General features: G+C 38.5%; 11 protein-coding genes, 1 long non-coding RNA gene and 7 pseudogenes across 18 annotated transcripts in view; 13 read left to right on the forward strand and 6 right to left on the reverse strand.

Moving 5' to 3' along the window:
- Positions 1-10,591, reverse strand: part of ube2q1 (ubiquitin-conjugating enzyme E2Q family member 1) — a 12,350-nt gene extending 1,759 nt beyond the window's left edge. Inside the window, exons 1-13 of the mRNA XM_026172919.1 lie at positions 9,850-10,591; positions 9,372-9,476; positions 7,358-7,480; positions 6,988-7,041; positions 5,679-5,819; positions 5,326-5,410; positions 4,735-4,795; positions 4,548-4,638; positions 4,085-4,143; positions 3,908-3,956; positions 3,659-3,754; positions 1,992-2,058; positions 1-1,470 (exon numbers count right to left, since the gene is read on the reverse strand). The exon at positions 1-1,470 is cut by the window's left edge and continues 1,759 nt beyond it. Coding sequence (XP_026028704.1) covers positions 1,439-1,470; positions 1,992-2,058; positions 3,659-3,754; positions 3,908-3,956; positions 4,085-4,143; positions 4,548-4,638; positions 4,735-4,795; positions 5,326-5,410; positions 5,679-5,819; positions 6,988-7,041; positions 7,358-7,480; positions 9,372-9,476; positions 9,850-10,008 — 1,122 coding nt within the window. The 5' untranslated portion in view covers positions 10,009-10,591 and the 3' untranslated portion in view covers positions 1-1,438. The remainder of the gene's footprint in view (positions 1,471-1,991; positions 2,059-3,658; positions 3,755-3,907; positions 3,957-4,084; positions 4,144-4,547; positions 4,639-4,734; positions 4,796-5,325; positions 5,411-5,678; positions 5,820-6,987; positions 7,042-7,357; positions 7,481-9,371; positions 9,477-9,849) is intronic.
- A 28,398-nt stretch (positions 10,592-38,989) lies between these two features.
- chrnb4 (cholinergic receptor, nicotinic, beta 4 (neuronal)) lies at positions 38,990-49,308 on the forward strand. The gene is given in 7 exon segments (XM_026172932.1): positions 38,990-39,220; positions 39,223-39,294; positions 43,177-43,322; positions 44,213-44,257; positions 44,484-44,593; positions 45,067-46,120; positions 48,269-49,308. Coding segments are annotated over 7 exon segments (1,644 nt in total). The 5' UTR covers positions 38,990-39,168; the 3' UTR covers positions 48,434-49,308.
- A 1,010-nt stretch (positions 49,309-50,318) lies between these two features.
- chrna3 (cholinergic receptor, nicotinic, alpha 3) lies at positions 50,319-56,853 on the forward strand. Its single transcript, XM_026172945.1, has 6 exons — positions 50,319-50,435; positions 50,873-51,012; positions 52,898-52,942; positions 54,327-54,436; positions 54,757-55,957; positions 56,070-56,853. The coding sequence occupies exons 1-6, from the start codon at positions 50,375-50,377 to the stop codon at positions 56,196-56,198; spliced, it is 1,686 nt and encodes a 561-aa protein (XP_026028730.1). The 5' UTR covers positions 50,319-50,374; the 3' UTR covers positions 56,199-56,853.
- A 6,792-nt stretch (positions 56,854-63,645) lies between these two features.
- On the forward strand, positions 63,646-68,735 carry LOC113025360 (uncharacterized). Of its 2 annotated transcripts, XM_026172999.1 has the most exons (11): positions 63,646-63,705; positions 63,803-63,838; positions 65,683-65,718; positions 65,823-66,122; positions 66,197-66,517; positions 66,636-66,728; positions 66,886-66,910; positions 67,085-67,152; positions 67,484-67,520; positions 67,629-67,699; positions 68,302-68,735. In XM_026172999.1, the coding sequence occupies exons 1-11, from the start codon at positions 63,681-63,683 to the stop codon at positions 68,418-68,420; spliced, it is 1,131 nt and encodes a 376-aa protein (XP_026028784.1). In that variant the 5' UTR covers positions 63,646-63,680; the 3' UTR covers positions 68,421-68,735. The 2 variants fall into 2 exon arrangements, with proteins under 2 accessions (XP_026028784.1, XP_026028793.1); XM_026173008.1 differs by lacking the exons at positions 63,646-63,705; positions 63,803-63,838 and adding an exon at positions 65,497-65,585.
- Positions 68,736-69,189: 454 nt separating this feature from the next.
- Positions 69,190-70,386, reverse strand: LOC113025352 (UDP-glucuronosyltransferase 2A1 pseudogene; annotated as a pseudogene).
- Positions 70,387-72,641: 2,255 nt separating this feature from the next.
- On the reverse strand, positions 72,642-80,711 carry chrna5 (cholinergic receptor, nicotinic, alpha 5). Of its 2 annotated transcripts, XM_026172967.1 has the most exons (8): positions 80,553-80,711; positions 80,083-80,217; positions 77,499-77,650; positions 77,247-77,291; positions 75,160-75,269; positions 74,757-74,934; positions 73,975-74,670; positions 72,642-73,811 (listed from the first exon to the last, which is right to left on the reverse strand). In XM_026172967.1, exons 2-8 carry the CDS (start codon positions 80,165-80,167, stop codon positions 73,653-73,655), a joined length of 1,425 nt encoding a protein of 474 aa, XP_026028752.1. In that variant the 5' UTR covers positions 80,168-80,217; positions 80,553-80,711; the 3' UTR covers positions 72,642-73,652. The 2 variants fall into 2 exon arrangements, with proteins under 2 accessions (XP_026028752.1, XP_026028760.1); XM_026172975.1 differs by lacking the exon at positions 77,247-77,291.
- Positions 80,712-81,776: 1,065 nt separating this feature from the next.
- On the forward strand, positions 81,777-85,886 carry LOC113025328 (UDP-glucuronosyltransferase 2A1 pseudogene; annotated as a pseudogene).
- A 6,650-nt stretch (positions 85,887-92,536) lies between these two features.
- Positions 92,537-96,734, forward strand: LOC113025368 (uncharacterized). The gene is made up of 4 exons (XR_003272787.1): positions 92,537-93,545; positions 93,671-93,725; positions 93,810-93,890; positions 94,218-96,734. It is a non-coding gene; the product is annotated as an uncharacterized LOC113025368 (long non-coding RNA).
- A 2,047-nt stretch (positions 96,735-98,781) lies between these two features.
- LOC113025371 (UDP-glucuronosyltransferase 2C1 pseudogene) lies at positions 98,782-108,482 on the forward strand (annotated as a pseudogene).
- On the reverse strand, positions 101,401-104,477 carry LOC113025389 (GTPase IMAP family member 2-like). Of its 3 annotated transcripts, XR_003272788.1 has the most exons (4): positions 104,384-104,477; positions 103,042-103,145; positions 102,235-102,862; positions 101,401-102,119 (listed from the first exon to the last, which is right to left on the reverse strand). XR_003272788.1 is itself a non-coding variant. In XM_026173079.1 (3 exons), exons 1-3 carry the CDS (start codon positions 104,464-104,466, stop codon positions 102,648-102,650), a joined length of 366 nt encoding a protein of 121 aa, XP_026028864.1. In that variant the 5' UTR covers positions 104,467-104,477; the 3' UTR covers positions 101,401-102,647. The 3 variants fall into 3 exon arrangements, 2 of the variants coding, with proteins under 2 accessions (XP_026028864.1, XP_026028851.1); XM_026173079.1 differs by having other exon boundaries at positions 101,401-102,862; positions 103,078-103,145; XM_026173066.1 differs by having other exon boundaries at positions 101,401-102,862.
- A 1,922-nt stretch (positions 108,483-110,404) lies between the features above and the next one.
- On the forward strand, positions 110,405-112,971 carry LOC113023646 (UDP-glucuronosyltransferase 2C1 pseudogene; annotated as a pseudogene).
- A 1,408-nt stretch (positions 112,972-114,379) lies between these two features.
- On the forward strand, positions 114,380-120,091 carry LOC113025400 (UDP-glucuronosyltransferase 2C1 pseudogene; annotated as a pseudogene).
- Positions 120,092-120,374: 283 nt separating this feature from the next.
- LOC113025411 (UDP-glucuronosyltransferase 2B17-like) lies at positions 120,375-122,788 on the forward strand. Of its 2 annotated transcripts, none has more exons than XM_026173123.1 (2): positions 120,375-120,451; positions 120,852-122,788. In XM_026173123.1, the coding sequence occupies exon 2, from the start codon at positions 120,859-120,861 to the stop codon at positions 122,428-122,430; it is 1,572 nt and encodes a 523-aa protein (XP_026028908.1). In that variant the 5' UTR covers positions 120,375-120,451; positions 120,852-120,858; the 3' UTR covers positions 122,431-122,788. The 2 variants fall into 2 exon arrangements, with proteins under 2 accessions (XP_026028908.1, XP_026028916.1); XM_026173131.1 differs by having other exon boundaries at positions 120,375-120,448; positions 120,850-122,788.
- A 2,072-nt stretch (positions 122,789-124,860) lies between these two features.
- Positions 124,861-125,773, reverse strand: LOC113025437 (calcium homeostasis modulator protein 6). The gene is made up of 2 exons (XM_026173162.1): positions 125,384-125,773; positions 124,861-125,176 (listed from the first exon to the last, which is right to left on the reverse strand). Exons 1-2 carry the CDS (start codon positions 125,756-125,758, stop codon positions 125,024-125,026), a joined length of 528 nt encoding a protein of 175 aa, XP_026028947.1. The 5' UTR covers positions 125,759-125,773; the 3' UTR covers positions 124,861-125,023.
- Positions 125,774-127,070: 1,297 nt separating this feature from the next.
- On the forward strand, positions 127,071-152,575 carry LOC113025423 (neuroplastin-like). 2 transcript variants are annotated; one of them, XM_026173150.1, is made up of 9 exons: positions 127,071-127,692; positions 138,096-138,443; positions 142,854-143,028; positions 144,089-144,183; positions 147,085-147,218; positions 147,592-147,865; positions 151,839-151,848; positions 151,957-152,030; positions 152,123-152,575. In XM_026173150.1, exons 1-8 carry the CDS (start codon positions 127,617-127,619, stop codon positions 152,015-152,017), a joined length of 1,173 nt encoding a protein of 390 aa, XP_026028935.1. In that variant the 5' UTR covers positions 127,071-127,616; the 3' UTR covers positions 152,018-152,030; positions 152,123-152,575. The 2 variants fall into 2 exon arrangements, with proteins under 2 accessions (XP_026028935.1, XP_026028927.1); XM_026173142.1 differs by having other exon boundaries at positions 127,073-127,692; positions 151,827-151,848.
- Positions 152,576-153,387: 812 nt separating this feature from the next.
- Positions 153,388-163,344, reverse strand: rec114 (REC114 meiotic recombination protein). Its single transcript, XM_026173175.1, has 6 exons — positions 163,162-163,344; positions 158,779-158,868; positions 155,627-155,710; positions 155,131-155,304; positions 154,017-154,091; positions 153,388-153,801 (listed from the first exon to the last, which is right to left on the reverse strand). The coding sequence occupies exons 1-6, from the start codon at positions 163,243-163,245 to the stop codon at positions 153,637-153,639; spliced, it is 672 nt and encodes a 223-aa protein (XP_026028960.1). The 5' UTR covers positions 163,246-163,344; the 3' UTR covers positions 153,388-153,636.
- A 3,453-nt stretch (positions 163,345-166,797) lies between these two features.
- Positions 166,798-241,588, forward strand: hcn4 (hyperpolarization activated cyclic nucleotide-gated potassium channel 4). Its single transcript, XM_026173185.1, has 8 exons — positions 166,798-168,398; positions 188,925-189,348; positions 202,289-202,450; positions 205,902-206,120; positions 219,443-219,589; positions 219,956-220,196; positions 236,490-236,654; positions 238,871-241,588. Exons 1-8 carry the CDS (start codon positions 167,707-167,709, stop codon positions 241,135-241,137), a joined length of 4,317 nt encoding a protein of 1,438 aa, XP_026028970.1. The 5' UTR covers positions 166,798-167,706; the 3' UTR covers positions 241,138-241,588.
- A 24,187-nt stretch (positions 241,589-265,775) lies between these two features.
- On the forward strand, positions 265,776-269,555 carry LOC113023702 (trans-1,2-dihydrobenzene-1,2-diol dehydrogenase-like; annotated as a pseudogene).
- A 2,691-nt stretch (positions 269,556-272,246) lies between these two features.
- Positions 272,247-275,683, forward strand: LOC113023766 (trans-1,2-dihydrobenzene-1,2-diol dehydrogenase-like; annotated as a pseudogene).
- Positions 275,684-282,668: the final 6,985 nt, after the last annotated feature.

Here is a 282,668-nt window from a genome sequence, read left to right on the forward strand (position 1 = left end):
CTGTTAAGGTCTTAAGACTAATTTTCAGCTCAACAAAACTCCACAAGACTGTCTTCACTGCATAGCCTTACTGAGGTTCGTCTGGTTTAAGTGATTAGATATGAATAGCCAAACCTTTGGCATGCCAGGAACAGCTGCATCTATGCCAATATTGTTAGGGTCATTGTAGTTAGAGGTGCCATCAAATAAGGGGAATGATTACTGTCACTGCTGTCAATAAAATAAGGATATATATATATATATTTATAAAAACAACAAAAACTGCAGTAGTCATAAGCTTACATAAGAACATGGTGAACTTTTGTTTCCTTCTGCAAGAGTGTCAATGAAGCAACTTTCTTACTCTAAATGGGTCTTGAGAAGTTGCAGTGCCCCTGCAGTTAATAGTCAAGAGTATATTGTAATACAGTCTCTGCCCAGCCAAAGACCCCGACAAGGTTACATTATAAACAATTAAATCCTTTTGCAGAAATACAAATGTACATGTTTACATGTGGAGTTAAAATCAACTACATTACAGTGTAATCCAATCCGAACATGCCTCTGCGTTGCCTGATGAGATTTTCTATGTTACCACTCAGGCACCACATCTCTCCTGCAGGAGGTGGTCCAGTGGCTGCTTGGGATGATAACAGTGATCTCCAAGCCCAGGAGGATGCTGTTCGTCATTATGGGCTGTGCCACTCAGACTGGAAAAGTCTCATCATCTTCTTCCTCAACTCAAGGTTTCAAGCTTTAAAAGACAGAGGTTTGAAAGCAAACTATCCCCAGAATCATGTTATTCCAGAGGAGGGGTCTTGGCATGAAAGATAATATATGAGCACAATATTACAGAGGCCATCCAAGGAGAGAAAAGGTGGGGGTCCTTCCAAACACTAGCATTTAAATGTCCTTCCCAGCTACCAGTGCATCATATTAGGGAATGTCACAAGCCATTCTCAGATCCAGTTTGTGACCAGAAAGGCCTTGTCTGGCAACTGGAACATCAGACTGCCACTGCTGGAGGATAAAGCCATGCCGCACCTTTCAATCCACAGCCAGCAAGTAACGTTGGCATGCTCAATGCCAAAACCAAAGGGTGAGAAAGCACATAATATTGAGTCTACCGATTTAATGGAGTATGGGACAAATGTTGAATGGAAAAAAATAATCTGATTGCATCAGACAACAGAAGTATAAAGGGAAGTAATATCTGAGGAGAGGACACTTTTTTCAATAGCTAATGAAATTGGATGTAAATTTCATGTAGAGGTGGGATGTCTTTGTGTTTGTGTGCTAGTTTTTGGGTTGTCAATTAATGGGAAATTTGGTATAGAGTTCCAAGTGTCATGTAGATAACAAAAATAGTTTGCAGGATAAAAACAATATTGGTCGCAAGGAAAAGGAAAAGAAAAATCTAAGACATATGGTCCCAGTTCAGGAAAGGCAACAGTCTGTATTAGCCGTCCTCCTTAGGGGGTGTGTACCAGCCTAGGAAAGGAAGATAAAGGAAGACGATGACTACAGGGTAAAGAAAAACAAAGTCAATAATAGCGAATGTCAAAATGATTGACCACATTACTTTCTACCTCACTGGCTTGCATCTGAATTTAGCAACATGTGTGGTGACTAGTGCAAGAACCAAAACCACCATGCGATTTTTTTTTCCAGTTGTTAGACTAAGGACATATAGTGCACATTAGGATCTGGCTTTGTATGTTTGTTTTTTTCCCCCAGCAGTCCTTTTCAATTGCATTCATTGCCATTAATCATATATACACTAAAGATGTTCAGTTCCTAAATTCTTTATTTTATTTAATCAGACAGGTTTTATTGTAGCAGAGTGACATGAATCAGAAGCAGACTACATTCAAATGTAGTCCATGTTAGGTATATATACACCACAGTTAATGATCCAATATCCCTCGGCTTTAATGGCTGAGAGGGTTTTGGTTTCAGTAAACAAGGTCTGCAATGTATTCTGTATGAAACTGGAGACAGAAAACACTCACCGTTCTTTTCATGGATCTGAACCAGGGATTTGTAGGACTGCTGTGCTCTGGCAAGATTGTACTGATTCTGCATTAAAAGATGAAAATGAAGCCAACTTTACCATAAGCACTGAGTTTAGGATAACATTGGAGAATAAACAAATAGCAACGACAGCTGTTTCCTACACGAAAAGGAGATTATTATCTAGCAAGCTCTAACATCAAGACCAAAACAGTGTGCAAGGTAGATGATAATGAAGACACTTTTTTGTCCTTCATACCAGACTGCATTCACAAACACCATCACCATTCAAGCTAGACTGCACCTGTAGTGCACCACACTTTACCTTCAGTACTAAAGTGTTAAGAATTCTGGGTTAATACATAATTTCCTTAGGGATTAATAAAGTATTCTGATTATGATAACAGAGATATTTTAAACTACAAATACAAAATCCAAACTGTTCCACTTCCATTAATTTGTCCATTTTTGGACAAATTGAAAATTTACAGGGAATAAAATGTGCAATAAAACCTTTATACAGTGCAAAACCTGTAGCAACAGTAAGATGATGTGTCCCTTTATTCTCAGACTCACTGAAGTCCTATTTACATTAATACCTACTCTGATCGACTCAGCATGGTTTGCCACAGTTTTCAATTAGGTCACAGTACCTGGTACCAGATACATTTTTAGTACCTGCTCAGATCGCTCGGGTTTCAAGTGATACAAGCAGGTACCAAAATGTGGCGTCTTCAGACTGCGTGCCACCGACTGGCTGGTCAGTAGCGCATTCGATGAGTCATAAGAGCGTCTCATTCACGTAAAAATGAAAACCGCCATTTTCGAAACCCAGCAACGAGGGATATGGCTACAAAAAACAACTTGCCTCAACATCCACCTTTTTTGTAGCGTTTGTGTCACATATTAATTAGATCACAGGATGCTCGGATAAGCTGCTATGACGACAACCACACAAGTTAGGTAGTACTGGATTATAGTGGAAAACCCGACGATCCGAGTTGAGTCGTGGCAATCCGTGGGGAGTTGATCCGAGTAGGTACTAATGGAAAGAGGGGCTTAAGTCATCAATTGTATATATTTTCACAAATGGGCTGGTGTGGTCCCTGTCTGACTCAATTTTACTTTCTTTTTGGTATCTTTTTTTTAACTATCCAACTTATAATAGACTAATCTAACATCAAACATGAAGACTGGCTTCATTTTAAGACTCTATATGTAGACTATACAAGCAAACCTGCAACATGTTTTACACAAATAGCCTTAAAAGTGGTGTACTGGAAAAACACAGATGAACTACACTCATTATCAGATCTGTTGTCATTAGGAAAGAATAAATTGCAATAACTGAAAACTATTGCAATGTCATGCCAAGAAAGATGAAAAGCTGTTTTGCTTCCTATCGGAGACAGCCTGTACTGTGCATCCCTACTCAGTCCAATTTGATAGGAATTAATAAACAAATCCAACATTCACTACCAAAACAAGAGGCTGTTGCACAGTATGACTGGCCATCACTTAGAACCATGTAACTGTGTGAAAGCCCCTGTCACTTTGGTTCACATAATTCACTATGTGAATCCACCATTATATCAGAGCTGAAAGTACAATAATGTACACACTTCTTCTTCTTCTTCTTCTTCTTAAATGAAGCTTCCTCACTTACTTTATTGGCTCCAAACTGCACTCTGGCTTTTCCTTTAACTAAAGTGGCATTGATCTGCATGATAACAGACTCAATGGAATAGGCACTGCTCCAACCCTGCAATCAGAAAACCAAATGTCAATAACAGCAGGTTTAAAAAATATATATATATTCAAAGAGTAGAAGGAAAAAAAAAACAAACATTGAAAAACAAACCAAGGCAATACCTAAATTTGCCGTCTGCATTTTATGAAACCATTCTAAAAATACCTGTTTAGTAAGAAGTTCCATGCACAGGGCACCTCCGCCAAGAACATAACTAAAGCACGGGAAAGGAAACAATAAGGCAGAATCACTTTTTAAATCTTACACTAATGCAGTCTCTGCTTGATAATGGCAACTTAAAAGGGAAGAAATTATAGAAGTGTACCAAGAAAATTAACTTACCCTCCAGAAAGCACAGGAGAAACTACCCGGACAAACGGTGGATCAAAAGGGAAATTATCCTGCAGAAGTAACCAGAAAAAAGGTTCATTTACTTCAAAAGATTCCTACATTGCATTTTACTTTGATCAGGGGCGACCGTGGCTCAGGGGGTTGGGAATCGCATCTGTAACCGGAAGGTCGCCGGTTCGATCCCTGGGCTCTCTGTCCTGGTCGTTGTGTCCCTGGGCAAGACACTTTACCCTACTGCCTACTGGTGTTGGCCAGAGGAGCCGATGGCGCGATATGGCAGCCTCGCTTCTGTCAGTCTGCCCCAGGGCAGCTGTGGCTACAACTGTAGCTGCCTCCACCAGTGTATGAATGTGAGAGTGAATGAATAGTGGTATTGTAAAGCGCTTTGGGTGCCTTGAAAAGCGCTGTATAAATCCAATTCATTATTTGTTAGCAAAACATCAGGTTTACTTACTTTATATGAGAAGTTTAGTAAAATGTAGTCCATTCCCTCCTTTTCCTTTAGCACTTGTAAGTCACTGTGTAAAGGGCTATCTGGATCCACCCTGTAGGTCATAAAAATCACAGTTTGCCTTTTTGCACATGTATATAATTTATTTTTATTATTTTAATTCATGACTCAATATCCTAAAGTTACTTACGTCCTCAGTTTGACGTGCCATTCATATAGGCTGTCATTAACAAGTTCAACTGAATAGATGCCTGCAAAAGAAATTGTTTAAAATTGAACCTTCAGATATCTGCAATTGCAAGGCCTAGTAGCAGACTCCCTAATAAACCCCTGTCCTTTTGATCAGCTCTCTTGAGAGTGGTGCGTAAGACACAGAGGCAAAGTATAAAATGCATTTTGTTTAATATGACCCACCGTCACATGCTGTCAGCCAATATTCTTATTCTATGGTGTGTTGCTATAGAAAGATTGTCAGTAAACAGTAAAGGGTGTAGATACCTACAGTACAATCACCACACCCACATGAGTGTTCATGTCCTGACCTCATTAGGACAAGACAGAAAGAGTAAGGTACCTCACAATGGTGAGAGTAAGCAATTGAGCACACTAAACATCTTCCCAAATACTTTCCTCTGACCATGTAAATGCCACGGCTCTCTATTGCAATGCCTAACGTTCAAAAATATTCCTCCATTACAAACAAATACAGGACCCATGATACATTTATGTGTGATTATTTTGCTGCTCAAAGGTTAAACAAATCATTGTGTACTGTTTATACCTGTCTTATAACTCTGAGACCTGTAGATCTCTCTTAGTTCCTTCATCAAACGGTCAGAGGCTTGCACTGAGCCAGACACAGCTCCCTGGAAAATATAAAACAACTATAAAAGACAAAGAATGCAGTCCTAGGGGTAAAGCTGCCATTTTTACTTAAGCTCTGCCAGTGTCAGAGACAAAGCTTTATCATATCAGACATCAATATTTATATCAGTACCCCACATTGAGGGCATCTTTTGTTATTCACTAATGCAATCACTAATGACAAACGGGGTATACCGAAATGCTGCATAGATTAATGAATTAGAAGCAAGGTGTGATAAATATTAACCGGCCTTTTTTCCTGAAACTTACATTCAAATGGTCCTGGCGCTGGTTCTTTCGGATCTTCTCCAAGATTGCCAAATTCTCCTTCTCAATCCCATCATCCTCAGATTTCTTCCCATCTACAGGCTCCTCCTCTTTCATTTCATAGTGGTCCAAATCCTCGATGTCCTGTTGGATCATACTTAATATTTCAAACATTTTAAATAACAACAGCATACACATATACAACAAAACAAAAAGCCCACGGTTAAGACATTTGCAGTGTGATAAGATGAGAAAAGTTATTAGTGTTTGATTTTATGATGATAGTCATACATGCATAACTTGTGGATATTTTCATCAAACATTTTTCAAATTATAATACATAAACAAAGGCCAAAAGTACTCCACATAAAATCCATACAAATTAAGGAGTCGAGGGGAAAAAATATAAACAAAGACAAAAAAAGTCAATTCACAAAGCATGACTTGGGCTTACTGGGTTTCACTTTAAATTTGACCCTGGGTAGCAACAGCATTACCGCATTCTTGGAAGAGACCTCCGTGCACAGATACCAAGACGATTAAAAGTATTTTATAACATCTAAATTCTGTCTTTTTGTTGATCAACATTAGTATGAAATATGACTTATTAGAAGCAACTAACTGTATCATACCCCACCCCTTCTCCTTGAAGCAATTTTAAAATCTTGTTCTATAAACTTAAACATACGGTCTGAAAACAGGTCATATATTTGCAACTTAATGTTTGCAAGAAGACTTTTGAATTCTGTTTTCACATTATCCCAGAAAGTTGCTTTCAGACCATTAAACACCACTGAGGTTCCAGCTAATTTTTTTAAAGAAATAAGACCTTAAAAAAATCTGATCTATTGGTTTCTCTCATTACTTAATGATAGAGCTGTACTACTGATAAATCTGTTAACTAACTAACTAACTGTATTTTTGCTGACTTTCCTTTTTTTATATTTACTAATATGTTAGCTCTTTTCTACTCTTACTGACCAAAGGAGCTTAAAATTCAAACATTCATACAGCATATATTACACTTTATACAGCATATATCACTCAGACTCACGCACAGCCCTGATTTGGCTGCAGAAGTTGTGTTGCCTTTAGCACTCATGCGTTTAACCTGTTCATATATTTTTAATCTTATAGTTTTTTCTTACTTTGGGAAAGAAAAAGAAAAAAATCAGCAGACCCTTTCATGTTGATAACTATGAGGAATGTAAAGGCAGATAAGGAACAGAGATTTGGGGTATGTTGAATTTGTTTCAAAGTACAGGCTCCAGAGTAATGCGTCAGGTTTTTTAGACTGAAGAGGATGACTTACTTCTCCCATTTCCTCCTCATCTTCTTCTTCAGATGTGACCTCCTCTGTTCCATGCTACACACACAAAAAACAACACAGACCATAAGGAGTTAATTAGTTTGCAAAATAATATTTTAAAAAACAGGAGAACACATTTTACTAAACATGGGAAGTGCCAATTCACTGACTTGAAGAAGAGCCTCACATGAATCACCAAGGGTGTTTATAATGTAGAGGGTCATTTCATAACTAACTATAAGTGGTTTTTGAGTGCAATATAAAACATCCCAATCTACATTAAGGTATTTTAGCAAGGCATATTCATTAGAAGTAATCTGAGAAGCTATTGTCCATTAGGCTGGATTTGACAACATCAAGTGGGTAGACTTGCCTTTCTGTCTTGTCCCACTGGGCCTGCAGGCAAGGGCTGGTCCAGCATCTCCACATCAGGATGTTGGGGAAGATTATACAGTCGACATAGGTCACAAATTAGTTTCTTCAACTGCTGTAAAAGCTTGAAAGGAAAAACAAAATAAAGAATTGGAGCAACTATACAAGTTTGCAAATAAGAATACAGAGCAAGGTCATATAGCAGAAACATTGACTTTCACATGTTTCTGGAAAAAAAAAGTTGCACACACTATGAGTATAGGAATCAGTTTTGGACAAATGACCCACATATAACTTTTAAAGCTAAGAATTAAACATAGAACATTAGCAGTGCTGCAAACAAATGTGGGAAGACTAGCATTGTATTTAGGCAAAAGGATGGATGACAATCTTTAAACAGGTGTATTATGCTGTTGTAAATTTAGTGCAGCTGAGAAACTGTACCACCAAAAACATCTGCGCTTAACAAAAAAAAAAAAAAGGTAACGGAGATCTTATCTATCAACAAAGACAAAGGTTTGTCTCACTCATGTGTCACACAGCTTCACAATGTTGTAATCCTTATATAGACCAAATTAAGTAGCAAACAAAAATAAATCCAACCAAAAAAAGCCCTCCTGTCCAAACACTAACACTTAAATACAACATATTTTTGTGCTACAAACACATGTAGAAAAAAAGAGCTTTAACCCCCCTCCCCCAAAAAAAGTACATAATGTACACCTCATACCAGGGATAAGAACCTACTTGAATATCTGACTACTTGTCAGATATTTTGACCTCTAAAGTTGTCCTGGTGATCTAATATGACTGGAACAAACAACAAACCTGCTCGTTGACATGCTTATCAAATTCCTTAAGTACACGCACACACTGATGCACGAAAGACTTTCAGATTTGAAAGCCTATGTAAAAAGGTGTGCATTTTGTAAACACAACACTAGTTAAAAAAAAAAGAAGAAAAAAAAGGTTAAATTAAAAAAAAAAAATTTTTAAAAAAAGGGAGGGAGGGAGGGAGACAAACACCAAAGCAGAAACTAAAGGAGCCAGTAGAAAAACAGAAAAACATCCATGGCGCACAACAGTGTGATACTACAGGTAAACGAATGAAATTAAAAAAAGAAATGAAGAGAGGCAAGTGATGAACAAGTGCATCATGGGACACCCCCAGCAGCTTGAGCTTATAGCAGCATACCTAGGGGATGGTTAAGGGTCACCTGATCCAGTTCGCACTATAAGCTTCATCAGGAATAGAGAATTTTAAGCCTACTCCTAAAAATGTATGCCTGCTTCCTAAATCTAAACAGAGAACTGCTTCCACAAGAGAGGAACCCGATAGCTGGAAGCCATACTTCCCATTCTATTAGGAACAACAAGAAAGTCTCCACTTTGAAGAATTTTGAATTAAATTATGAATTTAACAGGTAGGCAATTAAAAGACACTAATATGGAATAAATATGAGCCCCATGTTAGTCTTCTCGCTGTAGCATTTTGAATCTTTTTGGGAAGCATCCAGGTTAACAAATAATATGAAACTACAATATCTAGCCTAGAAGTATGAACAAAAAACTACATACAAGCTCATATTTAAGATATTACATTTTATCTCATATTTTAAAAGAAATGCACTCCATCCGTTCTTTGTTTATTGTACTAATCTGAATCCAGCTGTTGTAACATTATCTAGTGGTTTTAGACATGTAGGTCTAGCCTAAAAATATGCTCCTCTATACGCCTGCAGGTGCAGTTTGAATGACTAGGGGAAAAATAAGGAGTGACACTGAAGTTGGAGTTTGCTTATGCTAATAGTGTCTTGGATTAATCTAAAATGCATGTTGGAGCCATCTGTATTGTTGATAACTGCTTAAAAATATGGAAATATGTTTCGCCCTTTAAAGTGAGGCCAGCTTACATCATTATTTGGTTAAGGTTTTGAAGTTGTTAAAGTGATGAGCAGCTTTATTCCTAAAGTGTCCCATGTCACAAAGTGCACTAAGAATATAAGGATATCTACCAGAGTGCTGCCTTTTCTCACATCTTCCAATCTCTCCAAAACTTGAGCCAAGCTCGGGTCATCAGAGTCCACAAACCAAATTGGCGGTGTAGATGGATAAGATTCCTAGAAACAACAAAAAACACAACACAATGATACCAATGCGTTTAACACTTATTTACACGCGTTGCAGGATTTTTAACGCATTGAATTTTACAATTATATACGAAAATTTGAGTTGACGACATTAGCATTCTGGATGCATCGTGAGCTAAATGCTGGGATTGCCTAAAAACATTGCGTAATGTGAACTGCCTCAACAAATATCACACAACAAATAGCGAAATGACACTGATTATTTCAACTATGTAAAACCTGTCCCGCTTAGCGTCAGACTGTACGGTTGTGAAGGTAGCTTATTACCTGACTATCAAGTTAACTTTAGCTCGCTAGCTACCAACAAGGCAAAACCCCGGCATCTGAATTCTCGTCCACTTACCGTTATATTACAGTGAATAATTAATAGCTTTTCCCCAGTTACATTAAACTGGCAACTCAGTTCGTCAGGTTTCCAGTCAATTATCCTGAATCGTTCGTGGTTTGGATCAAAAATGGACTCCAAAAACTTCAGTTCGGCCTTCAGCCCCGACACCGACATCTTCCACGCATCTCCGGCTGGGCCGCTGGGGAGGGGGAGAAGTCGGGACTTAGCGTTCAGCTAGCTAAAGAAACAGCGTAAACTGTAGTAAAAGAAAATGACTATAAAAAGTGGCAAAGAGATGGCGGTCTGCCCCAGCGGATTTAGCTGGATACGCAGTGCCAGCTATAAGTCCCCTCCGGTCAAATTTCACCACAAACGGAGGTATTTGCTAATGAAGCAGCTAGTTAGCTCCTAGCTTTAGTCAACGCCTGAAAACAGCGCAGTGCTTGGCAAGCTGCTAGCGAACGAGTTAGCGAGCTAGTCCGTTGTTGTCTTTCCGTCTATTGTTGTTGTCTGCCTATGATAACAACATTTTAAGGCTCTCGCGGTGTTCTGAGACCGTCTCCTTACAGTCCCATCGTGGTGTTCTTTATTATTTACTTAATCGGAAATCAACTATACACTCTGTACGATCTGACCTAATATCCCGCTACAGGGGTAGTGTTTTTCATCCCGGTGCACAACTGTAGCTGGCCTCTTGTGGGGTTTAAAGATGGCGTTCCGCAACCTCCCCGCTCCTGCAGAATACCAGCATTCAGTGCGTCTTTAATTTATTTTCGGTGTGAGAAAATAAAGGTAAGTTCATGATAATAATGTCATTTAGTCAGGCATTTATTTGAGGACAAAACGTTCACTCTGATGTTCATTTCTTTGCAAGTAAAGCTAATTAATTTCCTAATTTTACATATTTTATACAGAGTAAAATTCCATGCACAGAACTTAGAATTTAGTTATTTCTAGTGCTTTGAGCATAATTGCTCAAAAAACACAGTGTTGTACAAGTGTGGGTGTGCAATAATGATTAATGTTGTCTTACAGGGGGTCACATGTTGTTCTTGTTATGTTTCATAGGGGAGCAGTGCCACCCTGTGCCACCCTTTAGACATGCCCCTGGCCAGGGGATGATATCAGCACAGATAAAATGAGGCTTATCTATTTATTTATTTTAAACAGCTAGTAATTGATGTCTGATAAAGCAGTAAGTTATCATTTATGAGGTGAATCCATTTGTTAATATTATATGATGAGTTCTGGCTAGCCTTGAATATGAGCAACCAAACAATTTAACGAAAACATTTTTTAAATATATCTTCCAAAAGCTAATTATTTATTTGAATTTTCAGTAGCAAGCATGTCAATCTGAACTAAAATGGTCATTAGAGTGTAATACCATGTTTTGATAATATTGACTTGCTGCTTTATTTAAAGTAAAGCAATTGGCCACATTTAGCCTAAGCAAAATATCTGTGTGTGTCTATGTATATAAATCAATGTTTAATTAAAAAATGTGCAGATAAAGCTTCATGAAGCACTGAAGCACTGAAGCTTTTCATCCAATTGGTTCATCCCAGCGCAAAGCTTCTTGAAGCTTCATTTGCTCTAGTAGGACCCCAACTGGACGTAAAAATATTAGTTGGCATGAATTTGAAGAGTGTGGCCTTTTGCACACAGCCTGTAAATGTCAACAACAAAAGGAGGGTGTAAAACACGTAGTGATGCAGTATACTGTGTATATTTATACTGGCAGTATGGAAAATGATTATTTGGAAATGCTTAAAATGGAAATGATCATTTACTGTGAGGTGAGGTGTGGTTGGGGTGTGGATAGTAGTTGTGCTTTTGTAATGTTGAGGTATGGACAGCTACACACTGAGGCTTTGAGCCTCAGTCCTGCCTGTTCACATTTTATTCTGTAAAAACTAAATTTTCACTGCTTTTATGACCTTTTTAGTGGGGAGAACATAGCTAGGATTTAATGATTTAACAAATCTTTTGAATCCTTTGTCCTCCACAATGCTAAATGGCTGGGAGTCCTCAGTCATCATGCTAACCAGGTCTTCATATTTGAGATTGTTCTCCTGAGGAAAGACAATAAAGACAAAGCACAAATATAAATATCACACACATAACTTATAACAGTTATATAATATTGTTATATCATTTAGTAACATTACTGCATGCTATATTATCATGGCATTTGATGGCTCACCTGGTCTTGCTCTACAATCGGTGTTCCCCTTATTCTCATGCAAAGCTGTAGTGCCTAAGCATGGATGAGGTGTTGTTGTTATATCCCAGCTCCCTGGCACATAGCAAACACTTCACATTGTACAAAAGTAAAGACAGCTTAACATAAATTGTATTGCACCATCAGTATTATGAAAATACATCTTCTGTAGAAATTTACATACCTTGTTGGGAGGAATAAGATCAAAATTAGGGCTGGGTATCTTCACTGATTTCTAGAATCGATTCAATTCCGATTCACAAGGTCCCAAATCGATTCGATCCACGATTCGATTTAATTCGATTGATTCGATTTAAATCTGGGAAATTTTGACAGTCAGAAGTATAATTCAGATCAGAACATTTACATATTTTTGTATCTATAAAAAGGAAGCTGACACTCGCAAGACTTTATCCAAGGTGTGAGCATCACAGCAGATGCCTTTGTGTCAAAGTAGCTGAGGATAAAACACAGAAAAACATGAAGGTTTTCCTGGCCTGGGATTTTATAAAAATATTCTGCAGTACATCAAAAACGAAAGAAAACCATTAATTAATGAACATTACCTCTGACGTTACAGCGGTTTTATTAGACACACGGCTAAGCATTTTGCATTTTGAATAATATTAAAAAGTTTAAATTTGTTCAGTATTGAACAGCAGAAATGAGGTTTTCTTTTCGGAAGAATGTAAAAGGGAAAAAAACAGCGGCCGACAGCGCTGTAAACAACAGTAGACTTGTGCGTAACAAGCAAGCGAATAATGAAGAAAGGGAAACTGTTCGAGAGAGAGGGGGAGGGAGGGAGAGAGAGAGAGCTGTGCATCGCAATGGAAGCAAAACAGAGTGAATTCATGACGATGTTTATGTGAAGCGTTTGGATCTTCTTTTGCTGCTGGTTCGGTCAATATTGTTTGGAGAGAGATCAAACTAACAGCTTTAGAATCAGCGCATAAAGGGCGTGAACACAAAGCGCGGACCCGGATCAGCGAGCTGTCGGCTTTCAGCCCCGACTGTGAGAAAGGCGACATCTAACTGATTCTGATCCGCGGGTTGCGCTGTGTGTTTAAGTCTATGTGCAGAATCCCTGTACCTGCTCTCATTTACTGTTTGGTGGTTCTTGAAATTTTGTGAGATGTCACCAGAGATTCTGGCATTTCGGACAAAATAAATTTATATTAAAAAATCGATTCAGGATTTTAATGAATCGATTTTACGTTATCCAAGCCAGAATCGATTTTAATCGATGAATCGATTATAAAAACCCACCCCTAATCAAAATGTTCCCACACAGGGGAGGACATCCTCCTCTTCTTAGCTGGCTCCCTTCTCTCCTGACTTTCTCTCCTCACTCTCATAAACCTCCAAACTGTCTCCAAACTCTCACTAACCGCAACTCTCCATCAAACACCTACATTTTGAATGAAGTCTGAGGGGTTTATATCGCTGTCATATCTCGCGGCAAAGTTCGAACCACTTCATGAACCAGTCACGTGGTACAGCCGGGCAGCGAGGCTTCGGACGTCATCATTTTCAGCTCCTCCCATAAACGAAGCAAGCCTCGATACGCGCATCGCGGAAACGCTCCCTCAATTACTCGACACAAGCTTCGAAGCCTCGACATCACTACTGGTCATGTCCATGTTGCTTACGTGTATACGTTTAATAGTTCTTTGTTGTTCAAGTACAGAGTCCTGTTTGTAGTTGTCCCCGTCATATGTATCATTGTCACCCTGTCTTCGCTTTCCCTGCTGTCTGAGTTAAGTGTCAGTTCTTAGTTTTCCCAGTTCAGCTTCTAGTTTAGTTTTGCCTCTGTGCTTTCTGTTGTTTGCCACGTTAATCAGCCCAAATAAAGGCTCGCTTTTCGTTTCAAGTTCAGTACTGTCTCCTCGTCTATGTCTGCACCTGGAACCTCACACTCCCACACACGACCCGCCTGCCGCAGACCGTGACAGGCAAAACATCAGCTGAACTGTAAGCCCAGACTGACCGCACTTCCTGCACTCACTACAAGAAAATTCCCAAAAAAAGAAAACAAGAAAAACTCAACACGTGGATTTTTGAATGCCTAGAACTGCACAAGATTAATTGGACCCTAAGCTGGACTGAAAGACAGCACAGAGGCACTATGGCAGCACAGGAACAAATTCTAAGTTTAAGTTCCATAGAGACTGACTGGGGTCTACCACACCAGGCAAGACTCCAGGTGCAAGCTGTGCAAAGATGCCCCATGAGACAATCCAGTACATAACAGCAGGGTGCAGATGTTAGCAGGCAGGGCATATATGGAACGACATAATCAAGTGGCTGGCAGGAACTCTACAGGAACATCTGTGCCAAGTATCACTTTGAAATCCCGAGGTCAAAATGGGATATGCTCCCCAGCAACGTTCCCTCTAATTTTTCATGTGTCTGAACAAACACACAAACTCCCTGAGTGGTCTCTTGGACCCTTGTGAGCAACAGCAGACGTGTGCACTTTGGTCACGCCAGCATCGAATCCATCCAAGTTACATGGTTTATTAAAATAATCAAATTACAGCATTTAGACTACCTTTAATTAACTGCTTTAGCCCACTTACAATTAAAATAAAATAAAAAATCTTGTTCATGACCTGTGTAGTATGTTAACACTATTGGAAGTAAAAATAACTTGAACTCCAATTTTGAAAACACAACTTTCTTTCTTTCTCTGACTTGTATTATGAGTATGAGTCAGTGGTCTGGGAGAGAGTCCTGTAACTCTCTGTCTGCAAAATATAGTATGTAATGACCATTGTTGGGCAATTAATTATATAGTTACTTCCTCAAAAAAGTAACTGAGTTTTGCAAACAATGAAGTTTTTTTGCAGCTGTTTACCTAAAAATGCAGCCAAGGCGTTTTAAAAAAACAACAACAAAAAAACATTTCAAACTATTGACAGAACAATCAGCTGTTTTGCATTAAATTTGATGCCATACAAATTATTTCTGCCACTCCAAAAAATTATTTCTGTCCACTATGAGATAAAGGAGAACATCACAAGCCTGATACCTGCAGGCCTAACAACGAGATGTATCACTCCTGTAACACCTCTAACATTCAGTAGTCGCCTCATTGTTCTGACACACAACAAAACTATAGACTACACTACACACTAACTACACAAGATTTGCGCTAAACGTGGCAAATCTCTCATATCTCAAAACACCGCCATCACTCCTAAAACTTCCCCCTTTCCTAAACAACTAAATGCCATGTTACCATATCATTTTTTGATTGGTCGACATGGTACATTTTTCCACCAATAGGAAAGGGTGGGGTTTTTTTTGGTTTTGTTTTTGCTCACAAGTGGAGAGTGCTTTCAAGCGTTTTCCTTATAAAACGCCATTTTTACTGTTTCTTCCTGCTGTAAATATAAACAACGGTAGTATTCAGGAAGAAAACCAAACATTGCATATATTTTTTATCATAACTCTGGTTTTACGTGGCCTATCAACACAATTTAAAAACTGGTATAAAGTCCACACTTTTTACATCAATTGTTCTGTCTGTCCTGCTCACATCTCCAATGGTTGTACACCTTGTCATTAAGTGGCTTCACTCCACATCAGCCACGCCGCTTTGCTAGCTAAAACACCGGTGTCGGCACATAAGGACACTGGTCGTGTCCAAATTCATGGGCTGCATCCTCCTGAGGACCCGGCCTTCGCGGTCTACGTGGGCCGGGTCCTCAGAAGGTCGGGTAGGCCGGAAGTAAACGGCCGTGAAATTGGACGGTCTAGCCTTCAGATTAGCGTCGGTGGAGTTTAATAAACTCAGCCGTCTGCTCCTTGCTATCTAAAATATAACAGGACACTGGCGTAAATTCTCGACTGTCTCATACTTATGTTTAATCAGGTTTCTGTTTGACGTTTAGTCAGCTGTGTAAAAACCAAGGAGGAGGGGGATTAATAAAGTTTTATTTTATCTAATCTAATCTAATAACTTTAATCTCAGCCAAACCGATTTACTCACGAACAAACAAAACACTGAAAAAAGCCCAACAATAACATTTTTAGGTTGTCTAAGTGACTTATATATTACGTTTAACCCGAGTAGCGAAAGTCCGCGATGATCTGAAAATGATGTGCCGGGAGTTGTGCCGTTCTTGGCCGCATCAGTAACCCTCGAGCTCCCGGCTAGCTGTCGAGCTGGTGGGTAGCAGACGTCTCCGAAAACGTCGAAGCACTTTGGCAAATATGCGATGTCTTGATAAACCGAGCAGATATTTGATGTTTACACAGCTACTTTCTCGCCTGAAAATATGTTAAACGTTTATTTTGTGACTCAGAAAGATTAGTAAGAGTAATTTTAAAACTTAGTAGCGGCCGCCATTGCTGGAAACTGGAGTTTGGCTGGGCCGCGCTATGAATTCTGGGATATGGTGGGCCACGAAGGACACACCCGACCCATCCTTCAAATTCGGGGAAAAGGAGGACGCATTTGTCGGCTGCATTCGGAGCAGTCTATGAATTTGAACAGCCTTCGGCGTGTTGCTGTGACGTAATCGGTCTACAAATGCGGCCTCAGGAGGATGCAGCCCATGAATTTGGACACGACCTGTCATAGCCTGTCAACGACGTTGATTAGCTGCGTATATACGAATGTGAATCGCATTATTGGCTGGACTATGGGATAAGGTGACATCGTTCTAATCCCATACGGGAGCAGCCTGTCACTTACTGACTAACACTGCAAGACAGAATTGTTAAAGTATTAATTTTAATTTTAATTCAGACGATGTTTTTTTGTGCGCAACGCAGATTTTCTGTGCGCTGAGACCGTTCCAGCAGGGCGCAATTACGCGCGCAGCTTAGAGGGAACATTGCTCCCCAGGGTGGTGGAGAATGACCAAAATAAGGTCCTGTGGGACTTTCTGTTACAGGTGGACAAACTAGTGATGGCTAATCAAGTGGACATAGTATGATAGACAAGCAGAGGAAGGAGAGGGGCCTGAGAAGATGTGGAGTGGGAAGGCAACAATGGTTACTGTGGTAATTGTAGAACCCTGGGCAGTGACCCCCAAACTGGGTGAGTGGCTCCAGCAGATCCCAAGACAGAATGACATCTGAGATCTCTGTCCAGAAGAGTGAAGCCCTAGGAACAGCAAAGATACTGCGTAGGTCCCTCAAGCTCCCAGTCATCTGGCAGAGGTCCTGACCTTGAAGGATAAAGACCACCCACAGGGCAAGGGGGGTTATTAATTTTATATGACTGGTCACAATACACATCAGAATCAGAATCAGAATCAGAAAGGGTTTTATTGCCAAATGTTGAGCAGGTTTACAACATTAGGAAATTGCTGCGGTGCTTCAGTGCAAACATACTGTCATAAATTACGCTTAAATAGACATGAAAATAAAAATAAGAATAAGAATTAAAAGTGCTAAGTAGATAGATATATACACATGTCTTTACCATTCTATTTTTAGTAACAATAACCTATGAATAGGGAAAATGCACTGACTACACATACAGTCTATCATCAAAATAATCAGAATGCAACAAAGTTTAACCTACATTTTTATCTATTTATATAAAATGAGGTTAGTGGCAGAAAATGGAAGGCTTGTTTCATTTATTTATTTGGAAACGTTACTGTTTAATCTACATACAATATGATAATGCCATACTGAAAACTTTGATTGCACATATGTATTTTAATTGTTACTTACAGTTACTTACAGTTTCAAGCACTATATGATACCCACTAGGGTGCAGTGTTGACTCAACATTTGAAAAACAAGGGTTTACGTTTGGAAGGGGCTAAGCTTAAAAACATACCTGCACTTTTGGATATACTTTCTACTAAATGTTTGTTGCTCTGTTACAGATTTACGGTTTAACTAATGGAAGTGCTGTGTTTAAATCTGTCGGTGTGCTGTGTTTAGACTGTACACGCACCTGCAATGCCTTTGATCACATTCTCAAGGAAAATGTAGAGGCTAAAAATATTTTTATCTTTTCGATTTTAGGAAGCAGTCCCTGTAGATCTTGAATTTAATTAGACTAGATAGAGTTGGTTTTGGGGAGCATGCTTAACCTTAAAAGCAAGCTATAAAACCTATTCTCTTTGTAAGTTTCTTATCAGGAGAGATTTGGAAGCAGCAGACTGGCAAACAATAGTGCTGTGCTGTCACCTTTAATTATGCTATCATAAGGTCTTTCTTTCAACAGGGATGACCTTAATTTTGTTTAGCCTTCTTAAAATTAGTATTCCATGATATAGACAGTAGAGGACACAGACAGCTCACACAAACATTACTGACAGAAACTCAGTGGCTAGTATTAATTGTAGCCATATGTGCATATCTCAGTCACCCCAACACTTAAGCCAAGAAATTACTGTGAGCTGTGTTGCATTTTGAGGTTTTATTAGTCTAGAACAACATATGAACAACATATCGCAGACAGCTTGTCCAAACCTGCGTAAGCCACTGGCGATGTGTATGGACCTACAGCAGGATAAGCTTCTGTATCATAAGTTATCCTGACATTAACTTTTTTAATAACGCGTTACTGTACTAAATTTACTAATTACATAAATATATTCTTCCTGCTGCAGTCAGCTGAGCAGAGCTCTCTACACCTTTTCAGGAGTGAAGATATGAAAATTACTTTTTTTGCATAAAAGGACATGAGCGTGATGGTATAGTGCAAAATGCACCCAGGACAAAGACAATAATATTATACTGCTAACACAACTTCAACTCTTTGCAAACGTCTACACAGTCAGCATGCTAACAAAAGGTTTGTTAAGAACCCAGAATGATATTAAAGCCAAGTGTATGTTGAGCCCAGTCCACCAGCCAGATCCTGAATTTTACAGCAGTGGCATGTGGGGACATTTACAGAAATGCGAGCAGAAAAAGTTGCAATAAAGACTATGAAATCCTTAATACAGATAGAACTCTAATATTGGAAAATTGTGCAGAAAATATCAAAAGTAAAAATAATTACTCTACCCCCATCAGTGTTAAATGGATTATCCAGCATAAGATAAATAAATTAATCAGATGCAGCTGATTGAATGTATTAAGATAAGATAAGATAAGATAAGATAACTCTTTATTGTCATTGCACAGTCATACATAGTACAGTAGTACAATGAAATTGGAAAAACTGTCCTACGTCGGCACTACATATAACACAACACGACACGATATGACACATCACAACGTAACAAACAACACAACACAGTATATTAACTTAGTATAAAAAAGAAGAATAAGTGTATGTGTATTGCACACTGTTATTATTGCACATTAATTATTATTGCACCTTGTTATAAATATAAATATTATTGTTATTGTTTTAAACATTGTTACCTCCCCCTAAAAAGTCCAGGGAGGTATCCAGTCAGGTCAGCTATTTACATTGATCAGGGCTATTGCCCTGTTGTAAAAGCTGTCCTTGAGTCTATTTGTTCGGGACCTCAGCAGCCTGAACCTCCTGCCAGACGGCAGCAGCTTAAACACCCGGTGTCCTGGGTGTGTGCAGTCCCGTAGGATGCTGCGTGCCCTCTTGAGACAGCGAGTGCTGTACAGGTCCTTCAGGGAGGGAAGAGGATGTCCAATGATTTTTTGGGCCATGTTGATGACCCTCTGGAGTGCCTTTCTGTGTGCTGTGGTGCAGCTGGAGAACCACACACCGATGCAATATGTCAGCACACTTTCAATGGAGCAGCGGTAGAAGACGGTCAGCAGCTCCTTCTTCAGGTCCATTTTTCTGAGGATTCTCAGAAAGTGGAGACGCTGTTGGGCCTTCTTTAAGACCGCAGAGGTGTTAGAGCTCCATTGGAGGTCTGTGTCTATGTGCACACCCAGAAACTTGAAACTGGAGACCCTTTCCACGCACTCCCCGTTGATGCTGACAGGCTGCAGCTCGGACTTCCTCCTTCTGAAGTCAACTACCAGTTCTTTTGTTTTGGTGGTATTGAGGTCCAGGTTGTTGTCTGCACACCAATCTGACAGCCTCTGAACTTCAGCTCTGTATGCAGTCTCATCTCCCCCTGAGATGAGCCCCACCACAGTGGTATCATCTGCAAATTTGATGACTGTGTTGTCTGGGTGGGAACTAACACAGTCATGTGTGTACAGAGTGTACAGTAGGGGACTCAGTACACAGCCTTGTGGAGAGCCGGTGTTGAGGCTGAGGGCTGAGGAAAGATGAGGCCCCACTCTAACTCTCTGTACACGGTCTGAGAGGAAGTCTCTGATCCAGCGGCAGGTGGTGGAAGGAAGTCCAATTTCCAGCAGTTTATCTATTAGTCTGTCCGGGAGTATCGTATTGAAAGCAGAGCTAAAGTCAACAAAGAGCAGCCTGGCGTAACGGCCCTGCACTTCCAGGTGAGAGATGGTGGTGTGGAGCGTTGTAGCAATGGCATCTTCAGTTGATCTGTTAGCTCTGTATGCAAACTGGAGCGGGTCGAGTGTGGGTGGCAGGCAGGACATGATGTGACGTCGGACCAGTTTCTCAAAGCACTTCATTATAACAGGTGTTAGAGCAACTGGTCGGTAGTCGTTGAGGCTGCTAATGTTAGTACGCTTTGGCAGTGGGACAATTGTGGCTGACTTTAGGCACGGCGGGATGCAGGACTGGGACAGTGAAGTGTTGAAGATCTTAGTGAAGACCCCAGCCAGCTGGTCTGCACACTCTTTTAGGACCTTTGCGGTTACCCCATCTGGTCCGGTGGCCTTCCTGGGGTTCACTGCCCTCAGTGTGCGCCTCACCTCATATTCCTGCACTATGAGGCTTGGGCTGCTGCTGTCCGATGTTTTTGCTGCTGCTGCCTCTGGTCCCTTCACCTCAAAGCGTGCGAAGAAGTGGTTCAGCTCCTCTGCAAGCTCCGCGTAACCCTCAGTCAACGTGGTATTGCCAGGTTTGTAGTTGGTTAAGTGCTGAACTCCCTGCCATACCTGTCGTGAGTTGTTGGTGCTGAAGTGGTCTTCGATCCTTCTCTTGTACGCTGCCTTGGCCTCTCTGATGCCTCTTTTCAACTGAGATCTGGCTGCACTGTACTGCATACCATCACCGGATCTAAAAGCGGCGTCACGTTGCTTCAGCAGGACCTGGACCTCTTTAGTCATCCAGGGTTTCTGGTTGGAATACACCCGGAGACGTTTGTCCACAGTGACACTGTTGACACAGAAGTTAATATATGAGAGCACTGATGTTGTGTGCTCTTCAAGGTCCTGATGTTCGAACACGCTCCAGTCCGTGTTTTCAAAACAGTCCTGCAGCTGATGTGATGCACCTTCTGGCCAGGTTTTCACAGTTTTTGTGACTGGGGGGGCTCTTCTCCTAATGGGAGTGTATGCAGGGATCAACAGCATGGACATGTGGTCTGACAAACCTAGATGTGGTAGAGGGGTTGCTCTGTAGCCTTTTTGGATGTTGCTGTAGGCTTTATCCAATGTGTTTTTCCCCCTCGTTGCACATTTAATATGCTGTTCAAATCTGGGGAATACTGACCTTAAATCAGCATGGTTGAAGTCCCCAGCTATAATGTGCACTGCGTTTGGATGGGAGTTCTGCTGGTTGCTTATTGTCTTGTGCAGCTCCTCCATGGCAGAGTTAGCATTAGCATCGGGTGGTACATTTTACATTTAGTCAACCAGTTATTTCTTAGCAGCTATAGTCCTTTCAGATCTGAAAGGTCTGACTGGGCCTATACCTGGTCAATAAGGCAGTTTTATTAGCCGAGACATGGTCAGATCTGCCATGACCTCTCCGTCATTGCTAATGTACTGAAGAAGTTATTAAGAGTTTTTTTTCTCTCTCGCATGTTATCTTCTCTATGCCACACATGTTGGCTAAGGTGTTCAGCAAGAGGAAACTTATTTTACACTCATTTTACAGCAATGCTAATTGTGATTGCACACACAGCATAGACTGTAACTGATCTCAGAGCAGCTAAAGATAGAACTAGTGGCAATTTGCCTGGCATGCTGATTTTCCATCTGTTTGTTGTTAAAGGGTAGAAGTCAAAGGAGTTTGCAAAGAAAAGCGTCTGGACTTCTTTAAGTTACTTGAGGATGTTTCACCTCTCATCCGAGAAGCTTCTTCAGTTCTAAGGTCAAATGGTGGATCAGAGTCTTCTTTAAGTAACTTAAAGAAGTCCAGACGCTTTTCTTTGCAAGCTCCTTTGACTACGATGACCTGGATGACTGAGAACCTTCACAGACATTTTAAAGGGTAGAAGTTTATTCATGATGTGCATGTGCAAACATGTCTTGATAATGGGTGTTGGACACGTCCCTAAAATGGAGACAGCTGCAGTTTCCTATGAATACATTCCACAGAATACTCCGAGGGATGCAGTCGAACTCAGGACCAACCTCAACCTCGTCCCCAGACTCTGATTCCATTTCAGTGGAATTAAAGAGGTCCTTGAAGCTTCCCTTCCACTGCCTGACAATAGCCTCAGATGAAGCGAAGCATCAGCCTACGGCCCAGGGTGTCCTGGTGCCACGGGCACTTATGGACCCCCTTATGATCGAAGGTGGTGTTTGTTATGGACAACTGTGAAAACTGTGGTTTGCACAGAGTCCAGTAACAGAACACTGCTCGGGTTAAGATCAGGCAGGCCATTCCTCCCAACCACTCCCCTCCAGGTCTCACCTTTGTTGCCCACATAAGCATTGAGGTCTCTCACTAGAACGACGGAGTCCCCAGGTGAAGCACCCTCAAGAATCCTATGAGGGACTCCAAGAAGCACAAGTACTCTGAACAGTAATTCGACAGTTCCCCAATCCGAAGGTGCAGGGAAAACACCCTCTTGTCTCTTGTCCACTCTTGAAAAACTCTGATGTACAGGCTGCAAGTTGAAGGGTAACCAAAATACCCACCCCAGCCCGACACCTCTCACCGGGGCAGAGTCCAGCCCCTCGCCAGGTACCTGGTTCCAGAACTCAAACCACACACTGAGGTAAGCCCGAGTATATCTAGTCAGTGCCTCTCAACCTCACACATTAGCTCAGGCTCCTTCCCCACCAGAAAGGTGATGATCCATATCCCAATAGCCAGCCTCGCTAAATGTGGATTGTCTGCCAGGGTCTTCGCCCTTGGCTGCCACCTGCCGCTCATTGCATCCGACCTCTACAATGTGTCCTGTGGGTGGTGGGCCTACAGAAGGTTCTTTAAAGTTACAGTGTACAAAATCTCACTACTAGATGTCAATAGATTGCATATTTCAGTTATCTGAACTCTATTTTCTTTCTCCTTTTCAATTTAAGTGGATAAACCTGGCTGTGGTGCCCACTGTAGGACAAACAACTTTAACTGCTGTTAACCGAACTTTTCTTTTGGCAAGGTTTTTGGTTGCTTTGTTAGCTACTGTTAGTTGGCATTAGTGAAATGGATGTAACATTATTGGACTCTGACACAATGAATAAACTACCATATAATATGGAAATGTAATCAAACTGTTTATTAGCTGACATTAGTGGGCATAATTTTAGCTTATAACCAGCTGTTGGCCAGTCATTGTCAACTGTCCAAAGTCTGGCCTGCTAACAATAAATAACTATGACAACATTGGAAGTAAATAAGCATGTTTATGCATGTTTTTGTGTGTTAGAGCCCTGACTTCAGTCCAGGCAATGAGGCTTGAGGTGAAGAGGATGAAGTTTTTTTCAGATCCTGGTCACGTTTTCTCTTTCTTTCTCATTTTTGCTTCTTGTGAAGGGGACCCCTTCTCAGATAATACTGCTGGGCCTGAAGGTGCAAACATGAATTAAAACTTGTATGGAAACACTTATAAGTTATTTTCTCCTACACCTTTGGAATATTAGGTATGTGGCTGGTTTCTAACTGCAGACATAAAATGCTATTAGACATAAAGGTAATGTTGATCTCAGCAACGGTATTCAAACTGGTATCCACTCATGTATTTTCAATGAATTAAATCGAAGTTTATTAGAATGCATCAGTTTGGTGGAGTACATTATTACTCAATAATCAGTGTATATTTATGAGTACAATATTCAATAAAACAATAAAAAAATGACTGACTGTACCTTTATTTTTTTCTGTTCTACCCTCACTTGTCTAAATGTCAACATCTTTGTGTGGGTGGCAATTCTTAATTTCATTTTGTAGATTATTGCAAGTGGATGTAATATACTCTCACAATTTACCTGAACTCACTGAGTGTGCAGTGAGGTCAGGGCAATGTTAATGCAATGGTTCCTCAGGAAAGGTCAAGGTTCCACTCTAGCAAACATAATTTATTTTGCAGGTTTTGTGGCAGCTAGACTGGAGGTACTACTTTATGGGCAGGTGTTAGGAACATTCTGACGCCACTCTTTCTTGTTTTGTTTTGTTATTAAAGCACAGGCATTAAAGAGTAATTGTGTGAATAAGTCAGGGGAAATGGCCACCTCCCTTTTGTTCTGTTTGTGCTGCTTTGTTTTTTGAGAAATGATATGATTCTGATGGTAGGGTACTGTTGTAAACCACATTATATAAAAAGCTTCAGGCAAAAAGGGTAGTAAGCTCAGTTTTACCTGCAAATACATTTTTAAAACACATTTTATAATATCTATACCCATTTATATGTCTTAAAAGGTGTAATTTATTTCCATTAAGTATGTGATGAAAGTGTTGTTTTAAAGGTTACTTCTCAACATGTCTTAAACTTAGACCTAGTCAAATGACTTAATTTATTTCTAAGTTAATTTTGAAATTATCTAACCTATGCTAACTAAACTCATAACATCAGCATTGGAGAGATTGAACATCACGCATTGTTCAAAAGGAGTATATGAATACAGCCAACAAAGTTGCAAAGTTTATTGAATACTAATAACTTACCCTTAATATAGGAGCAAAAACACTTAAGACAAATAATTCCAAACACAGCAGCCAGAATGGACACAGGTGACCATGATGTGGAGCACACTGACTGGTAAACAGAGTGAGAGACAAGATTTAATAGAGAGATAGATTTATATACAGGGTTAATTAGGCACAGGTGATAAAAAACAGAACCTGAACACATAACAAAACAAAAAGCAAGTCATTAACAAAATGAAACAAGATTTAACTATAAAGAAAAGTTAAATGGGGGAGACACAGGGAGAGAAGCACAGGACATATACACACAAAGCTCCAACTAGAAACATGAAAAGTAAACCAGAGAAAAATTATAAATATGGCAGATCCAAATATTGAATCCAAGCTTTTAGATAAATTACAGTAATTTTTTTCTTCTGTTAAATTTTTATGAATACTAAATTAAAATTTATAGTAAAAGATACAATGCTGTCAATTATTTCAATCGAAAAACATCATGTTTCTGTCTGTTTTTCATGGGTGCAGGGTATTACATCCATTTCACTGGTAAAGAGGACAAACAACTGAAGGAAAAGGTGATGGTCAAATAAGACATGAAATGTTGACCACAGTGTTGTTTAGAAATTGGGCCGAGTGCACATAAAAACAATTTTGGCGGAGCATGCAGTCAAAAAAAAGTCACAAACCAAACACTAAGATTGTCAGGGGTAAACAAACGAAAAAAAAAAATGTTTAGCTTAATCCTGATTGTCTTTTCAGCCTTGTTTTATGACTGAGCAGCTGATGTGTGGTTAGTCTGAGCTCGTCTGTGTACGCTCTAATAAAGGGGCAGATTGCTGTTGTCCTCTGTGATTTATCCCACTCTTCTGTCCTCCATCTGCACAAGACGAAAGTTAATTAAAAGCATGCCTTGTCACCTCATTCCACCCCGGACAGCAAAAACAAATCATCTCCCACCATTCACATTTTTTATTATTTCTGTATGAGCAAAACAAGAACTGGTGTCAAAAAGGGCAGCATGAAGTGTCAAAAAATCTACTTTTTTTTAGCTTGGCCTCAGACTTCATTACAAGATGTCAATTAATGACTGTTACCATTTGTTTCCATTTGTCCTCTTACAAATTGTTTTGTGTTGTCAGTTTGTAACATCTTTTTCATTCAAATTTAAATGCCTGGCTTGTCAATAGAACTTCACACAGATTTAAATTGTATATTAAATTGTATATTGTGACATATAATTTAACGTCATTTGTAATCTACATCGTTGCTGAAAGCAGACATCTGCGTCTAAGCCACCATGCTGTTAAAAAGTGTATTGTGGGAAATTGGTGGCGTTTGGATGTTCAGCTTTGGATCACTGATGCAATTCCTCAACCACTTCTGCTGCTGATTCACCACATACGGCAGGGCTGTTTGTCAGAGGAGACAGCACCATTCTCACTGAGGAGGAGCAATATACAATTTTTCTCTGGGGAGCAGAGACTATATGAGCAGGGACTGAGATGGAAGTTCACATCCAGGACGCAGAGTCCTCATAAGTGTTTGTATGTCCTTGCATTATCCTCGCAACTTAGAGACATTCCAATTTAATTGCAGAGAATGATTATTTTTTCCATTCAGTGCTGGACAGCAGCCACCACTGGATTCACTCAGAACGCACATGTCTGATCTCTTTTGCTGGCTTATAGATGTTTCAGAGATTTTATGAAAAAGGGAAGGGTGCTGCTTGTGATTGGCTAAAGAGTATTGTTTTCTATGTCTCAGGTATTGCTCCCTTTGAAGAATTTAATTTCTTGTAGAAGTTTGTATAGTCTAAGTTTAATTAAGGTCAGCATGTTGATGGTAGTCCTGTACAGTGGACTCCTAATAACAACTTTTTCATTTTACAGTCTATATTTTCTGAGATCAACCTGATAGCAGACATTGCTATCTTCTTAATACCTGTTTACACTTCACTTCATTGCTTTTCAATGTTTGTTTAAGTAGAGAAATGTATTTGGAGCACTTAATCATTAGGTTATAACAAGGAACTAGATGGAAGTAGGAATTTAGATTTAGTTTACTGAGGATGTATAGAAAGTACATTCTTAAGAATTCAACAGTAGACCCTGCATTTTATGTACGTAGAATACAGGGCATACTGAAATAGCTCGATCAAACAGCTGCTAAGCAAAACATCAAATTAAAAAAAAAGAGGATAAGAACATCAGCTAATTCTCTTTAATAACAGAAGTGATTTACTAAAGGCAGGAACTTGTGCAACGCCCTCTAACTTTATTTCCAGTATTTAAAGGAAGTTTTTCTCTGAATCGTGGCAAGTATCTTGAGAAATTGTCCTCTAAGAGGATCATGATAAATTTTCGCAGAGGTTTTTGTAAGACCCTGCAAGAGCACTGCAAAGACTTCCTGTAAAAAAAATTGAAATACTGATTCAAGGAGACAGCAATAAATGTGATATAATATATAGTGTAATGCACAAAGGAGAACACTAGAAATCATTTTGGTGAAAAAGCTAAACTCCTTTATTCCATGTTGCACTGAACATCTACTCAACAGTTTTAGCCATGGGGAGAAAGATGAACCACACCTTAAAGAGCATTTCTCCCATGTGATTTTTCTTTTATTGATATGAGGAAATAAAGAAATAAAGATATGTTAGAAGAGGAATTTTGTGTATTTTGTAGATTAACTGTGAAATGTATTATACTAACTCTATCGATTTAAGTTTTACACCAGTATCCTCCAAAACATAATTACTTCCATAGGTCTTAGTCAGTTTAAGTGTCTCTCCAATGAGTCTAGAGAGGGCCATTACTCCCAAATAGTAATGAATAAAGAGCAAATGTCACCTTGAACTGCAGCGGTATCAACAAACGCCTCTGAACAATTCATCAGTGAAAAAGTTTCACCTGTAGTTTACATCGCATGTACAGGTTTGACACGGTAAATGTAATAAAATCAAATGTGGTAATTCATTGATTATGATCACATTTACAAAAAAGGTCACTTTCAAGGAAATTAACAAATATGGTAACAGCATTATCACTGTTTCAATAATATGGCACATAGCAGCTATAATAGTTTGTGTTCATTTTGAAATCAGGAGAAAAGCTTTCTGTTTTGCATAAATTATTGCAGGGTAAAGCATAATGTGTATGACGTGCCATATGGTTAAGAATTAAAGAGCTTTTTTGAGGTAAACATTGTTGTCAGTCCAGCTAATGCAAAGAAAACTGTTGGCTTTCCTAACATTTTGTAAAGTCAGTTTTACAATGTAATGGATAAATGGAGTGGGTTGTACCAGTCTAATTTGATAAAAACGATCTGTGGAGCATTGCTGCTCAGTGGGGTCTGTTGTTCCTCACATGGTCTAACTAAGTAAACAGCAGCATAATCACATTCAGGCCAAAGTCTGTTTACTTTCTTGGGTACTGCTGCTTTGGCAAGAAGCAAAGGGGTTAGGTGACAGGGGTCTCATGAATGAGTGCACCATTGCTAATTTATCGATCCTAATGCTAATATAGTTTACAAGGCCAGTGAAAGGCCCTATAGATTGACAATGGGGGAAAGAAGCCCAGCTTAAATCAATTAGCTAAGAGTACAAATATCATGTAAATCATATCTCGTCTGGCCCTGGGCAACAGGCCTAAAATGGAAGGCACATGCAGCCAGAGAGCAGCACTTACTTACCAGAGTTGTCCCTCAGGTTCAGTTAAGCCACACTTGCTGTTTCAACTATCCTTCAGCTGAACTGTTACTGAAAAGAGGTCAAAAGTTAAATATCTGGTTATGTCAGTCAGGATGCCTTATTTATTCTGTATTACCAAGAGTGTGATGTTAATCCACCAAGCCTTTCTGATCTTTGTGGAACTAAACCAGGAGTTTTCACTTTTATCTGGATAACATGTCATTGTCTAAACCTTCCTCTCTGAATTGCAGAATTGCAGAACCTTCTGAACCAGATAATCTAGCAGCCACGACCACTTTACTCATAGATTTACCAGCAATGAGGAAATGTATTTATGGGTCTCTTTCAGCATCACATTTGATTTGTCACCTCACCATTTCTACTAATTTTCTTTTCTTCAGCTAGATGCAGCACTTTGAGTGCCTTATTTTATGATGACATTACTTTTCCTTTTGTCACATTGTGTGGATGTGGTTTTGGTCACTTTATATTATTTGTTGTTTCTTTATGCTCTCATTTTTTGTCTTTCCTTTTCCATCATCCCCACCAGTTGAGGCAGATGACCATCTTCTAGGACCTGGCTTCTGATCCAGTTTTCTTACTGCTAAAATTGACTTTTGCTCTTCTCACCATCACCAAATGGAGAATTCCTGGGTTTCCAATTATAATCAGATGTTAAAATGTTGAGATGATTATGGTTATGAATCATTAAATTTATCTAACTAAATTTAAATTGATTTATATCTCACTGAGACAAATAACATCTCACCTTAGAGTCGATTGGCCTCAGTCACCCGTTCATTCCATGCTTGGCTGCTGTAACTGAACAGTGGCACATAACACTGCAATGAGCTATTTAGGCAAAACACTGCAGTTACATTTATTTGGAATCCTAAACTAAACAGTTTACTGGCACAGCTGCCAGTACTATTTACCCACTGGGAGCGAGTGCAATGAGACACAAAACTTATAACTAATGATTTGTGGAAAACACAAACACACAGTGACTGATGGCATAAACCCTGTTGCAACCATATTTTTTTTAAATCTTACTCGGCATGTACAGTATTTCTGCCAGCTTAACTCTGTATGAATAAAGATATGGAGTTTAGTTTTGCAGACTAAAGTAGTATAACTAAAGAACAGTTCAATCTAAAAAGTTTCTATGTATTCCATCTGCTTGCCTATCCTGTGAGTATGGCAGGAGTCATATCATACAATGAGAAAAGGCGGAGACATATGGTGGCTGTGCTGAGAAGCTGTATGTGGCAGATAACATTTTCCACCAATGATTCTGATCACAGTGGAATCCTGAAGAAGTAGAGGGTCTCAAGGGGAGCAACATACCATCTGGATTCTTGTGAGCTGTGACATCCAATTTACCTCTACCTGTGGCCCAGTCAGTAACCTCTCTGTAGTGCTCACCAGTGCAGAGACAATAGCCTGAGAGATTAGATGGAGTCAAAACGGACAAGACCAACTTTTCAGCATTGTCAGGTTGTGTTTAGGTGCACAGAAGATTTTATAGTAAATAAAGAAACCGCTGTAGCTGACTGTATCTAATGTGTATGGAAAACCACAGGACAGTTAACCTATCAAAAATGTTCATTTAATCTGCTTCCACAAATCAACTACCATATTGTACATGAGGAGAAATAAATTATTTAAATTATTACAAATAATTTAAATGTAATTTTAATATTAAGATAAAATGATAGGCTTAAAATGATCAAACTAAGGATAATGTATCTTTGTGCTAAGCTTGCTGGCTTGTGTCTGTAGCCTTATGACGTCCACAGTATGTCTTTTATCCTGTCTTCCTTCTCTCATCCCAACTTTTCTTGGCAGATGGCCCCGCCCCTCCCTGAGCCTGGTTCTGCTGGAGGTTTCTTCCTGTTAAAAGGGAGTTTTTCCTTCCCACTGTCGCCAAAGTGTTTGCTCATATGATTGTTGGGTTTTTCACTGTTTGTATTATAGTAAGGTCTACCTTACAATATAAAGCTCCTTGAGGCCACTGTTGTTGTGATTTGGTGGTGTATTTGGTGCACTCTGCTGTAAAAAAGATATTGAATTGAATTGAATTATACAATGGTTATCTAATGCAGTAGAAGTTTATAAATGCAAAAAATGAAATATCATTATTGATATTCCGAAAAAGTGTCTTTGATCTTTTATTTTTATAAATACGATTGTGTAAAAATTACACAATCAGTGTTTGCCTTATTTGCAGTGACAAATATCTCTCCATATCCCATTTTCGACAAAAGATGTTTTAGTCCAAAAGTTACAAAATTATAGTGGTGTAATATACAAGACGCACACAGGAGTAAAGCATCTACACTCGAGAGCCAGTCCACCAATAACAATTATCCTCTCCAACCTGAGGGTATTTGCTTTCAGGTAATTGATGGATGGTTGGATTTCCATGTGGGAAATGCACCTTCACATTCAATCTGTTTCACTTATTTTGGAGTTACTACCAGCCATGCTGCCTGTGGTTAGTTGATTATCTCTGCCCTGCCTCATTAGCAGCCAGTCCAGACAGACATGCAGCAATCAGTCACTTCATCATCTGAATCCTGCCCCTTAGGATGAGATCTCTGCAGTGATGAGGGCCTCTGTGGTCTCCTGGGTACCATGGATGACCTGAAGCTGAGAGGCGTCATCCTCTCAGCCCGTCTCCCTGAAGAGTTGATTTGATGGAAACCCAGACACTTAATTGAATCACAGAGACATAATCCTGACCAAATGTACAGACGTCATTAACCCGACATATCCACCGAGTAACGGCTAAAAGGATAAAACTGTGTCACGAAAGCACCAGTCATATACACATCTGTAAAATTAGTCAACTGTTCATTATATAATTACGTTTCCAGGTAGTTCGTATTACTTGAGCTGTCTGTTTTAGTGACTGTGGTGTTTTATGGTGGCTATAGTGATGGATTTACATAGATCCAAATTTTGAGAGTTAAGTGTCCTGAAAGTCATGATTAAAAGTATAATTTTTAATATGCGCAAAAGTCATCTCTCTCTTTTGAGAATTGTATTTTTCCCATTGTGTTTAACTAACTGATAAGGAGTTTTTTTGTTTCTATGTTTGGTTTTTACCTCATCTGACACTGGACTTAATCTTGTCCTCCTAAAATGTATCCTCCCATAGGGACCACTCTCATAGTGGTATATTACCCATCTCACAAGGCGGGTCATTTCCACATCCACCATTGATAGGCACTGATTAAATCTCTGCAACTCTGACCCTACTATGAGCCCCAGGAGATGGCTTTAGCTTCCATGGTCCATAACACTAGTGATGCCCCACTCCATCATAATTATATCTAGTCAGGGCCAATGTCTCCTGTTCTTCCTGTTCAACATAAATTAGTTCAGGTGATTGAATTTTGCATCAGGATTTTTGTATGCTATGACAGGCAGAAATTTTATTTGCAAAACGAGCTAAGAGATTTAAAGAAAACCAGGACTAGGTTTTACTCAAGGACACATTGTTGATTGAGCGGCTGATATTGCTGTTCTTCTCTTTGCTGCATAATTTGGGTCTAAGATTTAAAAAGACAGAATGTTAGCACTAGGTTTTATGTAAATTATGTCCAATATTTGACCTTATTTTATAATTATGTAGTTTCAGATATTTTCTCTCTCCATGACTTTCTAACCACTCATTAAATGCCCGATAACATGTAGTTTATGTGGTAATCACGATTCCTCTGTCAGCTAATGTTATGCAGTGATGACCTTGGTATTTCAGTAAGTCAATCTTTATCAGTTTACAGTATTTCTGATCAGTTTCCTATGCATTTTTTATTCCTAACATGCGACTTTTGTTTGTGAGGAAACAGAAGAAAAGCTTTACCAGCAGTCTTGCAGATTTGCATGACTTTGGTTCGACTGGGCTCTTGTCTGGGAGCTTTCAGACACACCTTTCTAAACGCATTAAGATCTCATCCAGGGCAGAAAGAATTGATTCCAGTCAGCTGTGATTGTAGGGATGCATGTCAGTGAATAGTGCCATCCTATGTGATCTCACACTGACAAATGAGATCAATTTTACAGTTTTCTTAAGAGTGGAGACCCATCTAGGTGTTTTGTCATTTAAATTACAAACAGGGAGACACACAAATATTGACATATTTGTATAGTCAGATAAATATATAATTCTGTATGTTGGGTGAACATGTGATTCTATTACGATTCTGTGCCTTTTTTTCTCTTTGTTTTTGCTTTTGGTTTTTATATTTTCTGTCTAAAGATCACCAAAAAAAAGGCTGTAATTTATTTCAGCTTAACAACCACACATCCACATCTGTCAGGCTCAGTAATAATTTGTGACATACAATTTGTTAAGGAAGCCTTTCAACTTTCATTCCACTTTGGTGAAGGCTAAAACGACCACACAAGCTCCTTGACTGTGGACATCAGGGGAAGGCCACCTCTAAATCAGGGGCACAAGTAGAGATCAGAGATGGCCCAGACCAATCGATCCAGTCAGGATTTGTGGGGCTCTGTGGGAAAAAAAAGACAGCAATGTAGAGTACATATTAAGTCCTGTTCTATCTGTTCGTGTCACCTAAAACCATTTATCTTCTTCTCTCCCGCTGTATGAGTCAGTGGCCATCACAGTGGCCTCATCTTCTAGCCTGTCACTGAGAAGCAGAATAAGTTAATGAACAGGCTAATCTGTCTTCTCCAGAGGCTGTTCATTAATAACTGCTCTGTCTGACAAAATAGATATGGACTGCTGAGATAAGCCCTCATACTTGCCATGTTTTGCATCAATTTCCTCTTTCTTTCAATCTATATTTTTTATTTGCTTTCTTGGAAAAAAGAAAACTAGACATAGGGCATGTGCAAAATATGCACATACCAGAATCAGTACTAAATATAGCATGTTTTACCTAATGTACCATCACCCTCTGATGAACTGACTGTAATTTTTGAAATACCTGCACTAATGATATGATAGCAGGATGTATCAATAAGTAATTAATTTCGTGGTCAGTGAGTGGTAGGTATTTTCTTCCACACAGAATTATTTTGCGGTTTTTCAGTGGTTCAGACCAAGAAAAAATTCTAAACACTAAAGGCATGCCAGTGGCCACTCTCGAATTTTAAAGACTGGCATGTAAAAAAACATAAGGAAACTTGCAGTACTATTTACACAAATATAGGAAGTAAATCTACAGTTAAGCAAAACGAAAGTTCAACCGATTGACCAAAGATTTTAGTAGGTTCCTGTCAAAGTGCTATTTATTTATTAAATGCAAAATTAGTCAAAATCTACTTTCAGTTGTGTCCTACCTACATCGGGTAGCTCTGCATGTTTGAGTTGACAGATTTTTTCACTAGATGCCTTTCCTCACTCATCCTTAGAGGATTTGTGACCTCCTTCAAATGTTTTGTTTGCACTACTTTGATCTGCATGATCATATGTTTTGCATATTACCGTAATAAATATTTGGAGAAAATAATACCCAGACTTCAAATGTGAGTATTATTTACTATTATTAGGTTTAATTCCACAAAATTTTACTTAATATACTTCACTTTTTACAACTTTGTTCACTAATAGCCCTTCTCCACTAGTACCTACCTGGATTCACTGAACTTGACTTGGTTTTTGGGGTTTTCCATTAGTACCCCATTAGTACCTGTTACAAGCCTCTTTTTTAGTACCTGTTTGGTCCAAGTGAGCTGAGTCGATCTGAAGATGCGATGTCAGCAGACTGCATGCCACCATCGATGGCATCACTCGATGAGTCAGAGAGCGACTCCTTCAGAAAAATCAATACCGCTATTTTTGAAACCAAGCAACAAGGGAAATGGCTACACACAAACCAACACCATGGTTCCCAAGTCTGACAAAAAGCCATAGACTGAGCAGCAGTACGCGGTACTCAGCTGTAATGGAAAACAACTGAAACTAAGTAGAGAAGAGTTGACTCGAGCCGAGTAGCTACTAGTGGAAAAGAGGCTTAAGTACTTTTTGAAGGGGGATTTAGGCTTTCAGTTTAGACTGGAAGTATTCAACACGTTTAATCCAGCAATATTGTGGAATATACACCAAAGATATGGCAAGTGTAATGAAGGATGCATGATAGCGTGATGTCATCCTCTGATACATTTATAAAGATGCTTGTGTATCTACATAAACGCGATGTAGATATCTGCATGCACAAATGCTGACCGCCACAAACAGACAGGCCAAAAACTCAACTTTATTCATAGATTAGCATAACACCAAAACACCTTGCAGATGCAGATGAGCTGATCCCTTTGAGGGCAAAGAAAGTGGTCAATCGATATCCTCACATGAAGCTGAGACTCTGGTAGAGGAGCCAAGCACTCCAAGTAATGAACTGCCTGCATGATATATATCCCTTACGGAGTGGGATTGCAGTGGAGCAACATGGTACTGCAACAGCAGCAATTCTTTGATTAGGCATTTCTCTTCCATCACGCTTCCCTGGCACACAGAAAGTCTCTCACTCACATACACTTACTGTTTGCTGATGTGTCAACATATTCACTGTCAACCTGTCGTGGGGCTCACAGAGCTCATATTACATTTTAATATCGCAGAGTCAACTGTGTCAGAGGGAAGCTTTATTTTAATTTACTTGTTTTTATTTTGCATCTTTAATCTGAAATTTTAAATGCTTACCTTCTGTATAACGTTGGGAAAACATGAGGCTGTAGTTATAAAACCAAGTTCAAAGCTTAGGGATTCCTGAGCTCTTTTTCTTTTGATGCAAATGGAGAATTTGCGCCCAAAGCCCATGTAAAATGAGTCAAAAGCTACTTCATCTTTATCTGTTTAATGATTTTCCTACAATGGTTGAACCAGCCATGAATAACCAGTGAAGTGTTAAAAGTGCTGATTACCTGCAAAACTTATTTACTTATTCTACTAATTTCTTTTAAACTCCACACTAATGTAAACCCCTCAGATTTTCTAATCTGTTTAATTACTCCACAGAGAAAGTAATTTGTTACACATTACAGTACTTCCACATTACAACAATTTGTCAGCATGGCCTGAATTGTCACATATTTAACATTTAACACTTATGTAGACCCTAGGCTACAGTCCCACACACTGTCGTTAATTCATATTCTAATGAAGACATACATGCAATACTTCTTTGAGATTTATCATAAATCCAAAGCAAAGTTAAGAACAAATGCATTTCAAAGCGAATGCGCTGTCCAGGTAAAAATGGAGGCTACATAATCCTGCAAGCCTGTGTCTAATTACTGCCTTTATTACCTGTTTAAGATCAGGCTCTAGCAGCTGTGCTGTGATCTGCATTCACAGAGTTTTAGTAACACTCTGTGTTCTTTGTTAGCTTTGGGTTGGCATGCGGTCGATAGGGATGTTTGCAAAGAGATGTTGTTGTCTTGCACTCTTTTGTGCAATAAAAATAAAAGTATTAATTTGTATGTATTTCCAATTTATGTAACTTAAATTAACTTTTGCTTTTTAAATCTTCATTTTGTACACACATGCAAAAATACTGCGAAAAGCAAAAATCTTTAAGAAGTTAAACTAGCATGGGAGTCTGCAGCATCGTTAGGAACTCTTTGGGGTCATTCTGGGCCAGATTGTAACCGGCTCTTCTTGCCAAATATTTTTACCCCTGCTAACAGCAACAATGTTAACATCCTTATGCTGCTGCATTTGTTTACCATATATTTTAGTAGAAAACACAGAAGTACCTCTAGGAATGTTGGTCATAAATTAGAATTTTGGAAAAGTTAAAGTTTTGATGTTTCTTCAAGCTAAAAAGTCAAAACATTCCAAGTTGTAAAAATTCATCCAGAGCCAGATATGGATATTTGTGCCAAAAAAATCATTTTGTTAGTTATGAAAATATTTCATTGAAACAATCATGTCACTAGCGTGCCTAAAAAAGAATATGTGAACAAAAAGCTCAGAAGTATACTTTTGTTCAAATGCTAAAGCAGTGAATTGTATAATGGCAAAGCTATTTTCTTTGTGGTTGGGCTTTTACTTAGTGGCATTTAAACCACTGAAATGTTTTAGCTTTCTGAAGTAAAAGAAATCCTTGCACTTAATGACTCACAACCAACCAGAGAGGATTTCCCCCCAGGGCCTCATCATTGGAGTTAGTAAAAAGGAGCTGCCAACATCTCACTTGGTTTCCACATAGTCTATATGCCTGCATCACACAAGGTGTGACATGTGCAAACATATTGTTGTTTAGTAGACCTTCTGAGAAACTGGACCAGGACTGAAATTGACATCAAACAAATTAAAAAGTTGTTACAATTTCTTTTATTTATTCTGACGTGTGACTTTTTTTCTTTTTTTCTTTTCTTGAATTAAAAAGTAAAGAAAACCCTGGAATGGTGCTAAAACCGTGTTACTTTCTGCAAACAATATTTTGGAATGAATTACTTATTTATCTTCTTTTCCATTCAAGTATAATGGATGATATTCTATTATTGATGGGATGCTTGGCTTAAATCCAGTGTCCAAACAGCCTTCCTACTCTCCAATAAGGAATTATATTATCAATATTGAGCATTTCAGAATGTGTCCCAGTAAATTGTCATCACTTTTTAATATAATGAAGTTGTTGGCCATTTGCAAAATGAAATGGCTCGTGGTTCATTTTTGTGACGTGAACGTACTGCAGTCCCTTGCATATTCAAAGTACACTATCAAAGTCTACAGTTGTGTCTAGAGTCAGAGTTCAAATTTAAGTTGTAGTCAAGGTGTTAAATCTATTGACTGTTTAGTTCAGTCTTTGATGGCACAGTGTGAGCTGTAGTAATGAAAAGAGAATGTGTTGGTCAAGGGTATGGCTTGTAAATTTTGCCAGTTCATTTCAACTCCTTTATTTATTCCAGCGTTCTTTTCCTCACTGTGTTTCAGGGCAGCATAGTCCACAGTGAAAGCAAGAGCTAAGAAAAAACGACAAAAATGTGAAAAGATCTCCTGAAGAGTCTGACCTTATCAACATGTTTAACAAAAGGACAAAGATTCACTGAGGTAAAAAGTACAAACTTATATTTTATGCTTGCAAATCAATGCATATTAAACTGTTATATACATACATATATACATATGTACATTTTACATCAGAAAATTTTTATAAGTATTTCCACAAAGACATATCTGCTAATTTAAATATGAACGTAACCTCATCATATAAAAATAAAATATTTAATTTCTATCTCGCAGCCGTTGTTATTTGTTAATTTCGTTAACTATGAAGACAAACTTGCACTTGTACACTTGAAACTTGCTATGGTAGCTATTATATCACAGTGACCGTCATTTATAAGTTTAACATGCTCTCTAGTTTAGTAATTCATCTCTAAGTTCACACTTAGTCAAAAGATCAAGAGTGCATTGTTTCAAGTCTCTGGCTATTGAAACAGTAATGATACAGAGGTAAATGAACACAGAAAAAATAGCAATCTAAAGCACTATTGTGAAACTTCAGAAATGTATCAGTGCAGAGTAAAAAGTGTGATATTTAAGAAAACATTTATTTTCTGCATGTACAGTTGGTGTACCTGGTCTAACATATGATTTATTAAAAACAAGTGAACAAACTGTTCAGTCCATGGCCCTCTCCCCGTCAGCCTGATAAAAACAAGAGAGGGTCAAAACCTAATCAGGCCCTATTGATCTGCTTGCACTGATCCAGTCCAGAAGTCTTTGGACTTTAAATTTATAATCCTCGGAGGGTCCTTGGGGCTGTTCTTCATGCCTGATACAGTTCCTTTGCTGGTCATTATAATGAGGCTTTAAGCAGCTCGGTGACTGTAAATCTGCTACGCTAAGATTGCATTGCTTCAGATCTGACTGGACCTCACCTCGGTAAATCTCACATACAGAACCGGAGAATAATTTACTGCTCTTCCGCACAGTCGCCAGTGCAGCGCGAAGTCAGCAAATGATCCCAAGACACCGACACTGTCAAATTATGTCGCGGGTCTGGAAGAGTATTAAGTCCAAAATATCAACATCTGTAGTTGGATGCTTGAGAAAATATTACTGAGACTGGTGCTTGATTAGTGCTGTTAGTCACATAGGTGTGAATGCTGAAATCAGCCTATATCCCCCTCATGCTGCTGTCTGTGGAAAAGCTTTAATCTTTAAAAGATGAAAAAAAGGTTTCTTTGAGAATGTTTTTCCTGTAGTTCGCGGAGATACTGACTATCATGGAGCCTAATTAGGGCACAGGTGAAACAGAGATTAAATAAATACATTTGGGTCGTTATGCTGACATTAATGGTTCAATATAACTGCCCTCTAATTACCTATTATCTGAAATCGCTCCAGAGCTGGTGTAAACTTGAACTAACTGATCACAGATCGGTTACAGGCAGCGGCACAGGACAGATCTGGATGAGTTGCAAGTGAGAGCAGCAGCGCACTAGAGCAGGTTGCTCCTTTTTGGCGGAGGGCAAAGTCCTGGTTGCCGATGTGGTCCCAAATGGGGGCTTCAGTGGATTTCAAAGCTGGATTGTTACGAAAGAACTTCACTATGTGACAGGAGACACCGCGCTGTGATGATAAAGTGACTAAATCTCACGCTTGTAGAATCCGGCATGTCCGAAAGCTTTGCTACGGAACAGCGCAGCTTTGAGTCTTCATCACTGACGACGGACCAGATGGTACCGTAAACATGAGTCGCGCACTCTCGATCCTCGCTTATCTTCTGCCTTTGATTCACTGTAAGTGTGTTTCCCCTTTCATTTAAGTAGCAATTTAAAATATTTCTAACATTTGGTACTGTGTGTGCGTCACCGCCAAATGTATCTCCATGTTGAGGAAACTACAAAAGAATGTATGCTTTTATTGTCCAAAAGTAGAATTTTCAATGCATAAGCTCGTTTAGGCTATTTTCAACTCACCTTTTAATTATTTTTTTAAAAACCAATATTTCTGTAGAAGACATAGATAGCTAAGCTTTTTAAATGTAGCTGAAATATGATATGAATCTATCTATCTATCTATCTATCTATCTATCTATCTATCTATCTATCTATCTATCTATCTATCTATCTATCTATCTATCTATCTATCTATCTATCTATCTATCTATCTGTTTTAAAATATCTGGTTTCGGGAAACAAACAAGTACCATCCATGTTTTAAAAAAACAAAACATAAAAAAACCCCAAAACAAAATAAAATAAAACAACATTTATAACATCAGACAATTTAGGAAACAATTAGTTAGCGAACATTTTTGGTTCACACTTTATGTTACAGGATTTGGCGCCATATTATTGCATTTATGAGATAATTCTTCAAGTGTGTCCAAGAAATAAAATGCCCCCCCCCCTTTTTTTTTTTTGCCATTTATATCATATTAGTATATTATGTCATATCTAATAGTATATAAACCGCAGCTATCTTTGGCTCTCCGTTTTGTTGTTGCTGTAGTTTTTAAACTGATTAGATCAAGGTTCCAACTCCATTACAATGTAAAATAATGGGTTTTAAAGGTGTGCTGCACCAAATGACCTTTATCAACTCCAAAACAGCTTACAAATTTGTTTAACATGCCTGACCTCATTTTCAATCAGTGTAGCGTCAACACTATTAATTTCCCATATTAAACCTGCATGCACATATACACTTTAGATGCTATTCACAGCAGCTGCCTACAGTTGGTCTGGCTCAAGCAGTCTTTAGGTCTGAGGAAGAGGGAACTTGTTTGAGTCTGGCTTCCAAGAACTTTGAACGACATACCATCTGCTCAGTGGTGGTATGGAAGTCCTGCTGTGGTGAATAGGATCTTGGTGAGTGTCTGATAAAGGCACAGTCATGGCATTATTTACTGACCTGTGGGGGATAGACTGATATTACGCCACACCTCGCAAAGCTGCAGGAGTCTGTGAGTTGATGATGACACACACAGCTGGATACTGTTTCTAAAACCGCACACCATCATCACATGTAGCTGCAAGAAAAAGTCTGAAATTATCAGGATTGCTGAACTGGCTACACATAAAGTGCCTAAACTAATAAACCATGTACCCTTGTGCTCTCAGTATCTTTATTAAACACATCATGTAACGACAGCAAGAGACTTTCTGAATTTTCAGGACAAAAGTCAATTAATTTATACTTAATTCTTAGAATAATATTGCATAAGAAAAGTGTAAAAGTGGGCTTATTTATTAGTAATTTTTTACGAGACATATACCTAAATCTTTTCTACAGGTCTATCTGTTTATTTGCAATTTAGGTTAACAAAAACGACCCTAATTAGATGTTCCTATACCTGTTTATGAGACTTTTGAGAGGAATTTTGGACAATATGTCACTACAGTGCTGTTTAGTGCAGCTGTGTTTCTAGGATGTTTTAACAGCCCTTGTTAGGTCAGCCCTCAGCATCTCAGTTGGATTAAGGTCGGGTCAGGGCTTTGATTTTACAATTCCAAAATATGGATTTTTTTCCCCATCATTCTGTTTTAGGCTCATTGTCTTGTTGCATTACCCACACTGAGTTTCAGGTCATGAACTGCTGCCCTGACATTCACCTAAAAATGTTGAACTGGAACAGGATAACAAAGAAATCCCAAATCATGAAGTGTTCCACCATGATGTGGTGCACATTTTTTCCTCCAAAGAAAATTTAAACTTTGTCTCATTGCTCTCATTGGCGACGTTGTGTCAGTTAAATTTCCAGATAAGTGTCTGCCATCTTGTTAAGAGGTGTAAAGTTTTAAAACTGTTTTTTTATTATTTTAAGACTAGTGTGGCAGTCTTTCATTCGAGATTTTATTGATTTTTTTGCTGCTACTGTTTTTTCACATTTGGTGTGATCTTTGCTCCTTAGGATCTCCTAAGGAGAATACCATTTGTAGAGCATTTATCTAACTGTCAATAACTGAATGCTCAGGTCCTTAGAACAGCTTTTGTAGCCTTTCCAGCTTTGTGTATCCCTATAATGCGTCTTCTAAAGTGCTGTGAAAAACCGAACTCCCAATAAGCCTTAGAAGAAGTAATCAGCACAGAAGTGCAAATACTTTTTCTAGCCCTGAATGTTAATGATTAGTCAGTGTGTTCGATGAATTACCAGCCATTGAAAGCTATCAGTTTAGGCAGATATATTTTTGTGGCTTTTATGAATATCTGACTACATTTTATGAAAAATCAATGCAAAGATTTACTATTTGAACCTTGAATTTTGCCCTTGTAGTTAGTGATAAAAGTAACAAGTTTTCTTCAATGAGCACATTAGTACAAGTCTTGCTTTACTAGAGCATTCGCCACACATAAGTCAAGTCAGCAACTCCAAACCTTGTGGGGACATCAATAACCAGCTGCAAGTAAAGGAAATAGACGAGGTAGTATTACACGTATCTGCTCTGCTTCAGAAGAGAACTGACCATCTGTTTTAATCAGCCTTGCCTTCACACTTTACTTAGACATTATTTATCAGGAATAGGAGAGAAGGCTGAGTTCATGTGTTGGAATTCATAGTTTATTTTTACTTAAAATACAGATTTGTGGTTTGCTTTAAGCAAAGCTGTTACAAAAGCACAGTTATTAACATGTTGTGAAAATATCTGCCCTTCTACAAAATGTAATTACCTTTTTGGGAAATGACTTTTTGGGACTTTGTGACATTTTTATGTAATTTCCAGTAACACACAACCTTCCTAGTTTACATATTTGGGTGTTAATAATTGTGCTTTTGCTTCATGTTTGCTTAAAGCAAACCCACAGATGTGTAATTCTACCTTCCTTAAAAACTAAACAAGCAGTGTGACTGAAGCAATCCTCATTTATCTCGCTTAGAATTTCAGAGATTAAGCAAGTACTTAAATCATGTTAATCCCCCCCCCCCCCCCCCCCAAAAAAAAAAACAACAACAAAAAAACAAAACAACAAAACAAAACAGGAGTATGGTTAGATGAGTATTCTCTTTTACCAAAATTTAGTGTTAAAGCTGGAAGGTATCTAACAGTATATATAGTAAGTGTGTTCATGCCAGGGTGGTAGATTGTGTATTGTGGCACCATCAGTTCAAGCATTTTTACTAAAAACACAAAACCAATCACATCCCTAATCTTCAACTTCCCATTAAATAGTGTAGCTTTCATGTATGAGGTTTTATAGAAACCTAACAAACTTAATAATACAAGCTTTTAACACAGTTTTAAAAGAAATCTTTCGATTTACACTTTTTTTTTTAAAAAAAAGTTTTGTTTCTAAATACTGTACACTGAAAGTACAACAATAATAGAGAAAAATGAATCTCTCTTTTCACCTAAAATGCCCATTTCCTACTACCTTGTTTAATGTGGTCTTGATTTTTTTCTGTTGTATTTAAATAAGGTATTTTGTCTTTAACTGATTTGTGTATTACACTGTATATTGTAGATTATTTATAATGTAATATATCTATATAAAATATATGTATTTAAAAAATGTGATCTCATTCATTCCTCTTTATTATTGATCTAAAGCTGTTAAAGATTGTTTTCCAATCTCTGTTTGAGATTATAGTCTCTCCATTTTATTGGGATTAAGTTGTCTGGACAGAGGTGAGGTGGATGTGTGTACATAAATGTTGAAGAAAAGTGTGATGTCACCAGGTAGCCGCAGCGCTGACTCCGAAGAGCGGCTCATGAACTGGCTGCTGGGAAAAGATCGCTACAATCCCCTCATTCGCCCAGCTGTCAACAGAACCGAGAGAGTCACAGTAAAGCTGCAAGTGTCTCTGGCTCAGCTCATCAGTGTGGTAAGTGTGTACTCTTGCCCATTGTTAAGAAGTATGTATACTTATTTACATTTCTATGTATATTTCTATGTTTTTTTGTTAGAGACTTTGTGATGGTGACACAACAGGATATAAAGAGAAATTAAGTGTGAAAGATGGCGGGTAATAGAAAGCACACAGCAAGAGACAAAAAAAAAGAGCTTCGAGGAAGTAGTTAATTAAAGAGCAAGCTCTGCTGAAGAGCCATAGCTCTAAATGGATGGATGAAGCTGAGGATAGATCTGGTCAGCCGTGATCTCTGCCTCTGTCATGTCCAGATTGAAACTTCAGCACATTGGATTAAAAGGGGCCATAAAACTGTTTTGGCCACAGTGATAGAGGCTCTTCTCTGAATTACAGTGGAGGGTCCTCCCAGCTGCAGACTAAAGTAGCAAGGCTCGTTCACAGCTTCTGTTTATGAGTTTGCATTGTACCCCTTGGGGTAATTACCATTTGGTGTCACTTTATTGGAAGTGTATGTCACGGCAGTTTGATGACAGTGCAATCAAAAACATGTTAACAAGCAATCTGAGATGAAAGGAGTGTTCTTGTGCAGTGCAGTTCTTTTTTTAAAGGTTACTTTTAACCAGAGTAAACATGACAGTAAACAGGAAGGTCCAACCATGACTCAAATCAGTATAGGACTTATTTTTATTTTTTAAATAAAATTGCAGAAGCATATAATTTCCAGTTTTTGTTTAAACATTAATATACCCCAATAGGTCTTCAGCTCTTCATGTTTTAATTAACTAGAACAAAAATATAAAAAGAGTAAATGTCAGACACGAGTTCCTACTTCTCTAGGGCCAGTGTCTGGGTCTTAAACTTGTATTACCAATATAGGTAATTTCCCCCTAATATTTCATTTTCAGAATGAAAGGGAACAGATCATGACCACAAATGTTTGGCTCACTCAGGTAGGTGTGATGAAGCATTTTGTTTTGTACTGAGTGAGAATGTGTGTTAAATGTCCTTCATCTTGAACTTGAATCGTATCCGTATCCATTCTTCCTCTCTCTATGTGGAACAAACCGCTTCTGTAATTGTGCCCCAAACATAATTTACAGATAATGTAGCATGTAATTATAAATGAACTGCTATTGGGAAAGTGCACTGAATGGTTGGGTCCCTCTGTCTCTCCAGCACTGGGTGGACTACAGGTTGTCATGGGATCCTGCACAGTATGAAGGTATTGTCAAACTGCGCATTCCCTCCAGACATGTGTGGCTTCCGGATATTGTCCTGTACAACAAGTAAGCTCGGCTGACTTCTCAGTTTGTATTTTGAAGAGAGTTTCTGTCTGCACATTGCTGGTGTTAAATAAAAAAGATATTATTAATTTGTAAAATATTTGTAAATATCCTCTGATGCCCTTATCAAACATTTTGGATGGAACTGTAACAGCGTTATTGTAAAATGAATAAATAAAATGAAAAAAAGTGAAAAGTCAGTCATATCATAGAGTAAGTTATATTTCATGTTTTCACCCTCCTGGTTTCTGTCCTCTATCAATATATTTACCAGCTGTCTGCATTAATGAATGTCTATGCATTTGCTTTAGTGATTAACTGAATCTTTAACAATTATCTTCTTATTAAAAATAATTAATGCCACTATTACACATTATTAAAAATAGCTTTACCGTAAATTTCTATAATTTTGATAATGATAGCTTTAAAGGCCAATTTATATGCTGTTTTATTTCTATTTCCTCTCTTTCTCATAGTGCTGACGGAACCTATGAGGTAACGGTGTTCACTAATGTCATCGTCCTTTTCAACGGCAGCATCGAATGGCTTCCTCCGGCTATCTATAAAAGCGCCTGTAAAATCGAAGTCAAACATTTTCCCTTTGACCAGCAGAACTGCACTCTCAAGTTCAGATCTTGGACATATGACCATACAGAGATTGACCTGATCTTAAAGTCTGAGATGGCTAGTATGGATGATTTTACTCCCAGTGGAGAGTGGGATATCTTAGCTCTGCCAGGGAGACGGACTGTCAACCCTCTGGATCCCACTTATGTGGATCTGACATATGACTTTATCATTAAGAGGAAGCCTCTTTTTTACACCATAAACCTCATCATTCCATGTGTTTTGATCACCTCTTTGGCCATTCTAGTCTTCTACTTGCCTTCAGACTGTGGCGAGAAGATGACCCTGTGCATTTCTGTACTTCTGGCCCTCACCGTGTTCCTGCTTTTAATCTCAAAGATTGTTCCTCCAACATCATTAGATGTTCCCCTGATTGGCAAGTACCTGATGTTCACCATGGTCCTGGTGACCTTCTCCATCATCACCAGTGTGTGCGTGCTCAACGTGCACCACCGCTCTCCTAGCACCCATACCATGCCTTCTTGGGTCAAGCTGATATTTCTTGAGAAATTGCCTGCTTTACTCTTCATGAGGCGCCCTCATAACAAATCTGCACGCCAAAGATTGCGTCAGCATCGATGCTTAAGAGCTAAAAGAACCATTTTGGGCTTGGGATATCCAGTTGCATCCAAGACAGATATCACCATGTCAGCTTCTGCGCTGCTGTCTTCAGACTCTGCCTTCTCTACACCAGGACACAAAAATATAACTCCTCCAGCAGGATACAGTCACTCCTATAGGAAGGGAGACCAGCGCTCTACTGATTTCCTTCCCACTAGTTTCACATCCACCCAGGACTTCCAACACAGGGACAACTCAGACTGGGCTGCTGATATCCAGGAGGCAGTGAATGGGGTGTGCTTTGTGGCTGAACACATGATGGGAGATGATGATGATCAGAGTGTATGTATACTTTTTGTAGCACATATTTCACCTGGCTATTATTTCATATTCTATATAGTGACTGTAGCTATTTTAATATTTGTTACTATAGCAGTACGTATACAGTATAACTCGTTTGGGTTTTGAGTGTGTATTGTGCAGTCCCCTGTGAGCCTTAAAATATTAAGCATAAGCATGCTTAGTACTTGCCAGTTCTACAGCTGTCTTACCATTTATATAAAAAGATATTTTCCTTGTACAATTAAGAGTCATGATAGTGTAATTAAAAAGGATCAACAAGGCTCTAACACAAAAGATCAAGTTCAATGTCTCAGCTTAACTCAGGTGAAGCCTAGCAGACGTCTGCTGTCAGTTACTGTATGTATTGGCAATCCAACTGTTACTCAAAGGCCTCCCCCATTAGAATGCAAACTTTATAAACTTAACCTGATGAATTATTAAAAAAAATACAGAAAATACTTTGTCATGGACTCATAACTTAGCCAGCGACAGAGACCAATTATTTTGGGTCCAGACTGTAAGCATAGTTTTTGCTCTAAACTTGTGCATTTGGGATCTTATTAGATTTTTCTTTAAAATCCCCAGAGTTTAACATTTGGGCTGGACCCAGAAGGCAATTAGCTTAGCTTACCATGTGTGGCAGCAGAAGTAAACAACTTGGGCCCTAAAGTTTAAATATCTACCTGCAAAGAAATTTACTAATAAGGTGCAGTTTTTAAGTTTACTCTGGTTGCATATGTTAATATCATAAAAGAGACAATCGGTTATAAGCTGTGTGCTGTAAAGATGTCACGAGCAACAACAGTGCAACACAGTGACAAGGCAACCTGTGGAGAAACTTGACAGATGTGGGTGCTCAACGGAATGTGATGTTTTTAACTGAGTTGAGTTTTTGTTTCGAGTCTGCTAATATTTCAGCATTTAATAACCAGCTGAGCGTCTTTGTTGTCGGCATCTAGAAGAGCTTTATATTGTCCTTTTTTCAAAACATTCTTAATCAAGAGAGTAAAAAGGTGAAAAAACATGCACCATAAATCATAATGCAGGCGTAGACCTCACAAATCCAATTGCTGACTAACTAAGCTAACCTATCTAGATATTGATCTGTTCACAGAATGGGTTTATAATGCTAACAAAAAGAGTGATATAAAGGTGACATTTCTGACAGTCCACATATGCGTGTTACTTTTGAAACAAATGACACAGAATTTACATGCAGATAAATATAACTTTATAAGTTTAGTTTATACTAATCTGTGTATGTGAAGTGGATGCTTAGATTTCATGTGATAGAAAGACTCATGCATTTGTTATTCTCTTTATTGGAATAATATGATGGTCCTGATGGGCCTCTGTTGTGGGAATAGCATCACCATCAATCTGTCTACAGTGCCATTATTGCTATCACCAGTTTTGCCTAGGGAAATAACGTTAGTTCAACCACATTTATTATGAAGTTAATTGCAGTCTACCTCCACTTCATTCATTAGGTGAGGTAAACAGAATATGGAACTATTTTAGTTGTTGTTGTTATATATAATATATCAGGTGTCAGATGCCAGCACGTAGCCTGGTCACAATAAACTGGGTCACAGCCATTTGTACTCAAATTATAACATTTTCCTCACACTCCAGGGCGCTTGAGGTGTAGGAGGGAAAACTACTAACCCTAAGTAGTGGCTGTAACTCACCAAACTGAAGGCAGATTTTGATTTTATCATTCACTTTCTCCCTTCAAATCAATAGATACCAGCAAATCAATAACAGATCAATAGGGAGGAAACCAGGAATGAGAAATAGCTCGTTTCAAGAACCACTACAGACAGCACTGATGATGAGGTGAAAGGGTCAATAGATATTCCAATGTACAGAATGCAGCACTATGGAGACCGATCCTTTAAGGGTTTTGCCTTGTTCCATGAAATGCATGAAGAAATGTTTTATAGAATATTATGTGTTCCCATTAAAACTAACAAGCATTTGCTTTTTTATTTATTGTCTTCATTTGGTTTCTATATTTCAACACGTTCTAACAGTATTAATTAATCTTACTGCTCTGCAATATTATACTTTGAAAAAAATATCAGCATGAAGAACCATGTACATTGACTAACTGAAATTATTTTATTGATTTCTGTGTTTTTGCAGGTTATAGAGGACTGGAAGTATGTGGCCATGGTAGTGGATCGTCTGTTTCTGTGGATCTTTGTGATAGTGTGTGTGGTGGGAACCCTGGGCCTGTTTCTCCAGCCTCTTTTCCAGAGTCAGATTGTTGCCAACCATGTGCCCAGTTCGGACATTCCTCGCATTTGATCCTCATGCAGAAAGACTGAGCTACTTCAGGGTTTTCATAAGAAACTGTGCTATTAGGACAATATTATGTATGAGGGTATAGAGGCTTGTAAAAGTTTTGATGTCTTTTTAGTTTTTGCTTAGCACTGTGCTGGCAGGTAACAGAATCACTGATACAATGTCGTCTGTGCCAAATCGTACCCAGAGGGTTTGATAAAGTACTTGTAAACATGTAAGGTATGGTACAAAATAAATAAAAGCCACTTATTATCATATAGTATTTAAAACAATATGCCCTAAAACAGTAAATCACCCAATATGTTAAGGAATAGTTACATTTGCATATGTTAAAATGCAGCATCATTCACTGAGGCTGCTGTTTCTTCAAAGGATGGGTGTAGCTTTCACTGCACTGAAGTATGCTGAACTGTTGCAGTAATATACATAATGTGATAAATATACTGTATGACTGCTCTCAGATGTAGTGTGACCTGTCATCTGTGTTACTGTGTCACTGAAATACAATGAAGAGCTGTGTGCTCTTTTAGTTTGATTAAATGCATGAAATTGCCTATAAAGTCTTAAAGATGTCAGGGTTTTGCCAATGTGCTTATTTAATCTGTACTGCTGGTGATAAAGATCAGAGCCAATGTGTTCATTTAGGGTGAGCCAGTTAGGATGGTTTATCATATAGATAAAACAGTTGTTCACTCTCAGTGCAAAAAAAAAAAAAGCAAGACAACGCAAAAAATACTGACACAACAAAACTTTTAGAGCTGGTCTTTATTGCGGTGTTTTAAGGTTGAGTACTTTCCATAGCCATTCCATATCACTGACATGTAACTGTTAGTAACTATTTCTCCTAAATTTATATATATATCAAGGGTCTAAATAAACAAAACAAAACAAAAAAAAGAAAAGAAAAAAAGAGATACTCTAGAATTTGTTTGTTTCATGCTGCAGTAATATGAAGGCTCATTTGTGCATTGACACTAAAAGCACCAAATCTTTGATAAGTGCTCATTTTTTACAGATGGGCAATTGTAAGCACACACATAAATGGAATAAAACAAAGCAGACAAACGCAACCTACACTAACACACAAATGAAACGACACAATGCTTACAGCTCACTAAACAGTGCTGAGTGTGCTCATTAAAGGTTCTGCAGACTTTGGGTATTTTGTGAGCCATGCATGTAAATCAAGAGATAGCAATAAACATCTGTGTTTATGGATCGACTGGCTTTATTTTAATCTTAGTTTACAGTTTTTCCAAATGGTTAACTGTTTTTTTCATGCGCCTGTTAACTTCCATTTATTATTGAAGCAGGATGTTGCAATTCCACGGCACATATCCATAAAAAATATTTCTTCTGGTTCAGACCAAAAGGAGTTTTGTTTTCAACAATCATTCCCAAGCCTTATGTCAGCAGTTTTTTGTCATTAGGATACATATGCAAATATATTTAGCAGAGTATTTATTTTAATGCTTGTGTCTCCCAAGAGGATTTAATACACTGCAGTCCACTCATGGAATAAATAAATACACATATTTCCAGAGAGATAATTTCAGTTTTATCTGTTATATAGCTGTTTGGGGTGATGTGACTGTGTGTCAGATATGAAGGACAATGGCTGTTAAGTCTTGGGAAGCTGACCATCCAATGGTGTGACTGGAGGTGAAAGATTTGCACCACTCAACATTTTACCCCCGTTTACCCGATTAAGTCGCCATATTCTGCATATTTTGTATTATTATTTTTGCAGTGCATGGCTCCTGACTGTGACTGGTTGTATGCCTCAGTGTGGCTCTGCCTCCCTCACTCGCTCGCTCCCTCTGCTCGCTCGTTCTGTCGGGTGATGCGGACGAGCTCTTATTCCTCCACTTTCCTCCTGTGTGCTCCGTGGATCGTTGCTGCAGCTGACCCTGGAATTATCTGGCATTTGTCAATTTGAACAGGATGAAAACCAGGTTTCACTTCTTATCTGGTCCCTGTGCTTTCTTTCTGTGTCTTCTGTCAGGTGAGTAAGAAGCTGGTAGCATGAAATCTACTTGTTGCTTTAGGGAAATGTAAAAAAAAAAAAAAAAAAAGCAATAGATCTAATTATTTTTGAAGGCTACGTCTATTGGGTTATGTAAAATTTAATGCAGTGCATCAAGGAATCATGCATGTGTTCAAATCCTTAATCTTATACAATCAGGATAACAGTAATATGTTGATGTAGTTGCTGTTCTCTGTAAGAGACATACTGTGTTAAGAATGATGCCAAATCACTCAAGTTAGAAAGAAAAGAACTTGAAATTAAAAAATGACAAAAAAGGTTGTGAAACTGTCAAATTTAGAGTTCTACTTTGGGTGGTAAATGGTAAAGCAGAAAAAAAATAGATCACAGTTAAACTGTATAATCATTTAAATATGCAGTGAGATTCCCATGGCTGACATTGTGCTCCTGTCCAGGAGGCACATGTTCAGATGCAGAGCATAAGCTCTTCTCTGGGATATTTTCCAACTACAACCAGTATATACGGCCGGTGGAAAATGTATCTGATCCAGTCATTGTGCAGTTTGAGGTGTCCATGTCACAGCTGGTCAAAGTGGTAAGTAGCAAGAAAATGTTTTTCCTCAGTGTCGGAGCTGATGCCCGGAGTGTTTGTGATTTATGGGGCAGCTATTTCACCTCTATAAAACAAATATCACTCTGCTTAATAAACATGACCTTAGATTACTCTTGCCTATAAAGAGTAGAAATTGTAGAAGATCTGTGTGTATACAAGGCTTAAAACTTGTGTTTTTACATCTCAAAGATATAGTTTGTGTGCTGCTTTGCAGACTTTTACTGAAACAAAATTTAGGGGAAGGTGGTAATTTAGACACCGTATCATAAGCTTGAGATACCCTCTCACGTTACACAGTAGCTCCTGGGACCTAGATGAAAGGGCAGACAATTGGGCTGTTTTTCTGGCCAAGACAAGATGGGAAATGTCAGCTGTCTGAGTACCTCTCAGGCACCCCCTATCACTCAGTCACTGCCACTTCAGATGGGCACTCCTAGATTTCTCTGCTAGAGTTTGTTGACTGCAGACTGCCGTTCCAGACAGACGACTGTGTCACTTGACGCAGACAGGTTGAGCGCAGGTGGTGTTAATAAGCATAGCAAAGGACTGTTTGGCAAGCAATACAGCTTCATTCACACAATAAAATGTTTGGAAATACAGAATGTACTATTTATTTGCTTTTTTAAGGAATATGTTTTTTTAGTGTTTGCCTCTTTTTTCTTTTATTGTTACCCTTATTGCACCATTGCTCTCTTTTAACCCTTTATGTCAAACAATACTTTGGTGCTATAATGGTCTAACAGAAAGAAAATGCCGGTCAAAAACAGGTAACAGTATTTCACTGTGTATAAACTAGTAACCATCAGGTGACACCTCATGCATCTTCTTTTGCCTCTGTGCAAACAAGGTGTTTTTATTTTTTCAAAGGATCTAAATAAATATTAAAGATCTGTCTGATCAGACAATGATGATATGGAGAGAGAGATATTTTGTTACATGATCCTTAACTCATTTAAAGTAGCAAGCCAAGCTAGAGTGCTGATGGATGACTGTTATTCCCTCTGCACACCTGGTGCTCCAAACTCAGAAGCATTTGGTTCACCTTCAACAACTCCAACATGGCTATATGAGCTAATTTAGAGCATCAATACCTTATGGGCTGGGCAAACTAACATTATCTCACAATCAGGGATCAAACCACATGATCACTTGGTAATGGCAATGTGCATTTTGGTCTCAGAGGCTGTTCTGCTAAAGATAGTAGATGTAGTATATGATCTACAGCCAACATTCAGTTCTGCATCCTTGTTAAAACAAAATCTGCAAATATTAATTTAATCATCTGATTTTGACTACAAAAAATTATTTTGCGTCTTTTAGGATTTTGAGTGATTTAATTATGAACCACAGAGTGTGTGTCTTATCTATCCAAGTGACATGAAATAACTGTTCTCCCAAAGATATTCAGAAGAGGTTAAACTAAAGCCTTCTGTCAACCATTGAATCTAAGAGCTATTCTGGATACAAGATGGTCACATGAATGGTTAATGTTTGCGCTCAGTCATGAGATTGGTTCATTCACGGTCTAAGTCACACAGAAATCTGACCCTCAGTTGTTTTGTCTCCCATCTTTAGTCCCTCTGTTCCAGCTGTATCACTGAATTGCTAGTAAAAAAAAAAAAGTTAAAGGCTGCGACCTACAAGCCCCAGCTGTCATGTGTATTATGCTCCAGGCATGCAGGACTCAGGTGCAGATCTCTGAAACCTTTTGCGCTGATGCTACAGAAGCACAGACAAAAATCTCAGCAGTGAATTGGATGATTGCCTGTGACAGTTATTATTACTGTTTTAACTTTATTAATAACATGTACTTAGTTTTCTTTGCTTCAGTGTCCTCATTATCTATTATCTTCTACCCTCTTCTCAGGATGAAGTCAATCAGATCATGGAGACCAATTTGTGGCTGAGACATGTAAGTTTATTGTTCAAGACTGTGCAAACAGACCTTGAGCAAGGACACCAAGTCTAGATCCAACCTTCTGTCATGCGTGATTCTTTGGAGCTAGACTGACAGGTTGAATTATTCATAGGAGGAAGCTTTTTAAACACATTGATCCGTGTGATCATATTTTCTTTCAAAAAAAATCAAATAAACTGAATGCACTTACATTTCATAACCAATTTGCATTTTAATGCAATGACAGTAGTTAAGAAATCTAGAATATCCGAATATGGAATATTCATCCATTATGGGTTCGTACAGTTAAAGTGAATCTGGAGGAGAAAGTTCAGTGATTATCCGCTATTTTTCTTTTTTTGCAATGCTGCATAGTGCAATGAACTAGTAATGAGTCAGATGAGGTAGGGCGGGTCTCCTGTTCCAATTTTACATGTACTGAGCAAGCACACATCTGTGACAGAGCCAGTCTTCTACTAAATGTTGAGCTTTAATTGTTCTTAGGAGTTCAGGGCTGGAGCATTGCTTCTCTTATGTTAATCTCATCTGTTGTTTTTAGCATATCTCTGGGAAATACTCATCAGGGGCGAGACACATTTCTCCTGCTCTCCATCCCATCTTGCACTACACTCTGGATACATGCTGTTTTTGTAATTAAGTCAAATTTTTTACAGCTCTCTGGGGTTGCTTTGATGTACTGGTTTCATGAGCCTCATGAGGATCACTGGTCGTCCTGATGAACAGTGTTCAAAAGATCCATAAAACACACTATAAAGTGTGATTCAAGTCACACGTGTACTATATATCCTTGTGTTTATGTGCTACCTTTGGAGATAGTGACATTATTTCTTTATTTTATGTGGAGCATTTTACAAGCAAATGCATATAAAAACGGACAAGAGATAATTACCAGGAGGAAGCATTTTCGGACTCATTATATTAACTTTTTTTAACTTTTCAGCACGCACCTCCATGGCTAACACTGTGGTTTTTCACTATAGTTTATCACAAAGATAGGCTATAATACTTATTATGATACATGCTGGCTTACTGACATTTCCATTCATGCCAAAATCCTACTGTGACACAACTATAGACTAGTTCTTTTGATATACCGCCAACTGTTGCTTTGTATTAGTTGTTTCTTTAACATACCGATGTTTTTGTAACTAATATGTTCTAGCGATTAAATATGTTTAAAAACATTTTTGAATGAACAGGGTGGAAGGTAATTATTGAACTGTCACATTCTGTTTCAAGCTTTAATCTAACCAAACAGATCTCCAGAAAACTGATTTAAAACCCCTTTACACATGCATCAAATTGACTCTGAAACTCATACCTGTTAATTCTCAGACTTTTTTTTATGTAAAAGAAATTTTTCTGCTTTGTTTCTCAGATCTGGAATGACTATAAACTTAAATGGAACCCAAAAGATTTCGGAGGCGTCGAGTTTATCCGAGTGCCGTCCAACAGGATTTGGAAGCCAGACATTGTGCTGTACAACAAGTGAGCATAATAACAAAAACCTGGCACAGAGTCTTCATTGATTGTTTATTGCTGCAAAGGATGTCTGTACAGTAACAAAATGTTATCGATCTACATTGTTCATTCAGCATGGGTCATTTCTTCTTTTGAAGATTCTTAGGGAAGCTATACATAACATCACATGGTGCATTTACTGAAACCCCAGGGCATCTTTTTAATTGATATTTTCATAACTCAATAGTTGCTTATATCTATCTGGTTAGTATTCAGTGGCTCAGTTGTCTTTTACTGTCCTTCCTTTCAATGTTCCATTCTCACTCTTCTTTTGTCTTTTTCTACAGCGCAGTTGGAGATTTCCAGGTTGATGACAAAACAAAGGCCCTGCTTCGCTACAATGGCGATGTCACCTGGATCCCTCCAGCTATCTTCAAGAGCTCCTGCAAGATTGATGTCACATATTTCCCATTTGATTACCAAAACTGCACAATGAAATTTGGTTCATGGACCTATGACAAAGCCAAGATCGACTTGGTGCTGATTGGCTCAACTATTAACCTCAAGGACTTCTGGGAGACAGGCGAGTGGATGATCATTGATGCACCTGGTTACAAACATGATATTAAGTACAACTGCTGCGAGGAGATCTACACTGATATCACATACTCTTTGTACATCCGTCGTCTCCCTCTTTTCTATACAATCAATATGATCATCCCATGCCTCCTCATCTCCTTCCTCACAGTGCTCGTCTTCTACTTGCCCTCTGACTGTGGTGAGAAAGTAACACTGTGCATCTCTGTCCTGCTGTCTTTGACCGTCTTCCTCCTCGTCATCACAGAGACCATCCCTTCCACCTCACTAGTGATACCCTTGATTGGCGAGTACCTCCTCTTCACCATGATTTTTGTCACTCTCTCTATTGTCATTACTGTTTTTGTGTTGAACGTCCACTACCGCACCCCGAAGACACATACAATGCCCTGCTGGGTAAAGCGTGTGTTTCTTGAACTGCTGCCCAGGGTGATGTTCATGACCAGGCCAGAGAGAGATCCTGAGAAGGTGACTGTGGCTGGCAGTGTTCAGACGATGCATTCGAAATCCTGCGCCATTCATTCATTAGGTACTCTACAAAAGCAGCACAAACCTCAGGCCCTTGCCAACAGCTTGGTGTCAAGTTTAACAAACCGGCAAAGACTTTTTAATAACACAGAGCTTTCCAATCTCAATAACTTGGGTGGAGACTCGATCAAATGTCCTAGCTCTGGGTTCTTGTGCTGTGAGGGCCGCTGCAACTGCTGCTGGCAGAAGAGAACCGGCAAGTTGCCTGCAGATTCTGGAGGAGGGAGTGGAGGACTGAGCAGCCTAGGACCATTGAGTGGAGGCAGTGCTGTGGGTGTTGGAGTGGGGAGTCAATGCTCCAGCTCAGAGTCTTTGGATGGAGGAATAATGCCTCTTCTGTGTCTTTCTCCTGAGGTCAGGGAAGCTATTGAGAGTGTCAAATACATAGCAGAAAATATGAGACTACAGAATGAAGCAAAGGAGGTGAGTACTCAAAAAAGCAAGGCTAAAACCATTTAATGTCATACAGCTTTCAAATAAAGAATTACAATATTGCTGTAACATTGAACATGTTTTTGTCTTGATCCTCTCATAGGTTCAAGATGACTGGAAATATGTTGCCATGGTTATCGACAGGATCTTCCTATGGGTTTTTGTGCTCGTGTGCATCCTAGGAACAGCTGGCCTTTTCCTCCAGCCTCTATTACTTGGGGAAGATATTTGATTCAGTTTGACAAAACTAATACTAATACTGCAGACTGCTGAATTCCGAGCATATGTTTCACAGATGCTTAGAAAAAGTTTCAAAGCCAAGTCGAAATCATGACAAATGTTGATGGTATTTCAATAGAAGTGTTTCGTTTTCTTCATAGATTCATAAATCCTAAGGACATGGCTGCATTTAGGGTGATTTTAACTGAAAATGTTTAAGTGTCTTTAAAAATGCTAAATGTTTCCCAAAGCCAAAGCCAACACAGACTCAGATACTCTGATCATTCAACAGGTAAGCTTCACTAGAAGTGAAGACTGGGGCACATTATTACATGAAAATGACATAACCTTTCTATAGCTGTGATATTTTGTTTTGATTGGCTGTTTTACTTAATAGTCTCACTAAAGTGATGTATAATATCATGTGTGACAGACTTCTGTGGTTGTGTATCCTTCTGTATTTATCTTCTGTATGTAGTTAAGCTCTGCTAATGTTTGTGACTATTATAAAACCAGCTACAAGAAGTCAAGACAAGCCAAATGGCTTTATGACTTGTGGAATGCTTCAGTCTCAGAATGAGACTTGAATGGGATGCAGCACTTCATAAGGTACTGTCTACAGAACTGTTTTGCAATCGACCTGTGATTTTTGTTTGGATTGATAAATAGTGAGTAATTATACCTGAAATATGTCTATCTATATAGACATATTTCAGGTACTTGCTTTGAGCTTTTTAACAATAAAAATCAACTTTAAACAAACTTTTTTTTTTTACTTCATACAAAGGTTAGTACAGTAGAGTGGGAGGGGAAAAAATCAAATTCACCACTGCGGCAGTATACTTGGAATAATTGTCATCAATATTGGGTAAAACCATTTGCAGGGTATCACATATAAGATGGTCTTCTTAGCGTGATGGTCCAGGGTCACCTGGCACAAGACGATAGTGGGAGTTGAGCCACCTGAGAAGAGATCTCAAAACTTCCCTGTAGGTAGCCGACAGTTGGTGTTGTAAGCCACCCCCTGTGTTGTGGGCCTCTTTCACTGCTCTTTCAGACCATCTGTCTTCTCTGTACAAAAATTTGAACATTGGCTGGGTTTGAAGTGCACCGGGATGACGTGCTCGGGAAAAACAAAACAAAACAAAACACCTCCTCAGTTTCTCCGACAAAGCTGCTATATAAGGGATGACAATATTGTTCTGTTTGTCATTCTGTTTCTCCCTAGTTGGTGTCCGACATTCTTTCCTGTGTATCTTTGCTGATTTAATGAAAGCCCAGTCAGGATAACTACATGTTTTAAGATAAGGGGCAGGTGCCACTGGAGTTTAAATGCCTGGGACTCTCCACCATTTAAAGAAAGATTGTAGGCTAATTCTTACTTCTTTCTTAAAGTAAGTATATCGAATCAGGCCACAGAAAATTCTAAGTTGGGTTCTTTATGCTTCCAGATATCACATCGAACTGTCAAACATTATAAAATTTAATGGAGATGTTCAGGTTTGAAAATCAAGCAGTGCAGTCTGTGTTTAAAGACTGCCACCCTGTGGTAAATCTTTGTTACTACAAATTACTTCCTGTTCGTTTTATAAAGGGATATATATTTGTTCTGATTGTTGCTATAAAATATCTTTATTTGATCACACATCTGAAGTCACTACAAACAGCTGCTGCTTACCTTTAAAATGGTTGCTATTCAGAAAGTGTAAAACCTATGAAAATGTCATTTATGAATTGTGAGGATACTGGAACCATATGACCACACCATACACACACACATACAAACACACAACTTTAGGTTGCATTTGTAGGAAATAAGTGGCATTGACAAACATTTACATGCAATTAAAAGCAAAGAGAAATATTCTTTGAGTTTATTCTCTATTTATCTACCTCTGAATTATTGTCTGTAAATCCAGAGGTAAAGATTTGGTCAAAGTTAGTATAATCTGTTTGGTCAGCTGGATCAGAATCTTTCTTTAGTCAGTGTCAACCAGTGCACTCTTCAGAAAAGCTAACGTGTGTGTCTCTGTGTGTGGTTGCTTTTTAGTTTGCTTAATTTGTGGATTAAATTTTTATGGAGATTGTATTGCATTTGAATCGCTATAGTTATTTTCACTTTTCATTGTATATATATGTCCTCCATTGTGCCATAGTCAAAGACATACAGTTAGTGGAGGTTAGCTGGTGATCCTAAATTGCCCAGAGGTGTGAGTGTAAATTGCCACCTGTTTGTCTGTGTTAGCCCCGTGACAGACTGTTGACCTGTCCAGGGTGTACCCTGCCATTGCCTCCACCCCCCCACTACACTCCCACCCAAACCAAATTGCATAAGCAGAGGAAAATGGACGGGTGCATTTCCTCAGTGCAAAGTGAAAAGTGAAAGAAGATAAGTATCCTGTATTGGGTATAGTTGTCAGTACGTCAGACTGACTTATTATACAGAATCAGAGTAAGGTAAGATAACTGAAGAAGCAAATTATCTGACAAAAAGAGAGAAATAGAGTGTTAGCAAAAGCTAAATGGGTATATAATGTATATGAGAGTAAAATAGTATAACAGTACAGTGTGGTAAGTATTATTTGTTTGTAGATATTATTTTTAATCCTAACAAGTAAATATCTCTTGCTACCATACAAGGAGCAGGTAGGGGTATGTTATAATTGCATGTTTGCATATGGTTATTTACTCTTTAACCACTCTGTGGTTTTGGACTTTGAGAAGCTTTCAGAAGATATGCTGCAGAGGGTCTGTAAGGGTGGCTCATTTTCTATAATGATGAACATAATAATCGCTCTTCTGTGTGAGTACACTAACAGATAACATCTACATCTTTAAGTGAAACTGTTTTCTATCTATTTAATCTGAAAGGATTCATTTAATTTTTCACTTCTTTTCTTCAAGGTGTTCTGGCAAACCAAGTCATAAGCCAAACCGAAGGTAAGTTCAGTTTCCTTCATTACAAGATATGTCTCTTCTGTATTCCTAAATGTTACTAGGTTGCGCTCATCATTACCTATATTGCTCACTATGATGTCACGCAGATATTTTTCCTGCAAAGATCCTGGCGCAGCAGACGATTATAAGTGAAAACAGTGACCTTTATGTAACATGCAGCACATTTGGGAAAAAGAAAGACTCCATGGTTTTTATTTATTTGTTAATAAACGAGTGCGGAATCCAGTATCTCGCCCAGAAGAAAGATCGAAGTGACACCCTGTTCACCATATCCAGCGCTAGTCTTAATCACAGTGGAAATTACAGCTGTGTTTATTCCCCGAATCATTATACACTTTCTGAAGTAGCCAAGAAAGGAGACAACATCATTCAGATTCTGGTCATAGGTAAGTGTTTTGACTCCTGAACATATGATGTCATTGTTATTTCTTTCCACTCATTTTCTCCTGTTTCCATGCAGCCAATTTTCTCCCAGCAGATATTTCAATAGTTGGGCCATCCACTCTTCATGAGGGAAACTATCTTGAATTCCAGTGCACAGTGTCTCAACATATTCAAACTCTTGGTGGATGTAAATTCATCTACGCTTACCTGAGGAAGAATGACACGATTCTGCTAGTGCAAGTCTTTAATGTCTCTCAGATGCTGACAACTTTCATCATCGATGGTGCAGTTTTGAGGGATTCAGGTCATTACAGCTGCATAGTGCTGCCATCAAAATGCTTCTATGAGCATGAGTACACAGTTCATGGAACAAACAATGTATTTCTTCAGGTCAAAGGTAAGAATGTCTGTATGCTTCAAAAATCTTTCAAATAGATAATTTTTAAATTTTTAAATTTTAGTTTATTCTGTCTTTTTGTGCTTTCCAGTGAATTTAATCTCTTCAAGGTTACTACGTTATGGAGTGATAACCTTGATGGTATTACTGGTGGTGTGCCTTTGGTGGATCATACAACAAACAGGCAAATGCGCACATGCTGGAGGAACGGCAGGATGAGAGAGGGGGACGATCTAGATCAGGAGTGTCAAACTGATTTTATGTTGCAGGCCACACACAGCCCACTAGTTAAGTGGTGAAACTCCCCTTTCTGTCAGTGGAAAGAAGTTATATATTTAACTGTTTTTCTAAATGATAAAGAAAAAGCTGCTGTAATGAAGAAATAAATCCCCCAGGACAACTCTTTGGACTTATGGTCTCTGTGATGACGAGAAGAAAAACAGTCAAAGACAGCAGGACAGAGATACACAGTGTTACTTTCTCACCACAGTTAGAGGGCAAATATTTATATTTATATTGTAAGATATAAATAGCTCATTTTTGTATATTTAATATTAAATTTCATTTTTTTAATTTGAGAAGAATTTTCTAGCAATTTTTTCAAGGTTTTACAGCAATAATACATTTTGACAGTCATTGAGGTGACTTTGATTTCTAACACACAAATAAGAGATCTTATGAAGATCATGATCAGCAGTGTGCCAAATAACATGTTTTTTTTAACACTAAAGGCACTGTAAAATATGGGTAACTAATTGGTTTTCTTATCTTGATCTGTAGAATAAAAAGGCTGGATTGATCACATCATTCACAAGAATAATAAAACTAACATTTTCAGCTTATTATCACGATGTTTTTGTTCTTTTGCACCAGCAGGGTTGTATCTGTTAGTTCACTGAGTGTCACCGGAAGACCACAGGGTATATATGGTGTGTGTTTCATGCTGTCTGAATTAGAATAGTTAATTCTGTCATGAAAAATGGTGAACAGAAAAGAGGCAAACTTATGAGTGTCTAAACAGAGATGGCCATGGCTGCTACTTAACTTCAAACTGTCAAACCACAGATGATCTGCCTGCAAGATCAAGCCCACAGTTTTCTTCCCCTATTTGCCCTTCAGTCCACATTCCAGCTAATTCATGACCGAAGCGAATGCTAATGCAATTAAAAATGAAAGGGATACTTTTCATTCTGACTTATAGCATCAAGTCAAATACATTTCTGGGATGTTGATTTGGTTAATTGATTAGCAGACCGGTGTTGTCGGCTTTAGCTACGCTGGATGGGCAACAATAAGATAACCCCCAAAGCACAAAAGGTTTCACAGGTGCAGGCCACTTACCTAGCCATTTTATTCTACAGCAGTAGGGTTACCACATACAAAGCTGTGAAAGAGGTTTTTTGCTTTTGCTTTTTTGCAAAAACTGCCTAAAAAGTCTGATGTCAGTAGCTATTCCCCGGTACAAACTTCTGTTCCCAAATTCAAACAGACTCTGTGGCACCACTGAGAGTTTAAAAGAGCCCAGAAATTTAGATCTCCAATAAAATGATTGTAGTGGCTTCTCTCCCATGTGTTACAATAAGGTTTAACATACATGCATCCATAGAAAAAAAGATTTTCAATGTTCAACAGAGTTAGAAGTTGAAGAAGCAGGAAGTTAGCTCGCTATCATTTCTATCTAAAGATGATTTGCCATGTACTGACCCAGAGATTTCTAAAAAACTAAAACGTATGGCTTGTCAGACATTAATAAAGACAGAAAGAAATTAAGTAGTGTCAGTGTTTGTATTGAAGTTGGGCTGGCATGTAATGATATGCTACCTGATGGCTAGCTACAATGCTATGGTTAGAATAATGAAATAATAGAACATAAATAAATCAGCACAGTGAAGATGGGGGATGAAGGTAATTTTTTTTTTTTACCCAATGGGCAGAAAAAAATGCAATCGTATGGCAGGGCAAAGATACTGAAAACAGACCAAACCTCAGTCAAAATATCACCTGAGATGATCCATCCAAAACATGTGTTCAGTCACTAATATGACAGATTATGGCCACTCTTGGTAGGTTTATCATTTTTATTTCTTTTAAAATAATAAAAAAGGATATGCAATGTAGATTTTCAGCATGATTTTGTCTGTGATTGTCTTTTGATCTATGACCAAGCTCAAATTGATTTGGTGCTGATAGGGGCTCCTATTAACCTGAAAAACTTCTGGAGGAAAGGTGAATGAATTATTAATGATGCACCTAAACGTGATAATAAATACAAGTGCTGTGAAGAGATCTAAACAGATATCACAAACTTTTTATACATTTGCAGTTTTCCTCTTTTCTATGCAGTCACCATGATTAGTCCTTGCCTCCTCATCTCCTTTCTCACTGTGCTTATCTTCCAGTGTTGGGGAGTAATGGAATATTTAAAATACAAATTATTTGTTAATTACCAGGGCAGAGAGTGATCCTGAGAAGGTGACTGCTGGCAGTGTTCAGACGATGCATTTGATAACCTGTTGCTATAAAATCAACCTAAAGAGAAGTTGGAAGTTAATTTATTTTTAGTTTCCAGAAACCACATCAAACTGTTCCACTTTTTAAAAAATTTTTTTAGTTTCATGTGAGACTCTTTGACACTTTGCTCAAAGGCTGACATCCTGTGGTAAATCTTTGTTACTACAAGTTACTTCCTAGTTGTTTTAAAGAGATATGTAACTTAATTTGTTCAGCTTGCTGCAATACATGCGCCCTTATTTGATTGGACATTAAAAGTTACAATTGCATTATAAGAGGTCCTGCCTAACTCTGAAGCAGTTACTTTCTGGAACATGTAATAATTAAGAAAATGTAATTTGTGAATTTTGAGGATATTTAAACACTGTGTACAAAGACAAAAAGGACCTTTGGAAAAAGTAGTGTAACCATGTGACCCACTCCTGGATACACGTTAATCTAGAATTGTAAGAAGATAGATTTGAGTGCACATCTGTAAATTAGAGTATATTCATAGAACACGCACACACACACACACACACACACACACACACCTTGCGCAAGTTCAGTAAATTGCAAGTTGCATTTTTGTGAAACTTTTTATGAACACCCCACCACTCCCAGAGGAAAAACTGAAATTGTCAAGCATTTGAATAAAACAACACTGGATCCTTTACAAAAATGCAAAGCAAATAATATTGTTCTTTTTCTGGATATCCAGAGGAAAAGGTTTGGCCCAAGTCAGTATAATCTGTTGAAGTCAGCCGGATCAGAATCAGTCAAAGTGCACTTTTAAATCGGTGTTCAGCTTTGTGTTATGGTCAAAGCCTCACTTTTATGAGTGTATATGTGTGTGTTTGAAAATCTATGGAAATCTTTTACATATATTTACGGTTGCCCTGAGAGGCCAAACAGACTGCAACTTCAGAAGTATTATATATTTCCTCAGTGAGCGCGAGTGAAAGAAGATAAGCATCCTGTATTGGGTATAATTGTCTGTATGTCAGAATGACTTATTATACAACTAAAGAAACATCAGTGGAAATCAATTTGTGATATGAGGTATTTGACAGTAAAATGGTTTATTTTTTGTAGATATTATTTTTTATCCAGTCAAAAATGTTGAACGTGTCACCTTACAAATAACAGGAAGTGGTTCAATATAGTTTCTCCATATTTACTCTCTGTGGTTTGAGCAAGACTTTTGAGAAGCTTTCAGAAGATACGCTGCAGAGGGTCTGTAAGGGCGGCTCATTGTCTATAACGATGAACATAATAATTGCTCTTCTGTGTGAGTGCACTAACAGATAACATCTATGTCTTTCAGTCAAACTGTTTTCTATTTAAGCTGAAAGGATTCATTAGATTTTTCACTTCTTTTCTTCAAGGTGTTCTGACAAATCAGGTCATAAGCCAAACCGAAGGTAAGTTCAGTTTCCTTCATTACAAGATATGTCTCTTCTGTATTCCTAAATGTTACTGAGCTGCATTCATCATTACATATACTACTCACTATGATGTCTCACAGATATTTTTCCTGCAAAGTGGTTAGCACTATTCTTCACATTGAGACAGTCCTGGGCTTAAACCCAGGCAGGCTGAGCTTACATGAGTTTTATCTGGGATCTTTAAATTATCCTGTAAATGAGATGACGAGATGAGTTAAAGTTCCCTGTCTTGACCTAAGACACACTTGGAAAAAAGATGCTAAATCAGATCTACTGCACTAACAAAGAAAGACTGTGACTCTTTCTCCTTGCTTAAATTAAATATATAAAATCAACCTAGAAAGATGGTGTAAGTTAATTTATTTTTAGTTTCCAGAAACCACATCAAACGATTCCACTTTTTTTTAAATTTAGAGTTTCATGTGAGACTCTTTGGCACTTTGCTCAAAGGCTGACATCCCATGGTAAATCTTTGTTACTACAAGTTACTTCCTAGTCATTTTAAAGAGATATGTAACTTAATTTGTTCAGATTGCTGCAATACATGCGCCCTTATTTGATTGGACATTAAAAGTTACAAATGCATTATAAGAGGTCCTGCCTAACTCTGAAGCAGTTACTTTCTGGAACATGTAATAATTTAAGAAAATGTAATTTGTGAATTTTGAGGATATTTAAACATTGTGTACAAAGACAAAAAGGACCTTTGGAAAAAGTAGTGTAACCATTGTGACGTTTACAGATATTTTATTTCGAAAAGGTCGAATGTAAGCCGGAAAGGGGGTTAGGAAAAAGGAAGGAAAACATTAGAGCAACAAGTTAGTGCTGCAGATTATGTTGCCGCTGCAAGCCTGAGAATTAAAGAATGGAACTGATAAATACTGAAGTTGTTATCATTAATGTTTGAGGCATGCAAACGTAAGCATGTGACCCACTCCTGAATACACGTTGATCTAGAATTGTAAGAAGATAGGTTTGAGTGAATCTGTAAATAATATTATATTTATGAAACACACACACACACACCGCAAGTTTCATTTTTCTGAAACTTTTCATAAATCTTTTATGAACACCCCAGCATGCCTGGGGTAAAAGCTGTAATTGTCAAGCATACAGACACACTGGACACTGGATCCTTTACAAAAATGCAAAGCAAATAATATTGTACTTTTTCTGGATATCCAGAAAAAGAACCAGTCAGTCTAATCTGTTAAAGTCAGCTGAATCAGAATCAGTCAAAGTGCACTTTTAAATCAGTGTTCAGCTTTGTGTTATGGTGAAAGCCTCACTTTTGTGAGTGTATATATGTGTGTTTAAATATGTGTGAAAATCTATTATGTATATTTCCTCAGTGAGCGCGAGTGAAAGAAGATAAGCATCCTGTATTGGGTATAATTGTCTGTATGTCAGAATGACTTATTATACAACTAAAGAAACATCAGTGGAAATCAATTTGTGATATGATGTATTTGAAAGTAAAATGGTTTAAGAACACACTCCTCTGAATTTTATTTTTTGTAGATATTATTTTTTATCCAGTCAAAAATGTTGAAATATCACGTGTCACCTTACAAATAACAGGAAGTGGTTCAATATAGTTTCTCCATTTTTACTCTCTGTGGTTTGAGCAAGACTTTTGAGAAGCTTTCAGAAGATACGCTGCAGAGAGTCTGTAAGGGCGGCTCATTGTCTATAACGATGAACATAATAATTACTCTTCTGTGTGAGTGCACTAACAGATAACATCTATGTCTTTCAGTCAAACTGTTTTCTATTTAAGCTGACAGGATTCATTAGATTTTTCACTTCTTTTCTTCAAGGTGTTCTGACAAATCAGGTCATAAGCCAAACCGAAGGTAAGTTCAGTTTCCCTCAATACAAGATATGTCTCTTCTGTATTCCCATATGTTACTGAGCTGCACTTATCTTTACATATGTTAATCACTATGATGTCTCACAGATATTTTTCCTGCAAAGATCCTGGCCCAGCAGACAATTATAAGTGAAAACAGTGACCTTTATGTAACATGCAGCACATTTGGAAAAAAGAAAGACTCAAGTGTCCATGTTTATTTGTTAATAAATGGGTGCGGAATCCAGACTCTCACCCAGAAACAAGATCAAAGTGACACCCTGTTCACCATATCCAGAGCTAGTCTTCATCACAGTGGAAATTACAGCTGTGTTTATTCCCCGAATCATTATACACTTTCTGAAGTAGCCAAGAAAGGAGACCACATCATTGAGATTCTGGTCATAGGTAAGTGTTTTGACTCCTGAACACATGATGTCATTGTTATTTCTTTCCACTCATTTTCTCCTGTTTCCATGCAGCCAATTTTCTCCCAGCAGACATTTCAATAGTTGGGTCATCCACTGTTCATGAGGGACACCATATTGAATTCCAGTGCACAGTGTCTCAACATATTCAAACTCTTGGTGGATGTAAATTCATCTACGCTTACCTGAGGAAGAATGTCACGATTCTCCAAGTGCAAGTCTTTAATGTCTCTCAGATGCTGACAACTTTCATCATCGATGGTGCGGTTTTGAGGGATTCAGGTCATTACAGCTGCATAGTGCTGCCATCAAAATGCTTCTATGAGCATGAGCACACAGTTCATGGAACAAACAAAGTATTTCTTCAGGTCAAAGGTAAGGCTCTCTGAATGTTTCAAAAATGCTTTAAATAGATGTATTTTTTATAATAATGTATTATTTTTATACTGAAATATATTTTTAAATAAATTAATCATCTTATTTTACTTTCCAGTTGATTTGGTGTCTACAGTATTACTCCATGTTGGAGTAATAACCTTGATGCTATCACTCGGGGCATGTCTTTGGTGGATTTGCAACAAAATAGGTCAAATAAGTATAATTAAAAATAATTTTAGGCTTCACATTTTTTTCACAAGTCATTGTTTATTGTATGGATTAATCAAACCAACCACATAATATAGCCGAATATACCTGCATGCAATATTTTGCTTTAAAATTATATTTGTTTTGCGTTTCAACAGTTCGCTCAACTTCTTGCAGACCACGGTGAGCTTTAATTCAATATGCATAATTTTTTGGACACTTCTGTGATTTTTATTATTAGGAAAATTATTTTTTTATGTTTTGTCTTTGTGTGTAAAGTTCTATATACTGAATGCACTATATCACTGAAAAAGTGAATGTACCACTGAAATATGTTTCGTTTGTTTTGTTTTACAGTGCAACGACTCAGCAGGCAAATTCAGACATGTTGGAGGAACAGCAGGAGCAGGAAGAGTGGGAAGACGGTATGGTCAAAATGGAGTTACAGTCAAGACATACTGTAGGGAATTTTTGATAAAGTTACATATGATGACTTAGAATGAAAATCTTATCTGTGTTCTGCTCTTTTCTAATCCAAGAAAGGATTTCTGTGTAATTTCACAAACAGTTATACATTCATATTCTTTCAAACAAAAAAACTATTTAAAACTATTCAAATCACATCTGTTTCATTAACGACTAAATTTTTCAAAGCTTTCAAAAGTGAGCTATATACAGCTGTTATAAATAGAAATTGCTATGAACTTTAATTTTTCTCTGTATTTCACTGTGTTTTTGTGTGTGTGTTTTTATCAGAAAAAGAAGACTCTTTCAGCATAGAGTATGATGACGCGTAAGAATATATTTTTATTTTCAACATCTGTACACTTAAAAAATGTGTAATAACAACAAAAGCATGAGCAGTAATAAAATCTGATCATTAACAACATTTTATCATCAGGTGTCCAAACAATCTGGCAGCTGAGGTTTCATTGCCTTCTGAAAATTTTGAAGACGCGTACACTGTTGTAGGTAAGCGATCACATTGTGTTTCATTGTGCTATAATAGACATAGTTTTGATGCCTTTTAACAGTCATTCAGGTGACTTTATTGCCTAACATGAACATAAAAGAGATGATAAGTCCCATAACATTAATCAGCAGCATGCCAAGTAATACATTTTACTAAAGTACGGTACTAAAAGTACTTTAAAATTAATATATTCAGTGAATCACAATTGGCAATGTAAGATGAATGCAACATGATGACATGTTGCATTATCAAATACAACATGTATTACCTAAGAGTAGTTATTATGTCTTCTAGTCTTGAGCTGGATTGAGCATGAAGTTATTAGAATAAGAAAACATATTGTTGGGAACTTATTACAAATGGTGTTTTAATACTTGAAACCAGAAGGTTTGTCTTTGTTGCTTTACTCAGTCTTACAGGAAGACCACAGGAAATGTGTGAAAGAGTGTTTCATGCTGCCTGAATTAGAATAGTTAATTCTGTCAGTAAAGATGGTTACCGGAAAAGAGGCGAAAGGCAAGACCATGAGTGTTGAAACTCATTAAACACATGTCTAAATAACACTTGCGACCACTATTTAACTGAAACTTTCCAACCACAGATGATGTGCCTGCAGATTCAAGGCCAGAATGCCTATATAGTTCATCAATGAAACGTAAAAAGAAAGACAACAGCGTCCCCACCCCCAGTTCCTCTTCATTCTATGTTTCAGCTAATTAATGACTGCAGGCAATGATCATGTTCAGAATGAGTGGCAATGTTTTCTGAAAGTGTAGTGGCTGCGAAGCATCGGCATTCACAGATGTTTATCAGCAACACAGCGGAATTGAAAGACTTGCTCCAACTTGCTGTTTCTTGTTTCTTCATAAAACATTTTGATCAAAGGCATAGATGTACTTACCATGCTTTATAAAATAGTCTGCATTTTGCTTTCACTCTAGAGCATGCAGACATTAGTGTTTTATATTTTTCCTAGAGATGTGTTCACATTTTTGTGACCCCTTATTTCCATCAATCCATCATAAAAATGTATATAATATGTATATAATACAATAAAAAATACTCACTGTGTATAGCTTTCAAATTTACAATTATTATGTTTTTATTGTGGTAATTAGATGTATTTGTATTCAATAAATTGTTTCTAATCCATACAGAACATGTTTAATAAATTTGAGGTTGGGGTTTGGGAAGGCTATCACATTATCCTGCATAATTAAATAATTAAAATAGAAAAAGCACATTCTACTGTTCACCATGGGGACATAGACTGTGGACACAGGGATCAGGGTTTTATGGTTGTAATTTTTATTCAGTTGAATGAACTTTCACATTTGACAGTAGCTTTGATTTGTAACATAACTGGGGAAAACTACACTGAAATCTGCAAAATAACACAAACCATGTCTTATCATTTCTTATTCAACCTATTAGTTTTAATTTTTAGGCATTTTTCAAGACATAACAGCCTACAGAACACAAGAGATTTTTAAAAAAAAGTAATTAATGCACCAGCAGCTAAAAAAGATAGTACTACATCTACAGAGTGGTAGGAATACCGGGACATTCTGTAGGACTCTGCTTTCAGGTGAGCTGCTCCTTTGTGCCTCATGACAAACTCTATCAAGAAGAGAGCGTTATCCAGTGACATTACTGGTTTATCTCTGTGTAGCCTGGAAAGTCTCTGCATGTTCGCCCTGTAGGAGGGATCATTCATGACTTCATGTAAGGCCTTCAGAAAATTATCATCTTTATCCACAATGGCTAATGTAAGAATTTTAGCTGCTCCTTTTTCTTTCAAGCGAAGCAGGTTATCATACTGGTCAAAAAACACAGGTAGGCCCACAATGGGAACTCCATGATAAATAGCTTCCTGGACTCTGTTTGTTCCTCCATGTGACACAAATAATTTTATTTTAGGGTGTCCTAAAAGGTCATTCTGTGGCATCCAATCAACAAATAAAGTGTTATTACCCAGACCAATTGGCCTGTCACCTTTATACTTCCAGATGACTTTCTGTGGTAGTTTAGCAAAAGCTGCAGCGATCTCATTTGTTATATCAGCAGGAAGTTCAGTCACAAAAGTCCCCAGAGACATGAGGATGAAGCCATGCTCTCCAGAACTCTGCACAAAGTCCTCCAAGTGTTCAGGAAGTGGTTCAGAAGGTTTACACTGAAATCCTCCTATATAGATAACATTAGGCATGGTCGGTCGAGGGAACTCAAACACAAAGTCCACTCTCATGAGCCACAGGTCTGCTCCTTGTAATAAGCCACAATATGTAACATCTGAGCCAAAGAATTTATTGAAAACAGCTTGATACTGAGGATGGATTAAAAATATGTCCTGTGCTTACCAGATGACATAGCAAATTAGATTTTTGACTGTCTGTATGAAAGTCATGCTGTCTGTCAGCCCAGAACCAGTTATTGGGATATACGATAATGGTGAAGGTGCAATGGCCAAGTGTCCCTCCCCACTAGTTGCGAATTGTACATTATAGATCAGAGGTAATTTCAGGCGATTAATATGCCTGCACCCCATGCTGGGTCAGTGAGGACTAGGTCATATTTGTGCACCTTTAAATTACTCATCAAATTCTCATCTTCAAGCATGATAGCCATTTTGCATATGATTCCATCATATCATTAAACATTTCAACCTGCAAACTCAAAAAGCTAAAAACCTAGCTTTGTGCTAATTAATCCTTTTTCACCTGCATTTTTAGCTGTCCTTATTCCTAACATCCTTTACCCCCCTCCAACTATGTTTATTATTTCAACTTATAGTCTCTGTATTTTAGTGGTGTAGTGGAAAATCAAATGTCACTCATCAATACGCTCACATAGCTGTAATGTGAAAATAAGGCCATGCGGGGGCAGTGCAGGCTCAACTAAAGGCCGGAGACAAAAGCAGTCTTCCTGGTTTTTCAAACGTTTCCAGAAGTGAAGTAAACCTCCCCACCATTTTTTCCACTTAGAAAGAATTATCTGAGGTATGAAAAATCAGTCATACAACAAAACAATCTGGCGAGACATCCTCAAATAGCTTTTAATTCTGTAATAAATTTCAGTGAAATAAAAACATCCCGTCCCTGAAGCGTCTTTTGTGCTGCGACCATGGATTGTCTTACAGTCTCCACAAAGTATGCAGTAAATGTCCTCAAGGTGAAAGGAAGTGCTGTGAAATTCAAGTCCTGGCAAGAGAGTCTGCTCTTTCTCAAAGAGGGCGAGGGAGAATGAATAAAGAAACTATTTAAATGACAATGTTTCCATATAGGGTTGCCAACCGTCCCTTAAAATACGGAATCGTCCCGTATTTCGAAACAAAAGTACACGTCCCGTATTGAGCTAATAAGGGACGCACTTTGTCCCGTAATACAGTGAGAATCAAAAGTAGTCTATAAATGTTTATGGAATTAACACTTTGTTTGAAAACATAATTCCCAGCCCCTCTCCTGCTTTGTGACCAATGAGCTGACAGCACACTTATGACAATTCGAGTATGACAATTCAGATTACCGCTCATCTCATTGGTCGAGGAAAGGTCGCTTGCGGAGAAAATACCGGAAGACAACAGATGACCACAACAAGAAGCATGGCCAACAGGGGAACAAACGCCGACTCTGCGGTGCAAGTCTCGGACGACAGTACACCTAAAGCTGGGCAAACACTGTGCGATTTTTTTCAGTCACGTTATTCAGCTCCTGCTCAAACTGCACGATTGACTCGCAGGGGTTAGTAGTTCGTATGTCACGATGTACTCTCACACTATACCGCCCGATGCTCTGATGTGACCTGAGTGCTCACACTGTGCCTCCATAACATGAAGGTTATAACAGAAAATCTGTCGCTCGCTCTCTCTGTCTTTCACTCACACAGACACACCACTACCATCAACTTTGCTAAATTGCTAATGAAAAACATTGATCAGGCAGCTGTGATTGAGCAGCAATGTAAATCCAACTATTTTCACGGTTGTTGTGGTCGTGATAATTTTGTGATGCCACATCGAAAAGGCTCGGATGAGCTTTCCAAAGTTCTACAAGTTGTGCCTCCATCGCTTGTGTCCAGTTCACACGCTGCACAGCCGTGCTGCGCCGTCTTTTTCACCAACGTTTACGTTTGCGCGTGAGCAGTGCGCCTGTGGTGACACCCTCACGAGCGATTGATGATCGGGAGCTGGTCGTGAGGTGTTAATCACTTCTCGTTACCCCACGTATACTACACGACGCACGATGAAGGCCAAAATCGGTCCGATCACTCAAAAATCGGCTCAAAATGGGCCAAAAATCGCACAGTGTGAGCCCAGCATTAGAGCAGCAATGTTTGTTCCCCTCAGAGAAAGGGAAGAATGGGAAAAGGAAAACACCTGGCTGGAAAACGTTAATATGGGCATGTGCAGTGAATATCAGCGCTATGTGGCCAGAAGTGTGATAATATAATTTATTTTGTGTAATAAACAACTGCAAGGATAGATGATTACAACAAATTGATGACTAATACATAAAAGTAATACATAGATGAATAATGATGATGAGTTATGATGCGTAATCATGGGAACAAGCGGGTTTACAAACAGGAGCAGCTGATTAGCATTAGAAAAGCTGAAATAATACCTCAACTGAAGCCAATTGTACTAAATGCACTAAATGTGCACTGTTACAAGAATGTTTTTCTTTCTATTGTTTTCTATTATTTTAAGTTAAGCAGGACAGAGTGCTTTTAAAGAAAGATTTACTTATATTCTCAAAAGTTAAGCATGACAGGCTTCTGTTTAAGAAAGAGACCTGTTTTATCGTGTTAATGTTGTCATTTTGAGCTAAAAATAAATGGCTAAATGATCATTTGTTTCACATGTGTTCATATCACAAAGAATAGAATATGCATCTACTTAAATCAACTTCAAGTCAAATGGTTAAAAAAATAATTTCCATATAAGAACATAACTGACACACATGCAGTCAGCATAATAATAATTGTATCTATTGTGGTCATATAACTGTAGCCTTCTAAAAGGCAAAGGAATTCAAGGAAATTGTGGAGAAATGCTGATCTTTTATTTACCAAGACCAGCTGTTCTCTTTCACAATTGTGCACCTTGTCAGATTTTGTGTTTACCTGCAAGAATAGTCTATTTTTAAACTACTAATGAATCTGACATTGCTGATAGGGCATACTGTGTAAAAGTGAGAATCATGATTATGTTCTACAGTTCAAAAGATCATCAAAAACTAGTACATAAAGCTTAAAACGTGTCCTAGTGCCTTCATGGGGTATGCTTTTCCTCATGTCCTCATGAAGGGATTTATGGGAATCTCTGGGATTTGTTCTTGCCATATTGTATTGTGCTTTTTCCAGAACCAACAATAAATCCACTCAATGATGCCAGTAAACAGACAAGGCCAAATACATGTATCATATTGTACTGTTATTTATTTATATGTGAAATGTGGACAGAAATGCAGATGATCTTTTCTAAGTAATATTTAATCTCAAATGCAGAATTTAGATTAAAATCAAGTTCATCCTATAGTGATTATGTACTCTGCTACACACTAAGTCTCATATTATACCCTTTCCCTAAAGATTTTTAAGGGTTTTTATGTTTCAGTTGTGCTTTGTTGAAAAATATTGTTTATCATAGACACATTTACAAATTGGTAGTATTCAGTACATATGTCTACTCTGAGTACATGTTTGTTCATTATTCCAGTATCAATCAACTATATGCTGAAAGCCTACATAAGAACAGTACATGTTATGGATTTGAGACAAAGCCTGTTTCTCTCCACTCTGCAAACAAGGCACCCAAAGCTGTAGCTGTGCAGCTCTGGCACACCTATAGCAAACAGAATAACCCCGAGCAGGACTATAATCATATCTTAAATATGACTAGAAGTAGCTGTTTATGTGCTTTGCTTCAATTTTTGGTTAGTCTAACTGTGGTTATTAGAGGATACTTCCAGCATGGCTAGGGACAATGATACTGGCCCATTTGTAAATAACTGGGATGAAGAGGAGAGCAGAACCAAGGACTGACACCAAGAGGAAGGCCCACAAAAACATTCGATCCAGAACCTGGGCTACAAACTTCCAGTCTTGAACAACCTGTAACAGAAGAAGCACATGGCAGTCTCTATATTCTTAATGGTTATGGGGAGACACATATATAAGCTAACTCAGGGTAATGAATCCGTAATTTTTCCAAGTTTACTGTCTTTGTTGTAATTTGCGATTTTGTTTTACAAATGAAAAAACCCTCAAAACTCACCTCTCTGACCTGATTTTCTTTAACCACATGCATGGTAATGTAGCGAATAGACTCCAAAGCAGCTTCTAGGTTGTGTCGAGTGTAGAGGAGCTGAGTGAGCTCAGGTGTCGAGCTCTTTATCCCTTCCAGTCCCACCGCTTCTCTAGCCCTGGCTACTCCAGCTGTGGCATAACGATCCACATGGCTGCGCATGCATAACAATTTAGGAAGTCGATGCAGGAAAATTTTCCTCACCCAGGGTGCCATACTGTGATGTGTAGAAGAAGAGCGGTGGTGGATGTTGATGGCAAAGACAGTAATAATGATGGAAAGTGTGACAAAGATCATGGTAAAGACCAGGTACTCCCCAATGAGTGGGATTGCTTTTGAAGAGGAGGGGATGATCTCCTCAATGACCAGGAGGAAGACGGTAAGCGACACCAACACTGAGGTGCAGAGAGAGATCTTCTCACCACCATTTGAAGGCAGATAGAAAACAAGAATGGTAAGAAAGGACAAGCCAATGCAGGGAATGATGAGAAAGAGGGTGTAGAAAAGAGGCAACCTGCGGATAATGAAGAAGTAGGTAATGGTGGGATAGGAAGAACTGCCATCAGTCCTCAGACCACGGCTGCCTGTGGCTTTTACTATCTCCCATTCACCATTGTCAAAATAGTCCTGCTTGTCTACGTGGAAGTCCTCCAGAATTATGTCCACCTGTTAAATCAAAAAGGGAATCTAATTAATCAGTGTTTATTACAATATTAATGTACTGCAGATGCTGTTATATAATAGAAATTCACCTGGGAGCCATCATAGGTCCAGGAGCCAAACTTCATTGAGCAGTTCTGGAGGTCAAAAGGAAAGAAGGTGACATCAATGGTGCAGGCTGACTTGTAGTTGGCTGGTGGTGTCCACAATATTGTACCATTGTACTTCACAACGGCCTTGGTGATAGTTCCCTCAAAGCGTCCATCAGAACTATTAAGAAAAATATGCCCACATTTTAGCTAACAGCTTCTTTAAGAGTACTCCTACAACATCCAGAACAACAACTTCCTTTACTTCATTTTAATCTCCCCACTTTTTTTCTTTGCTTTATATACTATGAAAATCATTTGGAAAATTAGGAAAATGTAAGAAAAAAAGAAAAAGCTTTTCATTATATCTTTTAATAACCTATTTATATACAGTACAGTGACATACTTATCATACAGTACAACATCCGGCAGCCATAGCCTGTCTGAGGGGACACGGATCGATGTGATGCCCAGGTATTCATCAGGATTCCATCTGAGTTTCATGTCAGTCCATTCCTACGTGAGGGAAAAGAGTCCATTTAACAATTAAAACCACAACTAATCTATCAATGGGTTGCTAAAATACATATTAAACTTATTTGAAAATTCATATCCTTTCTTGAAAGTCAGTTTTTGTAATAATTTCATTGCACCTGAGCTAGTAGCTGGTTGACTTAGCGCAGAGACTGGGAACAAGGAGGAACCGCTAGTTAGAAGTGACAACAACTTATTCTTTAGACTAGAGAAATTTGGTAGTGGTGGCAAAGAAAATGGAAAGTGATAAGGACTGTAACAAGATGACTGGATAGAAGAAAAAAGGACGGTTACGAACATCTGGTTTCCCTCAAGCTATCATAATGGAGGGAGATGACAGCACAACAAATCCTGTCTTTAGGTAATTGGTATTTGGCTGGTAAGAGGTTCTGAGAAGATAGTTTGGTGGTAGAAATACGATCCAAGCCATAAGTCATTGCCAATTATTATTTAACCAGTTAAGAGATAAAACAAGGAACCATGAATACACTGGGAACATGGCTCCATACAATGAACAGCTATGTCAGTTTTATCTGGCAATGTACCAGACTATGATAAAAATAGAATAGAATAGAATTCAACTTTATTTTCATTGCACATGTCACAGGTACAAGGCAATGAAATGCAGTTTGCATCCATCTAGAAGTGCTTTAGCCATGACTGTCAATATAGATATGTAAATATATTACAGAAATGGGTCTATTATGGTATGTTATAATGTACACGGTATGAAGGTATGTTATGAATATGCTATAACTATAAGTATGTACAGGCTGTAGTGAGTACGAACTATGTATGAACAGGATATAAATATGAAAAACTATGAAATAAAAAAACTATAGAGAAATATGAGATATACAGCTATACAGAAATGTGAACTATGCAAGTTATAAACAGTGTTGAATTAAAAATTATCGTATTGTACAGAATGATTATTTACACAGAAGCAGGCGTGTATTCAGCCTCCCCTTACGAAATCAGGTTTATAGGGTGTTAGTATAGCTTGCTGGATTGAGAGTGTGACTCATATGCCTCAAGGCTATTGCAGTAGTCTAGATTCAAATCTCCTTTGGGGCATTTCCCACTTAACTTTCCTGGCTCTCTATCCCAGCTTTCCTGTCCAGTCTATGCTCTTCTGTTATAATACATCCTAAAAAGCCAAAGCAGCCATTCCCAGAGTGAAGACTGCTACTTCTATCCAGTTAATACAAAGTGTTAAGGCCCATGTGTGACCCACCTGTCACTGGCAAACAAACTTCAATACAAGACCACTAAAACTTAGGCCAGAGTAATATCACAACTTAACCACTAACCACCACCCATTCCTCCTGACTATATTCCTAATAGTGTAATTTCCTGCTGTTGGACAACAAAATCCTGAGACTATTAACCCTTCAATCTTAATCTCTACAGATTATAAATATTGCCAAGGTCAGACAGAATATAATAATATAATTGAATGCTGCTACTCATTTAACAATGCAGCAGTTTTCCATCTACATTTAGTACGAAACACGGCAGCAACGCTATTCACAAACACTCAATGCAAGAAACATTTTACTTCAGCTCTTGCAGAGCTACACTGGCTTCACAATTCCTGCAGAATCCAATTTAAGACTGTATTGATTACTTTTAAATCACTAAATGATAGAGCTCCACTTTATATCTCAAAATACTTAACTCTTCATTAAGCAAGCAGATCTCTCAGATAAGAGAATCAATTGCTGTCACAGCTTCCACATTCAAGCCTTAACACAAAGCCGGTGAGTACCTTTACTGTTTTGGCCCAAAGACTGTGGAATAAGCATCCTCCTATTATTATATGCCGTCTTTTTATTCAAGGGCTTTATGTATTTTTTAATATTTCTTGTAAGTTTAGATTAGAAAGGTGCTATAAAAATATTAATGGCGCAACATGATGTTACATCATTTTGTAAGTACAGATATAGAGGTACTTGCCTGTTTCATCCAAACATTAGTTGTCATTAACTGATTTTTCTCATCCTAGAATTGTAAAACAACACATTTTGTACAAAAAACATTCACATTTTATATTAAGTGATACATTATATTTTTAGAGAGCAGAGAACAGAGCAGTGATTTAAATGGCATTTAATCTTTGAACAAACTATTTTATGTCCTTTATATGATTTCTTGGTAACAAATAGATAAACATTATCACAGTAATAATCAGTGCTGATTTATACTCACCACGTCAACAAGCTGTGAAATAGCTAGTCCAAACCTCACACGGATTGTCTGGTTTAGGTATTCCACTGGACGAACCCATTTCTGGTAGTTTTTAAAGAGATATTTGAATAGTTTGTCTTCTGCTTTTGCGTAGGTGGAGAGTTTTGGAATACCTAAGAGATGGAAAAGACGTGATTTTTAAAATATCTATATCTATCTGTCTATCTAGCTATACTGGTTTATTTTAAGGTAATTCAGAAAATATAGCATTACTTATTAACAGGCATGTTAAAAAAAGTTAAACCATTCCCTGTATGTTTTCAAACAGCACTGCATTTACCTTTCTGAACTTATATTAGTTTTATGTGTAGCGCTTCTGGCTATGACCTCTGCAAACCAAAGTTAGGAACCAAACTCATACTGAATATATAATTAAGATTACTACATCAAAAGAGAATGTATGAAGCCTTTACAATGAGTGCCAAGCATGGTAGCAAATATTTTCTACTTAGCCTTTGCTAATGGAGTGATCAAAAAGAAATGTATTTTTGAATATAGCATTCAAAATACATTTTTAGTGTTTAGCTGGGATGTTCTGGGTGATGATGGGTTAGCTAGAGACAAATTTAAGCAATAGTTTTTTTTCTTTTAGGTTCCCAGTCTGTAAGATGCCATCAGTTAATATTTGCAGAGTATAGCCTCAGAACAATATCCAAATAAAACACTGCAGTTAGACTGTGCTTCATGCACGTGTACTGATGAAATGTATGTCTGCAATTTAAAATGTAATCAGAGGAAGCACTGCAGCGATTTGGCTCAGTTCCTATTTACTTTGTACCATTCCTTCACTAGTGTGAGTACCTGATATGTCTATACACCTTTCTCATCACATCACTGCACTGTGAGTCATATGCAGCAACGATTGTAAATAATGCGGACATTCTCATTTGAAGGATAATCCTATTCAATAAAAGTCACTGCTTTCTAATGTATCCCGCCATCTTTACTGCATATGTAACAAAAGTAAACATAAGATGTGAAATTTTAAACATGACTTGAACTTGGACTGTTCACGGTGAATTGTGGAATTGCTGTTGATGCCAAATTTTAGGAAAATAGTTTTAGGCAAGAATATCTTTAGGCATGAAGTTTTTCTTCAGCTGACTTGTTAAAACACAAACAACTACAGGGTGCTAAAATACACTGAGTGTTTAACAACCATTTTAATTCATCTAATCCTAGTTTGTTCACTATATAAACTACATTTCTTTATAATCAAAGCACTTATAGAGTAGGTGGCATAGATTGTGGTCATGGCATTAAACCAATTCCACCACATTAAGGGTTCAACTGTTTTACAACTGCTGCATCGCTTTGCTGTATCAGAATACCAGTACAAACAAAAAGCTACTGATTCTTCACCTCCATGGTAATAAACTCAATTTATGGATAGTGAATGTGGCTCCAAATCTACCTCAAGACTGACCACAAATATGTGGTGTCACTCTCAGGCTGCGTGGATCAATAAAGACAAGGCTTCAAACAGCCTCAATCAATGACTGTGTGATCAGCAAATTCATCATCTCTCAGAGCTTCTTCTGCACTGTCACCAGCATCCTGCTTGGGTGAAAAACAGGCAGGAGAATCTTCTGGATTCTACATTCATCACTGATGACTTATTGGTAACCTGGGAATGTGCTCAGTCATAAATGATGTAGTAAAAAGTTGGTGTTTAGTATATGAGAAAAACCTGGAGCTCATTCATTATCAGTGTCAGCAAATGTTGAATTCTATCAGCAAATGATATTTACACATAAATACTGCGTAAAAAATATTTCATGTTAAATCATTTACTCAAATGAATGCTAGCTTCTGCTTGTTCAGTGCATCTCAAAACACTAAGCATGTAATGCAATAAACATGGAATATATAATGTGAGTTGCTGAGGATTCCAGTGATAAATTCTCTAAAGATCACATGCTGCCACAGTCAGGCAAATATGTAAAACATTAATAACAAGAGATCACAAAATAATGGACAAATAAAGTATATTTGTATATACGTTAATGATGGCAGCAGATCTTTCTTCCCTCCCGTTGGTATAGTTTATATTATTATTCCTGTCCTTTCTCACTTTCTACTGTTCCTCACCTGCCCACCAATAACCTCTACTAAGTTAATTCTCCAAGAGTGACTTCAGTTATTCTTTTGTCATAACCAAAGGTTATCTTTTCCATCCACTTATCCACACAGACCCTCTGTTTTCAGTCAATGATAACGAATGAAAACAGAGTGTTAATTATTGATGTAGGTGAAAATCGTGTGTCATAGTAAAAAGTAAGCACTCTGTTTCTTCAGAGGAAGTCTATTTAAAATTGAACAGTCTTTTAGTTACTAGCTTTAGAATTTTTTACATATTTGATCAGTAAGAGGATAGCTAACTTGTTTTTCTAAACTCACAGCAAATGCACAAATTATAAAATGTTATATTAACATGCTGACACAAGTCACTCCTTGTAGCTGAACTCTTGCAATTTTTTTTCAATATTCTGTAGAAAACTCTGCTACTCTGTCATCAGGCATCCCCAGGTCATAAAACACTCACGTAGTGAGTGGCACAGGTAGCACCAGCACACCAATGGCAGCAGCAGTGTGAGAGAGGTGGCTGCCCCTCCTGCTCTCCACATCATATCAGAGGTGGCACTCGATCCACACAGCTGGTACCTTGGGCATCCCAGAGCTGGAAAATAAAATATTCAAAACAATAGTTATTAAAAACCGTGGCTTCTTTATACATCTGGGTAAATAAATCTTGCCTTGGGTAAACGCTCAAATCCCAAGTTATTCGTCTTTATTAAAGCCGAATAAAATCTTATTTAGGGATTTCAGGGGAAAGGCTGTGAAAAACAAATAAGCATCATCTACACTAAATAATAAACTGCAACCACACTTATAACATCCAGAACAACATCTGCATAAGTCAAGAATATGTTCTACCTTCACCTTGCTAAGATGACCCTCTGCAAGATAAAAATTACATTTTAATATGTGAGCATGCAGCTGCTGTATCCATACCTGCTCTGAGGTTGTCCCATTAAGAGTGATTAACAGTGGATGTGAAGGTAGTTAGTGTCCAAACAACAGCGGCAGTGCTGCTGTACTGCTCCTCCATTACATGCAGGTTCTTTCTCTCGCCTTACACAGATGCTGCTTCACTCCCTGCTGCCTCCAATTGTGAACAGGCAACGCATGCTCATCCCCTCCTCCTCCTGTTCCTTAGGAGAGTCCGCCCCCAGCCCCCAGCACCATCACCGTTTTCCATCCTTCCCGTTTCTCTAACATTCTCGTGGTCACTAATAACAGGCAAGAATAATTGCACCCTCCATGCAGCCACCTCATTGCCTCTCCACAGCAGCTAATGGTAAGCTCTGCCACTGCCACTCTGCTTTGCATCTAACCAACAGTTTCCAGATCATTACCTGGTGCCCACTGCCACACATGATGATGTATTTTGTGATACTTGTCCCCCCCCACAATTCTGTGTCAATATGTTTGCTTCCATGGTGACAGCATATTGTGGGATGCAGAAATGTTAACATGCAAGGGGAAGATAAATATTAACCAAATTCTGTTGGAAAACCATTTTCCAAAGTCAGTGCAGCATATTTACATTTTACTGTCTTATCTTTTGTTTTATAAAATACTAAATACATAACAAAACACAATTTTGTGTGAGTATGCAGGGCTTATGTGTGTAAAAGCAGTCTTGTTATTTAGTATTAAAACCTGTTAAATATAACCTATTATACTTTTCATAGCATCTGTGAAACGGTAATGGGAGACCTTTCTGAAAAATATCAGAATTATCTGTTACATGCAAATCTTTACAAAAAAAAATCAAATCCTGGAAAAAACATTTCAGGATTTGCAGATGAGCAGAAGACATTCATCTCTTGCAGTTATTTCACAGCCAAAGATTTAGTATGTGCAATAAACCACCATAGATGCACCGACATGCATCTACATAGGCTATATATCGACATATAAAACTCTTATATATTATAAACCAATAAATTTAGAATGGTTGCAAATTTAGAAACGATCAAACCTCATTAGGGTCGCATAACATTTACATGACATTACACAGAAACAAATATAAAGCTAAGAATTAAGAATCATTCAAACAAAATTACAAAATGAATACAGAATGACTTATCCATTAAGAAATGCAGCTTCAATATAAACCTTTAAATGTATAACAAAAAGAATCTTTATAATGGTTAACGCCTACAGACTGTGCTGACAAAACACTGGAATTTAATTCCTTATTCAGTGAAAATGAAAGTGTACAATTTCAGTTAATTCATAAATGACGCACTAACTTTGATCCAGAGTACATAAAAACACCTTTGCTTTCCAAGTATCCCCGTCACCTTTGAACACAGATAGATAGGGTTATTACTTCCTGCCTTCCAGGCTTCAACGTGCATCCTGGATTGTGATTCAGTTCTTCTCTATCCTGCATAGCAACATTAATTGAACAGATTTCGTTCATTGGCGCTCTGGAAAACAGGCTCTTTACATTTCTTGTGTGGAGAAACCAAACGTCCAGCAGTAAGTAGAAACGCTCTGTGTTAATGTGACTGTATATACGGGAAATTAACTTAACCTTGCTACTCCACGTAAAAGCTCTGCTCAAATTGCGACTGGAGTTAGTGGCCTACTCTTAAGCTTTGTGGGTTTTTGTGGAACCCCCGCCCAAAAAACGGTGTTGAAAACCACCGAGGGTCTCTGCTCCAGTCCCCGGGTAGTTGGGGCTTCCTGTTTAGCTGCAGAGAGGGTTTATTGTCCTTGGAAGCAGTGTCAAAAATATGTGGTACAACTGGTGTGTGGGCTACGCATGCTTATGCTATTGTTGATCCATCGGTCAGACACGGAGAAGAGCAGAGTTATAGCATACAAAGAGCCGAAGCAGAACGTTGAAAACAATGAAAAGTGTCGATTGCAGCCACCGTCTGCACTTTCAATACTGCAGTTTTTAATCTTTATTGTTTGTTTCGTGCTTCTTCCGTTCCCGGTGAACTCTGTCGTAGCTCCGTTCTCTACATTCAGTGGCTCTGCTTCTCTATTTTGTCAAACAATCAACATTCGGTAGACTCTTACGTCATCCGCTTTCAGCAGCTCGCTGTCAGTATCTTTTTATTAATTAAATAAAAAATAAAATAAAAAACCTCCCAATTATGCAGTTACACGCCTAATTTTTAAAACGTGCAACCTACCTCAAGCTAATAAATTATCTGCACCAATGACAAAACGTGTACCAACTTCAAATATGTTATTATAAATATTATTACAAATTCAAAAATGTCAGTGATGAAACAGAAAGTTGCTTAATAAATCATGAAAGTGCAAGAGCATATATGGATGGCTTGTGATTGCATCACTCTCAAACTTTCATGGACAAAGTAAAAAAATGTAGTTTGAAATTTTCATAGTCCGTTTCCACTGTGAACATCTTTTTCATGTCAGTAAATTCATTTTTTTTTCTTCATTTCAGATGAGGGTGATCTATTGCTGCACTGCTTTGCTGCTGCTCATTTCTATTCCCAGAGCCTGTGAAGGAGGTAACATCTTAGTGTTTCCTTCAGAAGGCAGCCACTGGGTAAATATGGATATTCTACTAAAGGCTTTGCACTCTAGAGGACACAGCATAACAATTCTGTGTTCCAGTAAAAGCTGGTACATCAAGGATATTTCCTCTAGTTATAATATTTTAACAGTTCCGGTGGAAAACCCTGTGACTCAGGAGATTATGTCAAAAATGGTGGCTAAGCTCATAGAATCTGAACAAGGTGCTCTTTCCTTGTCAGGTTTTATCCACATGGGTGTAGAGATGTTCAGCAAATTTGTTGACATTCACAGAACTATAGGTGAACTTGTAACAGCAATAGTAGATGACAAACTGTTGATGAGAAACTTAAATGAAAGCAAGTTTGACGTGATACTCGCTGACCCCTGCTGGGGTGGTGGAGTCATTGTGGCCAAATATCTCAACCTTCCTTTGGTTTATAATGTTCGCTGGGTAATAACTGCAGATGCTCATTTTTCCATAGCTCCATCACCATTATCTTACATTCCTGTGACTGGAACTGGGTATACTGACAAGATGACCTTTTCTCAGCGAGTTACAAACGTGGTTTTACACATCATAACACAAACACAAAACAACCTGATGGCTAAACTAGTATACCAGAAAATAACTGACAAATATCTTGGGCCTGGTTATGATTTTAATGAGTTAATGACTGATGCAGACATTTGGCTGATGAGAGTGGACTTTGTGTTTGAGTACCCACGGCCCACAATGCCTAATGTCGTTTATATCGGAGGGTTCCAGTGCAAACCTGCTAAACCTCTGCCTCAGCACTTGGGGGACTTTGTGCAGAGTTCTGGAGACTATGGCTTCATCCTCATGTCTCTGGGGACTTTTGTGACTGAACTTCCTGCTGACATGGCAAATGAGATCGCTGCAGCTTTTGCTAAACTACCACAGAAAGTGATCTGGAAGTATAAAGGTGACAGACCAGCCGCTCTGGGCAATAACACTTTACTGGTGGACTGGATGCCACAGAATGACCTTTTAGGACATCCAAAATTAAAACTATTTGTGGCACATGGAGGAACAAATGGAGTCCAAGAAGCTATTTATCATGGAGTCCCAGTTGTGGGTATACCTGTGTTTTTTGATCAGTATGACAACCTGCTACGTCTGAAAGACAGAGGAGGAGCTAAGATACTTACATTAGCTACAGTGGACAAAGACAACAACTTCCTGAAGGCCATAGAGGAAGTCCTGAATGATCCCTCGTACAGGACGAACATGCAGAGACTTTCCAGGCTACACAGAGATAAGCCAGTAAAGCCACTGGATAACGCCCTCTTCTGGATAGAGTTTGTCATGAGGCACAAAGGAGCAGCTCACCTGAAAGCACAGTCCTACAGAATGCCCTGGTATTCCTACCACTCTGTAGATGTAGTTTTGTTCCTGACTGGAGCTATGCTGCTTGTGCTTTTAACCACTTTCTACTTTATTAGGTGTATATACACTGGGATGTGTAAACGTAAAGTGAAACGTGAGTGATGGAGGATTTCAGTAATGCAGCACTTTGACAAAAACCCCATTGTATTTCTATTGTATTTTATTGAGATTTTATTCAGAATTATATTTTCGTAAAATATTTCTGAATGCATATTGTGATTTCATAATAATGAGCACAAATAAAACACTTGAAATGATTTTCCAACCACAAGATTTACTTTTTTGGTAATAAATACTTACTAAATGGAAGCCAGTGCCCTCAGCTTTGCATGTGCCTGCATGGGAGTGGGATCACTGACTGCTGATGCAGATGGTGCATAAAAGTCAACAACACTCTGCTGACTAAGTAACTGCAGGCTTCCAAACCTCCTCTGACATTAGTATGAGCACAAAACTGTAAGCTGGAATGGGTTTCATGGCTGAGAAGCTCATGTAAATATAATATGTAAGCAGCCTGGTATTTTTTCCATATAATATATAACACAAAAGGTGGAGCTGAGAAGGAGGTGGAGTGTAAAGTGAATTCCACATATGCCAGCAACTCTAGGCAGAGTAAAGCAGTTTCAATAGTGTAAAGTGTGTACTCTGCATGAGATTTCACAATGAGATATTTCCTGGGTCATCAGCTACTATAATGGACTTGATATCAGCTATTTTCATTTTACCCAGTGACAGGTGTGATTCTAGGTTCAAGCTTTTAGGGGGCTCAGCTCACAATCATAATGTCATACATGCCTTGTAATTGATATTAAGGGAATATGCTGATTGAAAATTGAAAATTCACATTTAAAATTGGATACACATTACAATGTTACCTTCCAAAGCAACCTAATTAGTTGGATGGCCTATTGTAGTTTCTAAGAATAATTCTGAGTGAATAATCAGAGATTCCAATCTATTCCATCAGTTTTAGTGTGGAGCCTTTAGTCATCAAACCCAAGGCAAAGGCTCAGTTGTGAAAGAAGTTAAATCAAAATTTGTGGCAAAGCAGACAAGAATAAAAACATGCACAACACTATTTCAGTCTCTTGATCACACAGTTCACCAACTCATCAAGCACTTCAAGTAGCATTATTCAGCACAAACACTGGAAAATCACCCTGCCATTCCATAGACATATACACAGAGCAAACTGGTAATAGAGTTGTTTCATATTAAAATTTTTGAATTCATAAAACACCCTCTCTTTATTATGCAGAGGCATCACAGAGCATCATGTACACCAATGTCGAGAGTGGAGAAAAGATTCTGTCACATCAATATAGTGGCAGCCATCGTGTTCAAGCCATGTTTACAGGGAGTGCAGAATTATTAGGCAAGTTGTGTTTTTGAGGAATAATGTTATTATTGAACAACAACCATGTTCTCAATGAACCCAAAAAACTCATTAATATCAAAGCTGAATGTTTTTGGAAGTAGTTTTTAGTTTGTTTTTAGTTTTAGCTATTTTAGGGGGATATCTGTGTGTGCAGGTGACTATTACTGTGCATAATTATTAGGCAACTCAACAAAAAACAAATATATACCCATTTCAATTATTTATTTTTACCAGTGAAACCAATATAACATCTCCACATTCACAAATATACATTTCTGACATTCAAAAACAAAACAAAAACAAATCAGCGACCAATATAGCCACCTTTCTTTGCAAGGACACTCAAAAGCCTGCCATCCATGGATTCTGTCAGTGTTTTGATCTGTTCACCATCAACATTGCGTGCAGCAGCAACCACAGCCTCCCAGACACTGTTCAGAGAGGTGTACTGTTTTCCCTCCTTGTAAATCTCACATTTGATGATGGACCACAGGTTCTCAATGGGGTTCAGATCAGGTGAACAAGGAGGCCATGTCATTAGTTTTTCTTCTTTTATACCCTTTCTTGCCAGCCACGCTGTGGAGTACTTGGACGCGTGTGATGGAGCATTGTCCTGCATGAAAATCATGTTTTTCTTGAAGGATGCAGACTTCTTCCTGTACCACTGCTTGAAGAAGGTGTCTTCCAGGAACTGGCAGTAGGACTGGGAGTTGAGCTTGACTCCATCCTCAACCCGAAAAGGCCCCACAAGCTCATCTTTGATGATACCAGCCCAAACCAGTACTCCACCTCCACCTTGCTGGCGTCTGAGTCGGACTGGAGCTCTCTGCCCTTTACCAATCCAGCCACAGGCCCATCCATCTGGCCCATCAAGACTCACTCTCATTTCATCAGTCCATAAAACCTTAGAAAATTCAATTCAATTCAATCTTTATTGGCAGACTTCATGTCCATAAAAAACAAGACAAAAAACACACACACAACACCCCCCCCCCCCCCCCAACACAAGGTATAAACCATTAAACATATATATGTATATAAATAAGTATCTAAAACATTTGTAAAAATATAAAACCATAATATACATAAAACACAATTACTTAAAATAAATCAATAAATACACAAACACTTTAACCAGTGCTTTCTGAGACTGGATGAATAACGGGAACCACTCAGTGTCGGATCTGTAAGTGCTACAATTATACTGTTACTCGAACCATCCAGTCGTTCTCTAAAACTGAACATTAACTTTCTTAAAAGTGCTTTAAAAGTCCAAACACCCACAGCTACAAACATCTGGCTGGCACTACCACTTCTAGGTATCCTGCAAAGGATTCTCATCGCATCATTATATGCAACATGCAGCTTCTGCATGCTACATTGTTTGTAGGATGACCACAAGGGGGCAGTATATAGCGGTGTGCAATACGCTTTAAACAAAGCCACTTTAACTGGAAGTGAACAAAAGCTGAATTTGCGTGCAATAGTATTTGCCTGCACATAGAGCTTACATCGTTGTCTGTATATGTCATCATCATCATTCATATTTGCTCAGTAATAAAGAAAAATCAGTGTGAAGAGAAAATTGTAGAAGGCAAAGGAACTCAGACTCAAGATATCTCATACATGTGCACACATGGACGATCCCCCCCTCATCCCCCGATGCATCCTGCAGCAACGTGTGCAGGACAGATTTGAGAGAGACTTAAACAAGTTTCCAGGGAAGTAGGAGTGGCAAAAACATTTCCATAAAAGGAGAGACTGTTCGCTTGTCAACTGAAACAGGAGATAACTTTGTATGTATAGATTCCCATATAAGGGGAGCGAGAGAGAGAGCGAGCGCTAGTTTGTCTTCACAGGAAATAGTGTCGTATGTCACAGCATTCCTCTGCACATACGTCTCCACTCCCCCTCTCTATAGTGGTTCCAATTCACAAGCTCTTCTTCCTTTAAATGAAGCTACAACTAAGCATAATCACAAAACTCAAAAATCTTTCATCAATCAGTCTTGAGATATTTCTTGGCCCAGTCTTGACGTTTCAGCTTGTGTGTCTTGTTCAGTGGTGGTCGTCTTTCAGCCTTTCTTACCTTGGCCATGTCTCTGAGTATTGCACACCTTGTGCTTTTGGGCACTCCAGTGATGTTGCAGCTCTGAAATATGGCCAAACTGGTGGCAAGTGGCATCTTGGCAGCTGCATGCTTGACTTTTCTCAGTTCATGGGCAGTTATTTTGCGCCTTGGTTTTTCCACACGCTTCTTGCGACCCTGTTGACTATTTTGAATGAAACACTTGATTGTTCGATGATCACGCTTCAGAAGCTTTTTGAGACTGCTGCATCCCTCTGCAAGATATCTCACTATTTTTGACTTTTCTGAGCCTGTCAAGTCCTTCTTTTGACCCATTTTGCCAAAGGAAAGGACGTTGCCTAATAATTATGCACACCTGATATAGGGTGTTGATGTCATTAGACCACACCCCTTCTCATTACAGAGATGCACATCACCTAATATGCTTAATTGGTAGTAGGCTTTCGAGCCTATACAGCTTGGAGTAAGACAACATGCATGAAGAGGATGATGTGGACAAAATACTCATTTGCCTAATAATTCTGCACTCCCTGTAGAGTGGTATGAATCCTGTAAAATGCTACAATTATTATCAATATTTTTTAAGTTTGCTAGTGGAAAAGCATGCAAAGCACAGATGAAATACATGAAAAATTACTTTGTTAAAAATGCAGGGCTTTTTTTCAGCTAGCTTCATTATTTGTTCACTTGTTCTTTTGGTTCGTGTACAACCTCTCGGGCCTCTCTCTCTGTCTCCATCTTCCTCAGTCGACTTGAATTATAATTGCTGGTGTTACGGATTCAAATATTGGGGATGGATACAAGAGGAAAAACCACAATAACAACACTGGTCCGGCCGGGTTGAGTCAAACGAGGATTTTAATAATCACACGCGTGGGAGATGGACACCGTACGCAGACATCATCAGATCTCAAAATGGTCGAGCATTGATCAAACTCTTATAGCCTCTAGTGGCCCCCACCTAATCATAAAAGCCTAAACATTCACATTCTTTCTCTCACACGGCGCCTAAGCTACGACCTTGGCTCTCTGTTTATCTGCTCCTGCTGAGATGGGGCAGAAAACTCCAGCATGTTCTGTTCTCTTCTAATCAGACAAATAAGGCGATGACTTTCTGCGAACAGTATTTCTTACAACTCAGCAGTATAATGCATCATAAAACAATATCATTCATTCACAATAAATCAGCAGTCTAATGTAATGCAAATCAGTTTAACAAAAGCAATAGTTATCACCTTCTTCTAATTCAGGAGCATAATGCAAACTAGAACTACATAATAATTCACAGTCTTTAATTAGGGGTCTAACATGGCATAAAATAATATTATAATCCCACACTGGAAAATATCAAAAATATAATCATATAATAATTATTATACGAGCAGGTCTGGGGTTTTAAAACTGTTCAGCACACTGCTAAATTATGCAAAATCATCATCAGTGAATGTGGGTAAAACAGAAGCTACAGCTTTATAATTTTTTGGTGAATTTGACTACATGTCACATATTAATGATAAAGGAACTGACCTCCCAGCCCATTCTTCATTCAGTGCTGCTAGTTTCAGTCATTGTGCAATGTACTGTTTATAAAAATGAGGAAACCTGCAGTCAGCTGAGACTGAAGATGTCACTTGGATGAGTGACGAAACGTTTCTCCCACTGAAAACGCTACGTCCAGATGAACAGAATCAACCTTTTGGGATTGACTACATGTCCACTCTTTGCTTCTGTTTGTTCTCTCTTTTTGCATTCTTGATCCTGCTTTCTCCCTTTCTCTCCTCCTCTTTCAATCTTTGTGGCATCACCCAAAAGTTAAATATTGCAGTAAATAAAAGGCATAAACTGATCCATAAACTTCATCCATCAGGCTGTCAGGAAGCTTAACTCCCTCCCGATTCTGCCCCCTCTCCCCTCCACAGTCTCACTGAACTCTGTCTCACACACACACACACACACACACACACACACACACACATCCCCTTTCGAAATCGGAAAATTTACAACGGGGAAAAATGAAGAAGTAATTTTATCTATTTAATGATATAATGAAATTGCAGCCAAGTTAGAGGAAAAAAAACCCTATTTGAAAAATTATTGAAAATTATTTTGTGAAAAATACAGGTTTTTTTTTTAGCCAACTTCACTATTTGCTCACTTGTTATTCCTGTTCTTGTACAACCCTCAGTCCTCTTTCTCTGTCTCCATCCTCCTCAGTCAACTTAAATTGCAGTTGCTGGAAAATATCAAAAATATAATCTTATAATAATTATTATAAGAGCTGGGGTTTTATAACTGATAACAGTATAGCACAAGTTATGTGAAATTACCATCAATGAAAGTAGGTAAAACAGAAGCTACAGTTTTATAATTTTTTGATGAATTTGACTACATGTCCACTCTTGTTTCTTTTTCTTCTCTCTCTTTGCTGTCTTCATCCTGCTTTCTCCCTTTCTCTCCCCCTCTATCCTCCTCTCTCAAGATTTAAATATTACAATGAATATAAGTTATAAACTGATCCATATCAGTCTATAGCTATGTTCAAACCAAATATAAGCTGCTGCAGGAAATAGACAGGTACAACTAATTAGTCTACTGATGACAAACCACGCTGCTGAAGCAGCAACATCATGGCATCGCAACAGGACAGAAAACCTGTTTTGATGCTGTCCTGTACTGTTGTTAACTTGAATAAGTTTGGGAATGTATTAAATAAAGGCTAAAGAGATAAAGACTCGTAGAGAAAGTTTTCACATAAGCAGACGTAAATGCTTAGCATGCACCTCGAACTCAGTCAATAAGAAACATCAGTATCACGAACAAATTACCCGTTGCGTTCGAGTACCTCAGAAATATTGTTTTTTACTACGTCTTGCGTTGAGGTTTAGGTCCTCCCGTACAGACTACATACACCTCGGTTTTACTGGTGTCAAGCCAGCCTCCAATTCCAGCATTGCAGTCAAGCTAGCCTCCACTTTGTTTTACATTCCCTGTGTATTCTGATGGCAAAAGATGTGAAAACCTGATTTCAAAATAAAAGCTCAATTAAAGCCATCTCCTTTTGGATTTCAAAGTAAAAGCCCTCTGAATGTTTATTTTTGAACTACTGTTTTAATTAATTCAGAATGGAAAACTCACGTTTCCACAGACTAGTTGCAGTCTATATTGACAGTATACAACCCCATAATGATATCATGTCAATATTAATCATTCTTGTTTTGCCTTTCAAAATAATGGCCCTTTCAAATTGACCATATATCAGTGTGCATTTTCCATGAATTCAGAAAGCTCTAAAATGGAAAATTGCTGTTTCCACAGAATAATTACTGTCTATATTGACAGTATTCCATCCCACAGTGATACCATGTTGATCTCAAGTCATTCTGATTTTGCCTTTCAAAATAATAGCCCTTTCAAATTGTCCATACGGGAAATAATCTTTCAATGAATTCTGATTTCTCTAAAAAGATAAATTCTTGTTTCCATATCATAATTTCACTCTAGATCAAGAGTATGCAACCCCACAATGATACCATGTCAATATCAAGTCAGTCTGGTTTTGTGTTTCAAATTAATGGCTCGTTGAAATTGCCCATTTAAGACCTACCTTTCAGTGATTTCAGAATGCTCTGAAAAGGAAAATTCCTGTTTCCACAAGATAATTCAACTTTAGATCAACAGTATACAACCCCACAGTGATACCATATCAAAATCAAGTCAGTCTGATTTTGCCTTCCAAAATAAAGGCCTTTTTAAATTGCCCATATACGACCTACTCTTTTAACGATTTGAAAATGCTCTAAAAAGAAAGATTTCTGTTTCCACAGGATAATTCCACTTTAGATCAACAGTATACAACTCCACGGTTATACCATATAAATTTTGAGTCAGGCTGATTTTGCCTTTCAAAGTAATAGCACTTTCAAATTGACCACATTTGACTTACTCTTACGATTTCGAAATGCTCTAAAATGGAAGATTCCTGTTTTCACAGGGCAATTACACTTTCGATCAAAATTGTCCAACCCCGCAGTGATACCATATCTATATAATATCATTCTGATTTTGCCTTCCAAAATAAAAGCCTTATCAAATTGCCAATATCTGACTCACTTTTGTAATGATTTCAAAATGCTCTAAAAAGAAAAATTCTTGTTTCCACAGGATAATTTCACTCTGTATTGACAGTATACAACCCCACAAAAATGAAAATTGCTGTTTCCACAGGATAATTTCACTTTAGATCAACAGAATCCAACCTTGCGTTGTTACCATGTCAATTTCAAGTCATTCTGATTTTGCTTTCCAAAATAAAGGCCTTTTTAAATTGCCCATATACGACCTACTCGTTTAACGATTTCAAAATGGTCTAAAATGGAAAATTCCTATTTCCACAAGATAATTTCACTTTAGAATTATTCTGAACTGTTTTTTTTTCTTTCTGTTATCCACATATATGTTTTGATGTGCAATGGTATTAGTTTGAATGACATCTCCAAGGCCCTTTAATTTATAATTTTCTTTTTTGTTTTTTTTCTTTTTACTTTGTTTGTCAAGCATTTACCACATTTAAAACACACAAAAAAAGACAATAGTTAACTTTAAAATTAGTACAGAGGTGGAGAATAAACTCAACCGTGGTGTCTTTTGTCTTATGTAGTCAGAGAGATTATTGAATGTTTGGGTGGATGTATTTTCCTCTGTGGTAGGTTAGGATGTGCGCCCGCTACCCCGGGCTCTGTGGGGCTTGGTGGTGGTGCTAATGTAGGCCCCTATCCAGATGGGCCTTTGTGGCTTCCTGTGGTGCCTACTGGGGTCTGCGGGGGACCTGACCCCACGAGGGAGTACTTTGCCTTCACTTCCCTCTCCTCCTCATCCCCACTCCATCACATCGCCACAGATGCAGGGCTTTGGGGTACAGTTGTTTCACTGAGGTGGGGGTGAGGCATTCCTCCTGTGTCCCCTTCTGACCACCTGTACCTCAATTTTATTCCACAACCTATACATCAACATCACTTGTGCTGGGCATGCTGAATGGCGTCCAAGGGATGGTCTGTGTATTCAACCTCTCCTAAGTTGCCGGTGCCCACATCTCAATTTTAAATACATGTAGTGGATAAGGTTTCTCGGCAGGGGCCATGCTGACACCAATATTTATTATTTACTGTTACTTATACTTATCTAGGTTGTGGCTGTGGTCTCCCTACTGTGTTATATTTTTTCTTGTTTTCTTTTCTGTTTTTTTTCCCAGTAGGTAATCCAATGGAATTTACTGTCTTGTCTCACCGTCCCTCATCCCCTCTGTATTTTCCTCTCTTTTGAACGTCTCTTGTCTAAGTCTTAATCTTTCTTATCAACCAATTATGTGTGTTCCTTTGATAATAACTGCAAATTTAAATTTGCATTTCGTCAGGTTAGTTCTTTTCACTTAAATTTTTTTTTTAAATATATTGTATTAAATTATGTCGTTAAAATGAAATTTATTAAAAATGTATGCTGTTCTCTACAGAACTTGTCTATACCAGTCAAAGGGGATTCAGATAACGGACAAAAGCCACCAGAGCAGGTTCCATAAATAAAATTCTATGTGTTTGCTATTAAATATGTTGATATACCACATTTTAGTCAATCTATTACTGTTGAAATTATCCCTAAACTGAATATTGTTACGGGTAATGTCATTTTCAACAGGAAGAACTATCAGCTGCCACTTCTCTGACACCGGACATCTCCGTCTCCTGAGCAGGTCAGTCTGTCTGTACTATCATAATTTCTCTTTAACATTTACATGTAATTACACTGAAGTTACACCCCTCAACTCATGTAATAGCAACCAGAAAAACTATCAGCTGCCGCTTTCCTGACACCGGACATCTCCTTGCAGGAGGACGGACAGCTGTCTCCTGAGCAGGTCAGTCATTAAAAATGCTTTCAAATAAGTTATGATTGGTGCTAGTATCATTGTTTAAATGACCACGTTATATTACATAAAAATATTTGTAAAAACACAATATGCAATTAAATAAAGAATTTTATCAAATGTTGTAACATAGAATGCAATTTCTATTTAATGACACTTCTCGACATGAATTTTTGCTATATATTCCAAAATTAAAAACACTGGCTGTTAATATACTTAAAATACACGAGTATTTCAAGTATATTTACAGATATTACAGTAGTTATGTAACATGGAACAAAACTTTTTCTCACTAAATGAATTTTTTCTCTTTTGTAGCCTAACAGCAACTCATCTGATGATGGATTCATAAGAATCAGGGTTCCACTTGAACCAACTTTTTTTTTTTCTTGAAAAGAAAAGAATGGGCTAATCTAAAAAATAAGAGATCCCAAAGAAGATACAAGGGACTACAGTGGACAAATCTGATTTCAGACAGACTACGGACAGTGTTTCCATATTGTTCCTTTGCTTTCAAAGGGCACAGAGTCCAGGCTTTGGACTCAGTAAGAAAGGACCCTTTCTTCAGGTGTCTGGGTTACTGCAGTTTCGAGGATTGTCCAGTGACTGTCAATGTCACTGTAGATAAAGAAGACGATCTAAAGGCGAAAGTAAATTTTCAAGATCTCGAGTGTGTGCACAACCACTATGAACTGAAAAGAAGACCAGTAAGAGCTCATAAGAGAGATAAAATTGCCATGAATTGGAAAAACAATTACCCAGAGCCATGTATCTGGAAAAAATGAGCAAAATGGATGATGATGTTGTGCAATCGGGGTGTAGAGATGAAGTTCCAACTCCTCAAGTGTTGAGAAACATAGCATTGGAAATCCGAAAGAAAAGTCGTCTTCATCATAATGAGATTATGAGTCTCCAGTTAATGGTGGCAAACAAGAAGAACAACCCAGAGGATGTATTGCAGAAAGTGATGTTACATCCAAAAGGTGTTTTTTTATGGTCTTCCAAGAGCATTGAAATTTTCCAGAGCCGCTGTCGGGAGGACTTAGTTTATTTGGATGCTACAGGAAGTATCATGAAAAAAAGAAAGTGTTTGCCTCCTTTCTGTATTTACGAACTTGTAGTAAGGAATCCATGGAAAACATGCTCTCCCCTACCAGTGGCTACATATTTAACATGTGACCATACCACTGCCTCGGTCACATATTTTCTGGAAGCATTTCTGACTGATGTTGCAAGGGCCTTTGGGCGCAAAGCCATGCATTCAGCTGTAATGCTTACGTGTGATGGATCTATGGTCCTAATGCAAGCTGTCTGTTTAGCTTTAGCAAAAAAAAATCTGTCGGACACAATAAATCATAATTATAACATCACTTCGGGGAAAGGAAACAAGGAAGACTTCGAGGTTCCAATTCTTCACAAATGCCTTAGTTATGTTATGAAGAATGCCAAGGAGATCTGTAAAAAGTAGTAAGTGTAGTCGTTTTAATACAGTATTCACTTGTTTGTTTGTTTGTTTTTTATTGTGACATGTGACATGGCATTTCATTTTTCACATGGCATTTCATTTTTCAATTTGGGAAAACTGTTTATTACTGTTTTGGAAACACTTAAAGATAATTTCTTCTTAAACTGCAGTGCACCAAAGAACTACCATCTTGCAATGCACACTGTTGGAGTCTTCACTACTGCAACTTCCTTAAAAGACCTCAGTGACATGGTTCAAAGTGCTGCAGTTGCTTTTGGGAGTCCTTGTAGTGGTGAGAATGTCGAAAAACATTTTCACAACCTGCAGTTATGGATGCAGAAAGCCAATGTTGATGTTGATGGTAATGCTAGAAACTCAAAAGCTGATGAGGACCTAAAGGTAAACTGAAGTCAATTTTTATTAAAGCTAAAGGCTACACTTTTGTCTCTTATACTTCTTTTTAAATACTTTGGAATAGCATAATAATCACAAGTAATTTGAAATGTTTTATACAGGTTTGATTCAGGTGGCGCCAGCGGGATAGCCGCATGAGTGAAGATGGTGAATGTTTGGGTTTAGTGCGAACAACTGCATCCAATTTTTGCAGTTGGTATAATGTCCATCACTGGTCACCAATTATCTCAGTTCCCATTGTTCTTCTCCAAGATGTTATCCATATTGCAGAGCCATGAGCTTCTCCAAGATCTTATCCATACTGTGTTCAAAACACAGTCTGAGTACTCACAGCCCTGCCAATCGTCTATCAAGTCGGCCAGCCTTATGGGATTTTGAACAGCTGTAGCAGCTTCTTGTTCTTCGACAAGCCAGGTTCAAGCCAGCTCCAATCAGCCCGAACTCTGTTATCGTGGTTCCTAATACATAGGTAGATGTCGTTCAATGTCCTCCATCGAGTGTCGTCAGACACACGATGCAACCGACCATCGAGTATCCGGCAGCAAACGTCTCTACAGGACAATTGGATGAAATCCATATTTCTTTAGGCTTTAGAGGACAAGACTGAGAAACTCTTTGAGGGTTAGAGTTAGACGAGACTAGACAAACACACAGAAGCAGCAGGGAAGCCAAGGAAGGGAGAGGGGGAAAGATGCGTCCGCCTCCTCTGAGAGCCAAAATAGATGAAATGTATGTCTGCAATTTAAAATGTAATCAGAGGAAGCACTGCAGCGATTTGGCTCAGTTCCTATTTACTTTGTACCATTCCTTCACTAGTGTGAGTACCTGATATGTCTATACACCTTTCTCATCACATCACTGCACTGTGGGTCATATGCAGCAACGATTGTAAATAATGCGGACATTCTCATTTGAAGGATAATCCTATTCAATAAAAGTCACTGCTTTCTAATGTATCCTGCCATCTTTACTACATATGTAACAAAAGTAAACATAAGATGTGAACTTTTAAACATGACTTGAACTTGGACTGTTCACGGTGAATTGTGGAATTGCTGTTGATGCCAAATTTTAGGAAAAATGGTTTTAGGCAAGAATATCTTTAGGCATGAAGTTTTTCTTCAGCTGACTTGTTAAAACATAAACAACTACAGGGTGCTAAAATACACTGAGTGTTTAACAACCATTTTAATTCATCTAATCCTAGTTTGTTCACTATATAAACTAAATTTCTTTATAATCAAAGCACTTATAGAGTAGGTGGCATAGATTGTGGTCATGGCATTAAACCAATTCCACCACATTAAGGGTTCAACTGTTTTACAATTGCTGCATCGCTTTGCTGTATCAGAATACCAGTAAAAACAAGAAGCTACTGATTCTTCACCTCCATGGTAATAAACTCAATTTATGGATAGTGAATGTGGCTCCAAAGCTACCACAAGACTGACCACAAATATGTGGTGTCACTCTCAGGCTGCGTGGATCAATAAAGACAAGGCTTCAAACAGCCTCAATCAATGACTGTGTGATCAGCAAATTCATCATCTCTCAGAGCTTCTTCTGCACTGTCACCAGCATCCTGCTTGGGTGAAAAACAAGCAGGAGAATCTTCTGGATTCTACATTCATCACTGATGATTTATTGGTAACCTGGGAATGTGCTCAGTCATAAATGATGTAGTAAAAAGTTGGTGTTTAGTATATGAGAAAAACCTGGAGCTCATTCATTATCAGTGTCAGTAGAAAAGATACTTACACCTAAATACTAGGGGTGCAACGATGCACAAAATTCACGGTTCGGTTCAATACTTTGGTGTCACGGTTCGATATTTTTTTGATACAAAAAAATGTTCATGCTTTTTTAATGTCATTTATTAAAATTATAAATAGATATTTTAACTCAAAAGTACAGTTTTTAAATTTAATGTTGCTGAAACATCAAAATAATACAAAAATAAATCTATCTGATCGAGGAATCACTCATCTTTGGAAAAGAGAGTTTATTACAGAGAAATGGCTCTTTCCAAAATAAAAGCTATACTACACGCTTCTTCTGGGCTATATTCTCAGCAGCATATTAAACATATCAGGTCCCCATAAGGAGAATCATGTGCTAACGGCTGTCTAAATGACTCGGGTAAAGTTTGTAGCATGCGTGCTTGTTGTTTTTGTCTGCTTCCACTTGTCTTTGCACTAGGATGATGTCAGCGTGAATGTGCAGTCATATTCGTTGTGTTCCCACTAGTGCTGTCAGCGTTAATCTGAAATGAGGTTAATGCCGCAACACGGCAAATCTCCGTTAACGAGCTACCGGCGGATCGCCCCATGCGTGGGGCTGGACGGTGTCAACACGTTAACGAGCTAACTGCACTAACGCACTAGTTCCCACCCATGTAATTGAGCATTGCGTGGCACATCCGACATACTGTTTTACTTTTGTCCATGACGCGCTTACCTTCAGGGTCATACTTCACATGAAGACTAAAATAGTTCCAAAGGCCAGATCTGAATGAGGGTGGGGGAGGGTCAATTTGCCATGTTGCAACGAGTTTAGCTTCTGTCTTGCTAGCTTGCGCTGCGCTCAGTGGATCTGCGCTCAACAGTGCAGCCTAGGCGGAGTAGTCGAACGCAGATCCACTGAGCTCTCAACACAGACAGCATCGTCAGAAGAAAAGTTGATAAAATAAATTTAAAATTTTGTATTGTTCGATACATATGCGTACCGAACCGAAAGCACTGTATCGAACGGTTCAATATCGATATGAGTATCGTTGCACCCCTACTAAATACTGTGTAAAAAATATTTCATGTTACTCAAATCAATGCTAGTTTCTGCTTGTTCAATGCAATGGGAAGTATCTCAAAACACTAGTGATGGGTCGTTCGCGAACGAAATGGCTCTTAGAGCCGGGTCTTTGAAGTGAACGACGTGAGCCTCACCCTCTCTCTCGCCCTTTTTTCCACTAAACTCCGCACGTGCGGCCTGTACTTTTCGCTGGGCAGAGGGGGGAGGGGCGTTAGTTACACTCGCAGTAGCACAGGAACAGAGCCGGAGAGAAAAAGAGCGAGGAACAACGACGTCACATTAGAAAGGTATAGTAATCATCCACTATTTTCAGTTGCAGATTATAAAGGATTCAGATATCATGCAGGCCCATATGACAGAGAATGTGCATCTTCTTTTTGTTTTAATATTTTAATTTATATTTAATTGTGTTGTGGTTTGCAGTGTTTTGTGTTGTTTCACGTTAAATTTGTTTAAATAGTTAAAAGTTTAAAATGTAAATAGTTAAAAGTTTAAAATGTAAATAGTTGTTTTTTGTATTATATGATTTATTTATTACATTTTATGTGGAGTGAATAAATAAAGTATATTTATAGTGGCCCTTAGAGACAAAGCATGTACAAACTCCAAAACACGTACAAACTCCTAAGCATGTACAAACTCCAAAACGCGTAAAAACTCAGACGCACTTACAAACCCCGAAGCATGTACGAACTCCAAAACACGTAAAAACTCAGAAGCACGTACAAACTCCAAAACACGTAAAAACTCAGAAGCACGTACAAACTCAGAATCACGTACAAAAGACAACAGAAGTGCTCCAGGATGCTAGGGCGCAGTGTTGAGCTTTTGTTACCTAGTGGCTACACAAGCCAGGAAGTATCAACAACCGGATTTGGTGTGTGGTAGTAACAGGTAAATGAACTTGTTTTTTTAAATTATTTGAATAAATAGGAGTGCTTGTCTATAAATACACAAACAATACACACATGCTTTCAATTGTGTAATTTAAGTGATCTGGGTAGCTCTGTTTTGGAAGTTCAGTTAACGCTAGAAATGTGTTTTGGAGTTTGTACGTGCTTTTTGGAGTTTGTATATGCTTTAGAGTTTGTATGTGTCATGATCCTGGGCCATGTTGGCCCAGCAGTCTTAGTATTCATGTCTTTTTGTATTTTGTTCCTTATTTGATTTCCCCTTGTGACTTTTATCCCCTGTGTGCCCCTCTATGTATCTGTGAGCCCTCGTCTCCCCTCATGTTTCATTCCATGTTTCCCCAGCCCACTATGCCCGTGCTCTCTCTCTCCTCCTGTCTGCACCTCTGTGTACTTCCTGTTTTACTTTGACAGTCTCTCGTCAGTATGCGTCATGTTGTGTTCACTCCTGCCCTGTCCCGTTACGATTATCTGTGTCAGCTGTGTTCCCCGTGTGCTCCCACTTCCCTTGTTAACCCTCTGTGTATTTATGTGCATGTCTCCCTCAGTTCAGTGTCGCGTCGTCAATGTCTCCTCCCCGAACCTGTGTGTCTTTCTGTGTTCCCTCGGTCTTCTGTTAGTATTCCCAGTTTAGTTCTGTTTCGTTTTTAAGGCCTGCAATAAAGCAGTGATTTTGAGTTCAGTTCCTGTCTCCGTGAGTTTTGCGTTTGGGTCCTCATCTGCCTCCACACAGCCAGTTCATGACAGTATGTGCTTTGTCTCTAGGGGCCATATATAAACATACATAAATAAAACCACTTTTTTTACATTAGTAATTCCTTTTCTGCATAATTTTATATTATTGTTAATGATAAATTAATTAAAGCAACAAAACAACCTGAAGAGCCGGTTCGGAGCCGAAAGAGCCAGCTCTTTTTAGTGAGCCGAGCCGAAAGAGCCGGATCTCTAAACAGAGCAGGAAATCCCATCACTACTGCTTACTCCTAATGTGAGGAGTGATAAAAAACCTAATAAGACATTTCCAATTAAATTCCCGCCACTGTAGGGAATTTGTAGACGTTTGAAGTGAACCACATAACTGGTACCATGTTTCATCTGTAATTGATAGTTTTAGTTCCTGTTCCCATTTTGTCTTTACATATAAAGAGGTGAATCTTTGATTCGTCATCAAATTAGAGTATAATTTGGATGCTAGTTTAGTAGTTTTCTGCTGGTAGGCGTCGCACATTGTTTCAATTAGAGGGTTAATCATCTCAGCTTCAGCTATCTCTTTATTGTAATAATCTCGAAGTTGTAGATATCGAAAAAAAATCCTGGTTTTCCAATTCAAACATGTCCCTAAGCTCTTGAAAGCTCCTAACTTTGTCCTTTTTGGTAATTAAACAGAGAGCAGTTCGGCCCCTGTTGGTCCACTCTTTGAAAGCCTTGTCATATTGTCCTGGTTTAAAACTCTTGTCCAAGGCTATCCATCTCAACTTCCTCTGGCCATTTTGCAGTTTTAAATGTTTGACAGTAGAGTACTACATTTGTAATGAAAACTGGGATATGGGATCGAGTTTTGACTTAAACCCTTGTGCTCCCCTTCGGGGCAGCCCCAGACCCCGGGGGTCCCAAAGTACCCCACCCTCAGTAGAGACAGATGAATGACAATGAAAAAAAAAAAACAGAACGATCATTTGGGGTCGAAGAGTGCCCCAGAGCGATTCTAATGGGTTCGTCAGGGGATCGGGAAAGAAAACGTAGCACTTGGGGGCCACGCACAGAAGCTGCTGCGGCAGTGTGGGGGTCATTGATACCCCAGTACATAAAAATGAAGCATAATCACAATAATGCTAATAATAATAAGAAGATGAAGAACAAGATGAAGAACAAGAAAAAGAAGAATACAACACACAGACGCTTCTGAGTTTTATTTTATTTTATTTGAAATTACACATATGATACAACTGAGGCAATCTGGAAGGCCATACCTTTTAGGGACATGCGCAATAGGGAGGGTGCGTTTTTAAAATGCCCCCCTCCCCCCCTGGGGCTGTATTTTTGATTACAATATCAACAAACTGTCCGTGTTTCAGGTGCTCGGTGCTGTACAGCGCCTTCGGTGGTTGTGAATACATGATCAGGAGACGTTGAATGGAAGGAATGAAACGCGGCGTGAGGAGTCTTTTCCTGATGCTGTAATAATGTTCAGCGTAAAAGTCATCCTCCAAGTGTCACAGCGGGATGGAACGGACACACGCACAGGCTCTGAGTTGGGAAACACAAGAATCTTTATTACAGCACACCAGGTGATCTATTTACAGAGGTGAGGGGGAAGCCGGGCTCCGGGGGTCCACACACAAAGGGAAAAGACGCTGAAAGTCCACACGCACTCCGTCCACTCCTCACGCTCCTCTCCACACTCCACAGAAAACACGATGACGTACTCCACTCCTCGCACACTCAATCACTCAGGAAACACAGGGGTTGGTCCAGGGAAGGCGGGTCGGCAACGGTCCAGCGACGAGAAACACAGAGCTGCCGTCTTATAAAGGAGCTGGAACACTCTCGTAATGAGCCACAGGTGCGTGATGGCGACCGGGTGTGTGGACCAAGGGCAGAAGCCCACAGGTGAGCTCCGCCCTGGCAGAGGGAGGAGGGAAAGAGAGGAAGGGAGAGAGCAGGAACAAAATGAAAAACATATGTAGCCATACTGAGCCGGCCGGGTAGGCACAGGGACCCTGACACCAAGACTCACAGACACTCGTGTTGTCTCTGGCTGGGGTGATTGGTCTTGCACCCGTTGCATGCTTCGGTGCGGTACTCGTTGATCACTAGGTTGAGTAGGTGATACACCTACGCAGTTTTCACGGTATCGACGAGTAAAGAAGACGCCCAACCGTCAAGCTCGGCGTCTTTAACTGAGAATATCCAAGGGCTCCACCAAGCCCCATGAGAACATAAGATGTAAAGTACGCTCCTGTGCCAAATAATCCCAGGGAAGCGAGGCGGAAGAATTCACACCGCTCCTTCAATTCGATCCTCTCCTCTTCTTCCCTTTTTCTTTGTTCTTCCTCCTTTCTCCTCTTCAGCCTTTCTCCTTCGAGCTTCTTCTGGGCCGCCTTATACATCTCGTTGGTGTAGTGGTTTCCTCCATTGAAATCCACCATTTCATCCAAAAGACAGCCCCAGAGTGTCGATCACAGCGATATTTCTACCGCCTTCGCCCTCTGCCTCTTTTCTGAGACAGCCGTCGGTGACAGACTCAGGCAAAACGTCTTCTTTGAAAGCGTTCGCATCCCCCAGGATGGTGTTTCCGGATGCACTCTTTCCCGATCCTGTTTTACCGACCAGAAGGAGTCTCAGTTCTTCACGGGTCGCAGAGCCTGCGGGGTTGGGGAAATGATAGTAACATTTGAATCATTCTAGAAAAAAAAAAAACCATAAAACACTACGTTACACTAGGCTATTCTTTTGTTATCTTTGTATTGATGTTGACAGAAAGAAGTTTGTCCACATAAAGCGAGTACCACAAGCAGCACACAACCCTGGGATTGCACTTTACCTTTGTATCGATGTTGACAGCGAGCAGTTTGCCCACATAACGCCAGTAGCACAAGCAGCACACATCCCTGGATCCGGCCTTTGGTCGCCAACATTTTCAGTAAGCTAAGAAAAGAAGAAAGAAAAAAGAGGTGAAATTAAGGCACATTCAAGGAAAGTATTTCAGATCAGATTAGCAAGTTAAACCACACTGAAAATACACGTTGAATAAACCATGGCCCCAAACTGGTCGGTTGTCCCATGTGTTTCCCCCGTAGCTGCTCCAGACGCACACACAATGAGCCCTGGTTTCGCGACACAGGCGTAGCAACAACCTCCTTCTACTCCTCACTGCCTCCTGTATGTGTGTGTGTGTGTGTGTGTGTGTGTGTAGGAGGTACTGGGCTCCTCACAGACGGTGGTGTTCGCGAAACCCACTAGGGGTGGGTTTTGATAATCGATTTATCGATTAAAATCGATTCTGGCTTGGATAACGTGATATCGATTCATTAAAATCCTGAATCGATTTTTTAATATAATATAATATAATATGTTTTGGGCATATAATATAATATGCCCGAAACGCCAGAATCTCAGGTTAAACCTCACAAAATTTCAAGAACCACCAAACAGCTAAAACAGTAAATGAGAGCAGGTACACAGATTCTGCACAAAGATGTACAATTTGTACGTCAATTTTGTACTTTTTTTTTACATTAGTAATTCCTTTTGTGCATAATTTTATATTATTGTTAATAATAAATTAATTAAAGCAACAAAACAACCTGAAGAGCTGGTTCGGAGCCGAAAGAGCTGGGTCTTTTTAGTGAGCCGAGCCGAAAGAGCCGGTTCTCTAAAAAGAGCCGAAAATCCCATCACTACTACATAGGCTATATATCGACATATGAAAGTCTTATATATTATAAACCAATAAATTTAGAATGGTTGCAAATTTAGAAACGATCAAACCTCATTAAGGTCGCATAACATTTACATGACATTACACAGAAACAAATATAAAGCTAAGAATTAAGAATCATTCAAACAAAATTACAAAATGAATACAGAATGACTTATCCATTAAGAAATGCAGCTTCAATATAAACCTTTAAATGTATAACAAAAAGAATCTGCATAACTAATGCTTAATAGCATGTAAAGTATAAAAACATCTTTCCAGATTATGCAGATTATTTTTCATAAAACACACCAACACTACATCTGAAGACAACAAGGATTAACGCCTACAGACTGTGCTGACAAAACACTGGAATTTAATTCCTTATTCAGTGAAAATGAAAGTGTACAATTTCAGTTAATTCATAAATGACGCACTAACTTTGATCCAGAATACATAAACACACCTTTGCTTTCCAAGTATCCCCGTCACCTTTGAACACAGATAGATAGGGTTATTACTTCCTGCCTTCCAGGCTTCAACGTGCATCCTGGATTGTGATTCAGTTCTTCTCTATCCTGCATAGCAACATTAATTGAACAGATTTCGTTCATTGGCGCTCTGGAAAACAGGCTCTTTACATTTCTTGTGTGGAGAAACCAAACGTCCAGCAGTAAGTAGAAACGCTCTGTGTTAATGTGACTGTATATACGGGAAATTAACTTAACCTTGCTACTCCACGTAAAAGCTCTGCTCAAATTGCGATTTGAGTTAGTGGCCTACTCTTAAGCTTTGTGAGTTTTTGTGGAGAACACCGAGGCTCTCTGCTCTAGTCCCCGGGTCGTTGGGGCTTCCTGTTTAGCTGCAGAGTTGTTTACAGCGCTGTCGGCCGCTGTTTTTCCCCCTTTTATTTACTTCCGTGTGTGTGAGTGTGTGGTTATAAGTAGTTTTAAACCTTGTAATCCACAAAACAGCATAACAGTAAAAGGAGAACTGACTGCCTTACAGTCAGTGCAGGAGCAGCGGATTTGCAGTTTGGACGCATAGGTGTTAACGTCTTCTGCCCTGATAGCAGCTGGGGAAGGACTATCCTCCGCCTGTGAGCGCCTTGGCACGGGTGAGGTGCCCACGGCAGTACCGCTGCTTATTGAGAGTAAGAGCGATACGCGTTTTCACGTCAAAAAGTCGTCATAAATAAGTCTCCAATAATACCAGGAAAAGTCGCCAGATTTGTCGCTAGTCGCTTTTTAGAAAAAAGTCGCTAAGGGGGTCTAAAAACTCCCAAAATATAGAGACAAAGTCGCTAAGTTGTTAACACTGCGCAGGCTTGCTGCTGCTAAAATTAAACAGAGCTCCCTGAAAGGCACAGCCAATCACATTGGCCATATTTGTCACGTGACGTAGGACTCCAGTAGCGAGCGTAATTTAACTTTTTCTGCACCGCTGGGTGAATGAGACGTTGACAGATCGTTTTTTCTTTCTACCGGTTTTCTTTTTATTTACTCGAAGAGATCAAATTATTGGTGGGGACAATTCAATCATCACTGGATATTGGTGGGGACATGTCCCTTCCGTCCATGCCAAATCTACGCCCTTGCTTTGAATACACAGGGAAAAGAAAACAAACTGGAGGCTGGCTTGGCTGCAAGTCTCGAATTGGAGGCTGGCTTGACACAAGTCGGTTTTGCGCTATACAAATCAGCCCTCTTAACACTGTGACCTTTCCAGGTGAAAGAAACGATAGTGATCACAGTGAGTAGAAAACCTGGGTGAATGTGGCTGGTTTTATGTCGGTTGAGGAATGTTGCTGAAATGTACAAGTTAACTTTGCGGAAAATGGTGCTCAGAACGCGGATAGTCTGGGAATCACATTTAAACTTAATAACTAACAGACCGCATTAATTAAAATAATGATAATTACGAAACACCGTAAATGTTAGTCTGTTTTAACGACTGGTCATCCTCAATAAATATTTTTAATGCGATGCATTTTTGTCAAGCACACTGACTTTCGAAGTTTACAATGGTGAAAAATGAGGAAGTAATATTGTCTCTTTAACGATGGAATGAAATTGCAACTGAATTAGAGAAGAAAAAAACCCGAAGACGCTATTTGAAATCAAAACAGTGCATTTCCACTGCTAAAAAAATGAAAGAAACATATTACAATATATTAATTTCGTGACAGAAGTCATGCCGGTAACTTTTTTGTTTGTTTGTGTTTTTTCAGATGAGGGTGTTCTGCTGCTGTACTGCTTTCCTGCTGCTCATCCTTATTCCCACAGCCTGTGAAGGAGGCAACATTTTAGTCTTTCCCTCTGAAGGCAGCCACTGGGTAAACATGAACATTCTACTAAAAGCTTTACACTCCAGAGGACACAACATCACTGTTTTACGTCCCAGCAACAGCTGGTACATAAAAGATGACTCATCCTATAATACCATTACAGTTCTAGTGGAGAATCTCTTGGATCAGAAGTTCATCACAAGACTTGTGTCTGACTCCATACAATTTGAACGAGGGGCCCTCCCCTTGACGAGTTTTCTTCAAATGAGTGGAGGGATGATCAGCTTAATTCTTGATGTTCATAAAGCTGTAGCTAATTTTGTATCTGCAATACTAGATGACAATGACTTGATAAGAAAACTAAAAGATAGCAAGTTTGACCTGTTGCTTGCTGACCCCTGCTGGGGTGGTGGAGTCATTGTGGCCAAATATTTGAACCTTCCTTTGGTTTATAATGTTCGCTGGGTATTAGGTACAGAGGCTCATTTTTCCATAGCTCCATCACCATTATCTTACATTCCTGTGACTGGAACTGGCAATACTGTCGAGATGACCTTTTTTCAGAGAGTTAAAAACATGCTTTTACACATCATAACTCAAACACAGGACAGCCTGGCGTTTAAACTAGTATACCAGAAAACAGCTGACAAATATCTTGGGCCTGGTCATGATTTTAATGAGTTAATGACTGATGCAGACATTTGGCTGATGAGAGTGGACTTTGTGTTTGAGTACCCACGGCCCACAATGCCTAATGTTGTTTATATTGGAGGGTTCCAGTGCAAACCTGCTAAACCTCTGCCTCAGCACTTGGAGGACTTTGTGCAGAGTTCTGGAGACCATGGCTTCATCCTCATGTCTCTGGGAACATTTGTGACTGAACTTCCTTCTGACATGGCAAATGAGATCGCTGCAGCTTTTGCTAAACTACCACAGAAAGTCATCTGGAAGTATAAAGGTGACAGACCAGCCGCTCTGGGTAATAACACTTTACTGGTGGACTGGATGCCACAGAATGACCTTTTGGGACATCCAAAAATAAAACTGTTTGTGGCACATGGAGGAACAAATGGAGTCCAAGAAGCTATTTATCATGGAGTCCCAGTTGTGGGCATATCCTTTTTTTTTGATCAATATGACAACCTGCTACGTCTGAAAGAGAGGGGGGGCGCTAAGATACTTACATTAACTACAGTGGACAAAGACAACAACTTCCTGAAGGCCATAGAGGAAGTCCTGAGTGATCCCTCGTACAGGGCGAACATGCAGAGACTTTCCAGGCTACACAGAGATAAGCCAGTAAAGCCACTGGATAACGCCCTCTTCTGGATAGAGTTTGTCATGAGGCACAAAGGAGCAGCTCACCTGAAAGCACAGTCCTACAGAATGCCCTGGTATTCCTACCACTCTGTAGATGTAGTTTTGTTCCTGGCTGGAACTATGCTGCTTGTGCTTTTAGCAGTTTTTTTCTTTATTAAATGTTTATACGCTGCAGTGTGTAAATATAAAGTGAAACGTGAGTGATAACGTGAGGTATTTTAGTGGGGTCGTGGGCTGATCTTGACTTCCTGGTTTGCCTGAACTAATGCCATGTTCAGCTTTTTTGTAAATGATCATTAGCCATAATTATGATATAAAATGCAGCTGCATCTTTCTTTTTTGCGTCTTCTGCAATTTATTCTAACCTCAGCTCAACAGTATTGCAATAACAAGTTGTATTTGTCAGTTTCGGAAAGGCTCATTTTCTCTCATCACTCAATGAGTAAAGACAAGAAGGATTAATCCATACTGTAAGGCACCATTTTGTCTTAAGCTGAATAAAGGCAGAACAAAAACTGATATTAGTGCAATTTAAATTCCATTTCATATGCATTCATGAGTTAAACCAAAAAAATCCCCCAAAGTTCCACATATCATAGGGATCACTGTAAATAAACTGCTCACCTCTGGGAATTTAAAATATCTCCTGAGTTTGGTTACCTACTGCTTTCTTTGATGCTTGAGCAAAACTACTTTAAACCCTCTTAAAGGATAACATGGAGAGATTTACAAGGCTACAAGATAAGAATACAAGAAAGCCACTGGATAGCTCAGTCTTCTGGATATAGTTTTACCTGAAAGCAGAGTCCTAACATACCCTGGTGTTCTTACCACTTTGTAGATATAGTTTTGTTTCTAGTTGGAATCATGCTGCTTGTGCTTTTAACTGTTGTTTATCTTGTAATGTGATGAAACACTGCATTATGTACAAATAAAAAGAAATATGAGTAATCAGAAAGTAAGGATTTTCTTAACTTTTTCAATTTTATATCATCATTTCATTTTCTTATGATATTTCAGCAAATTTAATAATAAATAAAACACTTAAAATTATTCATGGCTAAACCACAAAATTGAGCTTTTTTTTAATGCAAACTCACCAGTGCACTCACCTGCCATCGTCTGTTACTGCTGTTTGGCTTACTGAATCTAATCCATTGTACAGATAGAAATGTGTTTCGTTATAGGAAGGACCCAAAGGTTTATTTTTTGTGTAATAAATACATTTAAGTCAGATTCACTGTAGTCAAAAGAACATTTCACACTGCAGTAATTAATGTGAAGTGTTGTGGTTCTGTTGTGCTCTGACCTACCTGCCCCTCCATGTAGAAACATGGAAAGCCTGAGGCAGGGAGATGGAACAGGTATCAACAACAGATGTGACCCTGATCAAGTTAGAAGGCATGAAAAGAAACAGCTGGGAAGGTGGTGGGCTGTAAAGTGGTCAGCACATGTGCCAGAAACTGTAGGCAAGATAAATCAGCTTGAATAGAACAACCTATGTGTAATTATCAGTAAGATCATTAGAAAGATACTTGGTATGGCAATGGGGAGGAATTGATGTCAGCTGTTATCATCTAGCCTAATGGGATTGTGGGTTAAGCCTGTCTTCGTGGGCTGAAGTAGTGGTATGATAAATTTGTTGTTCTAAAATAATTTCGGCTCAGAGAGACGAAATGTGTGCGGAGCTGGTGGCACCAAAACACTACTTGGTTTTCTGAGAGGCTCCATTTGATTACCATCATAAAACATAATAGTGGCATAAAATGCAGTTGCGTCTTTCCAATTTGCTACTTCTCCAACACATTCTAACTATAGCTGTACAGCATCGCAGTCACCAGTTGCATTTGAATGAAGAAAAGAAGGATTAGTCCATAAAATGCCACCAGCACACCGACAAGTTCTTTTTGTGTTCAGTGAAATAAAGCCACATTAATTTTAATCAGAACTGAAATGGCATCTCATGTGTTGCTTGTTCTGTATTCCATTATTCATTGCTAATAAATAAGGAGATGAATTTATTGTCTTCTTATAAGGAGTTTTGGGTAATATTTTTTAAAAATGGGGTAACTGTGATCAAGAGTTAGAGAACAAAACACACATAGTCACATCTAAATTTCATTGTAATGATTCAGTCAATGTATAACCTCATTATCGTATCACTGCTCTTTGCACACAGATTGATACCGTTATGCACTTTGCCTTACAAGGGTCTACTGAGGCAATGGGCAAGCACACTGACTTTCGAAGTTTACAATGGTGAAAAATGAGGAAGTAATATTGTCTCTTTAACGATGGAATGAAATTGCAACTGAATTAGAGAAGAAAAAACCCAGAAGACGCTATTTTTTTAAAAATGGGGTAACTGCCCATATGGAAAAGATATATATAAATCTTATAAAGTTTGTATCTGTCTTGTGTGAAACTTGTATGAAAAGCATACAAGAGTGAAAACAGATATAAGATCCCTTGAAAAATTATATAATGAAACTTGTATGTTTTGGATACTTACTAAAACAATGTATGAAAGTAATGCGAAAGTGGCCACTTTCATGAGTAAATCATGTAAGCCTTATATGATTTACTCATGAAAGTGGCCACTTTCATGAGTAATCACATATAAGTTTTTACTATTTCTTTTCCGTATGGGTGTGATCTAGAGTTAGAGAACAAAACACACATAGTCACATCTAAATTTCATTGTAATGATTCAGTCAATGTATAACCTCATTATCGTATCACTGCTCTTTGTACACAGATTGATACCGTTATGCACTTTGCCTTACAAGGGTCTACTGAGGCAATGGGCAATAGTGCCTTTTGCATGGTGGCTCAGCTCCTCCCCTCTGGAGAGTACAAATACACACATGTCACGTTCAACATACTGGCGCTTTGAACAACAGTTCTCTTATCACCGTGACCTTTGCTGGATAAAGAAACTATTAATATTACAGTAAGTAGAAAATCTTTCAGACTCAATAAACTGTTTAAATGCAGCACTATGCATACATTTAAACATATTAACCCTTTTATGTGGGGGACTGACTTTCAATACAAATAGTATTCTGTTGTTAAAAAGTAAAAAAAAAAAAAGTAAAATTTGCTATAATAAAGTGAAAGCATACCATGTTTTTAGCAGCAATTTAAAAAATATAGATTTTATTTTTTATTTCTTGGAATGTTCATTTTAAAGGTAGGAAAATGCTCTCTAAAACATCTTAAACAATTATTAACAACCGTTTTACAATGCCTAGCAATAACATTGTTTGGACACGGATTTAAAGTTAAATTTTTCTTTATTTTTTGACATTTTTTTGGCCTTTTTTGGGTTGGGGCTTCTACTACACTTGAATTTGAATGAGACCAGGAATACACACTGGGCATATAGTCTACCCACAGAGATAACACAGAGAGACAGATAAACATTCACACTCACATTCTCACCTACAGCCAATCTAGAATTTCAAAATAAGCCCTTTGTTGTACCCAGAGAACCTATAGAGGCACAGTTAGAATTTTTCAAACATTTTTTAAAAAAGATTAGGACATTATAATCTGTTTTTCTGTTTGACAACTTAATTCGAACTTGCAGATAGTGTTTGCAAATTGTGTGAGAACATCCCTGTCTAGCTATCTTTATTTTTAGGTAGGTAGGGTAACATATCACTACATTTACACTCTGATTTTACAAATGACCTTCTTTATGCCAGTAAGTTGATTTTGAATTTCAGATGAGGGTCGTCTGCTGCTGCACTGCTTTCCTGCTGCTCATCCTAATTCCCAAAGCCTGTGAAGGAGGCAACATCTTGGTCTATCCTTCTGAAGGCAGCCACTGGATAAACATGGAAATTCTACTAAAGGCTTTGCACTCTAGAGGACACAATATCACCATTCTGCGTTCTAGTAAAAGCTGGTACATAAAAGATAACTCATCTTATTACAGTGCCTTTACAGTTCCAGTGGAAAACACCTTGGATCAGACATTCATCACAAGGATTGTAGCTGAGATCATAGAATTTGAACGAGGAGCCCTCCCCTTGATTAGTTTTCTCCACATGAGTGTGGGAATGTTTGGCACATTTATTGATGCCCACAAAGGCGTAGGTGCAGTAGTAACAGCAATGATGGATGACAGTGAGTTGATGAGAAAAATGAAAGACAGCAAGTTTGACCTGCTACTTGCTGACCCCTGCTGGGGTGGTGCCATCATTCTGGCCAAATATTTGAACCTTCCTTTGGTTTATAATGTTCGCTGGCTTATAGCTGCAGAGTCACATTTTTCCATAGCTCCATCACCATTGTCTTATATTCCTATAACAGGAGCAGGGAATACTGACAAGATGACCTTTTTGCAGAGAGTTACAAACATGCTTTTGCACATTATAACCCAAATACAAAATGATCTCTTAGTTAGACTAGTATACCAGAAATTAACTGACAAATATCTTGGGCCTGGTCATGATTTTAATGAGTTAATGATTGCTGCAGACATTTGGCTGATGAGAGTGGACTTTGTGTTTGAGTACCCACGGCCCACAATGCCTAATGTTGTTTATATTGGAGGGTTCCAGTGCAAACCTGCTAAACCTCTGCCTCAGCACTTGGAGGACTTTGTGCAGAGTTCTGGAGACCATGGCTTCATCCTCATGTCTCTGGGAACATTTGTGACTGAACTTCCTTCTGATATAACAAATGAGATCGCTGCAGCTTTTGCTAAACTACCACAGAAAGTCATCTGGAAGTATAAAGGTAATAGACCAGCCAATCTGGGTAATAACACTTTACTGGTGGACTGGATGCCACAGAATGACCTTTTAGGACATCCAAAAATAAAACTGTTTGTGGCACATGGAGGAACAAATGGAGTCCAAGAAGCTATTTATCATGGAGTCCCAGTTGTGGGTATACCTGTGTTTTTTGACCAACATGACAACCTGCTACGTCTGAAAGAGAGAGGAGGAGGCAAAATACTTACATTAGGTACAGTGGACAAAGACTACAACTTCCTGAAGGCCATAGAGGAAGTCCTGAGTGATCCCTCGTACAGGGCGAACATGCAGAGACTTTCTAGGCTACACAGAGATAAGCCAGTAAAGCCACTGGATAACGCCCTCTTCTGGATAGAGTTTGTCATGAGGCACAAAGGAGCAGCTCACCTGAAAGCACAGTCCTACAGAATGCCCTGGTACTCCTACCACTCTGTAGATGTAGTTTTGTTCCTGGCTGGAGCTATGCTGCTTGTGCTTTTAACCACTTTCTACCTTATTAGGTGTATATACACTGGGATGTGTAAACGTAAAGTGAAACATGACTAATGATCAGTGCACAGATGGATTTGATAATGCATTGTGTCATTTTAACTTCTCATTCTTGTTTGAGTACCTCATTCATATGAGGTTGTTATAAAAAAAACTTCATCATTATTAAAAGTCTGTGTTTCAAAATAATTCTGAGTGGATTAACTCTAACAAGATAAACATAATCAATGAAAAAAAATCCATTTTGTATCTTTACTTGAATATATGTAGTTTTGTTATATTTTGCCTTTGTTTAAAAGGGAAAACAACTGCCTCTATGTTTGACAAACAATACATATCTTCTTAATGAAGAGATTTGAGAGGAATTCTCCGTTGATGGGACTTTAAATGATAATCTCATGCCAGGCAAATCTGAGTAATGATCCCATTTGAATTACAGAAAATGTTCTATTTAATTTGTAAACGCTGTCAGATCAGTCGCTTATTAATGCCAAGAATGACAGAATGGCACTGGCATAATGCTCTGGACACGCGTGTTTTTAGTCTTAAGAGAAAATGAATCAATGAATGAACAACTGAATGGTTGTCAGTTTTACTTTAATCGAATGCAGCATTCAGTTGAAATACAAAAAATGTCGGTGTAAATGTAACTTAAAATTGAATCAAGACCGGTCATGTCACATTGCAGAGTAACGCATTCCTCTCGTCACATTGCATTTTTGTCATAACTCATTAACGTGACGCGTTACAGTACTAAATTCGGTAATCACATCGGGTAACATTTAGGCCTTACTTTGGTTACAATGATTATTCAGTACGCCGAGCGAATAAAAAGTGCAACAAAAAGCACAAAACGTGTCTTCTTCCTGCCCGTTGACACTATGATTTTGGTTCCTGTGTAGGGAGGAGGAAATGGTGGAGCCATAGACATACATAAATGTATGTCATAGCTGGACTGGCCATCGGGCATACCGGGCATTTGCCCGGTGGGCCGCTGGCGATTTTTTGTTGTTATGGGCCGATGGATTTTTTTTTATTTTTTAGGAAGGGTATATATAATGAAAGGTGTTGGATTGGCCAATTGGTCATGATCGACTCTGGGCTGGACCAATTACAGCCGAGGAGGCCGGATGGACCCTCCCCCTTGTTTAGCAATCACGTGATTTTTGCGCATTGCATGCCGGGAACTCGTGGCAAAACAATCCAAGTACCGCATCAAATGCAAGCATTTGCAGCACCGCAAAACGTTCATTCTCCGGTTCCAATGCCTTCTTGTTTTTTCTTTGACGCACAAAAAAGGAATGTACAAAACAAAAGGAGAAAATGCCGGTCCGTACAAAGACAGACTCGACGAAAAGACAAAGAAAAGATACGAGGAAAAAATCAAAGGAGTGAAAGGGTCAGACCCTTACGAGCACACAGAGTGGACAAAAGACGTTAGCGTGTTGCCCAACTTTCACCACGCTCAGATTTATAATTATACGGTTCTTGGAGTGAGTGCATACACTCATGAAGTTTAGTAACTTCAGGTCACTGCAACAAGCCCAGGTACAGTTTACCGACGGATGAGTACAGGATCTTGAAATGCACCGTGTAGAACGAAAGACCATCGTACGAACAAAGGTAAGTTTACCAGTCTCACAAATCGTCTTCATAAATACACATTCGTTAACCGTTTATTAATAGGACCTTTGAGCTCAACGGTAATTAATTAGTAGTGGAAATAATTTCTGGTTCATTACAGAAATGTAGCAGTGACAATAATATTGTATGCTGTAATCACACTGGACAATTAGTGATACAAAACAACTGTTTTATCCTGTGAATAAAAGTGTTTTTGTCAATGTACCATGGTAATAACAGAAGCGAAGCGCAATATTGTGTCAGGACAATTCACTATTTATGCACAATAAACAAAGGAGCATAGCGCGACAATTTCTGTTCAGCGCCAGACTTGCTTGTAACCTATATCACCAATTATGTTAAGAAAAATGACGTATTAACTACTACAAAACTCTGACCTTTGTGGGAATGCTTGGAGCAGACTAACATGTGAGCTGGAGTGTTCTGAGATGTTATATTTGGTATATCCAGACCATCCGTGGCTCTTACTTCGGAAACATGGCTTAAAAAATTTCTCTTCAACGACATAATCCGATAAAACAAAACGATCTCTTTACCCGTCGGCTTCCCGTGGCTGTCATGCGACCGGCTATTGCAGTTAATAATACAACAGCTTCTTGCCATTTTTTGGGTTTCTTTTTATCGCTGTGTAACTGAGTTCAATTGAAAGCCTGCGTGCGCTAGTACCTCTTGCCACAAGTTCCCAGAACCCTTTGCGGTTTTACCCCTGAATGACGTCACATTTTCAATCTTTATCCTGGTGGGCCGGTCTCCAGTCAAAATGCCCGGGCCGATTTTTTGTCCCAGTCCAGCCTTGATGTATGTCCATGGGTGGAGTAGTCTACAACTTTTGAGGAGTGGAGGTTTGGACAATATGTTTCATTTTTAGTTAAAGGACAAGCACGTGATTATTAAGAGCAACAGGACGACATAAAACACTTGTATTAGATTGTCAACACAACATCGGCTCGTTCCAAGCATCTGCAGTGACAGCATGCTGGCTCAGAACTAGCGAAGATCTTCAACAGGCAACAAAGGTAGTAAGGAGCACTCTGTAGCCTCCATTTCTACGTCTTTTTAATAGTAGCTTTGAGGTTTCTTTAGGCTGGTATTCAGCTTTGTGTTGTCGGTTTTGTGGTCATGCAATCAGTAAAGAAAGCGTGTCTCTCTCCCTCTCTCTGTGCGCGTTTGTGTGTGTGTACAAATAAGGAGCAATGTGTAACGCTTTACTTTTTATGAGTAACGATCCCAGCACTGGTCAGGAGTGTGCACACACATGAAGCCTATCAGCTTCAGTATGAAAACATCGAATCGCAGAAGAATAGTAACAATAAAGCGAGACTCGGGTTTGGATTACACAATGTATTAGTGACACAAAGAAAGCGCAACATAGGAAAATGTAATCACTACGGCCAAGGCGAGAACACTGATCAGAAGAATAAAAAAATTAATTATTTCTTAAATAATTATATGACCTTATATATTTTGCAAAAGAACTAAAGAAATTACATTACTGAGTATTACCGAGTATTCAGTATCAGTACCCGACTCAAATGTTTTTGAGTCGGGTTTGTTTTCCCACAGCTGGTGGCGGTAATGCACCAATTCATAGTTTTCTAACCAAGACGAATTTCAAGTAAGTTTAAAAAGAAGAAGTGCTGTATGAAACTTGTGCAAAGCTTAGTGGAACGCTTGTAGTAACTGCAAGGCTGTTGTCACGCAGTAAGGCTTGTTAAATTGAAACTGAAGCGCTTATACCCATTCTTATTAAAGTTAAAGCTGATTAAAGTTAATTGGATAGATGGGTTGGTGATTTGATAGATTGCGCTCAGGCTAAGTGGTTAGACATAGTGATAATGACCTTTTTGACTTTATAAGCGTGACTTATTGAATACAATAAACATGCTTCACAAGTGGAAGAGTCTCTATTTACAACCGTGCACAGGTCTATATGAACACATAATTCTTGGATCAGTGCCTGCCTTTTATTCTAGAGCCAAATTCAAGATAGTCATTTTAGAGATAATTGTTTATTTTTTAGTGTTAATGTGTTAATATTTTGCAGACTGGTTAAAATCTCATCGTTTCAGATCAGCATAGTTATTAATATAATATATTTTGGGTTGAAATGTCCAAAATGCAACTTCCTTTTAAACAGACAAGAACTTAACCGTCACAGGCTTTGCACAACTGCAGGGGTGCGGCCAAAAAAAGACAAAAAACACAAAAAAAAAAAAAACAGAAAGTCTTGTTTTTTTCTTCCACCTTCACTTGTTTCAACTTAACCCACTCCAACTGTGCCTTGTCAGTTTGAAGGAGACGTACAACAAAACTAAGAGCATTTAACTGTAAGTTAAGTTGTTATTCATGCTATTATTTGGCTGTGTTTGTTTTTTGTTGTACTGATTGAGTAGGTTTATATAACACATGCAGCATGACTCGCATTATATATCAAACACACAGCACTAACTGCCGAGAACATTTTAGTGAGTGTCTGTATGTGTGTGTTCACACAACTGTCATTGCTAAGATATGCTTGACAAGTGTCAACAGTTACCCTTTTTTATATGCTTTGTTGGTTAATCTGCTATCTAAATTCTTCAATCTTTGTCAATATTTCAGTGTCATTTTTAGAGACATGCATGTAAAGGAATCACTTTTTAAGTGATTCCTTTACATGCATGTACTGGGGGTTCTAGTGCACATGGGCCCATTGGGTTTTATGAGACACTGTTCACTTGCTGTGAGAGAGACAAAAATACCTAACCATATCTACATAGCTACTGTAAGTCTTTTTTTCAGTTCAGAACACTGTATCTCTGGCTCATTGCATACTTATCTGGTTAAACAGGAACATCTGAAACCAAAAAATCATCAGTCATCTTCAATGACTTGCATTCAGTGCTTTTATCTGGGTCACAGCACTTTAAAGAGACTTCTTTGTTGACATGCCAACTAAGTTTGTGATGTAACCATAACATTTATAGCTTTTGTTTTTAGTTTGACACAAAATAAAGTGTGGAAAACTACCCTTACCAGTTTTTTTTGTTTTGTTTTGTTTTGTGTGTTTTCTTTTTTTTCTTTTTTTTGTGCTCCACTGCCAGATAGTGCCATGACAGGTAGTGGCGAGATTATAAATCTCCTAAACTAAATCCAAACATTTTAAAATATATAAGAAAACAGATGCATTTGATCTGTTAAACATGCAGAGATTACTTAATTTCTTAAGAGGAAGATGCCAAACATAGTCACGCTTACAAAATAATTTCTGTTCAGGGACACTGGGATCTGACACAGAATGCACGCAGAGCTCTTGGCACCACACAGCACTCTAATTTCCTGAGAGGGCTCCATGTGCTACATACACGTGAGGGCTGTCAGAAGGAATTTTCTCATGCAAATAAAGAGACAATTGAATATAAAATCACTGCAGCTCTCTGTTATCCTGATATATCATTGGCCACTGTGCACACATTTGCTGTGATATCATTGTAACAACTCTCTGATATGTGTGTCCTGTTTTTCACCTCTGTTTCTATTTCAGAACACAGCGCTTATGAAGATTTGAAGATGTTTTTGTCACTGGCTTCCATCCTCTCTTTTTTGACTGTTTTTATTCCTGTCGCACATTCTGGAAAAATTCTGGTATTTCCACATGATGGAAGCCACTGGGTGAACATGAGAGTACTTGTTGAAGAGCTCCATTTGCAGGGACACAATGTGACAGTGATTCGGAATGCAGACAGCTGGTACATCAGTAAAACGTCTCCACATTACAATGTAATCACAGTGGATGTTGATGGTGGTGGAAATGAAGATTTTTTTCGTGCATTTGTCTCTGAGGTTATTAAAATTAAGCGAAGCATGGGGTCTGCATGGTCTCACTTTGCTTTACAAATGGAGTTAAAAGACAAATTCTATGAACTGCACAAAAAAGTCTGTGAAGTGATTGTGTTCATCTTTGAAAATGAAGATTTAATGAAGTCCTTAAAAGATGCCAAGTATGATGTGGTTTTGACAGATCCTGCTAATGGCGGAGGAGTGTTGCTGGCACATTACCTTGGCGTGCCATTGGTGTTCAATGCTCGATGGACTGTTCATGGTGAGGCCCACTTTGCTATTGCGCCCTCTCCACTTTCCTATGTTCCACTATCACCTTCAGAGTTAACGGATCACATGACCTTCTTTGGGAGGGTCCAGAACATGTTATTTTACATCACGAGAATGCATCTGTACAAGCAAATAGTTGAACCACATTATTCTGTATTGTCAAATCGCTACATTGGACCAGGTGTGCATTATTTCTCCCTTTTTCAAGCTGCAGATTTGTGGCTAATGAGAGTGGACTTTGTTTTTGAGTTTCCACGACCCACCATGCCTAATGTTGTTTATATGGGAGGTTTCCAGTGTAAACCTGCAAAACCTCTTCCACAACACTTAGAGGAGTTTGTGCAGAGTTCTGGAGATCATGGAGTTATCATTATGTCACTAGGGTCTTTGATTGGAGAACTTCCCTCTGACTTAGCTGAAGAGATTGCTGCAGCTTTTGGCGAGTTACCTCAGAAAGTGATCTGGAGGTATAAAGGTAACAAACCAGCCCTTCTAGGCAACAATACATTATTAGTCGACTGGATGCCACAAAATGACCTGCTAGGACATCCAAGTATTAAACTATTTGTAAGTCATGGGGGAACTAATGGGATTTATGAGGCTATATATCATGGGATTCCAATAGTTGGCATTCCCATTATTTTTGATCAAGCTGACAACTTATCCCGAATGAGAGCAAAAGGTGTTGCGAAGGTTTTGGATGTTTCAGATTTCGACAGGAAAATATTTAAAAATGCAATACAGGAAGTGCTTAATGAACCATCCTACACAATAAACATGCAGAGGCTCTCCAGGCTACACAGAGATCAGCCAATGAAGCCACTGGATCGTGCTATCTTTTGGATTGAGTTTGTCATGAGACATAAAGGTGCAGCTCATCTAAGGACTGAGTCCTACAAACTGCCCTGGTATTTCTACTACTCTCTAGATGTCATATTATTTTTACTAACAAGTGCACTACTTACATTGTTTTTTTTTGTCATGTTACTATGGTTTTGCTTTAGATTGTGCTTGAAAAGAAAAGCAAAATCTGACTAAAAGTCATTTTCATATGTTGATACATTGTTACAGCACAGTCAGATTGGCTGTGGTTAGTAAAACTGATTTCTTTCTCAGTCATTCCCAGTTTGCCAGAAGTACTGTCTCAGCCAGTCCCAGTGTTCATACTGCTGCACCCAAAATCTTCTCTAGCCCATCTTTACTTGAGTTGATCATCATATAAGTCATCATATAAGTTAACTGTTTTTCATATTTCTTTATTATAAAGATCAGTAGTGGTTTGCACATTTGTCTAAAACACGATCCCTGGTTCAAGAGCGGTAGGAGATACATCCGGCATAAAAATCTGCCAAATCAAATATGTGCAAATATGTATGCAAATATACATATCCTGTATGTTTATTTTACATGACCTCCTGTAGTCTTCTGAAGTACCTGCGTGGGCCATCAGGTGGTGCTGGCTACACTTTGGGAATAACTAAGAAAAAAATCTACTTATCTGTATGTTTTTCTGATAGGATTATTTATAACATGTATGGATTTTCCAAATCAGAAAAAAACATATTTGAGGACTGTGGACCACAAAACTAGTTACCTTCGTTTTTGTATGAATTTAAATTACAGAATTGCAATAAAACAAAAGCTTATTGCACCATGTATGTGTTATGGTATATGTTCCTCTGTAGCATTAAACATCTGTAACCCTTCAGTTTTGAAAACAAGGTTTTCCTTATTCAGTCTTAATTTGGTAACTGATGGGCATACGACAAACATCAAATACTGCGTTACCTCCCCTTTGCACTTTCTTATCACCTGTGCTTAAAAGAACATGATACTGCAGTACCAAAGTCCTGCTTAGGTTTAAAACTCTAATGGTTGGTGCATGTTGGTCTCTCTGGCAAAACTGAATTTGAAATTACACAGTCTGCTAAAAAAGGTAACAATATATTTTTACCTACTTTTACCTACAAAAACGTAATAGCTTTTGGGACTGGTAGTTATATGTATTTTCAAGTTAATTGTTAATTGTACCACAATGTTCTTCCTGTGGTTTGGATTCTCTTCAGGGACACAGGTTACTTAACTTAATAGCTTATATATGCAAAAACCTAAGTTACTTTATAGACTTCACAGGCTACTTGAAAACATTCAAAGTTTTATTTTAAAGCTTATTGATCTTTACATTTTTGTTATTAAGCTGATTGGAGAAGGCTGCACATACTACAGCAAACGCACAGTCATAAAACTTATTAACATAAAATGAAAATAACAATTGTTTAATTGTGTAATTGTTTAATAAAACAGAAGACTATAATGAGCTTTTTTCCAACCTTTAGAATTAAAATGCACTGGACCTGCATTCTGATTAGTTTCTGCTGGCTCTGCCCAACGTTGGTTCATGCTGGGAAAGTGCTTGTTTTTCCAGTGGATGGGAGCCACTGGGTAAATATGAATGTCATTATTCAGGAGCTACATCTAAGGGGCCACCAGGTTTCCGTTGTGCGTTCAACAGACAGCTGGTACATCAAGGAATCCTCCCCATTCTATACTTCAATTACGCTCGATATGGAGTCAGGGTTTGATGAAGACTTTTTAACAGCATTTATTGCGGAACTGTTGGACATCCAGAAGGGAGGGATGTCTGTCTGGAAACGCTTTAAACTGGAAATGGAACTAGCAAAAAAAAACTCTGAAGTGCAAAAGAAACAAAGCAAATTGATTGAAGGGCTTTTTGAAAACAAAGAGCTTATACAGTCACTAAAGGATGCAGAATATGATCTTGTCCTGACAGATCCTGCCACACCAACAGGTGCCATACTTGCCCAATACCTCAAGTTGCCTCTTGTTTTTAATGTTAGATGGACTAGTCAGGGTGAAGGCCATTTTTCAATTGCACCATCTCCTCTCTCTTATGTTCCCATAGTAGGGAGTGAGCTATCTGATAAAATGAGCTTTTTTGAGAGGCTGCTAAATGTCCTAATTTTTGGTTTCGCAGAACATCAGATTGCCCAGTATTTGCTACCACATTATGAGAACCTCATTGAAAAATATTTTGGTCCAGACACAGACTACTTATCCATGTTTCAAGCTGACCTGTGGCTAATGAGAGTGGATTTTGTGTTTGAGTTTCCACGCCCCACCATGCCTAATGTTATCTATATGGGAGGGTTCCAGTGCAAACCAGCAAAACCGCTTCCACAACATTTGGAGGACTTTGTGCAGAGTTCTGGAGAACATGGTGTGATCCTCATGTCTCTAGGAACTTTGATTGGAGAACTACCCCCTGACCTAGCTGAAGCGATCACTGCAGCTTTTGCAAAATTACCCCAGAAAGTCATTTGGCGGTATAAAGGTGACAGGCCAGGCACTCTGGGTAACAACACTTTGCTGGTGGACTGGATGCCACAGAGTGACCTATTAGGGCATCCTAAAATAAAACTTTTTGTGGCTCATGGGGGAACAAATGGTGTTCAAGAAGCTATTTATCATGGAGTCCCTATTTTAGGACTTCCTCTGGTTTTTGATCAACATGATAATTTACTTAGAATCAAAGAAAGAGGAGCAGGGAAAGTCATAGATGTTTTTACTATGAATGAAGACATTTTCTTTCAAGGTATTATGGAAGTCCTGACTGATCCCTCCTACGGCGTGAACATGCAGAGACTTTCCAGGCTGCACAGAGATCAGCCAATAAAGCCACTGGACAATGCCCTCTTCTGGATAGAGTTTGTCATGAGACACAAAGGTGCAGCTCACTTAAGAACTGAATCCTACAAACTGCCCTGGTATTCCTACCACTCTATAGATGTGATACTTTTCTTAGCTGCAGTTGTGCTGGTTATTCTGAGCACATTTGCTCTCTTAATAAAATGCCTATGCTCTATGTTCCTGAGGACAAAGCATAAACGTGATTAAAAAGAAATAAAATGGCAATTAATGTAAAACTTTAAACACGTAAATCATGAAATATTGTATTGTCTTGTGGTACTGTGATTTGATGGGAATGATAGATGTCTAAAAATTAAGAAAAAGAAGATACAAATAATTAATTCTTTTAAAATTGTGCATTTTATTAGTAAAGAAATAACTTAGTTAAGGCTGACCATACTACTTTAAATTATATCCTGTCGGTATATTTCAGTGTCTTTCAGGTTTTATAGGGCTTTGATATACTGTGTTGTATGTAAAGTCAAATCACAGTCTATATGGGTTTTACTTTAACCCTTAAGTGAAACAAACAAATAGTTGTTGTCACTATAGAATTAAATAAAAGTGTGACCAAAGCATATTTGTACTGTTCATTAATTTCTGTGCTGTGGAGAATCTGCTCTCATTTTCTTCTAATCATCTGACTTTACGAGTTTAGTGACTCCATGTGACTTCACTCTGTTCAGCTATCTTTGAAAGGTTTTCTTAATTGCAGTGTTTTCCCCTGCTGTGGTCTGGAATCCTATGCACACTACAACTATTACTAATGGGAATATCTGGAAAAACACGCATGCATCCATTTTCTGAACATGGATGCATGTTAAGGAAATCATCACTTCAAGTTGAAGGGATGTTGGAGCCTATCCTAGCTTACATATTGCGAAGGCAGGGTACACCCTTGACAAGTCACCAGGGTGTACCCAGGGTAAGCGCTTAGAGACAAACAACCTTACAATCACATCTATAGCCAATTTAATCACCAATTAACCTAACAAGCATGACTTTGGATCATGGGAGGAAGCTGCACCTGGAGGGAGCCCACACAGGCTCAGAGGAGAACATGCAAACTATGCACAGAAAGGCCCCAGTGAACCAGAAAAGTTCTTGCAGTACTAACCAGTGCATCACGGCACTGCTCTTGTAGGTGAGGTTTCATAACAAACAGCTACACCATTTGCCATTTTATCACTGAAATTACTAGACGTTACAAACCATTCATCCTGTGTAAGGCAAATTTACCACTCGTTTCAACAAAAATAAGACGGAAAGAAATGAAGTAGTTTGAGATTCTTAGTTGTGTGACTACATTAGTTGGCCAATGAATATGACATCCTGCTGTGTCTAAGAATGAGGGGAGTGGATTAGATAAAGGCAACAACGTCCTCAGGGCCAAACAGGAAGTTTTGAATAAGCCATCCCTCAGGATGAACATGCTACATTTTCAACACTTAATAGGTTTAACTGCCACTTGGGGAACATTTCAAAGCGAAAGAAAATACAATTCGCAGCTAAACTACTGCTATTACCATCAGCTTTGTGAGACCTGGCTAGCTCTTCACGCTGCAGAGGTGCACCAGTCTTTAGGATAACAATTTTCCAATTGCTTAATTATTCATTAAATTTGACTAAAGTCCTAAAGAGTAATTTTACAACAGCATTTTTTAATTCAAATAATATATTTTATCTAGCACTACATAATTTTTGTAATGCAAGCTCGAGAGATGCTACGTTTTATCTTCAAGAGCCAATCAAACTGAAAGACAACTCAAATTCTCAAGACCGCAGGTTTATAAGGGCTATGACAAATGACCATACAGAGTATTTTACTTCAATAAATAAATTTTTTATTACAAAAAGATTAAAAAACATACAGGAAGTATTGTTATAGAAAGTATGTAAATGGGAAACAGGTGAAACATTAAGAATTTCACTTAAGTCTGAATTTTTACTGTTACCAAAAAGTAAACATAACGGGGGTCTAACATCTTTTGCTACAGGAGGGAAAACAAGAAGTGAAGTTTCAGTTTAGAGAAGTGAAATTTTCACATTCTTCTTTTAGCAATCACACATTAAAAAAACAATAGTATAAGTCAACTAATGTTAGTCGGATCAATATTAGCTGCCTGGTGGATTTCACTTGTGTTAAGATAAAAACACAAACAAAAAAAAATTTAAAAACTTGATTACATGACAAAGTGAAATATCAGTTTTAAGGGCAAAAACAAACATGCTAAAAATTAAATGCACATACGTGTGCAGTAAAATAAGACTGGGGTTAAGAACTAGCTAGCTAAGGACAAAAATTCAAAAAACAAAGAGACATTTTATTGAAAGTAACGACGCTTAACAGTTTCTCTTCCTCCTGGCTCCTGCCTTGTCATCAAGTAGTCTAATAAAACAGATGAATCAGCTGAATTGGCGATCGATGTACTAATCCATTACTTTATGTAGCTTTTGCAGACAAGACACGAAAAGAGAACCATATTTCTCAAAACACACCACAAAGTTTAGGTAAAACAAACACCCCCCCCCCCCCCCCACACACACACACACACACACACACACGCACACAATACATTACAGGACAATAAGAGTTTTCACTAATATTGATATTATATGCATATTTATGAGGCTTCATTTGGCAGCATCAGTGGCTATTCAAAGGCACTGTATATCCCGCTTCCATGAGGAAAATACTCAAATGGTACAGCAGTTACAAAAACTTATAGTAAATGTCTGTTCCAAGTATTTACAAGTATCCGTGCCAGCAGGGCAGGTGTGGTGGGCGGTGTGTGTCCCCTCAAGATGTCCGGGTCCTTAGAGAGCTCATCCTGAGCACAGTGAGCTCAGCTACATTTGCATCCTGCATCTCCACATCTTGTTGGCAGCTTTCTCTGATTACATACACTATGAGACCCATACAGATGAAAATGAGGAGGACTATGCCTATAACCTAGGGTACAGAGGAGCACCACTTTGTTTAGTAAATATCAACATAAAAGGCATCATGTTGGTCAATAATCTCTATTAACAAAGCTATAAGAATGTTCACAGATGTAACAGCAATTAATATGTTCTATAGAGTGCATACTCAGAGATAAGTGCTCTCATTGTGTTCATCATATGCAGTGGTTTATTAACAAAAAAGTAATCTACTCACCTGAGAAAACACAAACAGCTGTTGTGAGCGGAGCATTAGTTCTTGTGTGGTGACATCTCCCTCTCTAATTGGCTCACACCATTTCTGTGGAGCTGCCTTGTCAACTAGTACAAATCTACCCTCCCAGTCTGTCATAGCACAAGCAAAGTATTGGCCATCGAGGAACAATAAAATCAGCCACACGATAGCGGGAACAAAACTGGAGAGGGACACAGTTTTCCTGCACCACATATCACATCTGCATCCTTGAATGATCAGCATCAAAGTGAAGGCCATGACGGCAGGAATGATGAAGAATGCTGATGAAAACAATCCGTTCCATTTAGGACTGCAAGGACACTCAAACTCCAGCTCCACCAGCTTCTCTAGTCCCATGAGGATAAAGCCAAAAGCCACATTTGATACCAGAGGACTGTTACTAAGTTCATTTTTCAGCCTGGTAAGCCATTGTTGTCTACTTTCCATACTAGATTGACCAAAGAATGAAGACAGTCGTTGTAAAAAACCCAAAAGAGGATCCTCCGTTGTGAACACATTGGCAACAGCTAAGTGATGCGTAATTAACGCATCCAGGGGTAAGTTTTCCCCTCAGGCAAAATGCCACACTTCCACTCTGATTGGTTTTGAACAAAAGAGGGTGTGCCGTCTGCTCTGACATTTCTATAGCTGATTGGGCTTTGTGAAGTTTCAGGTGGGGTTACTTTTTAAATGTGGTCTTCCATGGACAAACTGGAGGGAGGGCTGTAAAGTGGAGGGAAGTTTGTTCTGCAATTGAGCAAAGATTGGCATTTTCCAACAAAACACCCATGAAGGGGTAGCCATATATCCAAGGGCAGGCTTTTACATTGAAGAATCAATTTGCAATCCCCAATTCACACTGCAACAAAACAAAAAGGAAGAGATTTCAAAATGAAAATCATATTCAGCTAAATAAAGGACACATAATTTACCACACATAGCTACAGTTGTTAGTGCTTGAAGTCCTCAAGCGTTTCCCCCATTTGCTACAAGTGTTTGGAATTACAAAAATGGATGCAAGTTGACACTTTTCTCTTTACCTCTACTGACCACGGGAGGTCGCCCATGCAGCGGGACAGCGCAGATTAAGAATAGAAGAGGATTACAGGAGGCCATGTTGAACTTTCAAGGGGATGTGGTACATACAGCTCCAGAGCACCCAGGCTAGGGATGTGATGACATAATTTATAAATGACCTCAGTGAGCTCAAGAGCATCACCATAATCTCCTCACGTTAAAACCTGGCAGTATTTAGGCGCAATGAATAAAGGTCAGGAAAAACACCACTGATAAAAACTAAATTGCTTTCAGCTGATCTTCATATACACCTCAACTTATTTATAAAAAATCAATTATTCATACTCGTGTTATGGCAAGCACTTGACTACTGACCTGTCACTTTATAGGAGACGTTAATTTTGCAAGAGTTATGGAACAGAGTTAGGGAATCATTTAGATTCAGACTGTAAAACAGTTATAGAAATAACTCTGAGAGGGACAAACATCCATTTCTAATGAGACACTATGAACACGAGCACCTGTCATCTCATAGAAATAATAATAATAATAATAAACTGTAATGGCTAAAGAGGCACATAATTACTGTCTGAGTTGCCAACACCATCAATTAGCTACATAGGATGTGATTTTGTGTATTCGTTCACGGTCATAAGCGCACTGGGCACGCGCAGCCTGTCGTTGCTGCCGTCGGTGTCCTACCAGCATCTGTTCCTCTTTTGGTATTAAAAATAGACCGGTGCTGATAACAGACTTATGTTTCGACTGCATCATTTGCCGTCGGGAATCTTTTGTGCGCTACTTTCATTTTAATCACCGAGCCGTGACCGCGAGAGCGCAAATGCGCATCGGTCTGCGCATCTTTGAATCTTCAGAACCACACTGTGGACAATCTCCCTGACATCCAAAGACCTCTCCCCCGCAATCCTACGAGGCTTCTTCGCCGTTTATGGCCGCACATCGGCATCCCTGAGCCGCCGGCCTCGTTCCGGACCTTTCACTCATCGCTGCTCTCAAAAGCTCTCAGAATCAGGGAGACATTTCTACACCAAATTGAAACCGTCCTCGGCTGGCTATTTTTAAAGAACCCGGTGCGATGCTGGGCCCGTCTCTCTAGATCTTGTGATCACTAGCCTGCACGATCTCTCCTCCCACATTCGTCCGATCAAGACCCCGGTACTCTGATCGAGCCCCAACGATGCATCGTAACGCAGTGATGCTGGCTGTGGTCCTTTTGGGGAACTTGATGCTACCTTTCATCTCTGCTCAAAACGGTAAGCAAACAGCTGTGACCATGACATTACTGTTACCATCGCATTGAGGGAAAGTGACTTGGCTTGTGTGAGGACGCGGAGGGAATTGTTTCTAAAGAGGATTTTGAGACCGCGTTAAAGCCATAGTTTCACACCAAGACTGCAATTAGACAGCAACATATATAATTTACTTAATGCCACGTTAACAAACACAAATACGACTGTGTTGACGTTTTTACAATGTTATTTATTGCTGTATTGAGTTTTGTTGGCGTGTTTGTAGGAATAATTTACTGTCGCAGATTATGCTGTGGAATACTAGTAAGTTTTTTTTTAGTTTTTTTTTTTTTACTAAGGTCTAAGATTTGCAGTTTACCTTCACTGCCCACATGAGGTAGTAACCTATGGCTGTCAGTTTTAAGTTTGTTTAGTCAAAGGGGGAATTGGTAGTAAGAGTATGTCAGGCAAGACTAACATGCTCTGGATGCTGATCAAGTGACATTGTCAGCAGCAAACACAGGCAAAAGATTCACCTGATGTGTCTTGTAAACACTGCAAATACCAGGCCCTTCAGTGTCAAAGATGTGACTGAGCTTCTGATTGACTGAAACTGTTCTGTGTTATTCCACATTTTTTTTGCCATGCCAGCATAAATGATCATTTCTTGTGCAAATAATTCTGTCTGTGGGAAATTCTATAGTAAAACAAATAACAGTCCCATTTTTTAACATCAGATCTCCTACCAGATAGCCACAGTAAAATAAATAAATAAAAGTATTTGGCTGATAAGTATCATTTACGAAGAGATGAAAGGATACTTATTTGGCAGTTTTTGAAAAAATCAGTGTCTGTTAATCATAATAAAACTAGCATGACTTGGTTTAAACAAATGTCAGCAACATGCTGTTGGGTGTTCCAGGCTGTCGTCCTCTGATGCAGCATGTCCTGACTCCAAATTCTGTTGAATCACATCACCCAGAGGGTCTCACATATCAGCAGCCATTCATGAAATCAAGGTGGAGTCTTTATATTTTTAATGTTTTTAATGTTTAAGTATTTCTTTAGTAAGCGTGATTATGAAGACAGCATTAAGATGATATACTTCTGGAAACAAAGTGTTTAATCTCATAACTGACTCTTTTACGAATCTGATGTAGCCACATGTCAGAACCCACGTGCTCACAAACGAGTGACACTTAATCTGCTATCACAGAAAACTGTGGCAGAGAATTATGATGCATACTCATAATTTTAATGCTTAACGTCCACCTCGGCTTTGCTGCGGGGGATAATCGAACACCCACTATGCAAGAATTAATATAACATGTGTTTAGATGGTTGTTTGAGAACACTGTGAAAATTCCAGCTCTGTGGTTGCTAATTTTGCAAGTATTTCAGATCGAACATTTTCAACATTAGCTTAGTCTAATCAACATGGGAATAACAGCTTGCACTATTTTTATATAATACAAACAACAAAAATGCTAAAATAAATAAAGTGCTGCAACAAAAATCATGATAGTTTAAAAAAGTGCAAAAACAACCTATGTTTATTTAGCTTGGGGTGGACAGGAGACTCAAATACCAACATAGTTATATAACAAAATTATTACTCAAATTCTTGTCTTTCTTTATTGTTAATTTCTTTGAAGTGCCTGAAGTGAGTGTGCATACTGTGAGGCATTCTCTCATCTCGCTATCTGGAAAATCAAATACACAATAATTCCTCTATTGTTTGACAAAGCTCAAGTAATGTCTTTCCAGACACTTCCTCTGGTCTCTGCCCAGTTTTATTACCCACTCACTGAGGTCCAGTTCACACTACAGAAACACTCACACACACAATAACATCCAGTGGTCAGTGAGAGGCAGAGCTATGCCACTCAGGCTGTCTGTTTCATCTGTATTATGTAGAAATCACAGGTTTGGTAAGTGCAGTGATAAACTACTGTTAATACCAAAGGTAATATTTGCTCACATTGCATGCAAAGGCCATTTAATTTCTCTCACACAGTTCAGATTTAGGGTAATCGGTGCATGGCTTCTTATGCAATCCGAAATTTTCCTGTGATATTACAGAGTTCAGACAGTGATGTGGGGACAATAATAATTATAAGTGCATGAGATGTAATCACTGTATCTAGGAAGCGGAGGGAATTCAAGTCATTTCCTCATTCCCTGGGAAAAGTAGGCCCACATAGGTGCACAGTTTCTGTGACAGAAATTTGGAGGGACTGTAAATAGCATCCGTCCATTCTGCCTCGTTTCTATTTTTACCACCGAGACACAGCACTGAGAACTGTGGCTTTAAGGTCCTTTTGTGAAAGTGAATCCATTAACTCTTAATGGATGGCCTCCTTGTGCACAGCTGCCCGGCCCTCTAAAGAATCACTAGGTGGCTGTGGACTATTTAAGCTGAGAGATGATGTGATCTTGATGCAAAGAAGGTACTGGCTGTTGAGAAGGTAACTAGAGCTGACCTAAGGAAATGCCTTTGCCTCTTACATAATTTCCCCCTACGAATCACGTAGTCTACTCTTTTTTTGTTTTGTTTTTGCATCATCTGTGTTTGCATGAATCAAAACGTGGAGAAGGCATACTAAGATATTTTAAATAATGAACTGATATTATCACTTACATGTTCAAATGTAAACACTGTTTTCTGTCATTGAGGGGCTCAGTTAAGACTGAGCATATATGGCATCGAAGATGGCTTCTTCTTTGGGGTTTACTATCTACGTACAAAGATAGGAATGCTGACAAGCCACACCTAAATGCATTCCAACATGTAAGCAACAACCCTCTCAAAAAATGTAATAATAGTTTTCTTTGTCAATAAGTGACCTTCTTTTTCTGCTTTATGTCACTTAGGCATTATCTTCATCTGAAGCAAACAAAGCATTTTAAGATGGTTCATTTGTGAGTCTGGAAAATATGCTGTGGGACGGAAGCCAAACTCGTACACTGAGTCATGCCTGCCCACTGTGAAATGTGATATGGCCTGTAGTGATTAGGAGCACCATTGCACTTTATTAAACACATTGCAGGCATACAAAATAATGATGCACATCTGTAACACACACTGTGATTAAAAAAGAACAAAACAAAAAAACCCCCCAACATATATATATATATATATATATATATATATATATATATATATATATATATATATATATATATATATATATATATATATATATATATATATATATATATATATATATATATATGTATGTATATATATATATATATATATATATATATATATATATATATATATACCACCCTGCTGTGCATTCAGATTCACTCCTGGCATTTCCGCAGTTTAGCTTCTGGCCTCTGATACTTACTGGTCTCGTAGCTGGGAACAACCCCAGCTATGTGTGCTGCACAAGGACTCAGGGTCAGAGAGAATATTCAATTAGGATGTTACTTTGATTTATGTGGAGCCAAACTTTCTAATGGGCATGAGTGTTTTTCAAGTGATATAGCACAACAGAAAACCTATTAGCTGATTTTCAGCTCACATTTATCGTGACAATAGTTCTAACTAAAAGTACAGTAGGAGACTTGGGAATAGCATTTGTCACCTTGTGTGGTAGACAGTACTTTGAGCACACTAGTGTAGTTCTTATTTCTGGAATTATTGTATTGTTACATCAAATAATTTAAACTCCCTTGCTTTCACTTTTGAGCAGAAGTAGGAAGTGTTTAGTGGTTTTATGGGATTAAAGAATTTTTACCCCCCGCACAAGGTTTATTGGGATTTAAATCTCATTAAACTGTTGCCTCTCGTCTGTGATCCCAATATCAGATTCAAGTGTTACCAGTAGAACTGAAATGGTGAGCCTGAGGCCTACCTTTTCTGAAAACCTAGCTTGCAAGTTTTAATTACAATTATATGTGAGTCAGAAAACATGTATTCTATAACTTGTATACTTTTTACTCAGAAATATGTGAACACTGAAAGAATTTTATTAGCATTTATACATCTTTTTATTCCAGATGTTAGTCCTGACCCTCTAGTAGCTATATACATTTCATGCATATATTCATTTTGGCATATATTAATATTTTAGAGACTCTGAAGCTTTAGTGAAGTGGTTTTAAGAGTAATTCTGTTTACTCTACTGAAGCATCCACAACCAATTAGCAATAGATTTCATATGTAGTAGTTATTTTACCAGACTCGATGTACAGAATTAATATTTGGGTTTTAGCTTTGATTTTCTAACAACCAAGCTTTTTAATGCCATATATTTGCAACAATGATAAAAACAGTTAAGTTTCAGTACTGCTCTTTTCTCAAACATGCTTCTAGCGTTTTAAAGATGAGTTTCATACATACACCACTTCGTGTTTGGTAGGTATTTAAAGCAGGACAACTTTTAGAAGTGGTTACTAGTGATGTAATATGCTGGTCATTTGGTAGGCGTTAGTGTTCAGAAACATGGAATTAGGGTTAATTAAAGTTTTAATGATCTCAGTGAAAAAATACATTCATAAAACCGATCTCATATGTATGTGGAGTCCTCAAATGTAAAGACACTGTTGCTGATCTAGGCATATGGAACTTACGCAATATCATGAGTCCATCTGCTAAGCTGTTATTAATGTTATATCTACAGCAGTCAAGAATAGCCTCTGTGCTGCAAATTTTAGTACCAGGGGATACTATCATTATCAGCTTTTACAATAAAACTGACTACAAGGCATTTCTTTGCTCCACTGAACTTAGGTGAAGTGTTGAAATATGCACCAACGTGAACTGGTGACTTAATTTCAGTTGGGGCCTGAATGGGATACTTCCCGTTTGTCTTGTTAAATGTTTTATTTCTAAATAGTGACTTTATCTAAATATGCACAAACTCACAGACCTGTATTTGATGTTTTTTTTAAATATATTTCTCCATTGCTTATGCTCCATGTTGTGTCCTGCACTTTATTTTAGCTCTGCGTTTTGTAAAACAGTTTTTTTCATTCATCCTACTAGATACCCAAAGCACATAGAAGCTCTTACTTAAGCCTAATCTGATGATCTCTGATGATTGCCTACAGAATTTGCTTGACAAATAGATTCCTGATCTTCCTCACTTGTTTTGTGGCACCTGTGAGGGCAGAACATGTTACAGTTTTATGATTATTTTTGATATTTGGAGATTGGTGACCTTAGCTCACTCTGAGGACGGCTAATCCTCAAATCACCCTGAAATCATATCTAGATTTTCTTTAAAAACTGGTGTTTAGATGATATATTCACACAGTTTTTTAAAATGAAAAAGTGAAAATCAAAATAAGTTATAATGTGACAAACCCAAGAAGTTTCCTGAACTTTAAAAATCCCCTTTTAGGCCACTATTGTGAAAGTTTTCAATTATAACTGACAGGGGATTTCTAAAAATCACCCCGCAGTTCTTCAGCTGAGACACCTGAGTTAGAAAACACAAACACTGCAGTTGTCTTTACTCGCGAGGACGGTCATAGAGCGCTCGTACTCCAGACTCGCGCTGTATTACTGTCTGCGTTTTTTATTTATACAAGCTTGTGTGTGTGTACAAAGATCACAAAGTTATTCTAAGAACTCAGAGCTGAGGTTCCCCCTTTCTAAGTCTGCATGTTCTTATAAAAGAGGAAGGTGTTAGTTGCTTATCACACAAGAGTTCATGTCAAAAGTCACATAGACATTTGCCTAGTCATCAATAAAAGAACACATTTCATGAAGCTGATCACACTATATACAATTTTCTTTTAACAATAACAAAGACAACCAAATACAAACACTGGGTAAAACTATGACACATTTCAAATGACCTGTGTATATATATATATATATATATTTGTCACAGCATCAATCATGTAAAACAAAGTGCTCTCACATTCACAAACTTAAACGCTTGCAAATACACACACGCACACACATTATACATAACTAGTTCATTGGCCCTAGGGGGTTTCCTACCCTGTGCTTTCTCTGTCTGTGTTGTGGGACTGTGGACGGGGATCCAGGTTGTAGGCAGGCAGCTGACTCACTCTCAGGCTGCATGGCGGTGGTGTGGGGCTTGTTGTCAGTTCTCAGGGGAGCTTTCTTCTCTACCTGCATGAAAAGAGCATGTAGGCTTTAATAACTGTGACTTCCATTCAGCTTTAGACAGAGCGTGTTACAGACGACTGTAGGTTATTTTGCGATAGTACTGTACAAATGTCAAATGGAGGTTAAGTAAGCTAAAACATTTGACACTGTAGTTCTATGACATGACGGGTTTCATTATTTTTTTAGTTTGGGATCATTTAAACCATTCAATCATATAAGATTTTGACTTTCCTGATTAAATGAGTAGAATTTGAGGTAATAAAGGTTGTCACAATAACAAACTTTATTTTCCCTGAAGGAAAAAAAAGAATATTTCGACATAGTATCAATTCATATTATTGCCCTGGTCATCCATGCCCACTTGCAGTGGTTCCACTCCCCATCAGTGAGCCCATTCCACAGTTTGAGTCCCACTGCTCATATTTGTTTCATTTAATGTAGTTTTCCTTTGAGGGTATAGCATATAAAAACATCCACAGCTGACTTTGCTGCTGAAAAGCAGACAGCTTAGGTTGTAGCCAGTTATGTCAGTTCAGCCATTTTGTTGGCTTTATAATTTGCAAAAAAGAAAAGAAATTGCAGGTACTGTTATAATGCACAACAACCTGATAAGACATTGGTGTGGGTAAGGGGAGATTGACTGAAATTAGTCACATTTAGCAACAGAGCACGTGAAAATGTACTGTGGTACATGAAAGTATAACTGTGACACAGATACCATCTCAGTTTTCGGAGCTATCTTTAAAACCTACAGACAGAATGTAAATGATACTCTAAAGATTTTTGGAGTAAACATTTCTGCAGTCTCTGCAGACCTTTCAAGTGCCTGAAATATAAGCAGAGCCTTTATTTGCATGCCTTCAGTAGCTGATGAGCAGCATACAGGATCTCTCCTCACAGACGAGTCTACTTCTTGTTAGACTTTTTTGATAGATCATTCCAGATGTCAGGCTGTTATCTACACCATGTTATATTCTGTTTTTTATTTGCATACACTGTGCACAAACAGCAAATCTGACTTTCTAATGTGATGCAAGTTCACCAAGTCCCTTGCACCAAAGTTTGTTTTCAATATTGTGTATTTTGAGGAATTAGACCACACCCAACCTCAGGCAGTATTTGTGTATAATGCATAAAATTAATTTAGACTTATTTTATTCATAAGTTTTGCAATTCTAATGTTGTTTGACTTAACATTAATAAATAACGGTTAAAAAGTTAAGTCATTTCCACATAACTGCAGTTCACACTCTCAGTTTTATATTGTTGGAACTTTAATGTATGTGCATTTTATTTTTAGTTGTGGACAGGCAGAAGTATAAATTTGAAATCATATCCCCCCAGGCTCTCAGCACCTACTTAGTAATATAAATACTGGTTATTATTACATGACTACAACAAAAATGGAATCAGCTTTGCAAAATGTGTTTATCACCAAGCTATCACCAAGCTGCTGAGATCATTCCACCAGTCATACCACCATTCTCTGTCACTTCTCGTCTCCCAACATGATTTGAAATGAATAAGTACCAGCTGGCTGCTTTGCGTTTTGTTTTCACTGCCAGTGTAAGCTCCTTGTTTAAACAACTTGAAAATTGGTCTGCTCATTGGCCTGGTGTTTGTGTAGTTTGTTTCTATGAGTATTTCTCCAGAGTCTCCCTGGGCTTGAATTTAAATTGAGTCGTCAGTTTCTTTACACCTTGGAGGACATTCATTATGTTTTTTTGGTTTTTTTGAGTAGTTATACTGTAATTTTGTGATCTCATGCATGGATGACTCTAGTTGTATGTGTCATGTGACACAGCCGGTTACTGAGAGTGAGATAGTAAGTGTTCAGTTATACTGAAATATTGCTTTAAATGTGTAGGTGGAAAGGCTAGGATTCACCCTGTGGGATAATGTGGTGAGCTTGATGGGCCCAGATGTTTCCAGAGAAAAGAAACAAATGCTAATTACTCTGCATATCTCTAGGCATTGCACATAGTTGTTGCACCTAATATCCCCAGACACATCTCCAGCAGGAAGACTGCATTTTTTTAAAGATTTTTGCTAAATTCTCTTCAAAAATTGTATTTTCTATTAGAAATGTTATTTTCGCTTGGCTTTATGTAACCAGGGAGTTGTTGGGTAGCACCCTTGAAATCATTTCATTAAATTAAATTAATAATTTCTTAAAACATTGATAATTTTTCCTTTAAACTAACAGCCCTGAAAAATGCTTTGTGTTTTGGCATTATACAAATGGACTTTTTACTCATTCACCTGTTAGTTAAACCTTAAATCAAATATTTTAAATGAAATATTAGTGGATTTATTGTGGGGGTGAATACTGCAGTTACACTCCTTCCTTGGGCTTCTACAAGCTTATCTGTTCGTGCGCCTAAGATACATAACTTTGAGGAGGACAGACAGATCTAGGAGGGCCTGTAAGCCGTTGTATTTAGACACAACAAACAGTCTAGCACTCGGGAGACCTAAGGCTTTTCATTCCCATTTCCTGTACCAGAATTGAGGGCAGTGTTAAGGCAGCGTATTTTTCTAATGATTTAAGCACGTGTGGTTTACAGCTGACAAAGCTATAGGGCCAGCAGAGAACAGTGTCTGTGGCCCAGGTGATTTGTCATTAAATCGGGTTCATTAAGTCTGCCAGTGTTTTGCTGGGCTAACTACTGACATGGAACAGGGTTGTGAATCAGGCACAGATCCATGCCTATGGATGCCATGGGTGGATTATGGAATTTTTTGTGAAATTCACCATATTTCATGTTTCGTATATAACACACAAAGACAGTCAGGCAGTCTGTCTGAGCGGTAGACTTGGGAGATCGCATACCAGTATTGGAGAGATGAGGGCATATTCAAGTTTCACATTACGATGGAAAAGCTAGTTGAACTCAGACTGTGTTATACCGCTGTGACCATATGTGAATTTTGAAAACCTGCTCTTAAAGTCTAGCTTATCCAAAATGTAAGCAGCCTGACCTAATTTCTAGCATTAGCAGGAAGAGCTGATATGGATGAAAAGAGATTATAATGCATACATACAGTTACATTTATTTAGGACAATTTTGGTGAAGTACTTTACATAGGCAATATGAAAATTGACAAAGGCAGATCTTTTATTTATTACTTTCCATGCTAAATGTTTACAAAATACAAAAAAAAAAATCATTTCATTTACAAGCATTAGTGCTTGTTGCATTGCTAAGAGTGGAGCACACACAATCTGACGTATATTCAATTTCCTCCTACAGTTCAGTGGCATACATGTTTTGTGAACTGGTGTAAATACCCTCTGAGTGTGAAAGGGGGTGTGAATATGTTTGTCTGTCTCTATGTGTTAGCCCTGTGACAGACTGGCTGCACCTCACCTCTCAGCCAACATGTGCTGGGATAGACTCCAGCAACCTATGATCCTAAAAAAAAGATCAGTGATTTTGGAAAACAAATCGATGGTTATAGGAAACTGATATTTTTATTTATTCATGATACTTGTCTAACTAACAAGCTAAAATCTTTGTTGGAGGTAATAACTGCATGCAACGGTTAAATCTCCAATATTTTGTTATTTCGTTTGAGAGTTCAACAGTTAAATATCATTTCTTCCTCTGACAGGGTGGCATGAAAAGTGAGTTCAAGGTAAACCTTTCTTGATCATTGCGTTTGAAAAATCTGTTTTGGATTTGTTACAGTGTTTGCATTCAGTAGTACCAAATACATATAACATGATATTTTCACCTTAATGTTGTCAAATAGGTGTGATGCCCTGACTACTAGGACACAATAGCTGAAAATAGAGTTAGGTCATTGTTCAATTGGCAAACAAGCCATTAAAAAAACGATTAAGGTACATGGCACTAGGTGAACAGTTCCCCTTCTCTATATCTTGTGTCTATGGACTGCATTTAATGTACTGATGTTGTCTTTTTGTTCAAGAATATACACATGAAAGGTACATCCCATATCTTCGTATGGTTACGTGTGAAAGAGACAAAAAGAAAAGGCAAACAAGATATCAAGCACTATTTGCAGCTGGCACTGTTTTGCGACTGGTTGACTATGACTTTGTGTGACAGTTGGCCTTAAGTGGGCCAGGGAACCTTGACGTTGAATGGACTGGATTTACAGAATCATTAACCTTTTTTAACCTATCAATAATTTCAGGCTTGCTGCTTTTTGATTTGCCTTTAATCATCCTCTCTTTTGTTTATATGTTCTCTGATCCTATTAATTTCCTTCTCTTTTCCTTGGCCTTTCCATGCCTTCCTTCTGCTCTAACCCTCTTCTACCCTTTCCTTCCCTGCCATCCTGATACGCTTTTCCTCTCTAGCTGGGTTTGTCAAGTCTCCACTCTCAGAGACTAAGCTTACAGGAGACACCTTTGAGCTGTACTGCGAGGTGGTCGGTTACCCCACTCCAGAGATCCAGTGGTGGTATGCTGAGGTCAACCGAGCTGACTCCTTCAAGCAGCTGTGGGACGGAGCCCGCAAACGTCGGGTATCTATCAACACAGCCTACGGCACCAATGGAGTCAGTGTGCTCGGTATCACACGCCTCACACTGGAGGACTCTGGGACCTATGAATGTCGGGCAAGCAACGACCCCAGGCGCAATGACCTCCGACAAAACCCAGCCATCACTTGGATCCGCGCCCAGGCCACCATTTCGGTGCTACAGAGTGAGTGGTCTATGTCCCATAGTATCTAGATGGTCAACAAACTACAAATCCCCACTCCCAACCACTCAAGGCTGTTAAAACCTCTCAAGAGCTCACCCTCACTGCAACAGTCACTGGCCAGGCTTGAAAAAAATGAAAAAAAAAAAACCCAACATTATTCAAATTCCTTTCTTAACTTGATTTATAACTTTCTAACTCTTAACAGAAAAAAAATTTCAAATTGTATAAATGGCTTTCTTTTTGTGTTTTGTTTTCATTAATATTAAATTAGATTTGGTAAATATTTCTGTTCTCTTTCTGTTCACTAGATTCCCTGTCTTTCCAAAATCCATTGAGCATCTTGTTGTAAATAACCACAAACCCAGGAACTTTACCCAGTCTCAATCTGCATTTTCTTCTTTCTACCCGCAGCAAACCTTTGTTCTTACTGTCTCATTTGTCCTTTTACAATATTTTGATCATTATCTATTTCTCTGTATCCTAATTCCGACCCATTTCCTATTCCTAAATTTATTTGTGATACTTATTGCTTTAACATTAAGCTGTGTCTCTTACATTGTGTGGCTTGTTTTGTTTACTTCAAAGACCTGCCTGCTAAATGCAGTGGAAATCTAGCGGTGCTTTGAAGTAATGGTGCTTTTCTTTTGGCTTTCTCACTCTGGGCACGGTGCAAATGGGACTGAAAGAAGACACAAGGAGGGCTCTGCTAAGGTGTAAAACAGTGATTCCTGCTGTCAACTCCTTCCTGATAAAAGCAAACATTTTCTGCTTTCAAATTTGTGTGTGGTAATCCAATAAAGGATGGAAATGTAAGGGAGCTGTGCATGTCTCTCTCCAGATGAGACAGACTTAACTTGTACACAACAGCCCCTCTGGACCTCCCTGTGCAATGTGTTACCTTGTGCCTTCTCAGCCATGAAGAGTGTGACTGTGAATCAGTAATGACATTATATCCTTTAACCCTCTACTCAATTCACTCAAACAGTCATACAAACTGAGTTTTAACTGGACCCTTCTATCCTGTGCATGCTTCAGTGCTCTGCCCACTAGAGCACAGGGACATGTGGAATGTTGTTAGTCACAGTGAAGCTATCGGAAAAGTTTAGATGAGTCTGATTTTTGCTGGCTCTTCTGATTGGACTGACATATTTTGATTCACGTGTGAGTGCTATTTGTTAGGATTGGGGCTGATTTAATTTACGCCCTCATTCAAAATGGTGAAAAGGGCACTAGGGTTGTGGTTAGCAGTTCACTTGGGTTATTTGCATGTTATTTTCTCTCCAAATCCTTCAGGTCCTAAATATATTCTGTCATTACTGAGGAGTAAATGTTTTATCCATATACATGTAGTATGCAAATATTACATGTATATTACAGGCTATACATTATAGCCTAGCAATAGTTTGTCACTCAGGAAATGTGCAACAGTCTGGTTGTCTTGTTTATTTTGGTCCCTTTTTCCCTTAATTTACTTTGTTAATGTGCATCACTCCAGAGAATATGCCAAAAAGATCTAAATATGTAAATATATATGCAGTATTTGATTTCAGCTACAAGGCTTTTTTTAATTACTGAAAAAAACGAAATCTACTGCAGATACATTTGTTATTGTGTATGTGCCTAATTAACATGTGTTTAAAGTGATACTGTACCCAAAGCTATGAAACACTCAAATATTTTTTGGGTTCATAACAAATGAATAGCCATTTGGGAAATATTGATGCCACCCATGTGACTATGATGAATGCTACAGCCAGTTAGCTTAGCTTCAAATGGAAACAAAAGCAGAAAGGCTAAAGCTGACACCTGCTTCCAAGTTCACATAAAAAGGCAGTAACTGCAACCTCATCAATTAACTGAGTGTGTTTACAAAACTAGTTATTGGTAGATAATCTTTATGCTTGGCAGCTGTCTGTAGCTTCATATATTTTACACCAACATGAAAGTGGTTTGTATGTTCTCATTTGATTCTCAATGAGAAAGCGAATGAGTATATATCCCAAAATGCTGTTCTTTAACTGTGACTTACATTGCAATTCATGTAACTTACAAACCCAATAGTAAAGTTTGTCACATTGGGAAAAATATCAGAATATCTGGAACCCCCCCGCACACACACACACACACACCAAAATATGGCTAAATACATCAGTTTTGCATTATAAAGGACTTACTCTGCTGGAGTGGCTTGAGCATAAAAGCTGCATAAAAATACTTTTTTGTTTTTATAATTTTGACCACTACCAATTCAAATTAAAGTTTTTTTTTTCCTCTAAAAAAACAAAACAAAATACAAAACATAAATCTTTTCCATAGCATTTCAACGGTTGAGTGTTTCATACTCAGATAGCTTCACATAGATCTTGTGTGGAGTATCACTAAAGCTAACTACACACAACAAATCTCACTGGATTTTGAGCGCAGACATACTGTACACCCAGAAAGCAAGGTAGCATCCTAACTGTCATAATGGTACGAATTGCAAAGAGATATTATTATTGTTATTATTATTATTATTATTATTATTGTTATTGAGTTCTTAAGAGCATTTAGCTCCACCACATGCTCAGAATGTGGTTTTCCTTGACGGTGCACCTTTCCTGTTTTAATATGCTACAAAGAAGTTATGAGGCCTGCCCTGCTCTTTAAAATGACACAACACAACTGTGACACAGCCACTGCTAAGTTGATTAGTATGTCTAAGCTGTTAAGATTATTTGATTTAATAAATCTTGGCAAACTCCAAAGCTACTTAAAAATTAAAACAGATCTGTCAAGTATCTGCCAATCAGTTTGATCTAACCATCCAACCTCAAAGTAGCACTGTATTAGAGTAGCTGCCAGAGGAAAAGACTAGGTTTTGTGATTTGGTTACATTCTGGTATGACAATATATTATCCAGTAGTTACCAGATTTTAAGTAGTGACAAGGTGTCCTACAAACAACCTCTGGTTAAATTGCCTGTGGACCATTGTGCTGTGTTTGCTAAATGTTAATTTATGTACCTCATGTTGTGCGTTTGTACGCATGACTCGAACATACTATTAATAGTTCATGTGGCTCTGCTTGGTGGGGGAGAGAGAGAGATAAGGGGGGAGGGGAGAGACTTCCCCTTAGCTATTGAGTGTACAGGATTACAGCAAGAGGGTACCACAAATGCTAACAGAAGTCAATTGCTAGTCTCAGTAGCCCTTCTTTCCCCTCTCTCTCCTTTTGCCTTGCTAGTGGCCTTGCAGAAGCAGCCAGTAGTAGGATTATGATGCTTCTCCTCTCTGCTCCTCCCCTCGGGGGCTCCATTGTTGCCATGGTTGGCCAGCCCGGGAGGAGGAGGAGGAGGGGCAGTGGAGAGGAAGCTTCTCGCTCACTACTCAAGGCAGAGCAAAGGGCACCTCGCTCTCAGATGACACCTTCCCTGATTGTCCTTGAAGAATTGACCCTGGTATTGTTTGGTAACCAGTGTGGTTAGCTATTTAAACGTCTACATATACATTCAGCTCCATAATGTCAAAAGGTCTGTTCACTTATGTAAATTATTATCTCCGATGTCTCATTTGTAAGACTGTAGATCACAATTAACTGAAAAATGTGGCCTCATGTCATATGTTACACTTCCATAATTAAGCATATATGGTTAATGCAAACCATCTAATTATGTATATATTTTTTCCTGTGGATATGGGTTAGGTTACAAGCTCAGCAAAGTTTAAGAGGCTAATAGCTGCAACAGCTCTTAAAAAAACAGTCATACTAAGGGTTACCTCTAGAAAAAGTCAAGTTTAAGAATAGGTTAATCATGAAGCACAAACAGTTTATAACACTACTGGCCCGAGAACACTCACTGTCGATCATTAATCTGATTTTTTTTTTTCAGTGATGAAGTGTCTAAACTTTTGTGCAATGCACAAGTTATGTTTTGTGATTACATGCTGGTTATGATTGAGGCCCCTGATCATCAGGTACATATAATGTGATGATGTTTTCAGACAAGTTGGCAGTAGTTTAATCAGGAATTTGGGTGGTACACCATCCAGCTTTATAATTAACCTTACTGCAGATGTCAGTTAAAACGTGTCCGTGTTAGTAGAACACAGTGTGACAGCCACAATTCAAATTTTACCTTGGTAGATCAGTTAAGCCTTCATTTTACTGCTTAAAACAAATGAAACATTCAGGTAGTACTGTGGATAATTGCTATACACAAGATTAATATTATACGCAGAGCATCCTGGTGGTTTCATGTCCTATTATGCTTTTTGTTTATTTGTTATGTGAACTTCACTTCATAGACACCCTCCTACACAGATCATATAAAAACAGAATACAGCCTACAGCAAGTACAGCATGGGAGGAAGGATAGAAACAGATTTGAGCCTTATGTTCTGGGATAAGGTTTGACTCTCTGTCTTCCAGAACCAAAGATCAATGCCTCTGATCAGACCATCTTAACAGCAGACACCTCTAGTAAACAAGTTATCCTGCAGTGTAACCTCACCACTGCCCATACACGCCACAAGGAAAGCTTCTGGATGAAAAATGGACAGGATATCCCCAACACACGGACGGAACAGAAGGACACAATATACAGGTGACACAAAGATTTTCCTCCTAGTTCCAAGTTGGACGTGCAGCGTAGGAGAGAATAGGTAATGAGATTAAGTGATTTCGTTAATGTAAAGTAAATGAGAATTCACCTACAAATTATCTAAATGATTCATGTAACCTGAAGGTTATTATTCCAGTAAAAACAGTGCCAAGTTAATCTCGCCTTGTCATATTTGTCTCTGTAGGGGACTTGAGCAGTGCTTGAAGAGCAGCACCTTGCAAAGCCAAAGTCTTACGCTAATTAGGGTCTAAGCCTGAAAGGTGACTGTTGTACAGAGTTTCAGTTGTAAACCACAGTGTAGTGACATTTCCTGTCCTACAAAAAACAGTCAGTGTGACTGTTTGTGATGAGTTTCTGTGGAAAAAGAAGAGACAGGAACTACATTAAAATTAAAATGTACATACAGTCTTACTCAAAAATACAAAGAGACAGTATTAATTATTCTCAATTTAACTTGAGAATCCAGGTAATTCAGACTTCTGTATGTGCTTGTTTTCAAATATTTTACAATTACTTATTGAAACCTGGGTTGAAATTCATTTCTGACTTCCCATTTAAAGCTTATCACTGCGTTAAATCAATCTTAAATCATATCTCTGCGTTTATTTAGAAATGAAAAAGTGAAACCTTTATTATAGCCTAAAGTACCAACTAGTTGTTGCTTCCTGTTGTCACACAGTATAATCATTGGAGCACAAAGCTACTGTCGCCCCCAAAGACATACCACAGACTCTCTCTAGCCACAAGATAAGACCAATTGGTCACTTCCTTGTCACATTACATCAGTAATACACTGAAGAGTACAGCTAAAATGCCTATGGTGCCCTTCTCTGCAGTATGCAGAGCTGCTGTTCCGTAATATAACAGCATAATGCCAACATTTGTCTCCAATGGCCTTCTGGGCTTTTACTGCTGGAGTTCAGTAAACTAATTATTAAAGTTAACCTGGAATTATTTTACATTACTTGACTGCTTAAAGTGTAAGTTACTGGTAAGTGACTGGTGGTATGGAATAATTGGTTTTGTTATATTTTTGTTGCAGAATCAACAAGCCGCGTGCTGACGATTCTGGGGAATACATGTGTGTTTACACATTTGACACGGCACCAAATGCCAACGCTACGATTGAAGTAAAAGGTATGATTTCTACATGTCATAAAACAAGTCAGTAAGACAAGAATAAGATTGCTTGATGTTAGCAAACATGATATGATTGAATAATGTTAGCTGACTTCCTCCCTGGTGTATTCAGATTTTGAGAAAGCACTGACATTTTAGCTCACTGCATGATGACATGGTAATGCCATTTGTGGTTTCCCATTGAGAGATGGGGGAGTGAATGTAACCTAAAAACATTAACCACCTAAAGCTCTGTAAAGAGAGCCCAAGTTTACGAAGGTGTTTGCATTCATCCAGTGCAGTCGTGATGACAGGGAGTATTCCTGAGGCTGCTGTCAGTCTTGGCTTTCACTGAGACAACACTCTAGAAAAATGGACAGGCACTGCACATGCTCTCCAAAACATGCAAATCACAAAGCCCACTTGGAGGCATCCTTATATACAGTTCACTAAAAAACTGGTTAATATTATTGTTTTTTTTTTTTGTTTGTTTTGAGGGTTTTTTTTTGGATGGAATCAACAGTAGAGAAAATTATGAAAATGAACTAGGTCATTAGACGTAACAGCAGGAAAGCTAACCAGAGAACAACTGTGTTGCTTTCATTCAAGCTGACAGTGAAGCCATCAACTTGAATAAAGGATTGAGTAAGGGCAAGTGAAACCCTCTTCAAGAGAAGCTTGCCTGTGTGTAGTGCTTAAGCCAATTTGCTGTGGCATGGCTATGGTGCATACTGAGCATGCCCTGCCTCTTACTCTGTGGCTGTCTTAAAGCGCTGCCTGATTGCATAACATGGATGATGACCGTGTGTGTTCTGCTTGCACTGGATCGTGAGATGATGGGACACATCACTATTCAAACTGAAGTGTCCTAGCCATCACTGGACTGCAGGCCTCTGACTTTTGAAGCTTGCTATCTGTCCTGGAAGAAAAATCAGTGGGCTGATGAAAAGACTTCATCATATGCTCATTATTATTATTTTTTCCATTCAATTTTCAGATATATCTTAAACAGCCAAACATTTTGGTGTCCAGTGTGAGTACCATTGCTGGATAAAGAATTTTCTTCAGTTCTTAACTGTTTTTGTGATTTTCTAGAGGTGTTTGAGATCTCTTGTGACCCAGGTAGCAAGCCCACTGTTAAGCAAGCCAGCTTTGCACTGCACTACTGGCAGCAGTTCACTGAGATCCCTCGCCTACAGTGTCCTTGGCACACTCATCCTTGCAGGACTCAGCTCAGAGGCAACAGATGGAGGGTTCTGTGATGTTGTAGGATTAAGGCTCTGAATCCGGTCCCAGCCATCTCTGTGGCAGGAGTAGAGTTTATTGTCTGTGACACTAAGCTTACCACAGATACATATTTGGTACCTCGTATTTCACAAATTTCCTTAAATTCTAAGCACATTTCTCCTATGAAATGTCTTAATTTGAATCCTGATCCCTTTCCTCAAGAGAAATTGACAATGCAGAAATCGAGAGTCACAATCTGTGCTGTAGGTAAAATTATAATTAGAAAGCGAACTAAAGAAAGATTTAAAACTATTTAACATCTACTATCCTGACCAACTTTTAACATTTTTCTATGACCTTGCTCTTTCTAACACAGACCTCTCGCGTTCATGTGTTACCTGTGTCTAGCACACAGAGATTAATAATCACAGTCAGGAGTGTGAAATGGAGGTTTCTGTCTGTTTTTGCACCACTCCGAGGGCTGTCTCTGTGCTGTCAGTCACTGACATAATACAGTCAGGATAAGGCACAAATGAGCATAACCACTCCCCTGCTGAGGGAGCACGTGTGCTCCATAATTAGAGTGGGATGATGTCACAGAAGAGCTCAGACCCCTCCTGCTCCATCCATGCGCAGCTGAAAAATGCTCACTCCAGGCCTCTCTTATCCTGCTTAATTGCATGGAAGGAATCATTGTAATTTTTGAGGATTAGTGAAAGAAAAAAAAGGAACAGCTATTTTCTTGATGCTGTGGAGAGTTAAAAGGAGAGTTCATGTTTCACCTTTTAGAAAGACTTCTTTTCATATATCAGTATGACTTGGCACGTGTTGCAGTGCTTTATGGCATATGCCTGAATTTATTAAGCTCATAACCCCTGTTTAATTTTCATTATCAGTTAATTCATTAGTCAGAGCCAATTTGCACATTTTTTTGTGGAATTCACTGAAGAGTTTTTTGAATGGAAACATCTGGAGGCACTCATATCATACTGATAACACTGTTCCTTTATGAATTATATCCTACTGCTTTTTATCTGCTCCAATGTGATATTCTCTAATGCGTGTTTGGGAGTAGAGTACATGCTTACAAAATAACTAAACATCAAAAATGGCACTTCTTGATAAAAGCTGTATTTCTTTGCAAACCTCTATTCTACTGAGTGAAATGCTATTTTGCACATAGGGTTTATTTTATTGCAATGTTTGCCCAGCTGAAGAGTCACAGGTGGTTAGTTTGTTTCCATATTTAGGCTGAAAGGGTGTGAGATACATTTTCCAGTGTCTTAACAACATTTTTAATCATAAAAAAATCTAAATCCACAACGTTTTGATTGCATGGCAATGTTGTGTATGAAAAAAAAAAGAGTAATCAAAAGAGTTAACTGGCAAATATATTGCAGATAACCATTTACCTTAGCATACCAGATCAACCGCTACTTAAGGAGAAAAATGCAAGCTTGAAATGTAAAATACAAAGTGATGTAAGACTTTTTTTCCCCAAATGTCTTCCTGTAATCTTTCAGAAAATTTCAGAAGAAACTGAAGGAATTAATCCAATCTTAGAGTACACTAGCCTCTAAATACCCAAATAGGAATCTATGTAATCCTCATTTATGCCATCTGGTAGAGGTTTAAATGTTGCATTGAATGTCTTACATCAATATTGTTTTTTAATTTATATGACCTTTTCAGCAAAACCGGATATCACTGGCCACAAGCGAAGTGAAAACAAAAATGAGGGGGAGAATGCAACGCTTTACTGCAAGTCTGTCGGTTACCCACATCCCACCTGGACATGGCGTAAGATGGATGGAAAATCCCCAATGGTATATAAATATATGTATACATATATATTGCATCTTTATAAAAATGATATATTTTTTGGACAGAGAGAGGGAAGGGACATGTAGCAAAGGGTCCCAGGTCGGATTTCAACCCAGGCCGCCGCTCTCCAGCCATGGAGCGTGTGGTTGCCTGCGGACCCACTGAGCTAAACTGGCATCGCTATATATTGCATAATTTTTAAAATGATAAAAATTGACTGAGAAACAGACCGACAGGTTTAAGAACGATGAGAAAGTTATTATAAATATAATATAAATGCAAATATATAAAGGTACAACAGGTATGCACGATAGGTAGGTTTTTGGACATGCTTGCAGTTCAACTAAATTAAATGGTCATTATGTTTCAATGCAGGAGCTTGACAACTCGACTGGGCGAATCTTCATCACCAATAGAGACAATTACACAGAGCTCAACATACTAAACCTGGATATTAACACGGATCCTGGAATATATGAATGCAATGCCACTAATGCAATTGGAAATAATGCTCAGACTACAATTCTTCGAGTCCGCAGCCATCTTGCACCACTTTGGCCTTTTCTGGGTGTTCTGGCAGAAATTATAATCCTAGTAGTCATCATCGTTGTGTATGAGAAACGCAAGAGGCCAGACGACATCATCGATGGTAAGACAACATTTGCTTTTCTAATGGCAGTAAGAATCCATAAGTAACTAGTAATATAGATACCGCATTATTTACATTCACAGTGCAACTCTGCAATTTAAAACCTGTGAGACATTTGTGTTGTTGCTTTAAAAATACCAGTAAATCAGAAGATCAGTAAAATTTCCCCATATATTTTAAGAAATGTAAAATAGTTCAAATTTTTTCAAATTCAAATTTTATTTGTCACACACACACAACCACACACAGTATGACATGGGGGTGAAATGCTTGTAGCTGTACAATGCCCGACCATTAAATGACAGAAGAAAAGTTTTACAATATTTACAATTTACTACAAAATTTACAAATTAACTTAGGAATTTACAGTAAAGAATGTGCAAATAGTAGAAGAGATTATGAATTATAGGATTATAGGAAATGTGTGGTGGCGCGTGTGGTGATGTGTGTGAGAGTCCAGTCTTATAGTGACGTGTGTGGGAGAGTCCAGTCCTACACCTGGTTCAGGGCCCGAATAGCCTGGGGGAAGAAGCTCCTCCTCATTCTCTCTGTTTTGGCCTTAAGGGAGCGGAAGTGCTTCCCAGACCTCAACAGTGAGAAGAGTCCATTGTTGGGATGGGAGAGGTCCATCATAATCTTCCTAGCTTTGGACTTGCACCGCTTGGTGCAAATGGACAGCAGGTCAGGGATCTCTGATTGAATGATGCGTGAATGATTGAATGAGTTGCAATAGGGTCAAAAGTCATCGACAATGGATTGCACCCAATTTTAAGTTACTGGAACAAGGAGACTTTCAAACATGATGTTGCATTTGCTGTCAGATGGGATCTAGCTGATTTGCCTCCTTGCTCTTGAGTGGTGTAACAAACGGAGAATGGAAGAACATATAAGGATTATATTAAGTTGGCACATGGAAATATGGCATAAATCCACATGTAAACAACAGAGGGGGGGCAGAGGGAGGGCACAACTCACTTCAGATAGTTGGCTATTAGTGTACTGTTCTCATGGCAAACATTTGCTTGTGAAGGCAGAATACAGGAGTTCATAAACATGTAAGGTAATCAATCCATTATCAGTCCCACAGTATATCTTAACTGGTTAATTCTTGTCCCCTTCCCCTTCTTTCCAAATGGCAACATAATCTAAATGGGTGGTAAGTGAGAGATCCTGCATGACATTTTTTTTCTGTCATTTTGAATGTTTTTACAAGCCTACTGTCCATCCCAAAATATCATGATGCTTGATGCAGTTTTGAAATTTTACCACAGTCAGTGAAGTTGAACTTATACAAAGTCATGGTAAAATAAAATAAACAGATAAATAAGTCTTATCCATTTCCATTAGGCTTATTAGTTCGACAGGCAACAATTCTTTTTTAATGGATATGGAATCTGTTTTGTATGTCTCTAAAGAGCAATTATTTGTAATCAAAGTAAAAGCCCAATCAGAATGATTGGAATCATACAATGTACATTACAAGCATATCTAAACAATTTATATATAGCCAAGTTTGAATGTTGTACTATCAAACAAAAGACTATTATGCGTATGTCTGGTGTGGTGTGGAAAATTTAATTCCACACCATATATATATATATATATATATATAGTACCCCATAAATAAGATAATTTGAAATAGAAAAAAGCTTCTCCTGTTTCAGCTGACAGGCAGAACTGCTTGATAATAATTTGTCAAGATGACAAAGTCTGCAAAGCTCAAAGGGATCGTCAGTCACCACGGGTTCTGTCTGACCTCTACTCATGTAGATTTGTCTTCTTTTCATTTTTAAATAAGGCAAGAACACAAAAAAAGTTCAATGCCTCAACAGTTTCCCTGTTTATGTGAATCAAACCAGCTGGGTACCCCAGTTCTATGTTACACACAGACTAAACAAATATTGCTTCTGGGTACATCCCACTTTTTATTGACATAGTATGAACAAAATTAGATTTACCAAATAAAATGCGCAAGCAATAGTTAGAAAATAAGCCAACTTGATTAAATTTACATATATTAAAGTGTTTTTCAAAGTCTTGATTCTGTGAAGACAAAGTCACATAGAAAGTGTTGTGTGACAGGCTTATGTATTAATCCTTAGATGGGGTCCAAAACAGTATTTGTTGATGCATTTAAGAATATTTTTTTATGTCTCAGTTGCATATATAAAAATAACCAAATGTTTTAAAATGACATACTATTAGGAGTTTATTTCTTTAACAAACTAGAATCTGTTATATTGTGCTTAGTAATTAGAGAAGTAGAAAAAGCACGAAAATATTTCATTTTCCTAAAGTACAAACTCATAGCACATAAGAGATATGCAACTAAACCACAAGTCTAAGTAAGCTCTGTGCACAGCCTCTAGTTTGGTTTCATCTACTGGAAAATGAAGCGATTAAGGTAGATTATATTTGCCATGTTTATGCCATTCAAATCAGGAATGAGGACTTCCAGCTCACGATACACAGCCTTTTCTAAAATCTCCTTTTAGCATCCCATATTCCCAGAGGTTGCACACAGACAGGTTTTGGCCCCTGTCTGTGTGCATTATGAATTCTGGTCTCTTGATGGCTGAGCTGTTTGAACACTTTTTTCACTACACAGCCAAAGGCTCTGATGCAGGCTGACATTTCTATCCTATGTTTCGAAACCAGCTGCTAAAATTACAGATTATGCTGTGTGATTATTTGCTAAATAACAGCCCACTTTATGTCACGAAACAAATGTTGTGATATGAACCCATATCTATTTTCTTAGGTTTAAAAATGACACTTCAACAGACTTGATGTGTTACCATGATTATTAATCTCACACAGTAAAAATCTGTCATTTGTTATTGCATTTGTGCTTGCAAAGCTGTAATAGTAAACATAGCTTTTGTGGTGTATACATATGAGGTGTTAAAACAGTGTTATATGCTGGCAGTTGTTCCTCCTTTAAGTACTCCCAGAACCATGTTGTTGTCTAACATTAGATCTGCCATAATTTGCTCCATTTTAATGCCATGGAATGTTGCTAATGCTGCTAATCTCAGACTTATAACTGCATGGAAAATCTCTCACTGTGACTGGCTACTTACCTGTTAACACATTTCATCTGAATGCAAAGCACCAACCCCAAGGCTGTGGAACTAACTTTTCACTCAACCCAAATTATTTTTCACAAGTTCCTCTTCTTTTGGTATTTTTTATTGTTACAATGTGGTCTACTTTACTATGTTTTACTGCACTGCCTTAAAATGAATTTTGGCAATTTTGTATGACTGACACAATTATTTTACAAAAATATATACTGCCATAAAATCTATGTTCTACTTCTTGGATTGGATAGACTCTCTATATGCTGACAGACGGGTTAAAGAAGGCGCATGATTTTTCTTTTTGCCAAATCAGCTACACTATCACGCTCATGTACCAGGCCCCTTCAAAATCACTATGAAATCGCTGAGTGTAATTAAAAGATGGCTTTAAGTGAGCCATCTGCAATCCTCCTACACATATGCTCAGCCTGAGATGAACAGGAACCCCATGAGATTCAGATGGCGTGTGAGGTTAAGTTTACAGTGTTGGGTGTTAAAGATGCTCTTTAAGGGGCAATTCCTTGGTTTTAATTCACATTTCAGTTTTGCTACTTCAATTATGTCATTGCTGACCAAGCACACATTAATGTCCAGAAACACTTTTAATGTAAGAAGCTACTTATTGCACAAAGCATATACATGCATATGAAATTCAAGCAGTTAAGCAGGTGATGCCCATATCTAACTTTCAGTGTCTTATCAGTGCATGATTCTGTCATAAAGGCTTTTAGCTGTCTTCCTGCATTTTCTGAACTTTTAACATTTTTTTTTTACTATAGCGATATGAAGAAACATGCCAGTTTTTTTGTTTTTGTTTTGATCTCGCATTTAACTTCTCTGTGCCATTTTTGTCTTCTTCTCTCCTCTACCCCTCAAAGATGATGAACCAGTTGGGCAAATGTAAGTAAACAAGTATCTTTATTGCCACAAATATAATTCATATGGGGATACTGTGATCTGCATGCCCATTACCTTTATGCCACTAAATTGTAAGTGCTTCTTTCCTAGGAAAACAAATTCAACAAACAACCACAAGGACAAAAACATTCGCCAGAGGAATACGAAATAAGCAATTTACTCAAGTAAGACACTGTTGTAGAGGATTGGGGCTAAATATAGAACCCACTGTGAGGATTATCCATAGTCACGCCTTCTCTTGAATTTCTCTCCGCAGATGAGATGGCTAAACTGCATTTTTTTGACTACGTGAAGGTGTCAGAGGTGGATGGAGCTCTGGGCAGTTTTGAAAAAAGCATATCTTGTCTCATTTTATGAGAAACAATATCAGCATAACACTGGCAACAAAAAGAACATAATGGCTGTCTTAAGCATGCCTTATTCAGTCTTAAGTGGAGATTTCAGGATGAAGAATAATGACTAAAACCACCACAGAGGTGTACACATTTTTAATGTGCTGTTGATGTCTCCTTTCTTGATTTTATCATGTCCTCAAATGAGGTGATCCCTTTTGTATTACATATCATGTACAATGCATGCAAGATAATTACAACGCAATAGGATACTCAGAATAGACATTTTCTGTTGTTATCCCTCGTGTGGCTTTTTTGCATCCAAAATTACCTTTTTTATGGAGTCATCCTTGCATATACATATACACACACACACACACACATATATATATATATATATATATATGTATATATATATATATATATATATATATATATATATATATATATATATATATATATATATATATATATATATATATATATATATATATATATATATATATATATATATATATATATATATTTTATTCTTGAAAATTTGTACAGCATATCATGGTCATTTAACTATATTTGATTTGTGACAAGATGTCTACTTTTAACAGAACTTTTATTGTGAAGCAAGGGCTTCAATGTCTGAAGCAATGACTTCAATGACTGGCAGTATTTAAATTTAAATGAGAGTGCTTACAGAAAATGACTACTGTGTGTCTAACTATCTTAACAAAAATAATATACGTATTATTTTTATTTCCTTTCCAGAGTAACTTAGGTGTCTTGTATATGTTGAAGTATGAGTGTTCAAATGATAGGAAAGGTGTAAAAAAAAATATTTTTTTTATAATTCCCAATTTCATTAACTGATTTTTATTTTGTTCCTCTCTTTAACTGTATAGCATGGCTATAATCCTATGCAATATGTATTCTTAAATAGATATATGGAGGGCAGTTTGTTTTACTCAGTGAAGCTTTAATATTGTGGGATCACTTGGAAGCTGGCATAGCAAAATTCACTGCTGTAGCTGCATGACTCCTCTTTCAATACAATGTATCCATGTGTGGTGCAGTGGAAATGGACCTGCATTAAGGTGGGAACGAGGGACCAGAGTACATAGCCACGATCAAACATATAAGTGAGACCAATAGTTTTTTTTTCTTCTTTTTTTTAAATAAAAAATGTAAAAATGAATGTTTGTTTTGCAAATTCTTTAATCAACAAATGTAATGATATTCAAAGCATCCTCTTTGGCCCATGTAACATAACAACTAATGTGTAATATAATTTCAAAGAACACTGGCACCAAAGCAACAAAACACTCCTCCACCAACAGGCACTGCCTACACGAACAAGTAAAAGAAAAAGAAAAAAAAACACAAACATGCACACACACACACACGCAAACTTGACCTTTCTGCCTTGAGCTCTTGTTAAGATTCTTTACTCTTCAACCAGTTTCCTCAGCTCCCCTTCCACCTTCTCTACAAATCCATAAAAGGTGGGATCCAGCAGACAAACACGCAGGAAATGCTCTAAGTCACCTTGTCCAAAAGAACTGTGTTGATATACTCGAGGTAGAGTCACAGCAGTGTCTCCCAAGCAGTGCTGTGGGAGGTCCAGAAAATATTTAAGTAAAATTGGAAAAAAAGAACTGATTGCGAACCCTGTGCCAGCCTTTATAATTTAAAAGAAAAGCCACTCAACAATCATTTTGCATTTCCAAATTAAGCCTACTGCAAAATTACAACTAACATGTTGCATAGTTGAAGCTTCATTTTAATAGCAGTTAGCTTTACTGCCTCTTATGTCACAATCAATACCTGGGTAAGACGTTTGATGGACACAGTTCCTCGGACAACCTCAGGTTTAACTCCCACAGCTTTTTCCTGACAAGTCTGCTGGCACATGATGAAACACAAAAGAAAAGAAGATTTGATATGCACAGCTTGACACCAGAGGGTTAAGAGACCAATCAATGGCCTTATTACTAATTGAAAGTTTTCCACCCCTCAAATCCTTTCATCTCAGCTCCTTCATTCTGTCTGTTTTCTAAAGGTCAAATTCAACCCCATAGTGGAGTCCGTTCCTTTCCCAGTCCTTCATGTTAAATGCTCTGAAGACCAGAAGCAGAAGAATTTGGTTTGCAGTTAATCATATGTTATGAACGATTTCAAGTTTAAAAATAAAGAAAGAAACGATGACTGGCTTACTGCTATGAAGGACAATGAGTATGATTGTTAAAGAAATAGTCTCACCCTTACAATAGTTCAGTATGTTTATAGAGTTTAACTTACAACTGCTGAAAGGTTTTCAGAGCATGTTTTTTGTTTTTGTGTTTTATAAATGCTGGTTTCTTTTCTTAATCAGCAATTTCAATATTAAAGGCATTATCAAGAAGTACTTTTATCAGGGCTTAAGGGTCGTGCATTTCAAACTGTTAAATTCATAAACTATTTAAAATCCTTTCCTGTATTATAATATATGAATCTGTTGCTGTATTCTAAACCTTATCTTTTACTGTTATTGGCTAATGATTGATATATATTTCATAGTCTTTCTCACATACTGTAGTTGCAGTGTGACCTCTAAGAATAAGACAGTATTGTCAATAGCACCATCTAGTGAGTGCAATCTGGGGTTTTTATATAGATGGAGCTGACTACACCCTTGTGACACCACTATTTAAATGCACAGAGTAATGTCTAGGTGACAACTTTAATTATGGCAATTTACATTATGTTGATATACTTTTTAAATTTACACAATAAAGGATGCTCCTTTTCCAGTTCCATAAAAGACTATCCCAGAAAAAAGTAAAGTCACATATTATCTCTATGTTGTGGACATCTTGGTAAAATATTTTAAATGCATGGACATAAACTAGTTCTGTTTTTGATGTTGAAATTGTATTAAATGAAATAGAAGCTGGGCGACCTGTACTGCTGGTGCAGGTACGGCAGCAGGGGGCTGATTAGGCTGTAGTGGGGCGTAATCCTGAGTGGTGACAGGTATGTACTCCATCAGTTTTTCCACAGCACTTGAGCACTCATTTATAGCCTCTGCCATGCTGCATCCATCAAACTGCATCCTTATCATGCGGCTCTCACCCTGCAGAAATCCACAAACTCAGTCTGTATCTGTCAGTCAAAACTGCGCCAAGAAAAACACAATCTGTGGAAAACGAGCTCGGGTATTTAGACACTTAAATGTAATCTTCAAGCAACAAAAGAACAAGGCAGCCGTCACAGGCAAAAAAAAAACAAGAAACAAAAAAAACACCTAATCATTAAAATCTGTTGCTTTGTAAGTATTCCCCTTCAATTTGTTATGATGTTGTGAATGTAATGGTCTTGAGCTTGTTAGGGGTTTAAGATATTGCCATGGACGTTGAGATAAATTCTGTGGGATTGAAATGCATCTCACCACTCACCTTCACAATAAATCGAATCATCAGATTATCAGATTTCTGGTGTACTTTAATAGAATCTGAGCCACACAGCAAAGGAATTGTATCCTGAGAAAAGATAAGAGAACAAAGCAGAGGCATAAAACAGTTCGATCATTCTGACATGTTAATATATAAAGAAAAATATACACGAATACAATTTGAAATACTCTTATTTTGTAGCCAAATGCTTGAATTATTTAGAAAACCCAAAGTACACAAAAAGAGCATTACAGTTTAATAAACCTGTTAAAAAAAATTGCTACCAAAAACTGTCTGCAGGGGTCTCTATTTGCTCAATAACCCTAAAGCTTCCGCTCTGAGGCTCTTGTTAAGATTTTTCACAAAAGCAGATAAACACGCTATAAGGAAACATTAGCCTGGTATTACTTAAAAACCCTGTAAACATACATTTGCTTTGACTTAAAAAAAAACAAAACAATGTAGGTTAGTCAATTAAGGTTGACTTAGAACAACTGCACTATATTATGGAGCAAGCGCTCTGTAGTCCTATAATGTCATCATTCTGCATTATGTAAAATCACACATGGCAAGCAATAGGAGAACTATCATCCTCAAATGTCCATGAAAAAGCATCAAGTTTTAAAAAAACTGCACTCTGTTATATTAAAGGAAAACTTGAAGAAACTGAAGAAAATACTTTTTCTTAAAATGATAAAAAGCCTTTAGTTCTTTTTAGAATAGTAGTAATAGTATAGAAACATTATTAAGGTAATTTTGAACTTGCATTTAGAAGCTCAGAGTGATATTTGGCTTCATGCATCCAAAACAAGTCAGTCAAATCCCCTCACATTTGGGCAGAAATGTCAAGCTCTTCAACAGAATATTTCATATGGCCTTCATTGAACCCTTTTGTCTGGAAAACAGAATACTTTCTCAGATCTCAAAAAAATCTGCAGAGGAAATTCCACACATTTTCTCTTATTATTATGCTTAAAGTTTATTTAGAATGACATTTATACTACATCGACTATGTTATGTAAACATTTTCATCCTTGTCCATTTTAACTAAAGAAAATTATCAAAACAAAGTATTATACATATATGGAAATGTATGTAGAAATATGTACATATGCTAACCAACCACTTCATTACAGCTTGCCAGTACTGGAATTGGACCCTTTTTTCATGGCCTATTATATTCATTAAGGTGTAAAAAGTGCATATTGGTCCATATTTGGTTGAAAAATCATGGATTTTGTTCCATACTGGCACAATAGCATCACACAGAGTCTGCATATTTGTCAGCTGGACATCCATGCTGTTAATCTACTGTTCAACCACATCCCAAAATTCCTCTATTAGATTTAGATCTTGTGATTATGGACTCCATTTGAGTACAGTAAACTCAATGTCATCTTCAAGAAACCAGTTTGAGACTATCTAACCGTTGCAAACATCGTCATGCTGGAAGCAGCCACCAGAGAATATATGTAGGTACACTGTAGGGCTGCCACAAACCATTATTTTGATAGTCGACTAGTCACCGATTATTTTTGCAATTAGTCGACTAATCAGATCATGCATCCATTGGAAGTAAAACGTAACGCTTATTGCACCAGCAGCATCTGCTCTTATATAACTACCATTAGCTTACAGCTTTAAGTGTTTAAGGTATGTGCTAACTAAAAATGAAGACAAGATGATAGTTTATTAAATTTTAATGAAATCTGCAGACTGTTTCGGTGGAGTTTAATAAACTCAGCCATCTGCTCCTTGCTATCTAAAATATAACAGGACACCGGAGTATATTCTCGAGCATCTCACACTTCTGATAATCAGTTGTCTGCTTGACGATTATTAACCTGAGTAGCAAAAGACGGCGGTGGGTTTGAAAACGATTTGCCGGGAGTCCAGTGTTCTTACCGGCTCTAGTGAGCCTTGAACCCCGGCTAGCTATCGAGCTGGTGGGTAACAGACGTCTCCGAAAATGTCGGAGCGCTTTTGAAAATATGTGGTGTCTTGATAAATTGAGCAAATATTTGAAGTTTACACAGCTACATTCTCGCCTGAAAATATGTTAAATGTTTATTGACCCAGAAGATAGATCCATGTTTTCATGTTGTTTTATGCCAAATTATGACCCTCCCATCTAAATATTGTGGAAGAATTCAAGAGTCATCAGACTAGGAAACATTTTTTCGATCTTCTAATGTCCAATTTTGGTGAGTTTGTGTGGACTGTAGCCTCAGTTTCCTGTTCTAAGCTGATGGGAGTGGCAACTAGTGTGGTCTTCTGCTGCTGCTATCTACTTCAAGGTTTATGTGTTGTGTATTCAGAGACACTTTGGAGCACACTTTGGTTGGCATTTATGCCCAGAGAACTGCCACTAACTGGATACTTCCTCTTTTCACACCATTTTCTGCAAGCCTTAGAGATGGTCATATTAGAAAATCCTAGCAGCAGTTTCTTAAATACTAAGTCCAACCCATCTAACACCAAAGTAACTTAAATCTGCTTTCGTCCCCATTCTGATGTATGGCTTGAACTTCAGCAGGTTAATAGACCATTAACTATTGATTGACCATCACAGGCCTAAATGTGATGAGTTGCTACCATGCAATTAGCTGATTAGACATTTGTGTTAACAAGTTGAACATGCTTGCATCCTTGCAATAATTTGGGGGTAGGACAAACAACAAATAAATAAGCTGTGATCTAATACAAACAACTATAATTTCAACAACTGTAAGTGTAATAATTTTTTGATTAACATAATTTGATAAAAAGGTACACCACAATAAACATTAGTTGCTAAACGAGAACTAGCATATTTAAACATGCAAACAACACAATAAACAACACAAGCAGATTACATTTTCTCTCATTTAGTATATTTTAATCTGTGATAAGAAATCTTCCAGATAAAACACTATTTGAACACAACCAAAGTCTTAATTCTTTAGGGGAAAAAATTTAAAGGAAGTCAAAATTCAAACCTTTTTTTTTATTAGACATATCTGATTTTTTAATTATTTTATTTCAACCAATTATGAATCACAACCACAAAATATATGGTGTACCGGGATCTAAAAACTAATGTGTAATCTTTGTTGTATGTTGTGTTCACACAGAGAAATCTATGAGAGAAAAAAACAGTAACCTACTCTACTTACCAAGCTTTCTTGTCCCTGCAAGACCAGCAAGTGTCCAGATTCCACAATTGTGAGGACAATTTCAGGTTTGTTGTCCTTTGCCTCAAGTACCTGATGAAGAGAAAAATATTGAATTAGTCATTGCTTTTCCTAGAAGTAACTAGATATATGCATTTCTAAAGGATGCTTTTTTAAAATCAATAACATTGTTATTTTTTACTGATTAAGATAAATAATGTAGCTTATTAATATAACAATGACAGTAATGTTTTTTTGTTTCTGCTACATTTTAAGTCTTGGTTCAACAGCCCAAAGGTATGTGTACCTGATACAATTTCATGAAAATTAAAAATGTTCTTAAAAGAGATGCACTACCCAATATGGCTCATGAATATCTGGAATAGCTTATTATTATTATTATAAAGTTAGTCAGATAAACTCTTGTAATTCAATGTTCACAACTTGCCTTTTCACTGAATTTTACAATTTGCAATTGCAATCTTGTGTGATCAATGTAAATGCGACTTAGCTCAGTTTAAATAACATGCTTTGACTCAATGTCTCTGAGCTGCCCTATGATATAGATGTACTTTGGTTTCATTCATTGGTGTCATTAAGAAATACACAGCTCTAGCTTGCCATCTAGAGTCTGGTGCAGTTAATGAAAGAAAACAGCACAAGGAATGGAGTTTTTCAAACATGAAAAAACAAAAACAAATGCAGAAACAGAAACAGAAACAAAAAGATAATTATACAACCAGTAGGTACAACCAGTGAAATACTTTTATACTTTGAATAGAATTATTTTTAAAAATGCAGTAATTATCTAAATAAATTGGCTTTTTCTACCATCAGCTGTTTGTTACTTTATTTTCATGTTTAATACTGAAAGCATAAACAGCCCAAGTACATGCTCTATTTGATTGGGAATCTGGAGAGTCTGGAGTCTGGGTCAATGCCTTGGGCTATTAGTTATGCTCCTTGAGTTCTTCTTCAGCAGCTTTTGGAGTGTGGCAATAGGCACTGCCAGGCTGCAAACAGGAGGGTCTATTGCCAAGAGGGGTTGCTTGGTCTTTCGGTAGGTGGTTCCTGTCAAGTAACATCCATGAATTGCAGCACCCCTTGTTTCCTTGCAGAAACACTGATTTTAATGTTGCGGCTAATATGTCTATATTCCTACAGAGACAACATTAGAGCAAAAAGAAAATTAATGTAAGATATGGTGCAGTTGTAGTGTCTCTGTGCCTCAGCACTGCAAGACGTAACCCAAAGTACCTCCTGCTACTAGATAGCATAATGAAGGTAGTTTTAATGTTGTTTTATGCTGCAACTCATAGAAATTAAGGAAAGGAACTTTGAGTTAAGTTATTGTTCTATTTTTAATCTGTTCCCATAGATCTGATTTTATGTCTTGAAGGACATGTGACTAAGTTTTTATACCACACAATTATATGAATATCAAAACTGAATTTAAATTAGGGAAGAACTAAGTAAACCATCAAACAAAGGTGCTCCCAGTCAGCACATATTCCATCTGCTATAAAGTGGAAAGCCAAATACTGTAAATCATTTTTTTCCCTAGTTCAAAAAAGATCTTTGATGGTCGACTATGTAAAATATGTACAGAGCCCTAAATCAAAGCAGTATATAAAAACTTTTCAAAGTTGCTTTTTCAAATATGTAATCTCATTTATATTCATACAAAACAATAAAAATATATTTATCCATAAATTCATGTTAGTATATACAATGCTGTTAAAAAGTATTTTTTCCCACCTCCAGATATTTATTTACTTAGTGTTTGTCACACTGACATGTTTCAGGTATTCAAAGACATTTTAATATTAGAAAAACATAACCAGAGAAAATGCAAGACATACTTTTTAAATAGTAATTTTATAAATCAGGAAAAACCCTCCAATGTCATTTTTTACGCATTTATGCATCTGAATCAAATCTAAATCTGGATTCTGACAAGCCCACTCCAAAGTCATTCAGTGGTAAACTTGCTGGTGTGTTTCGGACCATTGTCCTGCTGCATAACCCAAGTGCCCTTGAGCTTCAGGGCACAAACTGATGGACCGAGGGGTTTCTGGTAGAAAACAGAATTCATAGTTCCATCAACTAGACGAGCCTTTATGGTCTTTATGGTCCGCAGTGATTTTTTTTTCCACCTTGGAAGCTTAACTACGGTAAGTGAAGCCTGCAGTTCTTTAGATGTTCTTATGGGTTCTTTTCTGACCTGGATGAGTCTTCAGTGCACTCTTGGAGTCATTTTGGTAGCCCAACAATTGTGGATAATGACTCTCACTGTGGTTTGCTAGAGTACCACAACCTTAGAAAACACCACCTGGGTCTGGGTGCAGTTCCCCCTCCAGGGGCAAGGGTACCTAGACCCGGTTCGTAGAGTACGCTTGGGGAGTGTGATTGTGTGTACAGTGTCTCTTTATGTCTGTCTCCACGTTGGTTGAGTGTGGAGTAAGTGCATATGAGAGCATGAGGGTGGGAATAGATGTTTGTATCTGTGTGTGCCTGTATGTCTGTGTCTATATGTCAGGTTGGGTATCAGATGCCACCTCTCTGGGGACATCTCAGGCCCTCCAAGGTTTGGAGGCCTATCTCCCCCCACCACCACTTCCCCTGCCAGTGGCGGACTCCCTCAGACATCGGTGCGTTGGTGGTTCTTTGTGTCTGGGGATGGGCGTCCAGGTACACACCGGCTCACTCCTTGGCGGCCGCTTATCGGGGCCTGGAGCCTGGGGCTCGCTTGGGCCACTTCGGAGGTGGGGTGCCCCCGGCCTCTCGGCCTGGGGCTCGGTCACTCAGTCACTGCAACTCCCCCTGGCTTCTGCTCCGCGGCTGCTGAGTGAGCCCTCATCTGGGACTCTCCTCAGCTCTTTCTGGGACAGTGGCGCGGCTGCCCCTCTGTTGGTCTTCCTTGGTCTCTTGTGTTCTGAGGGCCTCTGGATGTCTGGAGTTTTGATCTCCTCCATACCTGCTTCATGCCCTGGAGGACGGGGCTGTGGCCCCCCACACCCTCTAGCAGATCATTACATGAAGGACCCTTTTAAAAAAACAAGCGCGTCCATGCTCACAGGTGTACACACGGGTGATCACACCCACAAACTACACCCTTTTTGGCTCCTACCTCAAAGCACACTGTGTTCTGTTGATCTTATGTGCTGCACAATAATGTTTAATATTTCGTATTTACTGTCATATTCCCATATATCATTGTGATGTTGTTTATTCTATTACTCTTGTTCTCTTCTGCTTGTTTTCTTTTTTCTTTCTCAGCAGGTGAACCAGGTGATTGATATATGCATTTTTTTTTCTCTTTTTTTTTCTGCCCGTTCTGTTGGTTTATGTTTTTTGCCCTTCTCCCCCGTCCCTCTTCTCAGCTGTTTCTCTTTCCCTCTTTCTTTCTCCCCTTCTTTCCCCCAGTCAAGTCTGTCCCGTATTCAGTAAGTGAAAATAAAATAAACAATAAAAGGTGAATCAAATGGACCATTATGGCAAGGCTGGGATGGTCAATTTGGTAAAGTAAATCCGTTGGGCATCTTTCTTTGCCTTTAGACAATAATTCTGATGGCAAAAGAGCCAAACGGGACAGGCAAAAAAGAAAAAAAAAAAAAAAGAAAAAGCTTTTTAATACTTTTCAGACTTATGGATGTCAATGATTTTGTTTCTCATTTACTCTGGAGTATCTTTAGATTGTGGCATGATGTGTGGCTTTTTAAGATCTTTCAGCCTGCTTCACTTTTTCAGACAGGTTCTATTTAAGTCTATTTTTTTTTTTATTCAGCAAGTCTGACAGTAATCAGACAGTAATCAGACCTGGCTAGTGAAATTGAATTCAGCATAAAAATTAAATCATTATTTAAAAACTGCATTTCCTATTTACTCTGGTTACCTTTGTCTAATACTAAAGTTTGTCAGACTATCTGAAACATGTCCCGCAAATATTAAAAATTAACAATACCCCCAAAAAAAAATAAAGAAGGGGGGGGGGGGGGGGGGGGGGCTTTTTCACAATTTTGTAGGTATTATATTATAGCTTAACTAAGGCTGGCAGATAACTTAAAATGTTCGTAGTAAATGGTTGTTATTAGAGATAATTAACACCACTCTGGGGTTTCATCAACAGTTATGGTGCTAAGGGAAAGCTACTCTTTATGAGTCACAAAATTAGACACGTTTCCTTAACTAGGAGGTGGGTTCTAAATAAAAATCCTAATGAACAATATATTAAGTACGTTTTTTTATTCGTGTGTGTATTTGGCCAATACGCTGCACTGACTAAAGTTATTGTCAGGCAGAAAGCTAATACAGCTAGGCTAGCTTAGGAAAGTTTGGCTAGCTAGGGCAAGGTTTTTTAGTAATACGTAAATGAAGGTCAGTTACCTTCCACGGTGTTACACCTGTTTCCTTGGAGCCAGGGATGAAACGCCCATAGCGTTTTAACTTCCAAATACGAGTGGAGATCATTTCCAGCAGCGGAGTAGTTTTGTTTTGATATTTTCTGTCAAACCCAACCAGCTATAGCAGAATCCAGTGCCAGCAGAAGAGCCTGAACGAAACATGGACCGCGCGCGAAAATTAACGTCAGCGTCAACTGAGAGGCTTTTTTTTTTTTTAAATAGTCAGAGGTGACAGTAACATTAAAGAGACATGACACTCAGTGCTGATTTGGATTACGTTAAAACACTTTGCCCCAAACCTTTGCCCAATACTTGTGTAATGTCAGTATTACAGTGCAATATATACAGTGGTAAGAAAATGTGGGTTTGCAGGGAGCTGTTCTGAAACATGTGACAGTGTATGTTACAAACCCAAGGTTCAGCATCACTTCCTCAGCAGGAAGCTGGCTCATGTCTCCACATGTGACCCAGCAAGTTTGGAACACTTGATGCTGTATGGGTGTACAGTAGGAGTGTGACTCCAGTTTCAGATGCAGGTGGACTGAACTGCTGAAATGTTCCATTATTAATAGTTAAATGTGTGGTTATAATGATAGCTAAATACTAACTATAATGCATTAGTTCAAGTGCTCCAGTATTGTTGAATGCTGGCTCAGTGACATTGTTCACTGGGATAAGAGCTGGCAATATGTCCTACTGGACTACACATTAAGACAACAGTGCATGTAGCAGTTTCTATTTTAATTTTGTTTTCTGTTCTCAGAGCAGAATTTCAAAATGGCCATCCTAGCTTGAAAGTAACTCACAGTTTGTGTCTCTTAGATATATAGATACAGTTGTGTTTAGAAGTTTACAAACACTGATCATAGCCATGTGTGTCATGGTAATTATGGGTGTTTAATGATTCCTTTGAACTGCTCTTTTTCCTGGGAGCAATGATTGTACAGCATGCATCTTTAATTACCTTAAAAGACAGGATTTGGTTACACAAGATTTTAGTTTGGATTTTCTCTCATTTACACAGGGTCAAAAGTATATATACAGACTCAAATATCCGCATACACCAGTGACCACACCCAAGCTAAGGTATGATGTGAGACAGAAGATGAAAAACACAGGTAGGGTTAATAAGATTTGTATTATTGCAAATATTGCATTATTTAAAAATATTTAGAGTTTAGAGGCAGCACGGTGGCATGGTGGTTAGCACTGTTGCCGCACAGCAAGAAGGTCCTGAGTTCAATTCCACCATCAGGCCGGGGTCTTTCTGTGTGGAGTTTGCATGTTCTCCCCGTGTTTGCGTGGGTTCCCTCCGGGTACTCCGGCTTCCTCCCACCGTCCAAAGACATGCAACTTGTGGGGATAGGTTAATTGGATAATCCAGATTGCCACTAGGTGTGAATGTGTGAGTGAAAGTGAGTGCGAATGGTTGTCTGTCCCTGTGTGTTGGCCCTGCGACAGACTGGCGACCTGTCCAGGGTGTACCCCGCCTCTCGCCCTATGACAGCTGGGATAGGCTCCAGCGCCCCCCGCGACCCTGAAAAGGATAAGCGGAAGCGAATGGATGGATGGAGGGATATTTAGAGTTCTAAGTAATGCAGACAGGTTGTGGTAGATTTAAGTTCTGCCCTAGAGTCGGTGTGTAAAGAAGGGGTGCCAAACTCTTAGTTTTGGGCCACAGCCCCATTTGAGCTTAAGTGGGCCGGCTTGAACTTTACCTAATATCTATAAAATAAACACCTACCTACAAACCACCTGATGTGTTTTACCTCTTTCAGCGAGTCAAATCTAATTACAAAAAATTGTGCTGTACTACATCAATGAATCCATCAGCATGAGTTAATGGACTTGCACTCTTAAGAAATCTATCCATCCATTCTCTTCAGGCTGGAGCCTGTCCCAGCTATCATAGAGGAGTGTTGGGGACAGTTGCCAATCTGACACAGAGAGAGAGAGAGAGACAACCATTCACACTTACACCTATAGGCAATTTAGAATAAGTAATTAACCTAACCCAACAAATTACATACAGTTGGACTATTGGAGGAAGCAGGATACCCAAGAGAACCAGCACAAACACATGGAGAACATGCAAACTCCACACAGAAAGGCTCTTGTGCAGTTAAACTCACAACCTTCTTGCTGTGAAACAACAGTGGTAACCACTGCACTGCCCAGCTTTTAAGAAATAAAACTGTAAAATTTGTAAAGAAAGTGACAACAAACTTGGACTTTGTTCTAATGTTACTTCACAGAAAATCAAAAAGGAAGTCGTTGTTCATCAATAATAATAAAAAGAACTTTTCTGTCATTTAATGGAAATCCTTTTCTTTTATTTAATGGTTTGTGTTTGTCGTCTTTGTCTTTATCAGTCAGGAAGCTGTAAAACTATTTCAGATGAAATGACTCAGATGAAATCATCAGTTCAGTCTTTCATGATGTGATTTATTCTTAAGGACAAAAAGCAGTGAAAAGTCCAGAATTGTACCTGCTCTGTAATTTTCACAGTTTGCAAACCCACCCATTGGGTCGGCGGGAAGTTTGACATCACAGGTGTAGAGGGAAGCGTTTCTTACACACTATACAAATTGATAATTTATTCTTTTGTTTGCTACAAATTGTATTATTCATCTTTGCATTTTCTTGCATTTTTAGTTAAGTTGGGTAATTAATTTGCAACCCATATAACTCACAGCCATTATTATTCAAAGGACATAATTGTTCCAATATGGATGATTTTTGAAAGTTAAAGTTCTTAAAAATAGTGACCTAGTAAATGGTCTTGTTAATAGAATTGCAGAAAGGCACTGCTTTGTATTAGTGTGTCAATTAGGGGGCTTTCACCAAATGCTGTAGGTATTTGTGGCTAGGATTCATTTCATTTCATTTTATTTATTTATTTATTTTGGGTATTGGAAGTTACATTATGTAAATCCAGCATAGTAAAAGAGATTCCCTAAATTATAATGTGGCTGTTTTGCATTAGCAAATTGCCTTCTATTTTTCAGTGTCTGCAGTTCTGCAATATCCACTAGAATAGTTGATAAAAGTTTTTTGTCTAAATTTGAATATATAACCTTTCTTCAGAAACTGCTGGCATTGATGTTTCTCAGTTTAGACATTGGGGAAGTGACACAAGATAAGATAATTTGTTAATAGTGAAAAAAGGCTTGTTTAATTAATGTTTTAATCATCTACAAAATATTGCTGATAAAATTTGCTTTAGCTTTAAAAGGCTTTTGTAAGGATGCTGCACACAGCTATCCTGGGTTTGTTTAAGCTATTACAGTAACAATGTAGCTTTTGTAAAGCTGTACCGAAGACATGAGCGAAAGATGTCCTTGCAGTGAAACTGTCATACTTGTGCTGCAGGCACTGAAAATGAATGAAATGAGACAGAAAAAAGGAAAACACACACAAAACGGAACACAAAAACAAAAGGACATTCATAATGAAGGCACTGATGAAATTAAAGAATCATAAGGCTTCGTTCACAAGACAAAATCCCTTAGACTATTTTTCTTTCTTTATCATCCTAGGCTGAAAATAAAAAGAACAATAAGCACAAAAGGGTGTGACATCCTACGTGTTATAAATACACGGAATTGGAAAAATAATCTTGAATTAGGAGATCACAGATTTGTTTATTTCCATCTGAGAATCCACCCGTATACCAATAATTATATACAAGAGCTTCTTACCAAATTATAGACGAGTCTATTCTAGCTTCGTTTGTATTAGTGTGCGCAAATTACGCAGTAGATCAGACTGATTACAGCGATGGCAAGCAGGGTCCTTGGTCTCTTCCAACAGAAGACAACATCATTTTTTAACAATGGGCATGTTGGCTACCTGTAGCCTTAACTTAAAAGAACGGGAGAACATTTTAAGAATGGAGAGAGCTTTCCCCTTTAAACAAGGTGGGCTGAGCTTATTTGCAGTTCTCGCTCCTATGGCAACCCAATAGATCAGCATCATGAATATTCACAATTCACCAAAACGCACCCTGACTATGGAACAGTGATGTCAGCGGTCCCTGGAATGCTTTACTGTATTTTTGCACGATTGTGTTGCGTTGTTTTATGAAAGCTGACAAGACGTCTTGTGAAAAGAGCATCCTTCGTCGTGCATGACCTTTCTCTGGTCTCTGTATCACCGTCCGTCGGCACGTCTCTCACATGCCACGCTAAGGTGACTTTCAGGCAGTTTTTCCACTTTTGCGCACAATGTCGGAACGGCACAAAGATGTACATCGAGGACGCAGTGGCCAAGCGGACCGCCCAGGCTGTGTGTGAGGACATATGCAAACTGTCAGGTAGTCTGATTATGAAAAAGAATATCCCTCATCTGTTTCAGCAGAGCCACGGCGGTCCGTGTCATGTGTAGCAGGCTTTCAGGGATTCAGATTAGCTCCAGACTGATCGCTCTCACAAACAGATAGGGAGCGCGGGGCTTGTGGCAATAACCAGTACAATACAGGCTAACAATCTGGATTTATTTAATATTTCCTGCGTGTTTCAATGTCATAATGGACAGGTTGCACTCCTCCATGCGTAAAAGGCTCTACAGTTTGCCACAGCACATTGGACAGAAAGCATCTATAATGGGTGAAGGAGAAGACGCAGACAAGGACACCCGGAGGAAGAGCATTAGGATGAAGCCTTTACCGTCACCGTCGCCGACCTCTGGAGGAAGCTGCAAAGGCATCGGCGAGACCAAAAGTGGGGAATCTGTGATCATGGAGACGGACATAGGGAGACCTATGAAGACCAGCTCAAATGGAGATTGTCGGAGATTTCGAGGCAGCCTTTCGTCCATCACAAGTCGACATGTGCACGACTCAGACTCTGCGGAGGAGAGACGCCTCATCACTGAAGGGGATGTTACCCCGAGCGAAGAGAGCCCCCCTGGAGCAATCGGTGACGGGCAGCCGGATCAAGGTGCGCAGGAGGCCAGCAGTGGCGCTGGCGGTGGTGCCCAAAATGATTCTCCAGACCAGCAGTCAGGGTTTATAAAGTTGGATGGCATTGATCAAATTCTGCCGGACGACGAGAGATTATATCAGGCTGGGTTCATACACAGACAGTTAGGAGCAATGCTTCAACCAGGGGTCAACAAGTTCTCCCTGAGGATGTTTGGAAGTGAGAAGGCGGTTGAACGAGAACAAGAGCGGGTTAAATCCGCCGGATTTTGGATAATTCACCCCTACAGTGATTTCAGGTAAATTTAGTCACATCACACTTGCTTATTTCAAAAGGGAAACGGTTCACAAAAACATGATGTTACTGTGACTAGGCCCAGATGTTTTTCATGGTATGTCTCATTTACTGGGGCATTCCTCAGCTCAGAAGCCCATTTTTTTTTCCTTTTTGCTAAATTTTCTACTAACCACCTTTCCACCTTACTCTTTCACATTTAAAGACTGTATCTCCAGTCCAAAACATTCACTTTAAAAAAATAGAATTCTTAGAATGAACCAATTTCACAGAGTAAATCAGAATTTTTTTTTCCCGCATTCATTAGTTTTAGTGTATCCATATTGCTACAGAGGCCTGCCGACACATTTAGTTCTTACAGAAAAACCCATCACATGACACAACCCAGTCCCAATTAGGATTAAACCCTTCTTATATAATAAATTCTATATAGTATGAAATATTCATTCTTTTTGGAGGTTTCTTCAGCAGTTAGAGAAAATCTCAGCATGGAGGACATTTTTGCTTAAAATTCATGATTAGGTCTTCATTTAAATAATTTCTAAATTATTGTAATGCACTTTTCTTTGTACTTTAATTTAAAAATAGGGTTATTTTATTTTATTTACAGTTAATGTAAATCATATTTCAAGAGTAGTTTAGAAATGATCATGTTTGATTCCTCCTTCAGTGACAGCAAACATGAATGGAGGGAGACAGCACTCTCTTTCAGGCCTGCAGTTTACTCTGTGGTTTTATTGCCATTTTTTTTTCATTTTTTTTTATTAGCCAAGTATCCCTGATTTATGGCTACACAGAGGCTGTTAACTAACAAGTAAGACTGGCTTCAATAGCCTTTTAAACCAAACTACATTCATGTATACTAAATGATACTGTAGCGTACAGGTGTGTACGCACACACACATACATACATATATATATATATATATATATATATATATATATATATATATATATATATATATATATATATATATATATTTATTTATTTATTTATTTATTTATTTATTTATTTATTTATTTATTTATTTGCAGGTATACTCTACACTGTTGATGACTTTGTGTAAATCCAAACACACTTAGGACATGCCATCAGGATGATGTGAGATATGTATTAGACAGTTTGCCATTTTTGTTATGCTCCTCCCAGCTGGTTGTGTTTTCTCTGACCCCTCTGCTCTCTTACTCACCATGTTAAATGTCAGGTGAAGGGTGATTTAGTGCTTGGGGAGACTGTCCTGATACTGAAAGGTCAGAGATTTGGCACCAGCCACTGGTTCTGAAGTGTCTTTGAGCAAGATCCTAAAACAAGATTACAAGTACTTATAAAACAAGTACTTGTTTGACTCTGTCATTGAGATCTGTCAAAATAAACAGATGCACTGAGAGAGAAGTAATTAAAAAAAAAAAAAAAAAGAGGTCGCCACCCACTTGTTTGGGCTGTGATGATGGATACTGTATATTATCATAATTAAACATTTTGGTGATCTGAGAACCATTTGCTTGTGCCACGAGCACTCAGCACTATGATTTTGCAATCACTCAACTGTACAATTAAAACCACAGATGTGGCACGCAATCAGGACAGGGAAAAGCTAAGGCTATGCTTTATTTAACTCTGCATGGAGTGTTGCATATTTTGCTGTGACTAACATGAAAAAGACAAAGGACACATTTCATTTCTTTCATTTCATTTTGCTAAATTGTTTAATGGAGTCAATATCAAGAGAACCTTTTGTTTGTTTTTTTAAAACCAGTAGTCACATTTCTCAAAAAGCATTTCAGACCAATTTGGAAGCAATATGGGAAAACATAGCACATTAGGCCAGAAAGTCTGTTGCCACTGAGTCAGAGCTAGTATTTAATTTTTGACAAAGTGAAGCTGAAAGAAGACACATGAATGCCTACAACCTCAAAATCAGGAAAAAGGACAGTGCAAGATGACTGTAATTAAAGTACACAAGGAGATATCTGGGACCTTTTAATGGGCCTGGAGAGGAGAAGGGTCTCTGTGACTAAAAGTTTTATTCCCATGTCTGCATCAAAGCTTTGGCTGTATAAGCTCAAATTAGAGTGTCACAAGGAATCACAGTCATCACTGTAGCGGAATTCAGCAAAATCTCCTCTTGTCAAGTTTTGTATAACACTAAGAAGCAGGGGAGGAGCAATATCCTGCAAGGGAAAAAGGCAGATTAAAAATGGCATCATAATCCAATCTACAGCCTAATTTCCAGATCCAAAGCTGAACAGCCTCCTTCGATTCTGAGCAAGCAACTCACAATGAGCAGATGCAGTCAGTTTCCCAGAGGGTGACCGAAAAAAATAAGACCGGTTTATCAATGTACCTTTTATATAAGGAAAAATATTAATGTTGTGATGGCTGTAAAATATATGTGGGAGTTTTATAGGTTATTTGAACAATACACATGATTGGTGCTGAGATTATTGCCTTTTATGTTCCAGTTCAGACTGGATTTTTTTTAGATATCCCTTCTGCAAGTTTTTTTCTTGTCTCAATCATGAAAAAGCGATAGAGATGACACCTATCAATACAGCATGTCCTTGAAATAAAGAGCAATAAAAGTCATAGAATATTATAGACAGGATATTTTGGTGCTTGACTGACAGAACGACATCCCTCTCACAGAATGGCTCTTCTGTCTTCTTCTTATGATGGAAACCAGATGATTATTATTTTCTTACCTGTTTGCATAGAGCCTTTTGAAAAGAGTCTGTCAATGGAACAGCATTGTGGAGACTTCTACACAACTGATGAGGTGCAATATTAGTATGCAACCTTCTGATCAAGAAGAGCCTTTTAATTATCTAGCAATTCAGGGCCCACAGGACACATCTGTTGGAAACTCTTCTACAATTCCCTGGAGAAATCGAAAAGAAGATGTCATGCATTCAAACTTTATTTCTATTATTATTATTAAGCTTTGGAACTTTACCGCCATCGCATCCTCAGAATCAGGTCGGCTGTCCTGCAGTTTCTGTCAATCAGTTAAATCCCTTTGGAACAGTAAGGCAAATCTCTTCTGCAAGGTCCACTTTTGCAACAGCCTTTTATTCCTCATGTGCATTCAGTTGTGTTGTAGACAGCAGGAATAATAAATCTGAACTGACATGTTTTACAACTTTGCTTCTGATATTCTTTTGCAAAGAACATATAAGAGAGAGTAACCACCGTGCATATTAATGCAGAAATAAAGGTAAAGGGAGTCAACTTTTAGGCAATTTACAGCCTAGATAAAATTATACTCGTTGTTGCTGAAGGCATTTGCTGTATCTTACCATTTGCTATTTGTTAACTGGTTTTGGATTCAATGCTTGAGTGAGAATTTATTGCCACCCAATACCTCAAACTGATGACAGTAGAAAATTTCGCATATTATCATCATAGCTACAGTTAAACTGGCAACTAAGAACTCAGTGTACTTGATATGAGTAAAGCTGGTAGCTGTGCTGCCTCTACAGAAACTGTCTTTACACTTTGCAAGATATCAATGGAATAAGTATTTTCATCACTGTTCACTTCATGAATTCAGAGATATTTTTAAACGTTGTGCAGTTTAGCTTTACAGGTCTTATCAAGAATTAGCAGCCTTATCAAGCACTAGCAGCCACTAACAGCTGCTGACTTTCTGTTGAGGATACAGCATGCTTACTGTACCAGTCTGAGTGCTCACATGCATTTCTGTGTGTACTATGTTTGTGTGTTGAGCGTAAGGGATCTGATTGAATAACAGCATTCTCTATTTCAGTCAGGTTCACTACAGTTAATTTGAGACTACATTTTGCCATTGATTTGTTTGGGTCTCATGGGACCTTCAGCTTTCCATCATTGGATGTATTGAAAAATGAGATGGAGCAACATACAGTACATGATTGGAACAACGATGACTCTCCTCCTTGTGGTGAGCGGGAGTCACACTCTTGGTGCCAGTTGCCTAAGGCCTGCATTTTTGTAGCCCAGTTTAATATGTTTTTGACATTCAGAGAGCAAAGTGTAAGCATAATATGTCACCAACCGTTTCTTATTTTCTTATAGTGGTAATCTACATAGAAAGGTGGGGGGAAATGTCTGCTTCAGAAAGCATAGGATAATGACACCATTTCTCTTTCAGTCTCCATTAAATAATTCCTTCTTTAATGTAGTGATGGTAAAACATGGGGATTACAGATGGTTCTGGCTTGGCCTGAAAGTGGGGTAATCAAAATAGGCTTCTGTGCTCAGCCACCAATATTGGGAGCCAAGAGATTATTACAGCACAATTTATTTAATGGAGGGAGCCCAGGGAGGATGTGCGTGGCTGGTGGGTGGAAGGTTGCCTGTCATAGTGGCAGAATGATTGAACGGTGCTGCATGACCTCGCCAGGCACACTTGTGTGGGAGTGTTTAATCAGGACACATGACCACAACTGTGGAAGAATGGCCCTTTTTTTTCGCATTGCATTTTTTCTGCACCTGATATGGCATTTAATTCAGCTTTATGTATTAGTCAGAGTTTAATCTTGGCAAAGTGATGGTATTGTTGTTGAGGTGAGATTATATCGATTGTCTGGACATCACGTGCATTTTGAAAATGGGAAAGCCTGTTGGAAATAGTATTTGCTTAGTACCACATGTGACCCAGCTGGTATGCTTGACGTGGGCCCTTCCTGGTTCACCATCCTTCAATGCAGCATCAGTTTATAATCTCTCCAGGTGGATGCACAAATCTAGCCAGCCAAGGCACACTTTTCTCTTTTAACATTTCAGTGTTGTTTTTCTTGACTTGACAATTGTGATTGTTGTCCTACTGACCAGAGGTAAATACAGTCCCCGACCGCCATATTAAGCGCACCTATTCTACTGGTTGTTAATAGAAATGTTTGGAAAATAATAAACATATGTAGTGTCACTGACCTATAAGTGCATTTTGCTAAAGTTCAAATTAAGCATCAGAATGGGAAAGGAAGGTGATTTAAGTGACTGTGAACAAAGCATGGTTCTTTGTGCCAGATGGGCTGGTCTGAGTACTTCAGAAACTGCAGATCTACTGGGATTTTCCTACATAACCATCTCTAGGGTTTACAGAGAATGGTCTGAAAAAGAGAAAATATCCAGTGTGTGGCATGTCAGAGGAAAATGGCCACACTGCTTTGAGCTGATAAGACAGCAAAAGTGACTCAAATAATCATATGCTATATTCATAAGAACTTCTATATAAGAGCTTCTCTGAATGCACAACACGTTGAATCTTGAAGCAAGTCGGCTATACCAGCAGAAGACCACACTGGGTGACACGCCTCTCTGCTAAAAACAGGAAGCCAAGGCTCCAATTTGCACCTGGTCTGATGAGTCTTGATTTCTGCTGCAACATTTAGATGGTAAAATCAAAAATTGGCATAAATAACATGAAAGCGAGGCTACATCTTGCTATGTATTAGCAAGTGGTGGTGGTGTAATACTGTGGGGGATATTTTCTTGGAACACTTTGGGTCCCTTTAACACTTGACCACACAGCCTATCTGAGTGTTGTTGTTGTTGACCATGTCCATCCTTTTGTGAACACGGTGTATCCATCTGAACACGGCTTCCAGCAGGATAATTCATCAGATCACAAAGTTCAAATAGTCTCCACCTAGCATCTTGAATATGACAGTGAGTTCACTTAACTCAGAATGCCTTCACAGTCACCAATTCTCAATACAATAGAGCACCTTTGGGATGTAGTCAAACAGGAGATTGGCATCATGGATGCCAACAAATCTGGAGCAACTGGATGATGCTATCATATCAAGATGGACCAAAATCTCGGAGGAATATTTGACGAATTGAGGAAGTTCTAAAGGCAAAGAAGAGTTCAACCTGGTGCTAGCAAGGGGTAACAAATAAAAACCTAATAAAGTGTCAGGTGAATGTAAAACATTTTTGCTTTTCACCATAGAGAGAATATGTTCTTAAATGGGTGTTTTACACAAGCTTTCCAAATGCCTACCTTCTATGTAACGTATGAATTATGTTCAAGGGGTGAAAGTCAATATTTAGGAAGTGATAGTAACTCTGATGATTTACAGTGACAGTTTACTATAGTCTTCATTATTTTTATCATTCTTTGTTTTGAACGTGGCAGATTGACAGTTATTATTCAAACAGTTGTGCTCATGATGCAATCAGTGCTGTTCAAAAAAGCAGTCACCAAAAAAAAACACATTAGGTACTGTAGGTGTAATCTTCAAAGGAAACCCAACAGGGCATTCTTTACTTTGATTATAGGTAATGCAGTGACACAGCCTTGAAAAATGAAAACTCTAAAAACAAGAAATCACTTGGTTTCTAGCAATCAAGCAGACACAGCACAGCAGAGGTGTGGACTCGAGTCACATGACTTGGACTCGAGTCAGACTCGAGTCATTAATTTTATGACTTTAGACTTGACTTGAAAAAATGTTCTAAGACTTGTGACTTGACTTGGACTTTTACACCAATGACTTGGGACTTGAATTGGACTTGAACCGGTTTACTTGAAAAGACTTGATATTTTACCCCAAATATAAAATTTAACATGCATATTATATAGAGATTGAAAATGTGACGTCATTCACGGGTAGAACCGCAAAGGATTCTGGGAACTCGTGGCAAGCGGTACTAGCGCACGCAGGCTTTCAATTAAAATCAGTTATACAGCGATAAAAAGAAACACAAGAAGCCGTTGTATTATTAACTGCAATAGCCGGTCGCATGACAGCCACGAGAAGCTGACGGGTAAAGAGATCGGTTGTTATCGGATTACGTCGTTGAAGAGAAATTGTTCGAGCCATGTTTCCGAAGTAACAAAGACGCGACGGATGGTCTGGATTGCAGCCATTCAAAGACCAAATATAACGTCCCAGAACCCTCCAGCTCACAGGTTAGTCTGCTCCAAGCATTTACACGAAGGTCAGTGTTTTTTAGTAGTTAATACGTCATTTTCATAACATAATTAGTGATATAGGTTACAAGCAAGTCTGGCACTGAACAGAAATTGTCGCGCTATGCTCCGTTATTTATTGTGCATAAATAGTGAATTGTCCTGACACAATATTGCGTTTCGCTTCTGTTATTATGGTACATTGACAAAAACATATACTTTTATTCACAGGATAAAACAGGTTTTTTGTATCACTAATTGCCCAGTACGATTACAGCATACAGTATTATTGTCACTGCTACATTTCTGTGATGCTACCAGAAATTATTTCCACTACTAATTAATTACCGTTGAGCTCAAAGGTTATATTAATAAACGGTTAAGGAATGTGTATTTATGACGACAATTTGTGAGACTGGTAAACTTATGATACGTACGATGGTCTTTACTTTCTACACGGTGCATTTCAAGGTCCTGCACCCATCTGTCGGTAAACTGTACCTGGGCTTGTTGCAGTGACCGGAAGTTACTAAACTTCATGAGTGTATGCGCTCACTCCAAGAACCGTATGATTATAAATATGCATATAAATATGCTACGATGAGATAGCTGACTTCATCTAACTAGCAAATGTTGTCCAGGCTATGTTGGTGATACAGTTTTTTTTTAATGTGTATGATATTTTTGTCATGCGATTTTAAAGCCGGTCCTACAACCGCATCCAAGAATAACATGCAGCTTATCTCAGAACTGTCGGTGAAAATTATTCTTGGAGCTAGGTTTAATTGAGCTGCATTTTAAAGAGGTGCAATTTCACAATTTGTGTATATTTTCTAAGTTCACTATTTTGTCATGTGTTGAGAAAAACACAGATTTTTAAAATTACATGGTCTAATATTTACATTTAGCATAACTGCAACATTATTTTTTCTTTTTTTTTTTTAAAGACTCGAAAGGACTTGAAATTCAAAGTTTCAGACTTGTGACTTGACTCGGACTTTTACACCAGTGACTTGAGACTCGACTCTGACTTGCCTGACATTACTTGAGACTTGACTTGAGACTTGAGGATAAAGACTTGAGACTTACTTGAGACTTGCAAAACAATGACTTGGTCCCACCTCTGCAGCACAGTGTATTTTATGGGAAATGTCAGCATGTTTGGAATTGCTAATTAAGACTTCTTGGATTTAAACACTTCCTGTAGGCTATCACTTCTCTCTGATGTCTCCTATTGAGCATTCAGGGACACTTTTTATACAGACCTGAGTAAAATACTGTTTGCAACTGCATTTCTTAGTCTGTGCTTTTCTATTTAAGTGCCATGTGTTTCGGATTCATTAATTTTACAATGCAATGAGGTTTCAAGGGGAAAAGAAAGCCATCCTTTTGTACCCCAAGCTCAATGACTTCCTGGTGTTTTATTTTATCCCTGAAATTACCCAAAGACTTTATTTATCATTTTACATATAATGGCAACTAAAACATGAACAGTGTATTCATGTTGAAGCACCAACCCTCTCATTTCTCCTCACAGAGATTCTGTTATTTGTAGTACATACAGATTGACCTTTTAAGCCCTGCCTGCGTCCCAGGTGGATCCACCCCTCGCCATCCTTCTGAAATTGAATTGAAACAGTCATCAATGCAGTACTCTGGGGGATGGACGCAATAAAAATAATGATTAATAATTTAATCAGAGATGCTAGTCATTAGAGAATCAACTACACAGATAAATTCTGTTAACTTCAGACTTAATTAGTAGAATATGCAAAATAAAACAGTAGGTTTAGGTGGATCAGGAGAATGACCATGTAAAGGTGACAGTTATACCATAATACAACATATTATAGGGACATTCAATACGTTTTATGTCACAGAAGATGAGGGTTTGTGTCTTACAAGATCAAATATCGAGATCACCTGCGATTGGCATTATCCCATTGCTAACATAACTCATTCACTTCAAGTTACCACTATATAGTTGAAGCTTCACAAATGTATAGAAGGCTAAAGTGCTTATGAAACAGTAGAGAGGAAATACTTACCTGGATCAATGTGCTTGGCCTGGCCCTGCCACATGCTGGGTGTCTCAAAGACTTTGACAAATGGCTGGATTATGAGACAGGCACTGGTGAGAGACAGATTGCTCACTCCGCTCTGCTATAGGGTGATTTATCTGCACTATCTCACAGAAGATATCACATCCCCTTTTTCTCCATACCAGTTTTGGCCATAACAAGTTACTCAGTTTTCAATCGCACAGAGGCTCCAGCAAAGTTAGCAGGTATAAAGCTAAGTCCTGACCATGTCTGGCATCTAGAAATTACAGAGCTAAGAAAAAAACAAAACAACAACAACAAAAAAAGGATAAATCCTGCACATAAGCCTTTGCTTACTCACGCAAACCAGTGAAAATCAGATACAATGTAGCCTCTGAGATTTAGTTTCATTTCATGCTGAGGAGTTTCCAACAGCTTTAAAGCTTTATTGACTTTGGTCTTATTTACCTCTACTTTTTATGTTTCCAGAAACAAGAGCTTTAAAAAATAAAGATAAGGTGATCAATTTGCATCTATATTATGTCCTGAAGACTTGGATGTTTCCTAAAACTGCTCCATTCCCTGGTTAATCTATCTTGTTGGTTGTCCAACTGCTTATTTTCTGTCACTGTTTTTACATCTTATCTCTACTGTGTTTTTTTTGGGGGGGGGGGGGGGGGTTTCATGCTCCTATCCTCTCACCCTTTGACCTCCGAATGGAGTTAGATACTAATGTTTTTTTGTTTTGATTTTTTGTGCGAGTTTTTCTTACGCCATGTTTGAGTAGCAGCTTGCAAAGTGATGAAAACTTTGGCCCAGCACTGGTGCAATCCTGCAGTAAGGTCATGAAGTAATGGTGTACACAGTGACCAGTTACAGGTATTATAGTCACTCGATTATCGTAGCATCTCATCTGTGGTGAGAGAAAACCCATTGCTCCATCTCTCTCCAAGTCCCACTTCTTTATTGATGTTAGGTTCTTGCTTGTAGTGAAAAGAGGTTTTGAATTCATTTAAGGGGACACTGGCCAATGTTTACTCTGTGTCTGGCTGTCAGGAGACTCCTTTGACATGACATTAAGGACCCTATGGGAGATAACAAGGCATCATGATAAAACACAGACGCAATTAGTGGCAGGATGACAGTCTACAAAGGAGATAGTGGCACATGCTAGTAGGATAAATGCATGCTCATGACACAGCTCATACTCATAGAGTGCTCTCTGTCCTCTCTTTGCCATTTACATCCCTGTCACTCTCTCCATTTTCTCCCATTGAAGGTCTACTTTTTTGTTGACTTTAGACCACCCATGTATAGTTCTTCTTCTTTCAGAGAACAGGTTGCACTTTTTGAGCTTGGGAAGACTCTGATCCCAGTGACACCGAAAGATAGTATAAAAGACAGACTTGGCTAAATCAGAGCAGATGTATGAAATATCTTGACTGAGCATTTTTCTCAGTGGGCTATCTGATTACATCTGGTCAGTTTGCAAAGTGGATCTGGTGATTCTGTGATTTAGTCAGAGCTTTCAAGAGTATACTTTAGAGCTATTGAAACATCACAGCAAATTTAGGCTGGACATATCTCAGTGAGTGGCTCTGGGGCATATTCTTAAATGTCTGGAACTGACACTGCAGCATTTATAAAGTTTCCCTAAGATGCTTAGCCAGGTTAGGGGCTTTGGAATTTGAATGGAGAAGAAGTGAAACGAAACAGGAATTATTGCATTACTGAAGTGTTTAAATTCCTTTTGAGCTATTTACAGAGAATGATCGATATATATGCTGTTTTTGACTGAGGTAACCTACATTATTATAGTGCCTCTTTTAATTATCTCCCAAATAATGCATTGCATACTTTAAGATAATAAACTGAGCAAATGAAATATCTTAACATACCTAAACAGAGTTTGACCTATAAATGAAAAAGTCCGCACCGAGTTTGGGAGCTGATGATTGCTGGTAATGTTGATCAATACAGGGTGCGTTTCCTCATATAAAGCTAATAAATGATATCCAAGTGTTGTGAAGTGCTATTGAAAGTGTTTATCAATTTCTGAGAGCAGGCTATATTCCATTGATTAGAATTTGGGAAGTCGAGGTTACACTTGCCTGTGTCTACTCGTAAAGGGCTATAGTTCTTCTCTTTTAAGAGTTGTTTACTGCAGCAGTTATGACATTGTCTAAAGCATAATCTTTCTTATGTGTGTTCAGTAACAGTCCCAGATAGTTTTAGAGCTGAATGAAAAAATCACCCCCTGTACCCTTAGCTTGATGTCCCACCAGAAACACTACTAGCAATCTTATTTATGGATCTCTTTTAGTGGCATAATGCTGACCCCTTTTAGTTGATTTTACTTCTCCTCTACCCTTTGTAGGCATTTAGTAAATCCCTGTTTTCTCTTAGCCTAAGTTTGGGGAGATTTGCTTCTACCTCTGATGGAATCTTCTTAGCATAGGTCTGATAAAACTGCGTACCTCACCTAAATATAGCCTCTTTTAACTGCACAGCCCCAGTGTCAATGATGTGCTTGCAGTATGCCTACTGGCTGTGCTTAGCAAAGACAGCACCGTTATGACAGTTCATTGGAGCGGGTGACAACAAAAAATAGGTTTAACCCTTTTAACCTGATTTTTTTTCTCCTAAACACTTAAATCTTGCTGTGTTTGCCAACTGGCTTGTTTAAGACCAGTGGACTATACCTTTATGGGCAGTAAACAGGCCTTTTTTGTTGCTGATGTTGTTCTCCTGTTATTTGTGAAAGGCTTTACCATAGATTGCATTTCCCTTTGGCTAAGCATAGCTTATGATTTTTTTCTGTTTCACAAGAGCTTTTCATGCTTAATTTCCATTCACACTCCGTGTTCACTAATTCACAACTGGCAGTGGACTAAGAGAAGCTGTTGCTCTGTCAGTTATCATGTGAGTTTAAGTTTAATATATAACTGTTCTGTTAAGTTGGTCCTATGACATTTAATCACACCTAAAATACAGCTCCCCTGCTATGAAACACCTGCATTTCTTTTGTTCAGGAGAGAAATATATATATTGTTTTTCATTATTTTCAAAACCAGAAAAAAAAAATCTGTCATAGTACACTGCATTACGTTTACATTTACCAAGATTAAAACACATTAAGGACCATAGGATTTAGGGTGATCTATTTCCAGAAATTTATTTGAAGAGTTTTCTATAACTAAGGTCCCAGGTTTCTACAGTTACTCAGAACTGCCATATCAAATATTGGTCCACAAAGGCTTTTTTCATGTTTAAGCGACAGTCATTTTTCTGTATTTCTGGAAAAGGGAGAAGTGAATGAAAGACTTTCAGTGTGTTACAATCTGTAATTAAATCCTTCACACTACACCTCAAATGCTTCCTTTATCAGACGACACTGTAGCACAAACACAATTTATTTTGGTATGTGCCCTACAAAATTATAAATTAAACATTAAGTAAGTGGATAGAAAAAAAAGTGCTCCAATGTCTAGTCTGTAGAAATTGAGAAAAGGTTTTTAGATAGCAAGTCTTGTTTCAGACTAACTATACAGAAATAAGCTTTCCCTCAACAAAATCATGGCAGTAATGAATGTTCAGACTCATGGTCATTTAAATAATAATGTTTTTCATGACCTCCAGAAGGACAATTTTTACAATCAGAAAAATAGGTTAGAGTGGGTGGTTTGGTGGTTAAGTGGTGAGGATTAGATGATGAACACCGTGATTAAATTCTCCTTCTTACATACATTCAACGCTTCTCACCAACACAGTGGTAATCTCTCACCTTAGCCAAGTAATCTTAATGGTTATATGGGTCAACAAACCAGTTTTAATATATATACTGTGGGATTAGTGGGTTTAAACTGCTTAGCTAATGACAGATTAACAGCTTCAGTGAAATAACTCATACTGTATATGAAAACATACAAACTGACATTTCCACATGGAAGAAAAATCTTCATGTTGTCTTACACACCTGAAGTTTGTATTAAAAGAGTGTATAGCTCTGCAGTAATCAGATTGGACTGATATAGGGACTGACATTTAAAGCTAGTTCCTTTTCCAGCACTTGTCTTGTCTTTACTGACCACTCAAAGTGCTTTACAGCACAAGCCACATTCACATTCACAAACTGTAGAGCCATTTATCTATCACACTCACTCTCACTGGAGTAGCTGGGGATCAAAAGCCTTCCGATTCTGACACGATAGTCAATCCGATTGTATGGGATCCATCATTTTCTCAGCATGGTAGCCAGCAGATAGATATTTCTACAATCAAAATGTAAACAGGTGCGCAGACGTGCACACATACAAAATTATGAACATTTGCTCCCTGTATATTCAATCCCATACTGTATATACTCCATTTTCGTATCCTAGCCTTGTGCCTCCTCAATTTAGATATAAGCTACTCTGAAAGGTAAGCGTGTGTACTGTAAGGCTGTTTGTGGTGGCTCTCATAGTCCCTTTCAGGTAGCCTGGCTGGCAGGGTGAGGAGAATGAGAAAGGCTTATCGTGTAGTCAGATGCACTCTAAGGGTGACAACATGTTCCTGCTGTCCCTGGTCACCCCACCGGAGAGCATAGTGGTCTGTGACTCTGTCCCTGCAGACAGCAAAATGTCAGGGCTCCCTTCATCGGTACAGTGAACTCTGAGCATCATAACAAGCTAGGTGTGAGCTATCCCACGGCTATATTTTTTAGTTTTAAAAAAATGCTTTTCTAGACTAATTAATAAAAAATATACATATATGTTTTACACACACCCATCAGACCTGCCTTCCTGTTATTTACATTTTTTGTCATGCAATCTCTGATACTCCTCAGCGGTCATGTAATTGCTCATAAAATGTGATCGCTGGCCACATATTTCCATAATTTGCTATAAACTTATAAGGCACTTTGTCACTGTTTTATTCTTTGTGTTTTACAAAAGACTAATTCATGTAGAACTGATGTAATGGACTCAGATCCAGACATAGAAGTAGTATTTCTTTACTGAATAAAACTTTTAATTTTTTGACATTTAGAATGGATTTCACACCTTGCTAGTTTTACATTTTTGTTTGTGCTTACGTGTCCATAATAGCCGCAGCATCAATCGGGAGCACCTTAACAATCATGTAACAAAATAAAAGCACTGCTAACCTAGCAATACTAGCTGACTTCCTTTTGCTTTTATTTTAAAACAGGTGGTATCCCATCACACAGGTGAAAATTCTGATTTTCTGTGCACATACAGATATGAGATTGTTTAATGCCTTTGAAATGTCCGTCTAACATCCCAGGCTCACCCAACTATATTTATAGAACAATGTCTCCTATGTCAGGGTCCTAGTGCATAATAAAACACAGTAAATGGATCCTTGCTATGTTTAGGTGGCCTGACCTCCATTAGAAGGCAGCTACAAGACTGAAAAAGAGAAATCATGAGCATTCATTCATGCATGCATGAACAAACATGCACATAAACATAGTCTATTGATAGAGACACACTGAGATCATGGAGATTTTTACACTGCTCTTTAAAAGTAACTGCTTATCCCAAAATATTGTATTGGGGCAAAATCAATAATTATCAGAGTCAAGATTTGCTTTTTATTTGTATTTTCTTTAATCAATGATTGTATCAATAGTGATAAGTGAGGTTTGATCAGACAGGTGTCAGCAGTACTTGGACAATTATCACGTCTATATCTCTATAGCTTGCTTTCTCCTTTTCTCTGTAGCTAAAAGATACCCAGTTAAAATTCTGAGTGCATTTACAAAGCGCCTGCTTTGTCTGGTCAAAGTCCATTGTCCATTTGCCTCATATTTAGATTTATTTATTGTGCAGCAATATTTGCTCTTAAATCTGCTTAAGCATGTTATTATTGACATTGTACAGGCAAAGCACCACTCTATGGAACGCCAGGACTGCCATAATGAATTAATTAAATACACCATTAAATAATTAATTAAATGTGGCAATAATTAATTAAAATTGGAATTAATTAATTAAATAAATAGTTATGACACATGTAATTAATTAATTATTGACACATTTAATAAATTATTTATGTATTTCACATTTTAATTAATTATTGACACATTTAATTAATTATTTAATGATATATTTATTTATTTCATTTTGGCAGTCCTGGCGCCTGGCTCTCGTCATGAAATAATTTTATCTGTCAGCCTCACCCATCAAACTCAGGGGGCGGGGTTAACGCTGCCCATGCAGCTTCTCTAACATTTGATTGGTTGCCGTGCAAAGTAAGTCAAAACAGGTCGATCCTAGAAAATCGATTGCTTGTGTAGACTTGGGGCAGCCAGTTATCCCAGAATGCAGATCAAATCACAAGCAGCAATGGTGGTGGTGTAGTTTTAAAATACCCCGTTTTTCTGTCACCAGCTACACTTTTAACAGTGTTTTAGCCGCGAATGTCGCGACGTATGTCTGGTCAGGTTGTCAACATAGAACATGTTTGCAAAAGTGCTCAGATGTTTTCAGAGATTTCACTAGCTCTGCTAACAGTTAGCATGCAGAGCGCACCGAGGGGGTTACGTTAACCGGTTTGTTTACATATTCCACTCTCCGTGTTCCACATGTTGCATTCGCAGATTCTCATTTTCACCGAACGATCGTCTCTTTCCGCCTGGTCTTGTGTCTCTGTGCTTCTGTAACATAAAGAACGAGCTGACATTTTTCTCACGAAACCAGCGATCAGCTCAACAGACCCTCAGTTTACCTGCATGCATCCTCCTCCTCATCTGTCAGCTGTTTAACACCTGCTGCTAATTCAAGAAACACGCCTAGTTACCTGGTGATAGTCACAGTTTAACTGGGCAGCCGGTGCTCGATATAAAGCAATGTCAGCGCATTTTTCTGCACAAGATAAGTAAATATAGTGTTTTCCCCGAGCGCAGAGCTGCTGGAGCTCGTTTCCTTACAGAGCACTTTATAGGCGAACAGCTTTATCAGCGGCTGATGTCCAATCACCGGCACACAGCTTTGAAACCTCAGCTGAGTTTTAGCTCTCAGTGGTTAAACGCTGGACTTCATTCACTCAGGTTCTGTCTGTCGGGTCACGTTTACTTCGCTGTTTTATTTACAACTGAGCAAATCGGTTTGGCTGAGGTTAAAGTTACGTTTCATAACTGCATAGTTTCACAGACGTTTAATGGTTCACTGGCACATGTGTTAGACTGAACTATCATCTAAATATCATGTTTTTTAATAGTTATTCAACTGTATTCTAAGCACCAGCTGTCTGTTAGAATGTGATTTTTTTTCTCTCTCTGTTGGCAGAGGTATAAAAATGCGCAGGAAAATCTGACATGCATGGCGAACTTCACCGACGATATTTAGGGAGGAATAAACACACATCAAACATAAATGAACCATTTGTCTGTCTCCATAATTGAGAGAATTTTCTCTTCTTATGTCAACACTCTCTCTCTTTTTTTTTTCTTTTTTTTTGCTTTTTCGGTCATGTTATGTTTACCTGTCAAAGGCTTGTTACAAACTATGAAACACATTGTGCAGACTTCTGGATGTTAGAAGAAAACTAATACTGCTCATGAATGAGACTAAAGGCAGGAAGGTGTCCTTTAAAACTAAACATGTTAATAGGACCTCCCTGTTTATATCATAGTTTATGATATAGCACGTGTATTTCAGTAATAGCCTGCTGAGGCCACTATACGTGCTGGCCTCATATCAAATGTGAAGGCAGACTGAGTCTATGTTTGACGTTTTTTATATCTAATCTTCCTTTTCAAACATTTAAACAGCAGCGAGTCTGCAGCTGAGGGAATACAAATTCAAATTGTCGGAACAGGTTTGCTCGTTTCTTGGATTCATTTGGTGATTTATTAAATGTATAACTGTTATTCTAATCTGCTGCTGAGTCTCTTACACTTTTCTTTATGCTGTATATTTTCACGTCTCTGGAATAGTTGGCAGTTAGATAGTCAGCTGGGAAACTTTGTGTTAACTCATGGAGCTGAGGATATCGTGGATATGCTGACCTCGCTGCGTGGTGTACAGAGCGAGGTCAGCATGATTAATATTCACAATAAAAATATTAGCCGAACATCATGAAGTCTGCATGTGTTTCATAGTGTCGAACAACCTTTGTACAGTTAAAGCCAGCAGTTACTACATGACAGAAACACCAACGTTATCTCTTTTATGTGTTTATACACAGGTCACGCTGATTACTGAACAAAAACCCAAAGATCAGATGTTAAACAGATTTATTTGCTCTCTCTCCTCCTTAAACATGTTTTTAATGTTAGTTATAATTCAGAATTGGCGACTGAAACACGTAGGACACATAAGAACATCAGGAAATAAAACACCGATAAATATAACCTCAGTAAAAGAAGTCAGCGGGGGTTACTACAGCTGTGTACCGGGGCCTGCGCTTTGTCGGTGGGATTGCTTGCGAGGCGAGCGGGTCTATCCCACGCTTTGCCGTGAGACTGGGCAGACATCTCCGAAATCATCGAAACACTTTTGCAAAGAGGCTGTATCTTGACAAACCGACCAGACACATGAAGATTAAACCACTACATTCTTGGCTAAAAAAATATTAAAATGGTATTTGGTAACACACAAACAGGGTTTTTCAAAGCTCAGTTCTGTTAGCTTCCACATGCCGGTTGTTGTGTGCTAGAAACAATGGCCACCAGGCCAAAGCAATGGTTTTGACTCGATCAGCGTTAACCCCGCCCCCTGAGTTTGATGGGTGAGGCTGACAGATAAAATTATTTCATGATGAGAGCCAGGCGTCAGGACTGCCAAAATGAAATAAATAAATATATCATTAAATAATTAATTAAATGTGTCAATAATGAATGAAATGTGTCAATAATTAATTAAAATGTGAAATACATAAATAATTAATTAAATGTGTCAATAATTAATTAATTAAATGTGTCAATAATTAATTAAAATGTGAAATACATAAATAATTAATTAAATGTGTCAATAATTAATTAATTACATGTGTCATAACTATTTATTTAATTAATTAATTCCAATTTTAATTAATTATTGACACATTTAATTAATTATTTAATGGTGTATTTAATTAATTCATTATGGCAGTCCTGGCGTTCCATAGAACCTTCATGACAAATATAAGTAGTAAAATGAAAGTTACAAATACTGTAAGACAAAAGGAAAACTTTATTTCATGTAAATAATATTTAAATTGTTTGATATTGGGGAAACATGGCAGTATGAAGCACAAATGCCTTTACCAATGTTTGCATTTCTTCCTTCAAAGTTTTACTTGTCCTTCTGGGTTTCAGTCTTAATGTGAGCACACAGTGGTGGCAGGGTCGGTCTAAATATAACTCCACTTGACAACAATCTGGAAAAGTAGATACCCTTTTACTTTGAAGAATTCCAATTACTGTCACTGTTTCCTCAGTGAATGTGTCTGTGTGCGCAATGCACATAAAACTGAGATGTAGTGTACATATCTGCATGGCGTAGAACTGTCTAAACACATTACAAACCTCATAACTGCTTGTGCTATTTTTGAAGAAACATTTTAACATTTTCACCCAGACTGATGTAAATTCTATCCATAGATGTGTGCATCAGAGATTGTGGGCTCAGACATAACAATGAGAATAAGAAATAGGGATACTATATTGCAAACAGCAGTGATTTCCAATGTTTGCTTTTCTGCTGCATCAATAAAAGTTTTTTGACTTGTGTACAGTTAAAAGGACTCAAACTGCTGCAATGTGAAAGATCAGTGAATATATTACAGGTGTGTAATGACAATATGTGCTTAATCACACATATGTCTCATATTTCTTAGAGAAATTGTTGTTTTAGTTGTAACTGTTTATCAAAAGAAATACAGAAACAAATAACAGGACAAATCTTACATTTTTGATATTGGTATATCTAACTTAACATGATTTGGACAAGGGATGTTTTTTGGATGTGACTGTGTGATTCTGTGGAGCAGCAATTCACTGTAAACACTGGATATATTTACTGAAACATACTGAGAATAAATCATGAAATCTACCGATTTTAGCTCCAACAAAGAAGTCAAACAGCAGTAATTTATTGTTGTAATTTAGCGAGCTTTCAGTAAAAATCTCTATCCTATCTTGTTTATATATGTAGCATCCATTCTTCTTCATTTTTATAGCCTTGCTCTTGGTGTAAGTTTTGTCCAAAGACAAATTTTTATGGCCCAGTTAGAAGTGGGTGGGTAAATCACCAATCACTGCACCAATGCACAATGATTCAATTACTAAGCCAGCAGAGTGCGCAATTTATATCCAAACTCTCTGGTTTGGAAGATTGACGAGGTCACAGTACAGTTTTTAATTAACAGTTAACCTCCGCTGACCTTTGAGGTGTGATTTAGAGGCATGCCTACACACATGTTTTCATATCAGGCCCCCTTTTTGTCATGGCTACGTTCATAAGTGCAGAGTTTATTAAACCATTATTACACCATGTTCATGTAAGCTTGCTAAACACTACATACATAGTAATAAAAGCTTAAAATAGGTCAGTGATGAGAGAGAAGGAAAGGCAGGGACTCTGACAGGTAAAGGGAACTGGGTGATGTTAAATGCTGTCAGTGTGTATGCCCCACAGGTTTAATATCAGAAAGAGGAATTCTAATAAGTAAGTTGGATGAAGCAGTTGAGTGTTCCAAAGGGAGAGAGAATGGTGATTGGACCATTCAGTTTCCTTTCACATGTAGGTTAAGGAAACAGAGGTGAGGAGATGCTGGCTGTTTGTGAACAGTTAGTGAATCAGAAAGTGCAGAGGTTTAAGGGGAGTGACGGAGAAGTATGTATGGTTGTTATAGGACAGGTATCAGGGCAGCAAGACAATGGTGAGATGTGCTAGGTGTAACAGATGGGTTCAAGACGTGGTGGTATTATGTCAGCGATCAACTCTGATCGCCTTCTTGTTTGAACTGGTGATGGACCGGTTGACTGATGAGGTCAGGCAGGAGTTTGCATGGACAATGATGTTTGCAGATGACATTGTGATCTTTAGTCAGAGTAGGAAGCAGGTGGAACAGAGAGCCCGGAGAGGTGGAGGTATGCTCTGGAGAGGAAAGGAATGAAAGTCAGTAGAAGCAAGAGATTTTGTAAATAAGAGGGAAATTGGTACAATAGAGGAGATCCAAGACGTAGAGATATATTGATAGTGGATACACTGAACAATAAATATGGAATGAAATATGGAGCTGCCAGATGGAAGAAAAAGAGGCCACACATTCCTTTTCTTAAAGTTTTATCTAACACAGAACAAATGTTGGTCTCCTCAGTTCATCAAACATGCATATTTTATTTGACTATGCCTTATGCTGTATATGTATATGTCAGCCCACTTTAATACTCACACTATAAGTTAAAAGAAAATGACACTATCGATATGTACAAAATGTTGTCGTCTTTTATTTTGTTTGCAGGCAGTTAAATTGTGCAGTTTATAGAACATTCACTCTGTGAAAGACAAACACAACAAAGTTACCTCATATTTTTATATTCTGACTTTGTTATTCATTATATTTCTGCATTTCTCCATGTCTCTCACCAACAAGGTTTTACTGGGATTTGACCATGCTGCTGCTGATGGTTGGAAACCTCATCATCATCCCTGTGGGCATCACCTTTTTCAAGGATGAGCACACCCCCCCGTGGATTGTGTTCAACGTTGTCTCCGACACCTTCTTCCTCATGGACCTGGTTCTTAATTTCAGGACGGGTATCGTCAAGGAAGATAACACAGAAATCATCTTAGATCCGCAACAGATCAAGATCAAGTACTTGCGGAGCTGGTTTGTGGTCGACTTCATATCCTCCATCCCCGTAGACTACATCTTCCTCATTGTGGAGACGCGCATTGACTCGGATTTCTACAAGACGGCACGCGCCTTACGCATTGTCCGTTTTACCAAGATACTAAGCTTGCTGCGCCTCCTGCGCCTCTCTAGACTCATTCGCTACATCCACCAGTGGGAGGAGGTAAGAAATCATTTTCAGGCTGTTAAACTGTATGTGAACAGGTCTGAAGAAAGTTTAGTTTATAATGTGTATCTTGTGAACTGCTTTATATTGTTACTGAGAAAACAGTATTCTTCATGGAGTAAAAATTTTTTAGCATACTACATCATTTGCAGTGATCATCATACAAGCATATTAGTTCATGAAGAAAGTTAAACAGACAGGGATTCATTTCCCTAAGTCCGATTGCAATTCAGATTCTATTTCTGTCCTGGGGAGCCACTGCAAAGATGTTTGCTTCCCCTTTTCTTTCAGGAAAGAAATATGGATGGGTGCTGTGTCTGATTGCATCCACCCTTGAAAAGAGAAAAGAGACTCTTTGCTGTGTACCAGTCACCAATAAGTTGATGAAGGCAGGATGTTGATTAGCATTTTCCCACTGTGTGCCCGTCCTAGCAGTGGAACCCCAGAGTCCAAAGAGGCAGTGCTGCAGTACAAGCATGATTATGATTGTGGCAATAATTAGAAAAGTTCCAATTACTCTCACTGGATGAATCTTCTTGTTTAGTCTCATAGGTAAAAGGTGCAAAGTGAAGCATCAGAATCTCAGCATGGAGTCAACAGGAAGACACTCTATGCTGCTGCTCTGCATCATTGAGGAATTAGCCATGCAAAGGAATATTTCAGCTACAAGTCAGACCGTGAAATTCTAGGAACAACAACACTTAACAGATGTGTCGTCTAAATGAAATTATCTCCACAGTACTGAAGTGTGTCTCTTTGTTTAGTTTGGGGAAATTACTTTTGTGTCCAGGTACTTTCCACTTGATCAAAGAATTATTATTATTTATTTATTTTTTTAATTTAAAGTAAAGAAAAGTTGATAAGGCATTTTCACTGATTTAAACTCTAAATTTAGCTTGTTATGTTTAGGTTTTAAAAGTACAATTGCTGTGAGAAGTTTACATCTACTCATCATCTGCATCATTGTCATGGTAATTTAATTAAGTTGTTAATTAAATAATTAAGTTGTTAATTAAATTAAGTCGTTTAATGGTTTCTTTGAACTATTCTTTATCCAGGATGGAATGAGTGTACAGCATGTATCTTTAATAACAAGAATCACAAGTTTGAATTTATTTTGGATCTTTTAAATATTTTGCTGTTACCACGACAACCATGCCCGTGATGAATATATATACGCAAGTTACTGGGAACATTCTTTTTACATATACATAAAAATTAATGCCAAAACTTTAAAATAATTAAAATAAATCTGCTCGAGAAAAGTTAATAAAAGAACATCTTATCTTTAAGAGTTTGAATAAAAGGGAAATCCCAGCATAGTGTTTTAGTTAGGGCTACAGCGTGCCATCGGAGCAGCTTGGCAAGTTGTGGCGTCACTTCTCCAAGTTTCTAGAGCTGGAGGAAATACTGTAGCTTGTGATTACTATAATTTTCATATTCATCAAAACATTCAGCAACCGCTTGTGCTCTATGTATGGGACCAACTCCACTAGTACTCTGTTTAGCTTGAATTCATTCAGAAATATCTGCATTTGGGCTTCAATATAAATCAATAAACAACAACAACGAGAATAATAATCATAATCAACTAACTAGTGAACTAACTAGTAAATCAAAGAATGTTTCAGAAATCACCTTCTTATCCAAGATAAAATCTTGAGATCATAATTTTTATTTTTGTTTATCGCTTTTTGTTTTATTGTGCATCTTTTTTTCATATTCAACTTTATCCAATACAATATTACAAATAAACACTATTAGCTTATTTGCATAGATTGTAAAATTCACCACTGGAGTGTTACTTGTTGGGTATGTTCAGCTGACTGTGTAGCAATTGGAAACGCTGAAAATGCTCACATCAATCTATATCCAGACCTTTCACCATGAATTGGGAAGTTCCTGGTTTTCAAATATTTAGCTGGATAGAGCAGCTGGATAGAACAGTGTATATAAGTGTGATGACATTAATCATGCAGAGCCTCTGTGATGCCATTTCAAAGGGAGGAAAAGTTCAAATAAATCACTGGGGGAGGATTCCTTTGTCACCCTGTGTCTCTATGCATGCCTACTGCTGTGCTTCTGAACTTAAAATGAAGGCAGGAATACATGTATTACAAGCTAACCTTGATTTGAATAGCTCGGACAGTGGGCTGTTACATGTTCAGCCTATGCAATGAGATAACAGAGAAAACATGGGGTAAGAAAGGGAGGGAAGAGGGAAAAGAATAAGGAATAAAGGAGGATTGAATAAAACATCCTTCTACCTGCAGAACTTGCTTTTAGCCATGGGCCACTGATGTAATGCACCACAATCTCAATCTAGGAATTTTGCATTACTGGAAGTATTGGAAAACAGACTAATGGGAGAAAAAATATCCATAATGATGTGAATGGGAAAAACTTACAAGGACACTGCAAGTTACTGATGACTGCAGAATCTAAAACCATTGAAACAATACAACAACAAAAGGGGGCATTACACTCACAGAGCCAGTTGCCATTTAGATTTTCTGTTCCTGTGTAGGTGGTGTATGTGTGCGGATATTGTGTGTGAGCGTTTGCTGATGAATGCTAGTTAGGCAGACAGAGTGAAAGGCCAGCTTTGCCTCAGCGCCAGAGTACTCCAGATGAAATCTCACTGAAATGTCATCTGTCACTGCAGAATAACTTGTCGCCGAGATCTCACCACCCAACTGACTTTTTGACTTTTCCTATTGGCAGCTACATTCCAAACAAGGTGTATGTATTTTATCACCATTTGAATATTTTGGTAAACATCGCACTGACCTTATTCCCCCTTTGTCTATTTACCTACATATTGAACTTTGAAAGACTATAAAAGTGGAAAGAAGCACACTCAAACACTAACAAAACAACCACAAAAAAGGTAATATTTGTCCTTGTTTACAGAATCGAGGCAGAATCCTTTTGATCCATGAAAATGTGCAATTTTTGCCAATAAGTGCAATAAATGCAATTCAGCATTGCTCGGCACTCTAAATGTGGCACGATGAGATGTGTAGTAACATAGCAGAAGCTGCAGACCTGTGATGCCCCAATGTCCTCCGAAAGGCAAAGCTGATTTATTTCACTCATATTTCACAAGTGTCTGCAAGCTAGAAATAGTTCCGCACAAATTCATTTGGTTTGTTATTGTTTGAGTTTCATTTCCTCTTCTGTAAGAAGTCACGCAGAGGACATTTCTTCTGGGAAGTGCTGGATACAGCTCAGTGAACTCTACTGCATGGTTTAATGCCTTGAAGAGTGATACTGTGGGGAACAAGTTTTTAAAATTAGAATCTTTTTTCCATGTACTGAATTGCAGTGGATGATGCTTTTTTAGGAATCAGAAGAAGACAAAGGAATATAATCATACCAAAGGACATAAACAGAGGTATGGTTCAGGGTGCAGCAAAAAATTTTTTTTTAAGTGTATTAAAAGTAAGGTGTTTTTAAGACATAAAAAATAAATGGATAAAATCTTATTCCCAGAGCTATCAGATTACTTCCAGACAAATTGCATAAAGGGACTAACTTAACTAAGTCATTTATTGCTTCACATCACCCCTTTAGAAAAACCGATTTGCTTTATTGTGACCTACACATTCTCAGCAATAGAATAAACGTCATAAGTTTGTTTCATAATCCTTTGGGGACAGTTAACTATATATGGCTCAATATCATTTGTCACAGAATCATCATTTTATAGGTGACATGGTTTCAACTCAGAGATTTAAAGAGACCAAATCTAACTGACGGTTCTTATGTGGGAAAAAATGTAATTTGTAAAGTCATCTTAGCTTTGGTTTAATTAAATTCTTGACAATTCAGGGAAATAGTTCTAACTTGCACATTCATGCATGCATGTGCAAATACATATTTGGTTTAGTATGGTGCAGTCAGTATACATAATCTGTCTATTGTGAACTCCTAAACTACCCCACATAGAGAGAAAAAAGGCTTTGCTTTAGGCTTCTTTGTTTGTTTTAGTTGATTTTATTTTTAAAGGGATTTAAATTATTTGTCAATAAGTCACATTATATATATAAGTAATAAACCATGGATCGATATAATATTGACAATAAACCATGACTGTGTGAAATGATGTATTTCACACAGTTGCTGGTTTGTATGTAGATTTTCCTGTTGTTCTTTGAAATAATGTGAAATACATGCTTTGCACTCATCAATGGAATAATTAAACTGTGAAGGAACCTGCTATACTAATTTCCTCCATTATTGTGGTCGTATTCCTGGAACATTTATGTTGCATGGTTGTGCAAAACTTCATCCACTGTCCTGAAAAAGCCATTTAAACTATTTGTCCATCACCGTAAGCCCACTTTCATCTGATTGGCTGCCCATCATCTTCTTCAGAATTCTGCAGCATGATTACTAACAGGGACTAGATAGAAAGAGCATATTTCTTGTAAATTAGCTGCGCTTCATTGCTTCCCTGTTAAATCCAGAATCCAATTTAAAATTATTCTTTTCACATAAAAGATCTTGAATAATGAGGCCCGATCTGATGTTAAAGATCTCACAGTACCCCAGTAGAACGCTTCGCTCTCGGACTACAGGCTTACTTGTGGTTTAAAGGGTATTAAAAAGTAGAATGGGAGGCAGAGCCTTCAGTTTTCAGCCCCCTCTTCTCTGTAACCAGTTCCCAGTTTGTATTTTTTTTCTCTTTGGAAATGCTTGTAGTTAGGGCTGGATCAGGTGACCCTGAGTCTTTTCAGTGGTGTTCATGCACCACTTTGCATTTAAGCAATAGTTGTTATTATCAGTTATTAAACTCTCTCTCCTCATCCCCAACGGGTCTTTTTCCTTCTCAGTGCCAACAAACGCTTGCTCACAGGATGCTGTCTGATTCTGTATTATTACACTTTCATCATACTGTAAAGGTGATATTACAATTACCATGTTGACAGAATACATTTTACAAACAAAAAGGTGGCTACATGCCGGTGTTCAATATTCAATACAGTATGCAGATATTCATCAGACTTACACAGACACAGACAGAGCAGAGTGTCATTATTCGTCTCTCCTGTCCTCATCTGGTCAGCTTCCTCTCGTCACTTTTCATTGGGATAAAAATAAGACTGTGACCGGATATTCTCTTCATTGGAGTTGTCTCCTGTTGACGAACCACTGACTTGGATGAGATTAGTCATCCTGTTAAATCAGATTCAAGGCAGCGCACTAATGATAAAGCTCCACGGGCTTCCTCTCACGATGCCTGATGCCTACAGCAAAACCGTTTCAATAGGGCAACCCAGCAAATGTTGCTTTCAGTGTGGATCAAGATACAATTGCTTGTCAAAGAGGGTTTTTTTAATTGATCATTTATTTATTTATTTAGTCATCCGAGTGGAAAGCAAAAAATAATTTAAAGTAATAGAGTGTGGGAAGTGAAGTTTATCACTTGCATCAAATGCAAGATAAATTGTTGGTATATGGTAGAGCTTTGCTAAATGTGTAGGTTTGTGTGAAATGTGTGTGTGTGTGTGTCTATTTAGAGAGAGAGAGAAAGAGGGACCGACTTTTTAAAAAAGGTCAAAAAGTGTCAGAAATTGAGTTTCTTTTACTATTTACTGCTTGGATTATTAAGATTTACAGCCCTGTGGTGGCTTTGTGCTGCAGTTTCCAAGAAACAAAGCAATACGTCAGGCATTGTGATGGAAGTCAGTTGTGTGGCTTTCCCATGGGTCTGGTGATGGAACGAAGCACCTTTCATTTCCACTCAGTAGATCTATACAAAAATATTTAAATAAGTGAAATCAACTAATCAGCTCCCTGCTCACTGACCCATTACCTTAGCCAAGGACTGGTCTTTCAGAGATAAGAAAAGCAGGAAGAATAGATTTAATGGGCTATTATTGAGTGCACAATGAGGCTTGCCAGCAACAGTGACAGGTCCTCAACACTCTGAATGAGTCTTTTGCGATATGAATACCCACAGTGGGTTTGCTTAAAAAACTATTACAGTGAAATGTGTAATTCAGCGCAAACCCAAAGGCGCACCTTGGTACAGAGCATAGTCAGGGTGTTTTTTGTGATCTGAGCCCTCCAGGCCTGTTTAGACAGATGATGGAAGGGTGTTCCCTGTGGTCCACTACCAGGCCTACTTTGCATTCTCCTCATGCTCTTTGTCCACCATGACAGTATGCATGAGCATGACATTTTGGTCGAGGCATTTACAGTGAGAAATCTAACCCCTGCCCACAGCCTGTTCCCCCGAATCTGCCATCATGCTGGATGATTAAAAATAATACAGGAGTGCAGGGGTTGATCTAGTTCATAAACTGTGCTACTGTTAACATCCAGTAGGCTACTTGGACACAATTAGAACAATTTGCAGGGACAAGACAGATTGCACTAAAACAGTGTGTTTTCACCAAATATCTGCTATCTATAGAGCATTTTTTTTATGTGTAGCTAAAACTGTGTGCCTTTCAATTGGTCTATGGCAGGGCTGCCCAATCCCAGTCCTCGAGAGCTACTATCCTGCAGCTTTTAGATGCATCCCTACTCCAACACAGCTGAATCAAATGGTTTGATTACCTCTTCAGCATGCCATCGTGTTTGGCAAAGGCCTGATAACAAGCCATTCATTTGATTCGGGTGTGTGGGAACAAGGATGCATCTAAAAGCTGCAGGACGGTAGCTCTCGAGGACCGGGATTGGGCACCCCTGGTCTATGGCATACAAGGCATGTTTTTCTGATGCCATGTCTGCAACATGGCTTCCGAAAAACAATATGAGTGAAGGATTGTGTTTTTTCTCGTGTGTCAAGATACAATCATGCCAAACATTCATCATCATTAGCAGTATGAGCAGCGAACAACAGATGCTTCAGTATAGTGCTACAATGACTGTGTCTGGACAGCTACCATCAGCACCATGGGACAAATGCATCTATTCTCTCACCTGGATCACACTCCTCTCACTCCATCTGTTTGAGATGACTCTGCAGCTGCCTTCATTTTCTCCCTGCCTGTCTGGGCCTGATGCTGTTTGTGACTGTAGTGCCATATTTGATCCTTGTGTTTATTACTTGTTATATTTGTACGTATACAAGCATATGTGCTCAGTAAATAAGTGCCATTTTCTGTAGCGATAAAATGTGCTGATAGTTTGTACTTGACAGTGGTGGTCTTCAGCAGGATTATGGATTTCAGCAATCAAAAAAAAAAATTGGTTATAATTGACTAACGGTGTTAGTATTGTTTCTATTGTGAGTATTTAACTTGTTCATTTTGTGCCTTGAAACACTGGCTTTGGTTAAAGTGGCTTTTCCCAGACAATTACAGCCTCCATTTCAGAGTACTTACAACCTTTTATACCAAGATCTAGATGAATAGTCAATTATATCTGGCTGCAGGGTGGACATTAATTCCTGATAAAGGATACCTTCTAAGTAGTTCCAGTGAAACGATCTTTTTATCATTCTAAATCAATTTACTTACATAGCCTGTATCGAAAGTAGTTAACCAAAGAAACCACGGAGTACTGAAAGCCTCTGTTTACAATTTATTGCAACACATTAAGCTAACTACTAATTAAATACGAAAAATGAGTGGCTTCGTCATTTCTATTAACCTTTTTGGGGAATATGACAAATTTGATGAATGGGATGGATGCAGCTGAAGAAAAAGAAATTGAATAAATGACACTGTACACTGAGAGATTCTAAAAACTAATGTTCTTAAAGTTTGAAACTACACCACTAATGCTTTGAATGCTCCCCGCAGGGGCCTTAAGCTGTTGTTCAATCCACCAAAGCAGCAGGAGTATAAACAACGAAAGCTTAAACAGTCTGGCGGCCATTGTTAACTGTCATTTAACTGAATTCATGACTACCAGCCTCGACTATTCTCATAACTCTGATTGGACCTTGAACTCAGTGTTTCGTGATATGCCACTTAATCTAGTAAGAAAATACTGTTCCACATTCAACTCTGTTTGACAGCTTTGCATGCAGGGGAACTGGTAGCTCACCATAGCATTTTTTTTATGCTCCAGAGGATGTCAGCCTGATGCGTAATCCACCGACTACTAATCGTGAGGACCCAAATGACTCACACACTGAAAAATGAAGGCTTCTTACAATGGCAAGGCCCAAGGACCCTCAATGTCTAGTTGCAAGTTTTAGGAATTATAATTCAAAATGTTCATTAGACCTTAGAGCACTTTACCTCAACCCAGGGAGTACTATGCAGTCCTAGGCTATGCTGGACTTGTAGCTATATTTCAGTTGCTGTGTGTATTTGTTTTGTTGGATGAAAAATGATTCAGTTTTTTATTTTTGTTGATACTATTTAGACTTTTTGGAATTCAGTAATAGTAGTTATGTTTGGAGGAAGGGAAATTGTGAGGATGACCCAAAGATCACCATCCTCATAGTCGGTATGGAAGTGGAAAGATTATTCTTAGGTGATGCTTTTCTGGTACAGGACAACTTCATCACATTGAGAGGCCAGTGGACCGAACTGTGTACTGTAAAATCTTGGATGACAAACTTCTTCTCTTAACTAACTACAAGAAACATCTTACAGCTGTCCTTTGCAACAAGGGTTTATCCACCAAGTCATATTTTGCTTGAGTATCACATACTTTTTTCACCCAATGACATGTTGTGGATTTTTGGTTGATATCCTGTGTCTCCAAAATGAAACTACCACTAAAATTAGAGAGTGTTTATATCTTTATAAGTGAGCAAACTTACTAAATCAGCAGGGGCTCAAATAATTGTTTCACCCACTGTACCTGCCATATTGATGAGTGCCTGTAGCACCAGCTGTTGGGCCATACAGTACTATCTTTCTAATTTGCAAATCTTATCTCACTGTCAGGAAACCTACATTTTTATTTATTTATTTATTTATTTTGGGGGGGGGGGGGGGGTGTTGTCAGTTCATTTTCCTGTATTTTTGAAGGTGTTCAGGTTGACCTTCTATAGGTTATGTATTGCATTAGCTAAAAAAAATACAAAAAAATATGAATTTAGAGTATTCTAATGAGGATTGTGAAAACTGAAAAAAGAATGGGATGAAACTGTTGGGTTGTATTTTTTTGCCCTAATCAATCAAAGCACTCTTGCTTATGCAGATGATGCTGATGCTAATGGTGCCAGGCTCACTCTGTGTTCCTATCAATTAAAAGGAAGTGGTCAGCAATTCATCATCCTCCATGTAACATGCCATGTTGTGTAATGCTCTGTATGCAGAGTGTGTGCGTGCAGATTTGTGTTTGCTTTAAATCCTGAAAATGTACATGATTTATTTTGTACAATTACGCAAAACACAGAGTAGACTTGCTTAACTATGTGCTGTTTTAATCTAGAAAAACCATTAGAAGTAAAGAGAGGATATATACACAGACCTCCCTCTCGCGCCTGAGAATAATGATTTTTTTTTAACCACCTTCTAACAGAACCAATCTTGGGAATAATTTTTGTCATAACTGGAAAGTCTATTCCGTGCTTGGCAGGGGTATATTTGAATTGATTACAGCTGTGGAGGGAGATAGGGGAATCACCTTCCTCCACTGACAGTACAGTTTGGGTTACAAACCGGAGATTTGCATTGCATTATCCGTCACAGTTTCCATAGGCTTTATTCTGTTAAAGTGCCAGGGGTCTTTTGAGGACATATCTACAGTAGGAAAGTAGCAGGAGTTATTGTTGAACAGTAATAAGTCATTCAGGCTGTGGCACAAGATACTGAAGGGAATCTGTCATGCTTTAGAAACATGCTGACATTGCTGAGTTTGATAGTATTCAGTATATTGACAGGTTCAAGGACAGCCTGTATAATAATAAGAGATTTGTCCCAAGAGGAAGTAGTATTGTGCACCAATTTAGATGCTTGCAGTAACAGCTGCTTATCAAGGTTATAATGATGCATTTACATGTAGTTTTTAAAGGGAACACCATAAAAATGTGGCATTATTGGTCATCAGAATTGGGGACTTAGAAGAGGTAGAAATGTGTTGAGGCTTGGATAACCTGAGGGCAACACAAACTATACATAGAGAACTGGCTGTACTGTATATTTTCAATGTAAAATTATGAAAATGATTACATTGTAAATGTTATGTCTCTATAGTATTTCAGTTCAACTTCAGTACAGTTCAAATATGGTGGAAAATCTTTCATATGACAATCTAGTTTCCCTTCATTCTAAATATCTGCTACTATAGTGTATCTTTTTTTCCAAAATGTGTCATTTGACCAAAATGTGCTTTTCTTTCACAATTACTCTGAAGGTAAAGAAGCCTGATCATATCAGACATGACAATTCTAGTCTAAGTCTAAGCAGTTCATATGCTTGTAAGCTTCATATCTCTGTCAGTCCTTCATGTCCTAGGAATAGCATGCTCCGTGTTTGAATTTGCATATGACTTTGCGAGTTTTTATAGATTTAAAAGCATCCTGTGTTTTATGAATCATCCTTTTCCTGTCTGGAATACCATTTGACAAATGAAAAATATATCAGACTCAATGCAGAAGATGGAAAGGGCTCCTCATGATTTATTCATTCACACAGAGTGAATTTAACACTTTTAATGTTACGGAAAGCCATTACAGCTCCAGCAGGAAATTTGACATCACACAACACAGCATATTAACTAACGTAACTTATTTATGGCTGTCAGCAACCTTTAACACCGAAAGAGCCATTTGGACCCGGTTTCCATGCAAAAGAAAACACTCGGAGCCGCAAATACTTTTTGACATCTAAAATGAAGATAACACTGTATATATTGTTTTTTACCTTTATGCTTTTTGTGAACAACTAAGGTGTGTTGCTTATGAAATCCATGAAGTGCTACAGAGAAAGTTACATTTTATTTATGTAATTAACACATTTTGAACTCTTAAAGAAATATAACAAAAGGAAAGACACCCAGCTGAACTAAAATGATCCATGTAGCAAACAAAAACAGTTGTGAGCCGCCACCCTTATATCGCCTTTGGGCTTTTGGAGCCTTGACCTGACTTTTAAAAAATAATTGGAAAAAAAGCACTATGCTGCTAAAAAAGGGAAAAATAGATATTTGCAAAATTCTGTCTAAATATGTATTTTACCAGGTTAAGGTGAGTGGCGGGGCGTGGTCTGCAGCGCTGCTGCAGGGGAGGCGAACGCACCTGAGCGGCACCCGCAATCACGCCTCGCCGCCTTGCCGCCTGTGCTATCTGTGCTGTTGTGTTGGTGTGTGTCGGGCTGTGAGCTGAAAAGCTACAGCCGGCTGTGTGCGTACAACAACCGTGTGTGAAACGTGGTCAATAAAGAGAATCTGAAAAGCATGTTCATGCAAACATCGTCGGGTCTGCCGTGATGTTTACAATGGGACTTCTGCTCCTGAACCTCTGCGCATATCCCATATGAGCACAGCGTCTGCAAATCGGGGCTGTATGAAGTCACTTTCATCTTTACGCAGGACTATAAGCTGTCATCTGTGAGGCGTGAGCGGTGTTTGTTTGTGACACAGTGGAGAATAGCCGCTGACATAATGTGGATCCGAAGATCCATAATTGGCCTACCTGGGGTTGAAAGTCTCGATAAATGCACGTTTCGGCGGGTATACCGGCTTCCACGAGTGTGACGCTTATTTTGAGCGATGAAAAAAGAATAAAATATAATTTTATTTTTATATTTCAATATCACAATAATCTTCCAATTTAGAAGTGCAAGTTTAAAAAGAAAGAAGAACTAACATAAATAAAACACACTTCAGCTAAATACTTCTAATTTATTTTCCCAAACCACGAGGACCGCACTATAAGGACTAAAGAGCCGCATGCGGCTCCGGAGCTAGGTAAATGATTTGGCTTTACTCATGTATAAGTGCATGAGCTTAAGAAATCCAAAGCAGAACAAAAACAAAGATGAGACAGGGTTTGAGAGGAGAGGAGTTTCACTGTGTATCTGCATGTGGACAGACAGAGTGCGTGAGTGAGGATGTCTCCATCCACTTTGAGAGGTACAATTTTCTGGGCATACCTCTGGCTTCATGCTATCTTGTTGACAGAACTAAATTGATGTGATTTGATGGTGCAGCAGCACCCACACTGACAAACATAACACCACTCCCTGCCAGTTTCTTCCTTAACAAAGCAGAGATAAAATACCCAGATACACTTACATTTCGTATGCCTTCGAATGAAAACAGAAAAATAAACAAACAAAGTGCTTTAGGATCGAATGACTCAGATTAAACTTTCGCTGACATGACATGTCTTAGCTTCATTTCACATTTTTACCTATTGCTAAACAAGAAAGTAAAAATGAAATATCCCCTCTTAAACACAACCCCTTTAAAGGCACCAAGTGTATTTTAATAAGGAGCCAAGTGGTTAGCAATGCACATAGTCTTCAGTGGGATTAAGAGGCTTTGAATGGTTGAGGCCATTAAAATCTACACCAGCCCAGAAGTCCTGGAGCGCCTTATGAGTATCATTAGGATTAACAAACCCAGCCTGTGAAAGCTCTCACCCCAGGAGCATAGCCACCTCTACCCTTGCACCATTATTGTGTTTGGCTGAGTGCCTGATAAGAGTGATTCAGCAGCACACGATAAAGCTCTGGTCCCAGTTTATCTGTTTAAGCTTTCATTTCACTGGCCATCCCCAGTGAAATGTGACAACAGCAAGATCTGCATCCACCAACTCATCTGTGTAAAATAAAAAGCTATGGTTTCTATAGGCTGAGTACAATGGCCTTTAAATCTAATACTGCAAACACATTGCATGGCATGAGCGAAGAATAGAGCCAGAAATCTTTGAAATGCTTGTGGAGGAAGAAAATCTTCTTTGTGCATGTGTGTGTGCTTTGCGTTCTAGAGAGATTTCAGGGATTTGACCATCAGCATGTTGAGTCATCATTCACTAACTCATTTCCTGCTTCCTTCCTCTTCAACTCCTCAGATCTTCCACATGACCTATGACCTAGCCAGCGCCATGGTACGAATAGTCAATCTAATCGGCATGATGCTGCTGCTCTGTCACTGGGATGGCTGCCTGCAGTTCCTGGTGCCCATGCTCCAGGACTTCCCTGCTGACTGCTGGGTGTCCAAAAATAAGATGGTGGTAAGTGCTTCTCCTGCACACAGTCCTCCTGCCTGTTCAAATCAGATTATGCTCTGTCTTATCTTGTCTGTCAGCCTCAGTAATTACTGTTCTAAAACTCTTCAGCTTCCTGGGTAAGACTGCCTTCCATATCTGTCATTTTAAACCCTAAGTCAAATATGTTTATCTGCTACATTTGTCCACATTTATTCAATTTACTGATCATTTTTATTTATTTGGAGCTCTTGACATTTGTCATTATTGTGAAAGGAGGATGTGCATGGAACATTGACTTTCTGAGGGAGACAGCTATCCCTTATCCAATATTGGCTGGATATTGACAGTTTCCAGTGAGCACACATGCTGAGCTTTAATTTTGTTGTTTTGCTGAAACAGCTGCCAGAATAGTGGGTCACCGGAGATCTCTTTTTTATTAGCTCAAGGGAGGGGGCTGCATCACCGTGGATATTCTGTTCACCCAAAACTGATGGTCTCATGTCAACTTGTGACGTTATAAAGTCATTCAGATATTGTCAGATTTTGGGGGTGAGAAGTGGTCTGATTTCAGTGAATATTCATTACCACACTGGAGCTTGACCAATATCTCAATCAGCTGATATAATTGCTTGGTATTAGCCTACGGCAACATCAATACTGACTCCAAAAATTCACAATTAGTGCGCTCAAGTCTTCTACAGCACCTTACTAAGGAATCTGATTTCACAATTAGCAATACCACCTACCCCATATAGGTACACTAGTGAATTCTAGTAGATTATGTACTCACTAAATTCTCAGACTGTGAGACTGCAGTGAAATTTAGACACAAAGGTTTTTACTGCAGCACTTACGACTCACTTGCTGAACAAAGCAAGTGAGTAATACTGCGTGACATACCATTTGATTATTTAGCAGTTAGCATTAGCTCTGTTCCCCTGGCTCATTGAAGTGTTTTGTGGTTTTTAGTACTGACAGATATACTGTATGTTCAGCCAGTGAGCTAATCCTGGGTGTCTTTTTAAACCAATTGTCTGTCTTTTCAGCATTTACAATTTTTTTAGTATTACAATTATAATAAATTGCAGCATCTACCTATCGTTGGCTTACACTCTTACCAAACAGCCCCAGTAATGAATCAATAGTGAGAGTTTAAACTGATTTCAAGTTTCAGCAGGCTAAAGTTTAATGTGTAAGGAAATATATGTTTTCTAGACAGAATAAGTTAAATTGGTTTGACATATATATTATTTTCAGCAGAATTTGATAAATATTTACTAATTATTTATTTACTTCAATAGTTACTAATAAAGTAAACAAAAAAGGAAATATTGAATAATCATACATTTAAGGACTAACAAAAAAAATCATACACAAAATCTCAGTTTGAAATATATATATAAAGCTGCTTCAGTTCAACTGTAAGTTCAGCTCTCTATGCCGGAACAAATGTCACATAGTTGCATTGCTCAAGGTATGATCTATTTGGTTAAGCATGCCTCGCTGCCTCCCTGACATGCTCACTTGTTTCACTGAATCTGCCTCACTTATATTTAAGCATAAGAAACAGCAGATGTTGAAAACTACTGTCCCTTGAGATGTTTCACGCTTAAGATAATTTTAGCTCGTTTTCTACATGTGTCTCATTGCAGAGATGCACACTCAAAACAGTGGCTCCATTTCGTGGACAGTGTGAAAAAAAACCTTTAATCAAGCTCCCAATCTAATCAAACTCTGTGTTTAATTATCTTTTCGAGAAAAGATTGAGATTTCTGTTGCATTGTTCTCTTCCAGTTCTATAGTTTTTTTAGCCCCTCTTTGCTACAATTATAAATACATTTCACCCCCACTTTGATATTTGATACATTAAGCAAATGTGCAAGCGGATTATTTTAAGTTACATAAGGCTGAGCTGTCAGGATACATAATGTAAACTGTGGCTCGTGATTAAGGTTCAAAAAGAATGCATGCATTAAGATTCAATTTAATGTCTTGCTTTGTGGCACAGAAAACTAGGATATGATTGCTGTGCTAATCTCTTTGTTTTGTTCTGAAAAACATATTTGAACTGTGTATACATAGAAAAATCCGATATAACATCACAGGCTACATAAAAACGCAACAAAGCAAAGCAGATTTAAAAGTCATGTAAAACAAACCAATCAAATTTTCCTGCTATGTGTGAGTATTTTTAGATAAATGTTATTTATTATACTTAATACCAAAGCTTACTTTTACCCAAATCTAATTTAGATGTAAGTCAAATGATTTTCAAATGTAGTAGTACCATTATCTCTCCATCTCAGTGACTCTAGCATATGACCTGCCAAATTCCTTGTCGCTAGTTGATTTGATGCAGTTCTGACTAGATTATTTTTGGGCATTTACTCTTTGTCATGTTGTTACAGCTCAGAGTTCTGTATCCATAACTTCAACTGGCTGCTTCCTAAGAAGCAGCCAGTTGCTCTGGGAGCATCAAGAGCATTACACTGGATGCTCCCAAATGCATCCAGTGTAAAGAGGCCCGGAGATGTGAAGGAAAAAGATTCATAATGTACTTACTTTAAATCCCTGTGTGAGGGATGTAGCCTCTTATTAACATCAAAATGGAGTTTGTTTTGTTTCACACAGTAAACACTGTCTAATTAATTGCATTACGTACAACGGTTTTCAATGTGACAGAATAACAAATATATTTTTTTCTGAATTAATTTAAGCCTCAGGGCAGGCATTTCTCTGTTGGAAAGCACCTCGTGTTTTTGCTCACATTACCTGGTAGAAGAAGAGGTTGTTAGTATTGATAACTGTGATTCAGTCGTGGTTGGTTTGACTCTCATTCGAATGATTACAGATTTTTTTTTTTCCTTTTTTTGTTTTTTACAGTAGCTGTCCTATTATCTTGCTAGGTTATCACTCCTTACCTTTCCAGGAGGGCACTAATAAAATTGCTATCAGTCCCGGCTTTTCCACTGTGGAAATGAGTTTGAAAGCAATTTGGACATGTCACCCCCAGGAGAGAGTTGATATTGATTTGCCATGAACCACCACCGGGAACTAAAGGAAAAGGGGCAATTTATCTACAAATTAGAAAACTCACAGAGAAATCACATTTTTCTAAATAGCTGACCTACTTTATGTCATGCAAGCCTCCAGTGTCTCACGCTCTTTCTGCTGATTCCCAGGGCTCTGTTTTAGGCAGCTACCCAAATGTCTGCTTGCTCCAAATGTTTGCATACTGAAAAGTATATTTTACCCTGCCAGCTGCTCTGTACTGGACAGAGAGAGTTTGAAATGGACATCTGCCATTAGTTTTGTCTTAAGTAATTGCATGTGTCTGTGAATGTTCATGGGCTGCCAGGGTGTTCTTTGACCTGAAATGTGCCATCAGCAGCCGTGTTGAGATTGCAAGAGAGCAAGCGAGGAAGTGTTCAGATGTTCTCACCCTAACTCACCCTGTCTCCTCTGTTTCATCTAGAATGACACATGGGGACAGCAGTACTCCTACGCACTTTTCAAAGCTATGAGCCACATGTTGTGTATTGGGTATGGCATGTACCCCCCAGTGGGCATGACAGACGTGTGGCTGACCATCCTCAGCATGATTGTGGGTGCTACTTGCTACGCCATGTTTGTGGGCCACGCCACTGCGCTAATCCAATCTCTGGACTCATCTCGACGGCAGTACCAGGAGAAGGTGAGTCAAGATGACATGCTATTGATGGTTGTGTTGTCTTGATTTACTTCAAAGAGAGGACAGTGGTGTGGATGCAGGATGCTGGCTTGTGCTCAGTTTAATACTCGTTTTTAGCTTTTAATGTAGCAAGTTTAATTTGATTGATATTTACATATGGCCCTAAACTGACTCACAGACAAATACAGTATGACAGTATGGTTCTGCTGAACTGGGGGTTTAACAGTCTAACACTGTGGGCCACAACCCTTCATAGTTAATATAAAAAAATATAGATACTGAAAAGTATGAATTTACATCAGATCTAAAGTATATATGTTTGTCTTTCTGCTTTCTTGTCTGCTCTTTCTCTCACTGTGTGGAAGTGTGCACCCTAGTCAAAAACCTATTTTTAACAACTCTGATGAAACATAATTCAAATTTTATTGGAACATATGACAAGGCTTTACTCTCAATACTAATATGTCATAGATCAGTGATAATGAGCGTCGTCTCATCATCTTTTCATTACAGAAACAGCCTTTTATTCAGGTGAGCTTTAATGGGGTTTTAAATCATTTATCACCCTAAATAAGTATATTTTAGAAAGGCACTAGATATATATTGTGTTTTTTTTCTTTGCCAGCAAAAGTGCAAAAAGCAAATTGGTTAAAAATTTGTCCTCATTTTCTACATAATGTATAGACACAGAAACCCAGATTTCCCTGGTTTAGGGAAAGGAAAGCCCTGATGGCTGCCTATGAAGCCCGAGACATGTTCCACACTGCCATGCCCTCTGTGGGCCCAGCGTGGGCGATAATGAGCTGAACTGCTCGCCTGCCACATTACCCACCGTCTGTAGCGAGTAAGAGACAGGAGAGAACGACCTCCAGGGAATGGAGGCACAGGTTCGAGAGATCGCACCTAAATGGAAGAGGGAAAATGAAAGTGAAAGATTTCAGAGAAAACAGGACCAGGCACACAGGCAGAGGAACAGCTTAGCTAATGTAATGTGTGAGCAGGACTTCTTCAAAAGGAGAGAAACTGCACTGGATAAATTAACACTTTGTGATTCTAGGGAATGAGTAACGAATAGATTAATTTCCCAGTTAAAAAGTTGAAAAATCCAAAAAAGTTCAGCTTGTAAGTTCATGACTAATACTGATCTGAGAAGCTGTTTAATGAAACGGGGGCAAACCAGCTCCCACCACGACATGTCTGCTCCTCTGTTTTTGAGATGCCATGCTGCCAAGTAGACTGAACAGCTGGTCTGCCTCAGCACCAGTCAGCATGTGCTACAGAAGCCCTTGGCTGCCATTTCTAGGATCGCCCCCTAAGGCGCCTTAAGAATCCCCCAGCCACTTGAAAAGTTTCCCCTGTGTTCCCACCGGTTCCCACAGTGCCTGTGTGCAGAAGCGTTATTACTGCCAACTGCAATTAATTTTTAAGAGTCCAGATTCTCTCATTTTATCTTTCCACAAGGCTCAGTGATAACGCATGCTCAGAGTACACTGTCACTGTGTGCTCATTTGGCTCTGGGAGCAAGATAGTAGTGATTTCTACTACACAGCACTGGACCCATTTCTCATTTCTTCTTATCAGAGTTAGTTCATTCAAAGACATAAACCTTTTTCTCATATCCTGTTGCATCAATTGTGTGACAATGGGATCTGCTTGCTGCAGATTTTCCTTTTCCCTTTAATACCATAATCCACACGCTCAAGAAGCTGGAAATCCATTGGCAATCCATAGAGGTTTGAGAAGTCTGGTGGCTGTTGGGCTGCCATGACAGGGACAGCTGTTCTTGTCTGTGGGGACTCAGACTTCATATAAATCTCCTAGCAGAGCTGCCATCACCAAAGCCAACTGCCAGCCTGCCATCATACAGGAAGTTATTCTAAACATTTTGGTTTGACTGGGTGAGTCAGTGCTGTCCCATAAGCTTGGTTGCATCCCTTTAAATAATCAGGTCAGGGTGTGATGAAAGGTATTTGCATTTTCAGTAAAATTAGTTGACCTTTAAAAACTGTTCACAGTGTGAGGCTTTGAATATGACAAAGATGAGGTTCAACTTAATAATTACAAATAGTGTTAGCCCTACATATTTGCATATGACATGGCAATATAAAATAAAAAGTGGTTGTTCAGGTGTTAGGTATGACATGATAAATAAGAGGAATTAAGGGAAAGAAAGAAATAGGCAACATAAATTAGAAAATATAATGGAAGCTTGGAAATATGCAGCTGTAATATATATGAGGCAAGATCTACAAAAACGTCAACACAATAATCATAACATTCATGTTCTAATTTGAATTTGTTTTAATCACATATTCTGTAATTATAACCTGAATAAAAAAAATTGGACATCATAGGCATAAAATATATTGCCATGCATGCACATCTTTGTTAACTCATCAGAAATCAAAAAAAGGACCTCTTTTACTCAAGTGTTTCGAAAACGTAATTGAAACACATTTTTTTTATCACTCAGTTTATTCAAAAACTGGCAGCGTGGTGGTGTGCTAGCTGTGGCCTGAGATGAGATTATATTAAATGATGATCCTAAAGTGGCCATAACATTGAGTCTATCTCTCAATGTTATCTCTGTGAGAGATTGGCGACCTGTGCAGGGTGTATCCTGCCTCTCGCCCAGAGCTGGGATAGACTCCAGCCCAACTGTGACCTTGAATTGGTGTAAAGTAAAGTGACACTTTACAGTCTTCTGTTATGATTTATGATAGTTTACAAAAATCTTTCCTTCAGTCTGATTCACAGGCTTTGCCAATTTTTACAGAAGCCATTTCTGTTGTTTTATGAAATCTCTATCTACATATCTATTTATGGAATGGGATTTCTAAAGCCTTTGAGTATAACACATTTAAGAGGGCTGAAAAACAAACTCTGTTACAGATATGTAGGTATGTATTGTTGGTCTCTTGTAAAAATCACACTGTTCTATACCTAGTTTGGTGTGCTGATTTAAGCGTTGGATAGCTGATTTTGGACCTAAAAACTAAAAGATAATACATTTGGATTCAGTACAAAATGTTGCCAGTAACTTGTGTTGATTGTTTGAAAGCTGAAAAGGCCCTCTAGTATTTTTCTTTTCTTTTTATTGCTTGGAAGCCTGACACCAATATACCAGCGATGTTGTAAACTACACTGCAAAACTGCATAATTTACATGCACCAACAGTGCAAAGTACTTTGAATTATGACTTATCTCTAATGCAGACACTATGCAGTCCCATTAATCATAATGTGCTTTATGCTTCCTATTATGCAGTTGTACTATCACGAAAAGCTGGATACATGCTCTAGTAAGCAGATATATTGTACTATATAGCTATTGTGATTGTGCTGCAGATGACACTGGACCTGAGCCATCCAGCAAACAACCACATGGCAACAGCACAAATATTGCTCTCACAGTGGGGCCGAAGTAGATAGATACTGACCACTGTTTAATGATTGAAAGAAATGCAATAATGGATCAGTGTCGAGCTGAGCAGCACTGATACCACATTTACCACATGTGCTCTATTTATCAGCTGCTAATCAGTTGTAAAAAAAACAACAACAAAAAAACAACCAAAACCAAAAAAATAAATAAAATAAAAATCAGACTCTTGTTCATATAGCTATATGTCCAAGATGAGAGGCCACCTGTCCAGTTGGCATGCAGGCATGATATCCAAGTAACTGGTCAGATGGACAATGATTAAAAAAAAATACTTTATGCAGGATTCTCAGAAGTGTACACATGGGAAAGAGGAAAGGATGATGAGGGGAGCTCTGCTTGCAAAGATGGTGAAAATTACCATCAGAAAGCTGGGGTATAATCTTTTCTGAATAGAATTCTATTAAATGTGGCACCATGTGATAAATGGCTGGGCTGTCAGATGCTAGCAAGCAGACTCAAATGAGCTCTTATGAAGCAGGCAGCATGTTAACTGTTACACCAAGTAGAGAGCACAGCAATTACACTACATATTCTGGGAGTTGGGGGAGCTGAATTGTAGTTTCAACTGAGACAAAAATGAATAAATAAATAAATAAATAAATAAATAAATAAAATAAAATATATTCTTGTCGCCAGCTGTTAACTGTGTATAAACAGATTAAGTAGTTTACATTCATTATGTGTTTGCTACTCAGCAGACACACCATATATCACATGTCAGTGGAAAAGAGATAGATTGCAGCCAACTGGAGCTGAAATTGGGACAATCTTTATCATTTCAAGTCAGCACCTGAAGGATGGTCACTGAGTGGTTTCTTCTGGATATGCATTCTGTGGTGTCTTTATTTGAACTCTACCCTCCCTGGTACAACAGTGAGTTTCAATATTGCTTGTTTTTCAGATCAAAACATGAATAATTTGCTTTATGTTAAGTTTTACAAAATTATTATTAGTATTATTATTATTAATAATAATAATAATAATAATAATAATAATAATGATAAATGGGACAGCTTTTTAATATTTTTTTTACCAGCAATTTTATGTCATTAACCTAACTGTTGTTTACTCAGTGGGTTATAAAGAAGGAGAGTGCTCCACAACTGTATATCTAACTGTACTTGTTATTTTATACATTGACCAGCTATGTTATACCACACTGTAAAACAACATGCGCTGGAATCAACCAGCCAGTTCATTTTTTTTTAAAGTGCAGTATCACCATGCAGTGTAATCACATTACATTTTACACTTAAAGAAAATTCATGGCAAAAAATAAACTGCAAGTTTATATTTTTAATCAAATAAAACAAACTGCATTAAACATCAGTGTTAAGAGGATGTTGGAATCGGAGGGGTTAAGCATCAACCAGAATCCCACAAGAACTCTCCTCTCGTGTCTCAGGCATGTTGAGAATCATTATCACACAAAGAGAATTACATCTCTCCAGATTTGGGGCACAAGATGGCTGCACATGTGACTGTGCATACAGGGTATGCCTGCCACTCCAGCTCTCTGTAAGCTGCTGCTTATCTGTCACTTTGGCTCTCTACTGTGGTAAATTATATAGTACACAGAGACGGAGATGGAGACAGCAAACAAAAGAGATAATCGTGTTCATTTGTAGGTGGCTTGTGATCTTTGTTGTCTCACTTACCATACGTAAACTTTCTGATGTTCTCATCCTTGTGAGTCTTTATACGAAAAGTTTTTGTTTGTTTGTTTGTTTTTTTTAATATTAACTGACTGACTGATGCTCTGTTTGCTGTTGGCAGTTGGTGATGAAATTAGGGATGCCCAGGAGATAGCATGTTGTGGCATGCCAGTCCCAAATGGCTTTAGAAGCAAATGGCAATGGGGTATTTCAGCCCCTCCTTTTTTAAATCTCTAATTAACACTTGGCAAATAAACATAGCTCTTTGGGGAATAGTTAATAAGAGACCCAAAGCTGATTATTTGTGTGTATAGAGGCTCTAGAGATCCCCCCCAGTCAAGACCATTGGAAATACAGAAAACAGTCATCAGTGGTAGACTGTGTCTGTACTTGATAGAGTTGTCCAATTCCTTGGGAGGAAGGAGGAACGAGAGCAATAGCATCAGAGAAGTAGTTAAAAAAATGAGTTTTACAGATTTTTTATATTTAAGCTATCATCCTAGCATTAACGTGGTCTTGTCCTGTATAGGTTAAGTCATGAGTTTCCCATACAGCTCAATCAAGGACAAAACTGCCAAAAGGATGGGGGGCTTAAGTCTAATTCTGCCTTACAGTAAGAGCTGTTCCCATTAGTTGGGACCTGACTGATGGCATTAATCTGAACTCTGTTACATTCCTTTTCCTCTGTCTGCCACACAGCCTTTACTGCTGAGTCAAGGAGTGTTGACATGCCTCAGAGGCGCTCTAATTTTTATTTTTTATTTATTTTTTTATTGCATAACCAAAATCAAAACTCCAACCAGTGTCAATTTACTATATATTTTATGTCACATGAAATGTATGCTTTCTGCTTTCGGATTGTGTTGTCAAGGCTGTCATTTATCTTGATGCACCACTCTTAATCACTATGTATTCCTAATATAAATAACTATTAAGAGATCATACTCTCCTGACTATGTCCCTATCAGAGGTGTTACTGGCCTCTTGGTTCCTTTTGTGTGATAGAGAGTGTGTTGATTCCAGCACAGTCATGCATTTAATCTTGGTGATTTGAATCATTTTGACATGGTGTTTACAAATGGACTGCTCTTATTCACAGAAAAGAAAAATTGAAATTTCTTAATCATTATCATGGAATTCAAAGGTATATTGATCATAAAATATAATTACCCAATCCTCCAGATTTTGAATTTCTATGTTAGTTATCTCTTAAATAAAATAGTGATTTTAGAGCATTCCTGTAGCATTAATCTCTAATTTCTCTGTTACCCGTTTTTCATCATTATATTAGTCAGTGAACATTTTTGCCTAAATGTGTGGCAGATATCTTTTGACTACACAACTCTAGGTTAGGAAGAAGGCAGGAGAGCACAGTGGAAATAAATACATTTTTAAAAAGTATAATTAAGTAACCAATATCTCTTTGGGGGAATAAATTATTCATGATTTCTTTGGTAAGAATTTGCATCTGCTTAGCTACATGAGAGAGAAAGGACTCTGGAAAATAATTTGAATGTTTATATCAGAGAAAAGGCACAGACAGAAAAAGAATATTTTGAATGGGACCTAGAAGAAATAATAACCACATTATTTTGTCTGCATCGAGATATTTAACAATATAGGCAGCTTTAAACTTTTGGTTTTAAACTGCAGGAATTAGAAAACCTCAAAAATATGTCTCCCATACTACATGTCCACAATCAAAAACACAGACAATCAGGGAGACAGACAGATAAAAGCTGTATACAAATAGCTCAATTAAAACAGAACTGAAAATCAGTGTAAGTCTCTTTCAATTAGATTCAACCAGTGATGGAAGAAAACACACAACTATTAAGCATAAGCTTAATGACTCTATAAAAAACATGTCTGTAGAATTGTTTACTACAAGATGTTGACATGTTAGATGGTTTATGCTAGCTTCTAATTAGCTTCTAATAGCTAATACAGTGAGAATAGAAGCTACAGAATGGCATTTATACATTGGAATGTAGTATGTTCATACTGTGTGTGCCTTTTTAGATACAGCTGTGTGCTACTGTATGTGGTTAGTAGTTAAACTTATTTGAACAAGCCTATTAAAAGCAGAGATTGTTACAATTATAGCAATCAGGCTACATAAGTGCAGGCAGTTGCACTTGCGGTCAAGCTGAGGTGGTGTGTGGATACAGTGTGTGTGGATACATCCCAAATCACTAAAACACTGACTGTGGCTCCAAAAATGGAAGCTCAACTTCCCTATGTTAGAATTGTGGCTTCACTTTTTTACAGTGGTAAGGAAAAAATACTCAGATCATTCATCTTTTATTCAGTCGATGTATTCATTTATTTGGGTGAAATAGAAAATACATCAAAAGTATGCACCAACCAGGAAAAGATAAAAAGTGTTCTAAATCCATCAATGAAAGCTAGCACATCAACTGTCAGTTGTTCACTCCTGTGTCAGTAAAGCAGCTGTTAAAGCTGCTATGATGATGTGTTGCAATGTGAAAAACAGAGGAATCTGAGGAGGAAGTCAAAACCACAGTTTTTAAACCACAACGTGATTTGAAAACTGGAAGCGCCCTAAACAGTTGATTTACAGATCTGTGTTTTTTGTGTGTGTCTATGTGTCGGTTTCGAGTGATAAAATGTCATAAAAGCAAATTTCTGTTTTTACAAACACTTGTTAATTTATATTAGATCTCAGTAGGTCTTTTAGACGCTACTCCTCTCACTCAGCTACCTATAGATCAAGCACGTAAATTTGCTGACTCTGAAAATGACATAATTTCTACTTTTTTGGTGATAAATTGAAGACTATAGAGTAAATAAAGTAAGCTCAGCTGCAGGTTAGAGATAAATATTTCCAAAGAATTTTCTGCTTCTTCCACTCTGACAGTTAAACTCTGAACATTCAACCCCAAAATGAAACGTTTTGGTTTGTTTGTTTGTTTTTTTGCAATAAATCTTCATATATTTCAGAAACTGTAACGTGTACATCCAAGAAGAGTAATAACACGCAGCAAATGAGCTGCTCGTCTCAGTGTTTCTTCAACAAACAGTGCAGGACTAATTAGGTGCCAAACGTCTGGAATTTCTTTTCCTGTAAAACAAGAAGAGACAAACGCTACAGTCACTGCATCTTTAAAACAACTAAAGCTGAGTAAAATTGTCAAAAGAAACAAGTTAGATCAGGACATGGATACTCTTTTCTTTAATTCTCAATAAAGAGTTACTATAAACAACCAAAAACATAAGGAGCTTGCCAGAACAAAAAAGGTAGCAATCTTTATTAAAGGTCAACATAGAAACAACACCACAAATAATCACTAATTAATCCACTATACCTGTACCACAGTTAAAACATATTTTATTTGGGCCACATCACCTTAGACTTTTGTCATCATCCTGGACTTACCAGAGTAAAGGAAGGTGGGAGGAAAGCTAAGAAACATGAAATAATCATTATAGACATTATAAGAGATCCATATTACAGCCAGAATCTTTCTAGCGTTCAGATAGAAGCAAGGAAATCTGATGGTGAAATAATTACCACCTAAATGCAGACTGATTTGATTTGTTCAAGTAGATCAGGAGAGCAGGGATCTTTGAGCAATAGAATAATTTCCCTCCCAGAGGGGATTTTACCAGCCCATCATATCATCGGGAAAAGAATGCCTTCCCTGCCCTATCCCTCAATGCCCCCCTGCGCCCCTGATGATCAGTGTCTTTGCATCCAGCACAGTGATTAGTAAATTTGAAATGCTTTCAAGTGTGATGCCGAGTTACTCCGTGTAATACAGTTATTCATCAAAACTGCAGAAGCAATAAGACATTATCTTGCATTTGTTCACTTGACTAATACTCTTTTGTGCTGGGAGAACCAGACTGCAATATGCTACAAAGCTGTACATAAATTAGATGTTGAAAGTTCAAATAAGTTTCTCAAAGTGTTAATACTTCATGCACAAAAAAACTAATTAAAGAAATACACTGTACTGAAACATGTCTAAAGCAGAAGACAACAGTGTTAGACTAATTCATAATTTGAGATACCTCTCATCTTCACCCTGCATCACATATAGAAATGCCACCTTTGGTGCAATACTCAGCAGCGACTGCTACTGCACCTAAAGATGTCTACGTTGGAAACATCTTGATCATCACCTACAGCATTTCTGTGAAATAAGTATTATCATTGGATCAGTACATTTCTTAATTTTATGCTAAAGGGATAGTGTGGATAAAGATTCAAACTCTTACTGTCACCCACAACATTTCTTATTCATATTCATACCCTGACATTGACAGAGAGACTGGATTAATATAAGCTCCAAATCTTGTTTATGCTTTTTCAAGTATTTGACCTTCCACATCAAATTACACAGTGTTGCTACACAAAAAAAAAAATTACTTTGTTTGACATTCCTACAAAAGTTGTTAAATAGAATAAACTATAAACTATTTAATATGATGGAACTGGTGTAAAACATATTTCAAGCAGTTTACCTAATCTGTAATCAGGTTTTTGTCCAGGATTGAGAGTGGAGCCATGTAATAGTTCATAACTAGCTGTTCACAGTCAAAGGAGCCTTATCATCAATATTCACAGGGTCATTCTAGATTGCTTCTCCGTCTGTGAGGGATTCAAGGGCCTGGTCAAATAACTCTTCTAAATATGGCAATAGGAGGAAAGAGAGAAAGTGGTAGAAAGTGAGGAATGTAGGTGTCAAAAGCCAGTGCAGAGATAAAAGATGTCACAGTCAGAAATTAAAATCAAGCAAACTAAGGTCTTAAAATATCCTGCACATTTTATGTGGGCAGAAATATTATTGAATAACATAAATGTTAGTTTAATTAAGTTTTGGATTTTTATAGCACTCTTTTAAAATTGTTGCACTTGTTTTCCTGTACAAATATAATCATTTTACTACTGTGTGTGGTAAAGAAAAGCATCAAGTTCTTTATTGTATGGATTACTAAACAGTTCAATACTTGTATACCTGCTTGTTTATGAAAACCTGAATATAATTTAACTGTGATTTTTTTTCTTAGGTTTTATTTGTAAAGGACTCAATGAAGGTTTAAAAGAGCTCTTAAAAATGTAGTTTATTTTTAAAATAGTGCAGGAGCCCTGGATGTTACTAGTAGGCACATTTTGTCCCATGGTCAAGCCTCGTGCACCATATTTTGTCTTGCTCGATATTCTATACTGCGAAACTCGATTTGTTTCACCTGTATGTGTTTCTTGTAAATTGTAGAAAACAGTTCTTATTTATTTTAACAAAGCAGGAGCTTTGATGAATTCCTTTAAGATTAGCGCCAACAAGAGTAGTAGTATTGTGAGAAAACAAAGAAGAAGGCTTCTGAGGTCAGCTGTGTTAGTCAGCGGTAAGTCTTCTGGCAGCTTAGTCATTGTGATCAAAGAGCACCACCAGCGTCACCCTCTGAATGGTTAATTTCTTCTTTTTTTCTTTTTCCTTATTTTCCTTCACAGCGGGTTAAGGATTCAGCCCATTATTATCTCCAAGGTGCTCCCAGTGTGCTTTGATCTACATCTCTGCTGCTACTGCTACAGAATCAGTCAAAGGCTTTTTGACACACACACTTAAATAGTTATTTCTTTCAACAACAGAGGATATTAATCCACAAGTCTGTACTGTAAAAACAGAAACACTTTGATTGTTTCAACTGAACAACATACATTCTAATCTATTCTTCTCTGCATGAACAAAATGAATATGTATTTAATAATTTAAGATCTACATTTACTTCATATTCACATTAGCTGCTGTAGCGCACTTTTAAAGGTCAGTTTGACTTTGTACTTCATGACTGTAGCGTTCCTTTCTCTCACCCTTATCTTTTAGAAGTTAGTACATTCAGTGAACAAATATTCAGGACAGTGTGACTTCCGAGAGAGAAAGAGAGACTTTAAGAGACCTGATCAAAGACTGGAAAAGTGCTCTCTTTTTGGGTGAAATTTGAAAGGGCACGGATAGCCATCCTGAATCTGTCTCCATTTCCTTGTGTGTCTGACCTCAGTACCAGCTAGGGCTGCTCAATTAATCGAATTTTAATCACGATTACGATCTGGGCTTTCAACGATCATTAAAAATGACTGAGCCGATTATTAGCCCCTCCCTCATTTATCCGCGACACCTTAAAGGCCGGTCCGTGAAAATATTGTCGGGCATAAACCGGTCCGTGGCGCAAAAAAGGTTGGAGACCGCTGATTAAGAGGACCCGAGGGAAGCTCGGAAAGCTAAGCAGAAGTTATTTGGAGAGTGACTGCCGTTGGTTGAAAAGAGAGTTTAAAAAAAAAAAACTTCAGTGGTGTTGCACACTATTTTATATTATTTTTTAAAGTCATTGTTAACCCTTTAAAGCCGGTCAGAGCAGCACGCTCCGTTTTGCGTAACTATTTTTAAATCCCTGTAGAACCTGAACCGTGTAAGCTAGCGCAATAATTTGTTTTGCATATGAAACCGGAGGAGTTGTACCGTATTTCCCGGACTACAAAGCGCACCTAAATATTAGCCGCACAAGCTAAAATCAGGGGAAAATCCTGTTTTGTACATACATTAGCCGCACCTGACCAAAAGCCGCAGGTGTTTCAATGTTGACTTATCATATGTAAGAGAATATGCACAAAGGGAATTGTCAGGAAAGAGATGGCTGTTTGGAGACATCACTTTTATTAATATTTTGAAAAACAAGTTATGGGTACATATTTGCACATGTAGTACATAACAATAACCTACAGCACACCAGAACAATAGATTCGGACTACCTTTTAGGCTCAGGTGCAGTGACACAGCTTTAACAAGAAGAAAAGTCAGTCATTCACCACCATCTTTCTCTTCTTCCTGCGCACTAAAACCACCAAAGTCCTCTTCTCCAGTGTCGGATACAAACAGGCTCATGATGGCTTCGTCATCCACTCTTCTTCTCTCCTTCGTTGTCACTTTCAAAACCAAAGAAATCCTCATTGTCAGTGTCAGAGTCGAACACCCTCAGAAGGGCCGTGGCGGTGTCCTCCTCTCCATCATGCAGCAGTCCAGCCCTTCAAAATCCGTTGGTGATCGTGGATGTTTTCACACTTTTCAACGCTGTCAGAATCCACCGGTGGAGTTGGGCATAACTTGCTTTTTGGGCATAACTTGCAAGTTTATCGCCGCTCATCATCCACGACTCCCGCTGAATGCGTAGCGCTACTTTGAAGTTTGTTTTTCGCGCTACTTCGTACGGCACTACGTTGCCTGGCGGACGGACATGTGACTAACATACCACTCTTGAACCCCGATCCTTCCGCCAGGCAACGTAGTGCCGTACAACAGCGGAACACACAAAACAAATCGTTTTACGATATCACAAAAATCATGGAAAATCCATAGAAAAGCCGCACCTGACTAAAAGCCGCAGGGTTCAAAGCTTGTGCAAAAAGTAGCGGCTTATAGCCCGACATTTACGGTACTTACATCTTATGCCATCAGCTTGTCCTCGGTCACGGTTTCGTTCCACATATAGCTTTGCAAAAACTGCATAAAAAGCGCTTGCAGGAACAAAAACATAATATTCCAGAAACACGCTTTGCCGTTCCTATCAGCTGTTCGTAACACTTCCCACAGTGAAATGATGCACATGCTGTTTTCTTTGCAAATTTGCATCATAGGATTGTTTTTTGTTTTTCCTGCAGTATATAAAAATTGCTGTATCTCCAAAATAAAACTATGAAGACACTCAAAATAAATTTCCTGTGGTGGGAAACTATTTTTTGCAACTTTATTGTATTTAAAGTTTTGAGGGATAAACCTCTTAAATTTCTCCAAGTAGAAATATATGTAAACAAAACAAAAGCGATTTTAATTTTTTTTTGTAGTTTATTGCACTTTTTTGCAATTTATGTAATTACTATGGACTTAATGCATACATATTATTAAAATATGGGCTATAACAGTTGTATTGATGTATAGCAATTTGAAATGCTCCCACAAATGGCACTACAGCATGTAAAAAAAATAATATAAGCTCTGGTGGACTTGGTTCTATAGTAGGTCTTAAAGGGTTAAATAAATATCGTCAAATAATCGTGATCTCAATTTCAGTGAAAATAATCGTGATTATCATTTTTGCCATAATCGAGCAGCCCTAGTACCAGCTACTCCCTGTAGCAGTGTTTTTGTGCTACAGCCCTATGGCCTTTAAATAACCTGATTGTTGTGTGTCTCTATGTCCCTGCAGTACAAACAGGTGGAACAGTACATGTCCTTCCACAAGCTGCCTGCAGATATGAGGCAGAGAATCCACGACTACTATGAGCACCGCTACCAGGGCAAGATGTTTGACGAGGAGAGCATCCTGGGAGAGCTGAATGAGCCGCTCCGAGAGGTGGGACAAGTGTTTCTGTCTTGCTTTAAAACAGCTGCACATGCAGCTCTGATGCATTCGACAGCTTATGCACTTTTCGACATTCCCTTCATTTCAATTCACATTCACTGACATTTTAGCCTTACACAAGAGCACAGTGTGACTAAATAATCTCTTTTTTTTCTTAGAAAAAGAAAACTGGTGGGGGGGGGGGCTTAGAGAAAGAAGAAAACAGTAAATGATGTCTACACAGTTGGCATTTTTCCTGTTGTTACTCTAATATCCCTCATGTCCAATACTTTAAAAAGTCACTGCATTTTGTAAAGCCACGGCTCTGCTGTGCTGCTGTCACTAACCACTGTTTTTAATGTCTTTCTTTTCAAACAGGAAATTATCAACTTTAACTGTCGAAAGCTGGTGGCATCTATGCCGCTATTTGCCAATGCTGACCCAAACTTTGTCACCTCTATGCTCACCAAATTGAGGTTTGAGGTGTTCCAACCTGGGGATTACATCATAAGAGAAGGCACCATCGGAAAGAAAATGTACTTCATACAACATGGGGTTGTCAGTGTTCTAACAAAAGGCAACAAAGAAACCAAGCTTTCAGATGGCTCCTACTTCGGGGGTAAGATAAGCTGCTTCTGGTACAGCCAACCAAAATCAAAGGTCACCTGCCTTAATGCACACCTTTCTGTGGAGCTTAAGTCTACTTTGTTTTGATGATAATAATAATGATATCCTTAAGCACTTTAAGAGGTTGGCCTGGGATTTAATTTTTATTTGTGATGCAGTAGCATTTGAATAGAGCTATTCTGGGTCTAATGCTAGCACATTGTGAGCTTGAAGTAGTATATTATGCACCACTTGACACCTAACTTGAATATTCAGCTTCATGGTTTATGCAGGACCTTTCCCTTAATGCACATCATGAGCTGCCTCTTAAATTTAGGGCATATCCAAATTATAAAAACCGTGCTTGCTGTAGTGCAACTTAAAAAATATGCACCCTAACGTCAAAGAGGTCAGGAATCTGTGAAATTACACACTATCAACGCCGAATGCTTAGGGCTGCTATAACCCATAGTTGTTATGCACTTAACTCAGTGTTATGTTCTTAATCAGGGTCAGATAATGCTTAGCCTTCTCTTGGTCCCAAAGAGCCTATGACACATGTAGGAGACAATGCTGCCATACTGCCCTCACCAAATACCAATTAATTTGCCCAGTGACAGCATATCATTTAGACTATACTGTTAAGTAATTAGAAGTGGTGGCAAAGCATTAACAGCACATGACCTGCCTGTGGAAGTTTAATTATGCCTTGCCTGCTCAAGTCCATCTCCATGCCCTCTCTCCAGGGGGTTCTACAGAAATAATGAAAAGATGGCAGGCAATCTGTCTCTGCACATGCCAAAACTAATCAACATTTTCAACAACATGGCCCCAGCTCTCTCCAGGGCCATTTTGTCTCAAATGTTGTCCAAAATGTTCCAGCCTTTGGGCCCTCTTCAGCGAGACTCAGATTCAGAGAAATGTTCAGTCTGCTTAAAGGCTTTTTTCCCAGCACATGTATCCCAGTAATGGCACAGTTTGGGCGAAAGCTTGGCCACTTGAAGATGCTGAGTCAAAGCTACTCAAGAGGACAATTTCACTGAAATGCATTAGAGTAAATGCATCTACATTTAGGTTCTTTCGTCCTTAAGTAAACATAAGTATCACAAGTCTAAGGAGCTTGGAAAGAAAAGCGTCTGGACTTCTTTAAGTTGCTTGAAGATGTTTCACCTCTCAGCCGAGAAGCTTCTTCAGTTCTAAGCTCAAAAGGTGGAGAGTCCCAGATTTAAACCCAGTGGGAGTTTCCCCCCAAAGAGGGACAAAGGACCCCCTGATGATCCTCTACCTAATCACATGAGCCTCATGTGATTAGGTAGAGGTATCAGCTTCTCGGATGAGAGGGGAAACGTCTTCAAGCAACTCAAAGAAGTCCAGACGCTTTTCTTTCCAAGCTCCTTAGACTACAATGACGTGGATGACTGAGAACCTTCACAGACATATTGCCGTACATTTTGGGAGGAACACCCTTCAACTGATGCGGGAGTATGAAAGGGAATCAAGAAAAATAGCAGATTATAGGAACCATCTCCGTTTCAACCTGAGATGCAGACAAAGCAGAGTTGTTCCTAAGAGCCTGCAACTTGGATCCACTGTCAGGGGATACAGAGCAGACTTGATTCTACGGAGAGCACAAAATCAGCTTCTAAGTGAAAGGATAAGACAGGTCCATTTCAGTATAGATGCCCTCCAGAGCAAGATTAGCCAGACTCTGCAGGAACTGGAAACCCTTCTACCCTCTCCAATTTTAGAACAAGTTTGTGGACAAGGCTCAGCGGGCCCAACACTCTAAAGGAAAAGAAAGACAACGCAGGAAATTCTACACCTTGCTTTCAAGAACACTCACTCCTCAGTCTGAACCTACACAACTCAGAGAAGAACACACACCTGAGGACAGTCAAGAAAAATGGGTGAAGAACTTTTCGGACCGGAATCTCACTGAACCTGAAAAGAAAGTATTAGCCAAAGGACTCAATTTTGCCATTGTTCCGCAACAGTTGCCCATAGTGGACCTCATCACAGCCACAGAAACTGCCATACGGATTAACAAATTATCACAGACAGAAGCAGAACAAATCAGGATGAAAGTCTCAGCCACCCTCTCCAGTGCCAAAGTCCCCCCGTCTAACCTCACATTACAAGAAAAGAAGGCCGTTGCTTCCCTGAGCAAAGACCACAACATCACTATATTACCAGCTGATAAGGGAAGGTGCACCATGGTCCTAAACACAATGGATTACCACACAAAGATCACTACTCTCTACTCTCTCTCTCTTCAAGACCTTGAAAGGGACAAAATCATTGACCGCCTTTACCCAGTGGATGCCATACCCTGCATTTACTGACTTCCTAAGATCCACAAGGAAGGTGTCCCACTCAGACCCATTGTCAGTAGCATAAACTCAGCCACTTACGACATCTCGAAACACCTTGCTACCATCCTAGCACCTCTTGTGGGGAACACCCCACATCACATCAAGAACTCCACCGACTTCACCGACAAGGTCCAGAAACTTACCCTGGACCCAGATGAAACCATGGTGTCCTTTGATGTAGTCTCCCTCTTCACTTGCATACCCACCACGGAGGCAGTGGAGACTGTCAGAAAACAACTACAAGAAGACGGCTCCTTGGAAGACAGGACCAACTTCACACCCGATCAGATTTGCACACTGTTAGACCTCTGCCTCACCACTACATATTTCAAATACAACGAGGGTTTCTACAGACAAAAACATGGCTGTGCCTATTGTAGCCAACCTTTACATGGAGGAAGTGGAAAGCAAGGCTCTTGGCTCTTTTAAAGGGAGAGTACCCAGCCACTGGTACAGATATGTAGACGACACCTGGGTCAAAATCAAAAGACAAGAAGTGGAATCTTTCACTGCACACATTAACGCCGTGGATAAAAACATCAAGTTCACCAGGGAAGACACAAAGGATAACTGTTTGCCTTTCCTGGACTGCGCTGTGCACATTGAAGAGAATGGCAACCTCAACATTGAAGTTTACCGGAAGCCCACACACACGGACCAGTATCTCCTCTTTGACTCCCATCACCCTCTGGAACACAAACTTGGGGTAATCAGGACCCTACACCACCGGGCAGAACATGTTCCCTCTAAGCCTGAAGGGAAAAAGAAGGAACACACACACATGTAAAGGAAGCACTTAAAACATGCGGTTATCCTAAATGGGCGTTCTTAAAGTCAGCAAAGATGCACAGAAAAGAAGATCAGACACCAGCGAGGGAGGATAAGAAGGACAGACGCAACAACATTGTCATCCCCTATGTAGCCGGTGTATCAGAGAAACTTAGGAGAATTTTTTCCAAGCACAACATCCCAGTTTACTTCAGACCCAGCAACACACTCAGACAAAAACTGGTTCACCCGAAAGACAAAACTCCTAAACACAAACTTAACAATGTGGTGTATGCTGTACAGTACAGCATGGAATGCCCAGACTTCTACATCGGAGAGACCAAACAGCCACTTCACAAGCGCATGGCACAACATAGAAGAGCCACCTCCACGGGACAAGACTCAACAGTTCATCTGCATCTAAAGAACAAAGTTCACTCTTTCGAGGATGCCAATGTTCACATTTTGGACAGAGAGCACAGATGTTTTGAAAGAGGAGTGAAAGAAGCCATCTATGTCCACTGTGAGCGACCATCTTTGAACAGAGGCGGTGGTTTACGACACCAACTGTCTGCCATCTATAATCCAGTTTTCAGTTCCCTTCCCAGACACCTTAACGCCCACTCACATCCTGGGCCATCTGACCTCAGGAAATCACATGATAGGGTGGGGCCAGGTTTCACAATGAGCTCACCCGAAACCCTGGCTGATTGGGACCCACACCCGCATTCACACCTTGGCTCATGTGATTAGGTAGAGGACTATCAGGGGGTCCTTTTGTCCCTCTTTGGGGGGAAACTCCCACTGGGTTTAAATCTGAGACTCTCCACCTTTTGAGCTTAGAACTGAAGAAGCTTCTCGGCTGAGAGGTGAAACATCTTCAAGCAACTCAAAGAAGTCCAGACGCTTTTCTTTCCAAGCTTCTTAGACTACGATGACCTGGATGATTGAGAACCTTCACAGACATAAGTATCACAACACACAAAAGTGCGAAAGCACTGATTCTGAAACCAAAATTGGCTTGCTTGCTTTAATCTTAAGCCTTGGATCCGTAATTATTTTCCCTTTCGTGTAATATAGGCACAAGGCTTTTGACTCCATTATCCTGTGAGTATTGCTGGCAGTGCCACTTCTCCTGGGGTGTAAGGGTGGGGGCTAGTGAGGTAAGCCTAGAGCTACTGGGAGTTTGTTACCAAACATGAGTTAGTCATTCATGAAATTAATTGGTGCAGGATCAGCACAGAGAGTGTGCGGCACATGTGGATTTCAGTGTGGCTGTCAGTATCAGCAAGCAGAAGTCTGAAAGCAGTGAGTGTTTTTTTTCTGAACAAAAATATGGAGATCCACCCTGCATAGATTGTAATGTTTTGTGACTGTGTGAGCAAATGAATGAGAAACAGAAACCGTCCAGTCTTCTGTCTGTCTTCTTATTGTCAAACTGTGTCATTATCAGTGGATCCCAGTTTGCAATTCAGTTAATTGTGTATGTATTTGCTCTTCTGCATCTCAACAAAATTACATACCCTAACTCATTCACTTATGGACAATCTGAATTATTTACACAATTATTTACTCAGCAGTCTACTCCAATTTGTTAGCTGTTGGATTAGCTCAAGCCAGAGAGCCTAAAGTCTAAAGTGGACACGACATGCCCTGGATGGGAGCGTCTGCTGGGCACACAGCGATCCAGATGAGAGGGGAAATGTAATGTGACTGCAGTACTAACGCCAAGGGACACATGGATCGGTGCCAAGGCTGCTCTCTGGACGCTGCGCTGGGCTCAAAAAGAAAACATGCGCCCAGCACCACAATCCTCCACTTGCCTATTTCTCTCCTTATAGTACAATATTGAATCGCTTAGTATCCAAATAGCATCTCTGCTACCCACTTAGCGACCAGACTGAGGAGGTTATTGTGTTGTTATAGTTCATCCTTTGTTGGCTGCAGTGTTGGCAGTGCAGACTGTGGTCTCACTTGGTTAGAGTAAAGATCAGTAACCTTGTGGTGGCTGTGCATGCCAGTCAGAGGTGCTTATCAAAAACTGCCTTTGATTGTGCCTCTAAGATGGCTCACTTTGACTCTCAGTGAGTGGCTTGTAGTATCTCTAAGTTGGTTGAAAAAAAGAAAGAAAAAAAGACAGAGTCAGAGGGAGGGAGGGGACTGAAGAAGAGAGATGAGTTGACTGCACACTTTTCAATCTCCTGTGTCATCTTTTGGCTGTACTCACTCTGAGTGGTTCTCTGTAAATTGTGCTCTCTAAATCCCTAGTCTTGTGAAATCCTAGGTTAAGGAATTAATACTTCTCCCATTTATTCTCACTCTCAATTCTTTCCCTCACCCCCAATCCCACTATCAGTGTTCAGAGTGGCTGTGCTATATAGCTGCCAAATGGCCACCTCGACCGAGTGAGTCAGTGCAAGGGGCTTGCAGGAGCAAAGGCCCAGGTAATCCTTCAGTCCATAACCCAGCTAACACCTCTGCAGCTCTTCTGCTGGAGAAGTTATTTGACTGAATGACAGAATGGTTGATATTATATATAGAATAACAGGTTGGATAGGATGATATATTTCTGTGTTTTCACACAGTGGAAGATTTGATACAACATAATATGTTGTGACACATGGTTGGGCTGCATCGTCCAAACACTAAAGGTGCCATGCTGTCAGCTGTGAATATGATGTAATGCTGCAATGTTATGTGTACAACTGATCAGTCACAACATTTACACCACTGACAGGTGAGGTGTGTAACACTGATTAACTCATTATAATGCAGTGTTTCGCTGGGAAACCATGGATCCCAAAATTCGCATTCACATTACTGTGATACCAGACCAAGCAGAAAAAAAGCCATAGCAACACCACCCCCAACAGCATTGGCCTCACCTAGTGGGACAATATGCCCCACCACATTACAAAGATTACCCTGGAAAGGCTTGAGGACTGCAACAAAGAATCCAAGGCACTGACCCAGCGTTCTAAGTCCCCCGATCCCAATCTAATAGAGCATTCAAAAGAGATGCCAGATATGCCAACCCACAGGATCCAAAAGATCTACTGCCAACATCACTAGGTTGCCCTGTTGTGTCTGGCACTGCAGAACAACCAAAGAGGTCCTCTGTTTGGGGACGGGAATTGAGAACCGATTCTTGTAGAAATTCTCAGTAGAATGGAAATGTTAGTTTGCCTGCCTATCAATCCTGCTTATCAGTTCTTGCACTCGCACATTATGGATCAAAGTGTTTTTTTTAATGATTTTGTTATATTGTGGTTAAGGAGTATACACTGTATACACTAAGTAGTGCTTGCAGAGTAAAATATATGCATTATTAATCCAATTGTATTATTTCCTGGTCAGTAGCAAACGATATGTCATTGCTTTCAGCAGTTCCTGCACTAGATTTCTTTAAAGGATTTGTATTTAGTACTTTATTTACCAGGCTTTTTTGAGCCAAAACAGCTGTAGATTTGAATATTTTCTACAGTACTGTACAAAAAGCCTTGAGACAGTCCTCATTTCTTTATATTTTACTTGTAAAATGGAAAATATGTAAATTCATTTACTGATGCGTGCAGACATGCATGGGAATACATTGTATATAAGGCAAAAAAGGATTTTGCACAATTCTAAGGAGCTTGAAAGTCAGTACTTTGTAGGACCACTTTTGTTTTTCAACACAGTTTAAACTCTCTCAGGTTTTTCCCTGTTTCTAAAGAACATGACTTTCAGATATTATTCATCTGCTGTAGATCTTTTGTAGGTCTGCCACTTCTTTTGTCCTCCATTTGTCCAGTTTCTTCTGATTTCTTAAGGACATTGCCTGCATATAGAAATATGTCAAGTTGACTTACTGCAAATAGGTGCAAAACATTCTTCTTTGCCTGCCAAAGTGCATTATCTTCAGCATATCTTGTAGATTCTTCTAACGAAATGGGAACAAATTATACGACTTGCATAAGGTTCCTACTAACAAAGAGCCTAAAGATACAATTTCTTAAGTTATATGTTATGTGTAAACACACTAACTGTTCATCCCCTAATTAGGTGGTCTTTTTTATGCTTAAATGGTTTAGTGTTTAGTCTAAAACAAACAAAATAATACAAACAAGCAAGCAAACAAAAACAACAACAACATTCTTCTAAAAATGGCCAACAACAGGCACAATAACTGGACTGAAAATAAGTTAACAGTCAGCCAGTGTCCACAGAAAAAGACCTTTAGAAAGCCTGGAGGACTATCATTACAACAAGTCTGGTTCCTTAGAACTATAATCAAAAGGAAAGAGGGGTGGCTCAAGACTTTTGCACAGTGTTGTAAAAATCATGCAGCTGAAGTTCAAGATGGTGAAAAAGAGATGATGAGATGTGACAGGACCTCGGCATCAGCCACGATACTGAAAAGAAAAAATTCCAGAAATGTTTTACCTGTCTGTGGTTGCTAGCAAACAGAAGGTGTTCGTGTGGCTATGCTAATGCTGTGAGGGAGCGAACATTGCATGTCACTGGGAATCAGTGAGCCCGTTGTGGATGTTCCAAAGGTTAGAGAGTGTCCGCTCTGTAGGCTGGGGGCTCTGTCGGGAAGGGAGATGGGACCTGACAGCAGGACTCAGAGTCCAGGTGAGCTTTGCCACACCAGGCTGCAGGACACAAATTCTTTATCGCAGACCAAGGCGGCCTGCTCATATTTATTAATTCACACTCATACACACGTACTCACACACACACTTGTAACCACAGAGAAAGACGGGTACAACCACACACATGTAAACATCATGCAGATAGATGCATACTAAGACAAACACATTCAAAGGGCAGCATTTGTATTCACCTACATTCATTAAGTAGCTTTCCTGTACCTCATGTATTACACTGGTTCATCCCTTAAATGATTTTTATGCTTAAGTGATTTGAGGTTAAGCAGCTTAACAAATAAACACAGAACAAATTTCATGTTAAAATAAACCTTTGTTAGTTTAAATATGAAACCTATTCACTTACATGCATTGACTATTTTTTTTAATCTCATCTGAACATGTTATTGTCTTGACTTGTATCAGTCTTATCTAAAAGGTTTTTTCCCCCTAATTGACTGCATTTTATCCAGCTTCCTGCATCCCTGTAAGGATGGGAAAATTATAAAATCTCACAGAGAACATAATTAGTGGACCTCTACAATGTGTATACATGTTATGGACCATGGAATATTTTTCTTATAACAATTTTTTAAAATTAAGCTGGAGATGATGAGAAGCCTGATTTCAAATAAATTTGAGATAAAAAAAAAAAAAGAAAAAAGGACGATACGCTGACAAAAACCTCACAAACTGCCACATGAGTAAAACCTGAACCGCTCCACAGGAATGCCTTTATTGCCAACACCATGCTTCAGACAAAGGATAAGGACACTGTGGTCCAGTGTTTTGAAAGCATTTGTGAGAACAAAAAGCATAATCATAGAATTCCTTTAGTTAATAAATAAAAAATTAAATACTTTTAAAAGTGTCAGCATTAGAGGGCTAACTTAGACAACATTTTAAGAATTTTAATACGCAGCCAGCAAAAGTAGGGAAGATTGAAGAGCTCTAAAGATCAGAGAGCTCTAAAATCAGAGGCATGCAGAGTGGGAGGAGAAGCTGCAGGAAGTTAATGAGCCAATAGGTGAGCAGGAGGAGAAGGGAGCTTGCATTGGCAGCAGGGAGTGACCAGGCAGCTTGGCATTTTGGTGATGAAGTGAGCAGTGAGCAGAATGGAGTGGAACTTAATGAGAAATGTGGCTGGAGGTGGTGAAGCCTGGCAAATAGGTGACTGGGAGCAAAGAAGGCTGGCTGGTACACAAGGCACAGTCTAATGTACCAACCTGACCGTACACCTGTGGGTTACAGAACATTCTGGCAAAGACCAGCAGGAAAGTTTGGTTTGATATAATACAGAAGTTTATAAAATAACAATGAGCATGCGTGTCAGCAGCTGAAAGGAGCAGCTACGCCCAAGAAAGAAAAAAAAAAAACATGCACATAGACAGACAGGGAGCTGCAGGAGTCAAGATAAAAGGGGTTGGATATTTGTTGGAAATCACAGGGACATATGTTGTCCAGGTTGGTGTTTTTTTTCTCTAGTTGTGTAGCAATCATTATGACAAGCATGCCGGGTATATTAAAAACATCATTAATGATTCCAAAAACAAGACTTGTCTTTAGAGAAAAAATATATTCCCTTTCTAGTTTTGCCAACATTTTTATACAACAGCTGTCCTGTAAAATGTCAAAAGACAGCTGGAACTTGTCATTTCTTCTACTGGCATTCAGCTCTGCTGTATTCTCATTTGATGTGTGCCATTCAGTGATGATTCAGGTTTTGATACATGCTTTTAAATAATATTACGGTATCCAGAATATTTTGGCAAGTAGACTAAAGGAAGGTCAATTTAGGTAAGCTTTACTGCACAACATTCAGCCAGTTTTCATTCGCACACATAAAATCCAACATATGAGAATTGCAAACGTTGTCGTAAAGAAGATTTTAGCAAATATAAAAAAAAAAAACTCTTTCCAGGTGCATTTTTTTTCTAGATTCTTCCTTTCTTATTATTTTTCCCACACACACAATTTACTCTCCTCTTTGCCTCTTTGAGAGCTGGTGGAGGGGCTCAGGGGAGCCATCGTTCCTGTACTAAGAGCCTGGGACACATGGGCTGCATCATCCAACAGAAGGCTATATGTATCCTGACCTTGGTGAACACACATGGGCTTCCACTGGGTGATGTCTTCATCCTCTTTTAGCAGAGAAACATCCAATTTTAATTAGGCTCATTCTTTTTTAATGAATGCATTGTCAGTTAAGTGTGAAAAAGGAGTGTATCATGGTAATGGTAAAATGTTGTGTCTTCAGCACTGGCATGCCCAAATACAGTACTGGAAACAAGAATGACAAAAGAATACTATCACCATGTCATATATTGATCACAACCAGTCAGCTGTTTTGTATGTTGATAATATTATAGCTTTGTTCATTATGAATAACAAAGCCCAGAAATTGAACCGATAAAGAACTGTCTCAGTGTTAGTAAAGACCAAACAGTAAAGGGTAATTGTAGAAGCAGAAGTCAGTTTGAGGAGAAAACACACACCCCTCAGAGAACACAGGCAGAGCGACACCATCTAAGCTTGTTCTATGCTTTCATGCAGGATTTGGGGAGCACTGCGATGAGTCAGAGATGTGAGTAAGCAATGGGAATAGAACATTCATAAATAAATTGAATGTAACTTATGAACCATCAACAAAAGCAGCCTCAATTTGAAATGGAGTGCAGAAGTGCTCATCAGTGTAGCATAGTTTGTGTTTTACATTTTAGAGTAGGCTCCAATAGAGACCCAAAGCATTCAAATTATATAAAATGAATACAAAATATATGCATAGAGAACAAAACATAAATACAGCAATACTATAATGCAGAATTATTCAAGTTTGTATTTAATGTGAAATTTCTGACTTGTCATCACAGAGAAGTCATATGGCCGAACTGTTAGGCTATGTTGGGTATTCTTTTGCTCTTCGTGGAGTTCTTTTGCAATCAAGTTGCTACCACCATTAACAATAGATCACAATTAGATATATATTAGTCCATGACTTTGATAAAGTCATATCTCAAAAAACAGCTCCTCAGTGGCCCAAGACGCTTCTAACATATAAATATTTAATACTGACCATCAAGGTACCGTATATGCTTTTAGCATACTAATTTTGTGGCTATTACATGTATATATTTATTGAGTTCTTTTTATAACACTTGGAGTTCAGATGAACCTGTGTTTGGCTTCCCTTTCTTTCGGCAAACTCAGTTACAGGCCTGATAGCTAACTGTGCCTCAATACCTGACTTCCTGCAGAAACCCACAGAACAAGAGGATTTAATACAGAGCTGTGACACTCCTCTCCAAAGGGGATTACTGGAGCAGTGCTGTGAGAAATGGACCCCCCTTCCCCAGCACAGCTATAGCCAGGGCTACCCTGCCAGCACACACTCGCAACACATCTGCAAACAAGCATTGCAAATTTGTATATAGACTGTTGTTTTACTCAGTCGTTCACATCCACTCACCTCTCTTGCTAACTTAGGTATTGTCCATTCAGGCTCTCACACACAAACAGTAAAACACTGCATATGAGGTAGAGCTGGGCGATATATCGAGTTTTTAAAAAATATCGATATATTTTTATACGAGATATAAGATGTGACAATATCCTTTATATCGATATAGTCTATGTTACGTTATAATTATACTTGTGGAGCCGCAGGTTTGCCTCTCTTTCGTCCACTTTCGTCTTTACGCAATGTTACTCGGCCTCGCCTCTCCTTCACTGAACACAACTCCTCCTCGTCCCCCATCGCTTCACCTGCAGGAAGCGACAAGATGGACACGGCAAATCTCCGTTAACGAGTTACTGCGCATCGCCCCGTGCGTGGGGCTGGACGGCGTCAACGTGTTAGCTAGCTAACCATGCTAACGAGCTAACCACGCTAACGCCATGCAACCCAGAGGGGCTGCACGGACTAAAATCCTTTCATTCTCTCAAAAGTTGACAGTGCGCCTTATGTATGAATTCTGGTTGTGCTTGATGGCCGCGAACCGATTTTATGTGGAACACGGCGCTCAGCAATCTGTCAAAAAATGTTTTAGTACGACTTTAGTAAGCTACGGAGCTGCACCGCTTGATGGATTGTCGGAGCATTACGGCTGAGCCTCGCGGAGTGATACGTACTGTGCTTCAACGTAATATTACCCTACTGTGTATAAGGACTATAAATGGCACCTGTTAAGAGACGCGGTTGCGAAGCGGATTTCAAACTCCAGGCTGTCAGTCACGCAGTACAAGTTGGGAACAGAGCAGCTGTGAAATCTGTCTTTGTTATTGTGCTCAGCGTCTTTTAGTTTACATTTTGACTGCACAATTGTGAGCTTTTTGTTATGCACAAAAACAACATTGTTTTCTTTTATTTATGGAGCATTATTATTTAATAAATGCTCATAATTTATTTTTGAGTAAATTTTATGTACATCTGCTCTATGTTAATAAAAGTGCCTGTGTGACATCTGGGACACAGCTTTGACTAAGAACTCTCTTTTTGTTCTTACTTTATGGCTTTAAAAAAATATATCGAGATATATATCTTATATCGCCATCCAGCTAAAAAATATCGAGATATGAATTTTGGGTCATATCGCCCAGCCCTACCATCAGCTTGTCCTCGGTCACGGTTTCCTTCCACATAAAGCTTTGCAAAAACTGCATAAAAAGAGCTTGCAGCAACAAAAACATAATATTCCAGAAACACGCTTTGCCGATCCGATCAGCTGTTCGTAACACTTCCCACAGCGAAACAGACGTCAGACGAACTGTCACATGTCCGCCATTTGCTGGCCGAAACCGGAAGTGACGTCATTTCGCGGAAATTGTAGTTTTTTTTACTTGTAGGCCTTAAAAACCTATACTGGTCATGTTTGACTTTTCTGAATAGTTGCTGGGATGCTTAGAACTCGAATTGCACTGCTGGAAATAGTTTATTTTGATGCACCTGCTGTTTTCTTTGCAAATTTGCATCATAGGATTGTTTTTTTTCGCTTTTCCTGCAGTATATAAAAATTGGTGTATCTCCAAAATAAAACTATGAAGACACTCAAAATAAATTTCCTGTTGTTGTAAACTATTTTTTGCAACTTTTTTTGTATTTAAAGTTTTGAAGGATAAACCTCTTAAATTTCTCCAAGTAGTAATATATGTTAAAAAAAAAAAAAAAAAACGATTTTCAATTTTTTTTTTTGTAGTTTATTGCACTTTTTTGCAATTAATGTAGTTACTATGGACTTAATGCATACATATTATTAAAATATGGGCTATAACAGTTGCATAGCAAATTGAAATGCTCCCACAAATGGCTCTACAACATGTAAAAATATAATATAAGCTCTGGCGGACTTGGTTCTATAGTAGGTCTTAAAGGGTTAAATAAATATCGTCAAATAATCGAGATCTCAATTTCAGTGAAAATAATCGTGATTATCATTTTTGCCATAATCGAGCAGCCCTAGTACACAGTGTATTTCTTACTTGCTTCGCTGCCAAATCATGCATTCTCTCTTCATCAGTTCCCTTGTCTCAATTTTCAAACCACTGCACACAATCATAGCCACTTCACACTCAGTGACCAGAAGAATACAAGGGCTTGTTTAGCCTAATGGAAGCCAGGGCAGTCTCTGCGCAGTAGTTTGTGAAACTCATTGTCATCTTACGTTGTTTTTTTTGTTTGTTTTTGTCATATAAAAGCCAAAATTGCTCTGTTCACTCATATATTTTTTATTTCTTTATTTCGCTAACAAATGGATAATGTCACAGTGGCTACATTTTTCTCTCTATAGTGCTATATGTCTTATATATAGTCTATATGTGCTTACCAATATCTGTCACTGACAACTGCTACACCATGAAGACTTTCATTTTAGGTTAATGAGTTCCTTTTGCAGATCGTGATAAGAATAATGTTTTTGTATCTGCAGTATGCAGTATAAGAGGGTTGGGCAGGGTAAAGGAAAATAAAATCTCCCCCAAAGAACATTAGGCTCTTATGTACACCAAGGTCATGGTCAATAAAATGAACTGAAGTTCAAAGTGTTAATGCTATGGTGATCTAACACCCTGTTTCTTACTGCCATTTTTGTATTGACAATATATAAGCATAAAGGGAATAATATATAGGCATTCTAAGCTAAATTATGTTGATCTTCTGACCTGTTCTTCAAGGCTACATGAGGTCATACTTTCATAAAATATCTTTTCTTTTTAAAATTGTGATAAAATTCTACTGCCCTTGTTTGAACAGGCAACATTTAGGAAAGTATACTGATATAGGGGATTCTAGATATCACATTATAGATTGCATTCAAATACCATGACCAATGATCTCACTTTTACACTTCACAGCTGCATTTCTTTTAAGTTGAATAGTGGCATTGTAAAGCGCTTTGGGTGCCTTGAAAAGCGCTGTATAAATCCAATCGATTATTATTATTAAAATATGTTAAAGAAAATAGGTTTAAAGAAAGTATTGTCCAGAGAATGAGCTCCCTAACAAGCTGTAGTTTAACATTCTGTTTAAGTTTCAGTTATTCATGTTATTTAAAATTAATATATACTATCCATTACTACTACTCCTGCATAATGTTTGTGTAATCATGGTAAACAGCCAACATGCTACCCTTGCTCCATGCTACTGCAACCCCAACCTTCCTCAAGTAACTTTAAAATAAACAAATAAATAAATAAATAAATAAATAAATAAATATATATATACATATATATATATATATATATATATATATATATATATATTGCACTTATGATAATGTAATAACAATAATGTAACATGGTTAACACTATCTGACTTTACCTGTGTCTTTACTGCTCCATAAGCAATGCATGAAGGTGAGCAGATGCAGGAAGATGAAACTAATGCAACTATAAGACAGCAGCAGACAGTAGCCTAAAGAGCCTAGCGCAGATAAGTTTAAATGAATAACGACATTACATTTGTTTATTTTCTAATTTGGTTTATCTTGGTCTGTCCTCATGTGATTGGTAGAAATATTATATTATATATATATATATATAATATACATATTATAGCTTTGTTGATATTTTGATATGAGTACTAATTTTAACAGGATGAAAGAAACTGATATGATTAGCTTTGATTGTGTCTAGCCTCTAACAAGCCCTGGATCATTGACAGCATCCATTTTACATCATGCGCCCACACACAGCTCACTTTCAATGGAGCCACATATGAAAACTTGCACAACAGAGAAATTTACATGTTTTTTTGTTTGTTTTCTTTTCTCTGTCATGTCTCCATGTTGATGAAAGAGGCTTTTGATATGTGCAAAAAGAAGATCTAACACATTAATAGATAAAATAAAAGCACATGAAAAGTAGATTTTACATTTGAGAGTCAAACTATTCTAGTGGGATTTTTTAAACAATTTGATCTCATATAAAGAAAGTGTATAGTGTGGCATTATTGAGAGGATAAGTGTCAGAATGAGCTGGATCCTGGGTTTATAAGAAACAGGCAGTGCGATACAGACCACAGGAAGGGGGATGACAGCTTGATGTGATGATATAAATGTTAAACAGAAAGGATATTAATAAACTATTAATCCCATGGTATAAATGACTATTATTAATATATATGTACACAAGTCAAAGTTAATGTAATATAAAGTTATAGAATATACTATATTTTACTTATGTATACATCATTTTTATATAAGCATATTTATATGCACATAGTGTATCTTGTCTTCATATATTGCCTTACTGTCATGATCAAACACACATATAGCACGCTATATTAACATGCGTTTGTGCAGCCCAGATGCACATATATGATTATTTGCAAATTCAAACTCTTCCACAGCAATATTCCACTTAAATAAACAAGATTTGCATGCAGCAGAGACATAGTTGTACCCACACACGGGACTGTGAATTAGAACTGTACAGTAGTAAATGAAGCATTCGTTTTCCTGAGTACTTCTGGCAGATAAGGGCTGGCAGACATGTGAAAAAAATAAGTATTGCACTGCTGCACAAAATGATTTTTGCTAAAACAGGAAAATATTTTCTGTTAAATTATATGTTACAGTTTACATGCTGTATTATCAGGTAAAAAACATGAAAGTCATGAAATTATATACTTCAGAAAATAATAAATATCTGTTTTGTTTTTTTTTTAAAAAAACTAAGAATACCTTTTTGTTTACTTTTTTAAATACGTGTATTTTATGTAGAGAGGATGGCTTGTAAAAAAAAAAGATAAAATCTATAAATATATTTAAACTTGAACATACATTGACTCATTTTGATGATGGTGGTGGAGAGAGCTGTGAAATACGCTGGATCAGAATCTCTTCAGAAAGGTTTTATTTAGTTGAAATTGTGTTTGTAATTTGATAATAATTAAACATCTGGCACCGTTCCTAGTTTAGCCTTTAGTAAAAAGTACTACTTCCACGGGTATACATTTTTTAAAAATTCTGGCTATATTGCAGGTGACCTCCAGCTTTAAACACCAGAAAACACTCATGTCTTATCTGTTGTGTTTTCTTACAGAGATTTGTTTGCTAACACGGGGCAGAAGGACAGCCAGCGTCCGAGCTGACACGTACTGCCGCTTGTACTCATTGTCTGTTGACAACTTCAATGAGGTACTGGAGGAATATCCTATGATGAGAAGGGCCTTTGAGACTGTTGCTCTGGACCGGCTGGACCGTATTGGTGAGAAAATCACATCCAGTCTCATCCATTTAAGCCAAAGTGCAAACCAGTACTACATATTTTCATTTAGTGAGTTTTGATAGCATTTTCCATCAAGAGAGCAAACACTTTCAAACCAGAACTGGAGCTCTTAGACAAAACTTAGGGGGTTTAAAACTGTTCTCAGTGATACTCAGTGACTGAAATTACTTTCAAAGTCATCTGCATATAAACATGCAGATAGAGCTCCGGTTTTAAAATCCCTGTGTGACTTCTCTTACTCATACAATTGATATTCTCTCCATATCCATCACTGTTCCCAGGCTCAGCCTAGGCAGATGAAAAATTCACAATGAAACGCATGCCTGTATCATCACTCAGCCTTCGCTGCATGCTGTTTTATCCTCAGCTATGTTTAGAATGGTAGATAGCGAAAATGCTTTAGGGGGTCTCTTTGTAGAAAATGGCTGCTTTGAAAAAGATGTGGTGGGCTGATAGGAATGTTTCTGTGAAATGGTCTCTTGTGTCCATCCCTTCTCCTGGGCTTGATGCCTATGTACACCATGTTTCCTAATAAAGTAACTGAAACAGGTGAAATCTGCAAATTAATTACTCTCTTGATGGACTTGGCACAATCTGATTTGAAGTGTGCAGGTGATAAAAGGTCAAGAGGTGCAAGGTCAGGCTGGCTAAAATAGTTCCAATACGTCACAGAAAAAGCTCAAGTAATCTGACACCAGTCATAACAGAAAATTGGACAGATTGATCTGGGGCTTATAGCGTTTGCAGTATCATCAGATTTCACAGCCTTTTGTTAACACCAAATTGAAAATGGCAGTCATGTGAATTAACCCCATCACTGCTAGCGCAGCCACTGAACAATGACTAATGGACTCTAGCATCCAGACTGTGCACATTTTGTTAAGAGGGTAGTTTAGCAGTTGATATGCCTGCCATAATGACGCTCACCTTATTTCTTTGACCTTGTGCACACCTCACAGGTACTTCAAAGTACATACATTACCAGAGTGAAAACGTGACGGAGCACAAAAAGCTTTAGTAAGCAATAGTTAAATGAACAAATGAACACAGGATAATTGTTATTCTAAAATGGAATTTCAGATTTAGTATTAATATTTTTTCCACATAAATTTTTTTGTTGCATAGATGTTGCATTTTAGAACAAGAGCACTCAGAGAGCACAACTCCCTCCGAAGGACAAGGACTTTAATAAAGGCTATATAGTTAGCCTGTTATGGCATCATTGTGATGCCTTAGGACATAATATTTAAAAAAAAAAAAATATGTGTTCTCCTCATGCTCTTTCATACAGTTCCGATCAAAAGACCACTTGAAAAATGGCAAAAAAAAAATCATATTTTGCGTGTTTGGATCTTAACAAGGTTCCAAGTAGAGCTTCAACATGCAACAAGAAGAAATGTGAGACAAAACGTTTTTTTAAACATGCAATTTATTGAAAACAGCGCTTAAACTGAAACAGGCTGAAACATGCAAAATATGATGTTTTGCCATTTTTCAAGTGGTCTTAAAATTTTGATCAGGATTGTATGATATATAACCTGGTATGGTTTCTGGAGAAAAAGTTTCAAGGTCAACTTTGACCTCGGCTCTAACAATGAAGGTCAAGGTCAAATGCTTAGCCAACCTAGGCACTCATGTCCCCCAAGGCCTAGTATGTTATTGTGAAGTTTTAAGGGAATCCATTAAAAAAATTTTTTTAAGTTTTTATTAATTTTCACATTTGGTGTGACCTTGACTTTGACCTGATTTTCATCACAGTTAACTCAGTTCGAGCTGCTATTGGTATCTACCGTCACACAAAATTTGAAAATGATATCTTGAAAACTATGGACAAGAATGCTAACAAACTGAAAAACAAAAACGAATCAATTACACACTCCCTCTGAGAGGGATACCTCCAGGTTTATTGTCTTTTTTTCTTTTTTCTTTTTTACAGTGTTTATTTTGTATCAAGCATGTCACCAAAATATTGTTCACCAAAATATTCTGACACAATGGTTGTTTTACGATTTCCCCTTTTTACTTATGGAATCACACTAAAAGCTAATCTAATGTTTATCCTTTTCGTTCATACCTGTTATTATGCTAGCTTCTTCTTTTAGAAAGGGTTTTTGGAATATTCTTTCTTCTCTTACTTTTCACTCTTGTTTTCTGTGTGTCTGTCTTTGTGTGTGCATGGACATGCGCTCTTAAAGGCAAGAAAAACTCCATCCTGCAGCACAAGGTGCAACACGACCTCAGCTCTGGTGTACTCAACTACCAGGAGAATGAGATCATCCAGCAGATTGTGCAGCATGACAGGGACATGGCCCACTGTGCCCACCTCATGCAGAACGCTCCACCACAGACACCGCCCTCACCTACCCCTGTCATCTGGGCCCCACTCATCCAAGCACCTCTCCAGGCAGCAGCTGCCACCACCTCTGTAGCCATAGCCCTGACACACCATCCCCACCTCCCATCAACGCTCTTCAGACCTCCAGTTTCTGTCCTCGGTTCCCTGAAGGACCCTCCTAGCCGACTTAAAAAGTTTCACACATTTGTTCCTTCATCCACATCACCTGGCTCTGCTGGGGACTCTCCTTCTAGCACACCTTCTAAGCTGCAAACTGGGATAGACATGCCATTGCTGGCGTCTTTCCGGGCCCAGCAAATTACATCAGGTTCAGGGGCAACTAGTTCAAGCCAGCATGCTTCAGGTAGCGGAATACAACGCGGACCTTGCAGGTCTGGGCCTGTGTCCAGTGGAGGAGCAACCTCCGTGTTCCCGTTTGGTCAGTTTTCATCTTCTGGTTCACCTTCATCTAGTACGGCCCAGCTGCACCCTCAACCACAAAATCAAAAATCCTTCCGCTCTGGTACACCACCTCTCTCAAACCTCTTTCACCAAGGATCTATAGGTGGAAGCACAGGGTCAGGACTAAGTGGAAGTTTAGCTGGAGCTTGTGGTGGTGCTACGGGATGGACTTTAGGTGGAGCAGTTGGAGGTTTTGTGGAAGGGGCCACTGGTGGGGACACTTCCTGGGCGGGAGAGGACTATACAACTGGGTTGTTAGAAGTGACTTCTGGTGGGCACTCTGGGTTGGGAGGAGCTAATGGTGGATCAGTAGGAGGGATCTCAGGGGAAACCAAGGTAGGAGTATCTGAGGGAGCAGTGGAAACTGTTTGTAGCAGGTTATCAGGTGGATTGGTGGTACCCAATACATGTGGGCCCATAACTGATACGGCAAAGAGATCAATTGGGGGGACTTCCAGAGGATCACTGGTAATAGCTTCCGGGGGGTCAGTCAGTGGAACTTCTGGAGAATCACTGGCAGTGACTACCACTGGAGGATCCCTGGGACGGGCTTCTGATGGATCAGTGGGACTGGTTTATGGTGGAGCCTCAGGGGGAACATTTGGAGGATTTTCTTGTGATTCAACACAAGGAAATTCTGGCGGATCAATGGGGAGGACTTCTGGTGGATCAACAACTAGCCATTTAGGTGGAGGTTCAAGTGGGACAGTTGGAGGAGTGACTGGAGGACATATAGGCAGAGCAGTAAGTGGCACAATTGGAAGCCATATAGCAGGATCTACAGCTTGTTCTCTTGGAGGAATTACTTCTGGGCTTATTAGTTCCTCTCGCTGTCAGAGCCCTATATCTAATAATTCTCTATCTGGTCAGCTTCCCCAAAACCAACCACCTGCCAAGCCTCCTCAGGTGGCTCCTCTGCAGCAGTTTGCTGGAGGAGGCAGGACTACCAGTGGATTAAACCTTTTCCAGTCCCCTCCACAAGGTTCCCCATCCTCTGGTAGAGGACAGCACAGTCAGCAGCCTGCTGAGGGCTCCCCATCTTCCCTCAGCCATTCTAGCCTGGCAGGCCTCCAGTCTGGCTGCTTACCTCACCAGATGTCACTGGAAAGGTCTGCATTGGCTTCTCTGGCCCAGTATGGTTCAGCAAACGCCTCACCCTGCCTTACTCCAGTCGCACCCAGTCCCACTGTTCAAAGCCCTGTGGCAGGCAGGACTTTCCACTACAGTGACCCTTCTAGTGTCACAGGATCCCACAGTTCTTTGCTCATGCCTCAAACTTGTTTTCCTTCACAGCTTCCAAGCCAGCCACAAAGTACAGGAAGAGATTCCCCTCTGGGACGTTTTTCTGAGGACCTAAAGCTTTTATCTAGCTCCCATTCATCCCTGCCCCAGGAGGTGGCCCAGGTCTTAAGCCACCAAACTCCTTGCTCTTCAATAGAAACTGGGTATTACCCTTCTCCATTTTCCTCTCCTACTCTTGTACCCAAACCCTGTAGCTCAGTGCCAGGGCACATGACTCCTCCAATCCAGATGTCTCCGGGGCACCCTCACCAGACTTATTCCTCCGGGGCCTCACCAGCCTTGTCTTTACGGAGGGACTCTGCTGCCTTTTCATCTGATCTAGAACCTCAGTCTGTCCGCTCTAAACTCCCTTCAAATTTGTGAGGATTGATCACACCCTCCTGTGCTCCTTTGAACTAAAACACAAATGATCTCCATTTGTGGCATTCTTTTCTGTCTTCAGACTATTTTTCACTTTATTTTTACCAAGATTTTACATTTACTGTGATTTAAAAGACACTTCATAGGGCAACTCAGAGCTCTATAGTACACTTTGTTTGATTTATGCTTTTTCCTTTTATTATTCATTGATACTGTGTATATAGATAGAGTTATATTTAAATGATAAGTTAATCAAGGGACTAGGAGGGTGTGAAAATGATCTCCATTTAAAAGACAGTCATTTTATTTATTTCTATAACTATGCCAAATTCATGTTGTGATGTTTAGGTGATTCAATGGACTACCCAATAATACTCGTTTTCTGCAGGAACCTATGCACTAACACCTGCATGTATCAATGTTTTTGTCTTTCTTTCTTTTTTTTGCGTGTGTGTGTTTAAAAATTATCTACATTTTTAGCGAAAAAACATGCTTTGAGACAGACTGACTCTTGTATTATCTCATTTAGGATCACATATTGTTGATCCTTAAATGTATCTATTAGATTGTACTTATTTATTCTCTGTATAATCTTTTCAAAACCTTGAGGGATGGAGAAGAGATTTTAGGAAACCAAAAAGACTTTTCCTGTGGGATAATACTTCACCACTTCTTGACCCATTATCCTTGCTTTCTACCACTTTCTCAAATTACTACTGTTTTTGAAGCAGGGGTACAGGGGTTCAGCGAGCTCCCCTCCGTCTAAATATTGAGACGTAACAGTATGTGAGTGACTGGCTTTCTGCAGAGTCCTCAATCATGTCCTAACAAGCTCACTTTGTCTTCCAAGCTCATGTTGCTAATGTGTGTAGAAAGCATGTGAAAGCATATTTTTTCCCCTGACTGTGAGCAACTGTTAATGTGTGAGTGTTAGTGCTAATATGTGTGAATCAGTGGAACAGTCAGATGCAAAGCAAAACTTTTTCCTAGAATGATCATCAGAGCCTTTTTACACAAAAACTAGGACTTCCATTAGCGTGTATGATGCACTGTGTAGCACGCAAACAATTTAAAGTAAAAAATAGCCAGATGTTTAATATCCCACAAACTAGACTTTCATGTAGGAAAAACAGTATATTCAGTACACAATCTGAAGTATTTGAAAAATGCTGGAAGCTAGAATACACCTTGATATTTAATTACTTCTATTTTAGTTGTTATATGCTGTCAACAAAGACATTTTTGAAAGCTACTGCTGAGTTGGAGATGAAGTTGAATGTAAGTAAGTACTTTTGCTATTGTAGATTAACTGAAGGCACAATGCTCCAGGGGGTTAAGAGACTGTTCCACCACTGAAAAGGTCATGGATTCAATATCTTTGACAGATGTTTCCAGCAGCAGCAGCAGCAGCCATTTCTACTGCCAAAGTGTCCTTTACCAAGACACAGAATAAGTACTTGCTAAATTGTTTGTGAGGTTATTGGATGTGTTACTCAGTTAGGTTCTCTAAAACAGATTACTCCTCTGCATGTGTTCCTTAAAATATTGATGCATAACTACATTGCCAAAGTAAACCTGAGAAAAATTGTACAATTGCAATATAATCTCCAATACATAGATTACTTAACAAGTAAAGATAAGAGAGATTTTGACACACACACACACGCACGCACGCACGCACACGCACGCACACACACACACACACACACACACACACACACACACACATATATATATATATATATATATATATATATATATATATATAAGTGAAAACGAGTACACTCAATGATTTAATAGCTTGTGGAATCAGCAGCTTTTATCAGCAACTTCAAGTAATCATTTTCCACATGAATTTATTGGTCTCTCACTTCGTTATAGAGGAAATTTGGCCCACTCCTCTTTGCAATGTTGCTACAGTTCATTAAGGTTTGTGAGCATTCATCCTAAGATCTTAAGACACAGCATTTCAACCAGGTTGAAGTATGGATTTTGACCACACCATTGCAACACCTTGATTCTTTTGTTTTTCGGTCATTCTGTTGTAGATTCGCTGCTGTGTTTGAGATTATTGTCCTGTTACATGACCCAGTTTTAGCCAAGTTTTAGCTGTTGGACAGATGGCTTCACATTTGACTCTAAAATACTTTGGTCCACAGAGGAGTTCATAGTCAATTCAATAACTGCAAGGTGCCCAGGTCTGCTGTAGGTAGCAAAACAAATGCAAGTCACCCCTCCACTACTATGCTTGACAGTTGGTATGACATGTTTGAGCTGATATGCTGTGTTTGGTTTTCACCAAACGTGGTGCTGTGCATTATAGGTAAACATCTCCACTGTGGTGTTTTTTGTTCTTCAAGGACATTGTTCCAGAAGTCTTACGTTTTGTGTTGCCATGTTCTTTGTAGAGAGAAGAGGCTTTCTCCTGGCAACCCTTCCAATTGTACTGTCATAAACTTTGACATTTGACATGCTAACTGAGGCCTGTAGAGTCTGAGCTGCAGCTCTTGTTTTATTTTTGTATTTTTTGTCAGCTTCTCTGAACATTCCAAGGCCTGTCCTTGGGGTGAATTTAATAGGACATCCATTCCTGTGAAGACTGTAGCATTGTGTTAACACACACCTGAATGAAGACCAGGAAACTGCTAAAACTTGTGCTGTTGTAAAGGTGGTCATACTTATATGATGCATTAATCAAATACATTTGATTAACAGGACCTGGCTCTTAGTGCATCAAATAGGATCAAAAGTATGCTTATGTACGTTTGCAATTATTTATTCAACAAATGTGTCAGTTGATGTAATAGTCTTGTGGAAAAAGTAACTACAATTCTAAAGCCATTTTGCACTTTTTTAAAGTAATTTTAAGCATAAATAACATAAAATTCTATTAATTTCAAGATGTTTGATGTTTTTCTTCTATGTGCTTCCTATTTCACTCCCAATCTTTCAACAGGATTCAAATCTGAGCTACGACTAAGCCATTCCATAACTACCCCTTTTTCTTTATTTGAGCCATTCCTTGTTGCATCTCCTAATGTGTATACTACTAGTGTGAAACTTCAGACAGCCTTTCATTGTCTTTAGGCACTCTTCAATATAATGCAGAATTCATAGTGGGATGAATGACTGTAAAATCTGCAGTCAGGCAGCAAATTCCCTCTAAACACACAATTTGGTGATTCATTCACTGACAATAAGGTTTTTTTGCTCCTGAAAACTTGATTCTGATCTGTGTCAAACATGCGTATTAATATTATTACAAAAAGAATAATATTTGATTTCTCTTTTCCTGAGCACATTGTTCCAAAAGGCCTGGTCTTTGCATATACAGACAATAACATTGTGACATACTGACAGGTGAAGTGAATTAGTGGGTGGGCTATATTAGGGAGCAAATGAAAATGTTGTCCTCAAAGTTCAGAAGCAGGAAAAAATCAGCAAGCATGAGGATTTGACTGAGTTTGACAAAGGACAAATTATGGTAAATGGGAAATAAATAATTTTTTTGTATTCAGTGTTTCTACTCCAGCTGAGCTTTATACAACATGTCTCATTCCCCCATTCACACACAAGCACTTTACAAGCAAGATGATCGATGTATCAGAGAGCAACTTGGGTTTCGTATCTTACTTAGTGGCTTCCGGTTGAGCAGACACCAGCAGATAACAAAGCTAACTGCAGATCCTTTGATGAGATCTCATCAAATGATCTGCTGATTGGCTGAATTCTCTGGGGAACAATTAATAGACAAATTAGTAGTCATTTAAAGTATATTATTACTTATAAGTAATTTAGCTTACAGTGGAATTATTTATTTCAGATTGTTTTGGAAATATTTTTACAATATTTCTTAGAGCTCTTAGAGAGCTTTTCAGATATTGATACAACAACACTACACACATGGAAAGTAAATGAAGACCGGATCTTATGTCACAGGTTTAAGTGAGACAATTTCAACCTGTCACTTCCTAAAGAGTTTGTAATTATCAGAGTATCCTGAACACCTGATTCCCATTTCATGGATTTGAAGGGTACATAAGTGATGTACTTACTTTTTTCAAAATTTTGATTTTGGTATTCTTATTTTTCTTTGTTTATTTTATTTAAATGAAATGGCTGAGAAAATGGCAATTAAATGCCTCAATTTTATTTAATTTACTAGAATTATTATTAAGCAGCGTCTCAAAAAGCAACAGTTTTTTGCTTGTTGAAAACTTTTTTAAAAAGTATAATGGGATATTGTTACTTTTCACATGATCATCTATGATAAGTAACGTTTAGATAATTTAGATTTTTTTTTACTAGTGTTCAGTCAAAAAGCACGTATCAGAGTCTGTTTGAATAAAAGTATGCTTTCAAAATCTGTTGGCACTAAAGGGAGCCTTCAAGTGGTTAAAAAACGATATACACAGCAGAGTAAGGTATCATGAAACTCTCAAAGGGGAGGATCAGTGATATGTTTCTACATGTTTGTCTGTAGCTCATCACAAAGGCAGACCCAGGTTCCACCGAGACAGCTGAGTCCTTAACTAAGTCACAGCAGTCAGCCACTGCAGTCTAATTTAACAAGACATGTCTGTAATCCCTTGACCCTCAAATACTATCCAGGAGTCACGCACATACAAAGCTACCATGCCCTCCCCTCATTACAGTCATGTAAAGTTATACTCATAATGTATAGCAGTACACATGGCATGACACACAGTTGCACAAATGCACATTTACTGACATGCTCATGTCCATTAGATCGTATTCTCATTTTCCAAAAAAATTAACTATTTTGGATTTCCAATTTAAAAAAAAATTACATTTCATGTTGTTGAAAATGTTGAGCAAATTTTACGACCAACCTGCCCAGCCACAGCAGTTTTAACCACTTTTATAATTAGGAATTAAGCACATTTCTTTTTGTGTTTGACTCACAATATTAGAACAAGTTATTGTTATTATTATTTTATTATTTTGCAAGTATGCATTCACTGAGTATGTATGTGTTTCACTTATCTATAACCTCTTAAGAATTATGGGAAACACTATGACTAATGAATATTTTTCCATCATCAGCCCAAAGGGACTTTGGGACTAGTAAATGTGGAATATAATCGAGTGATATTGTGTTAGATAGAGACAGACTGGGGAGGGGCATCACAGAGAACGTAGCGTTAATCATTACAGCAATGTATTTAAACCAATATAATGAATTTTTTTAATGTTTAAAAATAAGAGTCTTCTTGCTCTAGACAGACAGACTGGGTTACTAATGGTTATAGCAGTGCTTTGTTCACCTCTCCCACATCTAACACCTTTTTTCATTAGCAGTAAACAGCTATCTGAATGGCTCTAAAACATTTATATTGGCTTCATGGCTCAAGGAGAAGGAAACAGAGCTCTGGAACAAAATCACAATAATAAAGACACAGAAATGTTTCACATCGGGGATATTGATTATCTGATTGTGTAGGCATTTAAAACCACAATTGTTCTGTACCTGTTTCCATCATAAAGTCAGACAGGCTACTGTGCCTCCAACATCAGGAAAAAGTTCCCCATTTTTTCTCACAATATGACCTTATTAAGGTATAGAGTTGGAGGATAGTTTGAAGCCTGCCTGCAAGACAAAGGTGTAGATGTGAGGCGGCATTGATGCACTGCAGGAATGACATAGTTGGACACTTAGCCACAGGGAAGACAAGTAGTCCGACAGGCACCCCATGTGGTACTCATGTTGATGGGTTACTTGCCCCCACTTTGTGATTGTAGAGCGCTAGTGGATGTTTTTCAACATTGATTAGGAGAAAATGAGAGAAAGTTTTGAGCGGTGTGAGTGAGTGCACATGCAAGACAGTGTGCCCCTCAGTTACAAGGCAGAGTTGATAGCCAGAGGTGCTGTCAGACATGAGTGGGACATGGGTCCTAGATTGTATGGAGAGGTAAACACTGTGGAGGGACTGACAAATTGGCTAACTCAGTCTGTTCCATTATCACAGATAACTGGTTAAAGAAGAGTCTGGGTTTGTTTTTAACTGAGTCTATTAAAGTTGGTTTGAAAACTGCTGATTACTGTGAAGTAAAAGAAAATTAGCTATTGATTAATCATCTTCTGGCTTGAATTATGTAATGTAAATGACGAGGAGGTTCATTATCCTTATGGTCACAAAATATGTTTAGCTTCATTCATCTAATCCTTCATTCAGACTAAAGATATGAAAATAGCCAAAACTAGAGTAACAAGATTTTCACCTGACAGCGATGTTTATTCTTCAAGGGGATTTTCTGTTTCCATCCTGCTAGACTTTTTGCTGCATCTGTAGCATAGTGTAGTATAGAGGCAGTGTTTTTTTTTTCTTAGAGGAATCGTCTGGGAATTAGATTAGAAGGCTTTGAAACTTTGTGTCGTTTGAGGCGAATAAAGAAAAACAACGGTGACTCACTCGCTCATGCAGAGACCTATTTTCATTATGTCTCCCTGTGTCACCCATCCAAACATGGGAAGAAAATGGCTGTTTGAGAGCAATAGAGAAAACAGCAATGAAGGGGCAGATGAAGCGTCACAACATCTGCCATCTTTCTGTACAAACTCTTGGAGCTAGTTTTTCAGAAATCTGTATAGAGGAAACCAAGGCTGGACTGGGACAAAAAATCGGCCCGGGCATTTTGACTGGAGACCGGCCCACCAGGATAAAGATTGAAAATGTGACGTCATTCAGGGGTAAAACCGCAAAGGGTTCTGGGAACTTGTGGCAAGAGGTACTAGCGCACGCAGGCTTTCAATTGAACTCAGTTACACAGCGATAAAAAGAAACCCAAAAAATGGCAAGAAGCTGTTGTATTATTAACTGCAATAGCCGGTCGCATGACAGCCACGGGAAGCCGACGGGTAAAGAGATCGTTTTGTTTTATCGGATTATGTCGTTGAAGAGAAATTTTTTAAGCCATGTTTCCGAAGTAAGAGCCACGGATGGTCTGGATATACCAAATATAACGTCTCAGAACACTCCAGCTCACATGTTAGTCTGCTCCAAGCATTCCCACAAAGGTCAGAGTTTTGTAGTAGTTAATACGTCATTTTTCTTAACATAATTAGTGATATAGGTTACAAGCAAGTCTGGCGCTGAACAGAAATTGTCGCGCTATGCTCCTTTGTTTATTGTGCATAAATAGTGAATTGTCCTGACACAATATTGCGCTTCGCTTCTGTTATTACCATGGTACATTGACAAAAACATATACTTTTATTCACAGGATAAAACAGTTGTTTTGTATCACTAATTGTCCAGTACGATTACAGCATACAATATTATTGTCACTGCTACATTTCTGTAATGAACCAGAAATTATTTCCACTACTAATTAATTACCGTTGAGCTCAAAGGTCCTATTAATAAACGGTTAACGAATGTGTATTTATGAAGACGATTTGTGAGACTGGTAAACTTACCTTTGTTCGTATGATGGTCTTTCGTTCTACACGGTGCATTTCAAGATCCTGTACTCATCCGTCGGTAAACTGTACCTGGGCTTGTTGCAGTGACCTGAAGTTACTAAACTTCATGAGTGTATGCACTCACTCCAAGAACCGTATAATTATAAATCTGAGCGTGGTGAAAGTTGGGCAACACGCTAACGTCTTTTGTCCACTCTGTGTGCTCCTAAGGGTCTGACCCTTTCACTCCTTTGATTTTTTCCTCGTATCTTTTCTTTGTCTTTTCGTCGAGTCTGTCTTTGTACGGACCGGCATTTTCTCCTTTTGTTTTGTACATTCCTTTTTTGTGCGTCAAAGAAAAAACAAGAAGGCATTGGAACCGGAGAATGAACGTTTTGCGGTGCTGCAAATGCTTGCATTTGATGCGGTACTTGGATTGTTTTGCCACGAGTTCCCGGCATGCAATGCGCAAAAATCACGTGATTGCTAAACAAGGGGGAGGGTCCATCCGGCCTCCTCGGCTGTAATTGGTCCAGCCCAGAGTCGATCATGACCAATTGGCCAATCCAACACCTTTCATTATATATACCCTTCCTAAAAAAAAAAAAAAAATCCATCGGCCCATAACAACAAAAAATCGCCAGCGGCCCACCGGGCAAATGCCCGGTATGCCCGATGGCCAGTCCAGCTATGGATGAAACAGTACAAAAGCGCCTGACATGTCTCTTTTCATGCTGAATAACTTAATCAAATCTAGGTCAGGGATACCTGGTCTTTATAGGGAGGGTTTCATGAAAAATGTTTTTCTGTAGCATAATGTACAAATGCATAATGCACAAAAATAGTCTCATAGGAGAAGAGTGGAATTGCATCAGATTTAACCACTAGCTAATTTCCATCTACACTATTTGGGCAGGTCAACACAATAATAAATATAAAATAGCACAAACATGTTTAATACTTTATTGACACAAAAATGTTCATAACTTTTGGCCTGCTTATTTACAGTAGATGTGCTGTGAAATGGCCAGCAGATTTGTAAGTTGCGCCTCTCTTACCTCCAGCTTTGGTGGAGTTCCACACGGCATCTCTGTACCATTTACAATTCATATTTGCTTCTGTTCAGCAGCAACCTCAGATTCTGTTTGGTGGATTTCCAATTCCACTGGTTAATCTCAGCCTCCTTCTCCCTTTGTGCTGCCCATGAATATGGGTTGGTGAATAAGCAATGCACACTAATGAAATCATTTGCTGTGATTGAGGATTAGATGTAGCAGCAGCAGAATTGAACCTGCAATTTCTCGAGGGAAAGAAAGGAACTTTTTTTTTTTTTCCAAGGCCCTCGTTATTCATTCATGACTGCAGATTCCTTCTACCTTTCCATAAATGCTCATCATATTGCACACACCAGCACCAGAATCAGGTGTTTGAAAGGACAGGGTAGCACGGAGTCATTTGATATGATAACAAGATGGCTATATATGATGCTTTATATATATATATATATAAAGTTGTTTATTGTAGCATCTAATAAAACTGACCTCATTTGCTGCTTCTCTAGTGAGAAGAAATAAAGGAACTATAAGGTTATTCTGACCACAAAGCAGGCTGTTAGACAGTATAACCTGTACATGAACCATTTTAGGAACAGCAGGGTGCGTATAGGTTAACACACCTACAGATTACCTGAAAGATTCTGTAGGGTAATGCCGCAGTACAGCGACGTGGCAGGAGACCTTCTTTGTAGCTGTCGGTACAAAAACACTCTTTCAGGCAGTTTTAAAAGTGATTCATCTGCAAAATATGACTTGTTTCTGTAATGCAACAATATACAAATTAGAAGCTTAGATTTGGAAAATATGTGTCGCATATGTTTCTCTGTTAGTTGCAGCTCATCAGAAAATCCTGTGTTGAAGCCAAAAGTGAGCCTGCTCCTCCCTGGATTAATGTGGGCAAAACAGAAAAGGGCACATTTATATTCTATTTGGAGAGACGAGGGTTTAGATTTAAGAAAGAAAGAAAGAAAGAAAGAAAGAAAGAAAGAAAGAAAGAAAGAAAGAAAGAAAGAAAGAAAGAAAAGAAAAATCTGCCTCTTAAAGCTGTCTTTCATTTGTGGAAGTACTATAACTCCATTTAATCTAATGTTGGCATCATGACGTTGACAAGTTACTTAGTTATACAGCTATTTCCATAGGACCTATTTATATTTCTGTATTTATTTTAGACTACTTAATAAGTAATGTCAACTCCATGCCAGATTATGATAAGCAATGTTCACCAAATTGTGTGTTTGTACAGAGTTCATAACCTGTCCATGATTTTTAAGGAATTTTGCATTGTATAAGCTCTACACTTTGGTACAGCGCAGGAGTGGGACATTTTCGTTACACGACGCTGCAGACGAAGTCTTTCTATCTGAAGGCTCAACCTTTTTGTTTCACGAAGGCAGTGACTGATTCAACACTTCTTATGAGGACTAACAACCTTTTGAGGAGGACAGTATTTTGATCGCTTTGCTATTGATCAAGGGATATCTTTTTTGTTCTGCATTTAACATGGGAACTATGAAAAAAAGCAATAAGGGAACTGGGAACTGTAAATGTATGGTGTGAAAGGTAGCTACAGGACATTGCGCTGACCCACACAGCAAGCACACGTACAGTAGCCGTGGCTTGCAGATTGTGTGGTGGTAAAAGGAGTGAACTGTTGATAAGCACATATACTGGATGAAATAAAACGGTATAGAATAAAATATAAGGAACACCTGCTTTGAGTGTTTTTTTTCTCTCTGTATATCTCTTTTTGTATATTACATGCAGCATGCTCCCAATTGTAATTCGCAAAATCCCTTAGCAGCTATTTTTTCCCTCCCTCTTGTGAGATGTGTCAATAAGCAAAAGCCTTTCACACACACACACACACACACACACACACACACACACACACACACACACACACACACACACACACACACACACACACACACACACACACACACTTTCACTCGGATGAACACAAAGAACGGTCAGGAGACAGGTGAAGCTCCTCAGAATCCTGAAAATGTTGGCAGACTGTAAAAAGGAGGGCAGTCGGCGTCTGCCCCTGTGAGCTCTCAGCCATCTGCTTCATTAGAATTCCCCCTTGAGGTAACCTTCCCTTCTAGAAGAGGAACTCATCGAAAGTGAAGGGCTTTGTTTTAGAGTGTCTATTGTAATTACACATTATTCTCCTCTTCTGATGCCTGCCTGGTGAGAGGAAAGAGCTGGCTTATGGTTGCCTGCTTGGCATCCAACGGAGACAAAAACGCACACTTTTGCTGGGTGTAAATGCCGCATAGCTGCCGTTGCCACGTGAGCCCACTGTATGCTATCGCTGTGTGATTTTGTGCAATGGCCCAAATCAGTGAGGGCATAGTGGCATCCAAGCGGTTGAGGTGGCTGTCACTCTGCTATCATGGAGGGAAGAGACAACGCTAAAGCCTTCCTCTGCGGTATCTGGGATAATCTGCTCTAGTTCTCCTTGGGTCAAACTCAACAGTAATTAATCCTACCATTACCCTGCAAGCCTGAGGGTTAAAGCAATGTATACAAATCTGTCTTGAGTTCTTTTCCTCTTTTGCCAGATAGCCCTTTTCAAATTGACATTGGTGCTGAAATAGAGAGAACACATATCTTGATTTTTACATAAATTAAAACATTTTAATAGTGGCATGTGTGAAAGACATGGGGATTAGGGTCGATATCAGATGGTCATAAGGATGAAACTTGAGCGCCCTGAACATCTAGAGTCTGTGCAACCACATTTGATCTAAAACTCACTTTCTATATCACAAGAACTGTGTTATCATTTAAAGATCCTTTTTTAAAGTTTTTCCAAACCCAACAAACTTTTTTGTTTGTTTCTGAGAAGGAGAACAGTTTTACTTTCCATATCTTCTCACACTCATGCTGAACTGCGGCATTATGCTCAAGCATGCTGGCTTGGGGCTATAGCTTTTGGCAGCCCAGGACTCACAGCACTCAAAAACACACACAGTAACTACAGCATATCCGTATTAGTGCTTTTCCCCCCGCTAAAACCCTACCGTCAAAGCCTTTTGACATCTGCCAGTTTGTTCGCAAATACTGTCCAAATGCCAACTTTGCAATGCTCCAGCTTTTGATGCGCATGGCTGAAAGTTTTCTTTTTGTGTCAGTGCTGATGTGTGTACTCATGCACGTGCGTGACTCTGTGTATCTGTGTGTGTGTGCTTGTTTGTGCCTCGTGGGATTAGGTTCATGAAAGCATACGCATGGATAACATCAGAAGGATGGCCACAGGTTGCCAACCTGATGTCCTCTCTCAACCTCTTGCTCTGCCAATTATGCCCCCACCACCACAATCACAACCCATGACCCCCATCACCCAACTTAAAAAAAACCCCAGTCTGCTGCTTACTCCTTCATTATGCTCCTACAATATCATTATGGTCAGAAATGGGATATATGTGCCCTACTTAAAGGTGGAGAAAGGTGTTGAGAAAAGTCTGCGTGTGTTTGTATTAAAAATAAAAAGGTGATAATATGATCTCTCTATGTCAGCTATTGTTTTTCATCATCAGAAGAAGACATGTGAAACTTAATTAGCACCACGGTGAATGTTGAGATGAATTATTGACTCACAGACTTTGATAACTTTCTATCCAAACGATGGAAAAAAGTAAACTGCATTTCTAAATTAGCTGCAAGAAAGCTCGTTAGGTAACAATAGCTTTAAAATATATTAATTCTTCAGTATTAAGACTCTATTAGGGTATTAGCTACTTTTAAGTAAAGATATACTTTTAGTTTTCACTTTGTAACAATGGTATTCTTGTATTGTGTTAAACACAATTTTATTTTTCCTAGCTTTTAATGTTCCATGCATAAATTACACTGGAATATATAAAATAATATTCACGTGCTTTTAACATTTTCCAGGTCATCTGATGAGTGTTAATCGAAACTGAGAGAGTTGGACTTTGATGTGATGATGTGCTGCCTTGAGCCATGTCAACACAAGAACCATTAGCTCAAGTTGTCACCCTGCCATCTGCTAACCGTCTGTCCTAAATGTCTGTTTCTAAGCACAGCCAATCCCCTCTCTAGACACTCTCAGAGTTAGCTGCCTATTTCTGACTACGAGGGCTTAAGTCCATCTTGCAATGCTCATAAATTGTTTAAATACTGTTTATTGAATCAGTCCTTGAGATTGAATTGCAGAGATTAATTCCAAAATGTGGTATCTCTTATTTCCAAAATATGACCCCTACCCCGCTTAACTGATTGCTCGCATGACAGTAAAATATTTTAGTAGATATTTTTGGCTTTCAATTTAAAGGAGAGGGATGCTTAGCAGTGGTTTTTGAAATGTGGAACAATAAGCTGATATTTCAACTCGACAACACACACAGGATTTAACAAAGAAACCAGAGAAATCTGGTTATATTAGCATGCAATGTTGTTCAGTGGATGACTCTTGCATATTTTATAAATCCCCTGTCTATTCTAAAAATAATGGTTTAAAAAGAAACCCAGAGGAACTCATTTGAAAGAGAGGAAAATACTATTTCCTTATATTTATCATTTATAATCCTCCATGACTGGTGATCTCTGCAACACTATCCTCCTCCTCCACCTCCTCCTCATCTGTCTCCTTATACCCCAGTGAAACTTGATGGGGGTGGGGGACTTCCTTCCTCACGTCCCTCTTCCTCCCCTTGGCTATGTAGACGAACCATCCCTTGCTTTGCCATTGCTCACTTTTCATAGGGCAAGGGCAAACTGTAAAAAGCAGAGAGCCCAACCCCCAAGCCTGCAAACCACTGTTCCCTGTTTATCATATTAGCCTGTGCCCTTGAGCATTTCGCTGCCAGGTTCAAGCTTTGAACTAAGGAGAAAAAAAAGACCACAGTAACTATACTATTGGCTATGTGTTTAAATTGAAACTGTAAATGGCCAGGTACTAAACCATTTTCAGGCTTCAGAATAGAACATCTCGACTCTTGCATGCTTTGGTAGGTTTGTGTTGTGCAATGGCTCCCATTCCACCCTTGAGAGAAATCTTAAAAACGTGGCCCTTGTGTATGCGTATAGAGTTTATTTTCTTGTTACCATGGAAACCAAAATGTCGTCTGATAAATTTTAGCAGAACAACATATTGTGTCTCAAAGTCATCTTGATGTGAGACTCAAGTAGAACAGTTGGGGAAGCCAGGATCAAATTATCCACCATATGTATTTAGAAAGGCTTAATTACACCAGTTCATGACTTGCCATTGTTCAGAATAATTATGATAGTTTGAAGTGTCATTACTGACAGCCATAATTATAATTTTGCAGAAGAGCCGGTTTGTCAAATCACTCCTTGAGAGGAACACAGAAGAGGAGCAATTTCAAGCAAGTGAATGTTCTAAATGTCACACTGACCCTACTGACCTCCATCCTTCATCTCACCTGCAAATGAATGTCTTGGCTATTGGTGGTAGTGGTGGGGGTCTATCCTCTCGTGAGGTAGCCATGTTATAGGGACAAGCTACAGATTCATGAACAAAATGTTTCTCATTTGTCAGGTAACAGATGGGACACACATGGTGAACGCAATCATCCTCCTTTTGTTAAGTGGCCTGTATTGTTATGTCATACAACCCAGGAGAGCTGTTACATATACCAGCACTCTCTGATATCTAAATCAACTGTGATTGCTACCTTTAGTATCACTGAAGCCTGAAAGGCCTTGTGTTGAATGAGTTCTTTTTTGTTATGAAACTTTAAAAAAACCTCTGTCACTGGCCACCCATGGTGTGTTTAAGAATCAGAAATAGATCTCACTGCGAGACTTAAAAGACTGCTGAACAATTGATGGCACATTCACAAAAAGAGGGCCGTGATGGCGAAAGAAAATGGGCCGGTGAGAAAAAAGCAACGGAGGCAAGACAAAAGAATGAGAGGTGGGTAAAAATTCTGTGCACAAAGTTAACCAAGTTTATTACAATGGCTTCAGAGTCAAATTATTATGCCTACTTATTAATTGACATTCCTATCGACCAGCTTTGGTCCTCTTTTGGCTGCCGTCTGCAAAGGGCACTTTGAAATGATTTCTGTGCTATTGCCAATATGGCTTCAGAAAGAATCAAGTCACATGCCGCTCTAGGAGATGAGAGGATCATTCAGGCATTTGGTGATTCTCTCCTTCTGCCTGTCAGCACTGCAAAGTTGTGCCATTTATGTCAGTCTGTTGTCAACAGAGAAGAGCTACACTTCAAAAAAGCTGAGGAAAGCGCAACAGCTTTCACTCATTTAAAACAAAAAAAGTGCTGTAAATATGCACTTTTAGGATCTTATATGAATTGGTTAGTTTTAACAACACAAACAATTTGATAGGGTGTCTTTATATGACATGAAGGAGGCAAATACCAGCTGTGTAAAGGATGACTCACTTTCATTAAAAGAAAAGGATCCTTCTGAGCTTTGATGTTTCCTCCTCAGGTGTGTCACAGGGAATCATTTTTATTTGCAAAATGTGCAAGATTTATATTGCCTGAATTTGTCTGTGTAGGTTTGTAACCACATAGCTCACAGCAGTGGGTTCAATCGACAGTTACAGTATGGCGCCAACTCACCCAGAGCAAAATAGAGCACAAATAACAGGAGGGAGGAGTGGGGGAAATTATCTTGTGTGTGTTTGTGTGTGTGCTTAAATGTGTGACTGCGCCTCTCTGGCTGTGTCTATGAGTGTGTGCATTCTTGTCTGCCAGGACACAAAGGCTGTATATATGCCAGTATGTGCAAATGTGTGTGCTTTGTGGGTGATAAGAGGGCTACAGGAGGGGGTGATGGAGAGTACCCAGAGCAGAGATAGAGCAGGAAGGAGGAGGACGTGAGGTGGAAAGAAAAGACTTGGTGAGGCGATGGGTGATCAATGGAGTCAATGGAGTGTATCTGCGCCCAGGGTGACTACTTCAGGTTTATATGATACAGACAAGGAGACAAAAAATGTTTTGTCTACTACAGAACAGCCTTGTTTAATCCAATTTTTTCTTCTCTTTTTAAATTTTTTTAACCCGTCAACCAAAACACATCTAGACAGTTATCTAGATAATTAGTGATGATTGTTAAAGTCACAAGTCTTAAATGTTTTTCTTTCTTGACCTCTAGTTTTCCTCTTTCCTAGCTATTACCTCATTTATGATTCAATATCAACTGAATAAAATGGGAAGCCCTGAGATTATAGGTTACCATCCATCCATTTTCTTCCACTTATCCAATTCAGGCTCAGGGGGAACCTGCACCGTATGACAGGGCAAGCGGCAGGGTCCACCCTGGACAGCTTACCAATCTGTTACAGAGATAACAAAATAGAGACAGACAGCCAGTCATACCAACAAATAATTTAGAATCAACAGTTAACCTAACCCCGTGAATGTCATTGGATTGCTAAGGGCATTCTGTTTAATATAGGGCCAGGATTTGTTGCCTGTGAGTGAGTTTGGTTTTCAGAGAATGAAGTCTTGAGAACTATCTGCAATGAAACACGTTTGAAGCTGCGGTGGTCACTGAGCAAACTGTTATTCAACATTTGCACCACTTTACCGGCTGATTCAGCTAAGCTGTGACAAGGACAGATGCAAGAAACGTTTTATACCTCATGCAACAATACATCTGCCATTATGCATCTATTTAATTTTAACAGTGTATTTTCACAACACTTGACACTAACCCGTGTTGTTGCACCACACTTTCTACTGATATTTTTAATGCTGTTTTTACAACACTTATTAAGCCATTTAACTTTGTTTTTGTTTTCATTTTGAAATTCTTTATTTTGTTCTACATCACATTATTACTTCATTTTTTATTTAAATTGATTAACCTATTTCACACATTTGTTTGGTCAAACTGTATTCTGTTTTGCTGAGCTACATACCATTCTGCTTTACCATTCTGCTGCTTTAAGCTATTTGTTACATGTTTCTTGTGTTTAACTTAATTTTTAACTGCTGTAATAAAGTAATTTTCCCAACGTTGAAAGAAATGGATCATATCTTGATAAAATGAACCACACAACTGTCACGGATTGCCGGGGCAAGCCGTGTGGAATGTAGAAAAGGACCCAAAGGGCAGCAGCTCTGGAGCAGGTGAGTGTTTATTTAACAAAAGAAAATACAAACAGCAATGGCGTGGGTGAAGGTGAAACAGGAAAACCTAAACTGGGTAAAACTAACAAAACAAACCAGAAACGAAGATGCAGAGGTCCGGGGAAATACATACGGAGAGACGCAGGGAGACCGAGGGGAAACAACACAGACGAACCAGCAATTACTAAGACAGAAAATACAACTTAAATACACTCAGAGAACACAGGGAGATTACACACAGGTGGGAAACACAGCTGGGAGTGATTAACATAACGAGACTAGGGAGGCAAACTGAAAACACTCACATAAGACGCAGACCTTCACAATAAAACAGGAACACACGGGCAGAACAGGGTAAACACTAAACAAAGGAAGAACAGAACCAAAATCGAAGAGAAAACACAAAATGCTGGGTCAAAAGGACCCAGGATCATGACAACAATGGTCACATGACTTTAAGATCGCCACAAAGTTCATGATTTGAATTAGCATGCTGTCCCCCAACAATGTCTGTAGTGTTATTTGCTACCTTTTAGTAAACCTTTAAAAATTTGTGAGCGCAGTATTTACTTCCTTGTTTTATATTGTAGATTTAATTTAATACAAGTGAACCACCCACCAATGCAAATAGGTAGTTCATTTCTTTGATTTTAAGACTAGTTTCTGCAAAACTCTGTGAGGAAAACATTTTGTTAACATAAACTTGTAGTTATAACTTTGTCTGGGGGTGGACAGTATTTTCTATTTTTTTCTTTGAGAGTTCTTAGTCTTTGGCAAAGTATAAATTAAAGCGGCGATCGTGGCTCAAGAGTTGGCAGTTCGTCTTGTAATCAGAAGGTTGCCGGTTCGAGCCCCGGCTCGGACAGTCTTGGTCGTTGTGTCCTTGGGCAAGACACTTCACCTACCGCCTACTGGTCATGACCAGAGGGGCCGATGGCGCGATATGGCAGCCTCACTTCTGTCAGTCTGCCCCAAAGCAGCTGTGGCTGCAACTATAGCTTCCCTCCACCAGTGTGTGAATGTGAGAGGGAATGAATTGTAAAGTGCTTTGAGGGTCTCAAAAAGCACTATATTAATGCGATCCATTATTATTAAAATCCCGTAATTCTTTTGTTGCCAGTAATTAATTTGCTTCACCTTATTACTAATGCTGTCAGATGAGAAATTAAAAAATAACTGAAATGAAATGTGTTACTTTCTTCAATAATACATTTCTGGTTTCAACAAGACTTTAGTGGGCTTCAGTGTGCTTGCTGTGTGAGACTGTGTGAGTGAAGAGCTCCAAGCAATCAGTGACCACAGTGAATTGTCTAAAACCACATGGAGGGAGTTGCAGAGTGAATTCCAAAATTCCCACAGAAGGTTGAGCTTGTGCTCAAAGAGATATCAGCACGGTGAAATCCACCTCCTAATCCCCCTCCAAAAAACTCAGCTGGAAAAATGAGAGAATTGGTTTTCCCCTGGTTTTTGTTGGTCGGTAGTTACTAGGCTCTGAAGCTCCAATAAGGATCATGTGCTGTCTCTTTTGCTCTCTCTCTCTAACTCCCCCACCTCCCCCTTCTCTCCCCCCAAAGCCCTAAATCACTATTACTGTGAACAAGCATGCAGTTAATAAACCTAACAGCCAGCAGGGAAGTACCTCTGCGTGTGTGTGTGTGTATGTTTGTGTGTGTGTGTGTGTTTGTGTGTGTGTGTGTGTGTGTGTGTGAGGGAGAGAGAGAGAAACAGAGAGAAAGTGCAAGGGCAAGGATAACTTGTATATCTATATATTAAGTCGCTTGGCAAGAAAGCACCATATGAGATACTGATAGCAGCCTGGTGCCATAACTCCATCTAACATTTTATCTAGAGCAATTTTTCACCTTGCAGCGCTATAAAGACATACTCCAATTTCATACTGAGAAGGAACAACAGCATAGTGTATGATGGAAAATATTTATCAGTAAAAAAAACAAACAAAGCTCCAAATTCCTGGAGATATGGTTCATTATCATGATCCACAGTGATGATGAGGCATCAAAGTCAACGTTGTATTTCGGTGTGGATGCTTTGCGCCATGTCACATATTTTGATATGCAGGTGCACAGAAGCACAGGGTTTCCTGCAGCAAGCAGGCAGCTCTCTTGTCGGAGGTGTACCCAGGCATGACACGTAAAGACACACATGCATGCACACACGCACACACACATATGCGCACACACACACTTCCCCTCTTGGCAGCCATCCGCCGCAGGGTGGCTGATAAAAATATCACAGGCCCCATCAGGCAATTAAACAGGGAGACGCAGCAGAGTGTGTTGGCTGCTTAATGGCTTCGGCCTTCCCGCAGAGAAGTCAGTGTGACTGGCCAACAGGGGGGATACAGACCACTGATGGAGTAGGAAATCAAAAGGTGGGAGAAGTAGCTACATTGGTCACAGTCAACAGTTATGCTGTCATGTGGTGGAAGAGGATTAAAGAGAGAAAGTTATATTTAAAAAAAAAAGAGATTTAGATGTAAAGTTATGTTGAAAAATATATTTTAAAAAAAGAGATCATTTACTTAAAGTACATTTCCATTATGTTCAGGGTAAGAATTGCAAACCATAAAAAATAGCAAGAATTTGTTGGTACTAATTTGTAATGAGTTGTAACTATGAGTACTCTTAGTTTGCTTTTGTTTTGAAATAGTTAATGTAATATGGTAATTCCACATGGTAAGGTTAGGTTGAGAAAAATAATTTCTCAACCTGTCATGCTGTACTTCAAAACCTTTGTATTTTTAGCTTGTAGCACATTATAAATGAGTTGTAACTTATGGGTTTATGAATAGTTGATAATTCATTTGTCAGTGCCTTAAAGATTTGTTAGGAGAATAACTTTAATTTCCATATACTTTAGACAGTTCTACCATTTGCTTTTTGTAAAAGTGCTATAGCCTTACAGAAATCTGACTAATGAAGAGTGTAGTTTTTATAGTTTGTAGTGATAGGCTACTTTTGAAGTCATTATGGGTATGGATACTTGGATTTCTACACTGTATTTAAGTCCCTCTGAGAAAAGCTCTCAATAACTACAGTCTCTGAGGATGCTGTTGTGCACCTATCAATAGTTCAGCAGTTAGATTTTGCATTGTCATGACTACCTGGTGATAGTGATAACTAGGTTTCACAATAAGAAACGGCTTTGCTATCTGAGATCACATGCACTTTCACCTCAGCAGAATGCTTTGTGTGTGTGTAGCTGTCCTACTGGACATGCAGAACATCATGGGGGTGACAGATCCACACTCCACAATGGACATTCCTCAAACACTCTAAGGTATTATCAGCTTGTTGGTAGAGGTTAGTATCTGCTCCATATCTCAGTTCCAGCCATGTCTACCACTCTCACCTCAGAAGGGGCTCTGTGATGCAGTCCATATCACCTCACACAATCTTGCTGATACAAGGTGGAGACCCAACTTCGGTTCTTTATAGCACGTGTGTCTGAGGGAAACAGATACAGTAACAAAAAAAAAAAAAAAGCAAAGTGAGTGAGTGTTGGGTCATGTTTCCTAGATTGACTATGCAGTTAATGGAGACAGTAACAACTCCACTGGAACAACAGAACCGATAACTCAAACAGACATAAACGTTCACCAATCATGGGCTTGAAGGACTTTATTTGGCAAGAACAATTGTTTCAAGTCCAAATGTAGCAGAAAAATGGCAAAAGAAATTGTGCACTGGCAATCATGAAAAATTACCTTGTATGTCTGCCTGCAGGTTTAGTTCAAATTTTGATGAACTGTTTATCTAAATAAATATCATACAACAATGGCATAGTCCAACTGTAAAATAAATTTACCTCAGACTGAATTTGGGTTTAAAATTAGAGGATTTGACAGAGGTTATGATTGAGTACTATGTCAGTATATCAGTAAGTGTGCTAAATTTGGTGTAATAGACAACTAAGCACCAGTGACTACATATACAGTGCTCAAAAAAAAAAAAAAAATTAAAGGACCACTTTGAAAACATACCATATCCTAATGGGAAAAAAAATCATGCTTCATTAACATCACGGCACAGTTTGTTAGGAATAGATGGATTCCACAATATTTCATGGAAATGAAAATGATCAGCTACAGGAGGCTGAATTCAAAGACATCCCCAAAATCAAAGTAAAAGAAGGAGGCAGCAAGCTGGTCCATTTTGATGAAATTTCATTTCAAACTCAAAATCGCACTCAGTAGTTTGTATGGCCCCCATGTATGCACTGTCAATTTCGGGGCAGATGGTGTTCTGGGGCTCTCCTTCCAGATCTGGACCAGGGCATCACTGAGCTCCTGGACAGTCTGGGGTGCAACCTGATAGTTTTGGATGGATCAAAATATAATGTCCCAGAGGTGTTCCAGTGGATTTATGTCAGGCTAGCGTAGCATCTAGTCAGTGGTAGCAGTGCCTTTGCCTAGCCTTTAGTGGTTTGTGCATGCCTTCATTGATAAACTAATTATAGGCAGCATAATATGTTGGAACTGCCAATTCTAGTATTCTATGGTAAGCGCCATTAAGGCTTCAGGCTGCTGGGCAATAAGCAGAGGGCCCACTTAGGGATCTCGGGTCCTCAGGCCACCCTAATTAAGTCTGTTTCTCATTGTTTGGTGAGAGAGATTCATACCAGTGGCCTACTGGAGGGCCTATGTAGGGCCCTGGCAGTGCTCAACCTGTTCCTCTTGCACAAATAAGCAAATATAGGTCCTGCTGATGGTTTCATGACCTTCTACAGTCCTGTCCAGCTGTCCTAGAGTAACTGCTTGTCTCGTGAAATCTCCTCCATGCTGGTACCACTGTGCTGGGAGACACAGCAAAGCATAGGTGTTGGCCTAACTGCGCAACCTCTCCTCATGCTACCATAGAGACACTGACCCTAGCCAAATGCAAAACTAGTGCAACTTTGGGGTTTGAGGCCTAATTGATTTAATGCTAAATTCTGAAAAAAAGTGTTCCTGTAATTTTTGTTGGAGCAGTCTATAATGTAAAATTATCAGCCATATAATAACCTGCCTGCTGAGTATATTCATTATCATTTTATATGGAGATAAGGCACCTCACCATTGAAAATGTGAATTTGAATGGAATAAAAACATGAAAACCCAAAGAAAGATGATTGAAATTGAAAACTTGAGATAATAGCTCTTTGTGTGTGTGAATTTAGTCTTCATCCTCCCCTCCCCTCCTCACCAACACTAACACCCAAATCATGTGCTGGTAAGTCAGCTCTGGTCCAGTCGGCGTTTGCTCCATAGTTCAGCCTCCCTGTGTGTGTTTGTGCGGCAGACAAAGATAGGACTCTCAAAGGGCCAGCACAATGCTGGGTGGCTCAAAGGCTCCCATTTTTGCTTGCTCGTCTCACTCCCCCTCTATCACACTTGTTCTAGTAAAAAAAAAAAAAGTCTAGCCCACACATCAGAACATGCAGTAGCATTGACAAAATGACTTATTACCCCTCGTTGCACACCTCCCTCTCCCTTCCTAGATTCATCAAACTCCTAACCTCCCCTCAAAATGGCTGGCACTCATCTAGCCTGTCACTCGTCCTCTGCAGTGACCTTGAGAGAGAGATGAAGCAGTGATGGGGCTCCCATAACTGCTGCAGTACAACCCCCCAACTCTCCCCTACAAGAAAAAAAAAAAGCATCACCAAGATGGCTCTCACTTTCCCAGCTGGAGGAAGGAGGGGGTAAAAAGCCCTCTGCATATCTACTTCAATCAAAACAGGATTAGGGTGACTTTCTGTGCTCCTTTCCCCCCTTTACTTAAAGTTGGTGATGAAATATCAAGCAGTTTAATGGTAATCGGGTTTGCAGAATCCCACTGTAGCATTTACTCTTTTCACAAGTTACCTTAAATTAAAATTAATTAAGTGTTAAACAAAAGAAAAAAGCAGATAAGATTCATTCAGCTTGTCTTACAAATTTTAAATATTTCACGTGCAAGCCTAAATAATTCAATCATTCAAGAAAAACTCAATTAATACTTCTGTGCTGTTAGTATTACAGCGAGGTTGGGTGGTGGAGGGGTTGTTCCTGACAGCAACACAGATGAAATGATATGACAAAGTGTGAAACAAAGCTGTCTGCTGTGATCAAATACCTTCACAGGGAAGTTTCTCCACCCACTCTAAGGAAACTTGTGACTGGTCACATGACCCATCGACTGTCATTCTTCCATGTCTCAGTGGAATAACGATGCAGACAAGAGATGATGCATGAATTCTTAATCAAATAAAGAGAGTGAGAAGTGATACGAATGGAAGGCAATCGTCATGCCCGTGCTGAATTAATGAGTTTCCTGGTTTCCTCCTGCACGCCAGTTTTCTGAATAACTTGACAAATCAGCTGTCTTTACCATCTGCCTCTTTCCAGTCCAGCCACAGCAGGTTAAGAAATGCAATTTCAGTTTATGTGGCTGAAGAGTATATGATGGCCACTTTTTAGCTTTTGCTTCATTAAAAGCAAAAGTATGATTCACTATGACCTAGTTGTCACTTTCTACTCGAAGAGGTGGCATTTATGCATCCTGAGGGTGATACTGGGTAAAGTCCAAGTGCCATACAGTTGGGCGAACCTGTCCAAATCCCAACCAAAGCACCATTCTCTGACCACCTGAGCCTCTGCGTTATGCGCCCTTCTGCTGGCAGCTGAGTCAAACAGCATGGAACCAATTCATTGCTTCACACCAATTCAAAATCTACTTGCACTTTCCCATTCTGGTTACACTTCCTCTATCACACTTCTACCTCTCTTTTCTTATTACCTGTGGTGATGTCACAGAATCACCCCGTTAAAGAAATGCGGATGTGTGTTTTACCCCAAAAATGTAAAAGTGACTCAAGGAGGAGTTGGGCATTCCCATGGCAACCAGGTCTTTTGGTATAGGCAAGGATATCAGGCCAAGCCCAATGCCATTTGCATACAAATTGCCCAGCTGATACCTTGTTGTTATGACAACGGCACACAGCTCCCAGAATTCATTTGGAAGTGAAATACAAAAAGAAAGCAGCCAGTGAGAGGCCATTGATAAGATTCCCTTTTCTTTTATAATGAGGATGTTGCAGACATGATGATTGGCCTTCCACTGAATTCCAATCAGCATGCAGTACCTCCAGGAAAATAAATCATATACTTATGACAGGAATTAATGGAAAAGATGGACTTTTAAGTTGAATTTGAAACAGTTGTCAGCTAACCTGATTTGATGTTCTCAGTAACCTCCATTGACTCCTGGCAGATACTTTTGAAAGTAAATTGTCCATTTGCATGAGTCACCTGATTTTGCAAACCTGTAGATAATTCCTTAGATAAGCCTTGCCAAATCCTCAGAGCTTGACGAAGAAAGTAATCTCTGCTGACAACATAGTGTCCTCTACTGGCAGCATGTTGCAGGAAGTTTACACAACCACCTGTCTGGCTAAATAGATAATTATTAGCTCAAGGGCAAGTGTGCTGATGCTTTTCCATAGTCATCCTGGCTCAGCTTACTGGTCAGTTAAATTACCTTGCGTTGGGCTCCATGAGCATTCTGTGAAGCCAGCATATCTATTTATTCCAGCAACCCCCACAAGACTCTGGTTTAATCATTGGCTTCTCTGTGGCTGTCAAGCCATTTCAGGTTAATCAGTTTCTCTCCCAGTGGAAAACAAAGCACCTCCTGGTTCCGATACTTGACCTGAAGTACTGTGGAAGACTGCTGATCTATGGGCAAGGTGATCCCTCACCCTGGCCTATACACATTAAACTCTGCACTACTTCATGTTAATGATGGGCCCCGGTGATCCCCATGTTACAGATTGTTGGACACAACCGGTTCAAACAACTTCAACCTGGATTGAAAGACCTGTATCAGCAACAATGTAGCAAAACAGCAAGGTGTGTGTGTGTGTGTGTGTGTGTGCGTGTGTGCGTGCGTGCGTGCGTGCGTGTGTGTGTGTGTGTGCGTGCGTGCGTGCGTGCGTGCGTGTGTGTGCATACGTGTATGTGTGTGTGTGTGTGTGTGTGTGTGCATACGTGTATGTGTGTGTGCATGTGTGTGTTACAGTCACTACCTCTCCAGCATGTAATGCAGGAGCCTTCTATCTGCTATCACAAAGGCACAATAGTTTAGTGGGATCCTTCCTCTGAACGTGCAAACTTTCCAAGGTTACATCTCGCCAGCAGCTGAGATCTTTACTGAAGCAACACACTACTCATTTGTCACTTACCATATAATTCAACATGGCAACTCGATGGGGACTCTGTGGAGCTGGAAAGATCAGCCATGACTTCAGTGTGGCCATTAAGACTCTGCCTCCTGGAGATCATCAGGTACGCAATATAAACAAGCTCAGTGCAGCTGCGCTGTCACACAGGATATGTCCTTTCAACTAAATAGATCTGCAAGGTGTGTGTGCATTTTTTTCTTGTTATGCACAGATTGCAGTCATTGCATCAAGGAGTATTGATCGTGCCAAAGATTTTGCCCCGAAGGAAGGTATTCCTAAGGCTAAGGTATGAGGAGCTGGCCAATGACCCAGAAATTGGTAAATTGGGAATAATCTGACTGCACAAATGGAGATAAGGGTGTGACGGTTTTATTGTTTGGGAAAAAAAACTTGTGTTCCCACAGACATTGTATATCTGGGAATGCTGCATACAGAACACTGGAGAGTTGGCATGCTGTTCCTCAAGGCTGGGAAAAATGTGCTGTGTGAAAAACCCTTTGCTATGAACTCCAGAGAGGTGAAAGACCTCGTTGCCACAGCCAAGAAAAACCATGTCTTCCTGATGGAGGTAAGGTTGAAGGGATGCAGTGGTCTCTGTACAGCTTTGCTCTGGTGTCACTTGCTAATAGTAGGGGTAATTGAAGGTGCTGTTTTGAAGCTACCACAACAAAAGAAAATATTTGTTTCAGGATGAAAAATAAAAGTAATCATTTTAAATGTTATGTAGCAAAAATGTAACATTTCAGGATACAGTTGGACTTGTGTCAGTATATACTGATGTACGAATGGTTAAAAATTAAATAAAGCAGCTTATTTTAGCACAATAAAAACACTATAAATGGAGAGGAATGGCTTCCTTAGATCTGTAAAAAAGTTGAAAATGTATCTACTGTGAGCTAGTTCAGGATATTATATTTTCTTTATGTTATATCTTGTAGGCATGTCAGTGCAATACTCCAGTGCAAAACCATTTATGAAATAGCAAATTGTTCTGAAGGGTATAAAATGTCTAAAACAGATTATAAAAAGGATGAACAAAACACAAGATACAAAGTGTAAATTAATACACTTTAATGGAGCTAATAATTGTGTTTTGTTATCTTAAGACAGATTGAGGATAGCTGTATCCAGTCTATGCAAAGCAAGCAGTTTGCTGACTGTAGCTTCATAATTAGGCATCCTAACAGACAGACCACTGCTCATGATGTTCTCATCTAACTCAAAGGAAAATAGCAGACAATCATATTTTTCAATATCTTAAACATTTCCTATAAGGTGAAAAAATACAGGTATTAAATATAAATAAATATAATATTACTATTTAATCTCTGCTTAATGTGGCACAAAAATAAATGAGTTTACATTTACTCTCCACTGCAGATTAGTTGAATATTACTGCCACGACAATACAAATTTGATGCTCACAAGACTCATATAAGAAGCAAAACTAGCAAAAATGATGGTTCATGGTACTTCATGGTGAAACTTGAGGTTCAAATGTTTAGTTCTGTAGCGAGACTGGATCATCTGCCCTTTTCCTCATAGGCCATCTGGTCCCGCTGTTTCCATGTGTATGCTGAGGTGAGCAGGCTGCTGGCAGAGGAGGCGGTTGGGGATGTGAAGCTGGTAAAAGCCTACTTTGGCTCCCCTCAGCTCGACATTCCCCGATCAGTGCAGAAGGAGCTGGGTGGAGGAGCTCTGCTGGATATCGGAGTGTACTGCCTGCAGTTTGTTTTGATGGTGTTCAATGGTGAAAGGCCAGAGTCCATCCAAGCCACAGGGGTGCTGCTTGACTCAGGTATGATTCAGATCATGTGGGAGAAATAGGATGTATGTTAGTATCATTTACCACAGGGCGTGCTTCAGCGATCACAAACGCACGCTTGAGCCTTGTCATAAAAAATCTAATAGAGGAAGAGAAGCACACTTTGTGTGATACAGAGGAATCACTTTTAAATGAATTGTCTAAAATGTAAACACCCCAGGACAGAATTTCACACAGAAAATCCAAGACTTATCATTAAAATGTCACACTAATCCAAATCCCCCCAGAGAATACAGTAATACGGTAAAACTGGCAGGAGAATATGTAACTGCATGTCTCCCCAAAAGCTATCTATAATAATATAAAAAGCTTTTTTTTTTTTAGTTTAATGTAAGCAATTTTTTTGAATATATGATTTTTTTTTACTTATATATATATAAAATATATAAAGATGACACTGTAAATAAGCTGCAGAGGTCTAAAACAACATTTTAATGCTAATTTATTTGATGCTTTCAATAATTTAATGTTTTTGAATGTTTAACAGGAGTGGATGAATCAGTGGTTGTGACGATGAAATTCTCCAGGAAGAGGATGGCCTTGTGTGCCTTTTCAATTGCAGCCCGACTACCAAATGACGCTGTCATTGCGGGCACTAAGGGTCCATTAAAGTATGCTATGCTCGTCCTTTGCAGGACCATTTGAGTTCATTAAGAAATTACAGGGACATGCAAAGACTGTGCTGACTGATGATTAATTTCACATTTAATTAAACCAATATATTCAGACATAGATTTCACTGTATTTGATGAATTTGCAAATTGAGGGACTGAAACAAAAGTTTGCTTCCTTTTCACTGTACAGGTTCTTGGCCCCATGCACTGCCCCACCAAACTGGTGGTGAATGACAAGGAAACAGAGTACCCTCTGCCTGAGCCGTGTCTCCCTCTGAATTTTACCAACAGCGCCAGGCTGCGCTATGAGGCAGGAGAAGTGAGGCAGCGCCTGCTTAAAGGTAGGTCATGATAAAAGGAAATGTGTGTATTTCTCTCTGAAGAGACAGCCTAAACCACTGCTTCAAAGGAAAGCTGAGTTTGTAAGAAGGACACTGCAGTTTAGACAATCACTTGCATTCTCAGGGCGACAAATGAAAATGTAGAAGTATACACCAATTATACTCATCAGATTATGACTGAATGTAATGAGTGCTTGGAATGTCCTTTAGCTCACAGAATATTACAGTACTGTTACTTTTACTTCTAATAATAATTTACATAATCTTTATATTCCTGCCTTCTCATAAATTACAGTTCATTCTAAATATGTACATAATTTACACTTATTATAATTTAACATCTGTCAATGAGCCAGAATTTGGATAAAACTTCTCTTCATTTGCAGGACTTAATTAGAGCCCACGGATGCCTCTGGCAGATTCTGTCTTGCTGACAGAGATCATGGCTGAAATCAGGAAACAAGTGGGAGTTGTCTTTAACCAAGACAGCCAGTGAAGCCACTGTCAAGCAGAGCTGTTTCACCTGACCAAATCCTACTAAGATGTAACAGAAGGAGTTGCTTGAGGCAGCTGGAATGAGCCGATCAATCAGAGCACCACGTGACAAAGCATGGCAGCTGTGAAGGACTCAGTAAATTTTTGGAATAGGTAAATGTTGGTTGCATTATTAGGCAGTTTGCTCTCCGTGTAGTCTTTTTAGCTTCAATATAGACCCATGATAGCTCAAAACATAGTTATCCTACCCCAGATCTACTATGTAAATACCGTGAAATACACTACATGAGAAACATTGCCAAATTTTGTATTACACAGATTAAGCAGAGAGATTGAAAATATGATTTAACACTAGATGAATCGCAACGCAAACAGATAGAGCAACTGCCTTGTGTGTCACCATCCTGTAATGAAGTCCTAGTCCTTTAAAGATAAACTCAGCTGTCACTGTGAGGTGTGTGATTGATGAATCCAATAAAGGGCTGATTGTGAAAGCCATGTTTCATTTCAAATATCATCCGCTGGAGAGAAGAAGAGACTTCGAGTGGCACATTTGAATCAAAGTGTTCTGTCATGTCTGACCCTTGCAGCGGTGTACAAATAGATTCAAAAATAGGTTGCACTGTCTGATTTTCAAGGTTAAGACTTAGAAAGGTTTTTATGAGTCAGCGAAGGGTATGGTTCATTTAATACTTTGTCTCAACCTTATAGGCTCACATGACTGATAAAAACTGAAGAATGTTTCACTGATATAAAATTTACCCCTTAAATTCAAAATGATAGATTTTGATTATTTGATTAATGGATAATATAATTATATACATATCTCTCTATACATCCTGTGCTGTGTGTCTTAGTTAAAATAGGCTAAATAAATGTGACATGCAGCTTTAAACAAGGTAGTAAGAAATATCAGCTCTAACATGTCCCCTGTTTTTTGAGAAACAAGTGAGCTCAAGTGATTTATGTCGTACAAACAAATAAATGATGCTTTCCATTTTAAAATCAACAGTAGCTCAAGATATAACTAGAGCAGTTATTATGCCATGAACCAACGTTTAGACTGCAAAATATACAACTAATTTACAACTGATGTAATTGTAGTAGAATAAAGTTACATCAAACTAAACACATAACAGACAAATTAAAAATATTGCAAGTATTATCATAGGTACTTTATCAATCCAAAGGAAAATAAAAATGCCAGTGCAGCTTGATTAAGACAAATTTTTAACATTAGTCAGCACAAAACATAAAGCAAGGAAATAAAAGTCAATGTAGTGTTATTACACATCGATTGAAGGCAAAGAGCTCCCCTTAGTGGGGTAAGACGAGATAAGAAATTGGAACAAAAAAGCACATTGGTTTAAATGCTCTCCTTTCATGGCTAATATTAGAATTCGGTTTTTAATACCACTCCGTCTGCATGGTGTTATTTTTATTCCACAAATGCAATAAATTTTAAGAAGACACATTATTGGTTCCAATGTTGGCAGCACTTTCTGGAAAATATCTGGATGGCTGCTAAAAATGTAACAGAAGCAATCCGCTGTATCGTTCAACAATACTGCAACAATATGGCTTCAAAATTTAGATAGCTGTTGCATTTTTAGCTTTTGCCTTTATTTCAAATGTATTTTAAATACCTTCATGTGGTGATTTTGCATTTTTGTAATCCTAAAACATTTAAACTGTTTTTATGAATGTTTTTTAATATTTATTTATTTATTCCTTCTTTTTTTTTCTTTTGTAGCATTTTGTTTCTTTTCATTGATTCAAAGCTATATTATATAACACTGCAATGCCCGTATCTCCATATATCTCCACTGTGATGCAAAAATACTGGCAAACTTAAAAAGTTACGTCATAAAGTCCACATGTATGCTGTGTCGCCACTCTGAGGCCGAGTACAGTAGCTGCTGAGTTGAACTTAATCTCGCAATCAGCGGTGTCCAATATGGCAACCAGGTGGGGAAACTCATGACCTTACGGTGGCCCTGAAAACTTCCATTTGCTGAACAACAGATATGTCTTTTATCAAACCACTGTTCACAAATCTACCCAGTCATTCAAACATAAAAATTTCCCTCATCATTCAGCGGTTAGACGTGCTGTTGAAATCAGTTTCTTACATCATTTTATTGACACAGTGTTGTATATCTGGAGTAACACGACAAGAAATCCGCAAAGTATGGTAAGAAAGTTCCGAAACTCCCATCAGCTACGCATGCGTAATCGGTCACGTTATGGTCACTCGTATGATATACCATAGGCTATTTTACTTGGGGGGGAAAATGAACAATAATAATAATACCTGATTTCATTTATGACATATGACATTGAATTAGAATAATATTAGAAGAATATTAGAATTTCATGGGCGTGATTTAGATGTCACGTACAAGAAACAGTAAGTATAATGTTACCATGGATACAGTGAGACACGCTACTCTGTACACTGTTTATATATTTTTGAAAAGGTTAATGCGCTAAAATAATTAATATCAGTTTCTTGTGGTGATATGCTGATATATATCATGGGATTACATTAATAGTGATGAAATCTTAAAAATGAGCGGAATCTTGGGCAAGTTCTGTTGCGTAACCGTTGCTGTCTTAGTACACATCTATCGTCAGTTTTAAGATTTTAAGAAAAATATCAATACGCCCAATAATGTGAAGCAAAAATAAACTGTTAATGAATATTGCGAGAATCTTTCCTACGTGAAGAAAAACTATACTTTGTAATGGCCGAGAGTTTTAAAAAGACAGGTCAGACGAAATCCATGTTTGGTTTTTTCCACGTTATTCCCACCCCCTTTCTTGCACCACCGCTAGAAGTCGCTTAATATCAAAAAGTATGTATTGTTTCTAAAAATGGACTTGTGCTAACAAGCTAAGAGGCAGTTATTTTTACAGGGCAGTCTCGTTTAGTAGGTGTCTTCTCCCGATTTGCAGGATTTCCAAGAGGTCATAGCGCAGGCTTTTTTTTCTCTGAAGCAACACTATAGCCTACTCATTTGTCACTTGTCAACATGGCAACTCGATGGGGACTCTGTGGAGCTGGAAAGATCAGCCATGATTTTAGTGTGGCCATTAAGACTCTGCCTCCGGGAGATCATCGGGTACTCAATTAAAGGAAGTTCGGTACAACATTGTCACACAGAGTGTCCCCTATACACTGAACAGGTGTGCAGTGTGTGCGTTTGTTTGAGTTTGTTTTGTTGTTCTTTTTCTTTCCTTTTCTAATGTTATGCATAGATTGCAGTCATTGCATCGAGGAGTATTGACCGTGCCAAAGATTTTGCCCAGAAACATTGTATTCCTAAGGCCTATGGCAGCTATGAGGAGCTGGCCAATAACCCAAAAATTGGTAATAATCTGACTGCACAATTAGAGATAAGGGTGTGACGGTTTTATTGTTTGGATGAAAAACTTGTGTTCCCACAGACATTGTATATCTGGGAATGCTGCATACAGAACACTGGAGAGTTGGCATGCTGTTCCTCAAGGCTGGGAAAAATGTGCTGTGTGAAAAACCCTTTGCTATGAACTCCAGAAAGGTTAAAGACCTCGTTGCCACAGCTAAGAAAAACCATGTCTTCCTGATGGTGGTAAGGCTGAAGGGATGAAGTGCTGTCATTTATAGCTTTGCCCTGAGGACACTTGCTAACAGTAGTGGTAACTTAAGGGTCAGTTTTTACAGTGCCACAGAATAAGGAAAGAATTGTCCATTTCAGGAGGAAACCGAAGGCAATTATCTTAAATCTTCTAAATCTCTTTTTTTTTTTTTACAATTTACTAAGAAAGTGGAAAAAGGTACAATAATTTTTCAATTTTACAACAAAAAATTCCAAATATGCAGATCAACATGGTCTGGACATGGACATGGCAGATGGCTCATAGGGGGTAAAATGATTGGTGGGTTTTTTTTCTCTACTATTGTAGGGTCTTTGCCTTACAATTGAAAGCACTTTGAGTCAAGTGTTGTTGTGATAAATAAAATTGAATTGAATTGAATTGAAAGAGGAATTATTGTCATGCATGCAGCTGTTGTAAAAACAGCAATAAGAAAATATAAGTCACTAAACTAATGCCTTTCCAAAACACAGCAAAAGTTAATAATCAGTTTGGAAAATGTTATTGTTTTTATTATTATTTGAGGGTTATCAGCCTCACAGGCATGCAGTTAACATTATCTGTGCTCAGATGGAATGGGATTCAGGTTGCTATTGCAACCTGTGGCCACAGCCAGACACATCTGCACCTGGCTTGATGATCACATTTTAATTCCCATTTCGTGCACAATACACCTGCAGCTTTCAATGTTTTTCTGTTCTTGCTTCTTCTAAATTAACTGTTAGCTACATAAAATGCAACTGTGTATTTGTTTTTGGCTTACACCACTAAGAAACCCAATGGTCAAATTATATACATGGATTGTAAGAAATTGCCATTCCTATTATTTTACATTATTGACAGGAAAAATTATTGTTCACAGTACAGATTTGCCACAACAGTCATATAACTGAGGAGCTTTATAATAAATGCCTGCTCAGGTGAAACTTCAGTTTCAACTGTTTAGTTCTGTAGCGAGACTGGATCAAAATATCTGGATCTGCCCTTTTCCTCATAGGCCATCTGGTCCCGCTGTTTCCCTGTGTATGCTGAGGTGCGCAGGCTGCTGGCAGAGGAGGCGGTTGGGGATGTGAAGCTGGTAAAAGCCTACTTTGGCTCCCCTCGGCTCAAAGTGCCTCGCTCAGAGCAGAAGGAGCTGGGTGGAGGAGCTCTGCTGGATGTACTGCCTGCAGTTTGTGTTGATGGTGTTCAATGGTGAAAGGCCAGAGTCCATCCAAGCCACAGGGGTGCTGCTTGACTCAGGTATGATTCAGATCATGTGGGAGAAATAGGATGTGTGTTAGTATCATTTACCACAGGGCGTGCTTCAGCAATCACAAACGCACGCTTGAGCCTTGCCATAAAAAAACAAATAGAGGAAGAGAAGCACACTTTGTGTGATACAGAGGAATCACTTTTAAATGAATTGCCTAAAATGTAAACACCCCAGGACAGAATTTCACACAGAAAATCCAAGACTTATCATTAAAATGTCACACTAATCCAAATCCCCCCAGAGAATACAGTAATACGGTAAAACTGGCAGGAGAATATGTAACTGCATGTCTCACTGAAGGATATCTTAGTGCAAAACCATCATATAATATATGTATTAAGCATTTTCTTTTCTTCATGGAAGGCATTTGGCAATTTATTGAATAATAAAAAATAGTTTCTTTCATTGTGTATACTATCTTCTTAAAAAAACTAATAAATAAACCTAATTCCAAACTCAGTTTAAATATATAATAAAAAGATTTGCATCTGCAGAGGTCTAAAACAACATTTTAATGCTAATTTGTTTGATGCTTTCAATAATTTCATGTTTTTGAATGTTTAACAGGAGTGGATGAATCAGTGGTTGTGACGATGAAATTCTCCAGGAAGAGGATGGCCTTGTGTGCCTTTTCAATTGCAGCCCGACTACCAAATGACGCTGTCATTGCGGGCACTAAGGGTCCATTAAAGTATGCTATGCTCGTCCTTTGCAGGACCATTTGAGTTCATTAAGAAATTACAGGGACATGCAAAGACTGTGCTGACTGATGATTAATTTCACATTTAATTAAACCAATATATTCAGACATAGATCTCACTGTATTTGATGAATCACTGTATTTGATGAATTTGCAAATTGAGGGACTGAAACAAAAGTTTGCTTCCTTTTCACTGTACAGGTTCTTGGCCCCATGCACTGCCCCACCAAACTGGTGGTGAATGACAAGGAAACAGAGTACCCTCTGCCTGAGCCGTGTCTCCCTCTGAATTTTACCAACAGCGCCGGGCTGCGCTATGAGGCAGGAGAAGTGAGGCAGCGCCTGCTTAAAGGTAGGTCATGATAAAAGGAAATGTGTGTATTTCTCTCTGAAGAGACAGCCTAAACCACTGCTTCAAAGGAAAGCTGAGTTTGTAAGAAGGACACTGCAGTTTAGACAATCACTTGCATTCTCAGGGCGACAAATGAAAATGTAGAAGTATACACCAATTATACTCATCAGATTATGACTGAATGTAATGAGTGCTTGGAATGTCCTTTAGCTCACAGAATATTACAGTACTGTTACTTTTACTTCTAATAATAATTTACATAATCTTTATATTCCTGCCTTGTCATAAATTGCAGTTCATTATGGATATGTACATAAGTTACACTTATTAAAATATAACATCTGTCCATGAGCCAGAATTTGGATAAAACTTCTCTTCCTTTGCAGGACTTAAGGAGAGTAAACAGATGCCTCTGGCAGATTCTGTCTTGCTGTCAGAGATCATGGCTGAAATCAGGAAACAAGTGGGAGTTGTCTTTAACCAAGACAGCCAGTGAAGCCACTGTCAAGCAGAGCTGTTTCAGACCAAATCCTACTAAGATGTAACAGAAGAAGCAGTGGGATGTACTATGAAGGAAGTTCAACATAGCCAGGTTTATTTTGCAATGGGTGGTTTGACAAAACCTAAAATCTAAAACCCAGAGAAAATGCATATCACAACAGTGTTTAACAGCTTTCTCTGCTAAGCTAAGCTTTCTGCTTCACATTCACATGAAAAGGACAGGTTTAGCAACAGATGACTTTTTTCTATATGAAATTATCCCTATAACTGATTCCTTCTCTATCTTCTGCCGGGTACCAGGCAGGGGGTGTTATGACAGCTTCCTACCCCATTTTCAAGTACATTTTGTGACAAAGGCACACTCAAACTCGACACTCTCTCTCTTTATCTTTCTCACACTCACACACTCCACAAGAAGGTTGTTGATTTATGTACCTGTGCGTTTTTTAATGTTTGTGTTCCAGGTTTTGTATATTTGTTTTTCTTACAGGTGCGGCAGTTGGCAATACGTTGTGCATTTGTACTCTATCGTTATTATGACATGTTTGGCACAACAGTGCCTACAGATCATAATTCTGATTGCAAAAGCTGCCAGGCAGGACAGGATTTTTTTTTTTTTTTTAATGAGCATGATTCTTTCATTAGTGTCACTTCATGGGCTCAGAAACTTTTCTAAATCACTTTATGTAAACACAGTTTGCTGCTCTGTAAGCTCTATCGGGTAAAGAAGCCATATGATCCAGAAATAGAAGAAGAAATGCTGACATTTTCCTTTGGCTAAGTTCATCAAAATGGATTGAAGCAAAGTGCAAAACTGCTCTATGGTCAGATTAATAGAATTTCAAAATTATTATTACAAAACATGAACATCATATCCTTCAGACTAGAGAAGGGAGGTAACATCCAGCTTGTTATCATATGGTTTTTCTTCTGTGTTCTATTGTGAATAAAATTTGACAACTTCCTTTCTGTAAATAGAATCAAACAAGATGAAATATCTGTAAAGTATCTATCTATCTATCTATCTATCTATCTATCTATCTATCTATCTATCTATCTATCTATCTATCTATCTATCTATCTATCTATCTATCTGTCTGTCTGTCTGTCTGTCTGTCTGTCTGTCTGTCTGTCTGTCTGTCTGTCTGTCTGACTGTCTGTCTGTCTGTCTGTCTGTCTATGTAACCTTATTGCAAGGTTTTTTAGGGGCTTTTTGTTGTAAGATATGACTTAAAAGTTGCTCATTAAAAAGATCTTTTAACAATAGAGAATCTATATTGCATTTAAAATGTATTATAAATAAAATAATCAGAGAAAAAATGGTTCTTCCAGATGATTTTAAACTGAATTTACAAACACAAATTAATACATTATACATAGCTGACCGGTCGGGCTGAGTTTTAAGTTCAACCTAATATATTGTTACCCCATTAATCTTGCTTCATAGTCCACCCCTCTGCGTGAGGCAATTGAAACGAGCAGATCTATCAGAGCACCACATGACAAAGTATGGGAACAGTGACTATGATTAACCACCAAATTAAAGAGTCATCAAATTTTTGGAACATGTAAATTTTGGTTGCATTATTAGGGAGTTTGATCTTTATAGTCTTTTTAGCTTCATGATAGAGCCATGACAGAGCAAATTATAATTATCATACCCCAGAGCTACCATTTAAATACAGCAAACTTCTTGAAAAACATTGACAATGTTTTTATTACACAGAAGAAAAAGATTTAAATCAAACAAATCGCAGTGTAAACAGATAGAGCTTCTGCCTTTTGTGTCACCATCCTGTGATGGAGTCCTAGTCATTTAATGAAAAAAAACCAACAGCTGTCACTGTGAGGTGTTTGATTGATTAACTCAATAAAGGACTAATTGTGAAAGCCATGTTCATTTGAAATATCATCCACTGGAGAGAAGAAGCAACTTCAAGTGGCACATGTTGAAGTGTTCTGTTGTGTCTGACTATTGCACTGGTATAGAAACAAATTCAAAAATAGGTTGTACTGTCTGATTTTCAAGGTTAGGACTTAAGAAAGGCTTTTTCAGTCAGGGAAGGGTATGGCTTATTTAATATTTTTACTTTTAATTTCAACCGTTGGGATTTGCAGGACTGATAAAAACCTGAAGGATATATAGAATTATATATAGTAGGGCCATGTCTAAATATATATAAAAACACACATTTATGTATACATACATACAGAATTTATCCCATGGCTTCAAAATGACATATTTTTATTATTTGATTTTGGGTAATTTAATCATAGATATATCTTTCTATACATCTGCTGTGTTTATACTAAAAACCTTTATGCTATTTAATGGGCAGGTTAAATAAAAGGACTGTGCAGTAAATATCAGCTCTGCTCTAACATGTCATGTGATTTATGTCCTAAAAACAAACAAACAAGTGAATTCATTCAAAAACTGTGCCTAGTTAGGTCGTGTTCCACGCCCTATCATTCCCTAGGACAAAGTTAAGACTCCAGGATATACAGCTAAATTATAATTGACAAAAAATAAAGAGGAAAACACAACAGAATCAGTCAGCGAAAAAAAAAGGCACATAAAATTTGGTGACTGTAGTGGAATCAGGTTATAACAGACTGTTTTTTTTTTAAAGATAAATATATAATAGGCAAATAAATTAATAGTAATTAACAAAATAAGTAAGCAGTATACACACTGTAAAAGAGGAAATCAAAGTTAAAACAATGTGGGGGTTATTACAGTTTTTCTCAGTCGCTTTGGTGCATTTCTCACAACAGAATTGAACTCTCCACCACTACTAAGGCACTTCTCAAAACAATTAGTGCAAACTGCAAAACATGGTGGATAACTTGCAAAAGTTAGTCACTCCATCAAAAAGAAAAGTCAGGTGTCCAAAATAAGTTGTCAATGCATCAACAACAAATCCCTTGAGCAAAACAGACAATACATTCATCAAAAGCAAGTACTGATACCAAACAAAGTGTCAGGGCTGTCACAATTACAAGTCATTAGACCAGCACCTTTGGTCACAAAATCACATGGTCTGAACATGTTCCCATTGTGACGGATGTCTTTGTAGGTGCTTCCCAATGACATGTCAAGTCCGGACCGCATGCATGGCATGTTGAAAACCATAAATTGTAAAGGACAATCAAGACACTCCATATGCACTCTTGATAATATTTACAGTTTTTCTCAGTTGCTTTGGTGCATTTCTCACAACAGAATTAAACTTTGCACAACAGTTAGTTCAACCTCCACAACATGTAGTCGTTTTGGCACAACCTTGTGGCGGTTTCATGTTCATTGCGTCCAAAGGCAAATGCCTTTGGACATGAAGCAGTTGAGTAAGTACAAATATCTAAAGAATGGTCACTTTTGACTTGCTATTCATCACTATCTCCTTTCTTTTATCATGAATGTCACAATTATTTATACTTGTACCGGCTGAATAGTCATTGTCCTTACAACTAATAGTCTTCATTTCATTGCTTGTGTCAGTGCACTCAAAATTGTTGAACATCTTGTCAAACACTTTGTACACCCATTTTGAAAACCCTATTTTTAAGGAGTTTCCATGAAACCCCTGCACACGTTTGTATATCTTGACGAAGCGGGATTCAATCTTGCAAAAGGCGTGAACGAAATCACATTGGAGAAATAGCCACCATTGATGTCCCAGGCCAACGAGGAGGAAATATTACAATGTGTGCAGCAATCTCAGAAAATGGCGTTCACACCCATATTCCTCGTATTGGTGCATACAATACACAACACCGGTTGGCTTTTCTGGACGCTCTTTATAGGGACCTAATCCCACAAAATGAAAGGGATGATCCTGGTGACAATCGGACAATGTATGTAGTGGTTTGGGATAATGTTAGCTTCCATCACTCTGCTGTAGTCGGGCAGTGGTTTGCAGCACACGACAGGATACTTATGGAGTTTCTTCCTCCTTACACTCCATTCCTAAATCCAATTGAGGAGTTTTTCTCTTCCTGGAGGTGGAAGGTATATGACAGGCATCCACATACCCAAATGACCCTGCTAGCAGCTATGGATGCAGCTTGTGATGACATCACAGCAGAGTCCTGCAGAGAGTGGAGTTGACACTCCAGAAGATACTTTCCCCGATGCATCGATAGAGCTGACATTCGCTGTGATGTTGATGCAAATATGTGGGCAGACAGACGGGAGCGTCTAGATATCAATGATTGATATGCAGCAGTGTCTGTTTTTCAGTTTTGTTTTTTTGTTTCATAACCACTGGAGTGAGGTTTACTGTCTAAGTGAGTTTATGTTTGCTGTAAAATGTTTGATTTACTGTATTTCCCCAGTTTGCACAATGCTGTGAACAGTTTCAATTACAGTTTTTTACAGTCGCTAACAAGCGCCTACCCATACTTCAGATACTTTTTCTAAACTCTTAACACAGACCCACACCTACAAAACACAATTGGCCAAATGGATAATATCCTTCCCAAAAATACACTTTGTTAAATATATACTAACTCCTCATTTCAAAATTAGAACACATCGTTCTCTGCACACACTAACTGTACAAAAACACTATAAATCTGACTCAAAATGAAATTAGTCTGTCAAAGAATAACACTTGTTTTCACTTCACAAGGTACATGCAGTCAATCAAAGTACACCAGGTTTCAAAATACTGGCTATTATTGACATTACAAAAACTGCATAGACTTTCATGTTTCAGTTTCACAGGTATTTGCATGCGAAACATGCAATCCACCATATTGACACCAGAAATGTCTTGGTTGGTAACTGTATGTCCACATGTACAGTAATGTTCACATTCAAAAGCATTCCAGTAAAAAGCAAACAAGTTTTTGTTTCTTTACTGTTTACCACAGGAGGTACAGTAGAAACACGGTATGATAGGACAGAGAAAGTTTTACAGTATTGCTTACAGTGAACAAAATATCCATGAAACACACAAGAGCATTCTGAACAAAAAAACAACATCAAAAAGCCAAGATAAAAAGGGGGGGAGGGGGAGGGGGGCTAAAAAAAGGAAAAAGATTTGCATCTAATCTCTGCGATCTTCAGGGTTAGGCCACATGTTTTCATCAACATCACATCTGATGTTATCCAAGTCGATGCACCTGGGATAAAACCGCCTGGTATGTCGGATCCACCGACATATCATTGCAGAAGCAGAGGTTTTTATACTGTATCTAAGGTTTGGAATATTGTTTTTGCTATTGTGGGATGTTGTGTGTTAACATTCGTAGATACTACAAGAACAGTCCATAGTTTTGTTGGGAGGTATAACTTGTCTGTTAAGAAAATGTAAGCATTGTGGAAATGTGTTCACTGACTGCATATTGGGTGAACACGACATGAAATGTGTGAATGGTATGGCCACAACAGACCGATGCTGTGCTAATTGTGTTTAGAGTTTTGCAAATGTGACAACTGTTTGGACAAACGCTTGTTAGCGACTGTAAAAAACTGTAAATATTATCAAGAGTGCATATGGAGTGTCTTGATTTTCCTTTACAATTTATGGTTTTCAACATGCCATGCATGCTGTCCAGACTTGACATGTCATTGGGAAGCACCTACAAAGAAATCCGTCACAATGAGAACATGTTCAAACCATTTGATTTTGTGACCAAAGGTGCTGGTGTAATGACTTGTAATTGTGACAGCCCTGACACTTTGATTGATATAAGTACTTGCTTTTGATGAATGTATTATCTGTTTTGATTAAGGGACTTGCTTTTGAAGCATTGACTACTTATTTTGAACAACTGACTTTTCTTTTTGATGAAGTGACTCACTTTTGCAAGTTATCCACCATGTTTTGCAGTTTGCACTAATTGTTTTGAGAAGAGCCTTAGTAGTGGTGCAGAGATCAATTCTGTTGTGAGAAATGCACCAAAGCAACTGAGAAAAACTGTAAAGAGTCATCAAATTTTTGGAACATGTAAATTTTGGTTGCATTATTAGGGAGTTTGATCTTTATAGTCTTTTTAGCTTCATGATAGAGCCATGACAGAGCAAATTATAATTATCATACCCCAGAGCTACCATTTAAATACAGCAAACTTCTTGAAAAACATTGACAATGTTTTTATTACACAGAAGAAAAAGATTTAAATCAAACAAATCGCAGTGTAAACAGATAGAGCTTCTGCCTTTTGTGTCACCATCCTGTGATGGAGTCCTAGTCATTTAATGAAAAAAAACCAACAGCTGTCACTGTGAGGTGTTTGATTGATTAACTCAATAAAGGACTAATTGTGAAAGCCATGTTCATTTGAAATATCATCCACTGGAGAGAAGAAGCAACTTCAAGTGGCACATGTTGAAGTGTTCTGTTGTGTCTGACTATTGCACTGGTATAGAAACAAATTCAAAAATAGGTTGTACTGTCTGATTTTCAAGGTTAGGACTTAAGAAAGGCTTTTTCAGTCAGGGAAGGGTATGGCTTATTTAATATTTTTACTTTTAATTTCAACCGTTGGGATTTGCAGGACTGATAAAAACCTGAAGGATATATAGAATTATATATAGTAGGGCCATGTCTAAATATATATAAAAACACACATTTATGTATACATACATACAGAATTTATCCCATGGCTTCAAAATGACATATTTTTATTATTTGATTTTGGGTAATTTAATCATAGATATATCTTTCTATACATCTGCTGTGTTTATACTAAAAACCTTTATGCTATTTAATGGGCAGGTTAAATAAAAGGACTGTGCAGTAAATATCAGCTCTGCTCTAACATGTCATGTGATTTATGTCCTAAAAACAAACAAACAAGTGAATTCATTCAAAAACTGTGCCTAGTTAGGTCGTGTTCCACGCCCTATCATTCCCTAGGACAAAGTTAAGACTCCAGGATATACAGCTAAATTATAATTGACAAAAAATAAAGAGGAAAACACAACAGAATCAGTCAGCGAAAAAAAAGGCACATAAAATTTGGTGACTGTAGTGGAATCAGGTTATAACAGACTGTTT

The sequence above is a fragment of the Astatotilapia calliptera genome, chromosome 1 (genome assembly GCF_900246225.1).
Source record: "Astatotilapia calliptera chromosome 1, fAstCal1.2, whole genome shotgun sequence".
In the NCBI taxonomy this organism is placed as follows: Eukaryota; Metazoa; Chordata; class Actinopteri; order Cichliformes; family Cichlidae; genus Astatotilapia; species Astatotilapia calliptera.

Excerpts from the sequence above, each read along its gene's own strand:
- chrna5 (XM_026172967.1), bottom strand. The coding sequence starts at position 80,167 with ATGATGTGGAGAGCAGGAGGGGCAGCCACCTCTCTCACACTGCTGCTG. Across the intron at positions 77,651-80,082 it reads CTACCTGTGCCACTCACTAC|GTATTCCAAAACTCTCCACC; the intron begins GTGAGTGTTTTA and ends TCCATCTCTTAG. Across the intron at positions 74,935-75,159 it reads GATGTTGTACTGTATGATAA|TTCTGATGGACGCTTTGAGG; the intron begins GTATGTCACTGT and ends TTTTCTTAATAG.
- LOC113025389 (XM_026173066.1), bottom strand. The coding sequence starts at position 104,466 with ATGCACGTTGAAGCCTGGAAGGCAGGAAGTAATAACCCTATCTATCTG. Across the intron at positions 103,146-104,383 it reads GGGATACTTGGAAAGCAAAG|CTTACTGAAAATGTTGGCGA; the intron begins GTGTGTTTATGT and ends TTCTTTTCTTAG. Across the intron at positions 102,863-103,041 it reads CTGTCAACATCGATACAAAG|GCTCTGCGACCCGTGAAGAA; the intron begins GTAAAGTGCAAT and ends CCAACCCCGCAG.
- chrna3 (XM_026172945.1), top strand. The coding sequence starts at position 50,375 with ATGAAAACCAGGTTTCACTTCTTATCTGGTCCCTGTGCTTTCTTTCTG. Across the intron at positions 50,436-50,872 it reads CTTTCTGTGTCTTCTGTCAG|GAGGCACATGTTCAGATGCA; the intron begins GTGAGTAAGAAG and ends GCTCCTGTCCAG. Across the intron at positions 51,013-52,897 it reads TGTCACAGCTGGTCAAAGTG|GATGAAGTCAATCAGATCAT; the intron begins GTAAGTAGCAAG and ends CCCTCTTCTCAG.
- LOC113025423 (XM_026173142.1), top strand. The coding sequence starts at position 127,617 with ATGCATCGTAACGCAGTGATGCTGGCTGTGGTCCTTTTGGGGAACTTG. Across the intron at positions 144,184-147,084 it reads CGCTACGATTGAAGTAAAAG|CAAAACCGGATATCACTGGC; the intron begins GTATGATTTCTA and ends TGACCTTTTCAG. Across the intron at positions 147,219-147,591 it reads TGGATGGAAAATCCCCAATG|GAGCTTGACAACTCGACTGG; the intron begins GTATATAAATAT and ends GTTTCAATGCAG.
- LOC113025437 (XM_026173162.1), bottom strand. The coding sequence starts at position 125,758 with ATGGGACTAGAGAAGCTGGTGGAGCTGGAGTTTGAGTGTCCTTGCAGT. Across the intron at positions 125,177-125,383 it reads AGCTGTTTGTGTTTTCTCAG|GTTATAGGCATAGTCCTCCT; the intron begins GTGAGTAGATTA and ends TCTGTACCCTAG.
- LOC113025411 (XM_026173131.1), top strand. The coding sequence starts at position 120,398 with ATGTTGGTCTCTCTGGCAAAACTGAATTTGAAATTACACAGTCTGCTA. Across the intron at positions 120,449-120,849 it reads AATTACACAGTCTGCTAAAA|AGAATTAAAATGCACTGGAC; the intron begins AAGGTAACAATA and ends TTTCCAACCTTT.
- hcn4 (XM_026173185.1), top strand. The coding sequence starts at position 167,707 with ATGGACAGGTTGCACTCCTCCATGCGTAAAAGGCTCTACAGTTTGCCA. Across the intron at positions 168,399-188,924 it reads CACCCCTACAGTGATTTCAG|GTTTTACTGGGATTTGACCA; the intron begins GTAAATTTAGTC and ends CTCACCAACAAG. Across the intron at positions 220,197-236,489 it reads AGATGGCTCCTACTTCGGGG|AGATTTGTTTGCTAACACGG; the intron begins GTAAGATAAGCT and ends GTTTTCTTACAG.
- rec114 (XM_026173175.1), bottom strand. The coding sequence starts at position 163,245 with ATGATCTCCACTCGTATTTGGAAGTTAAAACGCTATGGGCGTTTCATC. Across the intron at positions 155,305-155,626 it reads TGATTCGATTTATTGTGAAG|GGTGAGAGCCGCATGATAAG; the intron begins GTGAGTGGTGAG and ends GGATTTCTGCAG. Across the intron at positions 153,802-154,016 it reads CCATCAAACGTCTTACCCAG|CACTGCTTGGGAGACACTGC; the intron begins GTATTGATTGTG and ends GACCTCCCACAG.
- LOC113025360 (XM_026172999.1), top strand. The coding sequence starts at position 63,681 with ATGAACATAATAATTGCTCTTCTGT. Across the intron at positions 63,706-63,802 it reads CATAATAATTGCTCTTCTGT|GTGTTCTGACAAATCAGGTC; the intron begins GTGAGTGCACTA and ends CTTTTCTTCAAG. Across the intron at positions 65,719-65,822 it reads GGTCATAAGCCAAACCGAAG|ATATTTTTCCTGCAAAGATC; the intron begins GTAAGTTCAGTT and ends GATGTCTCACAG.